Source organism: Mercenaria mercenaria, chromosome 11 (genome assembly GCF_021730395.1).
Source record: "Mercenaria mercenaria strain notata chromosome 11, MADL_Memer_1, whole genome shotgun sequence".
NCBI lineage: Eukaryota > Metazoa > Mollusca > Bivalvia > Venerida > Veneridae > Mercenaria > Mercenaria mercenaria.
In genome coordinates this window covers 58,621,470-58,909,827 of record NC_069371.1, presented here as the reverse complement: position 1 = coordinate 58,909,827, position 288,358 = coordinate 58,621,470, and the positions used below count along the sequence as shown (strand labels likewise).

Below are 288,358 nucleotides of genomic sequence, written 5' to 3'. Positions count from 1 at the left end.
ACATTTTCCCATATTAAATTACAATGGGGAAAAGGAACAAAAAAACCTAAAAAACTTACGTCCCCTTGGGTTGCAAACTAAATGAATGCATACAGACTTCTGTATAAAGGACAAGTCGTCAAGGCAAGAACTGAGAAATGGCCCCTCAATATTTACAACGCCTCAGATGACTGAACGTGTATTAACTCCACCTTGTTTAATGTTTTAGTTATCCATAAAGACATCCAAGTAGGAAGCTATGAGTAAAGTTAACTACTGAAAGGTGACAAACACTTATGTATTAAAGAAAGAATGAAAACTTAAAAAAATACCTTACATCAGTTACCAGAGGGGAATAGTTATCATTTGATTCATTCTTAAATTATGACAGACTGTACTTGCCTACAGAAAACGTTTTATATATAATATTCTCTTTCAGTCGTCAAAGCAAAACAAAAATATGTATTTTAATGTTATTTATGCTTCCACTTGGAAATTAAGGTGCTGATGATACAAAAATTAGGTTAGCAAACACAGTTTACAGTGTAATGTTACAATGCTTATAAATAATTCAAATAATCATTTCTATAGTAAATAGAAGATAAGAACGAAGTGTTACTCACTCTGAATGAACCTATTTATAAATTAGCATTTCCACAGACAGAGGAGTTGTTCTCCTCAATTTTGACATTGATCAAATATGTGCTCAAGACCGGAAAGAATTTCATAATAACATAAATCGAGAAGGAAGTGTCTAGCGTCTACTCTAGTATTTCATAACGAAGTTCCGCCAGATCTAAGTAGACTTGGCTATATTTTATGGAAAACAGAAGTCATCTCTCATTACCTTCAATCGTTCCTTTGAGCTTGTTCTTCACAAACTGGAATTTGTAATAATAACTTCATAAATCTTGATAAAGGAGCACACTTTCTTCCCTTAGACAGCAGCAGTTATAAAGAAAGCAGTGACATATTTATCATTTTCCTAAAATAAGTTGATACTCTATATATGAGCCGTGCCATGGGAAAACCAACATAGTGGGTGTGCGACCAGCATGGATCCAGACCAGCCTGCGCATCCGCGCAGTCTGGTCAGGCTCCATGCTGTTCGCTTTTAAAGCCTATTGGAATTAGAGAAACTGTTAGCGAACAGCATGGATCCTGACCAGACTGCGTGGATGCGCAGGCTGGTCTGGATCCATGCTGGTCGCATACCCACTATGTTGGTTTTCCCATGGCATGGCTCATATATTGTCTAAACGTCTATAACTGTTTATACTCGTATAGTATTGCAAAAGTTATATGTTTGGCCATTTTGCTAAAGTTGGGGCCTTGCGGCATGGCGGCCTTGTGGCCTGAAGTTGGCGGTCTAGCGACCTGAAGTAAGCGGCCTGGTGGCCCAGCGGTCTGATGTCACGGTAGACTCGTGTATTTATTGTAAAATAATGAGTATATGATAAATATTAAGAAAACTGTGTCTACAAACGCTAAATCTCAGTAAAGCACAAAAAGAATGTTGCTAAACTTTGAAAATTTGCAACGCAGCCTATGTAAGTAGACCTTCTGCAAAGAAATGAAGAAACAGTCATGTTTGTGGTTAATTTATGCTCAATGAAACCTAACCAACAAACGTTTAATTGGCGGCCCGGCTGACTCGTGTATTTATCGTAAATGCTAGTATAAAATATCCATGCACATTTCTGTTAAAACACGGAAATTTGGAGTCAAGTCGACATGTAATATTTGGCGCTATACAGGTAGTTGTCTTATTTCTTTATATTTATCGTATTCTAAGTTATAATTTTACAATAAATACATTAGTCTAGGCCACTGAGCCGCTAGACCGCCATTTTCAGCAAAATTGTCTTGCCCTATGTTATAATTTTCAAAAATTTCAATGCAGTTCAATATTCAAGAGTATAACTTGTTATTAAGGTCATTTACTCCAATTACCTAATTCTAATTTGCATTTCGTGCCCATAGAGACAGACCATCTTATATTCTTAGCATTTCCTTTCCATTTGTGAAATAATTTATAGAATTACAATGTACCCGTACCAGTAATACTTTCTTAGAAAGAAGCCAGTTTCAAGTTCTGATAGGGAACTGGCTTACCAAATAACAATTCAGAGACACAAACCATGTCATTGTCACCGGTAATACGATTTAACGAATCACCACATCATCTGTAGAAGTACATAGTAAAATGGAGATTTATCATAGAATCACATGTGAAGCCCTTTCATCTATTCATTCACGAATCATAGACATCTTTCCTATACCATTGCATTTAAATGTGGATTACAAAGACGAAACGATCATAGACTGTAGATTTGGCAAATTAAGGTAATAGGCCCGTAATCACAAACTGTTACGTTATTTTCCGCATGTGTTCTCGCCGTGTTTTGTTGTTATGAATTGTCATTTTACACTTGTGGTAAAAGAATGCCGAAATATCTATTATGAATGTCATTACGGTTCGACTACCATTTAACACCATTCTGAAGTGTCTTTCTGTACATACATCTAAACATCTTTGGTTAACATTATGTTAATTGTAAGCTTATAGCAGATATTTAAAAGCAGTCAGCTGGGAATGAAAACTAGGTTAACGTTGTTAAAAAGATGATTATAGCTGGTCTCTTACAATGCATATTACAGAAGAACTTCTTTCGCTCGAACTCGGGTAATTCAAATACTCCGCTCGAACGCATCGTCAGGTCCCGTAACCTATCGGTAATTCGAATAAAGTCTGCCGGTCCCGTCGAGTTCGAGCGAACCTTGTTGCCAGATGCATGGAAACGGGGAACTTTATGACAATACATCTTACTGTTGCCAGATACATGGGAACGGTGAGTTAAAATGACAAATACAAGGGAACGGGGAACTCAACGACAATACATCTTACTGTTGCCAGATACATCGGAACGGTGACCTCAATGACAATACATACAACTGTTGCCAGATACATGGGTAAAGGGATCTCAGTGACAATACATGTTACTGGTGTCGGAAACATAGAAACCTGGGCATTTTTTCGTGAATAAATTCCTCCCACAAACTAATCGATGAAAACTGTATGAGTTTGTACAAAATAAGAGAGGATAAATGTGACGCTTTCATCAACATTTGTGGTTATTAAATTACGGAAATAGACTTCCAAGTAGGACAATATTTAAGTGATTGGCTTATCTAGCTATGTTCTACAGATACAGCTCGTTTGGTCAGCGTTAATACAATTGGAGCACACCTTCACTTGGTTAAACAGCCTTGCTGGTATCATTGAATCTCATTATAAAATGTTTGACATACATCTGTGACAAAAATAAATAGGGTTTATATGCAGTAATTTCCATCAATGTGCAACAACTCACACAACCCCTATAGCTTAAGTGGAAATCTATTACATGTAACATGTAACTATTTATTTCATGATCGCGAAGAACCAAGAAATAACTTAGGAGACTTTTTACGGGTGCCACAGGGCATTTAAAGACCGCTGTTGGGTCTGTTATAAGTAATTAAAATAGCTGGCTTGTTTGACAGAGGCTGTTCATGAGAGGTAATGAAGTGTGAAAAAGCACAAAGGTATTTTAGAAAGGATTTGGAAGAAGTGATACATTAATCGACATATCTTTATGTTCGACGACTCATGACTGTACTACGACTATGGATGTGCGACAACTCATAAGTGTCGAACGACTCATGACTGGGTGTGCGACGACTGATGACAGTACGACGACTCATGACTGTACGACGACTCATGGATGTGCGACAACTCATAAGTGTCGAACGACTCATGACTGGGTGTGCGACGACTGATGACAGTACGACGACTCATGATTGTACGACGACTCATGACTGTACGACGACTCATGGATGTGCGACAACTCATAAGTGTCGAACGACTCATGACTGGGTGTGCGACGACTGATGACAGTACGACGACTCATGATTGTACGACGACTCATGGATGTGCGACGACTCATAACTGTACGACGACTCAAGACTGGACGTTAGACAACTCATTATTGTACGACGACTCATGACTGTATGTGCGACGAGGCGCATAACTGTACGACGACTCAAGACTGTACGACTTCTCATGGATGTTTGACGACTGATAACTGTGCGACGACTACTACACTGGGGCTTTTATTCTGCATACCTGTCAAATAAACGAGACACACTTGTTCCCTGACACAACTGTACTGTGAAAAGATAAAATCTGACTTTGTTGTAGGGCTGACATTGTTGTCCTACAAAAATGTCGACAACCGGCGGCAAGGTCGCCCACAGTTGAAACTGTGTTAATGTAGCTTTCTTTTCCGTTGGCATTACTGATCATTGCTGCCCTAATGATCTATACTATACTGATTTCCATGCAGATTTATTATCTAAATTAGGTAAGCACCTTTTACGTCACAATTATTTTACATCATTTGTGACGTCTTGACGTCTTTGACGTCGTAGTTGCATCACGCAGTCGTTATTAACGTCGTTGTTATTAGTTTTTCATATTCAAAGCTAGTAAGAAGGATAAAAAGATGTTTAGCATTTTCGAGCAAACTAACCAGCTTACCACATTGACACATGTGTCCGGACATAGACAGTCCTGGAGTACATGTGCAGATTATAAGGTATTCACTTATGTTTTACCGATTAATATGAAATTAGGCGACATACATTTGTCACAATACCCGACTGTCAACTACTAATCTTTTTATTTTTTACTTTTCTGTTTTACTCCTATAAAGCTTTTTGTATCTTTTATCTTGAACTATTTGTTATCATTATTATTATCATTATTATTATTATTATAAGTATTAATAATTACTATTATTTCTATGTTTTTTTATGATTTTTTTATTATTAGTTAAGCTGTCTTATGTATATTTTAAACCTTTCATAGATACTAATTGTTTAATCAAAATCTCTTAATATCTTACTCAACATATATATGTTTCAATATGCTTAAGCACATTATTATGTATTCCTTTTTAGCTGCTCTCTGTTCGGAAAATAGCTCATGAGCTAATCTTAACTTGTTATATTGTATCCGACGTAAAATAAAGATTCTTGTATCCTGCATCTAGTTTTGTTGCAAGAAAATGACCATTTTAAGAGCGAAAATAAAGTATAAGCTATTCTAAGGAATTCTCTGTTGTAAATATTTGTCACTTTATAAACAAAAGACACAAGAGAGTATTATAACTTCAATTTTGTCATACCCGGAACTAGATATTTAGACCATCATTCTGCAGCATTGGTATAGATATCTAGAGATATCTGTTAAATAGATATTAGAATTCTGGCAAATTCATTTGTATAATCTGACTTATATGTGAAGCTTTTGGATAAGAAATAGGGAATTGAAGTGGACTTCTAAGAACTTTTTCATTTAGTGGTTTGAAATTTATCAAATGAAAATATTTATTGAATCTACAAATTCGTATTTCTCGGATTGGTGGGAAAAGGCCTTGTGATTACAGCAAATAATTGCTTATAATGGGCAAAGGTCTCGAACTTACGAGAACAGATCTCACTTCTATTGAGTTTCATTCCATGCACAGAAACATTTGTATATTGTTATAAGTATTCTAATTGTACTGGAAATCGATTTTTTTACCGTGTTTTGGCGGAGAAAATAATTGTTTCTTAACAGATGTTAATGATACAAATATTTTGTGTTAATGTTTGGTTGCACACAGCTGACATCGGTTACCTGTTATCATGTTTTCATTTTTTCTTACTGAAAATCCATTTTCTCTGCAAGAAAATCTAAACACTACCATTACGTACAAGCTTATCAAATACCAGAACATCGGTTGACTTTTACATATACTTCATTTTCCCCTAAAACAGTAATCATGGGCAATCTTTTCAGTGCTGACACAATCCTGTGATTTCAGTCAGGTCTGCCTGCATAGACAACGCCATATGCATTTGACAGTTGCGTTTATCTTTTCACCTAACTAACTGACTGACTGACTGGCTGGATGGCTGACTGACTGAGTGACTGACTGACTGACACTGTGGCCCTGCGCATTAACGTTCACGTACTTATTGTAGACTTTTGAGGCTATTTAAAGACTGTACTTTTTTCATTCACGTTGTTAAGTACTCCTTGGCGGACTGATGCGGTAGCTTGGAAGATTTTGCACACCTTTTCTTTCTAACCACACACACACCTCGCACTACTTCTCTGCCATCCCTTTTCCCTCACACACGCATGACCATGCCAGCTATAATTATTGTTATCTTCTTTTCTAAGTGATATTGAGTATAAGTATTCTAAGGCAAAACCTATTACCTAGTTAATTTGATAATAAATATTAAAAAATTGAATGAACAATATACCTGTTAAATATTCAAATAATTTATGATAACTGATATACTTGTAGGCAGAGATTGTACTCGGAGGATATAAGTTTCAATATTATCAAGCTTCACCCGAGTATTGCTATACTACAACCCCGAGATATACCCGGCCACATACTCCACCGCCACCTGAGAGATGTATAAGAGAAAAGTCCCAAGAGCAGATAGACTCGGATAACGAATATATAGAAGAAATGAAAAAGGAAGCCGGATACACAGGAATGCCGTATGAAGAAGTAAATATAGTATAGACCTATCATCTCTTATACGATTCTTTCTTCCGAATCTCTATGTGAAAACGAAATATTCACGCTCTCAATGATCTTTATTTACTATAATTACATGTCTTTTATATGAGAAATACAGCTTCAAATATTGTATGAAGTAGAACACATAATACACGTGCTTATGATCCGCATACCCAGTATCATATTTTATCGGCAATGATTTTTTCTATTTAAGTATGTAAGTATACATTGGAATTATAATTCTTTCATTTCAGAAAGAGGAACAGCAGCAAGATTTCTGGGCATTTATTCAATCATTAAGAGACGAAATAGGGGACGACTGTATAGATGTTGATCAAAATTATTTTATTTCCGCGTTTGATTTTCATTGAATTAGTTTTAATCAGCTGATTTATTATTTCATAATCATAATTATTGTTATCATAATTATCATCATCATTATTATGATTGATTTTACCAATCAAATCATTAGTTAACAAAATAAATCTTTTTTTCCTTGTTTTGAATTTTATTTGTTTATTTTAGGGCGTATAAAAGCCAACAAGAGGCTCCTTTTAACCCAATCCCAATCAATTGTTTAATGAAAGAAAACTCATTTATTCACCCTACCTGAATCATTCTGAGGCAGACCATATTTTTCAAAATTCACATCAAATTCTTCATACGTTTGAAGAATACGATCTTTTCAAGTGTGAAGGTCATGATTTAACTTTTCACAAAGACTCGATACACCTTTTATGTGAAATTTGCCATCGATCTCGCATCTGTATGATGAGGCGACATGAAAATGAGAGTTTCACATTTCATTTTTGTGCCCCTCCCACCCCCCCCCCACCTCTCCCCATGAGTGGTGGGGGCATATAGATTTGCTCTTGTCCGTCCGTCCTTCCGTCCTCCGTCCTTCCGAGAATGTTGTGTCGCACCTAGCTCCAAAAGTATTTGACGTAGAGTCACAAAACTTTACAGGAATGTTGGTCAGCATGTGTAGTCATGTAGGAGTTATGGCCCCTGACTTATTTTGTTTTTTTAAGTTTTTTCATTACACAAGACCAGAGTTCTTGTCCAGACTAACTCAAAAAAAAGTTTGTGAAACATGTATGTTAAAATGTACTTGACCTAGAATCATCAAACATTAGAGGATTTTTTATAGCCTGTGAAGTGTTATCTGTAGGATTTTACTCAGCTAGGCCAGAGTTAAATCATGTAACATTGGCAGGAGGTGGGGCGGGGGGGGTGGAGGTTGCACCTGTGTCCTATGGACACACATCTAGTTTTCTTGTCATTTTTTGTTTGTTTGTTGAAGTGACATTTTCCAAGAACTCTTACGAAGGGTGACAAATTATTCATAATTATATCTGTTCTTGGCGGAAAAAATATCGTTTCACCTGTCCTTCTGCTTTCTTTCTGTCTGTCCCAAACCAATATACTGGATAGGCAGATATTTTTGTACTTGGAAGGGATATATATGTAGATGTTTCATACTGCCAGGAACAATAACTGATTCTCAAATAGACGGAATTAATGAATCTCAAATTCATTACGCTTGTGAAAAAGTGTGATTTGGTTCCATGTCCAAATAAAAAAAGAATAAGACTGTATACTTTTCAGGGATGTGAAGAATATTTTTTTGTGAAAATATGGTTCGACGAAGCTTTACTATGTACACTTACGCTAACCCGTCCCTTAACCCTTTTTAACTTTCAAAATTGCCAACGACGTTCACGACGTCATCCAAATAGACGTTAGTTTTGGATTTTTTTTTGGAAGAAGACGCCTTTTGCTTGTGTCAATAAGCTTCTACACAAATTGTCGAACTACAACGTTTCGCACATTGTAATCAAAGTTATGACCAGTGGGTTGCTTTTATCTCGTATCAAATAGAAGGGATTCTAATCGGAATGGTTAGTGTAACAGATGGTCAGTAAAACTAAATACATACTTTGCTGACAGTATAAACGCGTTTTTATACTTGATTATTGTATTTTGATAATTATGTTAAAATACTTCTTTAGACTTTAATATCTCAGATCTGGCCCCAATTTCACGAAAAACTTAAGTAATTGCTTAGCTAAGTCTGTTATTAAAATGCATTTTTTTGCCCTTTATGAGTCTTCAATGTCGACTTTTTCATCTATATCAGAACCGTATATGACTATTTCATAGATCAAAACACAAGAATTCTGAATTTTACAGAAAACAAACTATAGAAATAAGAAATATACTTAGGCAAATACTTAAGTTCGTTATATCGTGCTTAGATAGAAATATCATATTTACGTGACTGAAATAAGTACTGCAGAAAAATACTACTAGTCATAGTGTAATTTAGCTATAAATACACTGTTATAGAAAAAATCAACTTTAAATAACAATAACTTGAGCAATAGCACGATTTTAAATAGACTTAAATAAGTAATTACTTAATTTTTTTCGTGATATTTGGGCCTGAACTTCATTTCATTACTAATTGCATTTGCTGATTCTCGTACACACCTTTAAAAGAACAGCAGTGTTAATATTCTGCAAATTTATGGCATTACAAGAGTTAATGTTAAATGTATACAAACAAAAAATAGAACTATTTACTCCATGAAGATATAATTATGTCGAGCAAAACCAGAGAAATATATTATCGAATTATGTGTATCGAAGGTTAAAACTGAGAAATCTGGACATTTTCCTCATGAATAAGTCACTACCAAATTGCAACTCGCGCCAGAAAAGACAGGCCATTTTTCATCCCCAAAGTAATCAATGAGTTTGTATATATTTCTATTTACAACGTATTTATAGCGCTAAATAAGGATAAATGTGACGCTTTCCTTGACATTTACAGCATGTCTGTGGCAATGGATCCTCTATTAACTTCACTTTGTGTAGGAATTATAGGCTTCCTAATAGGAGACTGTTACTGTTTAAAATGTTTTATCATTTCGTCCTATTTCTTAAGATTTTGAGAGATGAGAAAATTAAACAAGAATAAATATGTAACGCTGAAATTAAAGATGTCAATTTCTCAAAATAGTTTTACAATGTACGCCCATACAGCAAAAATCTAGAACGAAATGTGCCTTTTAAAAATTTCCTTATAATATGGCATTAATGCATGTCCAGAGAGGTATTCTCTTTAAATTAATATAAATGTTATCCCCTACTTTGACTCAGTGTTGTTTTATTTTCTTGTCTTTTGGAATCTTTGAGTACATACATTTTTACTATAATAGAGGTGCTAAGAGGCATGAGGGTCTCGCACATTCACTGCCTCAATCAAACCGAGTCTGCTATTATGTTGTTTGGTTCCGTTCTATGCTTCCAAGGAATCTTTTCACTATCACAACTGCATGGCGACTGTAAAAATTCTCCCCGTACTTGGATTCAGTGTTGTTATATTTTCATGTCCTTCGGGATCATGGACTACATACCTTTTTTTACTAAAGTAGAATTCCGCTTAAGTCGGTGCTGGGGGTGGTGGGGGGGGTGGGTTTGGTAAGGGGTGATGCACATTTCATTTCATTACAGATCCAATCAAACCGAGTCTGGTATCATGTTGTTTGGTTGCATTCTATGCTGCAAAGGGATCTTTTCACAGATTTTATTCAAAATAGAATGTAATCAACGGATTTTGAAATCCTCACCATAAAGCATTCAACACTTAAGTCTTCCGATGCGTAATCTTAAGTTATGTCTGGCATTCATTCTTCTTGTCAATATCCTTGTCATAGATTTCCTTTCTGTATTCTAACATAGACCACCGAAAGAAAAGGAAGACTAGTCTTCCTTATTAACTGTCAATCTTCGTTCTGTGTCTGTAACTGAGCAGTCTCCACTGGTCAATCGAAGTACATCAGATACAGATTTTAATAGATCTCCACGAACTGCTTACCTGCGACAAAATCAGGAAACAACGCGATGTAGGACAGACAACCAAGGTTTTTTTGTGTATGTCAAAAGTATGGCTTTTTTTTAAAATACTCAATCGGCATTCATTTGAAAATATACCATAGATATCTATACATGGAATTCATTTATATAAAATAAATAGAAATAAATATATAAATGAATAAAGAAATAAATAAAAAAATGGAATTTAAAATATATCATATTGTAAAATTGCGTACTTACATAGAATAATGTGTTCATCGTACTTCTTTAACTTATATAAACAACGATAAATGAAACATTTTCATTGTCATTCATAGCGCCTTAGTGACAATAAACTTGAAATAAAACGCATTTAGTTCTATGTGATGATATACATAGACATTCTATAAAGAAACTGTAGCCAGGATGATAACTTCACGCACATAACTTCATTTGTATTTAACACGTTTTAGTGAAGTATAACTAATTTATTAGAGACAATCGTTTTTACAATTCATGGACACAATAATGCCGTCCAGATCACTGTGGAAGGAGTATCACATGTAACTCATTGTTCGGCCTTTTACTTTAGACGTTTTCTAAACTTAATTCATCATAGCTTCTCATCCTAGCATCTTAATTAATGCACAGTTATTTAAAAAAAAATTCTGGCTAAGGTTTTGCCATTTGTATTTTTCGCCAGATTAATGGACAAGTATGCTCTTAGAAAAATACTTAAATACAAGTAGTACGGATGAATTTGATGACATCAAGCAAGAATTTATTATGGTAAACTTCATAAAACAGATCAGTTCACTTCACTAAATATCACAACTATCTCCTGTTATGTTATGCTAACACCTAGTTCAACTATGTTACATTTCATCAATTATTCAAGATAAATACGTCAACTTATGATTTTGAATGCAAGAACTATTAAAACCATATTAAAATCTGTAAAATGTATAATATTTCAAAAATAAAAATCAAATTAATCTATTACGTCTTCATTAAATACGAGATATGGTATTCTTGCATACCAGACGGGGATTTCCAGTATTTTTACCGGTGCTGGAAAAATCCATCTTACACCCCGGGGTGTTAGATGACTCTCGAGCTGTAAATGACGTATTACGAACTACATATATATAGAAGATTTATGTAGTAATTTATATTTTATTTAAAAAAATGGAATAAAAATTCAATACCTTGACAGTTCCTATTGGTTCCTGATAGTATATTTCTCGATTCAAATCACGTTATTTTATCAAAAATTCATAACGTTACGCTGCAACTGATAAAAAAAACCGGAACTAAACGTTGTAATTTGGTTTGAAACGTCAGGACGTCTTTCCTGTTTACGGACGTTGGTTTCCCGCGCTTTGTTTAGATACACTGCTATAAGAAATAGTTCTAAAAAGAGACGTTCGACTGATTTTATTTTTATTATTATTTCTGGAAATCGGTATGCAAGAAAAAGATTCTGTCACTGGTTATAGGTTCAGATGGAAATATCCGGCTCTCGGGTAACTCTTTAGGCGGTAACTCGGCAGGGAGCCTCGTTACCGCCTAAACAATTACCCTCGAGAGCGGATATTCCCGTCTGCACCTACAAGCAGTGGAAGAATCTTATAGTATTGTGGTTTTTAAGGTACGTTTTAACTGTTAAAAAAGAAAGTCGCTATTTTTATACATGTTCGTTCAATTGCAACTGAAAAGTTAAAATGGCACTATACAAGATTAAGAAGAGACGAACGATAAGCGACGTCATCTTCATTTCATTTGGCTGTTTACACGTTTTTGTTGTTAAATTAGCTTTAACACAAGCTTGTTACCTGATATGGCATAGGAAAACGTTGGTACCCTCATTATAGCGGGCTTATAATGAGCTTTTCGCGCTAACCTAGAGGTTCTGCAAATGTTATAACACTTAAATGAGTATTTATACAACTACACAAAGATAAATGTAACGCTTTCAATGCCATTCAAAGCCAAAGAGGATTTCTATTCACAGCTAAAGAGAATTTCTCAGCTGAATTATTTATGTGCCCAATTATGTACTTATGTGATTGTCTACTTAGACGTTCTAGTAGGAACTATTTGACAAGTTCTGTTAAGTAATTTCCTTATTTAGTTACATTTTAGAAAGACAAAACTAATGTGGTCGTTGTTAATACGGTTTAGGGACATATCACGTCGTTAACAGAACTGTGCTATAATGGAGATTTGTCACGGCATCTTAAGGTACGTTTTTGATAACTTTGCACTGAATTAAATACTGTAAAAGGCCTTTCCACAGCTTAGTTACGCTTTTAAGAAGACATTACGTGATACGTGAGATCAAAATTCAAGGATGAAGTTTCAGCACACTTCAAGACAATCTTTAAGACAAAGAATCAAAAGACATAAAATGCCTTTATTTGAAAGTCCAAAATCCACTTCAATGCAGCCATTTTGTTTCATTTCTGCTACAAAATATTAAAAGTTTTATTTGTAAATTATTGTAAAGCCTCTTGTCGGTACAGCCTTTGCTCATTTATATTCATTTAAAAGAAAGACAGGACAGATAGAATCTTTATTAAAAACAGGAATTCTGTCATAAGGGGATTTTAACAGGCACATGCCGTCATAAAATCATACGTCTAAATGACTGTATTTTACCTAAAATTCATAGACACTCTATGCAAAATTGTTCTTATTCAAGAGCACTGTATGTTTAAAACAAACATTTATGTACTACTGGTTGAATTTATTTAGAAGTATGGAGACCAAATATATTAGCGTTATAACATAACATAACATAACATAACATAACATCATATTAATATAACATAATATTAATATAATATGATATAATATATAAATAATAAAAAGATCATGAATTTCATACATACTGTAATAAAAGAAAACTTCATTGTAAAACGCGCTTATTGTGCAGTAGACTAGCCACTAGACTGATAATAAAGAATTGTCACAAAATTTCAAATGCTGTAATTTTTCTTTTATTTTATGAAATAGTGACAGATGCCAGTCTATTTTAGAGATTTTCTCAGAGAACTGATTACAAATGGACACAGGATATAGACTGGCTATATTCACAATTTTAAAAATAAAAATTGACAAAGTCATATATCATTGCCTAGGAGCTAGTCTAAGTTTGCAGTAAATCTTACAGAGGACATCTGGAACTATTCTCACTGATGTTTGGATAACTGCCTGGTAAGTTTTGTTTCTCTACGAATATTGTATTGGTACTCAGAAAGAATTTGAATTGAATTTATATTTGGTTCTTTATGACATTTAGCCAATTAGACAGCTGAATTAATATGAAGTACACTATGACGTTTGGTAAATTTGACAGCTTTTCAAAGTGATTTCGACTAAGCTATAAAGTATTTATCGATATGCAAGGAGGTTAAGACGAAAAGTAAAAGTAAACTATATGACACAAAAATGAGTTATTTATGTTTCAGCAAAATTTCTGTTCAGCGGATTTCTTTACTAATCATGTTTTAAACTGTTTTAGTAAAACAAAACCTCATTTCAAAAACTTGTACTATACTTGAAAATATGTTTTACTGATTTCGTCAGAAGCTTATATTTATTTGTTATGTAAAAGTTGTTAGTAGTACAAACAAGAAATATCTTTAAAAATGATGGTCGGCGAATTGTAATAAGGAAAGAAGTTTATGATTTTTTCATCTAACATTCATCTTTCATCTAACATTTTTTAAATTGCAAAACTAAACACCACACTTTAACAATTTAAATGGTTCTCTTTTAATTTTTCGCAAAGGTTTCGTAGGGTTGCAATTTTGTTTCGTTTATCCTTAGACGGATAATTACAGCAGTCGTTTGATGAAGATTCATGAAGCGGTTCATGAGAAGAGGTCATTAAACGTGTTTATATTTTTAGCTAAATTGGTCCCTATCCCCATTTGTAACAAAATAGCAGGATACCTTACGATATTGTTACACATCGAGTTTGATAAAAATTCATTACATTTTAGTGGTTAATGCGAAGAAAGGCATATCTACTTTTAGCTATAGTGGTCCCTAATAGGGCCCAAGTTCCTATATAAATAAATTTGGAAGAGGACCTTATAATGATGCTCCACCCCAAGTATGACAAAGATCCACCAAGCTGTTCATGAGACGCTGTATAAAGGCATTTCTAGTTTTAGCTCTAGCAGCCCCTAAAAGCGGTTAAATGTCCCAACTGAACAAAGTTGGCTGCGGGCCTAATAAAGATGCTACAAATCAAGTTTGATTAGAATACACGAGAAAAAATTAATTAAAGGATTTTTTATTTATTATTTTTATTTATTTCTAAAATAGGCCAACGGATCCCGCTTTAACAAATGCATATTCGTTATTCATGAATCTTTGGACAATGACGTCACACCTATAAAAAACGTGAAGGTCAAGCAAAACATACAATTGTAATTATTTCAATATTTCTGTTTTATAAGCAAAGTTTGACCGTAGTCAAATCACATAGATAAACTGTATGCAGCGTACCTTCATTTCAGTGTTATGAGATTCAGTCATTATATAGCATATATATAACAAAACAGATTTCAATTGAGTTCAATATTTGCATACCATACTAAAGAAAAATATTCCTATATAATAAATCAGTTAAATAATTTATAACAAATATATCAAAGCAAACAAGTATTCATTTTAATATGCAATCTGGATAAGTCACAAAAGCAAGAAACCTTTTCATATACAAACGACTATTGTAACAAGGAAAATCTTTTAAAAAGCACTACTCTACATACGAGTAAAAGACTCTTATCACACCCTTATTCATGTGATACGCAGACCGTATTCAGCTCTTTCTTTAATTTGATATATGTTGGTATTTGAACAGGTTTTCATCATATTTATTAAACTTACTTATCATTTTGAGATATATCAATATTCTTGCTAAATATACTGAGCCAAAGTTAGCTTTAAAACTGTGAACAGTGTCGTTTAGGATAAACGCTTTGTCTACATTTCACTCAGCGTAGCACAATCAACAGAGTGAAAGAAATTGACACTCTCGTCCAATCAGGCGGAGTGTTGCATAAATCTTCCATTTTGATAAATTATCTATAATGCGTTATCAAGTAATTTGATTTGCAAACTGAAGTCACGTGGCATAGGTAACGAAAACGAATTTAGACGGCGTCGCCGAAAAATATTTAACAATTACAGTACGTTTATTTACTTCACTGAGATGCTTTTAGTGCGCTTTTGTAGCTAATGTTTTGCTATAAATGTCACATGACGAAAACTTTTTAGGACATCACCGGGATTGTCATATGGTTTTGGATAAATCGTCTGGGAAACGAAGTAAAATGCCGTTATAACCCTGTAAATTTGATAAGATAAGCAGTTAATCTGGAAGCATCCAGATGTGGCGTGTGCTTTCCCCTTTTGGATTAGTAGAACACAAAGGAACAGAGAATTTTCTATCCATCAGTCAAAGAAATTGCTTTTCCAGACAAAGTTATTACAAAATAATAATCTGTGGTGCACATGGTGAAAGATATTTCCATCTTACACTGAAACAAACAAATATCTTCAATATTTTTAGTTTTTACTTTTTCTAGTGTAATAATTATGTTATTTTTCAAAAAAATTGATATTGAAATCGGTGAAAAACAAGACATCGCTTATGATATAATTCATCTCAACAATAGACTAGAGCATGTTGAAAATGAAGAATTAATTTACTTTAAGTACTTACTACAGACAAGTTTCCTTTTTGGGCATTAAATGACTTTTCTAGTGTCAGAATGTAATGTTATAGTTTTACTAAAACACAGACTAGGAAATGAATCGTCTATTTTTAGCAATATGATTATTTCAGAGGCAGTCAAATTACAAAATATCATTAACGTCGCCATTCAGCACAAACTCGGTGACTGTGAGACTTGCTGTTCCTCGTCTTGACCGCGGGAAGCAAGAGGATGAAGGCATTCGGAAGAGCCTCACACTTGCTATGATCAATGAAGACTATCCTCCGGAATCATGGACTCATGTCTATACAGATGGTTGAAGACTCGGCAGAAGAAAGCTCCTCAGTCGTCTTTCTCACAGATGCACTGTCTGTCATGGAAGCTCTGATCAACAATAAAGCTCCGCAGCTAGCCAGGAGAATGCAGAGCCTGAGTATAACCTGCAAAGTAGCACTTCAGTGGATTCCATCCCATTGTGGACTTGCAGGCAATGAAGAGGCAGACAAACTGGCTAAGCTAGGAGCTCAGTCAGAACAACCAACAGAACCTGTGAGTTACAACCATCATCAAGGCACTAACGAGACCAAGGATGGAGGAAGATGCTTTTCATCTCCTTGATCGGTCTGAACAAGTAATGATGGTCAGGCTCCGCTCAGGGCACAGCAAGCTCAATGCTCACATGTACAAGAAATACAGACTGACATCATCGCCAACTTGTCCATGTGGTGAAGAAGATCAGACTGCGGAGCATATATTTCAGAGATGTAAAAAGCATGACCAGGAGCGAGCTGCGACTTGGCCGATAGATACCTCAGTCCACCAGAAATTGTATGGAGGCATTGAGGATCTGCGGCAAACCACAAGTTTCATCGAGGCTACTGGTCTGACAGTGTAGTCGCAAACGATATGAAGAAGAAGAGCACAAATTCTAGCACAAAATGGTCAATATAGTGTGTTTTAACGAGGGAATAAACGCATGTTACTGGGAAGACCGAGCGGTGTTAACACACGTTTTATTTACGCTCGCACCAATGCGAAGCGAAAAAGGTATAGAGGCACTAGACAGAACAATTAAAACAACACCAAACGAAGCGGTATAGAGGCACAAGGCAGAACAATTAAAACAAGACCAAGCGAATTCGCTATAGAGGCACTAGACAGAACAATTAAAACAACACCAAGCGTAAAAGTATAGAGGTAATACACAGAACAATAAAAACAAGACCAAGCGAAGCGGTACAGAGGCACTAGACAGAACAATTAAAACAAGACCAAGCGAAGCGGTATAGAGGCACTAGACAGAACAATTAAAACAAGACCAAGCAAAGCGATATAGAGACACTACACAGAACAATTAAAACAAGACCAAGAGAATTCGCTATAGAGGCACTAGACAGACAATTAAAACAAGACCAAGCGAAGCGGTACAGAGGCACTAGACAGAACAATTAAAACAAGACCAAGCGAATTCGCGATAGAGGCAATATACAGAACAATTAAAGCAAGACCAAGCGAAGCGGTACAGAGGCACTAGACAGAACAATTAAAACAAGACCAAGCGAAGCGGTATAGAAGCACTAGACAGAACAATTAAAATTCGCTATAGAGGCACTAGACAGAACAATTAAAACAAGACCAAGCGAATTCGCTATAGAGGCACTAACACAGAACAATTAAAACAAGACCAAGCGAAGCGGTACAGAGGCACTAGACAGAACAATTAAAACAAGACCAAGCGAAGCGGTATAGAGGCACTACACAGAACAATTAAAACAAGACCAAGCGAATTCGCTATAGAGGCACTAACACAGAACAATTAAAACAAGACCAAGCGAAGCGGTATAGAGGCACTAACACAGAACAATTAAAACAAGACCAAGCGAAGCGGTATAGAGGCACTACACAAACAATTAAAACAAGATTAAGCGGAAGTTAACGCTTATTCACATCATTTAATTCAATTTAACTTTTTATACGTTTCTCTTTTTTGGCTTACAGTTGCAGCATCTGCAAACGTTGGTGCCCTCTTCCTAACGGGTTCTTGCACTAATTAATCGGTTGGCATTTTGAAGATGATAGATCACGAAAATGCGAGATCCCTACATAAACAAGACATGAGATTAATTTATTATATTTATTTTACAAGGAACGTTCAATTTCTATTATTTTACGGCAGTTTCTGAATCAGAGTGTTTAGACGTTAATTAGATACGTAGATAACTATCTTCATGCAGGCAATGCTATAGAGGCACTAGACAGAACAATTAAAACAAGACCAAGCGAATTCGCTATAGAGGCACTAGACAGAACAATTAAAACAAGACCAAGCGAATTCGCTATAGAGGCACAAGACAGAACTATTAAAACAAGACCAAGCGAAGTGGCATAGAGGCACTAACACAGAACAGTTAAAACAAGACCAAGAGAAGCGGTATAGAGGCACTAACACAGAACAATTAAAACAAGATCATGCGAAGCGGTATAGAGGCACTAACACAGAACAATTAAAACAAGACCAAGCGAATTCGCTATAGAGGCACTACACAGAACAATTACAACAAGACCAATCGAAGCGGTACAGAGGCACTAGACAGAACAATTAAAACAAGACCAAGCGAAGCGGTATAGAGGCACTAGACAGAACTGTACCAAGCGAATTCGCTATAGAGGCACTAGACAGAACAATTAAAACAAGACCAAGCGAAGCGGTACAGAGGCACTAGACAGAACAATTAAAACAAGACCAAGCGAAGCAGTATAGAGGCACTACACAGAACAGTTAAAACAAGACCAAGAGAATTCGCTATAGAGGCACTAGACAGAACAATTAAAACAAGACCAAGCGAAGCGGTACAGAAGCACTAGACAGAACAATTAAAACAAGACCAAGCGAATTTGCTATAGAGGCACTAGACAGACAATTAAAACAAGACCAAGCGAAGCGGTACAGAGGCACTACACTGAACAATTAAAACAAGACCAAGCGAATTCGCGATAGAGGCAATATACAGAACAATTAAAGCAAGACCAAGCGAAGCGGTACAGAGGCACTAGACAGAACAATTAAAACAAGACCAAGCGAAGCGGTATAGAAGCACTAGACAGAACAATTAAAACAAGACCAAGCGAATTCGCTATAGAGGCACTAGACAGAACAATTATAACAAGACCAAGCGAATTCGCTATAGAGGCACTACACAGAACAATTAAAACAAGACCATGCGAATTCGCTATAGAGGCACTAGACAGAACAATTAAAACAAGACCAAGCGAAGCGGTATAGAGGCACTAGACAGAACAATTAAAACAAGACCAAGCGAATTCGCTATAGAGGCACTAGACAGAACAATTAAAACAAGACCAAGCGAAGTGGTACAGAGGCACTAAAACAGAACAGTTAAAACAAGACCAAGCGAAGCGGTATAGAGGCACTAACACAGAACAATTAAAACAAGATCATGCGAAGCGGTATAGAGGCACTAACACAGAACAATTAAAACAAGACCAAGCGAATTCGCTATAGAGGCACTACACAGAACAATTACAACAAGACCAATCGAAGCGGTACAGAGGCACTAGACAGAACAATTAAAACAAGACCAAGCGAAGCCATACAGAAGCACTAGACAGAACAATTAAAACAAGACCAAGCGAATTCGCTATAGAGGCACTAGACAGACAATTAAAACAAGACCAAGCGAAGCGGTACAGAGGCACTAGAGAGAACAATTAAAACAAGACCAAGCGAATTCACTATAGAGGCACTAGACAGAACAATTAAAACAAGACCAAGCGAAGCGGTACAGAGGCACTAGACACAACAATTAAAATAAGACCAAGCGAAGCGGTACAGAAGCACTAGACAGAACAATTAAAACAAGACCAAGAGAATTCGCTATAGAGGCACTAGACAGAACAATTAAAACAAGACCAAGCGAAGCGGTACGGAGGCACTAGACAGAACAATTAAAACAAGACCAAGCGAAGCGGTATAGAGGCCCTAGACAGAACAGTTAAAACAAGACCAAGTGAATTCGCTATAGAGGCACTAGACAGAACAATTAAAACAAGACCAAGCGAAGCGGTACAGAGGCACTAGACAGAACAATGAAAACAAGACCAAGCGAAGCGGTACAGAGGCACTAGACAGAACAATTAAAACGAGACCAAGCGAAGCTGTACAGAGGCACTACACAGAACAATTAAAACGAGACCAAGCGAAGCGGTACAGAGGCACTAGACAGAACAATTAAAACGAGACCAAGCGAAGCGGTGCAGAGGCACTAGACAGAACAATTAAAACAAGACCAAGCGAATTCGCTATAGAGGCACTAGACAGAACATTTAAAACAAGACCTAGCGAAGCGGTGCAGAGGCACTAGACAGAACAACTAAAACAAGACCAAGCGAATTCGCTATAGAGGCACTAACACAGAACAATTAAAGCAAGACCAGGCGAAGCGGTATAGAGGCACTAGACAGAACAATTAAAACAAGACCAAGCGAAGCGGTATAGAGGCACTAGACAGAACAGTTAAAACAAGACCAAGCGAATTCGCTATAGAGGCATTAGACAGAACTATAAAAACAAGACCAAGCGAATTCGCTATAGAGGCACTAGACAGAACAATTAAAACAAGACCAAGCGAAGCGGTACAGAGGCACTAGACAGAACAATTAAAACAAGACCAAGCGAAGCGGTATAGAGGCACTAGACAGAACAGTTAAAACAAGACCAAGCGAATTCGCTTTAGAGGCACTAGACAGAACAATTAAAACAAGACCAAGCGAATTCGCTATAGAGGCACTAGGCAGAACAATTAAAACAAGACCAAGCGAAGCGGTATAGAGGCACTAGACAGAAAAATTAAAACAAGATCAAGCGAATTCGCTATAGAGGCACTAGACAGAACAATTAAAACAAGACCAAGCGAATCGGTACAGAGGCACTAGACAGAACAATTAAAACAATACCAAGCGAAGCGGTATAGAGGCACTATACAGAACAATTAAAACAAGACCATGCGAAGCGGTATAGAGGCACTAACACAGAAAAAATAAAACAAGACCAAGCGAAGCGGTATAGAGGCACTAGACAGAACAATTAAAACAAGACCAAGCGAAGCGGTACAGAGGCACTAACACAGAACAATTAAAACAAGACCAAGCGAAGCGGTATAGAGGCACTACACAGAACAATTAAAACGAGACCAAACGAAGCGGTATAGAGGCACTACACAGAACAATTAAAACAAGACCAAGCGAAGCGGTACAGAGGCACTTGACAGAACAATTGAAACGAGACCAAGCGAAGCGGTATAGAGGCACTAACACAGAACAATTAAAACGAGACCAAGCGAAGCGGTATAGAGGCACTAACACAGAACAATTTAAACGAGACCAAGCGAAGCGGTATAGAGGCACTACACAGAACAATTAAAACAAGACCAAGCGAAGCGGTACAGAGGCACTTGACAGAACAATTAAAGCAAGACCAAGCGAAGCGGTATAGAGGCACTAACACAGAACAATTAAAGCAAGACCAAGCGAAGCGGTATAGAGGCACTACACAAACAATTAAACGTTTCTCTTTTTTGGCTTACAGTTGCAGCATCTGCAAACGTTGGTGCCCTCTTCCTTACGGGTTCTTGCACTAATTAATCGGTTGGCATTTTGAAGATGATATATCACGAAAATGCGAGATCCCTACATAAACAAGACATGTGATTAATTCATTATATTTATTTTACAAGGAACGTTCAATTTCTATTATTTTACGATAGTTTCTGAATCAGAGTGTTTAGACGTTAATTAGATACGTAGATAACTATCTTCATGCAGGCAATGCACTTTATTCTCTCCTATTCAATCTGACAAAAATTCAAAATCTACAGCGTTCTTGTTATCTTTAAGCAATTTGTTCATAATCAGACACGACAAAGCATGTCTGAAAACGAAATTCTCTACGTGCGATCCATATGCCTTAGATCTGGATCACAGCTTCACCGTGGATACAAACCGAAACATAGCGATTTCTTGCATGCGCGTTGATGTAACCTATTGATTTGAAGCATTTAGTGTAATTAAACATTAAGGAGAAATTCTCTACAGTCGTGAAGACCTACCTTATCTGAGTTTCATCTTGGGCATTGTTTTGTAGGATGATAATTGTAAAATATTTAAGAAGGAACAAGGAGCTTAAATACACTGGCAACCGGCTTTGCGTCCAAATTTAGCAGGGAACATCAAGGTGAACATCAATATTATCAAACAATCATCTTGTTCTAATCAAAGACATCATTAAAAAAATAACCAACGTAAATCCCTCTTATTGTTACTTTAAGGGTTCAAACAAGAATTTTATTATTTTCTTTCATAAATAATAAAAGTTACCAACTGTTTATGAACTAAAGAAAACAAGACTTATAACGAACACGGGTAACATGAATATCGGGTTATTGCGAAAAACTTAATATTTTTGGGTGATTTCGTAGATTATCTGGTTGAATCAACTTAAAAAACTAGAAATCCGTAAAGTTTTTAGAATAAGAACAGCTAATTATGCCTTCAGAATAATGAGTTTGAAAATTACGCTGGTCTAGAATATCAATGAGAATAGCATGTGCCGCCAGGAAATGGTCCTCAAAGGAAACATGAAGTTGGAAATTGTTTATTTTTCCGCAAAGTGAAAAACAAGTCATGCTAATACATGTAGTCTCGATATCAGTCTCACATTTCGCATTTTGATAATTCATTTAGAAACCCGCACTATTCTTACAAGATCAGCTTTAATTTGGATTAAGCCATCAAATCACATTGCCCTGAATTTGAAAGAACTCAATGGTAAATAAAAAGAAAAAAAACTGAAAATCTGAAAAGGATCATCGTCTGCAGCGGGATTTGTTTAACAGTAAGGGTTCTTATTGCACAGTATTGCACAATACTGATTTTTCAGGATAAACAATATAACAACCTTTCATTACATCGTACAATGTGAATTTTCGAAAATATCCTACACGGATGCAGTACGCATAATGTCAGTCCTATTGGGAAAGTATGCCTACCTACCTATCATAATAATTATATGATTTGGTATTGTCATCGGAAACAAGTAATTATTTTTAGACTTAAAATGTCAACACTTTTGGATTTTGAAAACAATACCCGGACGCAAAGAGAATTAGAAATTCTGACCATCTAATTAAAGACAGGCTATTATTCAACATCCCAGGTCTATTACGTAATTTAAAAGCAGCTGCATCAGTTGATGAACTCAGACTTGGCTGGGAAACAATTCGTTACCACAAAGCTGAAAACGAGAAGGATAAGTGGTGAGAAAATGTCAAGCATATTATAATGGAACATAGTGAACCTTTAACGAGATAAAATTGTAGAGATAAACAGGTTTCGTGTAGATCGTATTATAATTTTGACTTGTAGAGTTTAGTTTTAACAACAGTTTTATATCCTTAGGACGGCCAGCACATATTCATGCAACCTCGCCAGGTATATGTGTGTTTTTGACAACACAGAAAATGACGTCACTCGACCTTCAGCTATTTCCGGAAGTAAATAAAATGAAAGTAGAAATGCTAAACTTGAAAACGAAAGCCGCATTTTGATTCGTAGATAGTCAGGGGTCACGCGCAGTGGTCACCCCGTCTAAATGTATGCGCGTGGACTTCTTTTTTTTTTTTTTGTTTGCTATTGGGGAGCCAATTTTCAGCACTCTATTACGAATTGAAATTACCCGGGCTTTAGTACAGCATGTCAGCTTTTAATCTATGAAAAAGTATTTGAGCTCTGGATAAACACAAATCCTACAGGGGTCCGCAACGGACCAAGGGTACATTGATAATTTTGGAACTTCATCAAATCGCTCAAAATGTCATTTTTGATGTTGTCTGTGAGTGTCAGTATATGCCTTAGATGTAAGATATAGACATATTTGAGAGCTGCAGACCTAGACATTTCAGAAATATTTTCAAAATAAGTTTCGTGTAATAAATGTTGTTTCTACGGAAGCGTGAAAGAGCCATCAGACGCTAATACGTTTTAGTACGTTAAGGCTGCGGAAAGGATATGATTCGACATTTAGACTTAGACTTTCGCCCACGATTTCCGAGTTTCAAATTTGGCTTTGAGACAAAAAAAATCTGACTCATGTTGATAAGGTAGAAAATTTAGCCGTGGTGATCACGAGTAGTAGTAGTTGTTGTTTTTGGTTTTGGTTTTGGTTTTGGTTTTGTTTTGTTTCTTTGCTATAATTTTACACAGTGACATAATTTTTATCAATAAAACTTTTAACATTTTAGCATGCGCAGTTTTGCGTCAGTAGCATCTCGGACTAAAATGTAAAATTTAAGACGTATGTTTTAAATGGAAACAAATTCGTTAACACTTACACGCATTCTCAGACAACCTGGTCAATTGAGTTAGCCTATTAGAAAGTCAAATTTTTCACTTCTTCTGAGATTTGCATTTAAGTGTTTTGTGAAACTGAACCAAGTATTGTGTTTAATGCACGACTATAACTTCACTAAACTTGGCCTAGACTAATTTGACAGCGATGTTTTTCATCACATAGAAGACAAGTTTAATATTAATGTTAGTATGATCCAATTTTTATTCTTTAACGTAATCAAACAAATCATCAAAGCAAGTCGTTCTAAATATTCAGGAATAATAAAACATGAAAATGTCGGCGACTTTTTGGTTTACAAGACATATTAATAATGAAACAAGATGCGAGTAGATAACGTAGTCAATATAAAATCACATAATTAATAACATTATACTTTTGGCTAATTAGTTTCAGTAAATAATCCAGTATATACACCCTTTATATAAAATATAGAAAACAAAGCTAAACATGCACTTAGGTCTGTAAAGACACACATGCACGTTTCGTTTCTTCCCGACAGATATAATTCTGTCGCTCAATTGAAGTTTAAGGAATAAAACTTTAAATTTCCCGAAAGAGTAATTTAGATGTCATCGGAAATTGCGCAACATTATACCAGACCAGCTGCTTCCAGACAATGATAAAGGAGATTTATTTGAAATATCTCTTTCCCGTTGGTACTTTACTTTTAAATGGATGCAATAAACTCTAATTCTTGATCGATTTTCACTGACTGAAAAAAAGAAGAAGAAATATTATACCCCAATTACGAAATATAACAATATTTCGCTTAACTACAAAACCAAGTTGTTAATAAACGAACCAGAAACACAGCTTTTTAGTGTTGATTTTTAAAGTTTCCGTCAATGTTCTAGCAACATTTTCTCCGAAAATAGCCATACAATACTCAGATTTTGCAAAATCTTTAAAATCGTAGATTCCATTGCACCTTGGTCGATAGTGCAGCATATTGCAGTGATGTTAGATTCTAGTGCGCCTTGGGTGATAGTGCAGCAATGTTAGATTCCAGTGTGCCCTGGGTGATATTGCAGCAATGTTAGATTCCAGTGCGCCTTGGGTGATAGTGCAGCAATGTTAGATTCCAGTGCGCCTTGGGTGATAGTGCAGCAATGTTAGATTCCAGTGTGCCCTGGGTGATATTGCAGCAATGTTAGATTCCAGTGCGCCTTGGGTGATAGTGCAGCAATGTTAGATTCCAGTGTGCCTTGGGTGATAGTGCAGCAATGTTAGATTCCAGTGCGCCTTGGGTGATAGTGCAGCAATGTTAGATTCCAAATATTAATTCTAGACAAGCCGCTTGACTTTCATTATTTAGAACATCCATGTGACACCTGAACAATGCACATGATAAATGGCTTCTAGGTTTTCTATCTAATGATATAATAGTGTTATCAAAGACAACAGTTAGTTAGTTCTGTCCCAATCATTTTAATGCATCCACTGTTTTGACAGATAGCGGACCGAAGAGTGATTTAATAGCTTGACAATCGAACTATAAATAAATTAGTGATTTCCCGATAGAGATATTCAGCTGTCATTTGAAATAACGCAAAATTAAACAACTTGCAGTAAATGATGGAATAGAACATAATATTTCCCCATAGATGCATTGCTCGTTGAAATGATCACAGATAATTATAATTTAAAGTGCCCCAGTCTTGATCATCATTTCTTGTTTTCTAACTCGTAATGCAATTATTTACTCCTACTTTGGTTAACAGGCAGGTAAAATAATGCCTGTTTGTCAATCATATTGAAATGTTATTTTGTTCCAAGTCACCAAAATGACAGCAAAAGCACTATCTGAAAATTTTAAACTAACAACAAATACATTTAAAAGTTTTGAAATTATAACTACTCATTTTCCAAAAGGCAGCCACAAAATCCCCGAGCTGACATGAAAAACAACAACAACAACATATATCCTCGTTGTTTAAAACAAGTAGCTGTAACAAACCATTTATTTAATAATATGTCTGTTTCCACTAGTAATAAAATCTCAGAAACTTGAAAATAAGTACTTGTTACATATACGAGTCTTGATTAAACCCATTTGTGTGAGTTCCATTTGGCATCATGTTTGCTTCATGAAGTATCAGTAACTGTTGAGTTTTCTTATCTTTCTTTACTGAAAACGAGATAGTTATAGCTTGTCCATTCTTGTAAACTGCATATCAAGACAAATGCAAGAGTTTTGTTGACTTCTGACTTCAGGCACCAAAACGTTGAAACAAAAACACGCTTGTAGTGTTTATTTGGACTGATAAAATTAGTCAAACTTTATTTCGACTTGTTTGTAAAAAAAAAACCAATCTGTTACTTCTGCCTAGCACAATGGTTTGGGGACGTTTGGAACTCAATACTCGCTTCATGGAAATGGCTATTCAAAATGTTGGGTATGGTCGAAACCACATATGTCAATTACATTTAAAAATATATCCATTAAATGAGCCGTGCCATGGAAAAACCAACGTAGTGGGTGTGCCACCAGCATGGATCCAGACCAGCCTGCGCATCCGCGCAGTCTGGTCAGGATCCATGCTGTTCGCTAACGGTTTCTCTAATTACAATAGGTTTTGAAAGCGAACAGCATGGATCCTGACCAGACTGCGCGGATGCGCAGGCTGGTCTGGATCTATGCTGGTCGCAAAGCCACTATGTTGGTTTTTCCATGGCACGGCTCAAATTGTGTTCACGAAGATCCGTTGGAAGCATATAACACCATCAAACAAAATGAAAGCTTGCTCGTCCCGACTTTGTCCATGTACAATATCCACAATATCCACCGGCTTGACGACTGTGTCCATGTACAATATCCACCGACTTGACGACTGTGTCCATGTACAATATCCACCGGCTTGAGCGCAACTTTAATATACAGAAACATGATTGTAAGCGACCAGGCATAAGTCTTTATTATTTGTTAAACACAAGAAATGTAAAAGGCAAAAAGAAGGAAAATATCATCCGTGGTAAAATCCATTGGATCTTTATGCCAGTAGAGGTATCAAACTGCCAGCACGTTGGCCGAGACATTGTTACATTAACACAGAACCTTTAAATTCCGACCAGCTAATTAAACAAACAGAGGACTTTTAATTTTAAGATCGTATTATTAATCTGGCTGATTACACAAACAAAAAGCATTTTATGCATAAGAAGACAGCTGGTTCGTTCACAGAACTCAAACTTTGGAAGACGGAAATTAAACTAAAATGTCCAGGAGCGAGGTTATTTTTACCTGACGCAGTGTTTTGAATATTAACATACAATTTACGTATATTACTTTTTTTGACAATGAAAAGAATGAGACCTATACAAGTCATATACCTATATTTCTTTACGCAAGCAATGTCTAAAGGTCAATGCGGTAATGCAAACGTATACATTTCTATTGAAATGAGCAGATTACACATGATAACCAGACGTTTGTCTATAATTTTCAACATTATCGTTTGTCACGAAAGCCCGATAAGTTTTTAACTTGAAGAAAGAGGAGAACAACCAGACCTCTGTCTGAAATGTTCAACATTATTTGCTGTCACGAAAGCCAGTAATAAATAAGACCTTAACTTGAAGAAAGAGGAAAACGTATGTGGTAACAGTGCTTTTATGACAACCAATTAATGTTTTTCGGCGAATGCCGTATTAAGAACGAATTCGTGACCATGCCACGTGATTTCAGTTTGCAAATCAGACTACTCGATAACGCATTATAGATAATTTATCAAAATGAACGATTTATGCAACACTCTTCCTGATTGGACGAGAGTGTCTATTTGTTTCACTCTGCTGAAATGTAGACAAAGCATTTATGCTAAATGACGCTGTTCACAGTTTTAAAACTAAGTTTCGCTCAGTATATTTAGCAAGAATATTGACATATCTAAAAATAATAAGTAAGTTTAATAAATATGATAAAAACCTGTTCAAATACCAACATAAATTAATTTACAGAAAGAGCTGAATACGGTCTGCGTATCACATGAATAAGGTTGTGTAGAGAAGTGCCTTCCAGACCGCTGCTGTAATTATTTGTCGTAGAATAAACGAAACAAAATTGCACATCTAGTAGAGACCGTACCATAGCTCTTCGCATACTTTGATTTTTCAAACTAAAGTGATTTTTACAAGTGCACCGGTTACGATAAAAATGTAAACAACGGACTCTGTCTATGAAACTTTGAAATGAATGAATGACAGTCGATCTCAGTCATAATACTGATTAACAGTGAATGCTAATGACTCCATGTGTTTCAGAAAGGTATTTAGTTTGTAACTGTAATTTCCCATCAATTGAAATCCTCTCAAAACTGGTAAAATAATTACTTATATTTGGACAAATCTCATCGTCTTTGCCGTTCGGCAGCTGCAAAAAGGGCAAATATAAAAGATTCAGTGTAAGTAATATTTCACTGGTACTGCCAGTTAGTAAGTTCATACTCTGAACAACACGTCAGAGAAATTTGGGCAGATTTGACCAATTATGACGTTGGCAGCATTAGATTATATTTTTTCTTTACACAAAAATTGCCGTTAGGTAACAAAGCGAATACGCCGATAATCCGGAGTTCACCGATTATTGTTCCAGTTCACGCAATGTAATCCAGCAATTAAACTGCATAGCTATTAGCTACTGCTGTTATAGGGAAGTGGTAGAGTGTCTGCCTTAGGGGTGAGAGGTTCTGGGTTCGAGTCCCAGTTAGAGCTTAACTCTATTTAGATTCTGCTAAAGCATAGTTTTGCTGTTAATAGACTGTTCAAGATGTTCTAAATTTTTAGCACACAGTATCATGGATCAGTATTTAGCAATCCAGATCAAAGTTGAATGTTAAATCAAATGCACCCAATTAGAAAATATTGACTATATTATGTCCCTTTGATGTTTATGCTCTCCATGTTTAAGAAGAGTTACATTTCCTTGATCACAAAATTTTCGTTATCATGAAAATATTAAATGCTCATAACTCAGCACTTCTGGTTAAAATATTGTCTATATTTCTGTTTTTGAGAAATATATGGACATTTCTCTTCATTTCAAAGCTTTTTAACTTCAAACCTATGATTTGAAAAACTTAGGTACTATCTCTACATCTAGGAAACCTTTGTGAACATTTTAAAGAGAACCATTTAAATTGTTGTTAAGTGTGGTGTTTAGTTTTGCTATTTGCAAAATGTTAGATAGATGATAGAATGACACGATTTGTAAACTTCATATACTTCATGTCTTACTACAATTAGCCGACAATCTTTTTTAAAGATTGTTCTTGTTTTTCACCCTGCTGATTGTGCAACGCTAAGTGAAATGTCAGACAAGGAGTGTTTAATGACGCTGTTTACAGTTTTAAAGCTACGCTTCGCTCAGTATATTTAGCAAGAATATTGATATATCTAAATGATAAGTAAGTTTAATAAATATAATAGAAACCTGTTTAAATACCAATATGTATCAATTTACAGGGAGAGCTGAATACGGTCTGCGTATCACATGAATGAGGGTGTGATTAGCCGATCGATTAATGTCTTCTAGGTAGAGAAGTGACTTCAAGACCACTGCTGTAATTATTCGACATAGAATAAAGTAACAATATTGCACCGTTATGAGACCTTTGTGAAACATTAAAAGAGAACCATTTAAATTGTTTAAGTGTTGTGTTTAGTTTTGCTATTTTCAAAATGTTAGATTGATGATAGAATAACACAAATGATATGAAAACCTTATAAACTTCTTGTCTTAATACAATTCGCCGACCATCTTTTTTAAAGATATTTCTTGTTATTGTTACTGGTCTTTTGGGATGATGGATTTTATTAAGCAGGTTCATTTCTTGTTAGTACTACGGGGCATAAGGGATGTATCTCATGTTTTCTCATGATTTGCCTTAATATAACTGAAATTATTCCCGCACTGTTATTATCACTTCTATAATTATCTGCAATAATAAAACGTGTTTTCTAAGTTGCACACCTGGTTAATTGATCACATACCGCTCCATTTGCACAATATCGCTGTCTTTAAACCAGATTTATGAAAAAATAATAATTTGAAATTATAGATAATTTACATACTCAAGCTTCTTTTCTAAATGTGTAAAGCAAACAGTAAAGTATAAACCATTTATATACTTTAGCTTCTTTTCTAATTGTGTAAATTTACCTCATGAAATTGTTATTACTTTTCTTTCTTCTCTCTCTCTCTCTACCTTTCTTTCTTTTTTCTTTTATATTGATGCATGCAGCAAGAATTACTAATTGATAATAATACTCTGTTGTAACAATCAGCTCTTTCTGTATTATCGGCAGCTAATCTTCGGGCGAGTTCGTGCGTTTCCGCATGCGTTCGGACATACCACGGATACGTGCAAATAAAGAAATAATACGAAAATCACCAACTTTTAAACGTCTAGGGAAGCAAGAAGACATTAAAATAATTTCAAAATAAAAACATATATAAAAAAATCTGTTGTCTGTAGAATACTTCAATAGGATAATAAATAATCTCAAATTAGGAATAAAGTGGCTACAGAGGAAAGAATAAGATACGTATCACAGGTTTTTGCTTATTTTATTCGGTAACTGTATGCCGAAAACAGAGACTGATACTGGTGTTTTTAACCGCCAAGGGAAGCATTAATTCTTCATTTTATATAAATAATTTTTATATCTTTGTAAAGAGAAAAGAATGACGAACACTTCAATAGGATAATAAATATTGTGTGTTCATTCTAATTAAAACAATATTTGTCCAAACTTTTTTTCCTTCTTTGTTTCTTTTGGAAAATATCAGCCAGATAAAAATCGATATCGTACAGCCAGGTGATTTCAAGGGGGATAATTTTACCGATAAGACGGCATACTTTACCTAATTGTTGATCATGTCATGAATCAGTTCAACCAGTTCTGCTACCATTTGCTTGGCTGAGTTAAATGTTTCCAAATTATCTTTTTGTATCTTTATTTAAAATTATCCCCCCCCTACAAAGTTAGAAAATTTGATTCGCAAAAAGGTCAGTTTCTGAGCGAACTTGCGTCTCAACAGACTGTACATGGAATATTCTATGTGTCATGGGTTATCTTGGGGTTGACCCGTTTTCAATAAGAGGAAAATGTATTACCCAGAAGGAGAGTCGTTTATACTATAACAATTTGTCACTTGTTGTACATGCAGATGGGAACATCCGGTTTGAGGAAAACTGTTCTGGCGGTAACGAGGCTCTGCAGACCCGAGAGCCGGATAGTCCTATCAGCATCTACAACCAGTGACAGATTAATTTTCTTGCATATTGCATTTACCAAGTTATAGAATAAATAAAGTAAAAGAAATACTTTCTTTCTTACAACAGCGTATGTAAAGAAAGCGCGGGAAATTAACGTCAGTAAGCAGAAGTAGGTCATGACGTTTCGAGGACGCACAACAAAAATGTCCGGTTTAGTTTCATCGTTTGTAGGATATCGTTATCTTTTTTTCCGTAAAAAAACTTATTCTGAATCGAGAATTGACTATAAGGAACTGTGAACAATTATTAAGGTATTTCATTTCTATCGCATTTTACAGAAACAATGTAGGGATAACGCATGTTTTTTCGTGTTAAAACATTGAAGAATCCCGAGGAATTGGTTGGTGCTCGAGCCCGGTTGAGTGAGGATACCAATGTATTCCGCGGGATTCTGAAGATGTTGTAACACGGTACGAACATGCGCTAAAGCTATTTAGCATAAAATGCGTAAAAAAACTAATAAATAAATATATTGTCCGGCAACGTCATTAAATTTCCACGAAATGCGCGGGAATGTCTGCGTTGTTTTCCACCTTAACGCCCTTTCCTTTTGAATTATCCGTAATATGTTTATGTTTACGCTTTGCCATGAAACGCGCATAATATTATATAAAAAGGTTGTTTTAATAGACGTGAGCGCGAGAATCTCTCTATTAGCATACGTTTTCTCTCCTGTCAAGGCACTCCCGAAAAGTTAAAACTAGAATAAATAATCAATTCAAAGATCGTTAGTTGTCATTATCAGCAAGAGAGTCATGTGGCATAGGGTGTGCCAGATGGGTTTTGTCCGCATGGGGAAATTCAACGGTGTACTAGAAGTTAACATCTGTCAGAACTCGCAATCCAGATTATAAGATTCTTTCACTGGTTGTAGGTGCAGATGGGAATATCCGGCCTCGAGGGTAACTGTTTAGGCGGTAACGAGGTTCCTATCGAGTTACCGCCTAAACAGTTACCCGAGAGCCGGATATTTCCATCTGCACCTATAACCAGTGACAGAATCTTTTTCTTGCATACCGATTTCAAGAAATATTAATAAAAATAAAATCTATCGGACGGCTTTCTTTTTAGAAATTTTTCTTATGGCAGTGTATTTAAACAAAGCGCGGGAAACCAACGTCCGTAAACAGGAAAGACGTCATGACGCTTCAAAACAAACAACAATGTTTAGTTCCGGTTTTGTTTTATCAGTTACAGCGTAACGTTATGAATTTTTGATAAAATAACGTGATTTGAATCGAGAAATATACTATCAGGGACCAATAGGAATTGTCAAGGTATTGAATTTTTTTTCCGTTTTTAAAATAAAATATAAATTACTACATAAATCTTCTACATATATGTAGTTCGTTATACGTCATTTACAGCACGAGAGTCATCTTACACCCCGGGGTGTAAGATGGATTTTTCCAGCACCGGTAAAAATACCGGAAATCCCCGTCTGGTATGCAAGAAACAGTAATCTACAATATTTACATTCACCCTATTCTTTTCCATTGAAAACTATGGCGTTCATTTCGTATGAACAGCAAAAGGAAAGGCGCGAAAGTTTTGACGACGTCCGCGTATAGTCAGGGAGAACGTTCCTTAGATGACGTCGCAGTTGTTCCGTCTGGTGAACGGAATGGCCGAGAAGCTGATTTTAATGTTAAAAGCCACAAAATATGTGCTACTTATATTATCTTGTTTACAAATGGAAAGGAAATATAATGTAAATATAAGAAATGAAACTACTTCTTTCGTAGTTCATGCGAAATGAACGACAGAATAGGATCGGCAAATTAAACAATAATCGCTAGCGCAATTCATGGATTTGCCGATCCTATTCTGTCGTTCATTTCGCATGAACACCGAAAAAATCATTTCATTTCTTAATTAAACGGCACTGTATTTGTGCATTTGATTGATATATTAAAAATAAACACTCTATTGAATTTTAGATTCTATAACGATGGGTTAAAACCAGTGTTCGTTCAATACAAATTAAGTAACTAACAACTTGCCTCATTTCCTTGTGAGGAGGTGGAATTGATCAATTTCAAATTTGAACTAGAGTCAACAATTCTGTCGTGTTGAGAATTTTTCTCAAAATTATATTACGTTAGACACTGAACCGGTATTATTGTTTGTTTATCTCCGATTCAGCCTGAAACGTTGCGTCATTCTGGTCAATACCAATTGCAATAATTACTGGAATTGGACATTTATATTTTATTAACTTTAAATTCATTGTGGAAATATCATGTTAAAGTACTTTTAAAATGAAAAATCATGAATCAGAATTCGTAGAAATCCTATTTCTATAATCCACCGAAATAAATGCCTTTATCCCTTAAGGAATAAAACATGCATCCTGATAAATGAGCAGTAAAGAGTTTATAATACTCTGTAAATGCTCAACTGGCGCCTATAGCAAGTCTTGCCATATAAAACCAACGATAAGGAAACAGAGCTATCCGAAGATTCCATTAACTGGAGTCAGGAAAATTGTTTCATAGTTGCATGTTTTGTAACATTATGACGTGAATAAGTTGTATACAATACAATAAAAGGTAAAGTAAAAAGCGGAATAAACTTAAGTGCTGTGAATTATTTCTAAGTTGAAGAAGTAATACCTGTATATAAAAAATTGATTAAACTGGAGTTTTTGAAGTATGAAATTTCCAGAACAAGATGATCATCATTCTTTTGCTTGGTTGCATAAAATGCTTCCAAAGGATCTTCCTCTAAATTTTATTACTTAAACTGTTGTTGTTCGTTTAATATATTAAAACTTTCTACAAGATTCTACAAGGAGCCCACCGAGGCCTAATGCACTTGGTGTCTTCCACCACTACCAAAAGCTGGAAAAGTTGTCATAGGATATAAAAGGTGTGGCTGTAAATTCAACAAAAAGAAACAAAAGAAAACAAGTTGAGATATTAGCAAGACAGAAGTAAATATAATGTATAAAGTATGTTCCAGCATGGCGGTATTCCCATCAATAGGAAACGATCAAACGATCCAAATGGAACATATCTTATTAAATGATATAAAATTGTACAAAATTATTGATTTTTTATCAAATATAAAAATTGCAACTAATATCAATATTTTCTCGGTTCTGGAAAAGAAGTACTTACAAAACGGTATTTGTACCTATCTCAGAGAAAACAGCTAGCCGGTATTTGGAACGAATATATTTATATAGCCAAGGCTTTACTGGCACATTACTTGATATGACGAGAATGAAAATGAGAAAAAAGAACATACTTCAGTTACTATTATTCTATAAATGTTACATAAATGAATTCCTATTGAGCAGAAAGAATCTCCTTAGCGCAGAGTATGCGTTAATTTTGCTAGTATTAAAAACAGAATAGAATATTGACCGGGGAAGCATTATATTGTTTTCCTTTCTGGTGCAGATGATATTGCGTTGCACAAAAGTCCATAATTGTATAGTCTTATATGTCTTCGTTTGCGTAATATTTGGGATTTTCCAGATGTTTCATATCAGATAATTAAACTTGCTTTTATCTCGAAAACATTTTCCGTGCAATTGACATTTAGCTGAATAGAATTATCAGGACAGAAATTGAATGAGATATTTGTCGAATCGCCTGATATATTATCAGTTTTGTTTTCTTCGGACGGTCTTTCATTTCTGTCTGAGAATGTAACTCGAGAAGAAATATTATTTAGTATATTTAATGTATTACGGGTGCTGTATTACGCTAATCTACATGTCTGACATGTAGAATAACTTAATAAGGCAACCGTGGGTATCCGACAATGTAAACTTGACTGTTGTTTATATTTGTGAAGGTTCTTTTTTTAAAAAATCCATTTCTTTAACAGAAAACATGACACATTGCATTCAATCACTGCAACTAAATTTATAAATGTTCTCTATGTATATAATTTATACGCTTATAGCAGCTGTTCCCCAGAACAATACAAATTTATTGAAATTCTATCATGGAGTTTGGCTAATCAATCGAGTTGTTCATGTTAATTTCTGCTTGTATTCTTGTAATGGAAAGCACAGACAATCAAACATGAGTTATGCTAGTTAATTAGGTAATACAATGTTCCGACAGGTGAAAACACTGTTTAACGAGGATCCCTTTTCTTCGAATCATGATGTCTGGTGTTTTCTGTTTTCTCCGCTATATGATAATTGGACAGTATTCTTTTTATTCATTCATACTGCCTTCATATGAAAGTATTTTGTCATAAAGTTATATGTAAACATGGCCTTTTTTTAAAAAAATGTTTGCAATCAAGAAACAAAACATCAAATGCAATGTAAGAAATGAAATACCTACATGTAATATGTAACTAATTAAAGTAACATTTAACTACGTAAATATTGATGCAATAACTATATTCCGTTTATACGTAGATTGGGAATAAATGGGAATAAATCTCATTTACAATGATGCATAATATCAATTGCATTGCCGCACTCAAAGAAAACGTGTACTATAAAATATGTGAAGCAAACACTAGCCATCTAATATCCCACTTGGACATTAACTATTTTCGCTGCAAAGATTTTGCGGAGGCATGACAGGCCAATGTATCATTTTTTTCCAGGCAAATCTTCGTAAGTATCTGAATTGATAGTTACTTCATTTTTTTGCTCGGTCTGTCATTAAGCACTACGCAATTGATTACTGTAAGAGAATCTAAAATAGGATTCCTATTGAGAAAGATAAATATTTTCAATACAGAAGATAAAGATAGTTCTCATCGCATAAATAGATATAATTGTATTCCACACTATAAAGAAGGACGTGTTTAACACCAGACTCAAGTTACTATGAGCCTCATTTATGCGCGAGTATTTGTTAACATACATTTAGTCTAACGATACTTTTGTACATGTCTTAGCTTCGATTAGGTATTTGTTTTAAGAGAGAAATGCAAGTTCATCGTTAAGTAATGTTCACATAAAGAGGATTGTTTAAGAAGATTACCATCAAAACATAAAACCACATTACCCTTAATGCCGCTAGTTACTTTAGATAACCGCTATGACTTTTCCAGTTAGTAGATAAAATATTTATGCAAGACATAAAATGGTAAAAATAATTTATACTAAGCAGTTTCAGCTGGCTTACACTTATTCAGTTCAGCGTCATCACATCAAGGAACAACAAGAACATTTGTCATACAAGGTACTGCGATCCTGACACGATCCAAACGTGTCTGAATGACTGTGTAGACATTCCAGGCTTATGCATGTTTATTTTTCATTAGTATCTCATCCACTGGCTCACCAACAATCCCCTACTTTTGAAAGGGCGTGCGAAAATATAAATTTGTTGAAAATAGGACTATAATTACCACGGTGGGGAAACGCAGAATACATGTGTGACGGTCCAGTGTTGCGAAAAATAAACCTGTTAATCTTGCAGTTTGTAGATCAAGTGTTTTATATTTCTAGTAAGGAGCGTGGACAATTAGATATTGTGGAAACGTATTGGTTACTAAATCAACAGAAACATGGGCTAGTACACACAGGCCAAGGCCGTTACATGTGCTGCGAAAAAGTATTTCACAGCAAAGTAAACTTAGCATGACACAGGTCAGTTCTCTTTCTTATCTATATATGTTTTAATAAAAGGCAAAACAAATATCGACAAAAACTGACCGGTATAGCTTTATTTCTAAATCAAATATTAGATAAATATGCTTCAAGGCTAATTATGTGCTCCAACTTTCATACAAACATGTATCAAAAAGTATTAAAACATTGGTGAGAAAGCTTATATAACACACGATTATAAAGCCATTCATGTTAAATCCTCTACCGACTTCATTATGTAAGTATTTCATTAGGGTATAGACATTCATATTATTTTCATTTGTTTTCCATTTTTCCAACGTACGCGAATATGTCTAAATCATTTCTTCAATTTATTTAGAAAATTCTAGAAAACACTTTTTTTCTCACTAGATTAAAACATTACGGTCTAACGTATCAGTATATTATAATTTTATAACACACATAATCATTAAAATTTTGTGAAGTTGGAAGTAGAATGACATACTTTAGGAAACAAGTTTTCTCGTTTGGGGCAAACCCTTTACTTTATCTGGGGACCAAACGCCGCTCTTTATGGAATTACACGCCTCAACACGTGTATCATTGAAGGTTCCATGTTCACAACCGTTTGAATGAATCTGCGGATGTCTCTAAATCGCTTTTTTTTGTACTTTTAGCATGTGTAAATGTTGAGTTCTGCTCAACCCGAGGCTAGAGGGCGTGGACGGTAGCATGCATTTCCACTACCGTCCATGTACAGGCTCAATCAAACCGAGCCTGCAACATTTTCGTTTTTGTCGTGTTGAGCGACCTTTGAAATTTCTACTTTTCTCTATTTTGTTATGTATATAAGTTACAGAATCATTGCTTGTACCGGAAAGACCGATAAGCATTTTTAATATGGAGAAGAAAGACACATCTTAATCCTTATGTGAGTTATAATAGCAAATCATAACATACCTTTCTTTCAGTGTAAGTAATGGGCATTAAACAACTTCTGTGATAATTTCATTAAAGGAAACAATTGATGCATAGTTTAGGTGTTCCAAGCATGGACAAGTTGGCACTATTGTATATGTACAGTGTCCGAAGGCATTTTCTTACTAGATTCTAATGCCAGTCTATCGAGATGAAATCTAGACTATATTATGCGTTTCTCCACCGTGATCACTGTTTTGAACATACATGTATATGATATATATAATGCTAAACAAGACAGAGGCAGTTTTACACTACGACAAGATAAATGCGACAAAGGCGGTTATTTCGGTTAATACGTTATAAATGAAGTTTTTCAGTTAAAAAGACCAGATGCCACTTGTAAGAGACTATATTCAGGACTGAACTATCGTAGTTACGAAACATCAACCATTTCAGTATTTATACTAAATACATTAGAAATAAAACTGCACTTATAAAATGAGAGAGAAAGTTTACTTTTATCATCTGTCTTACATATATAAATTTGCAAAACATAGGGAAAATTCCTGATATTTGATATTAGATAATAGAGGCTTTAATCTCGTAGACGTTTGCATTACATCGTACGAGAACAAAATTGATTATAAAAATGTAATGTCTTGCGTGTCTGTTCCATCAGATGGAGATGCTTTCACATTAAATGAACAACATGTTGACATTAGACAGTTTCTATAGCATTTATCAATATTATTTGCTTACTTCAGACGGTATTTCAATATTGCATCTGGTCAATCATCGACTCTACATGTAAACTATATGGGTTTGCAAAGAACGTCTACAATTTCGTTAATCCTTTAGGCCAGCACAGCTGGATGTAGAAGGATTCATCCTCCAACCCTACTGAATAAAAACGTTAAGGGACTGTCTGTCTTAAAAGATTACCTCATTGGATCGAAACAGCTAAGAACATTTATGTTTCATGTATACATCAGTTGCTTCATTTGATTAGAATGTTGTTCCATAGAATATATTGAAGCGTCTTGCAATTCACAGACGGTCTTGTATTTGATTGAACTATTTTGTGTTGTATTTTTATGCTAGTTGTCTTACAGAATCCAGAGATAATTGAAACTGCATGATGACAAAAGCCGCCTTGAATATAATGCTGTTTAATCATTATTTACGAAATACAACAGTCAACTGGGAAATAGTATCAGTTTTCTTATTCGTTATTTATTATGTTTTCAGCTTTCACAGTAAGAGACTTCGGGTACATTGATGTGGCTGTGAAAAGCCTCACTATACTTGGACTTAGTGTTGTTATATTTTCTTTTCCTTCAGGATCATTGAATCTATTCAATGTATATGTGTAACGCACAGCTACCTTAGTCGGTGTTTTAGAGTAGGTGGGTTGCATATTACATTACCACTCATGAAAAAACTCAGTCAGAGTCTGTTATTAATTAGTTGACGCGGTTGCGTTCTATGCTGCCAAAGGATCTTCTTATAGATTTATTGCCTATATATGTTCCTGCTTTAGGACTATCACATTTCAGTTTTTAAGCTCGATATATGCACATACAGGATTTTGACGGCGAAGAAGAAAGTTCTATAAGACTTATCTTCTAGTCTTATTATTTCTAGAGTTATCGTAATCAACGTAGGGCATACGTATAAATATTTGTTCTTAATTTTGGGAATCGGTATGTTTTAACTTAACGCCATAAGCGTCATTTTGCGGAGTGGCTGCTGCCCAGATTGCTTTGTCTGTGCTCAGTACTTTAGAAATTATACACTTGCTTTTTATTTCACGATAGTAATCCTTTGTATAGACTCAATATTACACTGATAATACAAAGAAGTACATGTATATAACAGCACGAATTGAAAAAAAAGATCAAACTCATTTGCAATCGCCATCAGTTGTCTCATATAGCATTCTACTTGGGTGCTTTTAAAATGTGTCATAATTGTCATACGATGTAACGAACAAACATTCACTATGATATTCTACGTGATTTCCATCACAGATACGGTTCCAAAAAATTATTGTAAGAAATAACATGTAATGTTTACTCGAAATGGCGGCCTCTATGTTCTGAATTGTGAAAATTAACATGAATTTCACGTGTGAGTAGAGTTTGATTTAGAAAGTGCTTTGTCCAGTATGTTTTTTCTTGTTCACTTCCATTAAAGTTTAGGAGTATATCATCAAAATACAGAAATATTAGATAAACGCACAACATCTTTACCAGCAATTTACTTGTCCATTACATGTTCTACCGTACTGTCCCGTACAACTGGATACTTAAAAGTCCCCCAACCTTCAAAGATGCGTGTCATTTGTAAAGAAATGAAAATAAACAATTGCTGAAACTACGTTCCGTCAAGTTATGTGAAATTTCAGCAATAGGATATTATTGTAAATGCATCAAAACAAAAATATGTAACAATTCTTTGAAAATGGTGAGGTTTTAAAGACGCTGATCTGTCCGAAAGTTTGGCACCTTTAGGCAGACTTTTTCCAGAATTCAGTGTTTGTATCAATTAGTTGACAATTGTTTTGTAGAATAATTTACATGTTTTATATGCTGTTCAATTGTCATGTAAAACCAATCTGACTAAAGTACTTGATCTTCTAAACGAAGATCTGAGAACGACCCATTCACATTCGTCATTCGTCTTCTGTATAATTTGTTCGATTGTCAAAGGATTTCCATTATTGCTATTTTTATGTTATCCAATCAGACGACTTGTTCGATTGTCAAAGGATAAGAAAAATATGCGGTTATTCCAGGACTCGAACCCGGGACCCCTCGTTTACAAAGCAAGTAGCCTACCGACTGAGCTAACCGGCTATCTGATACATTACGACATAAGAATTGTAAATATCAAAAGTCAATGCTACATGTAGATTTGCAAGATGTTGTAAGCTAGGCTCTGAATGGCTAGCGAAAGAGCCGTCAGAACGAGGCAATGAATAGGTCGTTTTCAGATCCTATGCGTAGCGTAATATAGGAGATGTACTTTAGTCAGATTGATGTAAAACAAACCTTTCTTTCTATGATTTGGTGTTGTTTGAAGATTTTATCTCAAAATGTCAGGCTAAGCGTTAATAAATCCTGTTGAAATTCCTCCTAAATAAGGCAAGTTATAGGGTGAATTTATAATTTGATTCATTCAGCTAGTCTCCCAAGGGAATAAAATAATTAACAGTTGAAACCAGCACTTTAGAGATTACTTTCATTTAGATGCAGGTTTAGGGAAGGTAAAAACTCCACAAGGAATATCATAAACAAAAAAAGAAGATAATCTGCAGTTATTTGTAGAATGAGTTCAAAGAAAAGTGTAGAATTAAAAGCGATTATTTTCCTATGCAATTTTCTAAAAGCTATAACCGAAGCATCATTTTGAACATAAAGCAAACATCACTCGATATACAGTCAAACCTTTATTCAAACCTCAGCTTAAATGACGCTGGTCTGTGATTTCTACGATTTAATAGACGTTACTATCTGGTTTTGATATGTGATGCACAACTGGTGGTATGCCAATCTTAAATACATTCACGATTCATACTGTATTGGTTATATTATGTATTAAAGTTTTTTATTTTTAATTGAGATTAGTTACCCACTAGAAAAATATATTATAGCAGATATTATAAAGCACCTTTTCCATGGTAAACGAATATTAGTACAATACTATCAATTCAATTTAGTGATACAAAATTTGACATTTAAAGGCAAACATCCTAATCTTGTTTTGTAGTGCCAGACTATTATTTAAAGCATTTAATTACGCAGTTATGCAGTTTACAATTTTAATAACAAGATAACGTGGATCAAAAACTAAATCCAAAGAGTCATAATACAGTGAGAAACATTGTGTTTAGATTTCGATTGTGTAGTTTGTTAATATTAAAGTCATTCGTCAAAGAAAACAAATTTAGAGATACTATAATATGTTTTCTAGCTAGTAATACATGCCAATGAATACGAAAGACAGTACACGCTATATTAAATTTGAACAAAATCCAAGTCTGGAGAACGATTCATATGATAAGATAGTAAGACCGTCGATCTCGCATCGGATCATACCACATCTTTTCAATTTACTATTCTCAGACAAAATGTATTAAGACACAATTCAAGACATTGGATAGCCTCACGGAATGAATTAAATAATATAGCAAAAGGCACATGGGTACATATCTCCTATGTTTGTCAAAAATCTTGCAGATTTGTTTAATTCGTAATAGAGCAGGATACCTTAACATTTTACCTTTTGACAGCAAGGGAGGGCCCTTGCTAGAGATACATTACTCTAACATTACGTCAAATTGTTTACACTGGTAAAATAAGTGGCCGAATCATCTCAGACAAATTACAATCAAATCAAAGTGTTGCAACATAAACGGTTGTCAGTTTTATTTTGCGATTTGATTTTAGTCTATATAAATCATGAAACATCTTCCAGTATATTTTATCTATAGGTAAAGTCGTAGAATCTTATATCATAAAAAACTTTTAATGATGATATACATAACACTCGATTTTCCAAGATCTGATGATAAAATGAGTGAGTGTGCCAAATCTTAAACATCCAGTTGGCTTTTTTGTCATATGAACAGTTTTATAGTCACATTTACGTTTTTATTTCTGTTTCTTTGATAGCAGCGTGAACTGGAATGAAAATGTTCAGTAAAAAAGCACACTAAAACGCAGCCACTGATAGCTCAGGTTACATTCAATGCGCACAGCGCTCCTTATATATTTTTACATGTTCTTTAGAGTATTGTTGTTTGTCAGTCTTGCCATATTTAACATTATTTTAGGTAACGTGGCTTCCCTTGATTGGCCTATAAAGCCATGTATGAGAGATATGACAACAAAGCCGAGCAATCCGTAATTAAACTATACATAACCGCACGGAAATGGCCCACCATCGTATAATGGGAAAGAAATGAACATGAATCATTGGACTTTGTCTTGTGATTACGTATGATTGTTTTTCAAATAGATTTTTCTTGCACTTACGCTGTACAAGTCTTTTTATGCAGATGTTATTCACAAATTCTGGGTCACAGAAATGTTCTAATTGCATCTGGCAATATTATAATGCATTTTATTTAAAGAGTTTATGGCACGACTATTTAGGGACACACTGCATGTTGTTTTCAGCCATTTTTACAGTTGGGTTCAAACACTGTCCTATCTTTTTTTATTTGCCGCATGATAAAATAGTGTTTTATCAAAATCTACATTGTAAAAAATCCGTACTTGCAAAAGTACCTCACTGCTCGTCTTCTGGCGTGTTCAATCGCGTTCGTAAAATATTAAAAGGCGTTTCACCCTTTGCACCAAGAGCAAAACACTAAATGAGATATATTATTTCGATTCTAAAACGTTACCTAGAACTTTTAAGTTCAGCCTTGACGACATTCATTAAATATTTGCCCGTTTTCAATCGGTTTCTTTCCAGCGCTATGCCGTTTGACGCCATGACGTAATAATTGTGACGTCAGAACAGTGATTTGTTGTATAATAATTCACTGTTTTCTGCCTTTTTTGTTTAATAGGAAAATGAATTGGATCGTGTTAGAATGTTCTTTATATTCGCTTTGCATATGATTTTACACGAGCATTTCTTTGTTTTACATATACACGAACCTTATCAAGATAATTATTTTTGTGCTTGCATGTTGTATCTGTGTAAACTAAAAGGAGATGTCTTGTTTGAGAGTGCAACAAATATACCAACTTTGAAAATTAATTCGTTTATAATGGCATCAGTTTAAAACTACTGTAGATAAATATGACAGAATATTTGTTGCAACAATGTTTAAACAAAGTAGAGGATTTTGCATTTGGGCATTGACAGAAGTCGTAATGCAGAGTACGAAATACTATCAAAACATACAAGAAAATTATCTTGACGGTTTGAATATCTATGCAGATGTTTAAAAATATTCGTTATCAGTAGGCTTATAATAATTTATACTGAGACGCACTTTGAAAAAACGTCATACATTCCTAACAGATAATATTATGTTTATTTAACTGCGCTCATTGTTTAAGCTGGAAATATTGCGCGTTCCGTTGATTCGAATCAATTACATACGACATGAACATAAAATATCAAAAAATGTATCGACATATATCAGTTAACCGGGGAAAAGTCTGATGCATGAAACACGTGCGGAATGTGAAATTCGACGCAACGTTGTGGGTATCATTTTAATTGTTTATTAGCTGGAAACCTATTATAACGAATAACTTTATCAATTTTAGTGACTAAAATATGGAAAATCAAAATTTGTACAAATGTAACTTTGTTAATTCCGAGGAACGTATGGTGGAATAGGCAAACATTCTGGATACAATCACACAGAAAATGTGCGAAACATGCCAGATATTTTATGTTTTGCGAACAAAAAAATCTTATACCAATTTGGTTTCAGCATTTTTTGCGATATAATTATAGATAAATCTGTAATAAATTTTTTGTATAAATAATGAATAGAGGTGCTGCATGGACTAACAAAATAAACATATGCAACATGCAAAACATATATAAAATATAGTTCATTTTTTGTGTAACGCTGTAAAACATACATCATCATCAATTTTCGTTACAAATAAAATTAGAAAACCACTTCTCATATCTACGGATCGATGTGATAAAATCAATCTTTTACAAGTCTACGAAAGATTTATAATTACTTGTAAGAGCGAAAAGGGGAAGTACCGTAATGTTAGTTCATGTAGTGATAATAACGTATAACAAGAGCTGTCGGAGGACAGCAACGCTCGACTATTCAACAGCCTTGTCGACTGAATGAATACGAAAGTCGAAAAAGGGGCATAATTTAAAAAAAGCAAAATAGGGTTATGGAACCTGCATAGTGCTTATCAGCTCATGACAGTGGACAAGTGTGTGAAGTTTCAATCCATTCCCATTAGTGGGTACTGAGATACCAGCTTACATATAAGAATTTAACCCAAAACTCCTAAGTTTAAAAAGGGGCATAATTTTGTAAAATGCAAAGTTGAGTTATTGACCCTTTGCACTGCATGTCATATCATGACAGTGAACAAGTGTGTGAAGTTTCAATCCTTTCCCATTAGTGGATACTGAGATACCAGCTTACATACAAAACCTTAACCAAAAAATTCTAAGTCGAAAAAAGGGGCATAATTTTGTAAAAAAGCAAAACAGAGTTATGGAACCTGCTTTGTGTATGTCAGATCATGACAGTGAACAAGTGTGTGAAGTTTCAATCCGTTCCAATTAGTGAGTACTGAGATACCAGCTTACATACAAAACCTTAACCAAAAATGTGTAAGTCGAAAAAGGGGCATAATTTTGTAAAAAAGCAAAATAGAGTTATGGAACCTGTGCAATGTAAGTCAGTTTATCACAGTGATTAAGTGTGTGAAGTTTCAATCCATTCCCACAAGTGGTTGCTGAGATACCAGCTTACATACAAAACCTTAACCAAAAATTTCTAAGTCAAAAAAGGGGCATAATTTTGTAAAAAAGCAAAATAGAGTTATGGAACCTGTGCAATGTAAGTCAGTTTATCACAGTGAATAAGTGTGTGAAGTTTCAATCCATTCCCACAAGTGGTTGCTGAGATACCAGCTTACATACAAAAACTTAATCAAATCGGGACGCGGACGCGGACGCCGACGCAGACGCCGACGCGGACGCGGACGCCGACGCATGGGCGAGTCCAATAGCTCTACTATTCTATGAATAGTCGAGCTAAAAACTGTCCTCCTCGCAATAATGTATTACTTTGTCAGTAAATATATTGCTGTTGTTTTGTGTGATGCGACGTTCGTTTTTCAACACGACCTAAGTTACGAAGCAGCGGGCTGTTACCCAGACGGTGTTTAGATTCTGAAACAGTACTTACAAGTTTTCTACCAGTGGCTGATAAACTCTTCGCATGTATGAATGTCTTTTGTAAAATCGTAACTCATAGCATACCATTCACGAACCCTCAATCAATTAATTTTCGCTACTGAGTTAAGCCAACGGGCTTTGCCAGTGTCATAATATGCTCAACCAAGATAAAAAATACTATATTATAAAACAAAATTACTATAATTATAAAAATATATAAAAAGATAAAGATATCATAGAGAGGACACTGTCTGACTACGAAATCAGGGGTCGTGAGTTCGAGCCCCCACTCCTCAAACTGAAAATTGCTAACATTTGACACGTTAAAGAACCAGGGAAGCTTCTGTCATTAGCTTACATGCAAGGCAGAGATACATGCTGTCCGACTGTGCGGTCTTCCGCGAAATACTCGATCTCTGAAATATGTGTGTTTAGTCTGTATTATCTGGACTTTGTACTGTATATAGTATAACACTTGAATGTTTGCCAATTCCATAAACATCAAGATCTAGGCAAAAACTGATGCCATTTTTCATTAGCAAGCTTACGTTTTTTCTTCCTTTCCGTATCATTTATAGACGCTTGAACTCCTGTTTTATTAACAACCGCTTAAAATCATGTTACATAAATAGCCATTTGTACTCGTGTTTCAATTAGAGACATCTAGGTCGTTTCTGGGAGCTTAAGATTACCGCTTATACTTCTGTTTCATTTATAGATTATTACACTTTCTCTTTCGTTCATGAACAGGCGCTTAAAATCCTGTTTCGTATATCGCCATCGTTTGAAATCAAATTTGATTAATAGCCGATGTTACTTCTGTTTCACTTACAGACTCTTTGGACTTCTCTTTCGATTAAGGGCGATTGCAATCCTATTTCAATCATAGCCGCTAGAACATCTATCTCTATCATAGACGCATGAACTTATGTTTCGTTTATTGTCCCTTGAAATCCTTTTACATTAATAGCTGCTTGAAATAATGTTTATTATATTGACGCTTAACATCTGCATCTTTTTATGTGAGCTTGAAATCCTGTTTAATAAGTAACTACTTGAAATCATGTTTCGTTAATACAGCCAGGGAGCCAAATGCATGAAAAGTGAATTTACCTGTCCGGTCATGCTATAGTCTGTATCTATACAAATTATGAAAGTAAAATGTCTTGCGGATAGAAAAATCGGGTCTGCAAAAAAAAAAGCTCTTGCGAAATTTGAGAATACTAAGGGGAGATAACTCTGTTTATTTGCAGTTTTTTTTTTAAGATTCAAAATGCTACTTTGCTAACAAAACATGACAACACGTTTATAAAATCAGTTCAAATATGTTTATTTCACCATGAGTTTATATACATTTTAATACACAATTTGACATGTAACATATCAGAAAATAATTAACAGATGGTGCACTGAATATCAAAATCAAGTCTGCATGATTCAAAAGCTGTCGAGTCTGTGAGTTAAATATTCAAATACTTACAGAGTTTTTCGTAAAAGTAAGGAATACATGTTAAACTTAGAGTTCTTTCCTTGCGTAATAAAGCAAATATTACGTAATAAAATGTAAATAATGTTTGTCTTGCGCAATAAAATATGAGCCGTGCCATGGGAAAACCTACATAGTGGCTTTGCGACCAGCATGGATCCAGACCAGCCTGCGCATCCGCGCAGTCTGGTCAGGATCCATGCTGTTCGCTAACAGTTTCTCCAATTCCAATAGGCTTTAAAAGCGAACAGCATGGAGCCTGACCAGACTGCGCGGATGCGCAGGCTGGTCTGGATCCATGCTGGTCGCAGACCCACTATGTTGGTTTTGTCATGGCACGGCTCATATATACTTACTAACACATTATTGCATTTGCAGCTGACATAATAATCATTAGAGTTGCTTTTTATCTATAATGACATAAAACATTAGCAAAACACTTGTCAGACATTCGATTCTTTGAGACAGAATAAATATTTTACCATACCGTTGATTTTTTTTGTACTTTCCCTGCAAAAATAAGTACCGTATTTCTTATATGTAATTTGTGGTTTTTCAACCTGCATCATCTGATAATGTGACTGAAAAGCGCTCTGAACATTGGGATCAAACAGAAGGGTTATACTTCCAAACTGAGTTTTAGAGATATCACACAGATAGCTATACAATATCAAGAGTTTTGAAACTTAAACAAAGCATAGAGCGAAAATATCCTATGGTTGTTCGAAAACTTTTAATATTGTTTTCATTTATAGAAAATGAAGCTAATAAGTTATTGAAGATTAACAGCAAAATGCTGTTTTCATTATATTCACTTTGATCTGATACAAACCATCAAACCTATATTCAGTTTTATAAGCAAAAGTTCTTTCATTTATTGAAAATTGGAATGAAATATATTTGATAATTTCATAGTCGCAAAATGAACCAAGGTCGCAAAAAATGTATCGCAGATATACAAAACACCTGTTAGGACTTCTTCAGCTCAAAATTACTGCAATTATGTAACGTCTTGTAAAAAACATATTTATAATTCCCACATACAACAGATGTATTTTCTTTAATACGTAGAAGTCAAAACAGGAAACGTAAATTATTTCTTCTGTTTAATTCTTTGAAGAGGGAAAGGATCGAAGGATGTAGTTCTATACCGTGTTCACCCTTATCATGCTGGACACGACTGATTCTGCCTTTGCGACCAGTGTAGATCGTGATCAGCATGCACATCCGTGCAGTCTGATTTTGATCTGCACTGTTCGCCATTCAGTCAGTATCTTTTTTGTGCGCACCCTTTTTAACAGTTAATGGTACTCAGCGTCCAAATTGAAAGATGGACAAGTTCATTAAAACATTTAGCATGGTATGGGATAACAAGTTTTCCCTATTATTTGTTTATTTACTTATTCATTTATTTATTTAGTTATTTATTCATTTATCAGTCTCTATTTATTTTACATTAATAGCACACACGTACGCCTTTAAAGCTATTCAGATATTTTTGGTTTGGTCAAAACAGCATCATATTTTTCAACCTCTTCTATCCTTAAGACAGACTTCTATTTAAATGTACATCGTATTTGAACAGATCAATGTGATGCATTCATTGACATTTACAGCGTATTAGTGACAATGAATCGTCTATTAACTTCCCTTTTTCTAGTTATATGGAATTACAGGCTTCCTAGTGGGAAACTGTTTTACAACTTCTGTTAAGTAATTTGTTTATCTATTGGTGTTCCAAAGAAACACAGATCGTTTTGCTGCCGTTAATACAATACAAGGACAACTAAAGTCCGTTTATCTCTAACTCATTTAGAAATCATGTCAAAACAATTTTAATTGTTGACGCATTGCTACATCGTTACTCACTGTTTTTCAGTTTAACCCTTAGCCTGCTGGCGGCAAGTGATTCTGCCTTTGCGACCAGTGCAGACCAAGATCAGCCTGCACATCCGTGCAGTCTGATCATGGTCTGCACTGTTCGCTATTCAGTCAGTAAATATTTAGTAAACACCCCTTCAAATGATAAATGGTACTGCCCATATTGGATGATGGACCAGACCATTATAGAAATTTAGCATGGTAAGGGTTAAGTAAAGTAAACACGTCTTCGTCTTAGTCTATTAATGTCATTTTGCAATAACACATTGATGATCTATTCCTGAAAAGAATCTGCTCACTAAAGCAGTTTGTGGTCAGTGTTTGTGACTGACTTATATTATCATTATTTTCATCAGTTAATACTTTTTACAGTTATCTAGGCAAATCATTTAATATAAGTATTAGAGCTATTCGTGCAGATATTTAGATTTTCACTGTATTTATTCGATAAATACAATGTAAGATGTTAAGTTTGAAATTTACATAACTGTGTAGATTAGCCTTCCTTTCAATAGACAGGCTCAAAATGAATCTGGTCAAAAATAAATTAATTTTATAATAACATGTATCCAATAATTCATCTTTAGAGAGTCTAGTCAAACGTTCAGTCTAGCTGTCACTCAACAGTTCTTACAAGATCACGTAGTAGACGTGCATTTTTTTTTTTATAGAAAACGAAAATCAGAAATCATCTTCCTTATTACTTTCAATCATTCCCTTGAGTCTGTTCTTTACAAAATGGAACTGTATTTCTAGATATGAATTTGCTCGGAAAAGAAAAAACATTGATCTTCCAAATGGCAGCAGCAGCTACAAGGAATACAAGCAATATACATTATTGCATTATTTCTGAAATGTGCTGTTTAACTGTATTACAGACTTACGTCTTATTTTCGTAGAAGAAAAATGTGTTCATCTCACGAACAATCACGATTTTGTTTTTAAAATTTGATATCATAGAACATTTTGCTAAGATTTAAACTTCGATGAAAAGGTACATTTACAGAGAAAATATAACAATAAAATAAAATTGATGAACAAAACTTACAGAAACTGTATGACACAGTATAAGGACCATCAGTCCGGTAGGTATTTAAGGGCTATAGGCTACGATTCGTCATCTCTTATAACACATCTAACAAAATAGAACGTTTATCTAAACTGAATATATGTAAAAGTTAGAAATGTATTTGTAACATTAACACTTGATTATAAAAGTTATTGACAGACAATATTATACCTAGATGTTTTTTCTTCAATGAATTCACGGCAATACTACAATATTACGCACACACTGTAACTTAACTTAGAATATACACCATTTACACCAAAGAGTTGCTGCTTTCAAATTCATTCGCCAGACAATTCTATTTTACATTCAAAGCATTGACGACCGATCTTTTGTGAAATTATGGCAAGACGATTGTACCAATAAGACGTTTTAAGGCTTTAGGACCCTAATAGAATCGGCAAAAGCCGGTAAATATCGACATATATCGTCAACGTCCGTAGAGATAACGGAGACGAATCGGCTACTTTCGGTTTTTCTAAAATTAGTAACGGTGCATGGGTTTCCCCCAGCTATGACGTCACTTTTGGATTTCCTAATGGCTGGCGTTGTCCGAGATCAACGAGGTCGCTTTGCTAAAAATGACCAAAATGAAGAGTTTACTGCTGCGAAACGTCCAAAAGATATTGTTACTGATCATAATTATGGAGTTGGTGTTATGTGTGACGGTGATGGCTGTGTAAAAACAGAATGCGGTGCATTTTTACACCTAGAAATTGGTAAACACGTGAATCGTGATGGATGGAGACACGGCCGAAGAATTGTCGAATTTGACACTCTGCTTTCAAGCTTGAAAACATGTAAGAAATGTAAGCTAGGACCTGTGCCTTTGACAATTTACAGTGTGGTCGGTGAAATGAAAAAAGGGCTGAGTGGATACCTGTATGTACAATGCCAGAATATAGAGTGTGGATATATAAACTGTGTTCCCCATGGAAAGACACATCACATGAAACAGAAAGGAATGCCCTGTTTTGCTGTAAATACAAAGCTTGGAACTGGTGAGTAAAACCTTGCATTGATTGTTTACTTATCTGGTTTATTTTATTGTCGGAATAATTCACTGATTAGATTGTTTTATATGTTTGACAGCCATCTAATGTCAAAACTTCACAGTACCAAAATAATGGAGGATAAAAAACACAGTACACGGTCATGTAAAGTTATTGGTATTTGTCGCTTGTGCATACAGTGTGTAGACACGGTAAACATTAATCGTGTACTGTACACACAGATTTAAATCATCATGGCCGCAAAGAAACTGCTCAATAATTATGTTTTTATTAATTTTGAATTTATTGTCAAAACAGATTTTGAAGAGGTATTAAGGATAAGGTAATTCAAACAGTAATATTTATATTTTTTAAGCATCTAGTTAACAATACTGTAAAGTCATAAATATTCACAGAAAACTAATTTGTGGTGTTTTATGTTCAAATATTGAAGTCCTTGAATTCTACTACCCTCAAAATAGCCATTTTAACCCAAACCATGAAATTGAATGATTTCACATTATATGATTCACATTATACAAAATTTTTTTAATGTTTCAGCTATGATTGACAGCATTGGTGACCCCGTGCGGGTGAACAATTTCTTGTCAACATTAAACATCCAACCAATTGTTAACTCTAATTTGAAAAAAATGGAGAGAAGGGCTGGTGATGTTGTAGAAAAAGTTGCCCAACAGTCTGCTGCAGCTGCAGCAAAGGATGCTTTCACGAAAGAGATGGAGTAAGAAATTTATGTATTTTAACAGAGCTTACGGATTTTGGGTGTATTTTTTTTTTTTTTTTGGATTTAACGTCTCACCGACACATGATAGATCATATGGCGACTTTCCAGCTTTAATGATGGAGGAAGACCCCAGGTGCCCCTCCGTGCATTATTTCATCAAGAGCGGGCACCTGGGTAGAACCACCGACCTTTCGTAAGCCAGCTGGATGGCTTCCTCACATGAAGAATTCAACGCCCCGAGTGAGGCTCGAACCCGCATCGATGAGGGGCAAGTGATTTGAAGTCAGCGACCGTAACCACTCGGCTACGGAGGCCCAGGATTTGGGTGTAGTAACATTCTAAATTTGAAGCTATGTAATATGATATATTTGCTATTCATTCAAGTAAAGATTATTTAAAAAAAAAATCTGATTATAGGAAACATGGAGAACCAGGATATTTTGTTTATTTTGTATGAATGATTTTTTTTTTATAAACTGAGTATTTAAGTGACAGTTTGTGTATTATTTGACCATTTTTTTTAACAGGGATGTGGCGCAAGTAGAAACCGACGAGGCAGCAAAATCTATGGAAGGTGTAATTGATGACCTGGGCGTTGCTACATTTCCAGATTCATCTCCAAGTTTGAGGTAACTAAATAAGTATCAATAGATAATATTGAACTCTTCAGTGTATTGTATTTACTGGCAAGACATTCAATAAATGTTTTATTGCATGTAATCTTAATTGAATTTTAGTATTTTTTAGCAGTGCTTTGGGGACATACTTCTTGTCTTGTCAACGTTAATACAAACTTATGAATCATTTCATCTTCTGTAGAGGAAAACTATATCTATGCATATAATCTTTTGAAAACAATGGAATGTTAGTGCTTAGATAACTCGTTAGTTCGGATAAAAATAGAAAAAGATAGACTAATTATATTTTCAGTGCATTTGTATTGAATTTTACTCTATGTTTCTTGTTTTTATATTGCCTACAAGCAAAATCGATGTTATATTAGTCAAGTTTGATTGTTGTAACTCAATGCGTAATAATACCACACAGTCACATGGAATGATAGCACATGCGCAGGAAACCAAACTCAGCGCTTTTGCGCATGAGGTATTCAATTTCTGGGAAATAAGCTAAAATATTCAAGTTAAAGCAATAGAGAATTTGCATTAAGTATTTAAGTAATACATATAATGCAGGTAAGTATCTGTTACTGGATACCTAGTTTGTGTAGCTCGTGTTGTATGTTGGATTATACGCGACGTTAAATAATATTACCATCCATTATGTGAGTAATGTGTACTAGACAACTGGAAGTTTTTTTTCCTTTATAAACGGCTGTTTTTGCATAACATTTAATGATGAATGTAGCTCTATATACAGAACTGATTAAATTATTATGCCTAAAACTTAAATTTTATGAGGATTTTCTACATTTTAGGTTAAATGCCGAGTGAAACATGCGCACTGAATATCTGTAACGTATTTATACACATTCACCAAACCTTTATGCAATACACATTATTTCTACATACCCAGAAATCTAAACCAATTTGCAGGCTTATCAGCGAAATTGTCTCCCTTGAAAACAGATTATCGATTGTATCGATTAGCCGTTATATGTCAATTTACGCCTATTGAAATATAGAAGGAGAAAAACTTTAACACATCAAATGACATCAAAAGCATTGTCTGACAATATTTATTAAGTTATTGAAGTAATCCGCAATTTTTGCACTTTCTTTCAATATAATTTTTAATGAAATAAAATATGATCCTCTTGCTTCCATAAACGTTTGATATAAGTGACTAATTTTGATACCGAGTCCCATTGATTTCTGTAGGAAATGGCAGATTTTAAGCTTTACATGGTCTTTTCAAATGATATATTTTCATATTTATTATCATCTCACAACATTTATTAAGTTATTGAAGTAAACTAGAAAAGTTAATCTTTCTTTCAATGAGTTTATTATTAAGTTATTTTGATGTCTTCTTGCTTCCCTAAACGTTTGAATATCACTGATTTTACTAATTTGGAAATTTTTGCCCGTCTTAGTACACGTGTACTGACACCGGATAAACTGGTACAAGTCTCTGAATTAGATATATAATTTCGTGTTTAATGTCATTACTTTGTCAGATTCGATAAAAAAGATGTTATTTTAAATTACATGTTTAAATAAACATATTTCATTTTTATTCATTTAATACTAATTTTCACTACTAGAATTATTCATTGCATTAAAACATAACATAACATAACATAAAGTTGATTAATATATATAGAACTACAAGTTCATAGTTAAATTTGAATATTGCACGTGTAAATATAACACACTGACATTGAAAGTAATATTCACATTAAAACATATGTTTGCATTTTACTCTTTTTTCACATACCTCACTTAAAAGTAATGGGCAAATATAAAAGACATATTATTCGGCTGCAGTTATTGTAATTATTGTATATCTGTACATCATAAATAAACTCCAATCAAGCATCACTTTCACTTTGTCATTAGTATAATGTGAAAAAAGTGATATGTAGAAATTTTATAAACATATATAGTCTCTTGTAGTTAAATGTAAATGGAAGAGACTGAAATAAACGCATAATAATAATGTACAAGATTAAAATAAAAAAACGCGTTTGAAGAAATTACAATGTTATGTATATCAGATATAGACATGTGCGTCGATCTAATTCCGTCTTTGTCAAATTAAATGAAAATGTCATTTTAAATTACATGTTTGAATAAAAACAAGTTTTAAAAATTATTATTCTTTTAAAATTATTAACTTTAAATTGATGATTCACATATATTTATTCCCTTAAAAGATATAATCAGAAGATTAAATACATATCTAAATTATTACGCGAGAAATAAAATTCCCGGCTCTCAATTTTAAAACAAAACCCGATTGTCATTCATTATTCATTATTTTATAGAATAAAGACTATGGATAATAACAGAATCAATTATAGAATCTTTGCTATATGCTGTAATAAGAGTAATAGAAATTGTAAAAATTGGCAATTTCAAGTTAAGTTACATTTGTCTGATACTGGTTTGCTAGATTACCATGAAAATTGTGATAGGAACTCGTCTAGATATTTTTATGACTTTGTTGAAAATGCATCTATGGATAAATATATTGAAATTTGGAAAAAAAGTTTAGAAAATGAAGTTGGTCCATCTGGTAGAGGTAAAAATAAATTGAGGACCTATCGCTTGTTCAAACATGACTATGTAACTGAGAAGTATGTAAAGTCCTTAATACCTTTGAAACATAAGTCAGCATTAGCAAACGTCAGTTGTGGCGTTGCCCCTATTAGTGAATGGAATGACTTGAGTGAACGATTCCAAACAGGGTGTATCAATACCTGACATATGCTAGCAAATAAATGTGTACAGTGTCTGGTCAAGTTGTGTTCAGATGCAGTTGCTTAATGAGATTTTGGCTCAGCTCTTCTAATATTGTAATGCTCTGTCGGCATTTAGAGCCTAATAAGGCGAAAGATTTTGACATGGATGGATGTAATTCATTGTTTGGTATTTAGACAATCTTGATTATTAGATTGTTCAAGAACATGCAGCATTTAAAGAGATTTTGGCTAAACTTTCGATTATGGTAATATTTTAAGAATCCATGCAGAATGCAAGTTGAATAAATATAACGTAGTATCAAGTGATTCTTATATAAAATCGAACCGAGCAAGTTATCGACTAAGATCAGCAAAATTGCATGGATTATTCAATATTTAGTTATCACATTAATATATTCTTTTAGATCAATGGATTGTAACAAACTCGATATATCTACTTTAAAATGAGGTTTGCTGATTTTCCATCTTACTTTATGAACAACCCCTGTTCTGTTTATTTGTAGACAAATGCAAACATTTTTTTATCGAGGAGATGGGGGATGGGTCAGAGTCGTCACACCAACACAGTTTAGATCATATGGCTTCGTACTGTGTGGGAAACCCCATAGACATTGTTTCAGACAATGAGCCGGTGTAATGAAGTATTTCGACCCCCATAGAATAATGACCCCCCGGTCATTATTCTATAGAAAAAGTGACCCCCCGGTCATAGTATTATGACCTCCAGATCATAGTACTATGACTCCCCCACGTGAAGAAAACTGAACCTCACGAAGAATATTGACTCCCATAAAAAAACGACCCCCGGTCATTTGGTCAAATTTAGTGATAACTCATGTATCTAAGGCCTAATTGCTGCATTTTATGCCCCCACTCGGGGGAGAGGGCATATATATTTGCCCTTGTCCGTCCGTCTGTCCGTCCTTCCGTTTGACCATTAGCCCCAGATACCATCACTTGACACAGAAATCAGAGCATTCCGCAACGGGAAAAGGGATTCTATTTCTAGACGCTGTATCTTGGTGTATACATTTTTTTCAGGAAAATAACAATTCACAATACGTTCACAAAACACACCAGTGTCAATAATCCTTGCAAACTTCGGTATGAAGTAATTCTTCAGAAGAAAACTGCACAAGAAACTGCTAGCATAGAAATTAGTATTAATAGAAGTTGCAATACTTAGTAGTGGCAGTAAAGTACGGTAGCGGCAACAATTGAAAGTAGTAGTAGTAGTAGTAGTAGTAGTAGTAGTAGTATGACCTCAAGATCATAGTACTATGACTCCCCCACGTGAAGTAAACTGAACCTCACGAAGAATATTGACTCCCATAAAAAAACGACCCCCGGTCATTTGGTCAAATTTAGTAATAACTGATGTATCTAAGGCTTAATTGCTGCATTTTATGCCCCCACTCGGGGGAGGGGGCATATAGATTTGCCCTTGTCCGTCCGTCTGTCCGTCCTTCCGCTTGACCATTAGCCCAAGATACCATCACTTGACACAGAAATCAGAGCATTCCGCAACGGGAAAAGGGATTCTATTTCTAGACGCTGTATCTTGGTGTATACATTTTTTTTTTCAGGAAAATAACAATTCACAATACGTTCACAAAACACACCAGTGTCAATAATCCTTGCAAACTTCGGTATGAAGTAATTCTTCAGAAGAAAACTGCACAAAAAACTGCTAGCATAGAACTTAGTATTAATAGAAGTTGCAATACTTAGTAGTGGCAGTAAAGTACGGTAGCAGCAACAATAGAAAGTAGTAGTAGTAGTAGTAGTAGTGGCAGTGGTAGTGGCAGTTGCAGTAGCAGCAGCAGCAGTAGCAGCAGCAGAGGAATAAGTGACAGCAACAACAGCAGCAGGAGAAGAAGAGGTAGATGTACAAGACGTATTAGTGGAAGCAGGTATAGTAGTATCAGTAGCAGCAGTTGTAGTAGTAGTAGTAGAAGAAGTAGTAGTAGTAGTAAAAGAAGAAGAAGTACATGTAGTAATAGCAATAGAAGTAGCGGCACCAGTAGTAGTAGTACAATCAAAATGTTAACTATTGGCAATGGAGGGTATTAGAGTTGTAGATCTAGTAAAATTGTCCGTTAGGTTTGGTCGGGATAACTTTTTAATAGATATTATCGTCGAGTCTTTTTAGGAGCCGGTGTTTTACACGGAAAGAGTAATTTTTTTAAATGAAATAATGTCCGGGAATCGATATTGTATGAGAGTTTCGGCAGTGAGTATTTTACATGGAAGGAGTCACTTTTTCTATAGAATAATAACCGGGGTCGTTATTCTATGAGATTCGAAGAGAGTCATCTTTAGGGAGTCAGTATTTTACTTGGAGGGGTCAGTTTTTCTATAGAATAATGACCGGGGGTCGTTATTCTATAGAGATTTCAAAGGGAGTCAGTTTTTTATAAGGGGAGTCAATATTTTACAGGAAAGGAGTCACATTTTCTATAGAATAATGACCGGGGGGTCGTTATTCTATGGGGGTCGAAATACTTCATTACACCGGCACCTGAGTGATGCGACCTCCTTTACCACTCAGCCACGGAAACCCAAAATATCACGAAACAAAAGTAATATTGTACTTAGCAGCTTTTAATGAACATCCGTTTTTTATGCTTTAGTATAAAACATGTAGAAAAGGAATAAACATGCTGGTTTTATTCATACATACTTTTTACCTCATTAGCAGCTGCGTATCCGGGAGAAAATAAGTGTTCCTCCTTTTGAGGACCTATTCTTCCTGCACGGCAACCTGACAGCTTATATTTAACTTATTGCAAGTGCATATTGCAGATCCATCCCTTTTCGAACTACTGCTTAAGATATGTAGTGCTCAAACTTAAGGTACAAAAAAGAAATATGAAAGGTAATAAGAAGAAAGATTTTTATAGAATTGAAATAATTCAACCAACATCAATTAGTTGACCTTGTATATATATCTGTCTGTCGGGCTATCTACTATCTTGTTGCCTGTCTACCTGTTGTCAGTCCATATTTCTGTCATCCTGTCTGTTTGTTTGCCTGCTTGTCAACATTTCTATCTATCGCCTGTCGGTTGGTCTATCTAATGCTTAGATAATGAGTGTTATCAGCATGTGGCATGAGTTTCGTGAAAGAGATTTTTCTGTAAAAGTCATCCCGTATCTTGAAATTGCTAAGTAGTTTTTGTCAAGATGCCATACAAACTGCATCTCTGTTTAACGTTTACAGATAGGTAGGTTTTCGGTTATCTGGCTATTCTTTATATATGTATAGTTTGATCTATAAATTACATTCTAAGTTTTAAGTATTTTCTACATGTTAAATAATAATATTTAGACATTCCAGTTATGCATATCGGTTACTGAACAAAAATACACCACATTTTAGATTTAGATAATATCTGGTAAACTGTCTTACATTAGCCAAACGCCATGTCACTGTGACATGAGAATCAAAATAATCATTCTGAAATTTTTCATGATAGGGTTAATAATTAGTACCGGACGTCTTGAGGAGGACCGGTATTAAAATATTGTAAATAATTTGCTAATATTTCTGTCATAAATTAAATTTGGTCTGATAGTATCATAGCAATCTGAAAACTTTTGTGACAATGTATATCAAACCTTACTTCGATGGGAACGTTGTAAACTTCGCAAGTGTTTGGGCCAGGGCAAATATCCTTTTGACATTGGTAACGTTATGAAACGTTTTATTGAAAGAGGTTATGACTCCATTGTTTTGAGGCATGTCGCATGTTTTATGTTCAATCTAGTACAATTTGATGCTATGCTTTGGTCTGACTGGAAGATGTTGGACGCTTTAGGAAAAGCATATCTTGATGCACTCGGAACTGAGCTGTCTCCAGTTCTTGTTTCATTGGACGGCCTTCTGCAAATCAAAGAGTACATGCACATATGGTTATATAGGTTTGCTTGTTTATATAGATAATACTTTTTTGTGTTTACCTAACATGCATTGTGTTACCATCTCTTGATTGATAGTTAACTTGATGGTCATAACTTTTACTTACATTGTCCGATAACGTTCACATTTTAAAATTGCGAGAATGTAGAATTAAATTTATGCACCAATGACCAATTTAAACGATTAGATAGTGTTTGCCACCAGCCGTTCAGAAGTGGTGCCGAGTGTGTTTCTTTTAAAGCTTCTCTTGGTTTTGTTGAATATATGTTTTATATTTTTCAATGTATTTTCGTGCCTATTATGTGATATGTGATACGTATATCCATACATACATTGCTATAGGATTGGTATAACAGGCTTCTGTTCCTTGTATGTGGCTGAATCTGCCGGCTCTGAGTCCGGTTCGGTGTAAAACTCTTTTTATAGCTTTTAGGAAAATACCCCCAGAGCACTAATGTATCCATACTAATGACATATTTCTTCCATAACGTTCATTATTCTCTGTCACTATTTTTCACTTATTTATTATCAAAGCCATATTCATCATCCAGTAAGGTTCGTCCTTTGGGATTTGTAAAACTTTTTTATACAAACAGAATGAATTGCTATCCAATATAACATCAGTAGATTATGAAGAAAACGTGCTAAATGCATCACTTCAGATAACAGTCCACCATTCATTACATCGTTTGTTCATTCCATGATTTCTTTCATCTACCCTGTTTTGCTTCCTATGTATTTTATGACATAAACGCACAACAAAAGACTGAGGGATTGATATCTATCCGTACAAGATCAAAGGACGGAATCGTCCATCAATAATTTGAAAACAGATGTAAACTTTTAACTTGATCAAAGCATAACATACTGCAATACATCTTATCAAAACAAGGTGTGACTCCTTATTTTGGTTGTATCTAAAAGACGGAGTGTTAAAATTGCTGAAGTTTTACTGTTTTTACTGAGTACAAAAAGAAAATTATTTGTAGCAGATTTTCAAAAAATGCAGTGAATCACAACTGATATTGTTTTTTTTAAAAAGAAACAACAACAAAAAAAACAACAACAACAAAGAAAAAAAAAAACAACAGAACACGTACGATGGCAGTGGAAGTGTGCAGTTGCATGACTGGCTGTAGGCAAATCTGGTATCTCAAACAGCAATCTATTTAAAATTCTTTGGTAGATCAATGTTAGACCGTAGACTTCGAAAGCCTGTTTTGTTGAAAATATATCTAATTGCTGTCGATCACCGATCGAGTTTTTTATAATGTTACTATTCAACTAAAAAGGCCATATCATAGTGCATAATTTAATACGAATTTCCACGGGATAACTGATGCAGTCGATCGTTAGTTTGATATTGTTCTAGCTGTTTTTGTTTTTGTTTTTTGTTTGTTTTTTTTTTGGGGGGGGGGAGGGGGGGGGGTTTAACGCCTTTTTCAACAGTATTTCAGTCATGTAACGGCGGGCAGTTAACCTAACCAGTGTTCCTGGATTCTGTACCAGTACAAACCTGTTCTCCGCAAGTAACTGCCAACTTCTCCCCATGAATTATCAGGCGGAGGACGAATGATTTCAGACACAATGTCTTTTATCAAATCGTCACGGAGAACATACGCCCAGCCCGGGAATCGAACTCGCGTCCCCGCGATCCGAAGACCAACGCTCTCCCTACTGAGCTATGCGGGCGGGCTGTTCTAGCTGTAGTATAAGGTAGACATTAAGCATGATACTCGTTCGATTTTCATTTTTTTTTCTAATAGAATAATCCAGGAAATTAGCACACTATTTCTCTCCGTTACTGACATGACAAACTAGGTTAGGTTCGTCAAAAAGGAAACGTGCCTATTGATTATTTTTTGTATGTCATGTCAAATGTTCAGAATTAAATGGTTCAGTTTGTTTTGTATCATTTAACATTTTCGTACGTGTAGGTATATTCTAATGTCTGCACTGCCACAATATGTTTTTATAACCGTCTGATGGAAGTATACAACTCTTTTGGCGAGTTCTAGACCTTTCGGAGTCAAATCATCACTCGAGTTTATTTTCAACACACATTTGTTATTTGTAAAATATGTGTTTCATACTAAATTGCTGCCTCTTTCGCAGTACTGAATGTTTTAAACAGTGTTCACAGAGATAAAACCTGATGCATGTATTGAATTCACTTCACTCTGGCTTCTTCATGCCAAGGCCATCTAAAATATATCAATTTTACTAACAGAGGCAACTACAGACGCCAATCGTATGTGAACAAGTTGTTGAAACCGTAAACAGGTAAATTGTCAAATAATAGTGTAGAAAAATATATACTACTGGTAACCGTTTGCATGGCGTTTATAAAATCATATTTACAATCTTATTGTATAATTACAAAAGAGTAAGCTGAATAAATTATCAAAATACTGTATTAAGGCTACATGTATAATCAGTAAATATTACAGTAAAATCAGTTGAAAGAATAAGCACTAAAACCATTGCGGACTTGTCCATTATATTATCTGGGGACCATACGACGCTTTTCATAGAATTACACGCTATTATATTATCTGTGGACCATACGACGCTTTTCATAGAATTACACACTAGCGTATCATTGAAGGTTCCATGTGCACTGCCGTATGAATACATCTACGGATGTCTCTAAAAATTTTGTTTCCTTTTTGTACTTGTATGATGTGTAAATGTTAAGTTGCTCAACCCGGGGCTAGAGGTCACGGACGGCAGCATGCATTTCCACTATAGTCCATGAACAGGCTCAATCAAACCGAGCCTGCAACATTTTCGTTTTTTTCTGTCCTGATGAGCGGCATGTGGAGTTCCCCTTTGTCTATTTTGTAAATTGTGAGTACTTTATTAAGCTTTTAGTAAATATAATTATGTTGCATTCAATGGTCGCTTTTACTTAAATGAAAGTAAAAAACGCTAACTGTGTCCTAATGCATAAACATATTCATAACTTATATATCGTACTCTTTGACAGCTCTCAATTTTAAGACAGGACATATATTACTGCCGCTTCAAGCATGTTCAATAAGAAAACATTTTTTTTCCCGAAAGGGTAACAATAAAACTGCTTCCAATCAATGATGAAGTATTGTTTAATATCTTTTACTTAATGACACCATTTTGTAAAGCGAGTAAAACCTCCCTAACTGTGACAATAGCTGTTGCAATGATTTGAATCCATCTATTCATTCATTCCCACACTGTCTCTTAAAACAAGAGAAAAAGCTGCGGTTGACAGTAGATATTCTGATCTTGCTTAGAAATAAATTCTGGATTAATACGATTAAAATTGGCACATGTGAAGTAGTCCACAGTTTAGTAACATTTACTTTCTTTACACTAGCAATTAAAACTTACTAAATTTACTAAAGTCATGTTACATGCTTTTGTTAAAATGTACTGTGCATAAACCTTTTTTCATGAATTCTAGAATATAGAATAATATCCTACATATGTATCAATAGCCAGTTTTATTCCGTTTCATTGTTGAATTCAGAAAAATAAATGTTGTAGACGCATAGAAAATTAAAGTTTTGACAACTGAATTTAACACATGACAATTTATTTCAGAGATCACACTTCCTAGATACAAAGGCTGAAAAACTCGGATTTGACACAAGGCAAGCATTTTGTAACCATATGAAAGATCGGATTACAAGAAAGGAAAAGGAAAGAGTTAAATATATACTTAAGCATATTCATGCATGTATCTTTATTTATTTTTTCTTAAATTATGACTCGGATGTATCAATCAATACAAAATCAATTGATGTCATTAAAGGAACCATAGTTGCAAATATAAAATTGTTTAGTTGCAAAATCAATACTATTGCACCAGCCACACTAAGACACGTTTCGCTTTATAGCGATATTCATTTTTATACAAGGTTTTTTTTTCATACACAGAATATTTCTCTGTCAGACAAAGAAAACAGGAAACAGAGAAGCCGTGCCAGAAATCGTTAATTAATCTATCGTTTCAGATTTTGACGAATTCTAGAGTTTAATATAGAAATAGAAGTTCAAACATATTTTCGTAGATGAAAATTTGACATTTTCAAATCGTTAGAAAGTGCTGAAAAGTGACTCCCCATTGGCAAACAAAGTCCACGCGCAAACATTTAAACGGTGTGATCCCTGCACGTGAACCTTGGAGTCTGACAATAGGCTCATCACCCTGCTCGTACAACTGAGCATAGCATCCTGAAAAAAACATACACATTGTTCAAGATCGAAGAAGTGACAAACTTTTGTTGGTAATCCAAACGCTACCTAACGAAATGATCAATAATCTTATGTTTGACATTCTGGGATTTCAAATCGCCATGCAATCAGCATATAATATGAACTCCTGGAAAGTACATGGCCTTTACTAAGTAAAGATCAAAGCAAAGACAATGAAGTATCTGCAAAATTATAAATAAAGGCAAAAATGACTTTAAACAAGAAAGAGATATGACTAATGGAGACGGGACGGGGAAATCCTAACAAGGTACATATTTTTATGAAATGAAAACTGTTTAAAACAAAAGTCAGAATATGCATTTAGTACATCAGGTAATTTAAATGTGGTACACTTAATAATATTTTCTTTACAAAATGCATTAGATACACTAACGGAGAATTTATCATTTCTGTTGTCTTTGACAATAAAATATCTGCAAAGTGATAGTTTAAGACGAAATGACTTGAAACATGCTATTATAGGATAGTTCTTATCAAAAACAATATATACAAGACTGATAAACGCTTTTCATCAAACTTTCAAGTTTTGTCAGAGTTCAAAACAACTTGAAGTGAATTCAATGTATCTGCATGATAAATCTCCGCTTAAATCGGTGCTATTGGACGTGAAAGGTATTGCGCATTTCAGTGCTTCTCTAGAACAAATCCTTTCAAAACTAATCTGCTATTATTATACTTGGTTGATTTCTATGCGTTAATAATGCGTTTGTAATCAACATATTCCTCTCTTTCGGAACGAGCTAACATCTGAATGAATGGTTGTCAGCTTGCTTGATTTCACATGTATATTTTGCTTAATTGTATTTCTGACGAACTGTTCTAAAAATTATGAAAAGTGCTACAAATAGAAATGCATTTTCCGTAAACAAATAGATATATCATTTTAGTTAAAAAAAATAAACAATTTCTGTCAAATAATGATAAAATTTAAAGTGAAGTCTAGCTTTGTAGAAAGAACAGTATTTCCTGGCAACTACAATCTTTGTCTGTATCACTGAGTCATTTATGTTTTGTGTATAACATTCATAGTGGTTTGCCTTTATGCCAAACCAAGATAAAATATACCCGCTTATGTATCATATAAGGTACGAGATTCTAGATTTTATAAGACAAGACAACATGACAAGTTATTAAATAACCTGCCTATGATTATGTAAATATCTTACAGAACCAGTTTAACAATATATGTAAGTAGAGAGAATTTATATAATTTGTACTGTTAGGCGCTTTCCCGTATTTGGTCCGGAAGATTCTCTCAAATTATATAATGGTTTATAATGCGAACTTGTAGCCTAGCGGTCAACTGTTCTGAATTTAATTATATCCCTTAATGCAAACTATACCTATAAAATTCAGTGTATCCTTGAGATCAAGTTCACTTTTAGGGAGAGAAAATACAGCTTCTCTGGTCCCAATCAGTTAAAAGTACTAAAATGTCACTGTTGATTTATGAGACATGATAATAGAGATTTGAGTACATATGCAAATGTTGAACGAATTCAAATGTGTAATACAATTCGGGTGTGTATATAAAGCAGCATGGAAACTAATCTTATTGGGTTAGTGTGTACTGTTAGGAGCGTCGTATGTATATATATATATATATATATATATAAGTGAGATATTAAAGAAAAAACATCAATGAAATGCCTTTCAAACACACTGGATCCCGGAAGGATACAAGAACATAAAGATAAAATTATAGAGTATGAGAAAATATATGTTCAAACAGTGTCAAAAGTTTAATTATAATTAAACTTTTGACACTGTTTGAACATATATAGTGTCAAAAGTTTAATTATAATTAAACTTTTGACACTGTTTGAACATATATTTTCTCATACTATATATATATATATATAGAGAGAGAGAGAGAGAGAGAGAGAGAGAGAGAGAGAGAGAGAGAGAGAGAGAGGGAGAATTTTTACGGATAAATCGCCACCAAAATACATTTAATCAATTAAGCTGGTTTCATCTGTGAAGAACATAAATTCCAAACCAAAGTCTTCATAGTTCCAGTAGTTTTTGTTATAGAACAATTAACCAGACAAATAATCATTCATATTACATCTTCATTTTTCACGTTTGAAATGATTATTCGCACAGGGTTTCAACTGTAGTTTGATCTAAGACGCATTGTTGTTGTACCAATATAGGGAATTAAAATTCCGACAAGCTTTTTCAACAAAGAGCAATTTTTTCTTAGATGCTCTTAGCACGCCAGTCTAATCTCAGTTGAAAAGCATAATATGCAACAGAGGGCAAGTGCATCGTCTTCAGAACTCAAATTTGGCAAGACTGAAAACAAAATATTTCTTATCTACATGAAAGAGTAAGTAAAGGGATGAGAGATGATTATAATTTAAGCGCATTGTTATAAATCATAGCGAAAAGTTTTAAAGAGATTATTTGTTCAAAAGAATGTTCAATTTAGTATAAAAGGGTTCTGCAAAGTTATCCCATTTCACAATCAAGTATGGATTGTAATTAAAACTTTTTAAGCTAGAGTTATCACTTAATGTGATTCATAAGTCAGGCTAGACTCATTCTTGTGCCTTCCGTTAAGAAAATAGTGTAAGAAATATTGGACTTGTTTATGAGGGCACACGTTTATGTTCAGTTCCAATAAAATATACACTTGGATTCAGAGCTATTTAAAGAAAGGAATATAAGTATGCACATAGACATCTTCTAAGTCCAAAATGTCAAAGTTAACACAGAATCGTAGAGCTTGACTGATGCATATAATTGCAGGCTAATGTTAAGTTTCAGTCAAATAAGATATATTGAAGGAAACTGCATTTTATGACATTTTACAAGTGCGAAATGAGGAATGATTTTGTACAAAAAGATGTCAAAGTTATGGGACCTGAGGTGTGAACTTGACTTATAAGCTTTAAATCTGTTTTTCAAACTGATATCTGTATCTGCTTCAATAAACTCGTATTATAATAGACTAGTAGTTATTTTGTTTGCATAGTACCTCCTGGTATTTCCTGTAAAATTCTGACAGCGTGAACTTCGTTCGGCACGGATTCTTGCTTACTAATTGACACCCCATGTTAAAGTTAAGATATGGAGGCAGAGTATCGCTTTCTGGTTTTGTTTTTATATATCTGAATATTTCTTTGTAAACTTGTGATTTAGATGAGGATCTAAATAGTATTTTCCTCGTTTAGCTTTAACTAGGAGTCAAGAGTATAAAAGAGATTGATACGTCTGTTATTTTAACAGTTATAAATATCTCTCATTGCGCCGTTAATGTAGCAATATTATGTAGGACTGACACTTCAATGTTTGTTATCGCACCATACAGAAAATAAAAACGTGAAAAAAAAGAAATGGTTATTGTTATGCCCTTAATAGAACAGCGCGAAGCACGTACTGTACGATGAGAAAAACAAAAGCTATTTGCTACGAATTCCTTCTAGGTGATATCTAATTAAGACTGAGCTTTTTGACCTCCAACCCCCACAAAAATGTTTTCAAAGCATATTTGTTAATATCTTTTTTGTTCTCTTGAAGGTTAAGTATCAAATGTAACCTATTAACTGCGTGTATATTATAAAATAGAGCATATCGTGCGTGTTTCATTTGAACATGTTATATAAGATAAAACTAAGAAAGGTAAAAAAGGGACAACAATATCATTTATACTACTTAGATTTATCATATGCATAAACTTTATGAACGTTTGCATTGAACTGCATACGGTATTAAAACTATGAATAAAAATGTTCAATTTATCTACTTCACTTCAATTTATCAGATTTAATTTATAAGTAATGCAATATGGACTTAAGAAGACATAACTAGCAGATGATTACCATGTTCAGTGAAAAGCGACAACCTGTCACTATATTACAAAATTTCTTTCTAATAGTGAAACGACTTTTAGTTCTACGAGTTCTAATATATGGCAGCATGACCGAATCACTGTGTTATTCAATATCATAGGGTTATAAATTCTGAGAAATAAATCGACAGACATGGTCTTCTTGATTATTTCCACCCTGATAAGGAATGGAAATTGCGTCAATAGATAAAACGAAACCAATGTTCGAAGTGTGAAATTATAATACTTTCTGGCACACTTTTCAGAAACCCGTTTGTTTGATGGTATTTTCATGTTGATGCAATGGCAATTTCTGCGTTTATAGAAAGAAATTCGAAGTTACAACCATAGATCACACATATTAGAAGCAAATAACAATAAAACCCAGACAATCCAAGAAAATTTCTGCATTTAATCAGCAAGCCTATAGAAATGTGTTATAAGTATAAGTTATTGCTGTTTTTTATCACACAACACGGAGAAGAACAGCAAAATACTGGTTGCCATATCTCTTTTTAAAGTGACAGTTAATCCAAACTAGACTGTTTGATCTTCCAGAGGCATATTTCTAATCTTTTCTTGTTCACTTGAAGGTGTCTTGTTTAACCTACTAATTTTAAACTGCACGTATACTATCAGTATGAACTTGAGAATTGTGACTGAGTTTCTGTTTTTATTTACATAAACTTTGTGATCCTATGTATTGACGTTTTGTGTACGTTATGAAAATTATGAAACAAAACCCTCTGTCTATCATTTACCAAATCATCGACTGTCAAAAGAATCTTAAATGAATAAGTTTAAGGGAATCAGAAACATGTAAAGATCAGAGGGAGATTTTCAGTTGCATAATATACTTTTTGATATATTCAGTATATTTTCTCAGAAGTAAAAATTAACAAAAGGTGGAATTATGGATTTTGTAAATTCTGTTATTATTTGTATGCATTACATTTTATTCTGTGTTCTGAAGTGGCAATCATTAAATGTTCTTTGTATAACGCCTTATAAAAGCATTAACTTTTTATGCCCCCGAAGGGAGGCATATAGTTTTTGAACCGTCTGTCAGTCTGTCGGTCTGTCAGTCTGTCCGCAATTTTCGTGTCCGGTCCATATCTTTGTCATCGATGGATGGATTTTCAAATAACTTGGCATGAATGTGTACCACAGTAAGACGACGTGTCGCGCGCAAGACCAGGTCGTAGCTCAAAGATCAAGGTCACACTTAGACGTTAAAGGATATACATTGATGGGCGTGTCCGGTCCATATCTTTGTCATCGATGATGATTTTCAAATAACTTGTATGAATGTGTACCACAGTAAGACACGGTCGCGCGCAGACCAGGTCCGTAGCTCAAAGGTCAAGGTACACTTAACGTTAAAGGTCATTTTCATGATATGCATTGATGGGCATGTCCGGTCATATCTTTGTCATTATGCATGGATTTAAAATAACTACGCATGAATGTGTGACACAGTAAGACGACGTGTCGCGCGCAAGACCCAGCTCCGTAGGTCAAAGTCTAAACTCTAACATCGGCCATAACTATTCATTCAAAGTGCCATCGGGGGCATGTGTCATCCTATGGAGACAGCTCTTGTTTTTTCTCTTTTTTTTTTGGTACTTGGAACATGTGTAATTGTTGAGTTCTGATCAACCTAATGCTAGATGGCGTGGACGGTAGCATGCATTTCCGCTACCGTCTAAGAACAGGCTCAATCGAGCTTGCAGCATCAGGGCGACCTGTGGAGTATCTAGTTTTTTTTCTATTTTTTGTATTAGTTATAACGACAGGAAATTAATTTGAAGTACTTTTGAAACTACAGACTATCAAAATCGACAGGTTTTTATAAGAAATTAAGAGGAACCGTCAGCTTTGCACAAATAGTTTGCAAACGAAACAATATTAACGCCAACGTGTCACAAATCTTGACAAGAAAGTCATTAATTATACAATATTAAAACTGTATTAATATGAATTATATCAAGTATGACATTCCCTCTAATATATAAATCAAAACTGACATGCAGTTTGAATAAAGACTGCCAAGTCAAGTATCACTAATACACACTGCTGAAGAAATGGCATGAGTGAGTGAGTGAGTTTACGGCGAATCGACACAAAAAGGTCATATATCTCCGAGAAGAAATTATATGTCAAAACGTAAATTGTAAGCATTTCTATATATAAACGTTTATACATATAAAGGTGGCAAACAATAATATTGCAAAATGTGTGGCTCAAAAATTTAATGTTCAGATTTTGTGATGAATGTCTAAGGATAAATATTGCCGATTGAAACTTTTTCAAGATTAAACATCAAAATATGTACTGCGCCGTGGAGCGAAGTCCACACAGTCGATTAAAACATGTTTAACAGTAAGCGGTGTTTGACATGGTGCACATTCAGGTTGAATGAGAGTCAAACGCGTATGACCTATTCGCCAACGAGAAAGAACAACTTCCTCCCTGCGAACAGACATGTTCCCTCAGTGCCATTCACTAAAGTAGGTTTTATATCATGAGTTTATTGAACGAAGCATTGCTCCATGAAGATTGCCATTTAGATTAAAACTATTTATTTGTATTTGGTTTAAAATCAGTATATGGTAATTTCAAATTAGACTTTGCTAATTTGCTAATTGCATCAGCATCCTCGTTTCCATTAATTCCAACATGACTTAAAATCTAAAGAAATGACATGACCAACGTATTTATCAGTTCCGTATTTCCGGGGCTATTATACTGCATATTTTCTCTTTGCTATTGACGACGTTTAAGCAGCTTCTCACAAGTTGAAGAAAAAGTCATCTGGAAAGAATTTCGTTTTCCTTAATGCGCAATTTTGTTCAGGATTTAATTATCGCTCCGTATTATTCTTTTATTCCACGGCATTGACATTGGTTAATGATCATGATCTAACGCAATATTCTGCTGACATTTCCATTAGGACATTAATACCAAGTAACACGAATTCTCCTGTAAAAACCTTTCTAATTGTCACAGACACTAAAGTAACTGCAGAGGGCTTGAGTTTACCTAATTCCATATAATATTTCAACGGTATAAAGTACTTAATTTTCTAAAGATTTTAGTTTTGGTTTAGTCTTAATGCATTCTTCATGAGTCTTGGAACTTTGAGAATTATGCACTTACCAACTAAGAACAGCCGGTACTCTGGGTTTGCAAGAGAAGATTCAACTTTATTTTCCAAGCTTATCGGAAAAGTATTACAATCATTCGAAATTCTAGTTAGCCGTTATAAAAAACAATGTATGTTTAAAAGTCCAAATTGCCTGTTATAATGTTGATAAATAGTCGCTTCTGCGATTAATTAACTAGGCGTTGTCCTTTTTTCGGACATTCATCATCAGTTAACATTTTTTGATAAGCAAGAAGGAACCTCACGTCATTCAAAAACCTATTTACTTACATCATTAACCCATCAATACCTATTTCAAACTGTGTTATGAATAATATATATTTAAATCCCATTATCAGTGTCATGAACTGACAGTTATCAGATAGCTTTTGACTGATTTTGTCTAACAAGGCTTTAGCTATTCCACAAAAGATCTACACTTAGTCGTGGATCAGCTAAAGAAGACAACCCCAAGTATGCAAAACACAAAATGATGGAAACGGGCAAGACGTCGTAAATTAAAATTTGTTGTAAGCTCTCCATAAAAGAAGTAATCAAGCATATTCAGTCCGTGACTTTACCTACTGTTTTTCATTTGACGATTCAACAGTAAAAGAATGATGTATGTGACACCCAAAAATAACAGACTCACCAATTAAGACAAGTGAAGGAATACAGAGAAAGTAAACAAAATATACAGATGAAAAATGTAGACAACAAGGACGATAACCTGAAAACGCTTTGGCCTAGGATCACGAAACTTTATAGGGAGGTTGATCATGACCAGCACATGACCCCTATTGATTTTGAGATCAGTAGGTCAAAGGTCAAGGTCACAGTGACTTGGAACAGTTAAATCGTTTCTGGGAGGTAATTTGAGAACGTTTGGGCCTAGGATCACAAAACTTAATAGGGAAGTTGATCATGAATAGCAGATACCCCCTATTGATTTTTAGATAGTATGTCAAAGGTCAAGGTCACACTGACCCAGAACAGTAGACCTTTTTTGGCCAAATAACCAGAGAATGCAAATAATTTCTGTTCCTTATACAGGTACTGAATGCATCAAGGGGGGCATTCGTGTTCTACGAGCTCTTGTTTTATATTCCTTTTTTTCGACGACGGGGCATTAAGGCATGAAATATGCGTCGCGGTAGAGGTGTAAATGGAGTATAGAAGTGTAAATGGAGTATGGAAGATCTTTAGGAACAATATAGAAAATAATTTAGTTTAAGAAGGTACCGTGAAATTGAAAAACATGTTATTAAATTTTACCCAATAAGTTGACCTTTAGCGTACCCAAATCTAAACCTAATTTTGTATTTCACTTTCAAAGAGCAAGCCTTGTGCTAAATTTTAATGAGTTAAGAAATAGTAAAACTGAAAAGCTTGCCATTACAATATTTGACCTTTTGGAAAGATGACATCTCCTTACCAAGTTAAATCCTTATGTGAGGTTTGTTGATAACAGAGGTAGTAGTTAAGTAACCATGATGAACGTGTATTACATGTCTCCATTTCCACACTTTAATATTCCCAGTAAGTATAGTATTCATTCGAACTATTAAGTGTAAAAATGTGTTAAGAAATTCAATTCCTACGAAACTAATTTCCTCTATAAACGGAATTCTGTCTTCTTAGGAATGATATTACATCTGAAATGAACCAAATGCGCATTAAGTCATCCATTGACTGCAAAAATTAGCGTGAAAACTCAATTTAAACGTAATACGTTTGAAAACACAATTTAAACGTAATACGTTTGATCTGTTTGAGATCCTATACTTTCTCTGAAAACTTGTTCAACTGATATGAAGTATTGTATTGTCTTTGTAAAAAATGTGCTTTGACAATTGTATATTTAGTCGAAATTTATTACAATTGCATTTTTTGTGAAACATGAAAATTTAATTTTATTCGAATTTTGTCGTAGATAAATTGTAATGTTAACTCTTATGTCTGATGCAGGATCAAATCAGAGGGTTTGAAATAATTTGAGCCGCGCCATGAGAAAACCAACAAAGTGCCTTTGCGACCGGCGTGGATCCAGACCAGCCTGTGCATCCACGTAGTCTGGTAATGATAATATATAACATATCGATAGTGTAATGGTCCGTCTAGATTTATTTCATATTTTTTTCATTCATTTGACAGCAATATCAATTTGTTTGGTTAAAACAAATACAGGTTACGTGATTAACTACCTAAGAAATCAGATCTGTGAAGCAAATCTGGAGAAGTTCCCATCATTAGACATTCAAACGCGAACATTAACACGGTAAAAATCTTAAAACATAACTTTGGATGAACCTAAACGGTATTCTGTGACTGAGCCTTGGAGACGGAGCACATAACTTTTCAATTTTTGTTCTTATCTTTGGACTTGTGATAGTTCATGTCATTTGACCAAACCTATAATTGGGTAATTGCTCATAACAAGTTTATCGAACTATGAATATGTTGTCCCTTTTATGACTTCTTAAATGATATTCATTAACCGCTATGTTCGCTTCTTATCAGCAAATCATCAATGAATTTGTAAACAAACTACATCGGCTGTTGAAAACGCATCTGTAAAGAGAAAAGAATTCTTAACAAAGCTTTTGTCAAGTTATAAAGGTATCGACAGAAGTGAATTATGTAATGAACAAAATACAAGAATACACAAACAAACACGATTAAGTGGTACAGTGGCGCTTACGTGCCGTAACTTGATATAACATCGAACAGCCGAGCTTAAATTTAAGGGTATGACAAAAACAACAACCAAAAAATGCAGGAAACAAATGAATTGTATAAGTTTAACAATTTTTATCAGTTGATATAATTTTTTTTTTAAGTACAGTTTATGTCATATAAGATAAAAAGTGTCCTACAACTATGATGGAGATGCTGTACCTATGTTTCTATTATAGTAACAAAATTGTTCTGTTTTGGCGGCAATATGCGCCACATACGGCGAATGTGCATTTTCATCGTGCAATAGTGTGACTAATAATATGTAACGGCCCCTGCACTTTTTCCGTGACGTAAGGGACAAGATGACTACGTAAGAATGGTGAATATTATCGCATTCCTGTTTAATTTTATTTCTTTCCTAGAAAAAAAACACTCATTAGTAAAACAGTTTCCTACCTTTATTTAAAGGAGCGGTGTTTAATCTGCTTGCCAGAACATCAATATATCTCTTGATTTTCAAAACACTATAACAATTTAAAATAAGTTCAATGCTAAAATCGAACCGGTAAAATTCAGTCAGTTTCAGCTGCCTGCTGATTAATTTATATACTTTATGATTTAGGTATTATAGACATTAATGCTTCAGGAAACTATGCACATCTTCGAGCAATTATCCCGTAAAAGTGTAGGGATGTCAAGGCAATCAAGTAATTTACCTCTTATTTTCTTGATTCTGAATAGGTAAAGGCACAAAAATAATATAATATAGAAATAAAAGAAATTATAAACCCCTATTCGGTATTCGAATTTCATATTTCACGAAGTGAAGCAAAATGAATGCAACACGACAAAAACATAAAAATTATTAAAATTGCTATTATTCTATTAATTATATATAAATGATTTCCTTTTGACCAGACATTTTAACGACATTTCTCTTAATGTTGAGCAGAGAAAGAAGCTTTCATCAAAAAATTAATGCCAGCATTATTGTTCAGAATAATCTTGCATGCATTGATTTCCAGATATTGGGGATTACCCACATGTTTCTTGTCAGACAATTAAAATTGCGTTTATCTCGGAAACTTTACATTCAGTGGACAGATCTTCAATGCGAAGCCTTCGGGACATCTGACTTTCGCTTTACTTGCTTTTTGAAAGAACTTTTTCATCGTGTCTGAAGATTTAACACGCGAAGGAAAACTAATGTTCAATCTATATACATGTACATGTATATGATGTTTAATTGAAATCCACAACAATTAAAAAGGAAACCATCTTTATTTTACACAGGAAACATGAAACATTGCAAAGACATTAGAAAGAACCTATCTATTATACAAGAGTATCTAGTTTGTTAATAGAATTCTAAATTAAAGGAGTATCTGTGCAAATATTAATGTTTGTGAATATCACACGCACTCTCCCGACAACAAAACAACTGCCTGGTCTGGAGTTAGACATCATGGGTAATGAATTTAGCTGATCACTTGCACTGGTGCAGGGTTTCTTGTAATGGAAGGCACCAATAAGCAAACGTGTTCGATGTCTCAATTGGTTATAGAACTACGATGTTATGCTGTTTCACAGTAACACTTTTTCTTGGACTTGTGATAGCATTTTCTTGAGTTTCTGAGCAATGTGTTATAACTGGACACATTTTTACGGTAAGAATTTGTTCAGGTCGACTCAATTTACCAGTTGTCTGATTTGGATATCACTGATGCAAAAGTAAATATTTTGAACGTTTTAGCTGTTACATAAAACGCCCTGTGATTGTTCAAATCACATAAAATATTAAGCTTAAATAGAAATAATAAGACTATAAAACGCAATTATATTTTATTGTTACATTTTCAACAATGAAACAAATCATTATGCAATGAATCAAATTACTGCCATTTGCATATGAGTTAAGTAGCACTGGTGAATACTGAGGCAAAATTTACAAATAAGCAACTACTTGCATTAGAATACATCAGAAAACAGAAAAAGTATGGTTATTTTGAATTCTCTATATTTAATCTAAATGAATTTAGCTCCACTTTTCGAAGAATCGGCGTCACGATTTAGTTAAGTTTTGGTTTAAACAATATTTTATTCAACAAATACCACGTGATTACAACATATGTTACAAAAGCAAAGAATCGAGTCGTAGGCAATACGCTTTTTTAGAAACTCGTTCCCGAAACCTGGTACATACTAAATTACAGTGACAACAATTAATTGTAAAATTAATGCATGCTTGCAGACATTTTTAGAAGTTCTGAATTTGGAGTTGACTGTATACTAGTAAATTGTGGACATGAAATAGAAATGTGATATTTAATACGTTTTGGACTATTGGGAAAAAGCCGATTAATGTTTAAGTTAAATGAACATTACTGAAAAAAGAGAGAGAGAAAGGGGGAGTGAGTGAGTGGGTGAGGGGGAGAGAGAGAGTTTGGTTGCTTTGGGGGTTGGGTTATTTGTAGGATAGCAAGGATTGGTGTTTGCAAGTCTTAAATGAATCTCCTGGTTGTATTCTTGAACGTGAGAGAAGACATATATATTGATTTGAGAACTATTTGCATCACCAAATAGGAGGAGTGATAATGTAATGTTTGTTTTTGGGCTAATTTTATCTTGTAACTGTATTCGCAGCCTCTGGTATCGAAGACACTTGAGAAAGTAGTGGTGCGTCGTTTCAATCTCCCCACATAGACAACGAGGGCTGTTAAAAATGTTTTATGAATAGAGGTGCTCATTTAATGAGCTACAGTGTGTTCTTAATCTGGTATGGAGAATTTGGGACTTTCGATCACTAAAGTAGTAATGGCATGGTACCTTTTTTACATCCGTGTTAAGTGTACCTTTAAAGCTATTGGGACTGGGAGCTTGTCTATGTTCAGTGGGTACTAGTAGTTGGTTCCAATCAGATACTGTTTGAGGCAGAAATGATTTAGGATAGAGTTGTGTGTTACAATGTATAGGTCTGAAGTCTTGGGCATTTCATAGGTTGTAAGTAGTAGTGTTCCCAACAAGATAAGGTGCTAATGACGATAAATAAGATGGAGTGAGACAGTTTGACATTTTATAGAAAAGAGTAAGCTTTTGTTTCCTTCTTCGTTCTTTCAGAGGTTGGAAGCAGGTCTCTTTGTACAGATTGTGGAAGGAGGCTAATTTTGTTGTCCCTGATATGATTCGAAGGGCTTCCAGTGGTATCTTTTCTAGTTCGAATTCCTCCTAGGTAGTAATGTTGTCCCAGACGATAACATTAGAGTACTCGAGAAGGGGTCTAATGAAAGCAGTATAGATGGTTTCTAATGATTTTCTATCCAGAACAAATTTAAAGCTCCTCATGATGTTTACCCTCTGCCATGCCTCTATCTTGATGTTTTCAATATGCTCATGCCAGGATCCATCGTTGGCAAAAGTGATACCAAGGTGTTTATGAGATTCTACCTCTTGAATTAGAACGCCATTCATTGAAAATGGTGGATGAAAAGGTTTGTGAACTTTATGAGATAGTAATAGAGATTCTGTTTTAGATGGGTTGAAATCCACAAGCCAGGTATTCGCCCAGTTGGAAATTCCATCAATATCAGAGTTTCGTGTGATTGCAGTGTTATATGGATTATCAACGACGACTGGTATCGTCTGCAAAGAGGCGAATATTTTATAGAGTTGATGTCATGGACAATGTCATTAATATATACAAGGGAGAGTAGAGGACCGAGAATCGAACTTTATGGGACGCCCACGTTTACAGGTAGAATATCAGAAAAGACCCCTGAAAGGACCACTAATTGCATCACAGAACTAGTTAAGTAGTTGACCAGCTATACCTGTTTGTTGCAATTTATGAATGAGACCGCGATGCCGAACGCGGTCAAATGCCTTGAAAATGTCACAGAAGACAGCACGTACCTCCTTTCCTTCATCTAGAGCCTGACCGGATGTATTATAGATGGAGATAAGCTGATTTGTAGTGAAATCATTGGGAACAAAGCTGGATTGAAGAGATGTAATAGTGTTGTTTGCAATATAGAAGTTGAAAACGTGCTGGTGTATAATTCGTTCAAGAGCTTTACTGATAGTGCTTATAAGAGAAATTGGTCTGCAATTTGAAACTATCGTAGGGTCATTTTTCTTGAAGACTGCACAGACGTGTGCTAGTTTCCACTGGGAATGTACAGTTTGTAATGATTTGTTGAAGAGATGACTGAGAGGATGTGTTAGTTCTTGCGAAAGTTCTTTTAGTATTCTGTTGTTTATGGAGTCTGGACCCGATGCCTTACCTGTTGATATTGATTTTAGTACTGATGTTACTTCTTGTGGTGTTATTTCAATGTTGTGTAACTGTGGTGTGTCTATATTTCTGTTTGCGTTTAGAAGAGTTTTATTGTTATCGTTAAGTTCTGTCTGCGAGTGAAAAAATGTTGTTCGGTAGATTTGCTTTGTCTGTGTCTGAAGTTACATTATGTCCCGTTGTCATTAAGTGTTTGTATGCCTGTGATTTTTGTCGACTTTGAAGTGAACTGTTAGGGTGTTTTCCAGAAGTCTGCTGGAGTTAACCCCTCTGTTTTTAGTTTATCTGCGAGTTTCACTGATAAGTTATGTTTGGCGTTTCTTAGGGGAGTTGTTGTTTTGTTTCTGGTTTGTTTGTATGTTTGCCAGTGTTGTGGATTATGCGATTTTGTTTTGCTTTGTCGTATGCTCTTTCGCGTTTTCTGAATTGTTTTCTTATCTCGTTGTGGATCCATGGTGGTGATGACTGTCTTATTGCAACTATTTTGTGAGGAATATGTTCTTTAGTTATTTTGTTCATAGTATCTGTAATGTTGCTAGCATATGTGTCAGTGTTGTCGTGTTGGAGGGTTTCCCAGGGAAAGCAGGAAATGTCTCGCCTAAGGCCATTGTAATCTCCACGGTTAATCTGCCAAATCATCCTCTTATAGGTTCTAAGGTGTGGTTTAGTAAAGTCAATGCAACAGAAAATAGGACAGTGTTACCGCGTGTTCTGATGGTTAAGTTTTGTATGTAAGCTGGTATCTCAGTGAACCTTTTCCAACTTAAATTTTTTGGGTTATTTTTTTATGTACGCTGGTATCACAGTATCCACTGATGGGAATGGATTGAAATTTCACACACTTGTCTGGAATCTCAGCCACTACTTTGGTGAATGAATTTAAACTAATACAACACTCTCGTTTACTTTGATGATATGACATGCAATGCACAGGCCCCATAATTCAGTTAGCATTTTCATAAAGCTTTGCCCAATTTACAACATAGCATTTTTGGTACAATTTATTACATCATTAAGCATTACAAGAGGAATGGTTATACGACTCAAAATTGTTTCATAACGAACATCATATTTCAAAATTTATATACTTGTAGTGTGACACGTATATAATGTTCTTTTTGTCCATTTATTATTTATTTGAGTTCATCATCTGACAATAAAGTAAATGTATGTTGAACGGAACAGCGCTATAATTGGCATCTCGAGTCAAGATGCAAAATTTATATATGGTGATTTTCATTCGAGAGAAATAGGTATATGTTATTACCAGTGATTTTAAATTTGTTCACAAATAGAGAACAATGAGTGTTCTCTATCTTTTGTTTTGTCGGAGTACTTATCATCAACAGTAAAACGTTTAGCATGACTCGCAGTTTAGACTGATCTGGAAAACGCGAGTATCTTCTTTAACCGATATATCGTGCATTTACATGATTCCAGCGTGGGCTATCTATAGACATATTTTCATTAAGTGCCGAGTAATCACAATCGCTCTCGTTCCAACTTAATAACCGCAGCTTAGCAAATTATCAATGAATTTGTAAAACAAAACAAAATCGGCTGTCGGACATGATGGGTAAGAACTACAATGGCACCAAGGAAAGAGTCATATATGAGGGACAAATTTGACCTTTGAGCTCCATTTTGAGCTTGACCATTGACCTATCGAGCTGGTTTGTGTGCCCTCTACATCATCTTATCTCCACATACCTATATGCTAAGTTTAAAGTCAGAACAGAACGGACGCACAGACAGACGGAAAGACGCACGCGCCATAACATAACACGTCCTATTTTCCAAACGGGCGTATAAAACGTTTAAAAGCATCACGGCAAACACCGTATGTTTTAGTAGTGTACAGTTAGAATCTAGTTGCAACTATTTATTTGCACGACCGTGATAAACCGTTAATGGAGGAATTTTTCTTGCAGTATTAGTCATAGCACATGAAAGAGAGTAACTAAATAGAAATCTATGCGTACTGGACAACGATTAGGGTTATTTGGGTCTTGTTGCTGGTTAAACACAAAAGTTTAAAGCTGGTGTACAACTAATATAACATTTGTTTACATCATCATACTTCAAAACGTCCAAAAACTATCTCTTTCAGTCAGGGTTCCTTTTCCTGGCCTCTCCATTGTCATTAAACAAAAAAGCAAACTATTAAACTGTGTCACAAATTTTTTATTGAAATAAACACCAGCTTTAGCAACAATGTAAATATGCACCAAATAAATATCAACATTCTTACTACATTCTAGTACTCACAGGTTGGAAATATCTTTACATCAAATACAAACATATCCTGAACATGAAAAAAAAATTACCCTTTTACACAGCTTAGTTTTTTTATGATCTGAAACACCCTCTCTGCTAACACTTAACTGGATAAAAAGCGCTTATAATATTAAAGATCTGAATAATGCTTAAAACGAGAATCATTTAATATATAATGCAATTTTGAAATATCTAGTCTTATTTCCCTGGCCTTAAGCGGGCAAAGAGTACGTATCGGTCGAATGTGATCGGAATAATTTATCTTGAAAAATATTATACGAATTCTAGCTGCACCGCCGCAGCATCTGAGAAACTTTGTTCACTACGTCTATAAAACTTGTGGTGCAGGGTAGAGTGTCAAGGCTGAAAAATAATTAAGAAAGCTAGAAAAATCAAGCAAGTGATTTCGTTGTGCTGAAATGCAGCCCGTAGTGAAAGCTAACCAGAAATCGCGCCTGCATCTGTCACGTTTTACTTCCATCATTCGTGGAAGTCTTTTACGTAATCAGACTTTAAATAGGTGTGGAATAAATTATGCATTTATCATTAAAGATGAGATATACATGAAAAATATAAATTTCGAATCTACACGCTTCTCGTCAATATTGGCCCATTATTACTGTTGTCACATGACAGGAAACCTGGATACTCTAAAAATTGTAAACAAGTTTGGTTGAACTTCTTATCTGCAATCTGACTTAAGTACTTGATCTTCTAAACGAAGATCTGAAAACGACATTCACATTCGTCTTTGTATATTTTGGATTCAGTATTGCTATTTTATTTTATCATAGATGAATGTAAGGTAAAAAAATGTGCATCTTCCAGGTTTCGACCGACTGTGTTACAAGCAAGTGCATACCGATGATACGCTATTGATCATTATGTATAGTTGTAATTAAAAAGTCAGCTACAGTAGATTGCAAGATGTGTAAGTTTACTATTGGTAGCGAAGGGTCGTAGAGGCAATGAATAGTCGTTCTCGATCTATGCGTGCGTATAGGAATCTTAGTCGATTCTTTCGTAGAGTTACGTTTTGCTGAAAATTATGAATGGTAATTACTACTATCTTGTATTATTATTATGCGTGTTCGCTGGTTACAGATGGTACGTGATTTAAATTAATTGGTGGAATTTTGGATCGCCAAGGTTAGGCAGCCAGAACTGATTCAAACATTAAACATACATGCCAAATCATCGTTCAGTATGTGTCTTTAACGAGAAAAATAACAACAGACAAAATGCAACATCGTTTTCCAATCAATAACTATGTTAAGCTTCTATTTACTTATGAAGCAATACATTTGCGATGTACATGTTATGGTGACTATGAAATCTTGGCGACTGAAATGTTACATTTTTCTTGAAATAAAACATGGATGGAGTGACTTTGTCTGTGGGGGCCTCACATTCGGCATTGTGATTTATTAAATACTCGACTACTATCATTAGTACAAAAGCAACATATATCCACTACCAAGCCAGGAAATTATTATGGACACCCACATGCAAGGCGTGTTTTTAAAAGTTATAAACACGCGGACCTGAAGATCAATATTAGATTAACCTCGGACTTGTATCGTTTCATTTGTAATGCATTGTAATGATTTTTTTAGTTTTAAGGGATTTGTTCACGTTTTTTAATTTCTTCCTTTACACAAAATTTGATTTTAATTCAAAATTATCAGAGAAATGTCATCCAGTACATAAAAAATTGGTAAAACCCATTTATAACTATTCTCTTACAAGTAAAGAAATAATGCAAGAATTAATACTGAAACTCACATATACCAGGAAGTGTATCTTAAAGGTTACTTCAGGAAAATGGATGTTTTAACTTACTTTGAGGGAACCTGGGAACTTTAAAAACGAACTTTATTCACCACTTTCTAAAATGTTATCCTACACATGAATATAGCCATCGGAGAGGAAGAGGAAGGGGGGTCATTCAGTCGATTTTCCCCCGACAGGATCATTACTAATTATCATAAAAATGTACATTGAAATAAATAAAAATAATAACTCCTAAACATTCAATTATATACATCCTCATCAAAGATATTTGCATCCTCACTTATAATATATTTATATATGCTTTGCACGAACAGATACAATAGTTTAAACCAAACAAAGACACATTTATAAAAATTAAAAGCATTATCTACTCTTTGGTATAGTAGGATATTTGCATGAAATTGTCAAAAATGGAAGACACTATTCTACCTGTCAGCTTACTTTCTTCCTTTTCTTTCGCTACAAAGCCCTTTTTGTCAGCGAATTAAAATTTATTTCGTTACAACTTTCTATTCTTTTCCGATCGTTTTTCCTTTTCGTAGATACTGTACTGAATATTTTCTTCTCGTTACACTTTTCATCTTTTTTTACCTGGCTACTTTTTGTTTCGTTACAATTCCCAGTAACTTCTTTAATAACTTTCTTTTTGTTATACTTCCGTAATTTTTTTCTTAGGGAACACAGGCAATGGTGGTAGGTCAAAGCTGTAATGATCACTTACAGTCACATTGTCAACATTTACATCATCAAATAGATCAATGTCCATATCACTCACGGGATCTGGATGAAAGTAGTCCTCATCGCTTGTCATTCCCGGACGATAATTATCATATTCAGATTCATATGCAGAAGACCCCGCCTCAACATTCAATGCCGGATCACTCCGCGACATTTCACTACCCGAGTCGACAGAAGACACACTAATACTTTCAATACCCAGTGCATTCCGCCCTGAGAAAAAGGGCAGCATGTATGCGTGCATAGATGGTAAATCATGTCTGTATTTTGGGCTACCACAAGTTGAAGACTGATTAGATTGGTTATGATCCTCTCTGTCACTTGGTATATAGTCGAGACTTCTGCAAAATCTAGGCGGTATTGTGTAATTATTTCGTCTTTTAATTTGGTAAGGGTTTATTTCATTCTTATCCCTCTTACCACCTTTTGAATTGACTTTATTCAACCTGTCGGATTCTTTTAATTTCCCCTTGCTAGACTTGTTTCTGATTGCACCATTTTCTTTGACATTGTCAAAATCACTATTAGCACCATTTAGTAAAGGCTCATACTCTGTGAAACCTTTTGTTTTTATATTACCAAGATGATCAGCGTCATCTGAATCCAAATCCGACTCATCATTTTCACCTAACAAGTCTGAATGTAAGTTAATGTCAAGAGAAGGGTGATCATTGGCTAGTTCTTTGAGTAGCTGTGTCAGTGACGTAGATTCAGCTGTCATGAGCGGAAACTTTGGCGTCTGCTGTCCACGTGGTATGCTATTTATGGTATCACTTGAGCGCGAAAGATGGCGATAACGGTTTGGGAAACTAAAATCTGAGTTTATCAGAAAAGACTTTAAGTGATGATCTGGGTTTGATATTTGGCGAACGTATGCCGGTCTTGCTAGTTTTAACTCTATCGGTTGTAATAACACCACTGATGAACTTTCACTCTGTTGATGAGAAGCGACGGATTCATCATCATCAGAAAATGAACTTACGTTATGATTCTGCTCGTGTCTGTTTTTTATGGGTATTGGAAGGCCTCTTGGCCTTGCACGTGGACTAGAATTACTTCTTTTAACTTGAGGCACAGACATTCGATGCTTAACCCTGTCCTTTGCACTATCGGAAGGAGAGCGCTTAAGAAGAGAAATGAGTTTTTCTTCTTGTTCTTCAATATCTTGAGATTCTGGAGGTGGCGGCAAAAGTGACATCATCTTTCCGTCTATACTTGCTACTAGAGGGTTCCCAGAAGTAGGGGTCAAGGTTGACTGGGAACTGTTACTACTATGGCGCGAGCCGTCTGAAATTCGCCGCGGGTCAGGAGGAGTTGGACGTGGCGGAAGCCTTGTCAAAGGTTTTTCCTGTTCCGTTGTATTTAAAGGCGTTTCGAACGTGTTCGGAGTGTTTCTCTGTAGATTTTGCGGAGTATTTTGTTTTGAGTATGTCTCTCTAAGCGGTGGTGTTGGTATTGGACTGTGGTGTGGAGAAGTCGATGCCGCAATTGGCTCTCGGTACACTGCAGTTACAAATTTTTCTTCACATGCATCTCCTGGTGATTTGTTTTTGTTTATAACACTGTAAGTTGCTTCATTTGGAACATTGTTTTGTACTTTGGTATGTCTCAAAGCTGGCCGATTAGGCTGGGATGGATTAACTACAGTTCCAAGTTCTTTTAGAACATTTGAACGTTTCCTTCTTTCTTCGGGTGGTATTTCATCGATGCTAGCAAGATCGTTTTTCAAAGCATGGTTGTTATAAAAGAAGAAATTGTTCGGAGGATTGACACTTCGTGGTGACTGGCAAGGCGCAGGCTTTACCGGACTAAGTATCGGGTTTGCAACTCCAGCCTGCACCAAGGGAGTTTCCTGCATCATAGGCACAATTGGATTGCTCACTTGATACGGAACGATTGGACGACCGTGTTCAGAGTTGTATCTATTCTGAGTGTATGGGTTGTTAGTTAGATTTTGAGTTTTGACAGGTGTTAAACTATCGTAATGTAAATGTGCACATCCAAACGAATCTCTATTTTTGGCTGGTAATGGTGGTGGAATTTCATTGTTTAAAGACTTTCTGCTACTTTCATTGTCCAAAGGATTACTGGCTGTCCGATTTACATCCTTCTTCTTCTTGTGCTTAGAATGTTTGTCATTTGGTTTTACCTCCAGCCCAACTTTTAGACTATCAAATAAATCATTCTGTATCGCTCTAGAATTCCTTTCGTCACTCTCGTTCATTTTTAAGTTTCTAAAATGTACTGCAGGTAACTCAGGCGAGTCCACTCTCATATATGTAGAAGAAACTTCCGATGGTGGACCTTGACTTGAAATGCAATTTGTTAAAGAATTATTGCTGAGTTTTCTTAAAGGATTTCTCGAATCCCTCGGACTTTCAATATTATTTCTCCTTCGGCTTAGACTACCAGGAGGTGTCGGCATACTCATTTGCATATCTATCTTTTGCGCGTGTTCCTGTTCATATGCTCGTACAATTCCACCAGGTGACCTTGGTGTTGATTTAAGTGACGCAGACGGGGACTGTGGAACAACTGCAGCAGCCGTCACTTGTTCATTTGCATTCTTTTCTGTTGAGTTAACTCGTTGATTAGGGTGTGTTGGACTAGGATGACTGGTATTTGAACAGCTGTGCTTTCCATGTTTGCTGTCTTGTTTTGACCCACTTTTAGTTGAATCTGATGATGCCTGTCTGTGGAAGAATCCATGACCTTTCGAGCTACCGCTAGAACCGTGTGGACTAGAAGGTTGCTTGGATTGTCCCTGACTAGATGTGTTTGTACCCTGAATAGCTAGTGGTGGTTTTGGATTTGGGAGACCGGTTGCTGCTTTTCTACCGATCAACCAATATGTTGTCATTTCCCCCTTGCCTTTAACCTTTACTGTTCCTCTGCATTCAAACTCATACCAGTCACTTAGCGCTTTCTTAACATCCTCTGTTGTCTATAAATAGTAACAGAAAAACACAATGGCTTAGAACTTATACATATTTTACATATGTAGCAGAAACTTGTTTAAATTACTTGATTACATAAAACGTTTAAAGTACTAAAACTTCTATTATTTGTAAAACTATCTTCAACAAAACTGAATGTATTAGATTTGAAGTATGAAATTACTTTAAAATACATATACATGTTCACTAAACATGCGCTACATTACCAGTATTAGCAATAACACTGTATTTGATTCTGTGAATAAAGATCAAATGTAAATTAAGACCACTACTTGCCTGTACCAAAAGTGATATTTATAGACAGGTGTGGCTGTTATCAACAACTACTTTAAAATGCATAATTTTGATCTTCTGTCGCAGCATTACAAATGTATAAATCCCGTTTTTTCTGTCCTTGCAACTCACCTGTATCATTCCTTGATTTCTTCTACTGTTCTTGTGACTCACCTGTATAAATCCCAATGTAGTGTTCTTGAAAGTAACCTGTATCAATTCTGTTTTTGTACTGGCCTTGCGACTCGCCTGTATAAATCCTTGTTTTCTTGTACTGTCCTTGCGACTCACCTGTATAAATCCCATTTTCTTGTACTGTACTTGCGACTCACCTTTATAAATACCATTTTCTTGTACTGTCCTTGCGAATCACCTGTATAAATCCCTTTTTATTGTACTTTCCTTGCGACTCACCTGTATAAATCCTTGTTTTCTTGTACTGTCCTTGTGACTCACCTGTATAAATCCTATTTTCTTGTACTGTACTTGCAACTCACCTGTATTAATCCAATTTTCTTGTACTGTACTTGTAACTCTAATATATAAACCCCATTTTCTTGAACTGTTCTTGCGACTCGCCTTATAAATCCCATTTTCTTGTACTGTCCTTGCGACTCACCTGTATAAATCCCATTTGTTTGTACTGTCCTTGCGACTCACCTGTATAAATCCTTGTTTTCTTGTACTGTCAATGCGACTCACCTGTATAAATCCCATTTTCTTGCACCGTACTTCCGACTCACCAGTATAAATCCGATTTTCTTGTACTGTCCTTGCCACTCACCTGTATAAATCCCATTTTCTTGTACTGTCCTTGCGACTCAACTGTATAAACCGCACTTTTGTACTGTCCTTGTGACTCACCTGTACAAATCCCATTTTTGTACTGTCCTTGCGTCTCACCCGTAAAAATCCCATTTTTTTTGTACTGTCCTTGCGACTCACCTGAATAAATTCCATTTTTTATACTGTCCTTGCGACTCGCCAGTATAAATCCTTGTTTTCTTGTACTGTCCTTGCGACTCACCTGTATAAGTCCCATGTTCTTGTACTGTACTTGCGACTCACCTGTATTTATCCTATTTTCTTATACTGTCCTTGTTACTCACCTGTATAAATCCCATTATTTTGTACTGTCCTTGCGACTCGCCCGTAAAGATCTTTGTTTTCTTGTATTGTCCTTGCGACCCACCTGTATAAATCCCATTTTCTTGTACTGTACTTGCGACTCACCTGTATAAATCCCATTTTCTTGTACTGTCCTTGTGACTCACCTATATAAATCCAATTTTTTGTACTGTCCTTGCGACTCGCCTGTATCATTCCTTGATTAGTTGTCCTTGCCTTGCGAATCGCCTGTATAACTGCTTGTTTTCTTGTACTGGTCTTGCGACCGCCTGTATAAGTCCTGTTTTTCTTGTACTGGCCATGAGACTCACCTGTATAAGTCCTTGTTTTCTTATACTGGTCTTGCGACTCACTAGTATCAAACCCGTTTTTCTTGTAACGTCCTTGCAACTCACCTGTATAAATCCTGGTTTTCCCGTACTCTCCATTCGACTCGCCACATTAACAGTGTTCCCCCAGATATCATATTGCGGCTTTCGTGCACCAATCACACCCGCCACGACAGGACCAACATTTACTCCTAAAATAAACAGGGGTTTTCCTAATTTGATGAAACTTACAAAGTAAATTAAATAGTAACTGATATTATTATAAAGATATAATTTGATTTATTATGTAGTTAAAAAAAAAGAAAGAAAGAAATACCTCGGTATAATGAATGGGTGTGATTACATTACACTTTTAATAAAGACAGAGCTCAGTATAGCTTATAATAAACTGTAAGTTATCATGACAATAGCGTTCGAAAGTGACTTATATACATGTACAAGCGCAGCCACATAGAGCACGAAGTACCTTCTCTACCAGTGTTGATACAGAGTGATTTGACCAGACAAACAGCGCGAAAGAAAGCCCCCAACACAGACAAGGATTAGACATAGTATGTCCGGCTAATGAAGTCTAGCTCTTTTAAAAAGAAAACCTGGTTCTTTAACGTGGATGTCTTTTAGCAGTGATACATGATACCCGGCCACAATGCGTAACAACCTGAATCAATCTGACTAAAGTACATCTCCTATTACGCTACGCATAGGATCTAAGAACGACCTATTCATAGCCTCGTTCTGACGAACCTTTCGCTGGCCAATCAGAGCTTAACTTACAACATTTTGCAAATCTACCCGTAGCCTTGACTTTTGATATTTACAATTCTTATGTCGTATTGTGTCAAATAGCCGGTTAGCTCAGTCGGTAGGCCACTTGCTTAGTAAGCATGGGGTCCCGGGTTCGAGCCTTGGAATGACTGCACATTTTTCTTACTCTTTGGCATTCAAACAAGTCGTCTGATTGATTAAAATAAAAATAGCAATACTGGAAATCCAAAATATACAGAAGACGTATGTGAATGGGTCGTTCACAGATCTTCGTTTAGAAGATCAAGTACTTAAGTCAGATTGAACCTGAATAGGATATACTACGAATAGCATGTCAGCAATTTCAGTGTTCAGGCCGTGAATATAATACGGGTCCTCTGCATAGCTTACGTAGCCTATTTTCAACAAAGTTATTGTATAGGTACAGTTAACATTAATTTGTTTCACTCCAACAGTAACAGCTTTTCTTACCTATCTTCAACATAAAATTGTTGTATTGGCACAGCAAAAAAAACAAAAACAAACAAACAAAGAAACATAAGATTGTTTTACGAGTATAGTAAAAAGTAACTGACCTATCTTCAGCATAAAGTTGTTGTACGAGTTTTCATTGATATTGTGGAGCTTGTCTTTCATCGTCAGAATAAATTCCACTAATATCGACAAATTCTGTGTGATTGAATCCGGAGAATCCTAAAATATATAAAAAAAAGTTTTGCATTTGAGAGATTCCTAAAACAAAAGAAAACCATTGAGTGAGAATTCGTAAATTAAAGAAAAACACCGAGTGTCAATCCTAAATATAAAACGTTCACTGCATGAAATTCCTTCATTTGTTATTGAGATACGGGCAAGGCACTGCGAAATACAGAAACTTTAATTTCTACAATTGTAACAGTAGATATATCTAAATTTTGTTATTAACAAGAGCTGTCCGTAAGACAGCGCGCTCGACTTTTCTCAGTACTTGACTCTGGATTAGAGCTTTGCCAGTAAAAAAAGTTCCAAGTTAAAAAGAGACATAACTCTGTCAAAATTCAAATCAGAGTAATGGGAATTGTTTTTCCTGGTGTAGACTTTGATAGCAAATAACTATTTTCAGTTTTAAGACAAAAGCTTTAATAGTAACAGAGATATTTGACTTTATCAAAAATTTTAACAAAACATTCTAAATTAAAAAGGGGCATAACTCTGTCAAAATTCAATCAGAGTTATGGCGTTTGTTTCTCCTGGTGTAGACTGTGATGGTAAATAAGTATTCTAAGATTCAAGACAATAGCTTTGATAGTAGCAGTGAAATTTGACTTTATAAAAATTTTAACAAAAAATTCTAAGTTAAAAAGGGGCATAATTCTGTCAAAATTCAATCAGAGTTGTGGGGATTGTTTCTCTTGGCATAGACTTTGATCATGAATAACTTTTTTAAGTTTCAAGTCAATAGCTCTGATAGTAAGAGAGATATTTAAATTTATCAAAAACTTTAACCAACGGCGACGCCGACACAGGGGCGAGTGCAATAGCTTTACTTTTTCTTCGAAAAGTCGAGCTAAAACTGTTAAGATGCTGCAAACTATTGACTAGACTATTTAATTTCTATAAATGTCTTGGGCAGTTTACAGCATCTTTAAATGTGCATTCCTTATAAAGGCTTAAAATAGATTGGTGGTGGGGGGTGGGGGCGCGAGGGGATTACTTTCTACATGTAAATCTATGAGTAGTTCTCTAGTCATTTGATTTTGCATTCATACACTGAAGGATTTTTTCATTTCATGAAGATTTTCATATATAAAATTTTTCATGATAAACAGCGTGTTAATTTTCTGTTCTGAACGAAGCGTAAGTACCGCTCGTGAGGCATGTATTCGGATTAGTTTTATTGGATATATACAGATTTCGTTGTCGTCGTTGGAAAGGAGTAGCAAATATCAGTTAAATCGTTACACCGTTAAAAGACAATTAAATTGACAAGTTTTACAAATACAGTTTTCCAAAAAGTAAGCCATCTTGACATCAAATTTTAATTTAAATTCTCAAAACTATACCGCTAACAACAGTCAACGAATCTTCGCCACAGCAACATGCAGATTCATTCAGATCCGTTATACTCACAGCTTGTATTTTGTACTCCGGCATGAGCCCTATAGCTCCCATGTAGGTACTTCCTATCGTCTTTATCTTGTCCACAGCACGGAATTTAGGTTCATTTAACGACTGAAAAAAAGAAGACAAAAACTCACTTTCATTACATGTTTTATTTAAACTGGAACAGTTTACAGACAAAATGTGTTAATAGTATTACTATAGCGAGAAGGCAAACAAAGATGTAGGTCACGTTTACACAGAATTGGGAAAATAATAACAATACAGTTAAATGTGTGTATAAAGACCGTCCGTGGGACGACAGCCCTTAATGGTATTCGTCGTTTTTAATATGATAAAGAAAAACTTGAGAGAGGACAATACAAGGATGCTAGAGATCAAATTTGGTGAAGATCCATACAGTGGCTCAAGACAAGAGCTTCTATAATGCTATCCATTTTTAACTATGTCGATCTTAAATGCCCCTGAAAGAACAAAGCGATATAGGACCATACAAAGATTTTGGGGAAGACCAATACATAATAATGGTTAATGAGAAGATTTATCTTGTACCCACTGAAATGGTTCAACTGAACAAACTGATAGAGATGCGTGCCAGAATACGATATACCAAGGTCGGTGTAATTCCGAACAGTGGTTTCAGAAAAGATGTTAAAGGCATTGAAGTGTAGATAGGTAGAGATTCATGCCAGAATACGATAAACCAAGTAGGTAGGGTAGGGTAGGGTATGGTAGGGCAAGTTAGGGTAGGATAGGATAGGATAGGATAGGTAGGTAGGTAGGTAGGTAGGTAGGTAGGTAGATAGATAGGTAGGTAGGTAGGTTGGTGCAATATGAGTTCATTCCTTATAGACCTAGTAATAAATCGGATAAAACCAAAACTTGGATCTTACCTCATCAAAATCAGCGATTATTTCGTTGAGAACACGGAGGCATTCCATTCCTTGGTTGTTGGCATCCAGCTCCATGTAGAACTCGGAGAAGTTAGGGATTGAGGCAAAAAAGACCCCAATCTTACTATAATGTTGGCTGTATAACTCCTGAAACACCAAACAAGTGAAGAACCATAAACTATAGGCATAAACCACTGGTCATCAACTATGATATGTAAATTCCTCTAGATATTGTTATTTCAGGGATGAAATGGATGAATTTATAAGGCGGCAACCCAACAGTTCCTTTAATTGTATGTAGTAATTATCACGTTCATTTAATTTCAGTCTGGTTGTAAAAGAACGTGATGGGGTAACTAATGTTAACTATGGGGACTTGATATGCATCTACAAACAGTCTCTTAGAAGTCATATGTAATGTTTATGATACATAGTTAATAATTCCTTTGTCAGGCTTTGTTACAGTTTGTGAAAAGAATAATCATGGGTGGTTTACAAGAAATGATGAACTCTTTGTACTGAAAATCTAAGCACATTAATTTCACGTGTATACAGAGTCTGTTTCTATCCCTCCATATCTGAGATGGTTAGGTCCAACTAAAATCGTTGACATAAAGTAGCTAGAAAGAGAAAGAGACTGTGTAGCGGAAAAGATCAACCCCCTATACGGAAAATGAAATATGTAGAATTCTTAGCACTACCTTTTCTATTACTGAAGGATCATGGGTGTAAAGTTATTATTTAAACATAAAACTAAAGTTACTCCAGATACAGTCAAACCTTTATATAAAGACCATACTGGTCGGGAGAGCTTAAATGTCTTTAGAATTGGAGATAATCGTAACTTACAGGTCAATGAAACCTGCAAACAATCTAAGCCTACATGTACACAGAATTGGTCTTAAACAGAGGTTGTTAAACAGAATCTTTACAAAATAATTCATTTTAGGTCATTTGAAAATGGTCATTTGTTATATTTCTTTATATTTCTATTTATTTTTTAACATTATTTTCTAGATTTCTTAACCTTCCCCCTGCTATATTTCAAAAATGTACTCGTCCATCATTCATTTTGGGGAGTACCTCTTATTATTCAAAGAGGTGTTCACTGAAAATTTACTGACTGAATAGCATACGGTCGTGCAGGCTGATCTTGGTCTGCATTGGACGCAAAGGCAAGTTCACTTGCCGCAGCTAAAGGTTAACATTATTAACTATTTTCTTCAGTTAAAATGACACTTGTCATTATTTCTCAGATTTTACAAACCTTGCTTTCTATTTGATATTTTATGGGATAAATATCAGCACATACTGTCGTCTGATTATATTCGTGTTGAAGAATCATTTTAGGCTTTCTAGGCAAAATACAGACGATGCTTCAATTCTTATATTTTCCCAAGATGTAGTTCTAGGGTTGTTGCTATGCTATTAGCACATGTTGCACACGACATGTCTTTAGGCTTTGAGTTACATAACTGACATCCTTTAACACGCCCGGTAATCTCCAGAATCATAACCTTTCGGTTATGTATGAAAATGCTTCTGCTGTGATTTCCGGTTATGATGGTTTTCACGTAAAAACAGTGACACAGGTAAGGAATTCTTACGTTTTCTTTCTAATATTACTTTAAATTAAAAATCAGCGAATGCTATTCGATGCATGATTGAACAAAGATTACATACATACTAGATTTTCCGTGCAGTGACCAACGTTTTGCTTTCTGTCAACTTTAGAAGTTGTACACATGATGCAATTTTAGCGTTTCTGTGCCACCCATACCGCTTTCTGCTATTTTTTTCGAACATATACGTTTTCTTGTGGCAAATAATTGGCGTCAGTCGATCAATGTTACACAAACGTTTCAATTTATTCCCGCAAAAATGTGCGAGAGCGTCGTTTACGACGGAAATATTGCAGTTTATTAGGTGTTATGATTCGGTTGATGATGTTATGATTCTTCAAAGGGGGTAATGATTCTTCGTATAACAATATCTGCCGTAGGAAATTCAAAACTATTCTGTCACGAAAAGCAAAATTAAACCATGGATGTGCAGATTACCATGACTACATTGAGTGTCTTATTTGTTGTTGCTTATATCATTTCCATTATCTCAGTTGTTTTACGATAAAGTCGCGCTTTAAATTTTCATATTAGAAATTATATCGTAAGAAATTTCAATACTTTTAATTTTCATTACTTCTTTTTTAAAGTACCACATATACAAAAAAGAACGACATTTAAAGTAAATATTAAAAATATTAAAAACATGTTCTAAAAGTAAGGAACGTGGAATTAAAAAAGACACTCATGCAGCTGAAATGTGTTTGTAGCATGTCTGTCATTGCTGTTTAAAATCTTTAGAGGAAGGCGCATTCATTAATGCTGTAAGGACTTCAACGGTCGCCCAGTCTTCTTTGCTTTACTTCTTTATGCTGTGTATATGTGCTGTTATTGTAAATATGTAAAATAAAATATGATTAAACTAAACTACGTCTTTCATTTGCATTTATATATAAGAAAAAGAAAAGAAGACACTAACTTACAGCTACACAATGAAAATCCATAAAACTTAACCTGAAGTACATTTTCATACTCTTGAAAAAGTCTACAATACACTTAGGTCTACTCACAATTTCAAACAGGTTAACTTTCAACCCAGCTAAAAGACATGAAGGAGTAAAGCCAAAGTAGTGTTGTTTTTGGTTGCGGGTTTATCCCGCTACCAAAGTTACAAATGTATTTCTGACAATCATATAGCATCTTTATTTGATTCCAAATCACATCCAAAAGATGTTCTTGTGCTACACAAAGTAGTCCCATTCATGAACAATGCGGATGAATCATCAATGATCAAGCAGTTCTTATTCAACCTCTACTCATTCACACTGGCTGACCATTTATCAGTGATAATAAAGGTATTCCAGCCCACGGTTACATCACTGACTTCCAATTGGCATTAAGATAAGTTGATATAAGGTTAGGCAGAGTTACTGTTAGGTATGAGGCGCATTTGTATTTGTTTCTTATACATGTATATTTATAGATCGGCATTTAAATAGAAAATAAATCTAGCAAAATCCACAACCACCAGACATCTCACGGCTTTGATTTTTAAATGCAACCTTTTTAAAATAATGCTTACATGAGCAAATTTTGTTGAATTTTAGATTAGAAACAATTGATTTTTTTAACAACCTGATTTTTTTGTGGTCCAACAGACCAGCTAGCTTTCAGGATTCACTGCTCCGACCGAAAATACACTGTCCCCGTGTCATCGGACCAGCGTTTGTGTGTCGATCCATGCATTTGTGGTTAAATTCCGTTTCGACAGATATTGTTTTACGAAGAATCATAACCCCCTTTGAAGAATCATAACATCATCAACCGAATCATAACACCTAATAAACTACAATATTTCCGTCGTAAACAATAAACATGACATTTTTTGTGGGGATAAATTGAAACGTTTGTGTAAAATTGATCGACTAACGCCGACTTTTTGCCACAAGAAAACGTATATGTTCGAAAACAATAGCAAAAAGCGGTATGGGTAGCACTGAAACGCTGAAATGTCATCGTGTGTACAACTTCTAAAGTTGACAGGACGCAAACGGTTGGTCACTGCACGGAAAATCTAGTATGTATGTAATCGTTGTTCAATCGTGCATCGAATAGCATTCGCTGATTTTTAATTTAAAGTAATATTAGAAAGAAAACGTAAGAATTCCTTACCTGTGTCACAGTTTTTACGTGAAAACCATCATAACCGGAAATCACAGCAGAAGCATTTTCATACATAACCGAAAGGTTATGATTCTGGAGATTACCGGGCGTGTTTAATATTCCCACGATCCTTCAATTGCCGAAGCGACATGCCATAAACATCACTAGTTAGTCGGATAGTGTATTCTAGTCAAGACATTGCCACATGCCACTTTATTCTTGACGTAAAGCCATGGCAGTTAAAATAACTGACAAACCAGTGACAAATGTAGATCGATGTAGAATTTGTGACGTACAGTAAATGATACCATAAAAGGGACCTCGAAGTATACCACTTACCATGTGACTTTTGTTCTGATTATCGATGAAATGTGCAGCGACATGGGCAGGTAACAAGTTACACAATATCTGTCTATTATTGTTCTGTAGATCCGTCATTTCAATCTTCTCTTCTGTAGCCTAAAATATACAACAAACTGTCAACTGTAACTCTGCTTCTTAACGCGTTAGGTAAAATAGAGGTTGTCCTTAGAACTAGCGTTGAAAATTAAAACTTATGCTGGCATTCACACGCTCTTAATAATTTTTGGATAGTACTTTAATTTACCATAAATTGCAAAACTCGTTAAGCATAAGACAGACTGTCTCGCATATAAACATTACGAATACATGTTGCAAATTACATCGTATATTGATATTCACTCTTTAAGCTTCGGATACCATTACTATATCACTTAATAACCGTGAATATCTATCTATCTATAAATACTGCATGACACCCTTGCGAGTATTTTATGCAGGTGCGCGTCAGTGCATAAGAGTTTAAAAGCAGGAATGTACAGGAGAATTAAAGTAATACATAAAGTATTTGTGAGAATTTGAGAAAAAGCTGATAGTGCTAATAAAAAGGCGAAATGTACAGTGAAAGGATTAAAAACAGCCTGGTCACTCAGAAGTCCTGGCCCAGTTTGGTTACCCCTTGCCTAAGCTGGTCCAGGGTAGGTGCTTGAGCAATGTCAGCCGGCAAAGAATTCCAGAGAATGATGGTAGCCGGGTAGAAAGAGAACTTGTAATAATTACAGGGTGTTTGAATTTGCCGGAAAGATTGGGAATGCATGTGTCTAGTGAGCCGGGTAGGAGGTAAAATATAAGATGGCATTGGCACTGCAACCAGTCCATGGACAATCTTGTAAAACATCAGTAGCCTGGCATCATTTCTTCTGTTTGCAAGGGAACGCCACCCCAATTGCTTTAACATGTGTGTGACACTGCTGTAATTTGAATAGTCACTGGTGACCCATCGAGCGGTCCTGCGTTGGACCATCTCGATTTTATGTATGCTGAGCTGTGTATGTGGACTCCACACTGAGCTGCAGTACTCTAGTTGTGGTCTAACAAGGGTTTTGTAGGCAAATTCCCTAATATTTTGCTGTTTGGAGGGAATATTGCGCTTAATGAAGTTAAGTGTTTGACCAGCTGTTGAAGTGACCTGGTTTATGTGTTTGTTCCAGTTTAGATCTGAAGTGATGCTAACACCAAGGTATTTTGCATCACTCACGGTTTCTAGTGTCTGCCCATGTAGTGTGTAAGTGGATTTGTAAGGGTGTTTAGACTTGGAAATATTAATCACTGTACATTTGGATGGATTGAATTCCATGTCCCATGTGTGTTCCCATTTTTGTAACCTGTTTAAGTCCTCTTGCAGAGTATGTTGTTGTGTAACATTGTTGACTGTGATATAAACAGCAGTATCATCAGCAAATAACCGGACCTGTGAAACAATATTTTCAGGCAGGTCGTTTATGTATAGCAGAAAGAGAAGAGGGCCGAGGACAGAGCCCTGTGGGACACCAGATGTGACCTGGACCTCATCCGACTTATCACCATTGACTAAGACGGACTGACGGCGACCGATGAGAAATGATTTGACCCACTGTAGTGTACAGTCCTGGATGCCATGTTGGTGCAGCTTATATAGTAACTTTAGGTGATTAACCTTATCAAACGCCTTTGAGAAGTCGAGGAGTATTAAGTCTGTTTGGTGACCTTGAATTAAATTCCTGGATAGGTCCTCGACAAGTCCTAACAGTTGAGTTTCGCATGACCGTTTTGACCTGAAGCCATGTTGAAGGTGATAAAGTATGTTGTTGACCTGGAAATGTTTAGTGATGTTTGATGCGACAATGTGCTCCATAACTTTGCAAAGAACACATGTCAGGGAAATGGGTCTATAGTTAGCAGGGTTGCTTTTGTCACCCTTCTTAAAGAGAGGAGTGACATTCGCCTTGGACCAGTCGGAAGGGATAGTGCCTGTTTTTGAGATTTTTGGAAAAGTTTGGTAACCAGGGGGGCTATTTGTACACTTAGGTTTTTCAGGACTACCGGTTTTAAGTTATCGGGACCGCAAGCTTTGTCACTCTGTAATGTGGACAAAAGCTTTTGGACACCATTTACACTGATGGAAATTTCAGACATTTTGGGGTATTGAGGCTTTGGGGCATTGCTAAACAGGTATTTAGTTTTCATTAAGCATAGCTGACCTAGTTTTAAGGGATTCATTGGAGTGAAGACGGACTGGAATTGGCGGTTGAGAACATTTGCCTGGCCCCTGCTATCTGTGATAAGGTTATCATTTTCCGATAGTGGGGCAATGCCTTGAGTGTCCTGTTTAGCATTTTTGATAGTTGAGAAGAGCTTTTTACGGGAGAAGTTTTGACCTGGTTTGGGGTTATTTGGATCACCTGTGCTTCGAGGACATATTCTAGGTAGTTTGTGTGGGCCTGCTTTATCTCCATTTTGACCTGGTTTCTGAAATTTTTGTACTGATGTTTGACCTTTGAATTTGAATAGCAAATTCCACCAAAACCCTTTTTGGAATGTTTTGAAATATTACCTGCGTTTTCCACAAGAAATCAAGTCGTGATGTCCATTCCGATTGTCTCCCTTGTACATACAGTGTAACCATGAAAATAATAAGCACGACGATGCCAGATATATGCGTAGGTATAATTGGGCTGAAAACAAATATTGGGGTGATAATTTTGTATAATGAAATAGCAATAAAAAGCAAACAATTTCCATCTAAAAGTATAAAAACTAATCCTTTAAAAGCAACCACGAGAAATGAAATTACAACGCAACTGTTCTTTGACGATATGTCTTTATCTGATAATTTACTATTTAAGAAGACAATTTGTTTATCACATGAAGAAAGTTTTATGGGGATAAACATAAAATATGATTTACTTGTATAAATTATCAAATTCCGTAAATATTTTAGAATGCGTGTGCTCCATCAACACAACGTAACCGGCACCCATGAGCAACATCAGTAGAAGCTTGATTCCAGCTGCAAGCTTCAGGAACACAGAGACGCTTATGTACGCCATTACGCACGTTAGGTACACGTAATGAGGAACGCCGCATTGCAGATGGCTGTCTGAAGCAGTGTCCGAGAGCATTGTCTTGGTAAACACGTGAAACACACCGTCTGCGCAACAAAACTAAAATGGAGGAAAAAAATTCAAACTAGGAATACCTATCATATTCTTTAGTTCTTGTCAATGTTCCCTATGAGAATATTCAATGGTTTCCTTATAAATAAACTTTCACAATATTGTTCTTGAATTTCACTCGGCAGCGACAACAAGTAACCAATAAATCACAACCTTCTTGTGTGTTTGCTCTGTCCTAAAACTGGTGATGTAAATCTCTAGAAATGTTTAAACACCAGTGAAGCAGACGCATATAAACGGTACAATAAGGTTTTACGTCACGATGTACCGTAAACATATCTTACAATGTACTTGTTGAATCCCGTCTGCTGCATCTTTCCACTTGAATTTCTACTTGTGCTTGGCCTACTTGTAGTTCTGACAGTGTTTGCTGTGTACAATGTTTCTATAGGGTCCTTTTATATTTCAATACATGACGACAGAAATGAAAATTTATTTCCCAGTTTATTCACGTGAGCACTGCAACCAGTTGTTGAACTTTAAATGGGTCAATGAAACAATTTAGGGCCAGTAATTTATATAAAGTGTCATGTAATATGTTTTACCTTATATTTTATAAAATTTCTTAATGTTCAATGTCGTCTTTCAGAAGGTTCTAGAAACACGAACAAATGTTATTAATGTAAACATCTTAGAATTCGATCTTATAAAAAAAAGTTTTACGTACAACATTGACCTGTGCCATTGCATAGATTAGCAGCACTGTCGTCACCATTACGAATAAACGTAGACATGATGACTTACGAACGTCAAACTCCGTGCACTGAAAACAGATAGGAAATTCTTTCTAGAAATTACAATATATCGTGTTGCATTAGTCGTGGGTCGACCGAACTATATTGCTACAGAACAAATACCACCAAATTCAATTATCTTAACTTGAAATTATTGCTAGATGGAACTGCAGCAGACAAATTGAATATAACGTAATCATGTTATAGAAAACAAAACATGAAAGCAATCTAAACAGACGATAGGGAATATGTGGACGCTACATATGAAGCATCAAGTTTAATTATTTTCTTTTTTGTGGTACTTGTGCTGTGCAAATGCTTTTGCTAGCAGGCTAAAAATTACTCATACAAAGTTACTGCAAAATATAAAGATCAAAGGTTAAACGGCTAAATGAGATTTATTAATTTTTACATTTTGAAGTTGTCAGCCAAACATGTTCAAACGCTGGCCTTCATTTGCAAATTATGTTCATTTTATATGTCATTATTTGTTATATAACTGGGAAATACAGCTCGCTCGAACATGACCGAGTTTGTGTTAAATTGCATATTGAAAAAGAATGATGACAAAGGGGCAGATACTGATATCAAAAAGTTTAATATTATTCTGATGTTTTGAAAAAAAACAAGGTTTAATCAAAACTACATTGTAGAAAAATTTTCGATCCGAATGTGCAGAACTACATTGTACCTTAAGGAATACTAACTAATGAAGATACGTACCTTTAATTTGACGCTCAATATGAGCATTAGAACAACGGCTATCCAGCAGAATGTTGCCAGGAACAGCATTAACAACAACAATGTTCTTGGAAGCATGACTGTGTTCAGGGCGGCTGTACATATCAGCATCAGCATGGAACATATCATACTGCTACTAAACGCAAAGTCGTCCATAGCTTGATACTGTTACAATGAAGAATACATTTAACAACAAGTATACATATTGTGCACTCAAATAAAACTGAAACTAACACTTTTCAGGATAATATTATAGTGGTTATTTTGCAGTAACTATAATGCAAGATTAAATTGCCACTAAGGTATTATGTACATAATACATGTATTTCAAGACTGATATCGCGCATGCTTTGATCTATTATATAACTATATTTAGATGGGTTTATTTACAGCCTCACTCGTTTCTTACTTATGATATTCATGTTTTCAGTACAGTTGTTCTAGAAGAAGCTCAGGGCATTTACGTAGAATCTAGACAATGTCTGAAAGCTTTCTTCTAGAAATGCATTGATTTTGTATTTTTAATAAGCAATTTTAGCATCAAATTTCACACTTTAATGACACTTCAATGTGAACACGCATGAAGAGAAAAACTGCATGTTTATGCTTTTCAGAGGATTAATATAAATAAAAGTCGTTTTAGTGTCTCTAATTTAGGTTCAGATGTAAAACATGTTAGAATCTAGGCCAAATGTGACTTACTCAACATTTTCTATGAATCGAAATTTCAAAACGATGGTTTTAGGAAACATGCCTTCCATTTCCATTCCTTATCGACTTAGAAATTACGTTATTAGTGTGTATGTGTGTGTTTCGGAAATAACAAACAATATACGACTCAGCGTGTTTCTTATTTTTGTATTTCCAATGAACAAACGAATTTTCCGTCCTATGGATGTTTTTAAGCAAAAGAATGATGACAATAATGTCATGATTGCTATAGCAAAGCTAAGATTACCTTTCATAATGTTGTGTTTTAATGTTTCGTACAATTTTTTCAAAACTAGACAATCTGGCTATTTCAGAACAAAAAAAAACAATATGCAATTTTATCTTAGTCGATTTATGTCAGCTAGGAAGAGGAAGCGGCCGATGAGCCTTGTGGAATTCCAAAGAGAACAGGATGTTCATCTGAAGTGAAACCATTCACTACTACTATTTGAAATCGGTCCTTAAGTACTGACCTGATCAACTTGGATGCTAAAGGTCCAGGTTTCGAGCCTGTGAATCATCTTTAAACTAACATTTTTGAAATTAATGCGAATTAATTTTTTTTTTGTTTTATTGGGTTACACGTCACATCGAAGCAGTTATAGGTCATAAAGCATCTTTTCAGCTGTTGATGCTGGAGGAAGACACAAGGCGCCACTTCGTGCAATTTCAGGCACGAACGGGACCCTGGGCAAATTTATCGAGACACCGTAAGACAGCTGGATGGCTGAGGTGAAAGAATTCTACACCTCAATCAAGGTTTCGAACGCACAGCGCTGAGGGGCAAGTGAACTGAAGTCAGCGACTTAAACCACTCGGCCACGGAGGCCCCTTATACAAGTCAAATCAAAGCTCTATAAACCTATTGGCAGACACAGACCTTATAGCAGCAGATCAAATCCTGAACTTAAACGCTAACAATTGAGGAGGCTGTTGGTAGTACAAAAATACTGTTTTGTTAAAAACTGAACTAGGGACTCAGTTATGAATTTATGATAGTGTTTAAAAAGATGATTCATACAAGATAAAGTGTTGAAGTTCATGACAATATAATGTCTGAAATAACGATGTAAAAACGGAAATGTCAAATCAAGTTATACCCATATGGAAAGGTAAGTTCTGAAACGATAAAATGCAAATGAAGAAGCTTTATAATAAAAAGTAAATTTACCAGTTTTTCTTTGTCCGAGTTCCGAAACCTTAATGTTACGTAGTTAACATGTTCTGACTTCTCCCGTTCTACGCTCCTTGCTGTGATCGCTTGGTTAAGGTATTTGTTCACCCTATCAACTGGCGTTGGTTTGTTTGAATGCCTGAAAAACGATTCCAGCTTTACAATCAACAAATGAGGAAAATGTAGATGCCTTGGCATATCAAACTGTGCTTCTTATACTTACTTTCTACTTGCAAAACTGATTACATCTTGGTTTTTAATGCAGCGGACCCGTAATGACATTCGGCAGTTTCCGTGAGAGTACGTTTCTCCCGTATGCGATTTCGGCATCTTTCGGCCATAACATTTTGTTTCTTTCATTACAACTAGAGAATGCCAAGATCACACACGGAGAGAACGTAAACAAACGGAAATTGCCGATTGTGACTACGGGTCCACTACCTTAAACCTGTACCCGAATCTACTAGTTTATTAGTTTATGTGAACTACAAGTACAGGTACAAATATATCCATATGTTCTGTTTTTTTTAAGTAACATAGATTTCTTGATTTTGTAATTAAATACCACAAAAGCAACAACATAACTCGATAAATGTTGTTCACATCCTACAATCTACAAAAATGTTTAGTAACTGAAGAGGATTTTCAACTGTCTCCCATATTTTTTATATCAAAAATTTTCCGCAGCGCAGAAGGATTCTTTAACCAATTATAGTAATTACTGGTTTCCAACGAACAACTCGCAATTCAATTAAGCTTTCCTTTTGACTTTTGTCTAAATATTTTTTATTGCTGGAATGAAAACAAGTAAAGAGTATGATTAAAGGAATGCAGTATAGTGCTGTTAGAATACAGCTGTCCATTTTAAACAGAATGTTGTATTTTTTTGTCAGAGTACAACAGGAGTGCATTTCCGCAATCTCATTTAACGGATTTTTCAAATGCAAGCACGAAGTACTATGATATAAGATCACCAACTCTGTAGCCTAACAAAGGACATTCAACATAGTTTGTCAGCTAGTCTAAGATAGGGTCATTTTAGCGACTGGACAATTTCACTGCTCAAGATAAATGGTGCAGACACTTTCCCATGTTGTATACCAATATCATAACACTGACAAATGGTGTTAAAACCGATTACTGACATATATGATGCATCTTTTTAAAACGTTCAGGTTCCTCATCATCAATGAGAAATTCTTTCAATGAAATTGCCTTGATTGATAAAACCATTGATATACAATTAACTGTATAAAAGACAAATTACAGTTATGCGTTTCTCAGAAGGGTTGCCAGATAAGCCTATAACTAAATAGTTTTATTATAACAATTTAGCTGTAATAAAACACACATTTTACATCTAACAACTGTGAATGTAACATTGACCTTTGTTTTGCTGTGCAAGAACACTATAAATCATCTGTACTTTTACCGGGTCTGGTATATTGAGGTGGTAATTTATTCGCATAAATTCTCTTTATCTGTAATAATTTATTCTGTGAAAAACGCTTATCGTTATGGGTTATATTAAATTTCTCATTCTGACACCATTTCTATAAATTCATTGAATCATCACCATCCAGTTAACTTTCAGACTGGCTAAAAAGGTTCTTTAGCCCAAAACATTTAAAAAGACAAAACTGATACTGCTGATTTGCGGGACATGAAAACCAAGATTTGAGTATAATTGCAAATGATGAACCGTTTCCAGTGTGTAGTGTAGTACATTAGCACTGAAACCAACTTTAAGTTAATGAGTGAGTGGATCTGTTACAGAATATGTACGCGCGGTTGTAGTGTAACAGCTGACCTGGTATGTTCACAGGTTAGGATGTGCCTCACTGTGTCTGATCTTTTATTTTTCCGTTTTGCCCTTTGCCATCAATAGATTTGTCTGTGTTCTTGTGAATGTGTTTCTCGTTAGGCTGAGTTCTATGAAAGTGCCTATCCTGTTGGACAGATTTTTGTCCTTGTTGTTTCTCCATTACCAGATCATCACGAAAAATACAAAAAGCTGGTGTTGTTTTTTATTTTCACATTAAATTTTCTCGTGTGTATTTGAAAAAAGACAAACTTTAATCAAATTCCAGTTACAGACTGAAATTTAATCAGAACGGTGTCATCGAACGCAAATCATGCCGTTCCTACGTAGACGGTTTTCATCTCAATTTCTAAAGATAAATTAACTGCAGTCACATGTCATTAGAACTCAACAATCGGCGATTTCTTAGATCAGGCTTGCAGTTTCATAGTCCCGCAATGCATTAAATACTAGTAGTTTGTCACAATAACAAAAGCTTTGTAGGATATTGTATTCTATTGCTATCTGCTACACTGGAAAGCCTTAGTAAAGATTTTGCATTACATATTTTTGCTATAGTTTCCAAATCATTTTATGTCGGTACGCCTTTCATCCTTCCGTACTTCTTTTATAACGCGCGCGTGTGTGTGTATGCGTGTGTGTGTGTGTGTGTGTGTGTGTATGGGGGTGGGGGGAGGGGGAGGCGGCTATGGGACTGAGTAGTCAACTGAGGCAGCTGGAATCTTCATCTTCCACTAAAGCGTGAAAAGTCGCTATTTGACCTAGGCTGTATCGTTCTGAATTAAAATCAAGAACAAAAAAGCCATAAAAGAACGTACAAACAGAAATAAAGTTTGTACAATGTAAAGTTTTATCTGTTTTCGACATGATACATTCTTTAACTCTATTGTTAAAAGTCGTTATACTTCAAGAGCCAGATTAAACCAGCTTATTCCAATAATACAAGAAAACGAGTATTCATACCTTTCCTTGAAGGCTTTCCTTAATTTGTCTGTCACAGAGTATCCAAACTTTGTCTGGAAACAAATCACCATAAAAATACAATCATTGAAGTTATAATGTATTGAAGCTGTTATTCATAGCTATTTATATTGTATTTATGACGGAATGTAAGTAAAAGATTCCATAAAAACAGACAATATAAATGACCGTGTCCATGCCAAAACGAAAATACTTTGAAACTGTTCAACTTTCCCGCCATACAGTCCCATGGTTTCGGCCAAAACGGCTATATTTCTATATTCCATGGGTGCACGTATTCGTAAATTTCTAAAATATATGAAAATTTGATTTCTTCGTTAGGATTTTATTTCGTGGATTAGAAAAAAGTATACTCAAGAAATTAAAAGAAAAATACGAAATAAAACAATTATGGTGTATAGATGTACTTACGAATTTATTAGAACCTCCATGACTGGAATGATGTTTACTCGGCTCCTCAGACTGTGGGTTCAGCACATTAGAAAATGGAATCTCCGCATTGAACTTGACCGAATGGATCAGCCTCATTACACAGTTTGTGACACTTCGGAACGACAGTTTCTTTCCTCTTATACCAGCTAATGATTTGTCAGATAACAATGTCTCCTGTAAGAAAAATCAACCAGATACTAGAGCAAGCCCGGAGCAACAATCAGATCATGATCTAATAACTACCTATTTATTTTTCACAAATAGCATGACAACACTGGCTCAGTGCATATACATATGCTTGGTACAGTGGTGACAACGGTAGTCTACTATAAAGTAAGTTTTGTACGTTACCAGATAACTGTTTTCGATGAAGAGATTGGAAATTAGATTTAAAATATATTCTTAACATTTCCTTTCAATGACACGTGATGAAGTAACAAAAATACAGCGATTAGACAAGGTTTACATGTTTAAAACCGCACATGATGAGGTGATATAAAACCTACCTTTGGCGGGACAGGATGAAGGGATTTAACAAGGTATGTTTCAATGCCCTTCTCTTGTAGATAGGCGTTTCTATCTCCTCCGTGACCGTTCTCTACCTCATACTCGCCGTGTAGACACTCTAACGTTTGTTTAGTGATATGTACACGTCTGTTATGTAAGAATTATAAAAATATTTGTTGACATCAGGTATCATGTTTACATATTTGTTTTGAACAATGCTATACTCATGCAACTATTGAGAGGAAAATACATATACAACCACTTTTTTTAAAAATTTTACTAAATGGTTTAAAGAAGATAAATAAATAAGTGTATGAATTGTATCTATTATAGGGCAAAAACTATTGATCTGAATGCCAATGGTTTATGAGATTTATATTTTATAGAGGTATTTTTTTTTAATTTCCATACTACTTTTTTCATCCGGAAGCATTTTCCTTTATATAATTATGTTGATTTAGGAAAAAAAGCCAAAATGCAGTTAATTTTAAAAAGAAATCAGAACATTTTCAGAATCTATTTAAAGCTGACGTTTACCCAGGTATTCCGCCAGATTCCATTGCGTTTGCTAGAGTGACGTCATTGCTCCACACATCATACTGCCACTTTTTCAATCCCAGAACTCCACAAAGTACTCGACCTGTATGTATTCCTACACGCATATTCAAATTCACACCAGTTGACTCACACACAAAACTGAAAACAGTAAAATGTAAATTAAAAGTTATAACATTTGCACTTATCTTTTACAAAACATAATCTCAAAGTATGCAAATACGAGCCGTGCCATGAGAAAACCAACATAGTGGGTTTGCGACCAGCATGGATCCAGACCAGCCTGCGCATCCGCGCAGTCTGGTCAGGCTCCATGCTGTTCGCTTTTAAAGTCTATTGGAATTGGAGAAACTGTTAGCGAACAGCATGGATCCTGACCAGACTGCGCGGATGCGCAGGCTGGTCTGGATCCTTGCTGGTCGCATACCCACTATGTTGGTTTTCTCATGGCACGGCTCATATGTAAAATGAAACTGGCGACAAAATACAAAATAATACATTCATTTAGATATGAAAAACCCTTGCAAAAATGTATTGACCGATATATATTTTCAAAGACAACAATGAAGGTACAGATATTTTGAAGATTTTAGCTGGAGAAATTTCACAACGCGTTAGACATACGCTACATTAATCGTTGCATTTGAAATTCAGCGCAATATAAATAAATTAAAAATAATTTCGTAAAAAAAATGAACACCGTCGTTTCAGCTATAACCATTGAAAATTCAATCTCAACTATGTTAGTTGGTGTTAAAATTGGACCCTGTATCCTAAAGGCATCTACCACCAACACATTCAAGAACTCCAACAAATGGTTAACGCCAAAACCTCGGGAAAAGACAGACCAAGTAACGCGCTGATAAACACCAATTGAATTACGAAACAATTTTACAGCTGGTAGAACGTTAACGGCCGTCGCTCATCACAGGTACCTCAGTTCTAGCAAGAGGCAGGATACGAAGAGAATGTGAATACGCTACTTACTCGATAGCTTCAATCATATCCATTCCCATTTCCACACAACATTTTGCATGATCGTCACGCTTTTCAGGTAAACCACTAACACAATAGTAACAGTCACCAAGAATCTTAATTCTCAAACAATGATTGTTCTGAAAACAAAAACGAAAAAGATACATTAACTTGTTGCTCTTGTTTTAGTATCTGATATACTCAGCCACAACAGTGCAAACTGGGCTACCTTTTTCCTGGGTAAAATATTCAAATTATCTAAGTTTAACAGAATTTGCATCACACAGTAATAGGAAAAGTTCAACGGGAACATCAACATTACAGCGGTTTAATGTCTATACAATAAAGAAATCCTTTATTTCTCTTTTACAAAACAAATATTTTGACCATAAACTTCGCTACTAGATGATGAAATGGACAATATAGTCGCCCATAAAGATAACTCTAATGCCCAAACAGAAATGATAACTCTCTCTGTTAGTTAGATATAAGCGCTTTGTTTGGCATAACCAAACAGCTCGTTGACAAAACGAGAGTGCTAAACCATCTAAATAAAAAGTACATTACAAAAAAATAAAAATAGTTTCCTTAATGAGCAGACTAGTTGTAAATTTTTACCATTTTGACTTCTTCAAGGGCCATAACTCCAGAACGGCAAAGAACATCTCGCTAGTTATCAAATTTGGTCAATCTAATATATCCGTAAACCATTCTGACTAGTGTTTAAACAATACTATGCATTAGGTTCGAAAATGTACACACTGTATACTTGTATAGATATGTACAGTATAAATGTGTACTACCAATAAGAAAACTGACTTTTTTTACAATTAACTGTTACTGCATGACATTTAACCTTTAGCCTGCTAAATTTCTCAAATGGTCCATCATACAATTTGGCCAAGCACCATGTATTATTCGAAGGGGTGTTCACTGAAAATTTACTGACTGAATAGCGAATTGTTGACCATGATCAGCAGGCTGATCTTGGTCTGCACTGATCGCAAAGGCAGAAACACTTGCCGCCAGCAGGCTAAAGGTTAATTATGAATGTAGCCCTATATGCAAACTTAATTTATATATCTGGTAAAAACAGCTGAATATATTTGATGAGGAGTTTATATATTTGCTGCAAATATCTAAAGATAAAATATTTTACTGAAAGATGGCTATTGGTTATCTTTAAAAACTTTTGTGGACGCCGCCAGCCTGCCGCCGCTGGTAATCGTTTCACGGACGTAGAGAAATGAAGTAACCAAAACATTATTAAAAGAAACACGTCACCATTATTACTTTTTCAACAATTAATAATTTTTGTACAATACCTTTGCTAAGTGATCAAATCGCCCAAATAGTTCGTTGAGTATTTTGACGAGATTTTCTGCGGAGCAATGAGATGACAGACTGGTGAAGCCCACAATGTCTGCAAACAATATGCTGAAAAAGAAACATAAAATATCGTGTAGCTAGTATATTACCTGGCCGAAATCACGGGTTATTCATACTTTGATTAAACAATACTCGACACTATAATGCATCTGCGGAGCGTAAGACTTTGTCTCAAACGCTAAACTCTTTAAACTTATAACATTAGCTTGCAATTTTTATTTTGGACCTCTGTAATATTTTGAAAAAGTAAAAATATTCATATAAAGGTATTTATGCGGTCCAACAAATTGTTAATTTTACATAGGTGTGTAAAACATACGACAACTTACCTTACTTCATCGTAGGGCTGTATGTAGATTTTGTGGAACATTCCCTGATGTGGGGATGTTATATCGTTCTTCATCTCCATGGCAACGTGTTGTGGAAGTACGCTGAGCAGCAACTTCTCCTAAAAGAGAAAATGATGCATGTATAAAATAGCAATTTTCTTGAAATTTTCAAAATTTCCGACATTCTCTCCGTCTATACCATCTTTTATAACATGATGTGTTGTGAGTACAGAATGCATCCAATCAAAAGATTAATGTGTCTTGTAGCATTAAAGTTTATCGATTTATCATGATTGAAGGTTTAATCAATATCTTTGGACTGACTTTCATACCTTTTGTTTGAAAAATGCTCTATGTATTTCTTTTGTTCCGCTGTAAAAGTAATTTAGAGTAAATCAGATACTGATTTATTATGACTTGATATATTTTTACGAGTCATATACACAGGCGAAAAGGAACTGGTAATGTACTTTAAGAATCTGATTTGGTTATGAAACTGAAACTATCTAAAAGATCAGCCTAAAATACCACTTTCAGACTATTTCTTGAATTGTCACTGTAAAACAAAATAGTGTTGCGTCACTTTGCGATATGATTTTATACATGTATCATAATGCCTGTACAAACTCTGACAAGGGCATATTTTGATGTACGGTAAGTCATAGACCAACTTTGGCTTAAAATCAACAGCCATTAGTTTTCTTAAGTGTATTACAGATTGTATTATATGCCTCCAAATTAGATTAGCATTATAATTCTCAACTGAAGAAACACAAAAATGCATAAGATTATCTATTAATTAGACATTTTTAACCTTTACTCTGCTAAATTTTTAAAATGGCCTGGTCTACCATTCAGTTTGGGCAGTTTCATTTATTTTTCGAAGAGGTTTCCACTGAAAAATTATTGACTGAATAGCGAGCAGTTCAGGCTGATCTCGGTCTACACTGGCCGCAAAGGTAAAACCATCTGCATGGTCTGCACTGTTCGCTACTCAGTAAATTTTCAGTGAACATCCCTTTGAATAATAAGTGGTACTACCAAAAATGAAAGAAGGACCAGGTCATTTTAGAAACAGAGCAGGGTAAAGCTAACAAATACTAGCCGGAATAAAGCCTGCTCGAAAACTACCATATCTACAGTAGGCTTACGCAGACTTGATTACATAAACATACCTTAAATCAGGAAAGTTATTTGAAAGATGTAAACATGTTCTCCTTTTATATTTCAACTAAGTAGTTTCTACGAAACATACAGCTACTTTACCTGTTTTACATAAACTGTTGCATCGTTAATCAGAAAAATCCAACTGCAACGACATGGAAGAGGGAAATGAAACGTTTTTGTTTTACATGTCTGTATGATACTGGACTTAACATCAGCCGTCTTCCGTAAACCCTACGATAAATGCATCAAAAATAAAATAACGGTATAGGAATCACGTATCCAGAATCCAAAATCTTGCAACAAAAACAACCCATTTAATGAAAATAAACGTAACACATTTTCCAAGGTCTGATGACACAATTGCGCAGCTTGCCAACTCTTCAAACATCCAGTATTTGGCACATAATGCCACATTTTTACCGTTACATAGCCAACAAGTATTTTTTTCTTTATCTCTGTTTCATTTATAGGTACATGAACTGGAATGAATGTTTCCTGATGACTGTCATCTACAAATCTTTATGTAGCCACACACACATCCATAGACTTGAGAAATGTATCTTATGAAATGTATTTTTTGCAATTAACTATATACGTTGTATGTGATCCTTCATTCCTCTACGTTACAATGATATAGCAATTTATTACTTTTTCAGCGAGAAAACGTTCATGAAAGCCAGCTCATTATGGTACAATTTAATGCATATTCAAGAAAATGAAGCACTTGGGACAGTTCCTCCATAAATTAGTCACTAGCAAACTTCTATCTCGTGCCAAAGTAATCGATAAAAACTGCATAAATAAAGTGCATTTTCTTGGTAACTTTACGGCTACAAAAGTGTCAATGTGACGTTTTCAATGACAATTAATGCATTCAAATGGAGGTTTTTTTACTATCTTATTACAAAATCACTTATCTAAATTGCAGGTTCACATGTATCTATCAACACTTAGCTCTTTGCAGAAACACAAATTGCCATTTTGACCTTATAATTATGATCTAAGGGCACAGAACTGCACAGAAAAAAAAACCTTGACGAATTATTCCATTCAGAACTAATGGATGTCGGATGACATCAAAGTTCGACTAAACAAAATTGTGTCCCTAAAAAGTAGAATGTATTAAAACAAAACAGCGAAAGGGCATATAACTTAGTGAAAAAGCAAAAAACAGTTATTGAACCTATACACTGCATGTCACAGTGAACAAGTGTGTGTCGTTTCAACCATTCTCGCTACTAGTGGTTATTACACACACACCATACAAAATTGCCATGTCGGAAGCGGAGCATTGTAGGACCACGCATTTGTAACAGATTTCGTACGTATGCGATCGCATTCGTAACAGGTAAAATGTGTTACGAATATAAGATTCTTTCACTGGTTATAGGTGCAGATGGGAATTTCCGGCCTCGAGGGTAACTGTTTAGGCGGTAACGAGGTTCCTACCGAGTTACCGCCTAAACAGTTACCCGAGAGCCGGATACTCCCATCTGCACCTATAACCAGTGACAGAATCTTTTTCTTGCATACCGATATCAAGATATAATAATAAAAATAAAATCAGTCGAACGGCTTTCTTTTTAGAACTATTTCTTATAGCAGCGTATTTAAACAAAGCGCGGGAAATCAACGTCCGTAAACAGGAAAGACGTCATGACGTTTCAAAGACAAATAACAATGTTTAGTTCCGGTTTTGTTTTATCAGTTCCAGCGTAACATTATGAATTTTTGATAAAATAACGTGTTTTGAATCGAGAAATATGCTATCAGGAACAAAGAGGAACTGTGAAGGTATTGGATTTTTATTCCGTTTTTCGAAATAAAATATAAATAACTACATAAATCTTCTACATATATGTAGTTCGTAATACGTCATTTAAAGCACGAGAGTCATCTTACACCCCGGGGTGTAAGATGGATTTTTCCAGCACCGGTAAAAATACCGGAAATCCCCGTCTGGTATGCAAGAATGTGTTTGTCCAACATGGGGGTTGACATGAGAAGCACATATGTATCATGTTGAGTTTTATACTGCAAATGTTCAATGAGTTGGTTGTCATCGCAACATCATTAAATGACTGCCATAAGCATATCACAAGTTAGCGTCGTCGTCGTCGAGGTCAATGACATCATAAAATTATTTGAGCCGCATCATGAGAAAATGGGCCTTCGGGAATCTTCGAGGCTTTGCAAACAGTGTGGGCCCAGATCAGTCTGCGCATCCGCGCAGTCTGATCATGGCCCACACCGTTCGCTGTTATTTCAAAGAAGGCTTATTCTACCTAAATATGAAATTTTCTGACCCTGATTCTTATGTATAAATGCACAGGTCAGCCTAAATATAGACTTTTCGGAAATTCACGAAAATGTCCGAATGCCAATTTTTCCGTGACGTGGCTCATATTTTATAATCATTTCTGCATCCACAGCCACTTCCACTTTAATATGATTACAACTTCGGCTACTTCTACTGTTACCTCGACTTGCTGAAATGTAGACCCACATGCCCAGGTCACTGGTTCGAACCCGGTGGCGACATACATTTGTAGTTATATTTCGTCATCCAGAGCTGTTTCAAGTTGGTTGACAAACAGGAAGCTGCTATGTCACGGGACAAATTATATACAACTTGTCATGGACGGAGTCGTTAGCCTTAAGTCTAGGAGGGCCCGACCTTGTGCTGCGAACTAATGTCTATGAGATTTTAAGGAAATACACCTTATTTTCTAATAACCCTCACCCCACAGAGTCCGTCTGTGAGGTACATGTAATAGGCCTTCTTTTATTATAATCCCGCCGGGAAATAGAGGAGGCTGTACGTTCGTGCAGTTATATATATAAGTTCATGTCCTTCGTATAACTTGCCCGTTCAAAGTCAGATTTTCAAATTATTTGGTACAGATGATCAGTACGGATAGAAGGTGTGTTGAGATCATGATCCTTGTTGCTACATGTATATATCCAAGATCAAGTTTACAGCTTTGAACTTAGATTTGTTTTGTTATTTTGTTGTAATATATATGTTTGTGCCCGGATCATAACCCGCTTTAGTCAGATTTCCAAATACTTTGGTACAAATAACCACCATTTATTGACAATCTGTAGTGATCATATTACACCTATTACTGCAAACGTCTCAAATTTTGGGACCCTGTAGAATGGTTTTGATGAATATTATCTTTGTTTGTTGGATTCAGAGCGCCTGTTTTCAACAGTATTTAGGTAATACAGTTTCGGGCAGTTAATCTTAATATTGATCCTAGAACGGACCAGTCCAAGATGATGATGATGATGATTATTATGATGATGCTGATAATGCTAATACAAATGTCAGTAATATTAAAATCAGTACAACAGTATCTTTATATTAATAACCGACAACGTCCCAGCTTGAAACAGCACTGAGTGGCGAAAATAGCAACAGATACGAGTAGTTTTCACACGGTCTCGAACGTGTGTCCCTCGACACTCTAGTCGATGGTAAGTTCTTCCCATTAATTTCAGTTGAAATTATATCCTGGCTCATATACGAGTTTACACTCAATGTTCGTTTACAGGTCTGGTAAAACGGACCTATATACGTAAGGTATTAACTGGGTGGATGAGAGAAACAATATCTCTGGAAATTCCGGCCCTGACTAGGAATTCATCCCGCTCCGCCGGTTTCGTAATCTGCAAAACTATCCACTGCACCAGCTTCACCGATAGAGTTAGTCGTGCCATTCCTATAGATATACAAAATAAGAGTGGTGTTTCCATACGAATGCCGGCACCAGGCCTGGCAAGAAAACTCTCATAGTAAATATAATCCAATAAAGTTCACGTCAGGGTTTTAAGTTGGACATATTTCATTTGTCGTCAGTTTAAGTTTTTTATGTTTAAAGTAATGCGAATTGACAAAGATAAACAAAACGAAAACGAAAAACCTATCTTGCAGCGAACCCGCGGACACCGACGACATCAGGATCAGAACAATATCCATTAGCAGTCCTCGGATAGTCAAGCTAGTCACTATTTTTAAGTATACGTAGATGTATATATACCCAGTGTTCATCTTTAACAAGACTTTCTATGCTAGTTGAGACTGCCTTGATCTTGATTTCCGAGTGCACTTTGTTTGTTGTTGAAGCGATACAACCAGCGAATTGCCGATTATAAAAATTAAACAGGGATTGCATGTGGTGTATCGTCCCCTTTAATCATACATATTCATATACATGTATTCATGCATTTAATAAAAATGAAATCTTACAAACCAAAACCTACATGGGAAATTTATAAGTGACATGTACATGAAGTACTATGAACAGACCAGTCATGATAACCGTTCGGTATTCTTGCCAAGTTTAATTGCCAGATAACCAACCAGTACCAAGATATTAACCTAACCTATCAACAAGAGGGTCGTCATGGCCCACTATCGCTCACATGAGTAATACTACACTATACATGTTATTAAATCTGCGATTTTGCCATTTTAGGGGTCATAATTCTTAAGACAAATAGCGTGATATGGCTACTCTTCGAGGAAAAACGATATATAATTCCTACGATATAGAATTTCTAGGCAAGCTTGGTCATAATCAAATCATAAATGTGATCTCTGTCATGTTGACAATGCTAAAATCAGCAAATTTTGTCATTTAAGGGACCATAACTCCAGCAACAAGAGATCACAGAGTGATCTTGGCGCCCACCAATGTGTCATTTTTGTGTGTTCCAAATTTCAAGACTTACTGACTAGCTCAAGGTCAAATTTCATTTCCGTACACAACACTGTGCATGTGGTCTAAATTCGAAAGCTGTAACTTGAGAAATGTGAAAGTAGGTCACTAGATCAATTTCAAGGACAAAGTTCTTTGTACACAAAACTATGCATGTGCATCAATTTTGAAGACTGTAGTTTGAGAAATTTGAAAGTAGGTCACTAGGTCAATCTTAAGGTCAAAGTTTATTTCGGTACACAAACCTATGCAAGTGGTCCAAATTTGAAGGCTGTAGCTTGAGAAATGAGAAAGTAGGTCACTAGGTCAAAATCAAGGTAAAATTTCACTTCACAACACAAATCTATGCATGTGGTCCAAATTTGAAGCCTGATCCTTCAAAAATGTGAACGTAGGTCACTAGGTCAATATCAAGGTCAAAGTTTGGTTCGGTACACAATCCTATTCATGTGGTCAAAATTTGAAGCCTATAGCTACAGAAATCTGGAAGTAGGTCACTAGGTCAATCTTAAGGTCAAAGTTCATTTCCGTACACAAAACTATGCAAGTGGTCCAAATTTGAAGGCTGTAGCTTGAGAAATGTGAAAGTAGGTCACTAGGTCAAAATCAAGGTCAAATTTTATTTCGGAATACAAAACTATGCATGTGGTCCAAATTTGAAGCCTGTACCTTCAAAAATGTGAAAGTAGGTCACTAGGTCGATGTAAAGGTCAAAGTTTGTTTCGGTACACAAAACCACGCATGTGGTCCAAATTTGAAGGCTGTAGCTTGAGAAATGTGTAAGTAGGTCACTAGGTCAAAATCAAGGTCATATTTTATTTCGTATTACAGAACTATGCATTTGGTCCAAATTTGAAGCCTGTACCTTCAAAAATGTGAAAGTAGGTCACTAGGTCGATGTAAAGGTCAAAGTTTGTTTCGGTACAATTACCATGCAGGTGGTCCAAATTTGAAGGCTGTAGCTTGAGAAATGTGAAAGTAGGTCACTGGGTCAAAATCAAGGTCAAATTTCATTTCGGAACACGAAATTATGCATGTGGTCCAAATTTGAAGCCTGTACCTTCAAAAATGTGAAAGAAGGTCACTAGGTCAAAATCAAGGTCAAAGTTTATTTCAGTGCACAAAACTATGCATGTGGTCCAAATTTGAAGGTTGTAGCTACAGAAATGTAAAAGTAGGTCACTAGGTCAAAATCAAGGTCAACTCATGTCAAGGTTCATCTGTCCACTCAAAACCATACATGTGATCCAAATCTGAATGTTGTAGGTTATTGACAAGAAGTTTTTATAAGCTTTTCCCTATATAAGTCTATATGAACCATGTGACCCCCAGGGCGGGGCCATATTTGACCCTAGGGGGATAATTTCAACAAACTTGGTAGAGAACCACTAGACGATGCTACATTACAAATATCAAAGCCCTAGGCTTTGTGGTTTGGACAAGAAGATTTTCAAAGTTTTTCCCTATATAAGTCTATGTAAACCATGTGACCCCCGGGGCGGGCCATATTTGACCCTAGGGGGATAATTTGAACAATCTTAGCTGAAGACCACTAGATGATGTCACATACAAAATATCAAAGCCCTAGGCCCTGTGGTTTTGGACAAGAGGGTTTTCAAAGTTTTTCCCTATATAAGTCTATATAAACCATGTGACCCCGGGGTGGGGCCATATTACACCCCAGGGAAATAATTTGAATCATATTGGTAGAAGACCACTAGATGATGCTTCATACCAAATATCAAAGCCCTAGTCTCTATGGTTTGGGGCAAGAAGATTTTCAAAGTTTTTCCCTATATAAATCTATGTAAATTATAGAAATAAACAAAGGGCCATAACTTACTAAAAATTTGTTGAACCAGTCTGATTTTTAGGGGGACACAACTAGGGTACCAATACATCATTCTGACAAAGTTTGGTCAAAATCTCCCTGGTAGTTTCTGAGGAGATGCGATAACGAGAAATTGTTAACGGAAGGGCGGACGGAATGACGGACGGACGGACGGACGGACGGAAGGACGACGGACCACGGACGCAGAGTGATTTGAATAGCCCACCATCTGATGATGGTGGGCTAAAAATGTTGCTATATAGCTGGTTTTCGTAAGGAACAGAGATGTTATAGATATATAACCTCTACAAGTTTGGTCAAAATGAAAAAATAAATCTGGCCTCTTTTGTATTCAAGGAAGTGAGATCCTATATAAGTTTAATGAAAAACAAATAATAAATGTAGTCTCCACTGTGTTCACAAGCAGCATTTTTACCAAATCAGGGGGGCCGTAACTCGAAGTCAAATAAATGGTGCAATACGGTTGTCTTTGAAAGGAACCGAGATCTTATAGGTATACAAGTTGTATGCATATTGAGTCAAAATAACAAAACATGTGGTCTTAATCGGGTTCACAGGGCTAAAATCAGTAATTATTGCCATTCCAGGGACCATAACTCCTAGACAAATAAGGTGATATGGCTGGTTTTCGAAAGGAACCGAGATATAGATCTATATTAAGTTCTGTGCAAGTTTTGTCAAAATCAAATGATAAATGTTGTCTCTGTCATATTCGCAAGAAAAATGTGAATGGACGGATGATCGCAATAGCTTACTTTGTCACTTCGTACAAGTGAGCTAAAACATGTTACAAATGTGTTTGAGATGTAAAAATGCACTTTTTTGTTCATTTTTCCGATTGAAAATGACATGTGACAAATGTGATCAGATGTCACATCAAAAATCGGCATCGATCACATTCGTCACAAAAATTGTTACATATGTGCTTAATTTCTGTTACGTATACGATCTCATTTGTAACACGTGTTACATATGCGATCGCATTTGTAACACCTGTTACAAATGCGATCTGTTACGAATGTGGTCCTGCAGAGCATAACTGTATGAAAAACACAAAATAGAGTTGTTGCATTGCAGATGATCACGGTGAAAAAAACAACAACAAAAAAACATGTGAAGTATGAATCTATTCCCACTTGTGGTTATTGAGATACTAGTTACATGGGGCAAACTAGAGTTGTAGAACTTATGCATTGCAGATCATCAAGATGAAAATGTGTGTAAAGTATGAATCTATACCCACTTGTTGTTACTGCGATACAATCTTGCATACAAAAAGATACAAGTAACCAAATCGGGACTAGGACGCCGACGCCGACACTGGTATTGGCACCGACGAAAGGGTTAGTGTAATAGCTCTACATATTCTTTGAAAAGTCCAGCTAAAATGTATAATATATATTTTATAGCTTAAGAATTTATATATCATTATGAATCCAGGTCTTTCTGCCTCTACTACAAGATCAATGACTGAACATGATTATCTACATTACCAGGCTTGAAGAACCTGTTAGAAAAGAATACAATTAAAGGCCAATGCAGCTTTTTTTCTAAAATCAATTTACATTATGCTTTTGAATAATTTTCTTCAAGTGATAGCAGACTTAAGTTTATTCTGTAGATTCTTTTAAAAAGATGTCGCTGTGGTTGAAGAGTAGACGGAAAAAGTTGAGTGATCCAATAGCTGCGGAATTGGATTAGGAATTGTAATCGGCAGAATCAAGTGATATTATAGCCTATAACGAAGGACCGTTGAATGCTGCTGGTCTTTTACCCTTGGTAGCGTTTCAATGTAAAAAAGAAATTTAACTGAGAATATACATGGAACATTTTTGTCATAATATCTGTAGCCTACTTACAACCCTAACCCTAACCTGGAAAGTTTAGCTGTTAGGAAGTTCCAAGTCATTATTTATACCTCATAATTGTCGAGCTTTAATTTCAACGGAAACTTGAAATAATAATATATTATATATTAGGCATTCTAACATGACCCAATTTGTTTTCCTATTCAACAAAAACGGCTGAAAATTGCGTGTTATTGTGCAACAATTCATTTTTCTTACGTAACAATTATGACGTCATAGCGTCAAACGGCATGAAAGAAATCAACAGAAAACAGGCAACTATTTGGTGGATGATGTAAAGGTTGTACAAAATAATCCTTAATAACGTGTTAGAACCGAAATAATATATCTCATTTAGTCATTTGCTCTTGCATAAAAGTATTATTTGTCGTTCAGATGCGTGATAGATTCTATAATTATTTCGCATTTGAACTCCAAACAATGATTTTATACAACATCAAATCGCTTAAGATATATTATCTCTTAATTAACATTAGGACGATGTCAAAAAAAGTCCTTCTTTAACAAAATAATGCAAAACATAATCACAATGACTAGTATAATACCGGGCGGTTGCAATTGCATTCAGATGTATCACAACTATTAGAACAATGAACTTGCATATCACATGAATGGATTAGATCTATCCCAGAAAACTACATCGTAAAAATCATGATGTGTATAACACACACATAGAGTATTCTCCCAGGCAGAATGTTTGCCAGTTCTATAAACATCAAGGTCGTGGCAAGGAATGTCACGTGTACTTAGAAGACGTGCCAAATAATGTAAGCATGGGAAATAATTTTCATAACTCCGTGTTTTTATTTGTTTTATGTTTATTCGTCATCCCCTTGCCTATTTACTCATTAAATGATTTTTATCCCTTCTGAAGAACGGTAAACAACATCAGAGATAAAAATAAAAGGTACGAGTAGCTCAATACAAAGTTAAAACGACAACTGCGGAAGGTTTTCCCCACGGTCAAGCAGGGTTTTCAAGCCGTTTCATTTTAAAACCCCTTACTAAGCTATCCACTGTCTGCACATGTTCAATCACTACAGACTTCGCGTTTAAACAGAAAGTAATAAAATACATGTATTCGTATAACGAGTACCTCAGTCGCCATTATGTGCTCCACTTTAACTAAAATAAAAATTCTAAAACACATTTTATTGTAATTTTCGGGATGTATTCATAACTACCGTTTCAAATCATTGCGAAAACCTCTAAACTTGCCCTTGTTCTTCCCACTGTCTACGATTTAATAGGACAGTCCTCATCGAAATTCTCGGGCATATCTTTCAGAAAATGTTCAGGTTTAAGTTGAACATCAGTACGGTCCTTAAATAAACTTTATACTGTATAATCATCATTCAGGGCTAACATGTGTTGACAAATAGATCATTAAGAAACAAACACTGCAATCAAACAACATAATCAGCAATGGCTTCCCTGAAAAGGTCTTAGCTAATATACGTATTATAATCATCTAATTCTCCTACACAGGGTACAATCACCAAGTTTGTCAGCAAGAATGTTACATTTTGACTCAGTGTATTACCTGGGTAGAAGTTAGAATATTTGCTCCATGACTTTATATCTCAAACAAGTATGAAGTATACGTATTATTATTTTATCCGCATCCAGTGAAACTTCTGTACCCTACTACAGCAGTAACTACCAAAAATGCAATTCCAGCAAGAAGTGACAGGTTTGTTTTCATCCATTAATAAATCGAACAGTATGAGCACGTACAGAATTACATTTATATAATATTTGTATGACTAAATGATAAATATGACGCTTTCATTGACATTTACAACAGATTGCCTATTAACTCCACTTTGTGTAGTAATATGGAAATAGGAGTTTTGTTAAGTAATTGGCTTACCTAGCAATACTCCGTAGAGACTCATCTCGTATTGTCGCCGTTCATACAGTATTCAAGGACATCTAGCATCCTCTACGGAAATGCCACGTGAAAAGAGTTTAATCATTGGCCAATTTAAAATTTCCCATCGTTAAGTTGGTAGGCAATTTTCCATACAGACTAAAATTGAAATTGGTCTATGTGCCCAATTTCGTAATAACTTATCTCAACAAGACGTGTCTCGCGTAACAGCATCTTTCCACCAGATTGCAGTGGTGTTCTTTTGTTTATAAAAAATCGATAAAATATCCTTAATGATTGCCTCTTCCTTATCACTGTTTTCTTATTTTTTCATCTTTCAATCATTCTCTTGAGCATGTTCTTTTCAAAATGGAATTTGTAGTTAAAACGTTGCTAGGAAACGGAAAACATTGTTCTTCTATAATATGACTGCTGCAATAACAGCGAGACAATTTACAAACATTATCAAAGTTGTTGTTTAACAGTATTCTAGAATTACAAGGGCACTGTGTTCGCCACGATAATATATAACAGAGCCAAGTTTCATTTCACACATCAAATCTCAAGTGTCTAGTTAACCGCGGTAAAAAAACGTATATCTAGTCATGTGAATGGTTCTAAGCTCTAGTCAACTGTTATAATGTTGTAAAATAACAGACAATCTTTAAAAAGAGTCTTGTCACTTTTCTGTCAAGACAGGGCTGCTATTTAATGAAATGTTGCTAACCTCCTGTATTTTATTTCGTCATCAGATGACACAATTATATGCATTGCCCGTTGATTTGACTCACGACCTGCTTTCAGCAGATCTGCGCTCTCCGTATATTGACATGTGTATTCAGTGAAAAAAAAAGATTAACTTTTTTTCCATTTATGACAAGCCTGCATTTAAAAACATCGTCTTGCCTAAATGGAACGATTTTTTAAATAACATATATTTACCTATGTGACATGCGAATTACAGATTTAAAAGGATAAACAAATCAAATAAAAGTAAAAACTGTAACGTTACACTTGAACATGTAAATTGCTTATAACTAATTTTACACAGTAGAAAATAAATACAATAACGGACTAATTATTATAACCAAAATAACAAGATAATGAATGTCTGGCATCTCCTCCCCACAACAGTTTCGCAACAAAACTCAGTAGACAATGCTCCTTCTGCTTCAGAAAACTTTTCCCAGATCACCGCTAGAACAATATTAATCAATTTCTTGGAGAACGTTTAGTGATTCCCTTATGCATGCTCTTCACAAACTGCAATCTACGATTACGACAGTTATAACTTTAATCGATTTAACTTTCATTTAACAGCAGCAATAACGAGGAAACTTGACACAAGTCTGCATTTATATATCTGTACACAGTAAATTTCATATTCGTAGATGGACGATACATTATATGAAAAAGTAACGGAGCGGACAGACTGTAATGAAGATTCATGGCTGAATCGTTTGGAAACACTACCTTGGTGCAATTGATCAGCTTTGCACAGAAGCAAATATGCCACCTGTTCAACAACACTTTAATCAGCTTTGTGGCGTATTCGCAACATGTACTATTTTTCTCAGAATCTAAAAGAACATTACCGCAACCAAGCAAAATTACAACACACTCTATGTATATGAGTCTGTTCATGGGATATAATAAAATGTGGAACACCCCTAATGTCCTCTAGCACCGTGTTAAACGGAATTCTATTAGTGGATTCCATAATCCAAAAGGATCAAAAAGTATAACAACACTGAATTCTGGTACAAAATCATCAAAGACAGGGACAGCCACGTTCCACTGACGAACAGGGATAACCGCATTCATTCCATGAACAGAGAAAGCCAAGTTTCACGAATCGAGATTGCCACGTTCCGCGAACAGTAGCAGTCGAGATTGCCACGTTCCGCGAACAGTAGCAGTCACGTTCCATGAAAGAGGTAGCCACGTTCCACGAAAAGAGATAGCCATATGCCATGAATAGATTTTCTCGAACCCGCTTATCTCAACATTATGGATATCTAAAAGATTTTCTTTTCAAGTCCGGTCTAAATTCACTTTTTATTTATACATTTTCACTCCGTTTAATTCACATTAAATTGTGTCATACATCGATTTAATCTTTTCCTATGTATTTAATTATCGATGTATCGAAGTAAAAACGTGTTTCCTTAATGATGGCAAGATGGTGTGTTCCAAATACAAAATACCAAAACAAACTGAGCGAATGCGTTTCAAAATGCTATATACTCTCATAAAAAAGTACAAGTCATTTTTGCAAGTACATATATATATATGAGGCTACGTCACCCCTATTAAAGAAAAATGCCTGCGATGTGTATCATCTTGAAGTCGAAATTAAGTTATCTCGAAGTAAAATATTGGGACCCTACGAGTTTCAGGGTTTAACCAGAATTCGATACTGAGCAATAACTGGACACGTGGAAGAAATATAAAACAGACAAGGATATGTATGATGTCACCGCCATTTCGATACAAGAAAACCATTCTGAGGAAACTAACTGTGCTGTAATTCTTACAGAAGAGATTCAGGAGTAATTTTCTTGGAATTAAGAGCTTTCAAAGTGTCTGGTCAGATTTTGTTAACTAAGATGCAGTTGTTTAATGAGATCTTGACTAAGCTCTTGTTATACCGTAATATGTTTTTGATATTCAGAGCGTAAAAAACCGAAATAATCCAACTTAAACGGATATAGTAAATGTTCAGATATAAGTTGAACATCTGTACGGTCCTTAAATAAACTTTATACTGTATAATCATCATTCAGGGCTAACATGTGTTGACAAATATATCATTAAGAAACATACACTGCAATCAAACAACATAATCAGCAATGGCTTCCCTGAAAAGGTCTGAGCTAATATACGTATTATAATCATCTAATAGTCATTCTCGACTATTACATTGCTTAATAAAGTGCAGAGGGTAAAATGTCTTTTGACTAAGCTCTTTAAATATTGTAATACTCATCGATATGCAGAGATATAAATCCAGGCGGAATCAAAGTTGAGTGGACAGAGCAGGCTTTGTGACGTTTTGCGGCAATATTTTGTCGGTCCTGATTTTGAAGTTCGATTACAGTACGTTGTTTTTAAACCGGAAAATCGTTACAAACATGACTTGAAAATATGTTTATTGAACTTTATAGTTTAAGTTACCTGTTATAGAACGGCCAGGGGCGCTAAAATGCTTTAAGGGTTCATTAATCTCAAAGGAACAACGCTTTTTCTGTTCATATGTACCTTAACTTTTGATAATCAATTTGGGTTTTGCACATAGCCGTTATTCATTAACTTCTGTAATTTTTGTCTTATAAATAATCGAATCTTAATATAAGACGTCTGGAAAAGGAATTGAACGGCCGTTTATTGCTACATACCGTTTATCTCTTAAGAAGCTAAGTATCTTGAATAAGCTAAGCGCTCCTCCTTCTGAGAATATTAAGTAAACTAATGTGGAAGGAGGTAATTCTATCCACTACTTTGAGTTCAGATACATTTGTCACAGATAAGTATTGAAATATGAGCAATACATGGCATCCTTCACTTGACAATACGCTAGTACGTGTTTCACATTCATAATGTCGAGTGGTAGAACCGGCATTCGGCGTATACCAATTTTCGACGAATACCAATTTTCGACGTATACCAATGTTCGACATAATTATACCAATGCTCGACGTTTGTCTTATGTATTAAGGAGTACCACTATTTCTTATGTGGTTAACAGAAATATTTTCTTTGTGTGCAGTAATTGTGTGTTTACTTCCGAACCAGTTTCGAAGAGAGAGTTTCTAAAAAAGCTTATACATGTAGCTTTCTACCCAATCATGTTTGTACATTTAACAATTTACTATAACAATTACAATTATATCAATAAAATTAACAAATAATCAAGGCCTTTGAGTTGTTTATCGTCTGATTTACCACGGTTCAGAGGCAGTCTGAAAGATAGCTATATCCCCCGCCACTGTTATGGATAGTGAAAGGGTTGATGGTACTGGATGGAAGCGTTGACGTTGTAAAGTATATTTATAGTAACCTTGACCTTGAGCCTACCTGGCTGACTGATGGGCTTGACCAAAGTTTCAAGAAAATCCTTCCAGTGGTTTAGCAGAAATGGAGGCGACAGGAAACTGAAGGCTCATACGTTTGAGTTGTGACATTGACCTGGAGCTGGCATTGGTGAATTTTGAGTTCTGCACATAAACTTGATGAGGGGAATATTACAGCGAAGTCATATTCAACTCCTTCAAGGGGTTTAGGAGATACAGAGCGGACACAAAATGGAATGCTCAAACCTTTGGCCAACATTCTTGACTCATGAGATCTGCACATCGTCTTGATGAGGTGATCATTTGACCCAAGTTTCATGAAAGTCCTTCAAGAGGTTTATGAGATACAGAGCGGACACAAAATGGAAGTCTCAATCCTTTGACATTGAGTTGTGACCTTGACCTTGAGCCAACATGGTTGACTCATGAGTTCTGCACATCGTTTTGATGAGGTGATCATTTGACCCAAGTTTCATGAAAGTCCTTCAAGAGGTTTAGGAGATACAGAGCGGACACAAAATGGAAGTCTCAACCCTTTGACACTGAGTTGTGACTTTTAGTTTGAGCCAACATGGCTGATTCACGACTTCTGCACATCGTCTTGATGAGGTGATCATTTGACCCATGTTTCATGAAACTCCTTTAAGGGGTTTAGGAGATACAGAACGGACACAAAATGGAAGGCTCAAACCTTTGACCTTGAGTTGTGACCTTGACCTTGAGCCGACATGGCTGACTCATAAGTTCTGCACATCGTCATGGTGTGGTTATTATTTGACCCAAGTTTCATGAAAATCCTTCAAGGGGTTTAAGTTATATGGAGCGGACACAACTGTTACGGACGGACGGACGGACATTCCCAGATATGGGTATTTCAGTGGCTACTCTTTTGTTCTCTCTATTGTTCTTTTAGCCATGCAAAAGAAAAGTAGCCACATAAAAGCCTTACTGAATGAATGACATCAAAGAAAATGTACAGTTACCTATTGTTCCCATAGCCACCTAAGTATTAATTGTGGGCACGGCAGGACGGACGGACGGACGGACGGAGACCATTCCTATAATCCCCACCACTCGTGGCGTGGGGATTAAAATGTAATTTGCAATGTGAACATATCATTATTCTTTTTAAATCATCTACTGTATTAAAAGAAATCTAATATGAACTTACAAAAATAATGACACTCTCCCGCTTCACTAGAGTACAAAAATGTACATGTGACTCAACCTACCTACATGCGTTACAGCTGCAACATTTGCTACATGTACATCGGTAATACATATGAGCCGTGCCATGGGAAAACCAACATAGTGGCTTTGCGACCAGCATGGATCCAGACCAGCCTGCGTATCCGCGCAGTCTGGTCAGGATCCATGCTGTTGATGCGCAGGCTGGTCTGGATCCATGCTGTTCGCTAACAGTTTCTCCAATCCCAATAGGCTTTAAAAGCGAACAGCATGGATCCTGACCAGACTGCATGGATGCGCAGGCTGGTCTGGATCCATGCTGGTCGCAAACCCACTATGTTGGTTTTCTCATGGCACGGCTCATATAATATACTATTGTTAAATGAAATGTTTTCTCACCAGCTTTTCGTTTTCGTCTTCGATATCTAGACGTGAAGCGATACAATTTCTTGTTTTCACAAATGTTTTTCGTTGCGCTCTCTCTGTCACGTTATGTATGAATAAACCAGCTATGTTTACACAAAGGTACAAGATGCTGTTGGCCAATATCTGAAAATCAATAAAAAAAAAGTCAATAAGACATAGTTTGTGTTTGTAATATATGCTAATATTGTTTGTTTACATTGTTGTGTCATAACTGAAAAATAAAACAAATTAGCTTAACTCCATCTGGACCATTTCAAGTGGATTGCCGGAAAGGCTGTGATCACACTATAGGATTACATAATGACCACAGCGCCAACCTAGAACCTTCAAAAGTTTCAAAATCTTTCAAAATACTAGTACAACAAACTGCAAAGTCGTCGTTCAAACTGAATGCCTAAAAAAACTAAGGATAATTATTTCATAGAATTCTACAAGGATTTGTACAGTTTGTACAGTGATACGGGTTCTGAATCTGGTAACAAAGCTCGAAAGTTAGACAATATTTGATTATTTTTATGCTTAGACGGCATTATACTTTTTCTCGTTATTTATTCAGTCTCTAAGAGAGGTATGGCAAAAAGTCAAAAATTACAGCGTTCTTGTTCAGGGGTGGTATAGTACGTCATCAACAGGTGCGCGCAACACTTCCCGATGTGGCTTTTTTGTGTCAAAACATCTCGATTCGGTGAGTAAACTTGCGATTATTACATTGATAACTAATAGATTCGGAAATGACATATAGTCGAAAGTACCCGCACATGCGTCTAGTTTATCATTTACGTTTGCATTTTTCAAGAAAGCCCTCCGTTTAAGAGAACATTCGTGCACAGTGCACTTCATGGAAACACTTCCCTATTCACCACACCATACTATGTCGCATAACAAGAGTTTACATGCATTTCTGATAAATCCAAGCATTGACGGGTGTTCTTTTATGGTAAACAGATGTCAGTGATACCTTGATTACTCATTGGAATCTAAACTTTCCGAAAAATCAGTAAACTAAAATTTCGCCTTCCCGATTCACCAACTGAATTGATGTCCTTCCCAGCTCACCAATTTCCAGCATGACTAACATCGGGCTGGTGCTCATGTAAATGTGATCACACTTGCCTGGAAGTTCTATTAATTCGAATAACTAATTGTTAGAGTGCTTGCACTAGATGGTCTGTAAACTTCATTTAAGCATTTGAAGATAATATTGAAAGAACGAGGCATATCTTGAACATATACTATAAACATGCATATGTATGATATAATTATGTTCTATCATGTCCTTATATTTGTTATTTTAGGTACATGAAAGATGAAAAAGGAAACAAAACTTCTAGTCTGCATCAATGGAATTGTCAGTATATGTTAAAAAGGATTGCTGAGTGATCGGCATGCAAGACATTATTGATATATTATATTTTCCAAAAGCTGTTCGACATAATATTTGAGAAGTGGAGAACATCCTCGAACGGAATTACCCCAGACAAGGATTTCAACGCTCAACTAGGTCTCCGTACCAAACTTTGTCACGACAATGTCGGTTGCTGTTTGAAGGTATGGATATAAATAACTGATTTAATTTCAATAATGTTACAGTAGATAAACCTTAATAAGGGGTATAGTTAGATAGGCACTTCGACACGTGATAATATAAATAGAAAGTATTTTGGAAACCATTAGTTAACTTTTTACTCTAATTATTTTTTCATGATAACTATTTATGGCGTGTCATTGAAAATAGTCGGGTATGATGGCTTTGATTCCGAACTTGAGTTCAAGGCAAGACTCGATGAGACAAATAAGAATATGCATTGATAATATGCTAAGTAAAGCAAAATTATGTAGTTAAATTATTATCATGTGCTGATTTTTAAAGTAGCAACCTTTTAATATATTTTTAAAGGTATAAAGTCGCACCAATGCAGTTTAGTTTTTAGTGATATGCTACTATTTAGTTTTGTTTAACGTTTCAGGGCCACGTGATCATCACAATTGCTCGGGAAAAAATGAGAAATTACTGTATCGCGCCAACGAAATATTCTTATTAAGGAGTTTTAGATGTGCGCAGGGAAAGACCAAGAAAGACTACAACCGAATTATAATTACCACGTAGTAGAATGGGACATTGAATCTACACTAGAAAGCGGTTGAGGATTTAAAATTTTACTAATGTTCAGATTTTGCTTGCAAATCTTAGTGCACCCAATTACATATTAAAACTCGAACTTGAACAGTGGAAGAACAATTTTACTTGCAATGTAAATTACTTTGCTTTTCTTAAACTGTTTAGTTGTTGAAAATGTTGTTGTATAAAAGATTATTTAAAATAGGAAATTTTACTGATTTTTTATTTAAACCCTTACTCAGTGGAAGCCGTTGTGACATAAACATACGCACATACACTTTCAAGACATAGCAACATCTTCCTTTTATCAGCTAATGTTATATATGTACACAAATCAACAAAGTAGATTTATTACTTGATTGTAACAATTCTAAATTTTATACACACTTATAAATACAAGTATAATGAAAAAGTTTCTTTAACTTTGGACGTAATTCTTTATAACTCAGCATTTAAAAAAATCAAATTCACCTTAAGTTTCATTAAGATCGCAAATTCTGACCACATTGTTTGCTTTAATTTTCTTCGATCAAGAAGCAGTGTACATCTCTATGTCACATATTCTCAACAACCGGAAATATTCAGACACGACAGAAAGACGCGAAGTGAAGATGCACTGCCTAAACTTCAAAATCAACAAAAATCAGAATATAATAACTCTTGAAACCATTAAACTGGAAAATGTTGAGGTTTTGCGCAACTACACTAATTATAACTCAGAAATTTCATTAAAAACACACAAAACTTGATAAAGTGACAATGTAGTATAATCTGTGAACGTTTATTGACCGAAACATAGAGATAACAAGAATATTTACATTGTTGTGTTTTACCCGTTATGCGCATTAGTGTCAACTACATTTCATACAAAGTTTAATACCGCTGTTGCCTTTCATCAAAATCTGTCAAATGTTATTTAGAAGAAAGGAGAGGCACTGACAAGACTCTGTGACACAGACAGACAAAACAAAACATGTTTCAATAAAAAAGCTGTTCATGGCAAAATATTGTACGGTAGTGGTCACACGTAACAGTGAGCTGTTTCAAACGGGGTCTGCACATATTGCCAGTGAGTGAACTACTTTTGTGGTCTTCATTTCTGACTTTTTCACAAACATCCTCAACAAGCGGGTATTGTTCTTTCTACAATTCTGATTTTTTTGACGTGTCATTTTATTCCCGAGAAATGCATGAATTACTATATGCAGTTTATGTGCATCTGTCTACGGATATCATACTGCTGAACCCCAAGTGTTTAGCTTCATAATTTAATTCTGATAAACAGAATATCTCAGGTTTTTCTGTTGTGATCTGAAAAAGAGTAAATCTGTCATAATATAGCCCTTGAAAGTAAATTAAACACTGTTTTTACTGACATAAACGTTCATTGCTAAATGCTAGTTTTGCTGGTATGACAACCGAAGTACCATGCGTCAAAATAAATTGAAAGGCTACATATAATTAAGTCAAACACGATGCCACACGGGCGGTGAGCCGGGAAGTGCATCGTTTTACCTGGTGAACCGGGAAGGCTAAATTTTATATTACTGATTTCTTTGAAACTATAGATTCCAGTAATTAATTAAGGTATCACTGACCTCTGTTTGCCATAAAAGAACACCCTTCAAGGCATTTAGTCATTAGAAATGCATGAAAACTCTTTTTATGCGATATAATATGGTGTGGTGAATGGGGAAGTGTTTCCATGAAGTGCATTGTGCTCGAATGTTCACTGAAACGTAAGACTTTCTTGAAAAATGCAAACGTCAGTGATAAACTAGAGACACATGCGGGTACTTTAGACTATATGTCATTTCCAAATCTATTTGTTACCAATGAAATAATCGCAAGTTTACTCACCGAATCGAGGTGTTTTGACATAAAAAAGCCGCATCGGGAAGTGTTGCGCGCACCTGTTGATGACGTACTATACCACCCCTGTTGTTATCTTTAAGCGATTTGTTCTTAATCAGACATGACAAAACATGTCTGAAGACGAAATTTTACGCGTGCGATCCACGTGCTACATAATCTGGATCTCGCCATCCCCGCGGTGACGCGAGATCTTGAGTTTTGAAATAATGATTATGGTATCTTTGCACAGCGATTACACGCATGCACGTTGATTTAAACGATAAATCTGATTTATGAAAGCATTTTATGTACACAAACATTCAGGGGGAAGTTCTCATCTGGCGTTTATACCCCGTATAATCTTAGTTCTCATCTGGACCTTTGTTATGTAGGACGATGTTTATAACTTATTTGAAAATGTGCCTAATTTACTGGCATATCGGCAGTGCCTCCAAAGTTGCTTGATTAATATCTGCGAAGTTGAGCAAACAATATCAAAATTATTCAATCAGCAAATCAGATTGTTCTAGCCTCAAACCCATGCAATCTCTCTTTTGATGCAAATTTGAATATTTTATATCTTTGTCACATAAACAACAAAATGAATCAATTGTTAATTGTGTTTGAAATGTTTTGCTATATATATTATTAACTGAAATATTCAAAGCTGCCTCTTGTGTCCACAAAAATATCACCGCCGGTATTTACATATTACTTGTATTTTTTACTTTATGCATGGAGCTTCCGTTGACGAGATCAATGGCATTTAATGGCAGCATATACAGCCTGATAATCGGACATTCTAGTGTACATATAGCTGAAAAGCAAGTCATGTTTTACGATTACATGAAGGATTTCTTGGCTATGTCGTTAAGTCAAACTTGTTGTGAGCAACCATTCAACTAGAAAACAATAAACCTGTTGTTAAATGTGTCGTGCAAAACATGGTTAGCCTGTTTGATAAGATTATGGCATCATTCGCTTCTCAAACGTTCTTTTGATTGTAACCTCACCATTTCTAGCCATCTTACACTCGAACATTAAACCAGAAGTCTCCCTGGCATTTTCTTATACCAAAATACCTTTAGACCTTCACTATACAATAGAATTTGGATATTTGATACAAGTGTGCCTGATATTTGTTCATGCCAAAATATTTGTTATACAGCCTAAGACAAGACGGTATCTGTGTTATTTGGTTCAAATATAACTGATAATTCATCATTACTTTGACCATCGTCGAGGAAGTCCTATACTGAAGAATTTCTCTTTGTTGATTTATTGAGTCAAAGTTTGTTTGGTACAACTCACTACAAAAACAATGAACAAACTAACAAATCACGAAGCCAAATGTGCCGCTGATACTGAGAAATAATGATGTTGCTTGGTATAAATATTTGTGAGACAGTGCAGAATTAACAGTTCAATATAGGTAAATAGGATTAGGGCGAGTCGGAGCATTATTTATGTTCTGATGATAATAGGAACTGTGCGTAAATATCTGTACAGTCTCCCAGGAATTTGTAAATGGTGCTGGTATAGAATGTCATCCCTGGTTTCCATTAAAGAACTGTTAATATACGAGATCAGTGACATTTATTTAACGCCTTATGTGATAATGTACACCCACTTGGAATGTCTTGTTTAAGTTGTTGAAAGACTTTTCGTCAGACATGATGTGGGTTTAAATATTTCGAAAAAAAGAAAAGATACAGAGATTTAAAATTTTTAAGCAGCATGCAGCATCTTCGAATGAAGTTGCAATATTTGTATGAGTATATATTGATATTTGCAGATGTTTCGTTTTCGTCTTTAATTAATTTCTTAGAATAACAATGTAAAAATTTTATGCATAAATTTATACGCTTTAATCGACAACATTATATTTTTTATTGCTCTTGTTTTAATTGTCTTGTCTGGTTTATATAATATTAGGTTCATTACCCTGCAAAGGACTTACATAAATAACAAAACTGATATCAGTACTTTAATATTAAATTTATTTCTCCAAGATGTTCGCATGTTGTACAATGCGTGGCTTATAATGACTGGAAACTTAGATACATTAACCTTTGGTTAAAGAATAAGCAAAACCATACAAAACTGATGGCTCCAGCCGGTTCCATTAGTTCTTTTGGCAAATATAAAACATATAACTGATCGATCGCACATGTGCTTCTGTGTATAATAATTGCTTTGCTTGTGCATAAGTTGTACAATTCAATTTTGCTACAAGCCATATAGTGTTGGTTTTGTAGGAAGTCATAAAGTTGTGTCTTTAACGGGCCTTTACTTGAGCTGTCTATGATAGAGAAACAATGAACAGTCGATGGAGAAACGATGAACATTACGAATTTAAGAATATTAAACATACTAGTAATGAAAGATAGTGTCACATGACGTTAGTTTTATTGGCCAAGAATAAGATTGGAGCGGGACAGTTACCTAAAATTCAACCCTTCCCCTTATTTCCTATCCCAATCACTACGTTTGATATGTCTTCGTATTTGCAATAACATAAAGGTAAATTTACTTAACAAAAATTTTTTTTTTATTTACGATCCATTGTTTCAAAGGTTTTGATACTATTAAATACTGCAAGAAATGAAAGCTTGTTTCGATAAAGTCCTTGTTTACAACAAATACATATTATTCATGTTATATAAAGCAGACTGACTATTAATATTTCTTTTGAGAAAACCTACTTCAAGTAGATCTAGACATGAATATATCTACAGAGAAGTCCACTTATACAGGAATACAACATTTTCGAGTCAGAAGATCTAAGCAATAATACGCATTCTATTTTATCATTTCTGACATTTACAGCTTCATATGAGAGACACTGGCTGATATTGCGAGTTTAAGCATTTAATCAGACATTTATATGGTTACCATTGATTCATCATTTTCTATAAAGATTCATGCACAACAATTGATTGTATGCATTATTCTGTGTAGGCTGGACATATTCAACGTAATGAAAGTACATATCAAACCCATCTGTGACGGAACTTTATATCGTTCAATGTGAGAAAAAAATATATCAAGAAAGGAAATGCATAGACAATATATGAATTTGATGTAGAATTAAAATAATTTAACCAAATGTCTGCCTATCTGTCAGTTTGTATATCGCCTGCCGGTTTGTCTATCTAATGCTTGGATCATACTTTTTATCAGTGTGTGAATCGAGTTTATCTCTTTAATCTATTTCGTACCTTATATTGTTATGCAGTTTTACGGTGTTTGGCTTTCTGGCTGTTCGTCATATCTATACCCTTTCATTTATACGTTTTATCGGGTATTTGCACTTCGACAGTTGTTAAAACTAGCGTTTAATGTCATCTATCAGAAAATGTCTAATTAGTCACATAAATACGGCTACGTTAAAAAGGATGATTTCGATTTGTCATGCAAGTGTTCATAAGAAATCGATACTATTATGTATTTTACCATTATACGTCTTGAATAGGGCTACCGTGATAAATAACTGGTAATTCTTAATTTTGCGTTTTTTTCTATTGTAAGACAAAGTTCATAAAACCTGATTTCTTTGTGAATGCATTTTTTACAAATTTTTTTAGACTTTGGGTCATGGCAATTTTCCCTATCGTATTTGGTAAAGTTAATACAAAAACTTTTAAGAAGAGAGGTTGTAACTCAGCTGTTGTAACTCATCTGTTCAGTATTTAATCCATGTACAGTTGGACTCATTGCTGACGGAACTTGCGATAGGTCACTGCGAATAAGCTGCTTTTGATATCTGTTTTCTGACTTGATTCGTCGGACCATTAATATTGTTTCATTAATGTTCCGACTACTTGCGTATCGTGCTTAGTTACAGTTTTATATAAAAATAAAAGATAAGGGTAGATTTCCCGGAAGCACAGAACACACAAAGATGAAAATAAAATAACACGAGAATTGCTGTTCTTTTACACACGATGCCTTATGACAGAGTATTCGCCTGTCGTCGATATGTGCTGTGGATTAAAGAAGAGATTTGGTGCACGATTTACCAGATTAAAGTGACTAGTTTTGGTTTTACTTCTGATCGTTCCAAAACAGTGATACAGCCTGTTGCTTTATTTGTTTACATGTTTTACCTGTTTATTCTGTGTATATTTTCATGACCTAAACATTCATTGTGCTATTCGAGGGTTTTGGCATGATGGGGTGCGTTTTTTTGAAAGCGGCTGTTTCTATTGGATCTTTGTCCGTGTTTATGTCGTTGCCAAACAACGCAGTCCTAGTTCTTCATTGACTTTTCTTGTAGAACGTTAGATCCGCAATACTTGTGCATCCGTACTGATAACATATTTGTTCTCTGCGCTTCCAATAAACGCCACGATTTTCCTCAATTTATTATCAAAGCCATGTATACCTTCAGGAATATTCATCCGTTGGGATTTATAAAAAGACAGAATGCTATACGCAAACAAAATGGATTGCTGTCTCATGTAAGATCAGCAGATAATTCCAACCACATGCTAAATGCATCACTTCAGATAGCAATATCACCATTCTGTACATTGTTTGTTCATTCAACCATCTCTTTCATCATCCCCGTTTTGCTTCCTATTTATTTCGCAACATAAGGCTTGAGATGAAAGCGCAAAGTCGTTCATCAATAACTTTTAAAAACTTGTGAAATTGTTTATTGATATTAACATACTTCAATACACCACATCAAAGCCGTTTGTGTATGTGTGTTATTTTAAAAAAATCTTATCAATTTCTAATGAGTTTTCCAACAGATCAAATTTTACAGTTTTTACTGAGGAAAAGCTAATGATTTGTAACATACTTTTAGAAAATACGATCAGTTACAGGTGATATGGAATGAAAAAGAGAAAACAATCTTTAATCATTTCTTTACTTGGAAGAATTCACTCTTTTTTAAGTAATAACTTTGGATTTAAGCAATGTAGGCGTTAGTCTTAAATTGCGAGATGTTCTTAAGTTATAATTATACTTTACTTGCTTTTTTAAAAGCTTTCTTAGAAATTGAATTCGTATTAAGCAGACTAAGCTAAACAAATATGAGCCGTGCCATGAGAAAACCAACATAGTGGCTTTGCGACCAGCATGGATCCAGACCAGCCTGCGCATCCGCGCAGTCTGGTCAGGATCCATGCTGTTCACTAGCAGTTTCTTCAATTCCAATAGGCTTTAAAAGCGAACAGCATGGATCCTGACCAGACTGCGCGGATGCGCAGGCTGGTCTGGATCCATGCTGGTCGCACACCCACTATGTTGGTTTTCTCATGGCGTGGCTCATATGTTATCTGTAAAATGCAGACTAGGACAAACTGGATTTATTTTGATATTCTCTAAAGTAAGAAAGCATTCTATTGGCTCGAAAGACAATCCTTCGAAATTTTGATCAATCTGCATGACTTGCTTAAGACAAAAATGGAATCTAAAAAACATAGACCGGAGTGGCCCGAAACAAAGTTCTATGATCCTAACTGTTTGAAGGCCTGCTCTTTGTGTTTGTTATAATATATTTGATAACTACTTATCTCTGAATAAGTTTAAAACTATCAACACAACTCAACAGGCAACATGTTTGATTCAATATGAATTTCCGAACCGAATCAATGGCTAAATGCTAACCACCGTTGCTTTGATAATGTTCCGAAAAAGTAACCTCTCTAATAGTTATTAGGTATTCATTAAGAATTCGCTGTTTTCCTTTCATTAGAAAAACCCATGAGACTAAATCATCATTTCTCTTTGTTATTCACCTAACAAAGCAGTAACAAAAGCAGTTGTTGTCAAACAAAACATATCAAAGTTATTAACCCAAGTGATACGTCATTGTTAATTTTCCAGGGACTATCAAACATTTCTCAATAATCATTATTTGTAACATACTTTCTGTGAGTCTCCCGTCGGATGTAAACATGATAGGTGTACGTTGCTATTTTGCAATGCGCAATATATATTAAACTTACAGTCAAAGAGTCTTTTTAATTAATGTCAATTTAGATTCATGCTCCATTAAAATATAGAACAAAGGACTAATGGAATAGCACAACACCTTACATACTTCACAATGACAAAGGAACAAAGTCATAATGCAAATGGTAGACGAGAGTAGCTAGTGCAAAGATAAATTATAGTATATAATATGCACTTTTTCTTTAATATGCATGTACTTATGCAAAATTACTTGATTGATGTAATATATTTCTACAACTATCGGGACATCACGCTAAACTTTGTTACACTGAAAACGTTTAGTTTTGTTTTTGTTTTTTTTTATCAAAAATAAAAGCATAGACCTCTTTCGGAAAATAACCAAGCTTTGATCAACAGTGCTAGACTATTTTCAACATACAAAATGTTATAATTAAGTTCATAGATATTAAAATTTCGACAATAGGAAGTTAACATTGGCAAAAAACAGCTGCATCATCTGCAAAACTCAGATTTGGCACAGGGAAAGCAATTTGTAACAACATGAAAGAGCGGACTAAGAGCAAGATGAGAGGTGAGTATAAATATAAGCATACTGTTGTAAAATTAACGGGATGAATGTTTCTTTAACATTCTTGATTATGACAGGGATGTATCAATCCATACAAAATCAGCGGATTAAAAGAACAAAAACACAGGGTGTTGATCTTCGTAATTTAGTTTCCTTTACAGATTTACAAATTCATATCCCACGGTTATTTCAAAAATCAAATGTTTTAGAAACAAAATATAGTTGGCAAATTGAAAAGGGCCAATATTTAGTGTACCATACGAGTAATACACCATCCCCTTCAGAGAGATATTTATTTTGATGCAAACACCATTTCTTATACAAAACCTATTTCTCTACTTGACAATGAAAGACATTTGTGATTAATGGTGAAGACAGCAGTTACTTCGGAGGTCATTTATTAACTATCTATATTTCCATATTACGGCTAACTCAAGATATTGTTATGGAAATGGAATTTATGACATGTTGCGCACGCTGTTTCCCGCAAAATGAGACATGTCAGAGAAACCGCAGATCGACGTTGTCGCTTATTCAAATGATGAATTGGCACGCACGCTTTTAATTCATCAAATGTCTTATTGTTTATCTATGAAACAAATACAAAAAAAACGGTAGCATATCAAACGCAACTGTATGCATCTGCCAAATACTTTATCACTGTTATGGAAAACTATAACTAAGTACTGTTATAGGAATATACTTCAACATACAAATGAGCTATTATAAAAATATATATAAACGTGAAGCATTGGTTAGTAAAATACATGAAAAAGTCTTTTGGAAGCATAGAGCGCAACTAAACAAACTTACAGCATTCTCGCATACCAAGTTTGACGAACCTATGGTGGGAAAGAATGATTTACAGCAGAGTCTATTCATGAGAGATATTGAAATGTGCAACACCCCTTACGCCGAGAAGCATCAACTTGACATATCTGACAGTTATCTATATGTATATAGGCAAAAAAAATCGTACCGACAGAATTTCTTTAAACTTTGTGTATTGACTGAGAATTAAGTTTAAGATGGAAATATGTATTAAAAATCATAGGTACCTTGACTTGATCTTGAATTACCTGCCCTTGAAAATAGACTTTTTAGTATTTTTTGACTTTCAAGGGCAGATAATTTATGACCAAGACTGGATACCTATGATTTGTTTTATTTCATATTTCTTTTTTTTCTTCATTTGATTCTCTGTCAGTAAACACTGTTTAAAGAAGAAATTCTGTCCGTAAGAAAATTTTGCCTCATGTCAATATAGGCACTGTGGCAAATGTCCTTAACTATGAACATGGCAAAATGATACCGCAAAGTCCTGGTCTTTCCCATGGACTGAATTTCTTTAAACTTTGTATACTGACTGCAAATGAAGTCTGAAACAGAAATATAGATTAAAATGTACAGTTTCCTTGTCTTGATATTGAATTATCTGACACATAGAAAACTTACCGATAAGTCTTTAAGCACAACTCTATTATACATGACAGCTGAAAGACCAGAAAAATACATGACAACTGAAAGACCAGAAAATACATCCACACCAATTCTAAGTAAAGGGATACTTTCCTACAGCAGCCACTTCGCCACAACACACAGACTGCTTTGTGATAGTTAATATACCAATTTAAAGACAATCCTGTGGAAGCTTAAAAAACAACCAAGCAAAGACAACAGCAGACTGTTTAATTGAGTCTATTCATACAAAACGTGTTTGGTGTAGCCATACATAACAATTACCTTAAATTCAACGTATTCGACAAAGTATTACAAACACAATGCTTGCTTACCTCAGCAAGGAAAGCATGAAAACATATACATTGGTTTACAAAATTGCATAGGTGGTCAACCACGCGACCAAGGGATATGGAGTATCGCGGACATGTTTGCTACCTATCCATATTGTTATCAACTGTTTGTTGTAAGTTAAGAGAAAGACGGGAACATCCGCTGCTAATACAAAATGGTTTAAAATTAGCGCCCTGGAAAAGAGACACTAACAGGACTTTGTAACCATATACATAGACATGTAGATGTGTCACTTCACAAGTATGGTTAAGGATGGAAAAATAAATCTGAACATCTGTAAGTATCAGTTTGTACATTAGTATATTTTATGATATAATTCATGAATGAGTGTTACCGAAAGAGGCGCAGCCACAAAGTTCTCAAGTTGGCAAGGAGTCAAACGTTTTATAAAGATCAAGTTATTGAAACTTGGCAACTGTTACAGTAGCAAAACCACTTGTTTGATAATAGGCTGTTTACACTGGCAATATAAAGCGACGAGAGTTGGAAGGCAGCAGGTCTTACATAACAATCACATGTGTTTCGTTTTCTTCTGCATTATGTTGTGTTCGTTAGACATCGGAGACTTTTTCAGCTTTTGGTTAATTTGTTGATTGAAAAATACGTACAAGACACGTTTTATTTCATAAATACAAAACAAAAACTAACATATGCAACAGTTTCAATAAAAGAAGATTATGAAAGTCATGGGATGCTTTCATGTGTTTGGTCTTGAATGCTATTAAGTTGAAAGGAGAATCATTTTAACAAATCTGAGATTGAATCATGCAGGAATACTAAAACCATGTTTTATCCATGACAGAAGAATGCCGACAATAGGTTGTTGTATTTATTTCATGGTTCATATACTTTTATCTAGTAGTACACGACGGTAGATTGTTGATGGCTGCGCGCTCAACTTTTCAGTGCTTGACTCTGAATTAGAGCTTTGCCAGTAAAAACTTTATACAACTTTAACCAAAAAAGTCTAAGTTAAAAATTGGCAAAACTCTTGTCAAAATTCAAATCAGAGTTATGGGAATTGTTTCTCCTGGTGTAGACTTTGATAGTAAATAACTATTTTCAGTTTCATGGCAAAAGGTTTGGTAGTAACAGGGATATTTGACTTTATATAAAAAAAATTAACCAAAACATTCTAAGTCAAAAAGGGGCATAACTCTGTCCATTCAAATCAGAGTTATAGGATTGTTTCTCCTGGTGTAGACTTTAATAGGAAATAAATATTTTAAGTTTCAAGTCAAAAACTTTGATAGTATATGAGATATTTGACTTTATCAAAACTTTAACATAAACATTCTAAGCTAAAAAAAAAGGGCATAACTCTGTCAAAATTCAAATAAGAGTTATGGGGATTGGTTCTCCTCGTGTAGACTTTAATTAAGTTTCAAGTCAATAGCTTTGATAGTAACAGAGATATTTGACTTTATCTTACACTTTAACCTAAGATTTAAGCACTCAAGGGAGAATAAAAGAGGGGTTCTCTGAAAACTGTATCTAAAAGGACGTCCATATAGCTTGCTTCATTATTTTCTTTCCAATCGCCCTTGAGTGCTTAAATCTTAGCACGAAATGCTTGTCTAAATAAGTCTTTATTCCATTATCGGCGTCTGGTTAGAGAACCTCGCCGTTGGTTAAAGTTTAAGATATAGTCAAATATCTCTGTTATATATATATATATATATATAGAGAGAGAGAGAGAGAGAGAGAGAGAGAGAGAGAGAACCCATTGGATGTTTTGTCTTTAATCTTTATATCAGTAAATACAGACACAACACACAAAGTTGATACAGAACCATGATTTAAGAACAATTTAACTGCCTACGTCATTAGAACCATGATCTAATACGAAAGTAATATCCGTGCTAGTAAATTCATCTAGTAATCAGGCAAATTAAGTGCAAAGTGTTTTCTTTATATTTGGCCACATTTCTTAGTTTTTGATCATGGATGTCTCAGTTCTAACTAAACATAGACTATATAAAGAGAATCATTACTACCAGATTTCATGCATTTCAAGTAAGATATATTGCATCTGTCTGTTAACTTTTGTTTGTGTTGGGTTTAACGCCGTATTTCAGTATTTCAGTCATGTAACGGCGGGCAGTTAACCTAACCAGTATTCCTGGATTCTGTACCAGTACAAACCTGTTCTCCGCAAGTAACTGCCGACTTCCCCACATGAATCAAAGGTGGAGGACGAATGATTCAGACACAATGTCGTTTGGCTTTATATGATTGGCTTAGTGACCTAGTTTTCGACCAGATTCTGTAAAGACAAATATTCTATATAGGGACATAGTTTTGAATCTGACCTTACTTTTTCCATTTCTTTTTAAAAAAGTATCCATGATAGAAAATGCAGACTATTAGGATGTCAAAAAGGTTTACTTCCAGTTGACTTGTTGTCTTATTCTTTCATCCCAAGGTGACCCAGTATGGAACCAATTCCAGTCTTACTTAGGCAATCATTCTGAGCAAGTTTCATAACAACAGGGTGCAAATTGTGTTTATAGTAACATTGTTGGCGACGACGCAAGACGGCGGACTCCTTTGGTTGAATCTACTTCGATCAAGACTCCATTCACACACGCTTCCTTTCTTTTGTAACTACGTGTCATAAATTCCAAATTGCAGACATACAATTTTAAAAGATAACAAAAACAATCACAAACCACACAGCGTAACATAATAAAACGTACATTATATTTTTCACGTTAAAAACGAGTGTCTAAAACGTTGTATATAAGAGGAATTGTAATGTTGCTAATACAGACGAAAATACCGACCAGTTAATTCAACAAGAAACTTAATAATACTAAGGTATGTTTAGTGCACCAAAGCAACCACACATAATATGAAAAGGATCGTATGCATAGGGATACAGATGTATTGCTTATAGAACACAAAGTTGGCAAGACTGAGAGCAAACAAAGCATATCCTAACCACATAAAACAGCAAATAAAGACACTGGAGATAATTATAATAAAGCAGATAGTTTTGAATTTTAACGGAGCTTTTGGATGTGATTTATAATTTCAAAGTATTTTGCCTTTATTTTTTTTTTCAAAGGGAAGCTAGAATACATACTACCGGTACGCCCTGTTTTCTAGGATTTTAAAAAGCAGGATCTGTTTGCCACAATTAAGATAAAAGAAAACGTACAATAAACAAAAGAAAAAACAGGGGTTTTGGGGGCAGAAGCCTCTATAAGACTGATTGAATGTGCGAACTGGCAAAGTGTAGGCGTCCAAAAAGGGTAAATCTAATACTAGTAGTACAAAGTCGCCTCCATTGGCGATCACGTAGGATTAATAGTAAAGGGTGCAGACAGTATCAACGGATAAATGTAAATAGGAAACAATGTCGAGAGTGCTGGGATATTCAAGACCCATGTTGTGTAATCTATTGAAGGATTTTTTGTATTAGATGCAAATGCAACTTCCCTGTTTTTCTTGACAAAGAAAAGATAGCTTTGATTAACGACAAAACTGAAAGACAGCTTGGCGCCAAACAAAAAGACCCATACAAGTCACTTACATCTATGCATTAAGGCAGTGAGGTAATGAATGGTGTGAAACGTCCATAGAAATGTTTGTATAAGAACACATAACCAGTCCTCTCCCTGAATTTTTCTAAGTTATCGAATATCCCGAAAAAGTGTAATGCCAAACTATTTCTAAAAAATATACTACAAATTCTAGTCAAAGAAAATAGGAGGCACAGAATACAGAAGTAGCTATTTTGGTACTGTCTGTTCTGTCTTCCTGCTGCGCTTATAGTAAATGTGTGTGCTACAAAATTACCAGAGATCATGCAATTTGAAAGTTAAAAAATATATATTTCTCCTTTCTCCCATTAAAGCAGATATTTATGTTTACCCTACAAAAGTAGATATTTCCCCTACATAGGCCTATATTTATATTTCTCCCGTTAAAGCAGATAATTATGTTTCAACTACAAAGGTAGATATCTATTTTTCACCTACATAGGCTTTTATTTATATTTCTCCCATTAAAGCAGATAATTATGTTTCCCGTACAAAAGTAGATATCTATTTTTCCCCTACATAGGCTTATATTTATAGTTCTCCCATTAAAACAGATAATTATGTTTCCCGTACAAAGGTAGATATCTATATTTCCCCTACATAGGCTTATATTTATAGTTCTCCCATAAAAACAGATAATTATGTTTCCCGTACAAAGATAGATATTTAAATTCCCATGAAGCTATGTTTTATGAGAATCATCGTCTGTGAATTAACCATGATACGTAAAATTACCATAACAAATATTGCAACCTATAAATAGGATATTAAATCACAAACTGGCGGGTCCATTAATTATTACCTTATTGTCTCGTTCTTTCCCTAGAAACGGCAGATTAGCATAACTGGCAAGTTGTAGTAAAAAATTAAAAATGACACAGAAAAGTGTCTTCTTTAGACACACTGTTCGTAAACAAATCTCAAACATAACTTTATATGAGTTATTCCTTCTCAATTGCTTTGAATTACAATTCCTAGTTTAGAACGTTGATATTAAAAAAAAGTGTTATTCTCATTTGATAATATAATGTCTTGTCCTATATTTGCTTTATATACTTCTCGCTGGTGACATTCGTAAATGCCCATGACCTTATATCAGTTATTGTCCGTCTCTTGATGACAAAATTACTAGATATTCTCCGTATTCATCTTCTGTGACAAACCACGTGACTGTCACAAACTGCCACAATTTAAATAACTGTAGAGAGGTTTTGCGCGGAAAGTGTAACTCAGAAATACACTTTTCTTAAGGTTTGATTTTATTCTTATATTTTTCCCTTCATACAGTTACCTGCTATACGTCCTGTAGAATCCAGACATGATGTATTCCATGTGTTTGCTCTATTCATGTGCCTGTAGAATTCAGACAGGATGTATTCCATGTGTTTGCTCTATACATGTGCCTGTAGAATCCAGACATGATGTATTCCGTGTGTTTGCTCTATACATGTGCCTGTAGAATTCAGACAGGATGTATTCCATGTGTAGCGGATATGTTGGTACATGTGTAGCAGCTATGTTGGCTAACTGGCAGAGCTTATGCTACGATTTATGGATTAAGTATATTGATCCTGGTAGCTGGTTTTGTAGCTCATTCATTTTTTGTCTACGGACTACTTTGGCCTAGTGGTTAAGGCCGCTGACTTCGATCCACTTGCCCCTCACTTCTGTGTGTCCGAAACCTTACTTTGGGTATTGAAATTTTCATGTGATGCTGGTAGTTCTGCACAGGTACCCTAATGTTGGGGGAAGGTGGGAGGTGGGGGGGGGGGGGGGGGGTGTTCAGGCATGAATGCTGGAATGTCGCCATTTGACCTATAATTATAACGGTTTGGCGTTAAACCCAACAAAGATATAATGTTATTAATCTTATTAATCAAGCAATTTCATATTGGCCTTGTTTTTTGTCCAAGGGTTGTCGTACTGGCCCAAGGTAGTGATATGAAATCGCTTGATTAATGATAATATTATTATTCAACTTTCGACTATTGGCGGTAACACCATAAGAACTCTGTGAGTTACCTTATGGCAGCTATGCGCGTTCAGGTGAAAAATCTTGACAAGTTGTTTAGACTTATTTTAGAAATCATAATCATTTTAGCCAGTAAAACAGAATGAGTTGTATGTAGGTATTTGAGAATAATTTTGAGAGATATTTTTGATGTGACATAATCAAGAGTAACTAGAACTTACCTTATTTTTTGAATTCCTATTTATTTTCTTTAGTGAGTTATCTTATCATTTGAACTGTGATAAAAACTGCTTTAAACGTCATTTCCTTTTAGGCTGCAGGCAACGAGACACAAAATTGTACACATATGTGTTGATCAAGATAATACAACCAACCAAGCACATATTATACACCCCATGCCTCGTTTATTTCTTATCCGAAATTGTTTGCAGTTTACAACTGACACTCTTGTTCGCCAATTTATTCATCCACTTTCCAGCATTTGAATCGTTATATATCATTGCACAAATAGTCCACACCATCAAAATGTCTGTTAAAGATAAGTCTCATCCTTTTAATTAATCTGAGTTTCCATATTGTCTCATTATTTTCCTGTACAACTGCCAGAATTTCTGACAGGAAACACTTACCTTTACACAGTACCGAATAAACGAAAGTATTGTTGTAATCTATGAAGACATACATCCCTCTCTGTCATACTTGGTTATTACATGAACATGTTAAATGATTTTTTTGTCAGAAATGTGAAAACAAAATTGTAATCTATAACTTTGATGTAAAACAAAATGGCGTCATTTAAAAATCTAACGGAAGTGACTTCTCCGTATTGGCCCTCTCTTTTGAACCAATCAAAATGCTTGAATTCCGTATTGGCCCTGTTTTTCTCATATTGGCTCAGTTATGTTTTGTATTAGCTCTGTCTGTTTCATATGATGTTCGCAATTGGTCTAATACAGTGTGTAATATTGTAAAGTTGAATAATAATACTCTGTAAAGTCTTTAAATCTCATATTGAAAGATTTGATAAACGACATTGTGTCTGAAATCATTAGTCCTCCACCTCTGATTCATGTGGGGAAGTTGGCAGTTACTTGCGGAGAACAGGTTTGTACTGGTACAGAATCCAGGAACACTGGTTAGGTTAACTACCCGCCGTTACATGACTGAAATACTGTTGAAAAACGGCGTTAAACCCAAAACAAACAAACACACTCATATTAAAAGATATTTTGATTTAGATGAGAAGTTCGATAGTCACATGATTTTCCAAGTTTAACTTTAACTCTAAGACAGAAATGTGTGAGATACTTAACTATATAAATTCAGTCTGCTGTAAATATTAAGAAACTCGTTTGTGAAGCAATATGGCGCAGAACTGAAAGATGAATTTTTTTATAACTCCCTTTGAAAATTCATTTCTGAGATATCATACGATTTTACTAAATGAAGCATAACCTTTTCATATTTTTCAAAATTCTGTTCAACTGTGAAATGACTTTCAGCTAAGATTCTAAATATTTCACACTATGACTGAAATATTGTCAAATACAATATCATTGTGTTAGAAAATCTAAAAAAAAAATTAAAAATCGGCAGACTTGGTTTTTGATTAAAATTATGTTTATTTATTTATTTATTTGAGTCTCATCCATTTACGTATGATTTTCTCCCTAATAAGTACCAGAAAATTTTGTGTCAACTGATAAAATAATAAGTAGATGACAATATGTAGTGTCAAGTTATGATATATTTCTCAGAAAATGGAGAGCTTGATTTTGATGCCAATACAATTTCTGTGCTTACACTTCTTGACAAAGAAAGAGAGAGAGAGAGTCGTAATAAACAACCAGAAAGATCAGACATGTCAGAGGCAAATAACAGTAAGACCACAGCAAACTGCACATATTGGGAGTCCCAGAGACCAGCGTGTTACATTTCAGAAAGCTGTTTACACATTTCTGTAGACATTTTCAAATGATTCAACTGTCGTGAAGGAAGTATGGAAGCATGAATTATAGAAAAGGATATTCAGTCGCATAACTAACTTTTTCAAATTTTAGTAGAGTCCACTTCTGGATTATTTGTCTAGACTATCGCAGTTGAAAAACATTCATCTCTACTATAACAATATACTCGTGCTTGAAACGGACAAAACGTAACGTAACCTTGGTCTTACCGTAGCTGTGGCAACACACATGTCACGGTATAGAACTCGAATATTTATACGGGGAGAAAATGTGTAGGCGACCGGGTAGCTCGGTCGGTAGAGCATCGGAACGGTATTCCGAGGCCCGGGTTCGAGTCCCGGTTCGAGTCCCGGTCTGGCTGCACATTTTTCTCACCCTGTGACATTTGGCGCCCGACGAGGGACCGTGACGGCATTACACTGGTTAGTCTCCGACGCCTGTAATTGCTTATATATAAAGTACCCGCTGAAATTCGAGGACGAATTTTAAAATGGTGGGAAAATATGTCACGGTATAGAACTTGAATATCTAAACGGGGAGAAAATGTGTGGTGACCGGGTAGCTCGGTCGGTAGAGCATCGGAACGGTATTCCGGGGCCCCGGGTTCGAGTCCCGGTCTGGCTGCACATTTTTCTCACCCTGTGACACACAGTACATGTCATATTTATAATCTTCAGAAAAATAGTTATTAAAATATGTTTATTCGAAAAATAATATCTAAAAGCTTTCGTTAACGCCCGCCATTATATGCCTGCCATGTGATGACTCGTTGGCATTATGTGTCTAAAATGAATTGTCGTTATTTACAATGAAAGCGCTTGTCAGAGATTAAGTAGTTACTAGTAAAGCTATTTTTATCCACATGTAATTAATTATCAGAGTAATTTATATCAAGACATAAATACAAATTAATTGACATTTTGCTGTCGGAAGGCAGAATTTAAAGCAATGTAAATCACTGAAGTAACTTCATATTGGAAAATCATTTAATAAATTTTTCAAAAAGATAAAAGGCAGCCAAATAAAGTAACAGTATACTTGATTTCAATGTTAATGCGGTGATCATATACTTGCCGATGAATGGATGGATGGATGGATGGACTGATCGATCGATCGATTAATTGATCTCTATTATAAAGACGGTACGAACTCAATGGTACCAACAGAGCAGAAGATGTAACAACATTGAGTCAAACATATACAACACTACGTTAAACATGTCATGTATTAACAGATACATGTTTTTGTGTATAAAAGTATTGAAGAGTAAATCCCCTGCAAAGAAAGTAATTTTCTTTCAAAGTAGACAAGATTCTTAACAAGTAAGTTCAGTATTCCTTTTGCTATTTCTAAAATGTAAAAACATATATTTTCACAAAAGAAGCATTGGTAACATGTGTGATCAAAGTCTAAATTTGGTGTTGTTTTAGCTACTACCCCAGACCTACTTTTATCGCAACAAAAAGATAGCAGCATTTCAATACATCTGTATTTATAACTTGGTGACTGCAATAATCGTAACGCACCTATTATAATAATAATTGATAAACGTGTCACAAAACAAAACAATCATGTTAGTCTAATCTCTTAATATATGTATATACTTAATATGAATTCTACCAAAATTGGCATTTCTTCCAATAAATGAATCAGGGCCAAAACCGACACACAGTTTCAGTCAAAACTTTCGTGTAACATATCACTCAACACAGAAACCCGTTTTATTCTTTTATTTCACGGCATTGACATTAATCCTTGACCAAGACATAACTGTATCACGAGAAGACATTTCGCTGTTACTTGAGGACATAAATTCCAAATTAATATTGGTAAAAAGCCTCTGCTACTGTCACAAACATTATAGTATCTTTACGCAGCTGTTAATTTATCCTTACAACGATATAAAATTACATAGTAATTTTCCTAAGATTTTAGTCATGTTTTATTTCTTTCCTTTAGAATAATGATAAGCAAAGATTCACATGCACCATTCGGAGGAATTAACAGAATTTAGATTAGTAAGCTCTCTTGAGATTTAGATGAAGATTTCAAACAGCAACATGCCTTAAGTGAAGTTTTAACTTTACGTGGAAATCATTTTACTCATCTGAGACTTCGTACAAGAAAGACTAGAAACGTACAATTGTTACTACCTTTTATATTTGACACAATCATAAATACTGAAAGCCATAAAGTCAGTCTTACGTCGGGTACTGTTAACCTATTTTTTTTCAAAGCTGAGATTTTTTTTATTTGGATTTTACGGCGCACCAACACAGTATAGGTTATATGGCGCCAAACAGGACTACAAATTTTGGTTACATTTTTACATCGAAATAAAAACATGAGGTATGGAATATCTGCTTCTGTGATTCATTATCAAGGAATCATTTTGGGGTATGGATCATTCAAGAAAGGGAGGATACCATCAAATGCATACGTCATTAACACTATAGATACCTATTACACGGGTTACGACTCATATATATGAATATCACTAAGAAAGTGCTATGTCACTATGCTTCTTCGCTCATGCAGCTGTGTTATCTCACTGATATACCCTGAAATATTTCTAAATAAATTGAACACCAGGACGATTTTCTAAGAGCGATAACAAGTAAATATTTAAAATGAATTATTCCTACAAAAAGTGACACAATACAAAAGTATACATCATCATTTTTATGAAAATGTAATGAATGTTAATTAGTCAAGAATTATTGTTTTTGCTGAACTCATTTTGGAACGTACTTTCGTACTTTGGAACGTAATTTTACGCCCTAGATTTTATTTCTAAACGTAGCTGTATATTTCATACTAACTGGTGATTTCAGTGATATTTTGGCTTGCAGCCTAACTTAAACGATATACATTATACATACACTTTTTTTAAAGAACGTTTTATCCAGATGTCTGAACTCATGTACTATTTATTTTTAAACCACATTTGAGACTTATTTTTATAGAAGCAATAAGCGTAGGCTATTTGGTATTTCTGTAACTGTTAGGACTCCCTAAATAGTTGGATTGTTCCTATTCTTATACAGCCAGCTTCATGGTGTATCCAGACTAGTCATCTACTGGTGTCGCACTTTATACAAAACATGTTGTCTGAAAATATCCCTGTATTATTATTATTGCTACTGCATTACACCACTGTATCTGATTATTTGGTCATACTAGTTCTCAAAAAATATCTATACCTTAATTCATACACCAAAATCTTTTTGAGTGAGATATTTCACCAAACTATCTAAATACAAATGTTTCAAAATATTGTACATTCACATTTTTTCATTTTGATAATCTCATATCATTCCTTAACATCATGGTGTATCAATAAAATTGCTATCTACATTTTAAGTATCTCTGGTAATTTTCTTTTTTCGCACTGACAAAGCAATGCCGTTTGGGGAAATTTAAAAAAAAGCATGTTCTTGTCCTAGAGTTGAATCTCGCCATTAGTCAATTTCAAAACTGAGCTCAGAATCAACCAATCAAAATGCTGAAGACTCTTGTAGACTTGTAACGTAATACAGCTCTATTACATTGACCATAAGATGATTACCAATATAAATAATTCACAATCCTATATGACAACGACCGACATAATGGGACATTTTTTGAGATATTCATGTTCATGTAATAGGTCGAAACAAGTGTCTTTAATCCAGATACAGGAACATTCAATAGCCTTTAACATCCTGTACAAATGCTCAGCTGGCGCCAAGAACAAACCTTTAATGCATATGCAGACATATAAAACCAATTTTAAGAACAAAGAGTAACGGATTGGCTTTTAAACAAGATAAAAATAACATGTATCATGACGTCTATGAAATCCCATTATCTTAAAACATAAATGCTTCAATTTTAGCTGCGTGATTGTTTTGTTTCTGTCGTAGATAAACAGGAATGTTGACTTTTATGTTTTGTTGTATTCTCAGGGATTCCATATTCTCTTTTACGAAGACTAATGAGACGGCTTGCTGGTATTGTACTAAAGATTACAGCAGAATTTCTTAAACTGCAGGCGCAAAATTATTTACTTAGGGCAAATTTGTATATATTCCTGCTAAACAAAGCTGAACATTGAATTCATTTATTCATAACTTAGACCACTTGTTCAAAATTTCGAAACAGATTGAAAATTGTATCATATAAAGCAATGTTCAAATAGAACAACGTCCTTACATACACGTGTACCTTTACAGTACATATTTCGGAAAAAGCCAACTTGTTGTATGTTTCAATGAACTCAGAGTATTAGTTGTATCGCTGCGGCGGGTACTTAACTAAGGCTTACCGACACACGAACAGACGGTCGGATAGATGGACGGATGGAAACCATTACAATTGTCCCTTCGCTTCTTGATACGGAATAAAAACAACAGTGTTTAAAGGTCCAATACTAAGGAAAGTGAACATTTTAATTTCTTTTAAAAAGCACAGGAACTATTTCATTTTATTGGAAAATGAAAGTTGGTATGTAGAAATTCGAAATAAATCGCAGTATATGTACAATTATTTTTCTATGAAGTATGAAGAAAGTTAAAAAGACCTGGGGGGTCATTCTGTCGATTCATTGAAATTTCAACATAATACACATACATTTCTTTGAGTTCCAAAGACCTTCTGTAAATTTTAACCTGCCAATCTTCATTATTTAGTGTCTTGCAGAAGTCTATGCACTGGCTATGAAAAAAATTGCCAACTCACTTTCCCTTAGTAATGGACCTTTAAGCTATGGAGAAGGGTTCAGTCCCTTTATCTATTTGTCCGTCCGTCGGTGCATCGGAAACACTTTTTGTTCAGAGAACTGTAAAACTAATGCGGGAGTTTTTAAAGAAACTTCACACAAACGCAGGGGCAATTGGGATGAAGTGCACTGTACAAGATTCATAACTCTACCTTTCTTATCTTATAAGTATCTCCCTTTCTGATTTACCCATAATACTGTCTGCAGCGTAACTTTAATCCAACAAAAAGGTTGTTTATAAAATTTCGCAAAGTGACAGAAGCCATTCAGAGAGAAAGAGTTCAATGCACAAGAACAATTAACCTACAATGACAGACGAATATTGAGAGGAGGTGCTGTATTACAAAAAATATTTCTCCTTTAGTATTCTTACTTCTTGTTTAAAAGCGCTATAAAGTTAAGAAACTGCAATGTGTATAAACCATAACTATAGCATACATATAAAAAACAACATTTTCTTACTAATGTTCCTTTTTTCTTATATAATTAATGGGCACACAATTCATTATTTCAAAATATTCCTCTTATTGACCACCTTTTACATGAAACATTTGGTTTGGCCGGAGAATAGCCATGTCTAACATGACTTTTCTTGATAAATTATTTGAGCCGCGCCATGAGAAAACCAACATAGTGGCTTTGCGAGCAGCATGGATCCAGACCAGCCTGCGCTTTCGCGCAGTCTGGTCAGGATCCATGCTGTTCGCTTTCAAATCCTATCGGAATTAGAGAAACTATTAGCGAACAGCATGGATCCTGACCAGACTGCGCGGATCCATTTTGGTCGCAAAGCAACTATGTTGGTTTTCTCATGGCACGGCTCATATTACACTGTCTATAGGGTAAAGGTCTGGCTACATTTTTCTTCTTACGACTTTTTCCATCTGATATCAATGTCAGTTTGTTTGGTTAAAACAAATACAATTTACTTGATTAACTATCTGAGAAATCTGGCGAGGTTCCCTCCACCCAACATTCAAACGCAAGATAACTATATAGCACCAAACACGGAAGAAAACTACCATAAGCGTTATGAAATCTAGCAGGCGGTGCCCATAATTTACAAATTTTGTGATATTCGAATGTCAATATTAATTAATTACCTATAACTGGGTAATTGCTCGTGACAAGTATACCGAATTAATGTTATTTGTAAAGTTGGCCGCTTCATGCTTTCCTTAAAAACACCAGGTAAATTCGACTATACAATGAGGTTACTTTTTAGGTTTGTATGAGCGCACCCGTAATTTTACCCGTTCCATTTGCGCTTGCTTCGTTCAGTGCCTCCTTACAAATATTTTACTTGGAGTCATAGTCTACTCAGTCCATTTTGCAAACCGTATTCTATTTATTCACTCCAGAAGGAAAACGTTACCTTCTACATTCGACAGCTTTCTAACATACAGCTGCAATAGACAGACAACTGCTAATGGCTATGAGGCTATCTATTTCTGTTTTCTTAGGAAGTAAGTTAGAACCTTAAAATAATCAGTTAGATAGTAGGCGCTGTATGTGAAGTTATACTAGTATTCAACAAAATCATATACTCAGTTTTTTTTCATCATACAAAGGTGTGGAACATCAGACAGTTTAACCGCTGAAAGACCTTTCAAACAACTTGTCAAAGCTGTTACTGATATTAAGACGACATACTGAATGCAACTTTCAAATTAAGGTTCCACAGTGAGACCAATTTTTAATTTTTGTCTGTTCTGTGTTGTTGTTTGTTTTTTTTTTCACCCAGGAAAATTTTATTTTAGAATTTCAGTGTGTACAGTTTTCTTCTATGTACAATTCATCTGTCTATTTAAATGAAGCTATTTGGGACGGCATGCAATGCTTTCAGAAGCAACCTCTGCTTGAATTATGTTATATATTTAGAAGATATGATATATATAACGTTTAATGAAACCCGTGTAGCAGTTTGTAGATTTGTAATTGTTTGTATTGTTCTGAATGTCTTTTGTAAATCTCCTTTTGTCTCGTACGTATACATGAAATGGAGATATATGAATGTGGTATTCTAATCATAATAAATTAATTATAATAATAATAAGAAGAAGAAGAAAAAGAAGGAGAAGAATACACATATTTGAACGTACATAAAGATACTGACATAGGGTTTCCTAGATTTATGCAAAATGTGGACAGATTGCGAAATGAGACTTCTGATTTCAATCTTGTCTTGAACAATAACGTTTGTACAATCTGATTAAGCCTAGAACTTGAGAATGTGTAGGAAATAAATCTTAACATTAAAGTGAAGAAAACTCTACAAACGAAGCTTTATAATAAATACACAATCTGTTACTGACAGGTCGATTAAAAATAATGTTCGACCTCATGAAAAAAACAGTTTTCTCCAAATCAGGCTGAATTAGCTACATTTCTGTTATACTGCAACAGGATGTCAAGCAGAGAAGTCTGTACATAAACACGTGTACTATAGAATAATAGACATACAAATTATAGAATATATCTTTAAATTTCAGCAATTAAACAAATGTGCAATATTTAACCTAAATATAAGTAAGCATACAAGCTATACAATTATCTTTAAATTGAAAACTCGTACCACTTTGAATTGTTGATACAATTTTGCTTTATGTTTATTAAACACTTAATGTAAACATTCCTATTTTCATATATTGCCATTTCAATATCTCATTTCTGTAATATCGTGTATTTATTTAATCTGTAATCTATGATGCAGACGGGTTCTATTTATGCAATATCATTCACTGCCAGACAATCTGCTCTGCAAGCACACTGAAGTGGTCGCTTCTTATCAGCAAATCATCAATGAATTTGTAAACAAACTTCATCGGCTCTGGAAAACGGAACATGAAATCTATATTTCTAAAGATAAAGGAGTTCTAAACAATGTTTTTGTCAAGATATATAGGTACCATTGGAAGTGAGTTATGCAATTAATGGGATAACCACAGACACGTGTAAGACAATTTCGACCACATGACGAAAACAGAGTAAGGAACCGAACACCAAAGCACAAAAAAATCAAGACAAAGTTTAAGAAGATGGTAAACCCTTACCAACAAACCAATATACCCAAATGCTGAGCCTCTGCGTTGCAATATTTGTCAATGTGTGTATGTAACTCTCCCACCATAGCTGTGATATTCTCATCAATAGAATCATATCTTAAACGAAAATGGTGCTGTTTTGGTGGCACTGCGAGCAACGTCCATTGATTATTCATTTTCTGCCGGCGCGTGCCAAGTTTTATTTAACAATATAATGGCCCACTGAAATTTAAAAAAAACACGTTAGGAACAACTTGACTCCGTACACCTATAATAGACGCCATGCTGGATATCTGTATCTGTGTGTCTTTTCTTTTCTTATTTTCCGTTACTGTTAACCACTCGCTAAGAAATATAACATATAATAACAGTAAAATAACAGTAAAACAGTTTTTTCACCTTTTTAATATCTCATATTAGGCTTTTTCTTATGTTCATTGCCATATCGTATAGCCACTGACAAATCTTCAAGTAAAATGACTGATTCTGAAAACAAATTATTACCATAAAGAAATGGCAAACGGAAGCATGCATTGTATTTGTTTCTATACACTACCTAAATCTTGATGATCAGAAATAAACATTTAGGAAACGCATAAGTAAAAAATATCGCCTTTTGAATTCTTTAATAAAATGACGTGTCATATCAATGGTACTTTCTCATAAAGAAGAGAAAAAGATTCTTTCTTACGGAATCAAAAATGTTAGAATAGTATAACATTTGGTTATTCTGGAATATGAATGGCAGGTCATCTGATATTCATTATTGTATTTCTCTTGACGTTTACAAAATGATGACAGGCAAATAATCACAAACAAGTTGCAACTGAATCAATACTTATTACATTATTTTTAGTGTTTGTCAATTTGTAAAAAATAATCGTTGTCTGTCAAATAATTTGGAATGTTTCCTAAAGCGACAGATTTATACTTTTGTATCATTTATATTTTTGTAAAATAATAACGGCCAATTCAGTTCAACATAACGTAATTGTTTTACACTCAATAATGACGTAAATATGAAATCTGATTCGAGTCACTGTAACTCAAGTTTTTGTTAAAAAGATGTCAACGACCATATATGTAGCCCTTAGAACATTCTAAAGTTCTTATATTGATCCTAATGACCTTGGTCAACTCACAATGTTGTCATATACCAATATAGCTTCATTTACGCTTTGCCTCAAGAGAGAAATGCCATTTCATCGTTATTGTAAATAATTGTCATATAAAAAGGTTTGTCTGAGAAAATTATCGTCAAGTCAAAAGATCACACTACTCTTACTGCCATTAGTGCAGCTTTTGCTTACATGTAAATGCCATTTTATATACCGGCTTACGGAAGAAATAACCTGATTAATTTAGAGCATACTAACTTAATTCAACTAGATCTTCAAAGAAATGTTGATTTTTTTAAAAAAAAAATACGTCCAAGAACAACCAATAATGGAAGAGACGCCGATACCAGGAGATGATCGTTGGGCTGTGAAAAAAAAAAACATTCTAAAATGTAGTAAGTTTGTCCGAAATAGAATCTTTAATTAAAATATAACATCTGTTGGTCTCAATGTGTTATATATCTTCCTTTAACAATTCATCGCTTTTTTCATCCGCATTCAAGAATCAAGGAAATACAAACGAGTACAATATTCTACGAACATGATCACTACACCCAAACAAACGACGAAAGAGATTCGAAACATTTCATAGGGACCTTGACTTAAAAAGTGTGAAAAAGGAAGGAAAAACAGTTTTGTCAGCAAAACAGACACCTTAAATAGAATATGTGTTATATGAAAAATATAACATATTTACAAATAATGTGTTTATACTGTATAACGAACAAATGTATAACACTGACGGCTTAAGAAAGTGGTTTCTCCAGCAGGCTCATGAAATGTTATTGCAAGTCCAATTTGTTCTATCTTTTTGTCTGTCCTATTGAATAAGATATGATATTGCCGGTGGTGCAGTGTCTTAACTACTTTATTTGTTTGTCTTTCGTCTTACTGACAGCTATTTCAATTCGTCTGCTTTAAAACAAATACAAGTAACAAGATTAATTCTCTGAGAAATCCAATTTGAGAAGCAAATCTGGAGTAGTTCTCATCAGTATTAAATATTTATTGAGATAGAATATGTATAAATGCAAAACAGCTCTCACAAGGTTTGTAGAGACAGAATATATAAGCTGCACCATGAGAAAACCAACATAGTGCGTTTGCGACCAGCATGGATCCAGACCAGCCTGTGCATCCGCGCAGTCTGGTCAGCATCCATGCTGTTCGCTTTCAAAGCCTGCAATAAGAGAAACCGTTAGCGAACAGCATGGATCCTGACCAGACTACACGGATGCGCAGGCTGGTCTTGATCCATGATGGTCGCAAATGCACTATGTTGGTTTTCTCATGGCGCGGCTAATGTAATGAAAAAACAGTTTACAGTTTCTGCGGTCCAGATCGGTTTAAAACTTTCAAATTATTATATACTAAAGTCATGAAATATGTATATATGCAGCACTGGTAACTTTGACGATCCAAACAGATTAAGAAGTTTGAATATACCACAACGAAAACTGACTGGAAAGTTACTTGGGTTATTCATCACATATACAACTTGTTTTCTTGTTTATTGTGTCTCAGTGTTGCGAAAGTACTCACATGTAAGGTATATAATAAAATTGAGGTAAAATAGTATAAGGGAAATAGTGATCGTGCTATGGCTAAAATCAACACCTAGAATAATGAAAATAACAAAATTATACCAGACCCTCGAAATAAACATATGGGGACACTTACAAGATTTTTATGTTTTGAATTTTAAGATGGCAATTCAGGCCAGATTCCAACTGTGAAAACTGATCATCTAAAATTTGTGGAATTATCCGGCGAAGATATCAAAATATAAAAATGATTTCTGTTAAAGAGCAAGACTGGACGGTATCATAATGTCACGTGATGAGTGATACGGGCCTGGCACATGGAGGCGACAGTAGTCTGTATAAAGTCAATCTCTAAAGTGTTCGTAGACGGACTTGTTAACAAGTCAGATAAAACCATGATGCTTTATCATTCGAAACTGTGTGTAGGAAATAGAATCTCCAAACTGATAAGATTAAAGGTACGGAAGGAAGGAAGTTGATGTTCAATTGCTGAAACGTTGTAAAAGATTATCAGATTCAAAATATTATTCATATATATATTTCTTCACTTAGAGGCAATTTGCCATTTGAATAAGGTATGTACAACGTAATACAGTTTGGGATATTTTGTTCAAACTTTCAAACCATGTGGAACAAACCACAAAGTATTGGAAAGGTTATTCGGTGGATAGTACCTCGATCTTTAATATCTATAGATATTAAGTTTTAATACAATAATATAATATGGCTGTATATTTGTAACTGTAGTTTGATCTCGTATTTTGTATTTGTCTCGGACCTGTATGTAAGGAAGGTCTGGTGGTCTCTATGAACAGACAGCTAAACTATTCTAAATCCGTTTAACAAGGCATCCCTATAGAGAATTTCACCTTGAGCATATGTTGTCTTTCTTCAAATTTGCTCTGTATTCAAAGTTTTGCAGCAAAAATGAAAATAAAAGTTCAACAAAACCTTGTTTTATCAGAATCTACTAAATAACAAGAACAAACCGTTCTTTTTATCGTTTTAGCTCTCAAATGAGGGAAATAAGCATTTCTCCAAATGATAAAACACCGTATCGTTCAGGTCACAAATTTTATTCAGATTTCCGAATTTCCAAATGTTTTGCTTGTTTACTGTAATCACCCGACAGAAACCTTTTTACAAAACGGCAAGATAAATGATAGATAAATGCGCATGTTATTTCGGGACATTTCACCAAACAATCACAAAAGCTCACTTTGAGCCTTTGGTGCTTAAAAGATGGTAACAGTAAGCAAACAATATTGAAATACGTTCTATACTTTATTTCTGGAATTGTTGGAAGCAACATGAACCCTTACCCTACTTCAGCTTATTATCAAGTTTGTCTATCATTCAGAATATGTACAGTACTGTTTTCACCGGAAAGATTAATTTAAAATTTAGAGTCTAAAATTTAATAGTATCGGACATATTGTTGCAGGTTAGTAATGATTTGCACTGGTTAGAAATTGTTGCTGTAATGCAGCGTAAGAGTTAATGACTGTATAAAACAAATAACCTTTTTGTAAAAACAAAGCTAAAGGAAAGGAAACTTAACAAAACAGAAATAACTTAACAAAAAAAACTTAACAAAACAGAAATATGTCCGGATGAGCGGATGGATATTTGGTTACGCACACCTGTTCTAGTAGTACGCAGACAACCCGATGGTGCTGTACTTACAGAGGTTATAGATGACGAATGCGTTGTCATTTCACTCAGTGTCACACATGACTCAGAGTGAAGCATTTTCAGCCTTTCCTCCAATCAGCGCCACTCTTACAAAATCTCTCATTATGGCTGAAAATACCGAGAATACCTTACCAAGCAATCCGATTGGCACACTATTCAGGCGGCATAAGGTCATAAAATCGTAATCGTGCTTAATACGGCACGCCGAAAAAAAAAGTACTATTGTCAACTATCTGGCAGACCTAATTTGATAAGCATGGCGAATTTTCCCAATACATTGATATTGGAGGTTGATCGTACCTCAAAGACGTCTGCATTATACCGCATAGAACAAAACATATTAAAAAAATGATTTAATATCTTACATGTCTGAATTAGACAATGAAATTACATTTTCTTGAGGTAGTATTTTTATGATTTATAACCATTAGACAGAGTTTAATTCTCTTTTCGTCAGCGTTCATCTTTAAGATTAGCTTACCTTAGACGAATTTGTTTTATTTACGACACAGCACTATACGTTTTCTATGCAAAAAGTTGGATTGCTTATGCAGTAAATGATATAGGGTCCTTAATAACGCATAAATGAAATTAGAAAAAAAATCGTCTTTTCATTTTCCGACACACTTAACAAATCCCCATACAACATTACCTGTTTTTAAATCAAACTTTCTTATCTTCTTAGGGTAAATTGGAACATAATGTTTATTTTGCAGCAAATGCTTCCTTAGATCAAGATAATTTTCAAAAAAAAAAAAAACGTCTTGCAGGTGATAAAAGGCATTGACTCTGATACCATGGCGCAAAACTCACTCAACTATTCTGCACTTTCATGCCACTGCGCATTAATCTGGTCATTTGACTGCAATTTGCAACAGCTGGTTTGACTTCGAAAGACACGATTATCAAAACTGATTATAACATGATTATAACTTCAGAAACTTTATAACATTGCCTTTAGTTCAGCAGGATCTGGACTTCCAAAACATTGCCAGATGATCTGGCTAGTTGATTGCAATTTTGCACTATTTGTTTTCACATGGAAAGACTGCATTATTATAAAAGCATTGCGTAATTGTAAAAACCATGCACTGAATGAAACGCAATTGAATAATTAATTAAGAAATGCAATGTTCGGAGCGGAGAAAAAAGGTGTCATTTTTGTTTTAGAATCGTGCAGGCCGATGTTTTCCGCTTTCTGAAAATAATGCGATTTTAAGATTTTCCCGTTCTGTTCTAATAAGAAGTTTTTTTGTTTTTTTATTTTTTTTATTTTCATCATGCAATGACATAATTAACTTAAACCCAGGACGAAGAGTGTATTATCAAACGATGCAATTGAGTGATGTATGAACAATCATTGAACATTTTTCAAATGAATCTTCCTGTAGATGTAGTACTATGCGGTGACTGACAAAAGTTCTTGGATTCGCTCCTGCTGTTGCCTCTATACAGCACATTCAATGCCATCTTATAATAGAGCTGCCAGGCTATGGGCCTTAAGGGGTATATCATTACCCGATTCGAAGAGTCTCGATTCAAAGGAGATTGCTACATTTTGCTTGGTTGTGTGTTGAACTTCCGGTTGATCTTCTTACAGATTTGAATTCATGAAAGATCGCCAAATCTCAGCACTGAAAGACGATGTAATACAGTGACAGAACTAACCAATCCAATATTAGAAATGTATATAAGCGTCTTGGTGTCAAGAGTATAATGTTTTGCAAAAGACTCCTAATAAGGACTTAGTAACTCCAAAATTTGATTTAGTTTCTCCTAATTAGGGATTTGAAAGCCTGATAAGGACTTTAGTAACTTCTAAGTAGCAAAATAGCACGTCGTATCTCCTAATAAGTACGAATAAGGACATAAGAACCTATTACTTAATTAGAAGTTTGAAAACATAGCTAAACCTAATTTTGTAAACCACATAAAGTGTTTGAAAAACCTAAACAGGCTAAGACTTTGTAACATCGAATTAAGACTTAGTATCTTCTAACTTGGACCTAGTTTTTCCTAATCCTGTTTTGAAAAGCCTAATAAAGACTTAGCATCTCTGTTCTAACTTAGGAGCTACTTAGTCCTAATTAGTGGTAATTATGTCCTAATTTAGAGTTACTAAATCCTTATTAAAAGTTAAGGAAACCTAATTAGGAGAGAGATTTTTTTTTTTTAAAATAGAACATTATGGACCGGCACAATAACGTTTGTGTAGAAATGAAAATGTTCAATATAATTTGGGAAGATATTCAGAGAAAACTTCCACTTAAATGTAAATATAAAGATTAACTCAAAAAGTCACATCATGGCTAGTGAACAACAGCTGAAGAAAACGAAGAAATGAAACTGAAAGTTTGGGAATGCGCAATTTCTAATACACTATACAAAACATCAATTCTTCTATGATAACTAAATAGCACTTGCATGAAATGGATTTTGAAAGGGTTGTCATTTTTTGGACAGATTTTTATTATAACTGATGTGAACACTGAAACGATACTATAGATAGAACCGGGTTCAATTTGCTCTATTTATTGTCCATTCATTTAGCTGACACAACATTTTGATAAAAGAAAAGTACCTGATTGCTGAGTATGAATTCGTTTACACATTTTCTTCGCATAGTAAGCTGCTATTTACGAACGTATGTGTAAAAATTAAGCTGGAAATGCTGTAGCCTAAGAAGAAAATGGAACACAACTGACTGGTTTATATCAAGACATTACAATTTTGTACTACATAATTAATCATGTAGTGCTTTTTCCACATTTTCTTTTCCATCAGCATTGAAGTAGATAGTTCAGGAGACGTAAAACGCTTTATGAAATTTTATACACTTCCTTGATTTAATATGAAAAGATACCATGTTTTCAGATTTCAAGGAATAAAATTTCATAAGTGAATAAACTTTTTCATGATGCCATTTTCTCCGCATGGTTTTTGTTAATATTCTATCAAAATTTTGAGGTGATTCAGAACGGAAATTGAACCTGGTAATATTGTGAACAAATAACTCTAGCTTAACTTGAGGTAATGTTCAAGCACATTGGACAGACAGCAGACGAAGCTTTAGAAAACACTCTGAAAAATAAATATAACCACCTGTTTCTGTATAAGTAGATATGAAACGATGGAAACTATCAGTGCATGCAGTTTACTTGAAATTCTATGTGATGAATTTAATTTAGATGTGATGATAAATGATGAAGTCAAAAGAATACTTTGCTGTAGAACTTACTTTACAATGTGTGGTTTGTTCTCAACAGACACCTACCTTTTTTAGCTCGTCTGTGAACAAACTTATTGATATGCAGAATAAAGACTGGACTGACAAAATAACAAATGTTTACTATGCGTATCAACTGTGACTGTAGAATAGTAAATCGTCTGAGAAATGATGCAATAAACAAGGCGGATACATAAAATCAATGCAAAATTGTAAATCAATCAACAACAGTCTACAGGAACCTTTGCGAATGCGGTGAAAACAAACCGGATTGCTGTCTTCTAGGGGAATATATTTCCCTTTTATTCTGACAGAAATGTGTTACAAATGAAATTACTTAATGCGACTCTTGGTGATAGTGAATAACTTGTAGGGCCACAATGATACTCTTGTCGAGCCTTTCTGAGTTGGTATCAGGACGCAAATCCATGACCTATCACAGGTGTTTCGATGCCTTAATTATGTAATTCAAACATTTACAACTCCCCCGGCTAAATTTAAGTTGCCAACAATCAGGGTTTCTAGTCAAATGAGGTAGTTTCATCCAGGTAAAAACAAATCACAGGTCATAACGTTTGAATTACTAAGGAAACTAGTAGTATGACTGCTCGGATGACATACATGTATTCAGTTATGGCTTATGCATATAATTAAACCTCAAGCACGCCATTCTGTGAAACAGCTGATAGTGATGGTAATATTTTTTAAGGTATCTAACTTATCATCGGACTAATGTAACTTGTCCTGGATACATGTGATTCAAATCTTATATTCATTCATTTTCCATACATACATACATACATTAATTTATAATTATCTAAGATTCACAAGTTCACATGTTGCAGATGTATGTTGACGAATTACTTTACCCCAAAGTGATGCAAAAATACCTGGCATCGTTTTGTTCTGTCTCAGATACTTGGACAGTCAAAACGTTATTTCGTTCTCGTGTTTTATTGAAAATCAGGGCAAGTTTACATCCCTACATGTTTAAGGTTACACTATGGGGTGGATTCAAATTTTTTGGGGACATTTTTTTGTTTTTATTTTGTATAAATTCATTACACTTTCCACTATCAGATGCAAAAATGAATCAAAAGGTTCAAGTATAAACCATTATTTGAGCCGTGCCATGAGAAAACCAACATAGTGGGTGTGCGACCAGCATGGATCCAGACCAGCCTGCGCATCCGCGCAGTCTGGTCAGGATCCATGCTGTTCGCTTTTAAAGCCTACTGCAATTAGAGAAACCGTTAGCGAACAGCATGGATTATGACCAGACTGCGCGGATGCGCAGGCTGGTCTGGATCCATGCTGGTCGCAAAGCCACTATGTTGGTTTTCCCATGGCACGGCTCATTTGATGAATTTGCACGATAAAAGTCTACAGCTGACGTGTTTACCATATAAGACCAGCTACTCTATAAATGTAGTATTTCGCGACCATCAGCTTAGTATCGCGATAATTATATTTTGGCCAACTAAGGCTCCAAAGGGGCGTTAATGGGAGATGTACTGCTTTGGTGAGCCTCGAAATTATCGAACTATATGGGTGATTTTCACCATGTAAATATAATGGATTTTGATTAGCCATCTTGGTCAAAAGGTCTAATTATTTGCAAATTAGTGTTAATAATGTTCAAACTGTCGACCTATTTATACATGGAATTGTAGAATGAAGTAGTCTTATTGGTTGGCAGAAAATAAATGAAATTCAGTACATTTTTGTATTTTCTCAGAACAGAGTTTCACCACTTGGTGAAGTGTTAGAAGTGATTCAATTCCTTTATTTGAGTTATTTTTATTGCATAAAACTGGCAGTCTATTTTTTTGAAGGGTGGTCTATAAACGTTCTCAAAGTTTTGTTATAATTTAACCCATTCTTGAATTATATCACTTTTGATTCAGTGAAAAAGGGAATTGCAGACCCAAAACTGATTTCTGTCTGTTTCTGACAGTTTTTGGAATATTTGTGACATACTTTGGTAGTTTTTTGGCACTTTTGGCTCATTATAATTACTGACGAAAGAGTTTAATCTGTTTTAAGACGACAATAGAGTTTTGTTACGTATTTTGTTATCTTACCAGAATTATAATATTCCTAAAATAGTACCATGGTATAGCTTAATTTCCCCTTTGTTTTGGTATGCTACATAGAATACTTTATCTTTTGAAATGTGGAAGAAAACTATGTTAAAGCAAGGTATCCCGTCACTGCTTAGCGTGTCCTTAACAGAAGGGACACTGCAGGATAAATTATAATCTCAACATTCCCACAGAAACAAAACATAAAAATAGAAACATCCAAGCATCTTATACAGCATATCAATCCTGCACTACTACATGAGACGAACCGTAGGCACTCATTTTTGATTGCTCTAAATTCAAAAAGACTATTTCTTTCTTACAAGGGTATTTGTGCCTCTTCCACCATGAATATTGATATCATATAACAAGTAACTACTTCATCAGCTCTTGCTTTCCTGCAAATATATCTCCCAAGACTTGCAGGTCAAATACGGTCAGAACCTTAATTGTGTAGGTAATCAATTGCGCTGTTAGTTGCTTTTTATCCTGCGTTTGTGGCACAGAAAGCCATCGATAAACAGAAATTCTCTTTACCATGATTAAAGCTGCGACATTAAGGCTAACTAATAAGTACTAAAGATGAGTACTAAACTGGACAAAACTGGTTATAAAAGATGTAAATCTCCAGTGATTAATTTCTAAGGCTGTTGTTTCCGGTCTTCGGAAAAATGACTCTAAAAAGCTGTTAGCATGTATTGGTGGAAATTGCTTTGAAGCCATTGTAAAGCTAAGTCTCACACCGATTAGGGGAAAAACGGATCGTGCGACTTTTCAGGATAAAGTTAAGAAGAGAAAATTATCAAGTTTCTCTAAATATTATGATTATGTTACCTTGTTTGTAATAATAAAAAGGGGTTCTTTGATCGAGTATATGCCTACGACTTCGAATGACGCGTATTTCACCTGTGGGCTCGAAACCTCGGCTGGATTGTAAAATTCTACCATGTGAGGAAATTGTCTGACTTGCCAGTGTGCCCGCCTGTACATGAAATAAAACTTGGCGGAGTACCTGGGTCTTGCTCTACCACAATACCTGACAGAGTACCTGGGTCTTGCTCTACCACAAAATCTGGAAGTCGCCAAATGATATAAATTATGTGGGTGTGAGTATCAACCATCGGATAATAAAGTAACATCAATCATTTGAAAGCCAACGCAAAATCCAAAGGTGTGTCATTTAATGAAGGTTACTGAAGGAATAGTTTCAACGGCAAGCGAGGTGAAATAGCATATAATCATAATGTTAAAACAAAACAAGAAAAAAATGTGTTTACCTTCTAAAGCAGACAATGATTTATACCAATTTACATGACAAAATCAATTATCGCATTTTCTGAAAACGTTAATACATATAATTGGTTGTTTCTATTTTATTCTCTCATATCCAGTTGCCTCTGCAGAGTGGCCTTTTATATTTGTAAAATTACCAGAACAAGATTATGGTCAACGTTTATCGAGTATCCCCGTTCTCGTCTCTGCATTTTTTGTTGATCAGTGCCTCGTCAATGTTCATGTGCAGTTAATTAGCAGAGTACACTTCTTCGTGAGAATTTAATTCCACTTAAAAAGTTAACAGTTAGAGTCACGAAGCTTTCTAAAAACGTCCAGTAACATTGTTCAAAACGTGTTCTCGGTACTTGAATATAACTCCAGTAAATTGTACTTTAAGAAAGATTAAGCGTTTTTGTCAAAATATAACTTCGTAATGTCTTACTATATTTCATCTCTGTAACTGTTTTTTATATCTTTTAAGAGAAACAGTTGCTAATTTGTTCACCCTATAGGACTTTATATTTTTATAAGTTCGCGTCAGTGCTTCTTTTGCAATCAGTATTTTGAAGAAAAAAATTAACCAGAAATTATGATCTATTCCTCGGATTCACTATCTACAAACACGCGCACATGAACATTTTAATGTAGATGAATCTAATTATATGAATGAGACTTCAAGCCACAAATCAATAAATATATGAGTGTATATATCCAAGGTTATGTTCATATAATATATTGAGTAATTCTAATGCAGCAAAAATATGATACGAGACTTTGAAAAATGATACTTCTTCTTGTCGTGTTTGCTGTTTCGGGGTTTTTTCGACAATCTGCATACAGATAAGTAATTGCATAGTCTGTGAGAGCTTGTTTTATTGGTCCGAGAGCTCACGGACTTTTATTGCAACAATTGAGGCCAAAAGAAGTTTATACATTTTTGGAAACAATATTTCATATCCTCCATGAAAACCCATTTCTTAAGTGTCAAAGCCGTGCCTATCTATATTTTGTTCACTTATGTTTGTGATATGGGAGGTTAAACGCACTTGTAAAAATTTAGGGGGCAGGGTAAAGTTTACGTCTACCAGTTTTTCACTGTTTAATTACAGTAGCTATTTGATTGTCAGTAAATGTATATATGTCAACCGATGTCAGCAAACAGAAATTCATCAAAAAGGAATGAAGGACAAACTTGATATTTAAGGTCAAAGGTCAAATTTATGTACAAATCACAAAAATTGGCATATTTCAAATTTATTTTCTTCTTAAAAATTAGTTTGTTGTCATAGGTCACTCAGCTTTATATATATAATGTGCATATATCAGTCAAAGTCAGAAATGCAAATCTTGTTGCAAAACGTCAAGGTCAACCCTGATAATTGAAGGTCAAAGTTCATTTTCATGCAAAAATATGAAAAATGTTACATTTACTTTTTCTAACATTTTTTATATGTATTTACATTATTAGTCACCGAAGTTAATTTGTTTTAATGTCTGTATGTCAGGCAAAGTCAGCAGTGCAAAGGTAATCACAAAACTGCCAAGGGTAAAGCTTATATCAAAGGTCAAAGGTCAAATTTTTGTGAAAAATTGTATAAATAGCTTTCTGTTTGAAATATAAATGCTATTTCACATCATTATTTGTAATTGCACGTAATTTATTTTAATGTATATATGTCCCACAATGTCAGTTATAAAGATATCGACTAAAATAAGACAAGTTCAAATGTGATATTAAAGGTTAAAGGTCACTTTCAAGTAAAAGAATGAAAAAATAGCTATTTAACATTTCTTCTTGTTAACGGTATTTTGTCGATATTAATCAACAATATCAGTTCATTTTAATGTATAAAAAGTAGGTGATGTCTGGTATGCACATGTTATACCAAAACATTCAAGGTCAACCATAATTTCAAAGGTCAAAGGTCAAAAAAGTGAATAAAATGTTGCAATAATATCACCAGTTTGTAATATTTTTCATTGTTTAAAAGTATTTGTTTTGCCATTTTAGTAACTGATCGTTTTTCGTTTTACTGTATATATGTCAGACGATGTCATGGAAGAGAAAATAAGTCAAGGTCGAACATGGTATTAAGGGTCAGGGGCCATTTTTATGTAAAAGATCAATTTGTAGCATACTTACTCATAACTTTCTTCAAAAATATTAGCTCTTGTTAGAATTTTCTGTTGGCAATTAATTTTAATCTATACATGTCAAGCAAGGTCAGGAATGTAGGTCTTATCCAAATAAGGCAAAGCAAAACCTATTATCAAAGGCCAAAGGTCAAATTTGCGTGAAAATTAGCCAAAAATAACAACAGTATTTTTGCAACGATTTTTCATTATTTTTTAGGGTATTTAAAAACTATTAACTAATTATTATTCATTTTAAAGTATTTATAACAGATGATATCATTCTTGAAATAATAATGAAAAATTAGTCAAGGTAAAATCTGACATTAAAGGTCAAAGAAGAGGGCCTATAAAAAAACTCGCCACTATAAAAAAACTGGCTGGAACAAGTTGGGGAGTAAATGCAAAGATCCCCTGCAAGTCTACACAGGCAACGTACGGTACATAGGAGAGTACGCATCAACCTCATTTGTACCTGCTTCCAAAACCAGTAAAGATAAACTAGACACGGTTAAATTTAAGGTCTGAGGATAATCCCGGGGAAATGAAAACAACTCAAATAAAATGAATCGGAAAGCCAACCATGAACAATTAGAGACACGACAAGAGTATAAAGCTTTTGTCCATGCAGAGAAGGCAAAGAGACTACCATCCTACCTACTCCACTCAAAATTCGAGAGCAGAACCAAGAACAAATTGAAAAGACAGAGTCTTATCCACATCGTCAAAAAACTGCAAAAATAGAAAGCAGCAGCACTGGACACAGAGGCAGAGCCGCTCGAGCCCAATAAATTGTTTCCCAGACAATGCGCTCCCAAGATCAGATTTGAGGTACCAGGAGTAGAAGAAAAGGGAAAGCAACATCAGGCTAACCAACAATCTCTTACGCTAGAAATGATCAATATTCGCTATCCAGCACACTCTTGCATCCAAGAATATACCAATGGATCAGTGGAAAAGGCAGTTCAAAAAGCTTGGGGTTGTGCCTACATCAAATTTTCAGACAGCTCCTCCTTCATACTCTCTCATATAGTCGGCAAGAGATGCTCCAACTACAGATCCAGATGCAAGCCCTCACATCGGCGACACTCGAACAGTATGAGCGAGGAGAAAAGGGACAATATATTCCTAACAGACCCCAAGTCAGCTCTTCAGGCTGTCTCAGCAGGTCGATCAGACAACTTAATCAGACATCAATCTCCTGCCTGAGAACAACAATGTAGCATTTCGATAGATTGCTGCACATGTGGGCATAACTGGAAAGCACAAACTTGCAAAAACAGCAACCAGACAAATACAGCCCAAACCTCCAACTTCATACAGAGAAGCTCAGACTCTGTCGAAGAACAGCTTTGCGTCAGACTGGAAGAACATAAATGGAGGTTACCCGCCAAATCAAGACTGTCTACACAAGCTAAACAGCCAATTAACTGTCTTCCGTCTGCGCACTGAAGACTGTGGCCTGGGAAAACATATGAAGAAGCTAGGAGTTGCAGAGAAAGCTAAATGTCAGTGCGGATCAGAGGAACAAACACCGTTTCACATTCTTCAGAGCTGTTCCTATCTGGAAGAAGCCACGCCAGAAAGTTTGGCCAACAGGCATCCCATCTGAGACCAAGCCGTGGAGAGATATCAGCGACCTGCAGAATACGGTGCAGTTCGTTGCCGCATCTAATCATAAAATATAAAACGGCCATAAAAAGATGGAAGGCAGTAAGGAAGTAAGGAAGTAAAGGCTAACTTTAAAACGAATAAAAATCAAGCTATAACAATATATGTTTGAACAAAGAAATAAAATTATTACCCGAAAATGAATTTTAAACTTAACATCTGGGCTGATCTAGACTCATGTCTTATGATATCTCCATTGTAGACATTGACCCATATATAGATATATACATGTATGAGACTTCAAGGAATAACCAGAAGATATTAATAATGACAAAATACTTTTAAACAATGAAAAGTATTGCAAAAATGCTACTTTTTGCGATCTTTCACGCAAATTTCATCTTTTACCTTTGATATAAGCTTTAACAATCACTGTATTTGAAATTAGATCTGCATTGCTGACATTGATTTACAAATAAACATAAGACAAAATTGCTTTCAATGAACAAAATGACAATATAATTTGTAACGAAGAAGGAATTGAAAATGCTGTATTTTGAATTTTTACATGAAAATGACATTTGACCTTTAATGTCAGGTTTGATCTTGACTTACTTTTCATTATCATTTCAACAGTGATATTGTCAGTTGTATATATTTTAAAATGAATACTGATCAGTTTTACTAGTAGTGACAGAAATAACCTACACAATAAAGAATCAAAGCCTTGAAATGTCTGATGGTTGTGGGTTTTGGTAGATTTATTTTCTGTTTAAAATGCCAGTCTATGAATATACATGAAAGAGAAACAAATACAAATTTAATGTGCCTCATATCTAAGATGAACTCTGCCTGACCCAGCTTGTGATGTAACCATGGGCTGGAATACCTTATCATTTATAGATCTTATATAATCTAAATGGTTAGTGTGAGTGGATACAGGTTGAATAAGAATTGCTTGTTCATTGATTATTCATCCGCACTGTGCATGAATGGGACTATTTTGTGTAGCACATGAACATCTTTTGGATGTGATTCGGAATAAAATAAAGATGCTATGATAGTCAGAAAAACCCGCAACCAAAAATCATTGCAAAATTCTTGTTATTTTGCGAATTCTTACACAAATTTGACCTTTGACCTTTGATAATAGGTTTGCCTTTGACTTATTTGGATAAGACCTACATTGCTAACCTTGCTTGACATGTATACATTAAAGTAAATTGCTAAAAGTGAATTATAACAACAAGCTATTTTTGATCAAAGTAATGAGTAAGTATGGTAAAGGTTGTGATTTTTTATTCAAAAGTGACCCCTGGCCTCCAATACCAGGTTTGACCTTGACTTATTTTTTCTTCTATGACATTGTCTGACATATATACAGTACAATGAACAACGATCAGTTACTAAAATGACAAAACAAATACTTTTAAACAATAAAAATTATACAAATAGGTGATATTTTTGCAACATTTTACTCACTTCTTTGACCTTTGACCTTTGATATTATGGTTGACCTTGAATGTTTTGAAATTGTATGTGCATACTAGACATCGCCTAACATTTATACATTAAATGAACTGATATCGTTGACTAATATCGACAAAATACTATCACCAAGAAGAAAAGTTAAAGAGCCATTGTTTTCTTCCTTTTACATGAAAATGACCTTTGACCCTTAATATCACATTTGAACTTTTCTGTTTTCAGACGATATCTTTATTACTGATATTGGGGGACATATATACATTAAAATAAATCACGAGCAGTTACTAATAATGATGTGAAATAGCATTTATATTTCAAACAGGAAGCTATTCGTGCAGTTTTTCACTCAAATTTGACCTTTGACCTTTGATATAAGCTTTACCCTTGGCAGTTTTGGGGTTACATCTGCACTGCTGACTTTGCCTGACATACAAACATTAAAACAAATTAACTTCGGTGACTAACAATGTGAATACATATCAAACAGATTAAAAAAGTAAAGGTAACATTTTTCACATCTTTGCATGAAAATGAACTTTGACCTTCAATTATCAGGGTTGACTTTGACGTTTTGCAACAAGATTTGCATTTCTGACTTTGGCTAATATAAACACATTACATAAGTAAAACTGAGTGACTTATGACAACAAACTAATTTTTAAGAATAAAAATAAATTTGAAATATGCCAATTCTTGTGATTTGTACATAAATTTGACCTTTGACCTTAAATATCAAGTTTGCCCTACATTCCTTTTTGATAAATTTCTTTTTGCTGACATTGGTTGACATATATACATTTACTGACAATCAAATAGCTACTGTAATTAAACAGTGAAAAAACTGGTAGACGTAAACTTTACCCTACCCCCTAAATTTTTACGAGTGAGTTTAACCTCCCATATCACAAACATAAGTGAACAAAATGTAGATAGGCACGGCTTTGACACTTAAGAAATGGGTTTTCATGGAGGATATGAAATAATGTTTCCAAAAATGTATAAACTTCTTTTGGCCTCAATTGTTGCAATAAAAGTCCGTGAGCTCTCGGACTATATCGTGTACATATCCTCCGTACTTGCCTATTATTTGTAACAATGCTTTTTTGTTCGGTCTGTTTGTTTAGCGAATGAAGTCATTAGAATCATGGGATAGTTTTCTCAGAAACACCTTTCTTTAATTATGGAAACATCTATTGTGCTACTCAGAAAGCAGACACTGGCTGACTAGGATACACTGTGAGAACAACAGTGAAAATGAGTTCAAAAAAGCCATCATCATAATTAAGAACTGCCTGGAAAGTTGGCATCTCTGATTTTCTAAAACATTTCCTGAAATTAAACAATGGGTAAAATACTTACAGCAGAAATACAGACATCTGTTTTCTCCATAAGAAATGGTTGATCTATACTTTCTTTAAAGAATAGGCAAGAAAATGGATGTATGGATTAGCAATGTGTTCCTTCAAACATAAGAGGAAGCTAGAGTTAGTGACATTTATTTTAACGACTGGTCAGCGGGACGCTATCAAACTGAAACTTTCTCTTACAGCTTATATTTGAATAAATCACTAAAATATACAAAGGGACACATAAACTTTGTAAACTGACAAAATGAAATATACTTAACATATCTTGAACGGCTAATAAGTATCAAAGTACAGAAGAAAAACGGTAAAATGGTAATGGTGTCAGCTGTGATCCGGGGTCGTGGGTTAGAGCCCCGCTGAGATCACGACCACACCTCACATGACACCAGTACTGGTTTTCAAGTTGTGCAAATTATCATACTCGGGAAAAAATAAATCACTAAAAAGTATAGTATTTTAGGTTCCCTCAATTTGTTCTACCTCAGCAAGGTAAAAGAAAATTCAACTGTCGCGGCTTGGAACGCTTTTTGAAAAATTCTTCATTTAACAATCTTCATTTTGATAACTGACATCCTATTATGATAAATTGATAATGCACTGGTTTACAGAATTTCATTTAGAAAAAAAAACGCCAACATCTAAACTAAGTGCCCCAACATCTTCCCCTTTTGTAATCTTCTTCCGATGTTGTGTGGTCTGCGACAGCATTTATTGACATTTTCTGACATCATTCGGATTCTACGCTGCATTTCATGAAGGATGAATATTATGTAGGCAGACTCCAAGTCACTGCTACTGCATCGATTTACAATTTTCCATTGATTGCGTATTCTGTTCCATAATTATAACGTTATTTCTCTGTAGATTTATTATTGTACTGCAGGTCAAATATTAAGAAAGAAAATCTCATCCATAGACGCCTATGCACCCTTGTTGGAACTTGAAACGACAGACAGAACATAAACTTGCAATTTCCCCTAATATCAAGAATTCTTTTTAAAAAGTGTATTTCTTTATTTATAGTGACAGAGAAAATTTCCTTGAAAGAAAAACCCATTCTCTTTATAGCTTCACTTCATTAGAGTTAGAAATAATTGATTATGTAAATATTTCAAAAAGGTCCAATGAAAGGTATTTTAATGAGAAAAATGTTTAACGAGTTTAGGGACAACACATTCTGTAGCATATTTCAAAAACCTACTTATATTTAGCTGTGTTTTTTCAGTCAATCTTTCTATCTTTTAAACATGAATACCCGCTTCTCGTTTGTATCGAATGTCTGACAGTCCCATTCGATCGTTCCATTTTCACCTCAGTATTCACCATTGCCAAGGATGCGCGATATTTGCCGGTAGGGTTCATTGACTACAGTAGTTTAACAAGAATCATGTACATTTATAGGCTAATACTTTCGGATTTTTACACAAGAATGCGGTAAAAGTAAGAAATATGTATTCTTGTGCACTCAAAAGGAGTTTCCAGCATTTTCACCAGGATGACACTTGTGCTCCAAATGTCGTCTTGAGTGTCGTTTTCTTTGAACAATTTTGAATGATTATGTCATAAATACGTTAAAGAAGAAAGTTCCTATAGAAAATCAACGGTTTCATTTTGTTTAACTCCTATGATTATTTTAAGAATAACGATACGCAAACAGTAGCTGTAAATGCGGTTTGAATATCCAGCAGTTGGTAGATGCACCTGTACTAGAGAAACATTCCTATAAACTTAGACGATATTTCAACACATACTTAAGTATATAAAATTGTTTTCGTCTGTTCTTAAAGAAAATAATTTGTCGAGTTCAAGTCACTTTGTACACAGACCTACACAAGATCTATTTTGTGCTGCGTAATATCTATCTTGAAAAACATAAATATAACAAGTAGATCTGAAAATATCTCGGTACGTATTCAGTACGGTACTGCGATATGGACCAAACTATGATATACTGAGGTAAGAATTAAGTCACGGTACTAAACCATATTTATTGCCCGCTCCGAGTAAACTATATGAAACATCAAACAATCCTATAATAACACATATTAAAATCACGGAGGCACATAAAATACGAAAAAATACTGTTTCCTTGAACCTCCTCTATGATCAGCGTCAATATGCCTTCAGCAAATACGTGCAGTTAATTCTTCGCAAGAATATTTCTGTATGCTAATAGCAAGTGCTTCGTCAGATCTCAATTTCCTGAAAATTGTCCCTGAAGAACCAAAAATGTCATACAATTCATTACTGGTCAGAGCCCTTATATCATAGCCAATTAATGGCGCTGTCTGTTGCATTTAATTTTACCTTGTTTGTAATGAAATACTCCGTAACGGAAATTCTCATCATCAATTAGTAGGAAATAAAGCGGATGGCTGAAGTGGAAAAAATTGAGTGTTCGCTTTTAAGAATATATGGCTGTAGTATCAAATGTTAGTATTTATTAATTATTCCAATTGAGTACATACAACAGGCGCTGAAATGCTTCATGGGCCTTTGAAAATGAATCTGGGATAACGTTTTTTCAAAAATGAATTAAATTACTCTCTCTCTCTCTTTCTGTCTGTCTGTCTGTCTGTCTGAAACTTTCAAAAGTAAAAACGTTTGTTTCATTTTTAATCGCAGACACAAGAAAGTGATTGATTGCATCTTGCAATATGTTCAAATCGGAGAAAGCAAATTCAAATGTTGATTATGAGATATCACTGACGACTCCTTTGGATAAAAGGATTCATTTTAAACTGCTTAATATGCCTAAAATCTACGAGCTTTTTGATGGAACTTGCTCTTGATGGATGTGTATTTAATTTCAAGAGATCAGCTTTGGTACAGAAGACGAAGCATGTACTATAATGTTTGAAATGTATTTTATCAATACGTGTGCTTCAGCAGTAGTTGACTGTAGCTGAGATCGCTGTTAAGGCACCTACTTGTGTACATCTGGTCCTGTTTTGTGAGATCGTATGGAATTTAACATTTATGATGAATAACCTGTAAATATTATATGTATGTGCATATGTAACAATGAAAGTCGACACTGTCCTGTTTGTTTTTTTTTATAATAAAATCCGAGTAAAGCTTTCACAGTCTCGAGGTCCCTGTGACTTTTGACCTACTGACCCCAAAAAGCATAGTTTCCGTCCATATGAAAAGGTTAAGACTGCAAATATAATCCTATAAGTTTCAGATGACCTAAACAGCCTTATCACAAAATCACTTTTTTGGATTATATCATAATAACAGTCCAGTCTGTAAATTTGCACTGGTCAGTTTCATACTCGTATGTCCTGAACACGATTTTGTGGAAAGAAGGTCCTAATCAAGTTCTTCTTTCTGAATCTATTACAACTATTCCGACTGACCTCTTCTGCAACCTCTTCACAAATACTTAAAAAAACAATGAAGGTAAAAACAGTTATTGTGTAACAGTGATATTTAAATGTACGTATGCAGTTATTGTATAACTGATATTTATAGACAGATTTGTACAGAATCTTCCATCAATTCAAAGAGCAATGGCGTATTTCTCGCCAACTACAAAACGGATAAATAAAACATGTATCACCCCTGTTTTGATGACAATAAAATAGGAATATTTTATATGACAGGATCGCATTTTAAGCTTGTCTTATTCTTTTTTAAAAATCTGAGAGGTATTGTCGTCACTTGATCGTCGGCGTCGGCGTCGGTGTCACGTTGATTAAATTTTTTAAACTTTGCACACTTGTTTATCATCATTAGGGGACTATGTAGGCAAAAAACCATAACTCCTGTATGCATTTTGTCAGAATTATAGCCTTTTTGTACTTAGAACATTTGAGTTTCTTGCTACAGCTTTGAAACTATGCGCATGTGTTTACCATCATAAGGTGACTGTGTAAGCCAATAAAATATATGCTCCAACCTGCATTGTTTCAGAATTATGATCTTTTCTGTACTTTGAAAATTTTAACTATAACTCTTTTCTTACATATTTTCCAGCCTTGCAGACGAGCGACGGCACCCACAGGCTCGTTTTCATTGATTTATAAGTCAGATCTTCTTTTTTTGTTACTTCGCTGCAAGATTTATTTAATTCCACAGAAGACCGAAATTCTACATGAAACCCATCTTCTACGCATTTACACAAAGAACTAATGATACAAGTTGGTATTTTCACGACTTCATTATGATTATAATTCCTTTGCTTTGTCGCTTTCTGCTCCAGCAGTCTTTTTAAGCTTCAGTTTGAAAGCTGCTGTTAGTGTGTTACTTATTTCAATTAAGTCTTCTTTTTAGGTTGGATGTTTAATCAAAATTTTAGTCGGACTGGCTGGACAGAAATATCACTGCCGTTAAAACTTGTTTAAAGAGCCCCTTAACAACACACTTTATTAGATTTTTAGACTGAAACAAAAATGTTTCCTTGAACATAGATTATCTTCCTACAAACTATATTGCCTGACAAGTATATTTTATGCGGACTACTAAAGAAATGACAAGCAATTCATTAATGATCACAAACCAGATATCAGCCAATCAATCGTGCTGTTTGTTGGATTTCATCATAGCCTGTAATTAAAAAAAACAACCTTTTAACACAAGGAACATTGAGATTCCAGCTTAATTTTCTTGAGACAAATGATGCAAACTTTCATTTTGTTGTATTGCAAACATGACTTTTTCTGTTATTATGCCTTACATTGTTTATTATATATTCAGCTAAACGGGGATTTTAACACTATGCAGTAACAACCTACTGCTGTACAATACAACTCCAAAATCTCTAGTGGGAATGTAGGAATGAGTGACATTTGACTGCACTACATCTGATAATATTCGTATCCTCCACATCTTGTAGCCTGCCTGTTTAGCTAATTGAATGATCAATCTGTATTTACAATACATATATATGCATTAAGCTTCCTTGGCAAATATTGGCTGATAACAATAAAACAACACAAGAGCACAACGTACGGGTGCCATCGCTCGTCTGCAAATGATGGGCAGTATGTAAGAAAGGAGTTACAGTTCAGAATTTCTAAACACAAAAAGGGTCATAATTCTAACAAAATGCAGGTTAGAGTTACGGTTCATGGCCTACATAGTCATCCAATGACGATAAATAAGTGTGCACAGTTTCAAAGCTGTAGTTCTGACAGCTTTTTAGAAAAGGTGGACCTAAACAAAAGATTTAACAAAGAAACCATAATTTTCTAAGTACAAAAAGGGCCATAATTTTGACAAAATGCAAATCAGAGTAATGGTTCTTGGCAAACACAGTCACCTCATGATGATAAATAAGTGTGCAAAGTTTCAAAGCTGTAACTCTTACAGAGTTTGAAAAAAGGTGGACCTAAACAAAACGTTTTACCAACGCCGACGCCGAAACCGACGATCAAGTGATGGCAATATCTCGTAGATTTTTTTTTCTCAAAAATCAGACGAGCTAAAAATCAAACGCCATTACATTACTCTGCTAAGAATGGCTTTCTTAGATAAATGTTCTATAATAATCAGTTACAAAAGATTTACTTTAATTAACAGCAATAATTTTGCTGAAATAGGCTATTACACGGAAAGGCTTTCACAATACATCTGTCTGCTCATCACTTACGGTTTGGCACGACATCATGCAGTAACAGAAATTCATTGCAAAATGACAACCAAATATGTAAACAAGATAGTATTGGTATCGTTAAGAATTTGGAACGTATACATGAACAATCCTAAACTGAAAAATATATCAAATGCATTCATGAAATGAAATGAACTGGTATGGAGGCCTAACAAATTGTTAAAATGATTCTCGGTAATACTGGCCCTGTATCGGCAGTCTATATTTAGACTTTTCGTAGAAATCTTAAAAGCAAAGCTCCGTATCATGCATTGTGACTGTGAAATGGAGTGCTTCGGCTGGTTTGTTTACCTGTTTTAAGCGTTCATTCCTACATGACCCGCTTTGAGTTTGCTTTAGAATTTATTACTTGATGTCTTCTTATTTACATGTTTCATTGCTTATATTATAGCGGGTAATTAAATTTTCATTTCAATATTTAAGACTGAATTCTCTGGAGTTCATCTTTTCCTGTTACTCGTTTCCTTTCTTACTGCCAACATTTGCTCCACAGTATGTCTATTTAGTTGCCTTTTAGAGTGCTTGATAACGAATATAATTATGCGTAATATTACTGCTCAGGTTATTTTGTTCCACCATTTGATCAGCCTTTTCTGTTACATGTATTTTCCTTGGTTACTCTTTTGATACAAGTGCCATTCATTTTATACATAATTCTTAACAACTCGATTGATAGCAATATATTCTTTTTAATTCTTCAGAATGTCTTGATTACAAGTAGTTTTTTATTTATCCGACGCTAAAGAAGAATTTTAATACGAGTTTCAGGCATTTCGAACGACGAAGTTTTCAAATTGTGTTGTATGTTGTAGCTGATATGACATTTGCAATTTGTGGTTAAATGTAAATAATTATGCGCTAGTCATCGCAAGCAAGTACAAATGAGCCGTGCCATGAGAAAACCAACATAGTGGCTTTGCGACCAGCATGGATCCAGACCAGCCTGCGCATCCGCGCAGTCTGGTCAGGATCCATGCTGTTCGTTAACAGTATCTCTAATATCCAATAGGCTTTGAAAGCGAACAGTATGATCCTGGTCTGGATCCATGCTGGTCGCAAACCCACTATGTTGGTTTTCTCATGGCACGGCTCAAATGTATTCTGGGAAGAAAACGAATTACCGAATCTTTTTCATGCTGCTCATAACATTAAGAGGAACATTGCTTATGGATATTAAAACAAATCAATACAATGAAAGTTAGAATAGTGTGTTTTGTGTATATACTGCCTGGTCGCATAAAAGAGAAAAGCATAAACATGATCATCTACTTGTGTAATCAGTAAAACTGAAGAGGTACAAAAAAGAGACAAGGTTTTGATGTTGATCACTTTCTGTATACTTACTGGGCTAATTCTCAAATATATCAGGAGCTTCAACCATTTGAATCGGTTTTTTTATTTGTTTAATTGAGAATGTATAATCAAACACCAGCTGGATCAGTGGTAAGACCCAAATCAAAAAGCATTTCGAAAGAGATATACTTGTATTAACCATGTATTGCTCATGAAAGTAGTTATTGGAATATTGAATTCTAAGGCAAAGAATTGATCACATTTGCAGATTACATTATAGTGATTATTTCTATCAGTAACAAAGATCGTACAAATTTCCTAGTTGTTGTATTAATTATCTTGGACAATGGCCAGGTCAATTTGCCTATTTTCTCATACAATATTTCACATAAGAAAGCCAGGTTATACTTTCTCTCTTGATTTTGGTTTAGGTACAACGTGACTAATTAATGATGTAAAAACAACAAAACTGGTGTACAGAGACTGATGTTTACACGGTTCCGCTTTCATTTTACAATGTACATGAACGTGTACATAAATATGTGTCCTTCCCACTTCCATTAATTTTCTGATTTTATATTAGCTTTACGTATAATAACTAATCTGTATCTTACAAGCAGACCATTTAATATTTCTGTTTCATTATTCAATAGTCTTGTTGAGATTATTTATTTTCTATCTATCAGTTTGTCACATTGTTTTGTTGATTTTGAAGGGTAGTCCATTTTCTACTGTGGAGCTGAATTCAAAACATTGCCACACAAGTGTACGAACTTCTCTCCACTTACAGACAAAATTAATCTAATAAAACGCATGTTTTGATCTCGGTTCATTGCATTTTATGACATATGAATATTTTGTACGCAGACTCCGGTTGACTATAACTTGCATTGATTTTCAATTATCCATTGATTTCGCGCTCAGTCCTGCACTTATTCCGTAATTTCTCAGCAGATTGACGACTTTTATATTTAAGTCTTACATTCTGCATCAAATACAATTTTCGAAGATGTTTTAGGATAGCAGACGGCTATGATAACCATATATCGCTCACTTAAGTTTAACAGCACAAAACGGGTATAATAGGAAGTGTTTTTTTTTTTGCCAAATAACTTTGAAATCTGACCTGGGGAAGATCTTCAAATGTTGTCCATTGAGTCAGATTGGAAAAACTAGATCCATCTATGACAGCCATATTTTTGACAAATTAAGATGACTTTCAATAACTGTAGTACATTTTCACCCACGTTTGCGCAACCATGTATTTGTTTTTATTTGTTGTTTTTTGTTTTTATAGGGTATAACGTCGCACCGGCACAAGTATAGGTCATATGGCGACTTTTAGCTATTACATTATTATTATTATTATTATACCAGATTTATATAGCGCCCCTTTCATGATAAACATGATCAAGGGCGCTTTATATGTAGCAAACGCAGCCACACATCTACTAGCACAGAGAGAGCGAACAGACCAAAGGGATAGAGTGAGATAAAGCCCCCATAGCAGATAGAGAGAAATCCTTTTGAGATACAGACATGTCAGGCTTAGCTCTTTGCGAATAGACAGTCTGGTTCTTTAACGTCCCCGGTGTATAGCACCGATACACGCGAATCCGTCTTTCCAAGGAAGAACCAGTACATGCCTCTTAGTTAGGCGGGAGACACTCAAGAGCATCTCATAAATTGCCAGTGCCTGGACCGGGATTCGAACCCCGGACGTCTGCATTGACAGTCAAGCGTTTTACCACTAAACCACAGTCCCACCTAGCTGTGGTGGTGAAGGAAGACCCCTGGTACCCCTCCGTGTAATATTCATCACGAGTGGATGGATACCTTGGTAGAACCACCGACCTTCCGTAAACAGCTGGATGGCTTCCTTACATGAAGATTTCAAAGCCCCGAGTCAGGCTCGAACCTATATCGGTAAGCGGCAAGTGGTTAAGTCGGCGACCTGAACCACTCGGCCGCGCACAGCGGCCCCTGTGCAACTATGTAAGAACCAAACAAAATATCATCAAGTGGTTTCAAGAGATGTCGTTAAATGAAATGTTGACACAAGAACGTAAAATTGCGGACGAACGGACAACGTATGACGAGTAATCACTAATCACAATAGCTCACAATGAGAACGTTGCGTTCATACAATCTCAGAGTTTCTGCCCATGCAACATCAGGCTGTCTTTTAGTCTTTGTCATGAGTAACTAACCAAAGGCATTGTTTTTTCCGTGAGATTTCTATTTGCTTATGGAACAGTACTAACGTGGCACAAAAGCTGTAGGTCATTCTTTGAAGCCAAATGAATACCGGTACATGTTGACATCAAGTGGCAGATGTTAAGCGCAAAATAACCGTTCCAACAGCAGTCTTCATGGGACTTGTGTCAGCTGTAAAACTCTTCTTGTACTTCAGCTCAATATTGTTTTATGTTCTTCCACTTTTGTTCTTTTGTTTTTCCTGTACTTGTAATTGCTCATTTGTTGCGACATTTACATCACTACATGCCCGTCGTATGTGTGTTGCATTTTACTGCGAAGAGAGAGTACATGTATTGACAAAGATATTCTATGTTCGGTCGGGTTTTGTTGTATTTTGTCATCAACTTGTGTTTTGGGTTTGTATGTTTTTGTTGTTGTGCGTATGTCTCACTTTTGGCGTAACTATTTGTTGTCTAAATTAAGAAGTAACTGAAGTTAGGATTGTACTTTATTGCAAACACTTGCTGAATTTCAACATTCGGCAAACACTCATGAGAGCAAACATATGCATCTGTTACAATAATCAGTGAAAGAAAATTGTAACAGAACGGAAGAAAGAAGTTTTTTACCCTGGGATATATTGTATAATATTGTTAGCAGTGTTGGGTGCTGAATGGATTATGACTTAGCTTCAACCAGTTTACGACTAAATTTTTCACGCATATTTAACAGCAGAGTGGCTTCATCAGCTACTGGATAGAAAGTGTCTTCCTAAATGCGTAGACCTTTCTCAACAGTGTGCACAGATGATTTAAAGTGGCTTGTCGATATTTTGTACAGAATCAATGAAGTCTTCTCAGAACTGATTAATATAAAGCTCGAACTTTGTAAAGACATTTTATTTGGTATGGACTTCTTTGAAAATATTCCCTGAAAGGATTCCAAAGAAGTAAATCGTCTGAGATGCTTTTTTTTCCCAATGCAGTCCATCGAGACTGAAAAAGTGTCGATTATTTAGTTGCCGTGTTGGGCTTCAGTAACATAGCAATTTCCTGTTATGAACGTCGTATTTAAATATAAAACAGTCTAAGCTGTTATATAATTGCCCTTGGACTTTTGACAGTTCCTGTTTCCTGTTTTTCCAAACAAGATTTTGCGTCAGAGGGTCAAGCCAACACTCATTTCATTATCTGTTTTTCTCTCCTGTCTGATGAATGTGTATTATGTAGCTAGACTCAGACGCTCGAACATACATTCTTTATTCATTATTTATATTTTTCGAATTATATTTACTTTTCTGTATTTTCTCGGCAAGTATTTGGATTCCATCCGTTTACTGTTTATGTACAATACTATGTTATCTAACTAGCTAAATAATCGCATCGCATTAAATGTTTTGCTGTTGCTTTACCCTAATCTTCATTCGTCACGCTATAACAGTCGATTCACCTGTCACTTCCTGGACAGTTTCGCATCATAAGTGTATGCTGTTATGTGTAATTATTATCGCTTCAAAATTAACTATTCTTTTTGTTTTATACTTCAATGATTTCTATTGACTGTATATATTTTGGCGTGTTTTTGTGCGAACATTTCGAGCATTTCTGCCAGTATATATAGGCTTTTTGCGCTTTTTCTTCGATGTTAACATTTGGCAGCAAACACAAGTTTATGCTCACGCTCCCTCTCAGTTATATTTGATAATTTGGTAAATCTGTTTGAGGGAACCGCTTTAATTTTCATTTAATTATCGTTATCATTTCCCTAGTCGAATACTTTGCGCTGTTGCACAATAGATGTGAAATAGCTATTTTATTCTATTGCATCTATACTTTAACAGGATTTTCACATGTATATTAGTGTCGTTTCAGACTTTTACATTTCAAAACTGAGTCATGTCACAAGACGAGGGCAAAGTCGAGTACAACAAAAATTTGACATTTTGTATTGCTAAATATTTATTCCGCGATACATTGTTGGCAATATTTGCTGCCAAATATACACCTTAAACCTATTTATGTTTTTGGTTTTATGTTATTAGTTAATTGAGATAAGAGAATAATTAATTTACTCACAGCTTCAGCGTGAATAAAGTAATAATAGTAATAACAAGTGAATGAAGTATTGCCATGCAATACAAAGTCCCCTACTGGAAGGCAACTAATTTTCTCTACTGCAGTATTACATAATGAACTGATATCTGTCAATAATGTATAAACAATATTGTACTATATATACAATATGTTATAACAAAACACTTGGATTAAAATTTGTATGTATAAAAACCTATAATTTTGCCGATTATCAAAAAGGTATCATATAAGTTATTTATAGTAAAAAAACAAACAAAACAAGAGTGCCAGAATGTCACAATATACGCCCGTCACAGCAAATTTCTTTACTCTAGCACCTGTATTTGCAAATGGAATTTTAATTTTCTAGTTGTTTACAATGTTGTTTTTTTTTAGAAATTATTGTAATTCTTTTATTTTTCTAAGTCCACAAAAAATCCTTACCAGGTAGAGATATCTTAAAATACACCAAAAATTTGAAAGTAACATCAATGTTGTACCACAGAAAAGTGATCTTGGTTTTTCCCTACGGTCAATTATAAAAAAGTTACAATGTAAGTTATTTACAGTAACAACTAAGGGAAGTTAATCTTTAAAGGGAAAAAACAATAAATAAATAAATAAAAAAAAAAAAAAAAAAATTACAAGTCCACATAAAAATCCTTACCAGGTTGAGATAGCTCAAAATACACCTCAGAATTGGATGTAACATGCATGTTGTACTACAGAAAAGTGGTCTCGATTTTTCCCTACGACTTTTAATGAAAAAGTTACAATATAAGCTATTTATAGTAACAGCAAAAGGAAGTAATTCAACAGAAGGGACCAGTGCATGACACTCCGTCTCATGACGGTGTACAATTGTGCCTAGTTACATCAAAATCCCTCCATGCATGAAGTAGAAATGCTCCGGACAAAGTCATTCTTGTATCTGACCTTTGGCCTCTAAGTGTGACCTTGACCTTAGACCTAGGGACCTGGTTCTTGCGCATGACACTCCGTCTCATGCTTGTGAACATTTGTGCCAAGTTGTATCAAAATCTCTCAATGCATGAAGAAGAAATGCTCCGGACAAAGTTTTCATTCTTGTATCCTTGACCTCTAAGTGTGACCTTGACCTTACCCCTAGGGACCTGGGTCTTGCGCAAGACACTCCGTCTCATGATGGTGAACAATTGTGCCAAGCTACATCAAACTCCTTCCATGCATGAAGAAGATATGCTCCGGACAAAGTTTTCATTCTTGTATCCTTTGACCTCTAAGTGTGACCTTGACCTTAGACCTAGGGACCTGGTTCTTGCGCATGGCACTCCCTCTCATTATGGTGAACAACTGTGCCAAGCTACATCAAAATCCTTCCATGCATGAAGAAGATATGCTCCGGACAAAGTCATTCTTGAATTTTTCATTCTTGTATCCTTTGGCCTCTAAGTGTGACCTTGACCTTAGACCTAGGGACCTGGTTCTTGCGCATGACACTCCGTCTCATGATAATGAACAATTGTGCCAACTTTCATCAAAATCCCTCCATGCATGAAGAAGATATGCTCCGGACAAAGTCATTCTTGAATTTGACCTTTGACCTCTAAGTGTGACCTTGACCTTAGACCTAGGGACCTGGTTCTTGCGAATGACACTCCGTCTCATAATGGTGAACAACTGTGCCAAGTTTCATCAAAATCCCTCCATGCATGTAGAAGATATGCTCCGGACAAGGTCTGTGGACGCCGCCCGCCCGCCAGGGGCGTTCCCATAATACGTCCCGTTTTTCAAACGGGCGTATAAGAAAAAACAAACAAGAGTGCCAGAATGTCACAATATACGCCCGTCATAGCAAATTTCTTTACACTAGCACCTGTATTTGCTAAAAAGAAAAAAAAGATCCACACAAAAACCCTATTGACTTTTGACCTCCAATTGTGACCTTGACCTTTGAGCTAGGGGCCCGGGTTTTGCGCAAGACACGTCATCTCATTATGGGGAACATTTGTGCCAAGTAATATTAAAATCCCTTCATGGATGGTAGAATTATGGTCCGGACAGGAAAAACGCCCTTCTGACCTTTGACCTCCAATTGTGACCTTGACCTTTGAGCCAGGGGTCCGGGATTTCCGCATGACACGTTGTTTCATCATGGGGACCATTTGTGCCAAGTGATATTAAAATCCCTTAATGAATGACAGAGTAATGGACCGGACACGAAACAGACCCTGTTCATGCCATGTTAACATCTGACTGCCAAGTGTGACCTTGACCTTTGAGCTAGGGGTCTGAAAGTCGTGCATGACACATCATCTTATTATGAGGTATATGGTGCCAAATAATATTAAAATCCCTTCATGGATGGCAGAGTTATGGACCGGACAGAAAAAAAGCCCTGTTGACCTTTGACCTCCAATTGTGACCTTGACCTTTAAGCTAAGGGTCCGGGGTTTGCGCATGACACGTCGTCTTACGGGGAACAATTGTGCCAAGTAATATTAAAATCCCTTCATGGATGACAGAGTTATGGACCGGACACTAAATTGCGGACAGACGGAAGGACGGAATGACGGACGGAAAAGCGCATTCCTATAGTCCCCTAAACTGGTTTCAAAGTTCTCGACTATTAAGATGGATTGATTTGCAGAATATTTCTCGCAAAATCCAGAAGCATCTCTCCCCTTTGAGACTACAACATCTAATAAAGTGCATGATATTCCTGTTTTGATTGAAGTCTGACTGCATTTTCAGAACGATAAATATTTTTTGTTCTAAGGCTGGTAGGCTAATAGTGACTTAGACTATATACTGTAGCATTAATTGCGCATCTTGAAAACAACAGTGCAACCTTTCATGAAGTCCAGATATGAAGAACGGTTACCGTACTTTTAAGTCCAATAGGTTTATTTCTACGTGTTATTTCAAAACATAATTTAAGAAAATTCTTTCTTCAAAGATCTGGAGCATAACTAGAACAAAATCCACCTCTGGGTATGATCTGTTGTTGTTGTTGTTGTTGCTGTTGTTTTGTGATGTTCTATTTGTGCTGATGACACATTACCACCATGACATCTAGATGTTGCTAAACATATTTAAGAATTATTTTTCAAAGCCAAAAGGACTGATACTCATATATCAAACATCAAAGTTGGTATCTAACTGCAACATTTTCACAGTTCCAGCTGTCGTTTAATCCCAGATCAGTTGTTATATGTATAATATGTATGATATGTATACAAGACACTTATAGTAATATGTTTACTCAGATGTGCCGAGGAAATTCGAAAGATCTGGCAAGGACTTAATATGCAGGTACAGCAGACCCAATATATAAATCTCCATTATTACATTGGCTTTTATCTATTTCTATCTAAGTTTGGATTAAAAAGACTCTGTCTCAGCCTAAAGATTTATCAAATGTATATTATTTACAATTAACTCGTAAATAGAACAGTTGTGAAACCAGTTCGAATCCTTGTTCCCTTGTTCCTCTGGTCTTTCACCTGGTTTTGATCCACTTTTTAAATGTATGAGGAGGAAAACTATTCTAAAGATGTATTGATTTTTACAGTTTTATTTTCTAACTAGTATAGCGGGAAATTAGATGTTGGCAAATTTTACGCTTTACATGGTTGCAAGTCGTAAAATGCGCATTTTGAAACGTATCATATGATAACTATAAAAGTGCTAATTGTGGTTTTGTGACATTTATGAAACAAGAGAATGGTAAAGTACAAGTCGTTAAATCATAATAAAACATAATATCATAAATTTTGAGCACGGGAGATTTATTAGTGATTTATTTCTAACCTTTTTATATCAGTCTTGTTTTATCTTTTGTAAAATATGAAGTAGATCTACCAAGTCAATAAACAAGGCGTTCCTTTTCCTTTTCGTTATTTGTATTTGATGTTTTAGTATCTTTAATATGGCTTTAAGCTGGCAATATAAGGCTTATTTTCTTTATTATTGCAACATAATATTATTACTTCAGACTTCCGATATTGCAATATTAACCATTTTATTGCGCTGAAAACCGCGTTGGAAGTGCGTATGTTTGATATCTTTTATTTGTTTAATAGTGAAATCTTTAGCTGAGGTAATATGGGCCTTTAAATCTCAGTTAACACGATCTCCTGCAGAGTCACTGACCTGTGGCTGCTTTAATAACATTTCACACAGGGCTGAAGATCCAAATTAACAAGACTTGACACTGACTGAATGCTGTACTCCCACCGGACAGAATACCGTTGTTGATTAGTATCTTGACTATTTTTCACCGGTCAAACTTGTTAAACATTACCCTATATAAACACGCTGTTTAAACACGAAATTAATGAAAAATATCAGAGAGGAAATCTTACACATTTTAGTTAGCGTATATATAACAATTATATCGCGATAAATCAGTGTAACAAAGACTTATTTGATTGATCTCTCTTAACGTTTATTTTTGTGCTTTTTATCAACCCGTTCAGCCGAACAAAGTAACTATTATTTTCCTGTGTAGCGTATTATTTTTTATAATGAGCCCGTTTCATGCCACATGCTGATTTGTCTGATAACAAAAGGATACTTTTTCTCAATTTCGTTTCACGTTTATACAAAACCTAGTTAAAAATTGTAACGTCGAGGTAGCAGTATAGCAAGATCCGTCCAAATAATAAAAAACCTGTAAAACAACTCATAAAGGCCTTAAGGCACATGCTTAAAATTTAGGTTACAAAATTTGCAACTTTTCTGGCTGGCTAATCGATATATAAAGTAAATGACGTTATTGAAGTCTATGCGCCAGAACTGTAGGAGTAATATGTCACGGTACAAATTTGATCATGTCAGGAAACCGGTTAGCTCAGCTGGTATAGCATTCGCCATGAAAGCAAGCGGTCTTGGGTTCGAGCCATAGACAGACTCCACATTTATCGGACATTGTCATGATTGTGACAAATGAATGTATCCAAAGTGCATCATAAGTTATTCAAAACCACTCATACACTACACAATAAGCTCACCATGTTCATATTTTTACACAAGAATGCGAATTATTTACAAAATATATATATATAACTTGAGACAGTAAATATATTACAAGCTTCTAACTTGTCATAACAATTCATAATTTGTCTTTTTACTAGTACATTTATGTCCTTTTAGATGTAAAAACAGTTTAATAATATTATTTAGGATTGAGTACAACATGGTTGTAACTTAGATGAAATAAAGTTACATTTAGTTTATCTTTTCACTGTTTCGTATGCATTCTATTATTTGGACTTAAATTCAAAGAGCAACCGGCTAGATAAAGTTCACTATGGTATATATCCGTCGAGAGGAAGAACTCGAACATAATTTCTTATCATGAAATTCATGCTTTATTCAAAAGTTTCTTTCTTTGTTTGTTTCTTTCTCTTCTTCCTTCTCTACTTTATTTATTTATTTTTTACTTTTGCACAACATCCTTTCAAACAAGTGTTTGATTTTGTAGGTATGGGGTAAGCTAATCATTCAATGTACCGACGTTTACACCAGTATTCATTGAGTCTCCCTGGCTGAGTGGCTGACATCACTACTGTCCACCCTCCCCCCACCCCCACCCGCCTCGTTCCCAACCACACACACATGCGCGCGCGCACTCACGCACGCACATCTCAGTATCACCCACCACCACCTTTGTGGTTTTTTTGCGACATCTGCTGAAGAAGACATATAGCTGTGTTGTTGTAAGTAGGGTGCTCTACCAAGGTCCCCGCTTCTTCCTTAACTTACGTCCGCCGAGTGGATGGGTGCGGAAAGGGGGCGTCTCTGGTCTTCCTTTACAACTGAAGCTTGAAAATCGCAATATGACCTGGATTGAGGCGATGCAAAGCGAAACAAAACAAGTACATGTAATTAGCAGGTAAAAACTGCTTAACATCCCCTCTCACATCTTTCCCTTAAAATTTCATGAAAGTACAAAAAATAAAATGTCAGAATTTGCATTTTATTGTTAAACATGAACTTCCTTGTACACGTGAATTTATAAAGCGACAATATGTTATTTAATGCATTACTACTGAGATATATATATATATCATTTACGAACAATTTCCATCAACTTGTCATGGACTAGCGAATTCATATATAATTTTGATACATTCGATAAAAACATTTCACTTCTGTGTCGTGGGAATGATACGTATTCAATATCACATAAAATACAAAACATTATATCCTTAATGTAATGATGTAATGCACAACTAACTGTATATATGTATGCATTTTCAGCAAAATTTTACTTGGAGAAAAAAAACTATTTTCTCACAACGTCAACAAAGTATACTAAAAATGCAAAAGCACTTGATATACTATAGTATTTCTGTTTTAGTTTCAAAAATAGTCGTTTATCAGGATAAAAACTCTGCGTAAAATGTTAATTTCCTCTGCATTTTAAAGCACTTCATATTTTTTTACATGATATAAATTCTAATTAATCTTAAAGGTACAGTTTACATATTTCTTAAAAAGATCACATTTTGGAACGTTTTCCCCTGTCTTAGGAATTGCAGAGTGATGCAGGTGTACGTTTTCATGTCCTGTTTTTGAATAAGCTGATTTAGATTCAACATAACGTTTATTCAATAGGGTCACATGCCTATAACTTATTTGTCAGTTTTATTGTCATTCAAGTTTTTATATCCAGTCATTAACATGCCGAAGTCATAGGGATTACAAGAATTTATTTTTACGATCTGACGATAAAAATGGAAAACGGCACATTTAACGGATCGTACGTTTACACTGCCAGATTTATGTAACAGCTGCGTAACCCTCTTCAAAAGTTTAGTTTCAAAGTTCAAACGAAACTTTAAATTGAATAACGTTGTCTGATGTTGGATACTTTGTTTCCACTCCAAACATTAACCATATTAAGCCGCAGCAAGTATAAACAGCTATATTGCACTGCAGTTCTAGCGTTTTTAGTTGTTCTCTGTTTGAAGACCATTAACCGTAAATACCGATGAAATATGTTACATTCGTTATAAACGACCTTTCTGGCAAAAACTTGGCAATTCCAATTAGTTAAAACTTAAAAAGTGGATGCACATGAACAGGAGTTATTTGTTCTTGTTTATTCTTCGATTTTGTAAATAGTTTTGTACATCATTAGTTTATGATTACTTTTACTGATAAGGCAGCCATGTACTGGAAGGAACAGATTCCTGGATGGGAAGTATTTTCTTGTACAACATTCATAGATCAATAAATAAATATAATCTGATTGTCTAATTTCAACGTATCTAAAACAATCATAGTTGTCTTCAAAACGTATCTATAGTTTCTCTCTCCTATAGCTCTGATACGTGTTTAGATTAACCATCTTTAATTTGCATTAATGCTAGACATGCTAGATGGCTTAGATAAATGAGCCTCTATGTGTGAGCATCAATATGTCCCTAACATCATTAAACATGCAAGCTATACCTAACTTACAACATTATGCTTTTTCCTCAGCAAAAGTTTTCATAAACCCTTCATTAGCCAAACAAAGTCACATAAATATGACAATATCTGCAGAGTCTGATACAATTACCACAGAACATGCATGTATATATTGATCAGATACGCAATCATGGTATAGAATAATGAAAATATATACTAGCTGGGGTCTATTTTTTAGTCTTAGGATGCCTGCTATTGGCAATCTTTTTTTGTCTGTCGCTCTGCGTAATATGCAATATTTATATCCTCCTGCAGTATATGTTTGTTGAGTATGCATAAAGAATATCTGAAAATTATTTAGTTCACTAGTAATAAAACGGCACTCAAATAGAATATCGGTTAAAAAAAGTTCCATGGACAAAATGCAAATTTCAGATTTATCTTGGCTTGTGACTGCGTTTTTGTTTTGTTTTTTTTTTCTTGTTATAAGTATTGTTACAGGAAATAATGTTTTTCTTGTCATACAGTTGAAATTAGATATCTCGAATTCTAAGAGATCGAACATTTTACTTCAAATCCATTATGACTTAAAATTATATTTTGTGCACGTGTTTTCGGGACGAGACTTGAAAATGTCTTCGAGATTTAGAATTGTGAGATAAGCGAGTTCGACGTATATAATTCAGTCATACTTTAGACTGATCACGTCGTCTGCTTAAATTTTGATCCGACCCCGAAATGTGCATTCGAAATATTTGTACAATATAATTCATCACAGGATTATTATGATAACTTTATCCATGCTTTGATAACCTCCTATGTCGTTGACTGAAACATATTTATTTTTGACAAAGTTACCATCAAAAGTTGTTACAGATCAACGTTTCAGCATGTCGTTATTCTTAAACTTTGACATAAAATAAAAATGTGACATATTCAAATAGAATGTTCAGAAAAACTCTTACCTGTCGCCATAGCAACTCCGGGATGTTATTAGCAACAAGGGACGTAACTATCAGATGACTAACTGGAATAATTATCCCCAAAATGGCGGCGACGTAAGTCCGTAGAGGCATCATTGAATAGATCACAAATACTATAAACATTATTTGCCAGACTCCATTGACAGGCGTATAGATCGGTAACGGTCTGTCTTCATAAACTGATCCAAAATCAAAAGGTAACGAAAACACTACAAATCCGAGCAGAAATATCATAATCACTGTACACACGCCACCTAAATGAGATTCCTTCATGAATCTCGTATTATGAAAAATAAACAAAAGAAGGAACACAGTAAATTGCACACTCATGTATATTCCTGGCACACTTATATTCCGAACATAGTAGAAGTTCAAGATAATCATACAGGCACACAGAAGGCACATCAGGCCGAGCAATTTACTCAACGAAGCTTGTCGAAGCTTGAACACATACCGGCGGTACAGCCGTTCGAGCTCAGCACTCTCAAACTCATAGCGACTGAACAACCGCTTGAGCTTTCGAGTGGTCGACACTCGATGTTGTATCATTGGCGTTGTCTCCATCTTTCAAGTTTTAAATAATGGGGACAAAATTACACAATCATCTCCATTTTTCCCACTATTATCTATTTTACTCACCACCTGGTTTACGATTATTCCATTATATGTATATTCTTTATGAAATCCTCTCCATTTATAAACGATTATTTTTTAGTAAAAGCTAGTATTCCATGTAAAATTCACGACTATAATCTTTTAAATATCTTGATAAAATCTATAAAATTCTCTCCATATTCCACGATTAATTTAATATTCACCCGATTTCTTGAACTAAATATTCCTCCATATTCCGATGGTTTGTTCGATACCTCAAGGAAGCTAGATTTTTTATCTATTTTGAACATCCACGCAGAGCAACTCTGTTCAAATAAATTTAATTTCCCTTTTTCGTGTTAGCACTGTCATAAACTGGCGAGTAAACACGTATGTGGCCCGGTAAACAAAGCGATTTACTGTGAACACTATAAAACATTTATTCGACAAACACACAATCCGCTAAATTTCAAGATGATATAACCTCGGCTTTCAACAAGATCTAGTCTTGTTAACAGGTAAACACTATGTATCTTATCTAATTGCATTTTCATCTACCGGCCGTTTTACGACAGTCTTTAACATTTTTATATGTTCCACGTACATTAACAAATCCAGGTATACCTATATAACACAGAGCTATACACCGTGTGTATATCGCTCGCTTTCTTACATTTCTTCAACCTATATATACTTTTACCTGATTTTATATATAATGAGTAATGCCGTGAAAAATGCCTGCCTTCCACAGAGGGCTTCCAGAATATCAGTCTTATTTGAAATTCTTAACTTGGCACATTTAGAACGTACACGCCTAAAACTTTGTAGGAATAGCTGCAATTCATTACATGTTTTCTCTAACGAAACATATATAACTATATCATTCATCCAAAAATAAATACCGTCGGCCTTGTAACTACATTCCAACTCGTAACATCCGCATCTTTTGATATGAGATTAAGGGGAAATACTAACAGATGTATATCGTCGGAAATGTTCAGTAGCTTCAACATAATATAATAATCCTCTTTATACCGATATGAACAATTCTTTCAACTCAATATCTGTGAATATTTAATGAATAAAGTGCAATAAGTCAAATATCTTACACTGTTCAGTTCATTTGGAGATAATATTCCTCAAAATAATCCGCATACTTGCGAACACATTTGAATTTATTATATCGTTCTCCCTGTGGCATTAAGCAGTATGAAAACATCCTCTCTCGAGTACCTAATCATGCTAAGAAACCCGTTGCTCACGCTTCCAGATAATATCCAAATCTACAAACTTTTTCGTTTTGCCAATATTATTCCACAGTCAGCTTTGCTCATCCCTGTTAAGCTCAATGTACAAGCCTTACGCACTGATTTAATTCCGTCCTATATTTAAGGTATCTGAATACCTGTCTTTGATATATAATTTACATTAACATGTACGGATATTATTAATAATTAATATTCAGTGTGTCTATCATATCTGAAAATCTGCATTAATAAATAGTTTAACCTATATTTAACATTCCAATACGTTTGTTCAACCCTGTAGCCTGTATTTAAGGTATCTGGACAGATTTATATCACTAAACTCCTTCAGTAAGAAATTCACTTTTTCTTGCTACAATTTCTGAAATATGTTGCGATACGTAGCCTCGCTTTATGGAAGCAGATGAAACACAGTCGATAAATAAGACAGATGTAACTTCATCAAAGATCTATAAATACAATGTTGTGTTTATTATTTTAGCGGTTACACAACACATCGTGGTGCATGGGTCGATCCCCTCATTCGTCAGACACTCAGTGGTAGCATCCACTTCAGAAGTAGAAGAAGAAGCTTACTTTATAAATCAGAATTTTGACAAGAATTCCCTCAAGGTAAGTACTGACGACATGATAAATGAGAGTCTAAGCCTGTTTTCCTATTTTTTTCTCTCAAACAAAACTTAATCCAAAGTGAGAGCTTGTCCGGTATCTCCCACAATGCTCAATGTTCCTGAAAAAAGAATAATAATATACATTACATATACATTATGTTTTACAAAAATATTACTCTGAATTCAGTGTTAGTACAAGTACAGCTTACTATTCAGGCTTTCTACTCAGATCGAACAAGCTTTTCTGAATCATTTTCTTTTTTTCAAAATTAGTTTAGAACTTAAAACACACAGAATATCCGGACACTAATTCTGCATGGAAAAGATCTAGACGTGGTAAAAGGGGTAGGGGTGCGATTTTAAGTGCCTAATATCTTTTATAAACAGCTGTTCCATGCATTTAGTTGGTATCTGCCACTGATAAAACTGCTAAATTCTACGATTAAGATATATAATCGCCTTCAACTTTAGTACAAGTCAAAACTTAATTTAAATGTCTACATTAAAAGTATCATAGCCAGATTTTTAAAGGGGCGCGATTCCAGATGTGCAAAAAATATCAGTTTAGAGCAATATTCTCGAAGTTGATTCTTTCAAGTGCATGTTTTAAGAAGTAACTACTACGGCTTTTATATCTTTAGTTTGCCACTTTCATTCTAGGGTTATACTGTTCTTTTTTAACAAAAAGCTGTCATCAACACTTAATATATTTTAGGTAGGGCAATGTACACCTGTATAAGTCTGAATAAGACAGGATGTAGTTTAGGCAAGGTAATGTACGCCTGTATAAGTCTGAATAAGACAGGATGTAGTTTAGGCAAGGCACTGTACGCCTGTATAAGTCTGAATAAGACAGGATGTAGTTTAGGCAAGGCAATGTACACCTGTATAAGTCTGAATAAGACAGGATGTAGTTTAGGCAAGGCAATGTACACCTGTATAAGTCTGAATAAGACAGGATGTAGTTTAGGCAAGGTAATGTACACCTGTATAAGTCTGAATAAGACAGGATGTAGTTTAGGCAGGGCAATGTACACCTGTATAAGTCTGAATAAGACAGGACTTGATTTCAGATGAATAATAGACATTTTCTGAGTTTGTATTGATGTTGCTCAAACTAATTGTTTTCAATTTGCAATATTTATAAGATGGATCATAAAAGGGAAGGGTGTCTTTATTCATTTCATTTTCAATTAATTTAATCAATAGTACATTTTGTTTATTTGGTCGGAAACAATTTTTTTCTAATGTTTCAGCTTCATTACATTTTAATAAGTTTATTAAACAACTCCCATAAAACATATCATATACGGTATATACATATAAGGGCTGACTTTAATACAAATATTTATAATAGAAGTATGTAATATATGCGTTATAAGATAAAACTATACAAGTGAACTTTTCAATCGAACAAAAAATCAAAGATCATTTTACAGCATTTATTGTAATTAATGTAAAATGTAAAACAATTTGTCAATGCATGACGCACTTAGACAACCTTGTCTCAAGCCCAGCAGTTTGCCATTATAATGTTTGATTAATTTCTTATCAGTTGATTATTAACGCAATAAACAATGTATCGTAAAAGGTTTATCAGATCATCAGACTGGTAGTCAATACTGGCACGCGGCGTTTATCCCAGATGTGATTTATATATAAAATATAACACGATTGACTTATAAACCATTAAGTTTGATTAAATTTCACCATCGTTCAATAACATACCAGTTACTTTAAAAAGGAAACATGATTGAGTTTTACGTCCACTCAACCTATTAAGCGACCCGTCTACAATATTTTTCCATTACAGCTTCTTGTGGCTCTATGGCTGCATTTGGGGTGCTTCCGGAAAATCTACCCTTACCTTTTATCTTTTTAAGGTATCCGAGCCACATATAAGCAAGTTCTATATAACAGTGCTATTACAATATATTGGTAAGCTCATATAATTTTGCCTTTGAAAGTATATTTTCTACTAAAAAAGAAAATATACATGACAAAAATATGTTATAAAATTTGTATTTTTTTTTACTTTATAGTCTTCAATGATACTTCAACAGAAATCCGGTTATTATAGTATAAGATTTATCATTTTGCATTTAAAAACATGACTGTAATGATTCTTGCATATTATTATGGTCATCTTATTTACTTTTTTGTTCAGCAGACACAAGTCTTTCAAATGATACCTTAAAGCATGGGATCGCCAGGCATCAAAATTTACCTATTATGGATCGGATACCTTAGGTAACAATTACTTATTTCAGTACGGATATGTAACACTATCAATATGATCTTTCGCTTATGTAACTTGAACGCATTTTATATATTTGAATATATATATAATACAAATATGAGTATCCTGATATGTTGACGTTTTCACCTTGAAAGTTGCTAGTTCAACGCAGAAATTTTGTTCTTATACGGAGAAAACATTTAAAAGGTAATGTCATTTTTGTAACAATCTACAAACATGATGTTTTGATTGCAGTGAAAAGCGTTTTAATGAGTTTATCACCAAGTCTCCATACACTGTCGTGTGAGGACACATATTACTTAAACATCGGTCAAACTTCAACAAGATTCTCCAAAACCATAATACCTTGCACTTATATAACTAAATAACATTTTCACTAAAACACGTGAATGTTTCAACGATATGAATAATTATTTCCACGGCAAAAACCGTCCTTTCATAACTTACAAATGACATTTCCTTGTGTTAGATAAATCCGCTCCAAGTTTATACCATTCACACTTTCCGTATCTCCAATAACACTGTATTTGATCCCATACTTAAAATGACTGTTAGCACTATGATGGAATATAACAATGCAAATCCTCTTCGTTATATCAAATTTAACAATGTTGACATTGACTTAACCACTTAAGCTACTGCGGTATGGGCGATAACGCGGTTATATTAATCTTGTGTCTATGAAATGCAATATTACTATGAAGTACTTCGGTCAAGTCTATGTACAAATCAATATTATTCCGCTCTTTTGCCGTCTGGTCGGCATTTAACGTGCAAGCCAAGTGTTCGTTTACAAGTATGATATGAGTTTAATCTGAATCCTGTATCAATATATTATCCATATTGATGGGATAATGTAATTTTCAGGTCATCTGTTATTACCAGAAAACACTTCCAATGCTTCGGTGCTGAAAACCATTCAGTTATCACTAGTAATAAAATTTTAAACACCACAGCAGGCCATTTATGCATATTTTAAGGTTATTAAACGTTGTTAAATATAGCTAATGTTCTCTGTTCATATAATTATGTTTCCACCTTAAATGTGTATTGTATTAATTGTATTTGCACTGCACATTGCACTCTACTAAAAGGACACATTGACATACTTTGACGTTTGTTTTGAAAATTTAAAATTTAAAACAAACAAACCTGATGACGTATATTATATTGGCTATTATTTTTCGATACTATTTCATTGTTGCAAAACACAATCACAAAACATGGTGTGACATCTACTAAAGCGACCTTTTAACAATTATTCTATTTTTGTTTCATACAATTAAACATATACATAAGTCGCGCATGATACGTGTACGTACATCCGTGTTGATCTTATTACGAAATATATATTATAAAATAACATGCTATATGCATGAATTGTTCAATAATACAAATAAATAAAGATCAATTTTCGGCATTTATTGTAATATAAAATGTTCAGTATACGTACTTGACCCACCTTGTCAATCCCAGACGCTTGTCATTATGAAATGTTTATTTTATTTCAGTAAATTATTAACGCTATAAACACACATTTGTAAAAAGGTTTATCAAATCAAAAGATTTGACGTTAAGGCCTAAAAAAATCCTTTGTTTCCGGTAACATGCTCAAAAAAGGTCGGATTTATTTATTATTTTTTTTTTGTGGATTTTTTTTTATTAAGGGAGACCTTTCGGAAAATATTTTTGTGTCAAAAATGAATACAAATAAGGGGGTTATGCCTTTAGAGCATCGGGAAGTGGATTTCTAACATCACTGACCATGTTTAAAGCATAAAAAGTGCAGTTTTGCAACTTTTTGTCAAAAAGTTGAAAAAATTATTCTCCAAGGCCATAAAAACATTTAGGGCAGGGCCAAAAATTTAGGGTAGGTCGGGATACCGAAACAAACAATTTTTTTACGCCTAATAACTGCACGCGGATATTAACCAAGACGTGATGTGTAGGCCTTTAGAACATAGTATTTTGTTTTGATTGACTTATTAAATCTGATAATTCTGGAATAATAATTCGATTAAGCGTCCTCACTGGGTCAATAACAAGCATCTCATGCAGAACAGAGTGGTTTGATACAAAAACTTTCTGGTTGAAATAACTACGGGTTCGTTTAAAAAAAAATCATTATATACTAGATAACGTTCTCGTAACTTTTCGCTCACCCCTATATGTCAGTTATATAATGATCACGTCCAAGGGCATATGCTATCTTTACAAAAGAAACTTGTTTTTGCTTTAGGGACTTCATTAGATGAGTAAATCATTTTGATATGGCTGATATTTTATTCAATAAAATAAAGTTGCTGAAAACATAATGTAACTCTCTTTTGCATATACCTGATATATGACAAAACATTGGTCAGTGACTTTTTGTATTAAGAAGATAGAACAATTATTGTCGAGAAAAAACGTAAATTAAGTAGGACAGTTGTGAAAGAAAAAGTGTTCTTGCTCTTCAGCTTCACACGAATTAAACCTCAAATAAGTTTAAGGTAACTCTATATGAAAATATGGGAAATATGATGTTTTATTGAAAAGTCTTCTACAAAAATGCATAGAACAGTCAGCTCATTTACTTTGATAAAACAGTTCCTTACCTGATTTCCCATTCTTTGCGTAATTAAATTTTCTGATAAACACTTGAATATTCATGGAAATTATTTTTCCTCGGCTAGCACAGCAAATTCTACCTTATTCGCTGACCATTGCATTCGGGCATCAGTTAACGTGGCAAGACAATGCTTCCATTTGATATTTTTTTTGTGTGACTGTGAAAGAAATAAGTGTCATAAATCTTGTTTAATACCCTTTTTGTTATCTTAAAAAGATGTATGTCTTTAACTCATCTAATGGAACCTATGGCACCATAACATGTCTCATTTGCAGTGATAATGTATGCCCTTCAATGTGAGCATAATTTATCCGACATAAATTTGAGACATTTACCCTTGTAGTGAAATTTTGAAATGGACCTGTATATTTCAGTTATAATAATTTCATCAGATAAGATTATTTCATTAGGAAAATGTATTTAAATTTATTTCGCCTAATGACTATTCACTTTCATTCTGTGACAATGGTATATTAAGGTTATTCGATACCCAGTACATGAATCCGGTGTGTTTTCAACATATTATTTTAAGTTAAACTCTTCACGGGTGGTAAAATAAATACAAATGATATTATTTCAAGTCTCCGGTCAATAGTTTGTGTTATTAGCCGGCCTATAGTTCAACACTTGGCTGAGAAAAACACATGACAATTCATTTCTTAAGTCATGTAATCAAACAATTATTGAATGGCTTTTGTTCAACAGTCAAAACTATTGCCAGACGACCGAATGACCGAGCTAACATGAGGTATGTATATTTAAGAAATGATAAGGTCCCAAACGTGGTTTATCGTAGAATAACCCGTGTTTTGAGTTCTTATGCGTAAAAATACCTCACGAAGGCCGTAAGCCTGAGTGATATATTGTTTCGCATAAGAACGAAAAAACTCGCATTTCGGAACTTGCTATTTCGATTCTAACACGACATACTAGTATCAACAGTGTTAGAAAAAATGGAACTACTTTTTACGACCGTGCTACGCACTTGAATCGGATGACGTTATTGCACGCGAGTGGTTTATTGCAGAATAATCCGAGATAGATTTTGCACTACATGTATATAGGTTATTCGCTGGTCGTGTTAGAATATTATGTTGACGTTTTTCTTAAATGAATTCTGGCATGAGATTATACATTTGTTTCATCAGATATGTCAAAATGCTACTTTTTTATACAGGTCTTTAGAGCCAGTTTCAAATTGATTGAAAACGGATTTTCACCGAATTTTGCACAAAAAAAGCCTAACTAGAAGATGATATCGTCAAGCCATTCATAACGCTGGAAGATCTGGCAGTTTGAAATTGCTGACAACGGAGGGTGTTAATACTGCTGAATTAGTAAAAGTAGAAAAATATTTTACAGAATAAAGGTAATAGAGTTAAAATAACCTGTTTTTTAATTAAACAACGTTGTCATTTGTTTTAGGTTGCCATCGAAACAAAATGGCTGCCATTTTGATTAAATATTGAAACGTTCATAACACGTTCTTCAGTTAAGCATATTTTGAAAACTCATTCTCTTATTTGAATGATCAACGATGTCCTAGCAGATGGCATTGACAAAAGAATAGGGTTGCAATGAAGCCCTATCAAATAAGTTATAATAAACTCTCCGCACACAGTTTGAAGTATTTTAACTGTAGAATGACACTTTCTTCCTCCAAAACCTTAAACAATCTTAGGTTTCTCATGAAAACAGTTTAAAAATAATATCAAATTCTTGAAGCATCACTGCAAAAATAACCTTCTTCGAACTTAATAACAAAAACTTAAAAACAAAATTTACTTGCTCCAAAAGTCTCTACAAACTTTTACCAGTGACACTTTGCATATAAGCAAAAAGAACTTAGGACCTACCAGTTGTATGTATTGATCCCGTGCTTGAAACGGATATAAGCAATGTGATGGAATATCACAATCTAAATAAAGTACCATTTCCTCTTCGTTATATCACATTTAAAAATGTTGACATTGACTTTGCAACTTCTGGTACTGTTGTATGGGCGAAAACGGGTTTATATTAATCTATGAAATGCACTATTTACTATGGATCACTTCGGTCTAGGCTATATACAAACCAATATAACATTAGCTATTTAAAATGCTTTTGGCAGAATTTCATTTACAAGTATGATATGATTTAACATAGCTTTATAATGACCTTTGATAGTTATATGAAAGGCAGCATTATCCATTGCTCGTGCCACCGTATAACTTCCCCAATACTTGTTTGCCTTATGTGACAACACTCCCAACGTGCACAAGCGTTGCAGATCGAATTGCTTTTTGTCAATCGCCTACCAGATGGATCAAAGACGAGGCCTATAGACGGGCCGCATTGCGCACTCACTACTGAGATTATCAAGTTTCAGGGTTATTAACTGGACAAGTCGTACACAGTCTGCCGGGCAGACTTGTTAAGAATCTGATGGCTGATTTCAACCTTCGATTCTCCAATATATTTATCGGCTCTTAGGCTATGAATCATACTTTATCAATGCTTTCCTTCGGATAAAGTATTGATGCATCATTCATTTATACTTGAAACTCGCTATTTCGAATTCCAAGGGCTTCAAATAACCGAAATTAGGCTTAAAATGATATTTGTGCGCGTGTTTACGGGACGAGACTTGAAAATGTCGCCGAGATAGCCGGAATTTGAGATCTGCGAGTCCGAGATGTCGAGCTTTAACTGTATTTGTACACACCTGGAACTTGCTGATATATACCAGTTCCTGCAATCCTATGAATCCTTTCCCGGCCGATTACACGTACGATTTGAGGTTAATTCTCAAAATCCAGCCAACACACACACACATACACACACACAAATGGCATCCATCGGAAAAGAAATAATTTCAGAAGTAATATTCAATTATAGCTCAATCTAATTTTTCAGACGGTAAAGATTCGGCTAGGGGATATTAAAACCAGGAACCGTATTTCTATATGAATGATTTGCAATTTAAAGTGGGCTTGTGTTTTGGCTGTTCTATCTAAAGATGACAAAGATTGATTATCCTGACATTTATCAAGACTTTCCAATACTTCTGGAATGCAACCACCTACGGTTTGGTGCAATACTGCATATTAAATGTAAAAATACGTTTGAAAGTTACTTCTGTGCATTTATTATTGATGGAAACACAAGGTGCATTCCCAGTTGTTAAATGTTCTTACCACAAGAACGCAACTGGAAAAAGCTACAGTAACAGAAAAATCATCCTCATCATCATTAATAATAATAACAATAATAATAATAAGAAGAAGAATGATAATAATAATGATAATGATACAAGTGTAATATTGACATTTAATCTATAAGTTTAGGAAAATTTATTTAAGATTAATATTTGATATACATTAAAATAGGTTTTGTCAATGTTAACTATAACATAAGCTGTTGATCAATACGCAAGCCCAAATTACAATTTTCAGGATTTTATGGTAATGAACGGCAAGGCTAATTATAATTACTCATCTTTTATGAACTAAGCCAGGTTTACTATTATGTTGCACACAACGTAAACGGTGACGATGGAGTAAATAGAATCCTGTTGTGCTGTCAATACAGGCAACTTGTTATATAGTAGCGAAGAGATAAAGTCTGTTTGTCTATCTGTTGGCTATGCGGCTGTCTATTAATCATTTACAAATTAGTTCTATCAACAAGAACAAAAAAGACGCATAACAAGAAAAAAGCAGAGGAAATGAGCAAGAAAAAGCTGCATTTACAATGTTTAAAGGCATACAAAGAATGTGGCTCCACTCCCCCGATATGTATGAATAAATTGGATAAGAATGCGTGATCACATGTTAATATCAATATGAAAAACAACATACAAGGGTGTTCATTAAATTACCTTGACTTACAAACTGAAAAGAAAGGTACCCTTTCCTCTAGTTTTGTTGTGTTGCAATAGAAATTGTCGGAAAGGCAAATTATATATTATTACTGATTTTTTCCAAACTTTCAGAAAAATAGTACACAGTTGCTAATAAATGGAATGCAGATAGAAAATAAATCACCATGAAAGTGACTTTACTGTTGCTGCTAGTGGAACCACATGGAACTTTTCCGGTGTCTTTGATACCATCATTAGTGTTTGCCGTCCGTTATGTGGAACCTTTGTCCGTGGCTTTAATAGCATCATTAATGTTTCGCGTTCCTTGTGTGTAGCCACATAAAACTTTGTCAGTGACTTTGATAATTTCATAAGTGTTTTTCTTTCTTTGTGTGTAGCCACATGAAGCTTTGCCAGCGGCATTAATAACATCATATTGCAGCCACAGGAATCATTGTCAGTGGATAAAATAACATCAGAAGTTTGTCTTGTTTCTTGTGTGGAATCACAGGAAACTATGTCAGTGGCTGAAATAACATCTTTTGTGCTTGCAGTTCCTTGTGTGGAACTCATGAACCTTTGTCAGTGGCTCTAATAACATCTTTAGTGTCTGCAGTTCCTTGTTTGAAACCACATAAAACTAACAGTTGCTTTATTACATCACTACACTAGTATTTGCCGTTCTTTGTATGAAACAACATGAAACTTTGTCAGTGGTTTTAATAGCATCATTTGTGTTTAGCGTACTTTGTGCGGAACTAATGAAACGCTGTCAGTGACTTTAATGACATCTTTAATGCGTGTCTCTTTCTTTGTGTGGAACCACAAGAAATTTTATCAGTTGCTTTAATAGCATCATTTGTGTTTGCGTCTATCCTTGTGTGGAACCAAGGAGGTTGGGGCATGATTTTATAACAATTTGTTAGATCGTTGCTTATCTTGTATTATTTCTGAAGTGATGAGAAATATGCTATACATCAGAAGTGATCATAATTGTCTGTATGAAAACACGTGCCAGATTTATAAACGGAGTAATATACAAACAAATTGAAGATAATATAGATAAACGAGAACTCTCTGCTGTTTGAGAGACTTCATAGTGAGAGAGAATTTTTATCATTAAAAGATGTTTTGGGTAAAATGAAGGATGCGCACGGATAGTTTATCTATAATATGAAATTTATTCGTTCGTTATTTCTGGGGAAGAGCGACACAATTATGAAAAATTAAAACTGTGCAGGCAATTACGGTAAAGCTCTTTCGCAAAGAATAATAATGCGGATATCAAAAACTTCTTTTAACTTCTTGAGCCTAATGATTTTTAATTGTTCTGAAAACAAAAAAAAAACCCAGTGAATTGCAATGAATAGAGTCAGACAAATAGCACTAGTTTTTGCCTGTAAAGAATTAATTTGCCGAAAGGTTATCATGGTCGTTTGAATTCATGCAATCAGATTTATTTAGTATGGTTTTAATGAATTTCGTCTTCTGCACAATAAGAGAAGTTACCTTGTTAATCTGTCTTTTAAAAATTCATCTGACTCCATGTTCACAAAACAGTTTTCGATCTCAGAGCTTGAGATTGAAATTTTAATAGCTAACTTTACTAGATTTTAAGATTAAATTCCAAATGACACTGACTATCTGTTTTGAATTGTCTCTTGAAAATAGTAATTAACTAAATACATAGTCTTAAACATGCAATTTAGATATAAATAACAAATAAAGTTTCATTATCAAACTCAGCTGAGACTGAAATTGTTTTGTTAACATGGGACCAGGTCTGTAACAAACGAAGCATTGTCACCGCCAGCGGCATTCAAGTGTGTTACTATTCTGGGGGATAATTTGTGCGCATATTGGGATGTAACTATACAGGGGGTAAGTTGTGCGCATATTGGGATGTAACTATACAGGAGGTAAGTTGTGCGCATATTGTGGTATTACTATACCGGAGGTAAGTTGTGCGCATATTGTGGTATTACTATATTGGGGGTAAGTTGTGCGTATATTGTGTTATTACTATACAGGGGGTAAGTTGTGCGCATATTGGGATGTAACTATACAGGGGGTAAGTTGTGCGCATATTGGGATGTAACTATACAGGGGGTAAGTTGTGCGCATATTGTGGTATTACTATTGTTGTAAATTTAGCAGTCTTATTAAGTTGATTTATTAATTGATTCTACTGATGTGAAAATTTGGCCTCTGCTACTTGAGTTGTCATTCACCAGTTACCCTCATAAATTGCTTGGGACTGGAGTGTGTATCATTTTATCAGGGTATGTTGTCATCATGTACCATCGTAAACATGTCTGATTTGTTAGAGTTAGAGGTGGCTCCGTATTTGGGATGGTACTATTCAGTCAATGGTTATCCTCATAAATATTAGGGGTAATCTTTGTCTTTCATTACTATGATACACTCCAAATATGGGAGTTTTTTTGTTTTTTTTTTTGTTTTGTTTTTTGTTGTTTTGTTTTTGATCTAACGTCGCACCGACACAGGATAGGTCATATGGCGACTTTCCAGCTTTAATGGTGGAGGAAGACCCCAGGTGCCCTTCCGTGCATTATTTCATCACGAGCGGGCACCTGGGTAGAACCACCGACCTTCCGTAAGCCATCACATATGGGAGGGTACATACTTTTGTATATAAACCTAGGTCAAAACTTGGGAGAGATTCTTTACTTTTGGCTCGGACTTTGAAAATTACAGATTATATGATCTAGAAACAAGAAATGAAATATTTTACAGTTATAATTATAAGTGACTTTAGACCAGAGGAATGAGAGAATTATAATTTTGATGTCTATATTTCCATCACTTAGACTATACATCCATCACATAATAAACTAACATAGAAAACTGGAATTAAAGTGTTATTTCATCAATGGAGTAGAAACCCTCACCCCCGAAACTACGTTTTTCAACACTATACTGGGGGTAAGTTGTGCGCATATTGGGATGTAACTATACAGGAGGTAAGTTGTGCGCATATTGTGGTATTACTATACTGGGGGTAAGTTGTGCGCATATTGTGGTATTACTATACTGGGAGTAAGTTGTGCACATATTGTGGTGTAACTTTACTGGTGGTCCGTTGTGCACATACTAGGGTGTTACTGTACAAAGTTGCGCGCATATTAGGGAGTTGCTACACTGGGGTTAAGTTTTGTACATATTAAGGTGTTGGTAAATTAGTTGTTAGTTGTGTGTATATTAGTGTGTTACTACATTAGGGTAAGCACGGAATGCATCCTGTGTATCCAAATTTTCTCAAGTATGCACTGAGAAGTCTTTCTCAAACAAAATAATTTCTAACTTTATGTTTTTACTTGAGGTGGAATCAGATATTATTTACAGGTAAATATAGGTATGAGTCAGATGTTTTCCTTGAGAAGTATGATGCACTTATGTCGGCCATACGAGTTCAGTGTATAAAACTGGTGTTGTTAAAGGCAGTACTTTGCAAAAAGCACAGTCCCCAAATATATAAAAAGCAGACTAAACAAAAACTTACATTGAAAAAATCTTACATGAACTTATGAGTTGTTAAACTTATGCACTGCTCGTCGTAAACTTTACTGTTAAATTTATCTTCTATCCAATGATTTGATTCTTCACCAACATTCTTTATTGTTTCTGTGTGGAGTTGATTTGCATTAATGTTATTAATGTGCATTCAAATACTTGCACTTCCTTGACTTGCCAAAGTGTTAAAGAGATCAAATTTTCTTTGATTCTAAATTAGACTTTAATGCTACAACAGCTGTTGTAACGAGAATCATAACTTTTAAATGTTTCTTTTAAAGTTATCAAACACCCGGCAATACCTTTAAAGTAGATTTAGGTGTAAATGAACAGGCAGGCTGTGCAACTGTTGTGCATTGTATTTTAAGAAAGATGTGCACCATATGTTGCATACAGGTAGCATCTACCTAAACGAGAAACTTCAGTTTTTATCACTGGAAAGAAACGAACAATGCACTTGTCAATTTCAGGAAAAATAGACCATATTTAAGAGTTATATCCAATTATATAACATCTGTCAAAAATGAAGTGTTTGCTGTTCTTTAAATTGTTCTAGCCTGCCAACATTTATGATTTATTAGTACATTTTGTTAACCAGGATAATGAAATATTCTCAGATACAAGTACGTTTCCTTATTTATGTACCTATGCATTTATTTCTAAAGTCTTTATTTCTCCGAAATAAAAGTAAATGGTGGCATGGGGACAGTAATGTCAAGCTACAACATTCTAAGGTATTTCCACCTTGTTTAACCCTTAGCCTGCTGCAGGCGAATTAAACAGCCTTTGCAAACAGCTTGGAACCAGATCAGACGCCGATTAAATCGGCGTCTGATCAGGTTCCAAGCTGTTTGCTACTCTGACAATATTTCTTCCAATTTTGGAGCAAATTGAATGAACTTTACAATTTTAGCAGACGACATTTCCAGCAGACCACAATTTATCTAGCATGCTAAAGGTTAAAGAAGTAAGTAAAATATGCTACAGTTGGAGGTTTGCAGATGATCGTGCAACATAATGAGGATATGAAAACAATGAAAATGAATAATGAAAGAATTTCACGCGTTTTTAAAGGTTTAATTTATATTATGGAGGCGTGTTGGGTGCTCAAAAAACACCATTTTATTTATCATTATGTGGTTCGATGACGGGAGATGAAATAAGTTTGTGAAATATTTGATTTTTTTTATTGATAATAAGTATCATACAATTTGAAAAAAAATGTTTTTAAAAATTTTATGTATTTAAGTTTTTCATTTAAACTTTCTTATTTTCAAAACTAAATGTAGGTCTGAAGGAGGCAACGACTTTTGCAATACATAAATATGTATTGAAATTAATGAAAAACACCTTTGTACACTAGTGCAATGTGCAAACTCTTAACTGCTAAGTATTTTAATAATTAGTAATAGTTCTTTATTAATACCACGAACAACCCTTATGTTGAAGTACTGGTATGCAACTACTTTTAAAGCACCATGACTTACGATGTTCTGGGGGTAATATGTTCGCATGTTGTACAATGGTACATTCTTGGTTAAGAACTTTTCAAATTGTCAGGCTTTAGCTATACATTTATATGAGAGCATAAATGATATTTTCAAACAACCGACTATCGATTGTTGATTTACTTTAGAAGAAAGTGATGATTAACTATTTCCATAACTAAAACAAGCAAACGTGCGAGCAAATACATATGGCTGTTATATACCACCAACCATGTAGGATGATAGGGCATAATAGAATGGCAAGTCTGCAAGGCTTGATATATGAAAAAAAGCATGTTTTACTATTTGATGGCGTATGTTGCATGCACTGAAATAACAATAATATAACAAATGTCAGTATGAATATTCGTCATATCAACATGTTCTGTTTGTCATATTTACAAACATACCGTACATTGTAACAGCATGCAATAGTAAAATTATCAATGAGACGAGATTTTATTCACATATTAAACGACTGCAAAGGGGTACACAAAAATAAAGGCAAACTGTAGAGACCGTACCATAGCTCTTCGCATACTTTGATTTTTCAAACTAAAGTGATTTTTACAAGTGCACCGGTTACGATAAAAATGTAAACAACGGACTCTGTCTATGAAACTTTGAAATGAATGAATGACAGTCGATCTCAGTCATAATACTGATTAACAGTGAATGCTAATGACTCCATGTGTTTCAGAAAGGTATTTAGTTTGTAACTGTAATTTCCCATCAATTGAAATCCTCTCAAAACTGGTAAAATAATTACTTATATTTGGACAAATCTCATCGTCTTTGCCGTTCGGCAGCTGCAAAAAGGGCAAATATAAAAGATTCAGTGTAAGTAATATTTCACTGGTACTGCCAGTTAGTAAGTTCATACTCTGAACAACACGTCAGAGAAATTTGGGCAGATTTGACCAATTATGACGTTGGCAGCATTAGATTATATTTTTTCTTTACACAAAAATTGCCGTTAGGTAACAAAGCGAATACGCCGATAATCCGGAGTTCACCGATTATTGTTCCAGTTCACGCAATGTAATCCAGCAATTAAACTGCATAGCTATTAGCTACTGCTGTTATAGGGAAGTGGTAGAGTGTCTGCCTTAGGGGTGAGAGGTCCTGGGTTCGAGTCCCAGTTAGAGCTTAACTCTATTTAGATTCTGCTAAAGCATAGTTTTGCTGTTAATAGACTGTTCCAGATGTTCTAAATTTTTAGCACACAGTATCGTGGATCAGTATTTAGCAATCCAGATCAAAGTTGAATGTTAAATCAAATGCACCCAATTAGAAAATATTGACTATATTATGTCCCTTTGATGTTTATGCTCTCCATGTTTAAGAAGAGTTACATTTCCTTGATCACAAAATTTTCGTTATCATGAAAATATTAAATGCTCATAACTCAGCACTTCTGGTTAAAATATTGTCTATATTTCTGTTTTTGAGAAATATATGGACATTTCTCTTCATTTCAAAGCTTTTTAACTTCAAACCTATGATTTGAAAAACTTAGGTACTATCTCTACAAACTGAATAGATGAAAGAGAAGTTTTCATTATGGCAATGCCGGTTCAATGAAGAGTTATAAAATAGAATGTTGTGAAAGATTTATAGGCACAACATGTTATAATGCAATTATTAGATTATATCGCATTAGTTCCCAGCAGGGTGAGTACATTTAATTGCTACCAGGTACCTGTCAATTATGCGTGCACGTGCAAAAGGAAATTCCGTGCGTCATTGCAGCAGTAGTAGTATAAAGCTAAAGTTATCTAATTTACCTTACGAAATTAACAAGAACGATAAATTAATTCGAAGCAATAAAAATTGCTCCAAAATGACTTCTATTAAAATTATTTTATCAATATAATGTTTATGCAGTATATTTACAAAAAAGGGAACGTTTTCCATTTTCTACAAACTATTCGTTATTTCCAGCAGTCCCTTCTTTTTAGTTTCCAGGGGTCCGTTTCACGAACAAATTTAGAAGTTTGGTGTAAGGTGTTTCACGAACATAATTTCAAGTACATTCAATTTATCTATCCCGCTATTCTAAGAATATGAGCCGAAGAAAAATAATAAGTATTTGGCCTGCAAATTGACTAATATCACCTCTTTAACACGATATAAGTTATATCCAATGAAACAAGAGTTCGTCGAACACGAAATGCCCCCCTTGATGCATTCAGTAATTGCACAAGGAACAGAAATTATATGCTCACTGTAAACAAAAGTTCTACCATTCTGGTTTAATCTGACCTTGATCTTTAACCTATTAACCTAACAAGAGATTACAGAGTGATGTTGGCGCCATTCACTGAGCCATTTTTGAATGTTCCAAATTTCAAGACTAGCTCAAGGTCAAAATCAAGGTCAAACTTCATGTTGGTATAAAACAATGTGTATGTGGTCCAAATTTGAAAGCTGTGGCTTGAGAAATGTGAAAGCAGGTCACTAGATCAATTTCAAGGTCAAAGTTCATTTCGGTAGACAGAACTGTGCATGTGCTTCAAATTTGGAGGCTGTAGCTTAAAAAATGTGAAAGTAGGTAATAGGTAAAAATCAATTCAGAACACAAAAAATATGCATGCTGTCCAAATTTGAAGCCTGTAGCTTCAGAAATGTGAAAGTAGGTCACTAGGTCAATCTCAAGATCAAAGTTCATTTCAGTACACAAAACTATGCTTTTGATTCAAATTTGAAGGCTGTAGCTTGAGAAATGTGAAAGTAGGTCACTAGGTCAAAATCAAGGTCAAATATTATTTCTGAACAAAAAACTATGCATGTGGTCCAAATTTGAAGCCTGTACCTTCAAAAATGTGAAAGAAGGTCACTAGGTCAATAACAAGGTCAAAGTTTTTTCGGTACACAAAACTATGCATGTGGTCCAAATTTGAAGGCTGTAGCAACAGAAATGTGGAAGTAGGTCACTAGGTCAAGATCAAGGTCAACTCATGTCAAGGTTCATCTTGCCACTCAAAACCATACATGTGGTCAAAATTTAAATGTTGTAGGTTATTGACAAGAAGATTTTAAAAGCTTTTCCCTAGATAAGTCTATATGAACCATGTGACCCCCCCCCCCCCCCCCAGGGCGGGGCCATATTTGACCCTAGGGGGATAATTTGAACAAACATGGTAGAGAATCACTAGATGATGCTACATTACAAATATCAAAGCCCTAGTCTTTGTGGTTTGAACAAGAAAATTTTCAAAGTTTTTCCCTATATAAGTCTATGTAAACCATGTGACCCCCAGGGCGGGGCCATATTTGACCCTAGGGGGATAACTTGAACAATCTTAGTAGAAGCCCACTAGATGATGTCACATGCAAAATATCAAAACCCTAGGCCCTGTGGTTTTGGACAAGAGGTTTTTCAAAGTTTTTCCCTATATAAGTCTATATAAACTATGTGACCCCCCAGGGCGGGGCCATATTAGACCCCAGGGCAATAGTTTGAATCATCTTGGTAGAGGACCACTAGATGAAGCTTCATACTAAATATCAAAAGCCCTAGGCTTTGTGGTTTTAGACAAGAAGATCAGAAACCGTTTTAACTGTTCCTGGCCAATGTGACCTTGACCTTTGACCTACTGACCTCAAAATCAATAGGGGTCATCTGCTGATCATGATCAACCTAACTATCAATTTTCCTGACACTAGGCCCAAGCGTTCTTGAGTTACTGCCCAGAAACCATTTTACTGTTCCTGGTCAATGTGACCTTGACCTTTGACATACTGACCTCAAAATCAATAGGGGTCATCTGCTGGGCATGACCAACCTCCCTATCAACTTTTGTGACCATAGGCCTATGCGTTCTTGAGTTATTATCCGGAAACCGTTTAACTGTTCAGTGTCACTTTGACCTTGACCTTTAACATATTGACCTCAAAATCAATAGGGGTCATCTCCTGGTGATGACCAACCTTCCTATCAACTTTCATGATCATAGGCCCAAGCGTTCTTGAGTTATCATCCGGAAACCGTTTTACTATTCAGGGTCACTGTGACCTTGACCTTTGACATACAGACCTCAAAATCAATAGGAGTCATCTGCTGGTTATGACCAACCTCCCTATCATCTTTCATGATCCTAGGCCCAAGCGTTCTTGAGTTATCATCCGGAAACGGATTGGTCTACATTCCGACCGACCGACCGACAGACAGACAGACCGACCGACATCTGCAAAACAATATACCCCACCTTCTTCGAAGGGGGGCATAATAAATGTTTTAAATGTCCATACTTACGTTTTGAGAAAAAAATCAAACAATACCAACTCATAGAAAGAAAGATTTGTTTCACTTAAAAATTTAACAGCATGTAAAACATGTATATTACTCTACAAAACACGTGTCAGTTTACTGATATATATATATGCTGGATTCCGGAAAATGACTGTATATAAAGAGGCCACATTTCCGGACAGTTAAACACGACTTTAAAAACTCGCCATTTTCACAGAACTGTTACATATGTTCGTTTTGATGCATTTGCAATAATGTTCCAGTGTTGAAATTTCACATAACGAGGCTGAACGTAATTTTCAGAAATTGTTTATTTTTATTTCTTTACAGATGGCATTCATTTTCGAAGAAGGACAACTTTTTCAGAATGTTTTAAGTATCCATCGTACGGGACCGTAAGTGTGGCAGAACATGTTAATGGTCAGGTAGAATGTTGGTAAAGATGTTGTTCTTTGAATTTTATCAAATAATTCTGTATTTTGATGATATACTCCTAAACCTTAAGACAGAACTAGGATAAAACTTATAAACGTTTGTGAAACAGGCCTAGGGTAGTTATTTTACTGCGTTTTCTTCTTGAAATTCACGATATTCTCGTGTTTTTCATGAATTGTTGAAGTGGTTAAATATGACCTAACAGCATAATAAGTACTTTGATTATTTGCATATTCCCTCCCAACTACCCTTACAAGCCCGTCCAGTTTCTTGATAGTTAATACCGGTGGCTTATTGTAGCTATATTCGAACATTGATAGTAAATTTATATATTTTGCATTTGGCTTTGCAGCGAAATTCTCAGGCCACTCTGTATCTCCATTATGTTCACAATGGAAGACATCAGAAGTAACGGTCACAAGTATGCAGTTTGTTTTGTTTGTTTTTTTTTGTTTTTTTTTTCACATGTATTATATGGATTATTTCAAATTTTCGTTATCGTTTTAGAGTAAGCTTTTATTTTATATTTAATCTATAACAGAATATGCTACTTTTTGCAAGTCGCATTTTTTACCACTGTTTTAAGAAGCTGTGAGAGACCTTAGTAGCAATCTTATGTGGCTTAGATGAAGTCAAGTTATTACATTTTTTTTTCTGCTTCATTCGTCACATGGTAGAATACGCCTTTTCAATATTTGCATTTTAATGAACATCTGATTATATGTTGCTTTTTAGACTGAGTGATGCAATTTTTGTACAATTACTAAGACCTGTATCCTATATTTCTTGTTTCTTTTTAGTAAGGAACATGGAATTATTGAATAATTTATTTACTGACGACATAAAGCAATCCGGTTAAATTTATTACACCCTAATAGATATACAATATAAAATCAAGTTTATTTGGTTGGGTTCTATACGTGGACTAAACAAGGCAAGACTGCTTAGTTGCTTTTTATGCGTAAACATGCTACCATTAAGTCTGCTAGGTTGCGTTCTATGCTTAGACCCAGTCAAACCAAGACTGCTTGGTTGCGTTCAATGGGTGGACCCAGTCAAACCAAGACTGCTTCGTTGCGTTCAATGAGTGGACCCAGTCAAACCAAGACTGCTTGGTTGCGTTCAGTGGATGGACCCAGTCAAACCAAGGTTGCTTGGTTGCGTTCAGTGGATGGACCCATTCAAACCAAGGCTGCTTGGTTGCGTTCAGTGGATGGACCCAGTCAGACCAAGACTACTTGGTTGCGTTCAGTGGATGGACCCAGTCAAACCAAGACTTCCTGGTTGCGTTCAGTGGATGGACCCAGTCAAACCAAGACTTCTTGGTTGCGTTCAGTGGATGGATCCAGTCCAACCAAGTCTGCTTGGTAGAGTTCTGTGGATGGACCCAGTCGAACCAAGACTTCTTGGTTGCGTTCTGTGGATGGACCCAGACAAACCAAGACTTCTTGGTTGCGTTCAGTGGATGGACCCAGTCAAACCAAGACTGCTTGGCTGCGTCCAATGGATGGACCCAGTCAAACCAAGACTTCTTGGCTGCGTCCAATGGATGGACCCAGTCAAACCAAGACTGCTTGGTTGCGTCCAATGGGTGGACCCAGTCAAACCAAGACTTCTTGGTTGCGTTCACTGGGTGGACCAAGTCGAAAGAAGACTGCTTGGTTGCGTTCACTGGGTGGACCTAGTCGAAAGAAGACTTCTTGGTTGCGTTCAGTGGGTGGTCCCAGTCAAACCAAGACTTCTTGGTTGCGTTCAGTGGATGGACCCAGTCAAACCAAGACTTCTTGGTTGCGTTCAATGGGTAGACCCAAGCAAACCAAGACTGCTTGGCTGCGTTCAATGGGTTGACCCAGTCAAACAAAGACTTCTTGGTTGCGTTCAATGGGTTGATCCAGTCAAACCAGGACTTCTTGGTTGCGTCCAGTGGGTAGACCCAAGCAAACCAAGACTGCCTGGTTGCGTTCAATGGATGGACCCAGTCAAACCAAGACTTCTTGGTTGCGTTCAATGGATTGACCCAGTCAAACCAAGACTTCTTGGTTGCGTTCAATGGATGGACCAAGTCGAACGAAGACTGTTTGGCTGCGTTCAATGGGTAGACCCAAGCAAACCAAGACTGCTTGGTTGCGTTCAATGGATGGACCCAGTCAAACCAAGACATCTTGGTTGCGTTCAGTTGATGGACCCAGTCAAACCAAGACTTCTTGGTTGCGTTCAATGGGTGGACCCAGTCAAACCAAGACTTCTTGGTTGCGTTCAATGGATGGACCCAGTCAAACCAAGACTTCTTGGTTGCGTTCAATGAGTGGACCCAGTCAAACCAAGACTTCTTGGTTGCGTTCAATGGGTGGACCCAGTCAAACCAAAACTGCTTGGTTGAGGTAAATGGGTGGACCCAGTCAAACCAAAACTGCCTGGTTGCGTTCAATGGATAGACCCAGTCAAACCAATATTTCTTGGTTGCGGTCAGTTGGTAGACCAAAGCAAACCAAGACTGCTTGGTTGCGTTCAATGGATGGACCCAGTCAAACCAAGACTGCTTGGTTGCGGTCACTGGATGGACCCAGTCAAACCAAAACTGCTTGTTGCGTTCAATGGATGGACCTAGTTAAACCAAGACTTCTTAGTTGCGTTCAATGGGTGGACCCAGTCAAACCAAGACTTCTTGGTTGCGTTCAATGGGTGGACCCAGTCAAACCAAAACTGCTTGGTTGCAGTGAATGGGTGGACCCAGTCAAACCAAAACTGCCTGGTTGCGGTGAATGGATAGACCCAGTCAAACCAAAACTGCTTGTTGCGTTCAATGGATGGACCTAGTTAAACCAAGACTTCTTAGTTGCGTTCAATGGGTGGACCCAGTCAAACCAAGACTTCTTGGTTGCGTTCAATGGGTGGACCCAGTCAAACCAAAACTGCTTGGTTGCGGTGAATGGATAGACCCAGTCAAACCAAAACTGCCTGGTTGCGTTCAATGGATGGACCCAGTCAAACCAAGATTTCTTGGTTGCGGTCAATGGGTAGACCAAAGCAAACCAAGACTGCTTGGATGCGTTCAATGGATGGACCCAGTCAAACCAAGACTGCTTGGTTGCGTTCAATGGATGGACCCAGTCAAACCAAGACTTCTTGGATGTGTTCAATGGGTGGATCCAGTCAAACAAAGACTGTCTGGTTGCGTTCAATGGATGGACCCAGTCAAACCAAAATCTGCTTGGTTGCGTTCTATGCGTAGACCAAGTGAAACCAAGTGTGCTTGGTTAATTTATATGGCTTCAATTTATCTTTTTATAGATTATTTTCTGTTTCAGCAATCTGTTTTAAATAAAAAATATGACGGTAGTTTTTATTACCGCATACATGTGTGCCATCTCTTTTGTCGATCTCTGGTCTTATTACAGCTCATATTAGTTCTGGGTCGATAAAAAATATGGGATTATAATTGTCTGTATGAAACACGTGCCAGATTTATTAACGAGGTAATATACAAACAAATAGAAGATAATCTGGATGGACGAGAAATCTTTGTTTGGAGGGTTTCATAGTATGAGAAAAATATTATTTTTAAAAATATTCTAGAAAAATGAAAGATGAGTTGGGATAGTGTTATATGCTAAATGGAATTGATTGCCTTGTTATTTTTAAGTAAAAGATTATCTATTTTCCTATTTTTTTTTCAATGTTTCATATTTTACGGCTCGAGATTTTTTCTGCTGTCGACATTGTGAATAGAACTTTTTATTCAAAAAGAAAAAAATACAATAAAATATTTCGAGTGTCACTGTATTCAGCAGAGGGCATAAGACCAAGAATATGAGGAAAACATTTAAAAGTATAACAGCATTTTAAAACTAACTATAAATTCAAAGCTCATGTGGTCGACGCAAACGGTCAGTAAACTATAAGGTTTATTACTGAGCACATAACGTATGTATCCCTCGGGCAAAGTACTGAGATGGGGGTGATTGCCGACAGTAATGTACGACTCTAGATTTTAACTGCAACTTATCTACTACATTACAATCTCTTTGTAAAGACTTTTTATACAGATCTAACCTTTGTATTCCTCATTTCACAAAAAAAAAAATAGTTTATTCCACTGCTAAAATTAGACCCCGAAACACGATACTGTTTAACTGTACCTTCATAATGAACGTACTCAACATACAATGGGTAAACGTTCTGTGAGTCAGATGTTTTTCTTCGAAACTAAACATTTTCTAGTTCAGGCACATATGAGCCGTGCCATGTGAAAACCAACATAGTGGGTTTGCGACCAGCATGGATCCAGACCAGCCTGCGCATCCGCGCAGTCTGGTCAGGATCCATGCTGTTCGCTAACAGTTTCTCCAATTCCCATAGGCTTTAAAAGCGAACAGCATGGATGCTGACCAGACTGCGCGGATGCGCAGGCTGGTCTGGATCCATGCTGGTCGCAAACCCACTATGTTGATTTTCCCATGGCACGGCCCAACTTTATTATAATGATTTCCATATGTAATACATTATGCTGGTTAAGAGATTAATCTATTTGGCAGCCATATCACACCAACATACACAATCCATCTTATATATAGAAATCACATTGATACTAAAAATACATTCAAAGAAATATCAATATTAGCATATATAGGGAATGGTTTTAATTACACTGCTGCAGCTTCCCGTCCTCATGACTGTAAACAAAACGGCCTAATCCTCCCACAACTTTCTCTTTGATTGTTCGGCTAAGTAATTGATTTTTATTAGTGTTTATTACTGGCACTTTCTCTTCACCCACCACTGCCTCAACAGATGGAGTTTTTTTAGTTTTAAGGACAATAGAAGAAAAAAAAACATATCGCCTTCTGGAAAAAAATATTCAACTTTCCTGAGTTTTCTGAAACAGAATTTTGATGCTACAACAGCTGCTGTAACGAGAATGAAACGAGAATTATAGTTAAATGTTTCATAGAAATTATTAGACATCTCATATTATGCGAACTAGAGCAAAGAAGCACCTGGTCTGTATACTTGTTGTGCATTTTTCTAACTATTTAAGAAATATGAGTTCCATATGTTGCATACATCAACTTACTTGAAACATTATAGCTGTAATTAGGCGATCAAAACAAACAGTGCACGTGCCAATATTAGGGCAAAATGGGCTATATTTAAAATGTTTTAGACAGCTCATGGGCTCTCCGACTGTCAGTAATTGCGTGCGAAGGTGAAAAATACATGCACCTGTAAAAAGAAAACATGTACTTTTTAAAATTATCATTGAGGCAAGAATTAATAAAAGGCAAACTCAATGTCCGACCTTGACATAAAATGGGAAGTTGCTTACCAATGGGGGAGATTTTGGATCACAGGCATATGACATAATCGATTTATTATGGTAGCTGATTTCTGCCATTTCGTGTGTTTCGTGTCGGCGAGGCGAAATGTCGAAGTATCGAAAACACGAAATGTCGAAATAATGCATATGTATTCGTGTTGGCGGGTCGAAAGGATTGGAAAATATGATAACACTAAAACTAGGCCGATAGTAGTCAAGTTCAGTCACTACCCGGATAAACAAAAATATTAGGCAAAAAGTGTTGAATGATTTGCCGTTTTCGACCATTGTCCTGTTGTTTTTACAATGAATCGTACATTTAATCTGAATATGGATGATAACCATGATTTTGATAAAATATTATGGGATACATCGGATACTGAACAGTTTTTAGAGGTGTTACATTCTAAGAAAATTTATTGGACGATAAAGTAAATCGTTTATCGCTTGTATACCACACTTCATTTAAATGTTTTGGCAAAACTTTTACAAATGCACCAAAACGTTAGAAGAAGAAGAAATCATTATGATTCAATGATGAATGTCGTAGAAGTAAATCAATTTCTCTAGAATCGACGAAAATTTTTGTCTTGCAAATCTGATGAAAAGGATGCTAAATGCTAAATTAAAAGGCGTGCAAGGTGGAATTTTCAAAATAAAGAGAAGAGCAAGTTTTCAAAATTATCTCAATCATCTCCATGTAAGTTTTGGAAGTATTTAGATAAATTTAAAAAGTCAAGCACTGTAAATACTGATGTTGATATTCAGGGTATTGTAAGGCATTTTTCATTGATTTTAAACACAATTATGTCCTGTAGTAATCCGCCCGTAAATCATGTACACCGGACAAGAACGGATGCGAACCATAGAAGTGCAGAATAACAAACGCACGAGAAACGAACAAAACGCGTACCAGCGCATTGCTACCGTACATCTAACGGACAACTATGTCCGGTGGTGTACGTTTCAAATTTTGAACATGCTCAAAACCTTCCACCGGATGGAACGAACATCGCCGGACAAGGAGCGCATGCGCCGCATGAGAAACGGAAAAGAAAAGCATGCGAACGGACACGAAGGGATTGAAAATTTTGTTATGCGTTTGACGTCCGTTAACGCTACACGGTGTAGTGTGACTGACACAATACAGTTTTTCAAAAAGTATTAGCCAATAAATTCAAACTTTTCACTTTTATTGACTACAAGAGGTCTTTAGATACCGTCAATCATGATGCATTGCGGAATAAATTAATTCAGACTAGGATAAGCTGTAAAATGATTAACGTCATGATCAAATCTATTCACAATAAAGTTCAGTCTTGTGATAAGTTATCAAATAGTATGCCCCTTTCGGACTTTTTCGATGTAACTGTTGGATTAAAACAAGTGGAACCTCTCACCTCTTTTATTTATTCTATTTATAAATGACAATGTAGAAAACACAGACTTTAACCTTTTAACTGATAAAGATCTAGACCTATTATCTATGTATTTAATACTTTTTGCCGATGACATTGTTTTGTTCACTACATGATCCTGTAAGCCTTCAATCACAAAGTGACTGTATATATCAGTATTCTATAAAAAGGGATAAAACAACAAAACCAAAGTTTGTATTTTTGAAAAACGCAAACAGTTCCACAATGATAACTTTTCTTTTTTATCCACGGAGAACAAATAGAAATTGTTGACAGTTTCACATATCTTAGAGTTAAATTTTCATATACTGGGAATTGGAATCTCGCCATAAAAGTATTCATGATCAAGTATAAAGAGCCCATCGTAACTTAATGATATTATTTGATAAAGTGTATCTAGATGTAAAAAAAAAAAAACTTCGCTTATATGATACAATGCTTGTGCCCATTCAGTTACACGGTTCCGAAGTTTGGGGTGTCTGCAACCCAAAAGATTTGATAAATTACATTTACGATTTTGCAAGTATGTTTAGGAGTTATATCCCAAACTCCAGATTTTGCTGTATTTGGATAATTAGGAAGATTTTCTCTATCTATCATCTGCAAAGAAAGGTCTATTAAGGTCTGATTAAAAATAATGAAGAACGTTGATTCCCCACCCTACAGTGTGTATTACGACCTTTCAAATAATGTAAACAAGTCATGCTGGTCAAGTCGTATCAATTCAATTATTGACCATTTGGGTTTTACAAATATTAGAAATAACTTCGACGAAAACTTTAATTATTTACCCATGTTAATAAACAGATCATATTCAAGACTGGTCTGTCTCAATTAATACTATGCCTAAGCTGGAACACTACTGCAAATATAAGAAAACATTTTGTTTTGAAAATTATATAGAAAAGATACCAAACGATATTTTAGAAAGTGTTTGACGTCCTTAAGACTGTCTTCTCATAAATTAGAAATTGAAGAAGGAAGATATACTGGTATAGATAGTAATGAAAGAGTATGAAAATTATGTACCCAAAATGTAACTGAATCAGAGTACCATTTTCTATTGTGTTGTGACAAATATAGAGACATATGGGCAATATTTCTTGGTCCCCTTTAAATAAATTCGTTTCTGTTACGTCAAGTATGAAAAAGAAACCTCTCTTAAACATTTGTAAATTTATAAAAGAAGCTATGCTTCAACGCAACAATACCCTGTCAAATATTACTGTTTCCTGGTAAAAATATTGTTATTTATGTGTACATGTATATTATTATTATGATTTTGTAAAATTGTGTCTTTTCCATATTTCTATTACATTGTAACTGGCCAAAAGCAAGTAATTTGCTGATTTGCCTTGAACTTGATTATTGCAAATAGATAAAGTTATGCAAGTTTTCGGTTCTAGGGCTATAGTATCGAAAACCTTTGATCGATCCGGAAAAAAGACACCTTCCTCTGGAGTCCTTTGGCATTAGTCAGTAAAACGACATATTTTAGTAGCATTATAAGGGCGTTTTATTTGTTCTTTACTTTTCATATAAAACAACGTTTTCTTTAGACGACAGGCTTCTTTCAGTTGTGAAGGCTGAATCGAAACTATAGAAATATAATAAAGTGTAAAATAATCCCGTGATAGCTGCTTATTTAAGTATACTGTGACAATCACTATTTTATTAATCGAAGGTTTTCCTAAATGAAATAGCTTCTGTCAGACTTAAAAGTCCAGTCGTAAGTAATTGTCACGAGGTCCAAAACCACTGAATATCAGTATTTTGTCTATATGTTGTTTTGTCCTTGTTCCGTGTATATATTGTATGAAATGTCTTTATGTGTTATTATTTTGTATTATTTCCATGCAGCCCGATCCTATATGAATTCCTATATTATTTTCATTCCATTCATCCATCTAACATTTTCTTACACTTACCAGTTAATTAGAGGCCTTAACAAGATTTGCATGCCGGGCCTCATATTTTTGAATTTTTCCCGGATGTAACTACACGCATGCGCACTTGGAAATATATTCTTGATGGCTTGCGCCAGAAGTTTTTCCTTCTGATACATTTATTTATCAAGGTCTTGTTTTTGTGCCTTTACAGGTAATTGTTATTGCATTCATTTTGTCATGTATTCATGCATCTTTCCATATCATATTTATGTAATTCGGCGATGTATTTATTGAATTGCACTTGGAAATATATTCTTGATGGCTTGCGCCTGAAGTTTTTCCTTCTGATACATTTATTTATCAAGGTCTTGTTTTTGTGCCTTTACAGGCCAAAACTCGCCATCCCAAGAGAAAGAGAAAACACGACATTGCCCCCCCCCCCCCCCCCCCCCCCCCCCCACACACACACACTGGCCACCAATGTCGTGTTTTCTCTTTCTCTTGGGATGGGGCGTTTTGGCCTGTAAAGGCACAAAAACAAGACCTTGATAAATAAATGTATCAGAAGGAAATACTTCAGGCGCAAGCCATCAAGAATATATTTCCAAGTGCAATTCAATAAATACAGCGCCGAATTACATACATATGATATGGAAAGATGCATGAATACATGACAAAATGAATGCAATAACAATTACCTGCAAAGGCACAAAAACAAGACCTTGATAAATAAATGTATCAGAAGGAAAAACTTCAGGCGCAAGCCATCAAGAATATATTTCCAAGTGCGCATGCGTGTAGTTACATCCGGGAAAAATTCAAAAATATGAGGCCCGGCATGCAAATCTTGTTAAGGCCTCTAATTAACTGGTAAGTGTAAGAAAATGTTAGATGGATGAATGAAATGAAAATAATATAGGAATTCATATAGGATCGGGCTGTATGGAAATAATACAAAATAATAACACATAAAGACATTTCATACAATATATACACGGAACAAGGACAAAACAACCTATAGACAAAATACTGATATTCAGTGGTTTTGGACCTCGTGACATAATTAACATTTATTCGATATTTGTCATAAGTATCTGCCACTCCGCTCAAGTCTTAACATTTCCATTAACGCCCATTAATGTTAACGAAAATTTATTAAAATATGCAAGGATTGTGCGCAAAGAGGATCTTCGGGCGTCAGGAAGCCTTCTGGTAAAACAGAATTAATACACTTTGAAAATCTGAACATAGGTTTATCCATACTTTAATAAATTAGCTTCCAAAACGATCAATTTTCGACATTGCAATAAAGTATTGTTTATGCATGACGCACTTGATCCGTCGAGTGGGTTGTCAATATAAAATGTTTAATTAATTTCTTATCAGTTGACTTTTAAACCTTAAAACAAACTTATCAGATTAAGTGATAAATGCAGTAAAACCTCGACAATTTGGTTTTATTGACAATCAATACCCACCCAAATCATATTAATGAAAAAAGGTCACACATATGAAAGTGCAAACACTGAATGCTCAATGACGTTTTCTCGTCATTGAACTAGTGAATTCATGTCAGAAAGTGTATTTTTGTTCGATAGATATGGCAAAACTTTACTTTTAGTATAAGATTTGTTAACAATTACTGTTTTGCAGCAATATGCGAATAAATTGCTTCAAAACCATGTCGCTGCAGGATAAATTTTACAGAGAAATAAATATAAACAAACATGCTTAGACAAAGCCATGTCAGTGATATTCTCTTACACCTTCAGCCAATCAGAAGTCTTCACATGATTACACTTAAACATACATTTTATGAAAGTGCATGAATTGTTCGGCTATATATAATGAAGTACAACAGTTACTGTAAAACAGACCTTTTTCAGACATTTTATTTGTGCTACAGCATTTTCAAAGTATACCATTGACAATACATATCACCAACAGTTCCTCCCATATTAACAATATACTAGGATATAGCAATCTTAATAAGCTTCCACCTCCTCACATAATACTGTCAAATAGCCGAATCTTATGTGTCTATAAAATAATATATTACTATCAAGTCAATTATATATGTACACATTAGTATAATTTTCCGTTCTTTTACCGCCTATAGGCATGAATCGTGACTGTTAGATGGTATTAATTCATTTTTACAATAGATGATTGATACAAGTGGTTGTCTGTGGTACCACAAAATTCAATATTTCTCACCGTTAATCACTGATGAACGAGCATTGTCCCAGAGCGAATTTCTTGTGTTGTCATTTGACAAATTATTCAATTCGCCTACTAGATGATCTCTAGATCCGAGTCGTACATGCATTGTGATCACTGGCTTGGATATGCATCGAGTTTAAGTTTCAGAACATATATACTTACTGACAAAGCTTTAATGGTGGTTTATCTATGTATTTGAACACCGCGTGTCTTTGTTTCAGTGCGTCCGAAAGAAAAATGCATGCGTGTTTCCAGAACTACAAAATGCACACGCAATGATACAAGAACACAAGACGCAGAAATAATGAGAGATATTAAAGATGAAACAGACAATTGCTATATAGATGTACCAGAAGCAATTTTCCAATTATTCCAATAAAAGATTATTGCAGTCATATTTGACTGGGAAGAGGTATTGTCCAGAATTTGATCGGCGTTACGTGATATTTTACGTAGATGTTGTAATGTTGTACCTAAAATTGGCCTGCATTATTTCTGGTGTGATGAGAAATTATATCTCGGAAGAGTATGAAACATATGCCAGGTTTATAAACGAAGTAATATACAAACAAATTGAAAATAATCTCACTAGACAAGAAATCGTTTCTGTTTCTAAGACTTCGTGGTGAGGGAGAATCAGGATCATTAAAAGGTCGTTTGACTAAAATGAAAGATGATGTATTTTATATGAAATTGATAAGTTTTTTATTTACGAGTGGAGAGTAATTACTTTATAGTGCTGATAGTTACTGTAAAAAGTTTCTAAATAAACACTACGGTGCTAACTTAAAATCTTTCTAAATTGACATAACCGTTATAAAAAGACTTATAAGATTATTTGAGATAGTCATATACATGCTGCATGTTTTTCAGATTTTTAAAACAGATGCCAAGCTATATTCAAATATAATTTCAAGTTTACACACTTTTCTCGATGACTTGAGATTTTCCTGTTTTCGACATTAGAAGAAAATGAATTTATCGTTATTCCTTGCATTACCATAAACACTTGTTATAGAAACATGAATGAGTCAGTAAGTGTTGAAACAAGTGACAAATAATGAGACTCTGTCGAGCCTAATGATATTAGACATAGGACCATCGGCTGAATGCCGCGGCCATTTACATCAAACCACTTGTTCTTAATCAGGGTCAAGTCCTTAAATATAAAGTCACCCCGACCAGTTGTCCATCCGAACCTACAACAATACCGAAGTGAGTATTAGCCGGAATATTTTTTTCTTCAAAATATTCGTTTTTCGGTTGCATCAAGACGGTTTCTTGGGCGTCTTGCAAGTAAATGACTTATGAGGCCGCGTGGCCCTTAGACAGATTTAAAAATAAAGACAGAATCGGAAGTCTGCATTCCCGTATTCATGAGTGAAATTTAGACAACACACAAAAGTAAAGTTGCCAAATATTCAATCTCCTGAATTTTTCTTATGATTAATACATTCATCAAAATGCTTACAGGTCGTTTGTAAAGTAGTGAAGCTGTGTTAATGCAGACAGAAATAAGTAACAAAATCTAATAAAATGAAAGACTTACATAAAAATAAGAAAGTTTCTCTTCATTGCGCTCTATGCTTTCAAGTATTATCCGAAAACTAGTGCAGTTTTTTTTGCAAACACATTAGATATATAACTGTATAAACGTTCTGTGGGTCAGGTGTTTTCTTTTGAAACTAAAAACATACAGTGCAATAACAAACGTTTTCCCTAGGTCAGGCAGGCCAATTTCCTCTCATACGATGAGTTCCATAATCGTTTCGTTTCGTCAAAGCCTTCTAATGGCCGTGTTGTCTCTCCGGTGCATACCTTACACGTTATACGTTTTTCTTCTCTAGTATGTACTCTTAAAGACTCTTAGTATAATATTTCACGAAATTCGGTTGTGTTCATTTTATAAATAATAAAAAAGACTTAAACAAATCTTTTGGATGCTTCAATGAACTCATCAATTATAGCTGACAAGTTTTCCCGGAGTTCTTTGTAGGGATCATCTGCTGTATTTGCAAGAAAAAGTTCAGCGCTGAAGTCTCTGATACCAAGTTAAGGAATAACTCCTGCTTTAACCTTTCTCTGTGGGCTTCATATATGGGACACTCGTCTATAAAATGTATCACAATTTCTAGTTTTCCACATCTGCATATGGCGTTTCTTTATTTCCTACTTTATTTTGATATTCGTTAAGGCAATAACAACTCTGCAGCTGGAGCAATTTGTTTCTGATTTTCAATACCTGGAAATTGATGTACTTAGGTTGAACTTCTTGCCTGAACTGATATAGATGACGTCCATTCTCACTGATATCCCACCTTCTTTGCCATTTCATACGAACCGACTCCCTAGCAGCGTGACAAATATCTGCTTGACTTGTAACAATCTCATCATCTGTCATGCTTTCTGCTTCTATAGCTGCCTCTTTGGCCAGTCTGTCTGCTGTCTCATTCCCACTGATACCAGCATGTCCTGGAGTCAAATCAAGGTGGATGTCTACTCCAGTCATTTCAAGATCTTTCCACAGTTGCAGTATTTTTGATGACAAGAATTTGTGTGTTTTGTTTTCCCATCCAAGATTAACAATGCCTATAGCAGACTGACTGTCACTTAGTAGTTTTAACTTGTTGATTTGTAATCTTAGAGAAAAGTCTAGTTTTGTAATTAAAAACGTTTTTCTAAAGTTTGTTCCTTGGCTATGTCATTGCCAAAGATATAAACCAATCTTGAAACAAATGAAAATGGTTTGAAATAGGAACAGTACGTTGTCAATGCATGAGTATCATAAAAAGTTCACAAAGCTGAAATTTATCATCTTGATTAAGAATTCATTTATATGAGGCTTTGCTTAGCTAGCATGGTAACCAGCAAAATTACTGGTTTCTATTTTATTGTTGAAGTTTTCATTTCTGAAATATTTCCGTCATGGAAAGACTCTTATCAGACTCTCATTATGTCACCTACTTTCACCTTAGTTGCAAGAATTCATGGGGAGATGGTTACACGCCTTAGCAATATAATTATGTTTCGTTCAGGAATCGGTTAGGCCTTTCACTCATACACCGAATTTTGACTTATAGCATAATAAATAGAAAAACATGTGAAACGAATGTCGAATATGTTATTGTTTGGATGGCGCCGACATCGCCTTAGGAGAATGAAATTAGTGCATGTGATTCATAAACGTCACAGAAACCACTTCGGGGAATATCACAAACTTGTTTATAAATTGCGTAAAGATCCTGGACAATTTTTACTAAAAAATAAAATAATCGTTGTTTTGCAACAGCAAAGAAAAGGTCGGCAAACTTGTGAAAGAAAGACATTTTTCACCATTTAGGACCGAATTCGATAACTTAAAATTTTAATTTTTGCATGTTATCGTCGGTTCCGTTTCGGCATAATCGTTGATTAGTAAATAGCCCATTGATCATAATAAATTCTTTTTCGGTGTATATGTAAAATTGTCTTCAATCAGACTGAGTATTAAAGTTACTAGAACGAAAGATACCTCACACAGTTATGAAAATGATTCAACTTTTCTTTGTTGTCTAAAATAGAATTTCGATACTACAACAGCTGCCGATATAGGTTCCATAAAATGTCTGTAACTTTAATGCATTCTTAGGGCAGGCTGTTTTCGATATTTTAGCAAAATATGTTTTCCAGATGTTGTATACAGGTAGCACCTATCTACAAGAGAAATTGTAGATGTAATTAGCAAGTGTGCAAATTTCAAAACTAAATGATCAGTGATTAAAGGGTAACTTTCAATATCTAAACAACAAGAAACCCAGCGTACTTTATTCTTAACTTGGTTTGAACATGTCAACATTATTGTTTAATGTATATATTTCATTTTAAGATAAATGGAGTCACAATGATATATACAATCAGTAAACTGTTTAATTAGCAATAGTTCTGTATATCAGTATCGCGGCCATAACCCATATAACTAAAGCAGCATGTTCAATAGGAGCATTAAAAAATTGAATGTATCCGTGAAGGTAAACGTTTTGAACCGAAACGTCTAAGTCATTAGTTCATACGACGAAATATTTACACCGAGCGAAAATGTGCGCACGCGTCATACTTGCAAAGGCGCATATATATATATACCAAAGTAATGTCCACAGCTTGTCTTATGAAATTGATGACTGATAGATATTGTAAGTATCATTAACATTGGGAAAAGAGTCCCGTGTGCGGGTGTTTTACACCTGGCACTCCAAAGAACCAGGAAAGATTTAGTAACTTGGGCATCTTCTGTATCTTGCACTCTCCTCCCATTGAATATTACTAACAATTTTCTGGAGAAAGAATCCGTTGAAACAAGCAAACTCAAGAACTTGATAAAGTATACACGTTTGTTCAAATACCGATGAGGAGGGGTTGTTTCTTTCAACAAATTCATATATCAATCAATTTCTTTTTGAATGAAACAATCTGGGGATGTTAAATTATGTCTGTGTCTGACCTCGAACATAAGAGTTTTCAATATTATGACAAAGAATTGCAGAAATGTTCCATGCCTTGTTTTTATGGCGTTAGACTTACAAAGTCTGTTGAGATCAAGTTCTCTGTAATAAAGTTTCTTCTTTCTTCATACTGACAATGATATTTTCTAAGAAACCCATTTTCTCTCTAGAGTCAGAGGTTAGAGATATTGTAATTTTTTTTTCAGAAAGTGCTATCAAAGAGGATTGATTTTATGACCAAGTGCTTTACATTTATGACTCTAACGACTAATGCCAGTCTATTATGGCGTCTTCGTCATATTGTGAAAGATTTATAGGCAAAAACGTTACAGAGCAATTATCAGATTATAAAACATTACTGCCCAGTAGGGGAAGTACATTTTATTGCTGCCAGGTACGTGTCAGACACGAAATGAAAATCTCTGCAATATTGCAACTGTATTGGATCGAAGACCTGGTTGAATTAACCAGTTCTATTATGGAAACAGTTTACAATAAATTAGCTGTAACGATATAAAAAGATTACCTTTTTGTAAAATCTAGTCGGTGAACACTTTTTTAGACTACTATTAAACATTACCTAGACTGGAAGATCTGTGGTTATAATAATAATAATAATTATTATTATTCCTTCTCTTGAGAAGGAATATTATAGCTTGGTTAGTCACACTTGACTGAGCTACTGATATCGAAAGCTGTTGTCATTACAAGCTGGCCAGTCAAACTCCGTGACCTTAGAAATAACCTCTGACGTTAAAACTATTCTTTCATAATTGAGGCGACTCTCTGACTGAACGTGTCCATGGATTACATATTACTAAACCCGAGGATGGTTGACTGATTCTTTTATTTCCTCCATTCTTGAAGAATATAACATATGTTCAAACAAATTTACATGTAAACAACTAAATATTATCGTTATCTTCAAATGCATGGTTAACATGTGAAAACAAACCCCATTGCGACCCTCTAATTATGTGTAACAAATTCATGCATCGAATCATAACGGATTGACCGGGTCAATGTCTTATTGCCGTATTTACTCAACTGAAAGTGGTAACAGATTTAATTTGTTGTTGGATTTAACAATTTATGTTAAATAATAACTAGCGTAAATACATACTTGACATTTTTTGGCAGTATAAAACAGACATTGCAACCAAATTTTTACAAGATGATCATTTTATAGTTATATAGATATGCCCTAGAAGGAACTTTTGGTATGCTTTAACTTGTAATAACATCTTTATTTATAGAAGGTAGCACATGAAGATATAGAACAGTACAAAGTACAAATGATACATTTTAATTTTAAATGTGGCCTTCTGAAAAACAACAACATCCAAATACAATTTACACTATCACATAGCCTAATTAATATCACATTCATCCTTATTAATATCACATTCATTCTTAGACAAATACCCCTAAAAATAGATATTGCCTTAAAGTATCCATTTATATAATTTTCATTTAGGCAATTAATTAGTTATAATAATCAATTATATTATAATGGTATAGTTATAATTGAGCTGATATAAACAAACAGATTCTTTAGGCAGTCAGCTGCAAGATATACTTTTTATATTTCTTTTTAAAAAACGTTAGAGAACATGTGGAGCGAATTTCATTTTGGTATTGAATATCAAACATTTGCACCATTGTAACAAAAGGATTTTAATCTGTACGATATTTTTCATTTCATCTGTCAAATAGTACGATAAACTTCTCAACAACGCTATTTTTGAGTTAAGTTTAGTGCAAACTATTTCAATTTGAACATTCCACGACAGTGTGTTGTCTATATAAATATCTAATAATTTTTTAACCTTGACATTTTCTATTACTTGCTTGGAAATACTTAAAAATAGTTCTTTACAATTGTTACTTATTTGTTTAGTACACAAAACCATGCATTCTGTTTTGTTTGGATGAAGTGACATATTGTTTAAATTGCACCATTGTTGCACAACATCTAAATTCTGCTGGAGTTTAGTTTGCACTTTATCTAAATCATAATGTGATTCATACATAAGAGAGTCGTCAGCATAGAGGTCATATTGCTACTCTATGAAGCTAAAGCAATATCATTGATACATGTGTTTTACATATTCGCGAATACTCAATGTCAACATTCAAATACAACACAAGTTAACCTTTAGCCTGCTAGATTTCTAAAATGGACTGGTCCATCATTGAATTTGGGCAATACCATTTTAATATTCGAAGGGGTGTTCATTCAAAATTTAGTGACTGAATAGCGAACAGTGCAGACCATGATGAGTCTGCATGGACGTGTAGGCTGATCTTGGTCTGCACTGGTAGTAAAGGCAGAATCACTTGCCTCCAGCAGGCCAAAGGTTAAGTGGTATAGTTGTAAAGGAGAGTTCGAAATGAAAAAGCCAAAATGATAGCAAGAAAGAAAGAGAGGACAAGCAAAGGTCAGCAATTTTCACTTTGCATTATTAATACCAACAATCAAACAGCAATGTCACTTTGTACTACCTTTTCACTGCAGTTAAATCATAATTTATTAATACCAACAATCAAACAGCAATGTCACTTTCTACTACCTTTTCAATGGAGTTAAATCGTGATTTATTAATACCAACAATCAAACAGCAGTGCCACTTTGCACGACCTTTTCACTGGAGTTAAATCATAATTTATTAATACCAACAATCAAACAGCATTGTTACTTTGTACTACCTTTTCACTGGAATTAAATCATAATTTATTAATACCAACAATCAAACAGCAATGTCACTTTGCACTACATTTTAAATGGAGTTAAATAATGATTTATTTAAACCTACAATCAAACAGCAATATCACTTTGTACTTTCAATGGAGTTGAATCATGATTAATTAATACCAACAATCAAACAGCAATGTCACTTTGTACTACCTTTTCACTGGAGTTAAATCATGATTTATTAAAACCAACAATCAAACAGCAATGTCACTTTGTACTACCTTTTCACTGGAGTTAAATCGTGATTTATTAATACCAACAATCATACAGCAAAGTCACTTTGTACGACCTTTTTAATGGAGTTAAATCGTGATTTATTAATACCAACAATCAAACAGCAATGTCACTTTGTACTACTTTTTCAATGGAGTTAAATCATGATTTATTAATACAAACAATCAAACAGCACTATCACTTTGTACTACCTTTTCAATGGAGTTAAATAATGTTTTTATTAATACCGACAATCAAACTGCAATGTCACTTTGTACTACCTTTTCACTGGAGTTAAATCATGATTTATCAATACCGACAATCAAACAGCAATGTCACTTTGTACTACCTTTTCACTGGAGTTAAATCATGATTTATCAATACTGACAATCAAACAGCAATGTCACTTTGTACTACCTTTTCACTGGAGTTAAATCATGATTTATCAATACTGACAATCAAACAGCAATGTCACTTTGTACTACCTTTTCACTGGAGTTAAATCATGATTTATTAATACCAACAATCAAACAGCAATGTCACTTTGTACTACCTTTTCACTGGAGTTAAACCATGATTTATTAATACCAACAATCAAACAGCAATGTCACTTTGTACTACCTTTTCACTGGAGTTAAATCATGATTTATTAATATCAACAATCAAACAGCAATGTCACTTTGTACTACCTTTTCACTGGAGTTAAATCATGATTTATTAATACCAACAATCAAACAGCAATTTCACTTTGTACTACCTTTTCACTGGAGTTAAATCATGATTTATTAATACCAACAATCAAACAGCAATTTCACTTTGTACTACCTTTTCACTGGAGTTAAATCGTGATTTATTAATACCAACAATCAAACAGCAATTTCACTTTGTACTACCTTTTCAATGGAGTTAAATCGTGATTTGTTAATACCAACCATCAAACAGCAATTTCACTTTGTACTACCTCTTCACTGGAGTTAAATCGTGATTTATTAATACCTACAATCAAACAGCAATTTCACTTTGTACTACCTTTTCACTGGAGTTAAATCGTGATTTATTAATACTGACAATCAAACAGCAATTTCACTTTGTACTACCTTTTCACTGGAGTTAAATCATGATTTATTAATACCAACAATCAAACAGCAATGTCACTTTGTACTACCTTTTAAACGGAACTAAATCATAATTTATTAATACCAACCATCAAACAGCAATTTCACTTTGTACTACCTTTTCACTGGAGTTAAATCGTGATTTATTAATACCAACAATCAAACAGCAATGTCACTTTGTACTACCTTTTAAACGGAACTAAATCATAATTTATTAATACCAACCATCAAACAGCAATTTCACTTTGTACTACCTTTTCACTGGAGTTAAATCATGATTTATCAATACCAACAATCAAACAGCAATGCCACTTTGCACGACCTTTTCAATGGAGTTAAATCATGATTTATTAATACCAACAATCAAACAGCAATTTCACTTTGTACTACCTTTTCAATGGAGTTAAATCATGATTTATTAATACCAACAATCAAACAGCAATGTCACTTTGTACTACCTTTTCACTGGAGTTAAATCATGATTTATTAATACCAACAATCAAACAGCAATGTCACTTTGTACTACCTTTTCACTGGAGTTAAATCATGATTTATTAATACCAACAATCAAACAGCAATTTCACTTTGTACTACCTTTTCAATGGAGTTAAATCATGATTTATTAATACCAACAATCAAACAGCAATTTCACTTTGTACTACCTTTTCACTGGAGTTAAATCATGATTTATTAATACCAACAATCAAACAGCAATGTCACTTTGTACTACCTTTTCAATGGAGTTAAATCATGATTTATTAATACCAACCATCAAACAGCAATTTCACTTTGTACTACCTTTTCAACGGAGTTAAATCGTGATTTATTAATACCAACAATCAAACAGCAATGTCACTTTGTACTACCTCTTCACTGGAGTTAAATCATGATTTATTAATACCAACAATCAAACAGCAATGTCACTTTGTACTACCTTTTAAACGGAACTAAATCATAATTTATTAATACCAACCATCAAACAGCAATGTCACTTTGTACTACCTTTTCACTGGAGTTAAATCATGATTTATTAATACCAACAATCAAACAGCAATTTCACTTTGTACTACCTTTTCACTGGAGTTAAATCATGATTTATTAATACCAACAATCAAACAGCAATTTCACTTTGTACTACCTTTTCACTGGAGTTAAATCATGATTTATTAATACCAACAATCAAACAGCAATTTCACTTTGTACTACCTTTTCAATGGAGTTAAATCGTGATTTGTTAATACCAACCATCAAACAGCAATTTCACTTTGTACTACCTCTTCACTGGAGTTAAATCGTGATTTATTAATACCTACAATCAAACAGCAATTTCACTTTGTACTACCTTTTCACTGGAGTTAAATCGTGATTTATTAATACTGACAATCAAACAGCAATTTCACTTTGTACTACCTTTTCACTGGAGTTAAATCATGATTTATTAATACCAACAATCAAACAGCAATGTCACTTTGTACTACCTTTTAAACGGAACTAAATCATAATTTATTAATACCAACCATCAAACAGCAATTTCACTTTGTACTACCTTTTCACTGGAGTTAAATCGTGATTTATTAATACCAACAATCAAACAGCAATGTCACTTTGTACTACCTTTTAAACGGAACTAAATCATAATTTATTAATACCAACCATCAAACAGCAATTTCACTTTGTACTACCTTTTCACTGGAGTTAAATCATGATTTATCAATACCAACAATCAAACAGCAATGCCACTTTGCACGACCTTTTCAATGGAGTTAAATCATGATTTATTAATACCAACAATCAAACAGCAATTTCACTTTGTACTACCTTTTCAATGGAGTTAAATCATGATTTATTAATACCAACAATCAAACAGCAATGTCACTTTGTACTACCTTTTCACTGGAGTTAAATCATGATTTATTAATACCAACAATCAAACAGCAATGTCACTTTGTACTACCTTTTCACTGGAGTTAAATCATGATTTATTAATACCAACAATCAAACAGCAATTTCACTTTGTACTACCTTTTCAATGGAGTTAAATCATGATTTATTAATACCAACAATCAAACAGCAATTTCACTTTGTACTACCTTTTCACTGGAGTTAAATCATGATTTATTAATACCAACAATCAAACAGCAATGTCACTTTGTACTACCTTTTCAATGGAGTTAAATCATGATTTATTAATACCAACCATCAAACAGCAATTTCACTTTGTACTACCTTTTCAACGGAGTTAAATCGTGATTTATTAATACCAACAATCAAACAGCAATGTCACTTTGTACTACCTCTTCACTGGAGTTAAATCATGATTTATTAATACCAACAATCAAACAGCAATGTCACTTTGTACTACCTTTTAAACGGAACTAAATCATAATTTATTAATACCAACCATCAAACAGCAATTTCACTTTGTACTACCTTTTCACTGGAGTTAAATCATGATTTATCAATACCAACAATCAAACAGCAATGCCACTTTGCACGACCTTTTCAATGGAGTTAAATCATGATTTATTAATACCAACAATCAAACAGCAATGTCACTTTGTACTACCTTTTCACTGGAGTTAAATCGTGATTTATTAATACCAACAATCAAACAGCAATTTCACTTTGTACTACCTTTTCACTGGAGTTAAATCATGATTTATTAATACCAACAATCAAACAGCAATTTCACTTTGTACTACCTTTTCAATTAAATAAAATCGTTATTAAAGGCTCTGACCTCCAGATCATACGCAACAAAAGAATAGAGAATGTATAGATATCTAGAAATTATTGCTATATTTCTTAAGAAAGCTTTGAAACTTAGCTACTGAGTGGAAACACATGAAAATTAGTTTGTTTTACTAAATATAACATTCAAAATTGAAAAGCGTTTTAACCGGGTGCCTCTGGTGACCCCATGTTTGTTTGGTACCTTTTGCCGAACAAGAATTAGTAAATATAATGTGCACGAATCCCTACAGTCGTGTCTTTTGACTGCGAAATGATAAATATTACACAGTAATAACTGGATTTCTGTTGAAATATCACGGAAAACGATAAAGTAAAAATTAAAGAAAAATGTAACACATTTTTGTAATGTAATTTATATTTTCTTTTTCAGTAGACTTTCAAATGATACCAAAATTACATGAGTTTACCAGGCATCAATATTTGATATATTTTAATAGCACTGTTACATATAAAATGCAGCCGGGTCACTTTGTAATACATTATAAAAGGAATTAAATCGTTATTAATACCAACAGTCAAAACCGCAATGTCACCTTGTACTAAATTTTCAATTGTATTAGTTCTGGAAAGCTATAAATCAGAAATAATCTTAATTGTCTGTATGAAAACACATGCCAGATTTATATAAACAAATTGAGCGTTATCTGTATAGACGTGAACATTTTGCTGATTTTGTGACTTCATAGTGTGAGAGAATTATGATCATTAAAAGATATTTTGGGTAAGACCACAGATAGATAGATTGATATTTTAAGGTATTTGGGATGGGGCATATGCACACTGGATGTTTTTATTAATAGCATATCGTGGGCTGAGCGCGAAACTATTTTAACTGTATATAGATAAAGAACAAGATACAATAGTTTCGAGCTCAGCCCTCGATATGCTGTTTCTATTTTGATCAACTTAACAAAAAAACTTATTTTCAGCAATTCATTTTTCATCTTTCGACATTTTGACTTAATGAGAAAAAAAATTCTTTTTTGATACCATAAACATGTATTAAATAAACTTGAATGAATTTTAGACAAATGGCAGAAGCGAGTAGCAGTATATGAATTTTGCAGCCTGTAATTTGTAAAAGGTCTTTGTGCAATATATAACATAAAAGAATATAGACTACAGAATCGCCTTACGCCCTCTCTACTCTAGGGAAAAAATTCTGTGTATAAGTGAAAAATATTGAGTGGACACCGTTTGTTAAACGTAATTTCAAAACAACGGAAAAAAAAACATTTTCGTCCTGCAATACAGGATAATACAGTCGTGGATCAAATAATCATCATATTATTTTCATAGATTTTCTAATATTTCTACATATATAAAGACAGTATAGAAAGTTTATGGTTCTTTCCAAAAGAAGCTTTATAAACACAAAATTTACTTTGCAAACATCTATGGGTTTTAACTGTAAAACAAAACATCGTTTGTTTGTTGATAATTTTCGCGTCAGAAAATGTCAAAATCCTCTCTGTCTGTGACTTTTCAAATACTCTTTTGTTCTGAGCAGAGAAGTTGTAAATTTAAAAAAAACTTTAACTGATTCAAGAGCCATAACTCATGTGTGACAAATACTATTTGGCTTGTTATCGAACTTGTCAGAGATATTATACCCATAAACATGCTGACTAAATTTGCAGAACTTTGGTCTGGTTAAAAACCACTCAAGTTAAAGAGCTGACAATGTGAATATTCGCAATTTCAACTTATTCAAAGGCAACATCTCAAGATTGACTGCGATTATCCAGCTGGTTATAGAACTTATCCGAGATATTATGTCTGTAAACATTGTGATCAAGTTCTGTAAACCTCCGATAAGAACAGCTAAAGTTAGCGTGTAACACTGTCAACTTTTGCAATTTTGAGTAATTCAAGAGCCATAACTCAAGAGCTAGTAACCAGTCTGGACGGTCACCAAACATGACGGTGATATTATGCCCATAAAATTGTGACAAAGTGCAATGATCATTGGGTAAGAACTACTTCTGTCAGAGAGCGGACACTACCAATGTTCCCATATTTGTGTTATTCCATGGTCATTACTTCCGAGCCACAGGGATAATCCAGCTAGTTATCTAACATGGTCGAATTTTGTGAACAAGTTTGGAGAACATTGGGAAGGAAGAGAAAGGACAACTTTATCTGCTGCGGTATGTGTTTACATATTTATTGCTGGATCATCCCTGATTAGGCTAAAATATGAAGGCTACAGTACGTCTATATACATTCGTCATTGATTTGCCATGATAAAGACAAAGCTCGGTGTGCAAGCTTTAAATGCAATGCATTGTTTCTGTGGAAAGCTTTCAGCTCTTCACAAATATAACAGCGGTTTTTATTTAGAGACACTATACTATTGTTATCGTTGTCCGGAACCGTTGAGATGGAGGATGGTGTCAATCGACGGAAACTTGGTAATACAGATTATTTATTTCAGTAAGGTTATAATCTGCTTGTAGCAATAAGATACAGTTGTCTCCAGTGTTAAATTTGTTACAGGGAAAGCGTCTAAAATAGAATACTGTTTACCTACAGGTTTTGTTTCTATACGAACATCTCACATAAGCGTATGTAAGTAACTATTGAGTGATTTGTTTTCACTGAAACTAAAGGGAACACATATGTTTTCTTGTTCAAATAGACCAGTTTCCTCACAAACAATGGGCCCAACGTGCTGAAAAGGTGATTCTTCACGTCTGGAAGGAAGTAACGTCATTTATAAAAAAATACATAGATTAATGTTAGGTAGCCGTTTTACGGATTTCATTATTATTTGTCTGTTTTATGATAACTGTTTAACTGTTAGCACTGCTGTCTTTCTTATGGTTAAATTTGAAAAAAAAAGATAGGCTTTGATATGAAAGGTTCAAAATAATAACATAAAATAATCCGCCCTGTAAGAACAACATTTGATATTTGGCGAATTGTTAAAAATTCAGTACAAGGACCTATACATATATCTTTGCCATATGATAGATATATCAATGAAAAGTTTCATAATGTCACATTGATGAACATTTCTATACGCGAACCCATTGTAAAAATTACGTGGAGGATCAATAATCGCAATATTTTCTTTCACATAGATCTAACAAAAAGAAAGCATACGACTCTAATCATTTCTACTGACTGAATTCCAAACGGACACGATGATACTTGGGAAAAAAATAGGGTTTGGTGAAATTCTACATGCAGAACAATATTTGTTTCAAACGTGCTGAACTACCTTAAAGGAAGTACGTGTTGTATATTTTGTCTTCAGCGTCACAAGAAATGGAGAGAAAGAATTATACCACTACATTAAAAAATGTATGCATGCGCACAAAATTGTTATGTTTATCCGGAAAGTTGATTTTTGAGCCGCCAAACTACGTATACCGACATTGGTGAAATTACAAATGCCGTTACTACCTTTCTCCATACCTACGCCAAAAAAGTAGTGTAGTACTTCGGCGAAATTCAAGGGTCTGAGAGTAAACAGGTCGATACCATTTATTTAGCATATGCAATAAATGTGAACACTTATAGTTTGTAAATGAAAGATATGACAGGGATTATAAATTCTTGTAAAGAACTTTGTCTACGCGTTGTACTACTTTACGACGTAAATATTTATCACGTGACCAAGACTAAGAACACATGGTTCCGGTTCAGTGCTACCTTTCTCCATACATGCGCCATAAAAGTAGTTCAATACTCACAAGGAATTGAAAGATATGAGAGTAAACAGATCGATGCAATTTCTTATGGATGTGCAATAAATGTGAACACTTACAATTTCCAAATAACAAAATGTGGTTTTGATCGAATACACTTGCTATTGGTATAAACTGTACTGATTTTTATCTACGCGTTGAACTACTCTAATTACGCGGTAATATTTGTCATGTGACCAAGGCCAATGACACACGGGAAACTATATTATCCGCTAAAAATAAAAGTCGTCGGTAGCATCAATCTCTATAAGGTGAAAATCACGGACATATATATATATTTATGAAGTATTTGCAAAAATGGTAGTCACTCATATTTAAAAATGCCATTAGGGCCCTTTTCTTATATATTGCTGATTATGATGCTAGCCTTGCCAATCCTCTTGTGGTATTTTGTTGATATGCTGCTAGTCTGGCCCAATTATTTTCAAGTGCATCTCACATTTTTTGTAATATTCTTATTAACATTTCTCTGTTTGTTCTCTTGAATACATGCATTGACATCTCACTTTGGAAGATCCTACCATGATTGTCTGTCGAACCTGCTTTCAGTCTAGACCGTTTGATTTTCTTAAAACCTTGCCAAAGATATAAACAACCCCTATTGATTTTGGTGTCGAGGTCAAAGCGACCTTAAAGCCTTAATACAGTCATTGGTTTCCTATTAGATCTAGAGTCAAGTCAAAGTTTATGATTTGAGTAACCTTTACTGACTTTACTTTTTGGTTCAGTGAGTTAAAAAAGCATAGTGAAATGCAAAATGATGGAATCTTTTCTTGCCTGGCTTCTCTATGAAAAGGCATACCGGTTCAGCTATGCTTCCCTATAGTCCTCTCAGGGCTTTGATAGATAGGGATGTGTATAATCTACCACTGGAAGCAGTAAAAATGCTACTGGTATAAAAATTATGATCAAGCTTTCTTGTATTGCTAGAAATAGCATATAAAATGTTACGCATGTGACAGCGTTTAACTTTTGTAATATTTCAATAAGGGTTTCACTCAACGTTTTGAAATATCCATTTGAATAAATATCTGTTTGTAAGTTAGTGGAAATTACTTTGCTTCTGGACTGACTTCTGGGGTCAGCCAAGATGAAACGAATGGCGGTAAGAATTATCTACATACCCTTATTGCGAACCATAAATGGTTGACAATGTCAACGATATATTTAAGCAATTTATCAAAATGCATAAAGAAATTACTACACGTAAATTCGTTGTACTGAATAAAACCTACATAATAGATATTATAAATCAATTTGAAGCTAAGTTAACTGTTGACATATGTCCAAGTTACCTTAAACAGCAAATTTCATGTAGAACATGTCTGAAATATACGGTGTAAACCTCATAGAAGTACATAACAGCTTTTCGTGTCTCATATATTCGTATCCAACGTCGACTTCATATAGTATGTCATTTTTCATTCTTTACTTTTCGTGAGAAAAAATATATCTTACTGTTTTTCTTCTGAATAAGTTATACTAATGCAATTTGTTTTCTCCTATCATTTCAAGAAAAAACTGATGGAAAAAAAAGTCTAAATGTTAACAAACGCGAATTACTTTATTACTTTTTATGATACTGCGAGTAAGATTTTTGAAATGCAATGGCTTAACCCTTACCCCGCTAAATTTCTATAATGAACTTGTCCATCTTTCAATTTGGACAGAACCATTAACTGTTAAAAGGGGTGCTTACCAAAAACGTATATGGCGAACAGTGCAGATCATGATCAGACTGCAAGGATGTGCAGGCTGATCATGGTCTACACTAGTCGCAAAGGCAGAATCAATCGTGCCCAGCATGCTAAGGCTTTAACATCAACATTAACATTGAAATTAACATCAAAATTAACATCGAAATTACTAGAATGTTATTTTCTCGTTTCCATGCTGTTTTAATGTTGTTTTACATGTTAAACATTCTCCTCTGTAACAACATATTCATGTGGTGAGACAACATGCTGTTAAGGTGTCATTCAGACAAACATTCACGCCAACATTGCTTGTTAATCGAAGATCGTGACATTCCACTTCCGCTTGCCAACGAATATCGGATTGTTACCTTTTCATACAGAATAAAAGAAACTGCAGTCAAACATCAAACACGCTACTGAATCAACTTTAACGGATTTTTTTTTTAAAGTTTATAGTATTTTATACGGTTTCTTTGATTGTATGTTATTTCGACTGTACATTAAAAGTTACTGAAAGTACTCTTTTTGAAATTACGCATACATTTAGCTAAACATTTTGTTTTAAAAAGCAAAATTTTATCAAATGTTCAATTGTAGATATAATTCTATTAATTATTATTAAGATCAGCAAGACATACTTGTCGCAATACCGTTATTTACCGAAGTCGTGCGAGGAAAAAGTCGTCTGTAGTCTGCATTATCTTGTACAAAGAGCTATAAAATAAATTTTTATACTTCTTTGTCTTGTACAAAGAATTCAGACTTTTATTTTACTACTGGAAGCGGTACAACGTCTGCCCGGTTCAGTCTTCTCAGCCAATACCAGGATCCATTCTTGGCAGAATAATTGACGTCATCTTAATTTTTTCAAAGTTTTGTCAACACCTAAATTAGCCTTACAGATATTATTCAATTACGAATGCAGGTGATTAATTAATTTGGCGCATTATGCTTTACAGTAACTTGTGATCATCACAAGATGTTCATACTGATGGAAAACTACGTCGGCGTCGGCCGAAAAATCTATGAATTCACATTGCCTTGATCCGCGGATTTAACAAGTGGGTGCTCCTTTCTGAACCAAGCGACGCTTTGTCCAGTCACTGCGTTTACTTGGTTGGGGACGAGTGTCGCAAGGCAAATTGGAAATAATGTTTGACAAGTTTAACATCAATGTTAGCCGGATCGGCATTTTATTCTTTGAAGGTATTGATGGCAACAAATTAGGGCAACATTTGCTTTTAAGAATCGTAATACTGAAAAAATATGCAGATGAGCCGTGCCATGAGAAAACCAACATAGTGGCTTTGCGACCCGCATGGATCCAGACCAGCCTGCGCATTCGCGCAGTCTGGTCAGGATCCATGCTGTTCGCTTTCAAAGCCTATAGCAATTAGAGAAACCGTTAGCGAACAGCATGGGTCCTGACCAGACTGCGCGGATGCGCAGGCTGGTCTGGATCCATGCTGGTCGCAAAGCCATTATGTTGGTTTTCCAATGGCGCGGCTCAGATAATCTGAATTGGTGTAATTAATTACATTACACAGTTTCACATCCCATTGACTTTGTTTTAAAGAAACGATTGAATAACATTTATACGTATATCAAAGTGTAGATTCTGATTTTTTACTGGTAAATGGTAACATATTACTATTACATGCTATTAAATTACCATTAATTTATCGTTTCCAATAGGGAATGAAAACGGTTATATTTTGTTTTGGTTGCGCTGACATTCAAAAAAAAAACTTTCAGAATATATTTTTTTTTTGTGATTTTGGAAAAACAACATATGATGGGTTACTGTTTTGTTCAGCATATTTGCACTTAAAAAAATGAATCGGTACTTTCATACAAGTAAGATTACGATGTTTTTATTGATTTTACTATATTGTCAGTGTCTGCAGAGATAATTTTTAAGAATCATTCTGTAGTCTGGTCCTTTTATGTAAAACAGCTTTTTTATCAGCTAAAACACTATTGTCCTGTCAAATAACTGAAGCTGTGTAAAGGATTTACACCACAAAATCAAACAGACTAGTAAAATGATTAATGTATGCGCTCCCTCTTGAAAGTTAAGAAATTTGTAAATTACCTCCCTTTACAATGAAATAGGAACAATTTAAGATCCCCAGAATGTTAATTAATCACCGATTCTATTTGTTATAGACCAAGTTTCAACTTCAAATATCATGTCCAGATCAAGGCACACACCTAAATGTACCCTATGGGACTTCCCATGTATGTTACTGGCTGATTCTCATTTACAGCATGTTATTTACTAAACTCAAAGATAAGACACAAATCCTAAACAAGCAGGGATACACATAGTACATGTCATGTTCATTTGCTTGATCCATACCTATTGTGAAGAAATCTAATCACTTTAGAGTCTGCATTAGATTCTGGCAACTGCTAGTCATGAAAATAGGTTGCATTACAGATGTAAAAAGCAATTCAACATTGACCAGGGAAGTATGGATAAAATCAGTCAAAAACTTAGCTGCAACATCAGTTAAGAAGCGTTCTAACTAATACATACCAACATTATGGTGTTCCGTTTAGACCATCGAGATTTTTATTCATGAACCCTATACGTCGAAAGTCGAAATCACGATGATGAAAGTCAAAACCACGATGATAAAAGTCGGAAGTCAAAAGGTCGATGGTAAAAGTCGAAACCACGATCATGAAAATATGAAACCATGATGGTGAAAATGCGAAATGATATCGCGTTTTCGTCATCGTGGTTTCGTGATTTCGGATTTCATCATGGTAGTTTCGTCTTTTCGCCATCGTGATTTCGACTTTCGTCATCGTTGTTTCCACTTTTATCATCGTAGTTTGGTAATTTCGACTTCGAGTATGGGGTTCAGGAATAAAAATCTCGATGGTCCATACGGAACACCGTACAATATATTTGTTATACCGTAGTTTACATCAATCAAGAAAAAAAGAAAATAAATAATAGTATCGTGGTCTACAATGTAACAGGGGTTTCATCAATGATTACTTTTATCTTAACGCTGAAATAATGATATATTTTGATTTAAAACTTAAAATCTTACCTTACAGTAGAGAATTTCTATCCTTTTTAATTATCTTAACATTTGATCTAAGCCATTGTTGTGATTTTTCATGCCACTTCATGTATACTAATCAGCATGGTTGAAGTCTTTATGTAAATTAAACGCTAAAACTACATTGTACTGAAACGTTTTGTTCAGCCATTTAAATGAGACTTCACTGTGAACCTGTTAGTCTCGCTTCGCGTAATTTTAAACTGAAGAAAAAAAAAAGGGCTTAAATTAGGTAGGAATACGTTTTAACGTTTCACATGGCTTAAACTGATTTTTATGAAGTTAAATGTAGTGCAATAAAAGAAGTAGCCGTTCATTTGTTCTGTTTTAGATGGTCTCTATAAATTTCACATATACCATGATTTGGTCAAAAGTGTTTTAATAACACATTATGCTACTTTTATTGTATCTAGTTGTACAGTTTAAATAGTTCAATGGCTGCGTGTCCGTTTCGAGTAGCCCCTACTATATAGGAGGTCGGGTTTCAATTCCTTGTCGCGTCATAGAAGTGTTGTACCTCTCTTGCTTGGCAGTCGGTATTTGAAGGTTTGTAAGGCAGTCAAGGCAAGTATTTGTTACAGGATACATTCTTGGTCGCAAAAAAGTTTTTTTATAGCTCAGAGCTCTAATCATTTTAGCAAGTGCTTCTCAATGTATCGCTACTCATTACAAATGGGTAAATCAGGCAATGTCACTGTCAAATATAGCACTGTAATAGCCTACTGAGATATGGCGGACGGGCCAAATAGTAATAAAAAAATATATACTCGTGTAATGATAACTAAAATAATGAAATGACGTTATTTTGACAAATAAAGGAAACGGTACTAGACGACAATGTTAGACTTGAAATGTTACAAACTGCCCCTATATCTACTCGTGAACAACAAACAGAGCTGATTATAATGGCGGGGGAGCATGTCTCGAGTGAAATAGATCTCATATGGTACAGTGATGTTAAAACAGGAGAGATGTGCAGCCGGTTTATGTTTAGTCTATAGCTTAGGTTAGATCTGAAGCCATGTTGATACTGGCTTAAGCAGGTCTTTAATATCAGCGCGTCATTATGATTGAAACAAAAAGTTGCTCCATGAGTTTGGCAGCATGAAAGGCTGGCCTGTAGTTAATAATATCTCTCCAGGAGACGTTGTCATGACATTGTGATAGGGGCAATCCGGGTAAGTACGGACTGACGGGTAAGAACGGACAAACCTATTCAGGTTGCTTTTAAGTGCTTACTCTGACATCGATTATCAAAGGGACGATGCCTACGCCTCAACGCTCCTTTTGGTACTTTGATTTCCAAATAACCTTAATTAAAATTAACTCTGTCGAAGAGTTATCTCCATTTAACGCATGCGTGAAAACTCGACCTTCACTTCCTCTTCCGTCACGTCAAAACTTTGAAAGCGGCAAAATTTAAATTGTATAGAGAAAACATCAATTAAAGGTTTGTATATTTTCTTTGTCATTTGAAATACACGCTAAAACGCTCAAATAATTATTAAACTTTGTTTGTGTTGTAAAATCAGGTCGAAAAATACTAAATTAGTGAAGATTTATAAGTAAACAAAAAGTGTCCGAACTTTTTCTACTATTTTTTAATGTAAAAAAACTACGGACACTATGATTTCTTTTCATCAGTCATTGCAGATACATGTATACGTCGAGTGTTTGTAACGAATTACAATGTATAAAGATAGCTTAATTATTACATAAATCTTTAAATACATTACAATTACAATAATTACAACATAGTTTCACTGCACATGTGTTTATTGTACTATCAATCAACTAGGCTGTGCATTAGTAGTAGAAATAGAGAAGCAGTATTGGTGAACAGGCCAGCAGTTGCTGTAGTGGTAGTAGTACTTGTATTATTGCAACCAGTTGTTATTCTAATAGTAGCACTGTAAGTATTTCATCAACGACTGCTTTTGATAGCAGTAATAGTGGTAGTGGTAGTGGTAGTGGTAGTGGTAGTAGTATTAGTATTTTCACATCCAGCATGTTCATTGTAATCCTCGTCTTTCAGAATGCCGAAGAAGTATGTATATACAAAAAGAGGGAAGACACAAAACTACAGAGAGTGGGACCTTGAAAAAGCAGTGAAAGCTGTTCAAGATAACAGCATGTCTATACGGAAAGCATCTACCATGTATGGCGTTCCAAAAAGCACCATAGGTGACCGCATAAGCGGTAAACATGAGTTACATGTTCCTAACGGCCGCCCTCCACATATTCCGAGAGATGTAGAAAGAAAAATTGTTGATGCGGTAAAAATGGCGGCAAGGAGAGGAATTGGATTAACCAGGAAGCAGGTTCTTGCTAGAACAAACGTTCTTTGCAGAAGAATGAAGATTGGATCGGGATACACCAACTTTACAGCAGGAAAGGACTGGTGGGAAGGAGTGAAGCGCAGGCATCCGGATGTAGTCATCAGAAAACCAGAAAAGCTGACAAGTACACGCGCACGTGTGATGAATAGAGAAGTAATTAACAGTTATTTTAATGACTTAGGTACAATTGTTGAAGGTCTCAATCTTGAAGGGAATCCAAGGGTAATATGGAACTGTGATGAGATGGGAAAGAATTTCGAACATGATCCTGTGCGCGTTGTTGCTGAGAAGGGAGAGAAAAACTGTTTGAGCAGAACGAGTTCAAAATCAACAAACATCACAGTTATGGCATTCGTAAACGCTTCTGGGAGAAGAATGCCACCCATGTTTGTTGTGAAGGGACAAACTTCAAGATCCCTTTAGGATTCAATACTTCCGCTGCCCCAATTGGTACACGTTGGGCTTGGCAAAAGAACGGATGGATGGACGATAACCTAGGAGAACGTTGATTTAATGAAGTATTTTTAGAGTTTTGTGGTTCCGAGAGGCCCCAACTTCTCATTTTGGACGGCCATTCATCTCATGAAACTCTTGGGATCCTTATGAGAGCTATGGAAGAGAATATTCATATTTTGGCTCTTCCACCGCATACAACCCATGCCCTTCAGCCGTTAGATAAGGCTGTTTTTGGTCCGCTTAATAGAGCGTATAATGACGTGTGTTCAAGTTTCCTACAGGAAAGTCCATTGAACCAGATAAAGTGGACTTTTCCAGCATTGTTTTCTACATCATGGGATAAAGCAGTAACCAGTTCAAATATCCAGAGTGGTTTCAGATCATGTGGCATATTTCCTTTAAACAGAAATGCTATCCCCGATCAAATGTTCGGTCCAAGTGAACCAACTGACAAACCACTGACTGACATTGAGCAAACCAGCCTTTCGGTGTCTGACAAGCTAGATCAGCTGAAAGATCGGAAAACAGAGAAATCTGAAGTTTCCAACTCGGAATTACAACTAAAGAACCAGTTATTGGATACGGAAACTTCCCACGGCCTGACTGAAGAAGCATCAGAAGAGATGTTCACTGCCTCCGCTATTCCATTGCCTGATGACTCTACAAAGACAACATCTGACCCTTTTCTTTCTGTGGCATTTATTGAAACTCCATCAGTATCATTTGAATGTATAACAAACGACAATAGTACAAGGTCTATCCGGGCAGAGAACGATGAAGCGTGTGCAGATGAAGTTCTTGATATAAGCGACCCGGCTCAACTATTCCAGCTGATATCAGACGGTAATATAGTGGCTGATCCGCTCACAGATATAAACGGAGATGAGTTCTTCGTACACAGCAGTTTCTGTGGTGAAGCTAGTAGTTACCCTGAAAAGAAAGAAAAAAGCTTATTCGAAGAAATAAAGGAAACCTACGTCCCAAAACCAGTTAGCATTCCAGTAAAAAAGAATAAAAATAGAAAATCTATTCCTCACCATCGCTTGCTGACCAGTGCAGATGTTATAAATGAAAAATTACGTATAGAAAACGAAAAAAACTGAAAAAGAAAAAAGAAAAAAAAGAGAGGAAAGAAAAAAGTAGGCCACCTACTAAGAGGGTTAAAAAGGAAAAGGAAACATAGTCTGCATACATATGTAGTTAAATGAAGTAGAAGATGAAAAACGTAGCACAGCTAGCTAGTAACTAAACTGAATTTCATTGTCTTGAAAGTAAATTGGGCTATATATAGTGCATAGTTGTAGCAGTGTTTCGGTGTAAATTCTTTGATAACGTTTCTATAACTGTTTACGATTTATCCTAGGTGATGAGGAAAGTCATAATTTATGCCGTTCAAGCTGTAGGAATGCATCACCATGGAAACCGGGCATTGACTGTTGGCGAAGGCTATATTGCAAAACCGGAACCAGATAATCGTTATGATGAAAACGCTATAGCAATATTGCAGTACCCTGATTCCAAGGACACTGTAGCATACTTACGTCGATCAGATGCAGTTGCTGTAGCTGAACTTTTTCGAAAAAACTTTGTACAATCACCCTTGATGTTGAAGCCTAAATTTGAACCGACGTACAAAAACAAAAAAGGAGTTGGTCCTTCCCAAAGATGTAACATTGGCTTCTTCTGCAATGATGGTCGCATACAAGATGCTTCTAAGATTTTAAATGCAAATGGGTTAATGTTCAAAGTTATATAGAGTTAGTTTCATATATATAGAGAGAAGTAAAGACAAAATACTTTATAAAAAAATCTCATACTGATTGCAAATCTTCATAAATTAACTAGAAAAGTTTTAAAGCTGTGTTGTAAAAATATGTTTCAGATCATTTTTAAGATATAATTGTTTATTTGTTTAATTATCATGTTCGTAAATTGAAATTACAATTAAATTTCCTTATGAATTACATGAAATAATATCTGTAACGAATGAAATAGATCTTCAATGTATTTATTGTTAAGGTGAAAATAAAATTGTTCAACGCTTTTTTAAAAAGCTCGAAGTGTCCGTACTTTCCCTACTAATTAATGGTGTCCGTAGTTTTTCCTTTTTGTGTCCGAACTTTCCCTGCTGTGTCCGTACTTTGCCGTTTTTGCCACTTTACTTTAAGACGTCATATTCTATATCTTGGACCAACCAAATGGAAGGAGTAAACGGTAAAACGCGCGTGAATATATTTCCGAATGAACCGGAAGAGCGTTTGTAATCATTCTTTTCATTTACTTGCGTGTAGCTAGATCTTGATCTCCCGTTGTAAAATTCGTCCGTACTTACCCGGATTGCCCCTAACACTAGCTGTCATTTGTTGACACATATTGGAACTATATTGATGTGGTCCGACATGTCTTTTGTTTTACATAGAATTCAATCATTTTAGAGCCACTTTGTTTAGTTTCTACGATCTTCATCCACTCACAGACTATTTCGCCCAAAACATCCATACATTTGCTTAAAAACGGCTGAAAAAAAAAGTGAAGTAGGCATTTAATACCTTCTTGCCTACAAGCAAAAATCGCAAACTTCATGCACATGCGAGATTGCTGTTACACCGCTTGACCTTTGGTACCCGGCCTTACATAATAAAGGTAACCGGTAAGGAAAACATGAATTGCGAGTTTGGAGTAAAATAACTCTAATTATGTATATTTCATCTACAGAATTGCTTTGACAACCAAGCTTAAAGCAATTTTGGAAATCATGAATAATTTCTGATGAATGACTTGCAGATTTTGTTTGGATCAGGTAATTTTTTAGGACAGAATCGAGATCTTTGATAAAGATTGAAAGAAAAAACCACAGGAGCCTGAAATTCTATCTATAATGCTCCAAAATGGCTAAATATAAAAATGACCCCTCCTATATATATAAAAAAAGAACAGGAATGAAACAAAACCGTACCCCGCCCACTTTGTGTAAACAAGAAATTTCGAAAAGCAGCGAAGCATCTCTATACAAGCGGTCTTATTTTGAAGAGGACAAAAAAATCTTCTAGAAACACTGCTTACTGTAAACTGTCTTCCTTTTAACTAACACAAAATCATCATTTTCAATACCTTTTCGTTCATCGCCGAAACCATTGCGTGACGTCACATACATGTACCTGTTTCACAGCCTCGCAGTTAATTTGATGTACTTTCTATTCGATGTGTCATAACAAATTAAGGGTCAAATGCAACATTTTTATAAAAAAACACAGGATTTCCATACCATATCGCAGCGCTCGGGTTATCTGCCATAATAAAAAATAGTCACTATGGAAGTTTCCAATTTTTAAATTTCCCTCCAGTGAATAATGGAGTTACTTCCCCTTTTGTTTATGTTTTTGTTTTGAAAATATTAGTTTAATACATTGACAAACAAATGCAAATATATAATTTTTATTCATGGAAAAATGAACAATAAAATATAGAACATAAACAATATCTTACCTTTATTTTTTTATCGAAGTGAAAGTACATCGAATTAACTGCGAGGCTGTGAAACAGGTACATGTATGTGACGTCACGCAATGGTTTCGGCGATGAACGAAAAGGTATTGAAAATGATGATTTTGTGTTAGTTAAAAGAAAGACAGTTTACAGTAAGCAGTGTTTCTAGAAGATTTTTTTGTCCTCTTCAAAATAAGACCGCTTGTATAGAGATGCTTCGCTGCTTTTCGAAATTTCTTGTTTACACAAAGTGGGCGGGGTACGGTTTTGTTTCATTCCTGTTCTTTTTTTATATATATAGGAGGGGTCATTTTTATATTTAGCCATTTTGGAGCATTATTGATAGAATTTCAGGCTCCTGTGAAAAAACTAGAACTTCTAGGACGGCAACGCTGTGCTTAGTAGATGTACATGTACCTTTATCAAGTTTTCTGCATATTTTTACTTCATCTTTCTCCACCAGACAGGAATTATATTGGATAATTACATCTATGCTTTAGCTGTTTAGTGGATCCAAGACTGGTCACAGGATCAAACCTAGGCAAGATTCAGGTTTAACAGGCTGGTAACATTGCCCGATCGGGCTTACGACATAAAAAGTAATATTTCTTGAAAACTATTAAAGTTAGTTTTTTCAAACTTGGTCCATTTATTAAGCATAACAAATTATACAAATTAGAATAAAAATAGCTTGGTTGCCTTCAGTTTTGGTAGAATTATTGAATCTTGGACGTTTCGACCCCAAGACATTTCGACCCCAAGACATTTCAACCCCAAAATTTAGTTTTCTTGGAAAATTCGACCCCAAAGACACTTCGACCCCAAGACATTTCGACCCCTCAGAAATAGCTGTATGTTTTCATTTTATATTTCTTCCATGTTGCATATTTTAGAAAATATTAATATATAGATGTATATAAACATGCTATTTTTAAATGAATCATACATAAAATACATGTTAGTGAATAAACTGCGCTGACCGGAAAGTTTATTATTGGAACTAATTGAATTATTTCTTCATGTTTAATTTGATAATTTAAGAAGAAAAATTATTATGAAAAATCAGTTTTTAAAAGAATTATATCATGTTTATATGTGAATATAAAAACGTTTACTGTATTTATTGCCAAAGCACAATTAATGTCCTTTGAATATATGCGGCGTAACAAACACGTGCCTCTGATTAGTTCTGATAGAGTTTGATTTGATTATCACACCTATTGATTATATCAATTAATCAGTATATTTGTAAGCACACACATGTGACATGTGACAATTAATGTTTTACAAGCTTAAGGTAAGTGCTGTTAAATGTGATAAGCTTTTATTTAATTTAAAAGCTAACAAAATACCGGCGACTGTTGTTCATCCACGAGTGCGCAAATTTCCCGTGCGCTCAACAAATTTTCAACTTCGTGTAAAAACGTTTTGTGCATTTTATTTTCCTTTTGTAAATTAATTATTTATTTGAGATATGATTGAATTCTATCATAAACCCTAAAAACACGATTTATTTAAGAAATACCTGTGTACATTAGAGAATCTAGGACATGGAAATTCCGAATGCACACATTTCCAGTGCGCAGGCCGATTTTCAATCATGTACAAGACGTAACGCGCAAAAGTATTTTAATTTCCTTTTGAAAAATAATATTTTATGATATATATGTTTGAAGTCAGTCATAAATCACTTCAAAAATACCATTTGTTAAAGAAATACGGGTGTATTTCGGTTATGGTAATTTCCCGCGTGGTCGCCGAATTTCAGTCTCTTATAAAATCGTTTTGCGTTAAAGAATTTTACTTATCCTTCTGAAACTTACTGCCAGTATTATTTATATTATACACAAATGATTTCTGCAATATACCCTACAAAAATACCATTTATTAATAAAATAATGGTGTATTTCGGTAATGGAAATTTTGCGTGAACGTATTTTATTTTCCTTTCGTATTTTATTCATTTATGATATATATGATTGAATTATTTAAAAAAAAAAAAAAACCTTCAAAAATACCTTTAACTTACAAAATACAGGTGTATCCCGGTTATGGAAAATGTATTCCGGTGTATCCCGATTTTTTAGGTGGATTCCCGTTTAATGTGTGACCGAAATCGCTTGAAGTTGCTAAAATCATACTTTTAAAATCATTTAAAATCACGTGTATTTGCTAAAATAATATAGAAAAATGTTATAAGGCTGCCACATTTTCTTTACAGATATGAAATATGATAATAATTTTTTCCCCGTTTTTAACAGAACAGTACTCATATATTCTTATATTTTGCAGTAACGGGGATTTCTTTTTTGATATTTTACAACTGGAAGGAATGTCGTTCATAGAAAAGAATAGAGCAGTTTGTAAATAACAACAATCATATTCTGTATTCTGTAAAGCAAATACTTTATGTGTGCTTCAAAATCGCTTGCGAAAATAACATTAAAGCAATGTGTTGTTTAATTTCCTATTGTTTTCTTTACATTTTCGCCGAAATTAAAGATAATGTTGACACATGTTTATAAATATCCGATGTCACCACAATCGCTTAATTGATTGTTAATTGCAATGCGCACTGCTAATAAATATACACGTGCTGTATATCAACAAACAATTAATCAAGGTGTGATAATCCAATCAAAAGATCACGTTTTTCTGATTATGATTTTAAATATCAATGTAATGAAGATGGTGACATCTTATACTTCTTTGAGTTACATTATAATTATTTATATTTGGATATTTGGTTGAAATAAATAAATAAAGAGGTATTAAAGATGTGACTTTATTAAAGTTGTTTTCATAATTAAAATCAATGCATCGGCCCATGATTTAAAGATCTTGTTTGTTTTTTTTAATATAGCCGTGTACTAAAATAGTCTTTAAGATGATTTGAAAATATAAATAAACACCAAGTATGAAAATATGTTATATAAAGGTTATTTTAAGATAGATAATCAGAACGGTTTGTTCTTAAATTATTTACGTAATAAACGCGGCTGATACATAAATCCCGTTATTTTCGTTAATAAAAAAAAAATATAGACGATGATTATTTCGTTATTGTGAGATAAAAATCACTCATTTCTCATATGAAGTCGGTACTAACAAAGTCTTTAAGAAATTAGAAAAAGAATTTTAGAAAATAAAGAAATTTAGACAAATATGGCTCAATTTCGTCAACAAAAATCTTATTTTCGCGAAAATAACCGTATTTTAACTTTTTGCTAATTAAGCGTTATAACATTTTGAAATTGCTCAATTATCTATAGATTAAAGCTTAATTATAATAATGACGGCATTCTTAGATGTTTTCTGGTATATCATTGAATGGGGTCGAAATGTCCAAGGAGTTGGGGTTGAAATGTCTTGGGGTCGAATTGTCTCTTGGGGTTGAAATGTCTTGGGGTCGAAATGTCTTGCTAGCGAATTATTTCCCCTTTTCAGATTTTTATGACGCTTAATCTTTGAAGTCCAAAAAAATATGTTCTAATGCTAAGTTTAAAACAAAAAAAAGTGTTCAATGGCTTTCTAATGCTCTAAATTATTGCGCTAGTACATGAATGTTTACATTTTACTCTGCTTTCACTTACAACATCATAGAGAAATGTTAGTTTTAAAAAAAATGCTCATACATCTGCACTAGAAACGAAGTATGAACCCTAAATATATAGAATAAAGGTATTGGCGCACAAGTTTGGAGCAATAGAAAGCCATTGAAACTTTTTCTGTTATAAACATTGCATTAAAACATAAGTATTTTGGACTTTAAAAATTATGCATCATTAAAATCTGAAAAAGGGAAGTAATTCTAACAAAACTGAAGGCAACAAAGTTACTTCTATCTTGATAAGCATCATATGTTATGCTTAATAAATGGACCAAGTTTGAAAGAAATATCTCTATTATTTTTCAAGAAATATCACTTTTTATGTCTTAAGCCCGATCGGGCAATGTTACCAGCCTGTTTAACTTATATCATATTGTCATATTTGTTTTATTAGTTTATACTAATTTATTTTAGGTTGATTGTGAAGCAAGTTCTACAACTCGTATTTATCACTTGATTATTTCACGAATTAGCCATAAATTAAAATATAACTTACATTTATCGAAAGGGGATTCAATTCCTCATTAATCTATGTTAAAATTATCAAATAATATCCAAAATTATGAATTTTCTGGTGATTTAAACCTTTGTATGTACTGTACTCGATCAACATTTACCATGTGTTTACATGCCTTATAAAACCAATAACTTTACATGACTGTCACAGTGTACTGTGATTTAACTTCCATTATTTTGGTCCTTCAAAGTTTTGACATTTAGATTGCCCGTCACAAATATAAAACAATCTGAACGTCGAATTATTTTGACTATCTTGACACCTTATTCCTGATGAAATGCATCACCACGAGGATATGAAAGAAGCATAGCTGTCCAGGCATTAAGGTGTGTAGGAAAAATATGGGGTTCCATGAGGCAGTTGTCCTTTGGTCATTGGTTCTGGGGGATGAAAGTCCACTGAAGCTGTAGCCGGAGATTTATTTTGGCTATTTTTCATGAAAGATAGCACTACAGTTGGACTACAAAGATACTTATTTCAGGATGCAAAAGTTTAAGAGAACCAGCAATCAAAATCCATTTCTTTAATAGACCATGTAGCCTTCAAAATGTTTGAACACTTCAAAATTTAGATTAGATTTAATTATTTCATGTACAGCTTTTAAAAAATTGAATAAATATTTTTTTCTGATATGTTGAAATTGCGTGAGAAAAGTTGGTATGTGCATGAGAGCATGATTCTGACCTGAAATATGTGACTCTCATGCCCAATGCGTGAGACTTGACAGGTATGAAGAAGAGGCCCTCTAATGCTGAGTACCAAGCAAGGGAGCTGCTGTTACCATTTGTCACGTCTTTGGTATGACGCGGCTGGGGATCGAACCCACGACTTTCTGCACTCAAAGCGGACGCTCTACCGCTAGGCTGTCGAGGTGGTTAATTTGTTTTATTATCAAACCTATATGCCTAACTTCAAGTGTTAACTACATTTATATGATCTTGGTTTCTTTATTAAGTATTTGTTTAAAGCACTTCAAAAGCATAAACTTCTGTAGCTAATGTATATTAATATAATTGCTAATATAACTGCAATATTTATACACTTGTGACTAGTTCAGTAGTTGAATAATTTGACAGACAGTAGTAGGTACTATATTGCCTGAGGTTCAATTAAAGGATTGAGGGCAATTAGTTTTGACTATTGACCATTTCACTGGCATGCCATTTAGTGCTTTATTACTGTACATGACATCTATAATTTACATTGTACATGGCGTCTGATATGCATGCATACACACTTGACTATTGCACACTTAGTTTGCAATTATCCATTTCCAACAGCTTTAAGTATTTGGGGCTAGCCTTGGTGGGTTTACCACTGGAATTGGTCAAAGGACCCATTAAATGTCTAAACTGTCTAATAAAGTATTTAGATGTTTCAGTATGGATAGGAACAGTTTCAATGAAAATTTTTTTAAACAAAATAAACAGTTTTTCCAGTTTTCTCAAATGATATAAATATATAAAACCTTGCATGAGTCTTTATCATGATGTGACCTTGCACACTTGGCATTCTTCTCGAGATTTTAGCGCTAATTACAGAGTTACAGCCCTTGAAGCCCGCCCGCTTAGCTCAGTAGGTAAAAGCGTTGGTCTACGGATCGCAGGGTCGCGAGTTCGATCCTTGGGCGGGGCGTATGTTCTCCGTGACTATTTGATAAACAACATTGTGTCTGAAATCATTAGTCCTCCACCTCTGATTCATGTGGGAAAGTTGGCAGTTACTTGCGGAGAACAGGTTTGTACTGGTACAGAATCCAGGAACACTGGTTAGGTTAACTGCCCGCCGTTACATGATTGAAATACTGTTGAAAAACGGCGTTAAACCCAAAACAAACAAATCCCTTGAAATAGCCAAAATAGAAGATTTTTTGTTTTAGATGCTCAAAGCTCACAGACACATTCTAGTTCCAGTTTTCTTGAAAATACGCTTTTTCACTTAAGACCTTTTATTTCTGGGACGTCAATGTAATTATTTTAATGACAGATCTGTAGTATAAATTGAAGGTTGATATGTTAACAAGTGACGGGTAAATTCTAAATACGTATAATTGTCTTTTTCTATTATTATCACAGGTAAAACTAGGATTAAGTGGAAGATATAAATCTGAAGTAAAGACAAGATGGAGTACTGTAAAAATGGCACAGAGTTCACTGACATTTGGATTGATGAGGGAATAAATCAGTGTTTCCTGGACACTATAACATCATCCATTCTATTTGTTTTCTTATTTATATTCGGTTGTGTTCAGTGTTCTATGTACAGAAAGTATGCTACTAAAATTGACAAGAAATATGTCAACTCAAATTTTGGTTCAGTGTTGCAAATATTTTTGACTGTGCTGTTAATGCTAGAATCACTATCTCATATCATAACGAAAGATTTGATGAAAGAAAATGGAGGAATTGTTGGTGTAGACATTCTTACGTTTCTATGTTTATTTCTTGCCTGGTCAAGCACTTTGAAAATTCTGTCTTTGGAACGGAAGCAGATGCTTCCAACAATACCAACTCGTGGACATGGATTGCTACTTCTTGTGTTTTGGACCTTGGCATTTATCAGAGAAAACATGGCATTTATCAGTTGGTGGAGTCACTCTTGGTTTTGGTATCTGAGGAGGTATTTGTAAACAAAATTTTGTTTGTAAAAATGGTTAATTAGAGATTTATGTAAGTGTAGCTGTCAATTAAAAAGCTACTCATATTTTATGTCATTTAATATTAAATAAACATTATATTTGTAACAGTGGATAATATTTTTTGATCTGATTTGGTTGAGAAATCTATCTTTTTATTCTCTCACACCAATCTTTCAAGTATTATGGACAAATGTGGGTTATGTTTGCCAAAACTGCTGTCTGTATTATTTTTCAGTGATGTAGATCATGCAGAGTTTGTCCTGTGGATAATAAGGTACTCCTGTACCACACTTCTATTCCTGCTCGGTCTGAAAGCTCCAGGATTACCACTCCATAGTTATAGAGCCCTGCAGTCAGAAGATGACAAAACGGTATGTTTTTAACTGATATCTTTATTTAAAAACTTCTCTTTCATTTGCTTTTTTGATGGCAGAAGAACTTGTTTGTTCCTCCTCAAGGCATTATTAAGGTACTGATGGGCACCTGTGTAGAACCATAAGCATTACAAAGTCAGCTTAATGGCTCAAAGAGCTCTCTTCGTTAAAGTTACTGGCCTGTAGTTGGAGTGAAATATTTAACCTGCACATTTTGACAAGTAAAAAAGAAATAAATGAAGAAAAGTTTGCAGAAATAAACAAAAATATAAATATTTCCACAGAATATTCAAAAGAAAATGAAAATAATTAAAAAACATAAGTTGTTTTATTTAGATATTCTACGATTGCATTTTTAGCTCGACTATTCGAAGAATAAGTAGAGCTATCCTACTCACCATAGTCGGCGTCGGCGTCACACCTTGGGTTAAGTTTTTTGTAACAGTCCACATTTTGACAAAGTCTTTTGAGATAAAGCTTTGAAACTTTCAACACTTGTTTACCATCATCATGTCCAGTTATAGGCAAGAGCACATAACTCCATCAAGGATTTTGGCTGAATTATGGCCCCTTTTGACTTAGAAATCATGGTTAAGTTTTTCGTACCAGTTCATATTTTGACAAAGTCTTTTGAGATAAAGCTTTGAATCTTTCAACACTTGTTTACCATCACCATGTCCAGTTATAGGCAAGAGCACATAACTCCATCAAGGATTTTGGCTGAACTATGGCCCTTTTTGACTTAGAAATCTGGGTTAATATTTCGTACCAGTTCATATTTTGACAAAGTCTTTTGAGATAAAGCTTTGAAACTTTCAACACCTGTTAACCACCACCATGTCCAGTTATAGGCAAGAGTACATAACTCCATCAAGGATTTTGGCTGAATTATGGCCCTTTTTGACTTAGAAATCTTGGTTAAGTTTTTCGTACCAGTTCATATTTTTTGTAAAGTGTTTGACATATGGCTTTGAAACTTTTTTCACTTGTTTAGTATAATAGTCTCTATCTGTAGGAAAGAGAACATAACTCTGTCATCTATTTTGGCTGAATTATGGCCCATTTTGGACTTTGAAATTGGTTCTGTTTTCATACAAGTCCATGTTTTGTCAAAACTATTTGACATATGGCTTTTAAACTTTGAACACTTGTTTATCATTATGATTTCCATCTGTAGGCAAGAGTACATAACTATTTTGACTGAATTATGGCCCTTTTTGGACTTTGAAATTGGCTCATATATTGCCATTTAGTGCAAGACTTATCGAAATCAAAGTGATACAGGAACATTGTTTGTCTAATCTATTTATTTCTTTTGTCTGAATATCCGTGGAAATATTTTGACAACATTCTTCAATCAATTCTTCGAATAGTCGAGCGCACTGTCATCAGACAGCTCTTGTATATGGGATCTTCTTACATTTCAAAGGTAAGAAAATGCTATCTGTCAGTGAAATATACATGGATCGATCCATTTTTGCATGCAGTAACTTGGTCGTCATTCAACTGTCTGTCTGTCTCCAGAGTGCAAACCTCTGCATAACAAACAGATTTCAGTATTTGCTTAGGTGTTTACATTAAACATATTTTTTGCATTTTCTGAAGTTGAAAATTTTTCTAAATAAGGGAGATAAATCAGGCAGACATGAGGGGTCTACATGGAGTAATGTTCTCAAGAAATTAAAGCTGATGGCACCATATGTGTGGCCTAAAGGAAGCTGGTGGCGGCAGTTGATTGTGCTTGGATGTATCTTGATACTTGCAGCTGGAAGAGGCATTAATGTGTTTGTACCAATCTACAATAAATATATTGGTAATTATCTGTAGTGATCTAATGACAGTTGATTGCATTCATTTGTAGTGTAAAATTTGAAGTGCATTTCAGCCTGTGAATAACAAATTTCAAAGATAAAATGAAAGCGAATTTCACATGCTTTTTGTGGGGGATTTAGTTGAATGGATTCAGACACCACAAAAATTAGTTTTCTACAAATGATAATGATTTATCAAATTGAATGTAAATCTTGATAGAAAATAAGTTGTCAAATAAAAATGTGATTGCAATTTATGTCACATTTTTAGCTTGACTATTCTAAGAAAAGGGGAGCTATCCTACTCGCCCCAGCGTCGGCGTGAGCGTCACACAAATGTTAAAGTTTGCGTACCACCCCAAATATTTTCAAAAGTTTTTTAGATATTGCTTTCATATTTTGCATACTTGTTTGCCATCATGACCCCAGTCTGTAAAAAAGAGGAGGCAACTCTATCAAGCATTTTGACTGAATTATGGCCCCTTTCGACTTAGAATAAATGTAAAAGTTTGTGTACCACCCCAAATATTTTCAAAGTCCATTGAGATATTGCTTTCATATTTTGCATACTTGTTTACCATCATAACCCCAGTCTGTAAAAAGGAGGAGGCAACTCTATCAAACATTTTGACTGAATTATGGCCCCTTTTCGACTTAGAATAAATGTTAAAGTTTGCGTACCACCCCAAATATTTTCAAAGTCCATTGAGATATTGCTTTCATATTCTGCATACTTGTTTACCATCATGATCCCAGTCTGTAAAAAGGAGGAGGCAACTATCAAGCATTTTGACTGAATTATGGCCCCTTTTCGACTTAGAATAAATGTTAAAGTTTGTGTACCGCCCCAAATATTTTCAAAGTCCATTGAGATATTGCTTTCATATTTTGCATACTTGTTTACCATCATAACCCCAGTCTGTAAAATGGAGGAGGCAACTCTTTCAAGCATTTTGACCATATTATGGCCCCTTTTCGACTTAGAATATGCTTATTGTAATGTTAAAGTTTTACTCATAGCTTATATTATACTATCAAGCACTGAGAATAGTCGAGTTTCTTTTTCTAGGTCAATTACCAACCTCACTCCCGTAACTCTGACATGAATTTTGGCCAAATTATGCCCCCTTTTGGACTTAGAAAATCCTGGTTAAAGTTTTACATGCAAGTTATTAAATTGAAACTTCACATGTGTCTTCGGCGTTATAAAACTAGGTGATAGCGTCAAGTCCAATAGCTCTGACATGCATTTTGGCCAAATTATGCCCCTTTTGGACATAGAAAACCCTGGTTAAAGTTTTGTGTGCAAGTACATATAGCTATTACTTAAAGGCCTATAGATTTGAAACTTATTTTTTTTTTTCTAGGTCAATTACCAACCTCACTGGGTCAAGTCCCATAACTCTGACATGTATTGTGGGCAAATTATGCCCCCTTTTGGCCTTAGAAAATTCTGGTTAAAGTTTTGCATGCAAGTTACTGTCTGCAAAACAAATGCAGATATTAAATTGAAACTTCACATGTGTCTTCAATGTTATAAAACTAGTTGATTGCATCAAGTCCAATAACTCTAACATGCATTTTGGCCAAATCATGTCCCTTTTTGAACATAAAGCTTCATAGGGTGATAGGACTTACAGAGTAGATGACCCCTATTGTTTTTAGGGTCACTCAATCAAAGATCAAGGTCACAGGGTTCATCTGCCTGTTACACTGTCTTCATTTTCAATCAATAACTGGAGAACCATTTGACCTAGAATCTTCAAACATCATTAGGTGATAGGGCTTACAAAGTAGATGATCCCTATTATTTTTGGGGTTACTCGTTCAAAGGTCAAGGTCACAGGAGCCTGAACATAGAAAACCGTTCCTGATCAATAACTTGACAACCACTTGACCCAGAAACTTCATAGGGTGATTGGAATGTAGAGAAGATGACCCCTATTGATTTTTGGGTCACAGAGCGCATGGAAGTCTCGCTTCAAGGTCAAGGTCACACTTAGGGGTCAAAGGTCATCACTCTGTAACTCTTGAACCCCTTGAAGGATTTCGAAGAAACTTGACACAAATGTTTATCACATCGAGGCGATGTGCAGAGGGCATGCTCTGGATGGCTAGCTACAAGGTCAAGATCACACATAGGGGTCAAAGGTCATACCTTTGGGCATATATTGCTCCGCATTGCGGTGCTCTTGTTAAATATATTTAAACATAACAAAGGGGTTATACAGAAGCAGAATAATTTCACGAGGGCTTGGTCTGAGTGGATTACAACTGATTCGGAGTGTTTGATTTTATTAAAACTCGGTGCTTCTATGTATTATTTCTTCTGTGGGTATTTTTTTTTGCAAATTTTAATATTTCTAATTCCTGTTTTGTACATTTAATAGTAAACAGTTAAAAACTTTGAGTTTCCTAATTCCTTCAAGTTTTGTTTTATAAAGTTTTGTTTTATAGAATAAATTAACCTAATAGATTCTAAATTACATTATGAACAATGTAACTTATGATCATTGATTATTTCCTTTATTGTTTTAGTGAACAGTTTAACTTATGAGCAAAAGGCAACGATTACGGGTCTGTTCGGAGTACAGGTACCAGAATTCCGGTGGGATTTTATCTGTATTTACAGTGCTCTTCTCTTCTTCAAAGGCAGTAGTACAGGTTTGTTTTATTTATTCTTTAGGATAAGTTTAGTTTCAACAGAATGTCAATTATGGTGTGATGTTGACATAACCTGTGTTTATGTGTTTTGAATTAGTATGACTTGTATGCAATAAAAGACACATACTGATGAATACCTATTGCTTTTGCCCTGTCCATCTGTCCATCTATCCGTCACACTTCATTTCCGATCAATATCTGGAAAGCCATTTAGGGTGGTAGGGCTTATGGCGTAGACAGTCCCTATTGTTTTGGGGGTTACTCCTTTTAAGGTCAAGGTCACAGGGGTCTGAACATGGAAAACCAATTTCCGATCAATAACTTAAGAACCACTTGACCCAGAATGTTGAAACTTCATAGGATGATTGGACATGCAAAGTAGATGACCACTATTGATTTTGGGGTCAATCTATTAAAGGTCAAGGTTACAGGGGCATGAATATGGAAAATCATTTCCGATCAATAACTAAAGAACCACTTGACCCAGAATGTTGAAACTTCATAGGATGATTGGACATGAACAGTAGATGACCCCTTTTGATTTTGAGGTCACTCTATTGAAGGTCAAGGTCACAGAACATGACAAGCCATTTCTGATCAATAACTTGAGAAGCATTTGACCAAGAAGCTTCAAACTTCATAGGATGATAGGACTAACAGATTAGATGACCCCTATAGTTTTTGAGGTCACTCAAGCAAAGGTCAAGGTCAAGGTCACAGGGGCATCTGTCCTTTACACTTTATTTTTGACCAATAACTGAAGAACCATTTGACCTAGAACCTTCAATCTTCATAGGGTGATAGGGCTTAGGGAGTAGGTGACCCTATAGTTTTTGGGGTTACTCAATGAAAGGTCAAGGTCACAGGGGCCTGAACATTGAAAACCCGTTTCTGATCAATAACTTAAGAATAACTTGACCCAGAATGGTAAAACTTCATAGGATGAATGGACATGCAGAGTCGATAACCACTAGTGATATTTGGGTCACTTGATCAAGGATCAGGATCACAGGGGCCAGAACATGGAAAACTGTTTCTGATCAATAACTTTAAAACCATTTGACCCAGAACATTCAAACATCATAGGGTGGTAGGACTTATGGAGTAGATGACACTTTTTGTTTTTGGCGCACTCAAGCAAAGGTCAAGGTCACAGGGGTCAGAACATGGAAAACCGTTTCCAGTCTGTAACTTGAGAACCACTAGTCCCAGAACATTGAAACTTAACGGGATGATATGACATGCCAAGTAGATGATCCCTATTGCAACCAACCATCAATGTCTCTTTGACTTTCGCTCCTGTCCCGTATTGACTTCTTGCCTATTACTACTATGCTATGGGGGAGACATGCGGTTTCTACAAAGGCATCTTCTAGTTCCAAGTGGTTGAAAACATGGCAACCAAAGGGTTGACCAATTTTATATATAGTATTTCCTATATGCATAGAGTGGAAACCTAAAAAATCTTTTCAGAAAAATGCTGACCCAATTTCAAAATAATTTCACAGACATTTTCCATGTACGACACTCTACCAGAGATTGTTCAAGCAATCTAAGAAACTCAGATTAGCAATCTAGCACCTTTTGTTTATTATGCTACTCTGACTACTCTAGCTACTGTACAGGTTGTCCTCAGTGACCATACTTGTAACACCATTGTCCAGTTTAATATTATCAAAGTCAGAACAGGGTTATAAAGACTCTTTATTGAAATTTTAGCTGATATTAAGTTCTGTGAAGTTTGACTTTACTAAGTTGCAGTACAGATCTTGTGCAGATACTTAAGAGCAGTTTCACATGTTCTGTTCCTTCGTGAACTATTTTCAGAATCGGGGCAATTGTCTTTGAAATATTTTATATTATACCTGATTTGTGCACTAAACTTATCTAAATAGAGAAACAAAAGATTGTATAATACATTTCAGGTGGTTCTGGTTTTTTGAATAACATGCGGACATTCTTGTGGATTCCTGTACAGCAGTATACCACACGGAGAGTACAAGTCAAGCTATTTTCGCATCTGCATAGGTAAAACATGTTTTATATTGTTTTGTTAGTTCATATAAATCTAAACAGGTTTCTCTAAAGCTACTTGGCCTGATGCTTTCAATTTTCTTACATATATTCAGCATCACAAGATGACCTCACAGGAAAAAATTACATAATTTTAACTTTCATTTTCTTACAATTATACTCCTTTTTAACTAAGAATTTCTGGTTAAAGTTTTACATGTAAGCAGGTTCTCAAAAACTGCTGAGCCAAATTCTTTCATATAAGTGTTTGGCATCATGAGGTGGTCTCATGGGAGAAGTAACATAACTCTAGCTTGTCTTTTGTCAAAATTATGCACCTTTTTTAACATAAACATTTTGTGACAACTTGTGTTATTACATGTTTGATGTCACGGGAATGAAATAAAGCCATTACATAAAAATGATAATACCCTTGTGTAATAAGCTTTGACGTTGACGTCATTTAAAGTATAGGAAACGTTTGTCAAATTGACTTGTTTAAAATAGTTTAAAGAAAGTAGAATTTCTGATGTTTCAGCAGGAAAAGCTAACATTTGATGAAAAGAATATAAATTTGTGACTTTCCACATTGAATTTATTAAACTCGTTGAATAAAACTTATAAAATGCTCTGTTGAGCTTTGCATTTTACTATCTTATTCAACTCATTTAATAAATTCAATATGGAAAGAAACTCAATATCCTCTATGTAATAAGTTACTTGATCAAATGCTCTCAGATTCTCTACACTTATTTAGCATCATAGGGTGACCTTATATGGCAAGTTCCATAACCCTGGCTTACACTTTAGCAAAATTATGTCCCCTTTTCATCCTTAAGAATTTTGCTAAAACTTTATTTTTTTTAGCTGGTGATAGGTGAAAAGGCTTCAAATAGTCAAATGCACTGCCATTAGACAGCTCTTGTATTTTATGGCAAAAAGTATGTTTTTTGTAGGTAAAGCCCTGTGTCTGTGGCCATGAAATTTTTTAACATGCTGCTTTTTCTATCCCAGTAAGATAGCTGTGCAGTTTTATAAAAATCTTGTAGAGTAGAGTCAGAATCGCAACTTCTTAATCAAAATTATAAAAAAAGAAATTTCAAATTTACTTTTGAAACACAAAGGCGGTCGCATTAAATAATAGACATTGTGAATAACTAAGAATATAACTGACATCAATTCAAGAAATTTTCTTGTGTATACATATACTTGGAATTTAGATATCTTTCCAAAATATAGTCCATTCATTCTATATGAGATGCACCTCTTTCATGCATTGGATCTCAATAAAAACTCAAAATGTTTTTAGCGTGATTCGAAGAAAACTTAAAATAGTTATTTACTATCAAAGTCAGGAGAAACAGTCCATATAACTCTGATATGAATTTTGACAAAGTTATGCTCCTTTTTAACTTAGAATTATTTGTTTAAGGTTATTGTTGAAGTCAAATATCTCTGTTACTATCAAAGCTTTAGATTTGAAACTTGAAATAGTTATTTACTTTCAAAGTCTACACATGGAGAAACAATCCCCATAACCCTGTTTGAATTTCGACAGAGTTTTAATGTTATTAATGTAGGAGTATTTATTTAGATTGGATATAATGTTGTTATTTCAGTTTATCATTGAGTTGGCACCTAAAGAGAAAGACAGGTGAAATTCTTCGGGTCGTTGACAGAGGGACAAACAGTATAAATAACCTTCTCAAGTGAGTGTAAAGTAGATGACAGGAGATAGATTATGTATAAAATCAAGTAGCACTAGTCGAACATTGTAATGAAGTAGTACTAATATGAACATTACTTAGAGACTGACTGCAACGCAGTAACTGCACTTCATTGTATGATGTTCAAAGTAGTCACTGTAAATTGTTGTACTTCACTGTATAATGCTTTACAAAGTAATCATTATAAATCACTGCATTTTACTGAATAATTTTGCTCATTATATATTGCTAGTGGTTGGTAGCTTTAACAAAAACATGTATTTACTTCCAATTTTGTAGAAACTTATGCCAAATGATGATACATGTATATTTTTCTTTTTCAGCTATGTAGTCTTTCAGATTTTACCAACTATAGTGGATATATTGATAGCCATAGTGTACTTTATCACAGCATTTAACTATATATTTGGACTGGTTGTGTTTCTAGCTATGGCACTATACCTAGGTAAGTGCTTATTCAAGTGACTTGTTGAAAATACATGTTATTGATGGGATATAATAAAGGTGATGTGTTCACTCCTGTATATATTATTATCCCCCGCCGATGAAATCGGGAGGTGGGTATTGAAATGGCGTTGTCCGTCCGTCCGTCTGTCCATCCGTCTGCAGCCATTTCTCAGTAACTAGCAGGTAGAATTTCATGAAACTTGTTCCACTTGATATATAATTGATTTGGAGTGTAAACTAGATATTATTTTGATTTTATAACATTGATTCTGATATGTTTTTGTAAAGAAAGTGGATAGTACAGGAAAGTACAAGTGCAAATATGTTGCCAGAAAGAGGTTGACATTACATCAGTGTGACCTTACTTTAACATTTGACATGGCATTAAGGTTACATATCGGTAATATTTCCTTACCAATAATCAGTATTTCTAGGATTTTGTTTAACGGCATTCAGTGGATTAATCCGTTCCTTGTATTTGTCTGTGGTTCTACCCAGGTGTCAATAAACTGTATATCATACAAGTTATGGAAGTTTCTGTCTCTAAAACTAATGCAAATACTGGATTGAAATTTCAGATAGATAGATATTTTAACATTTAGGGGAACATTCCTGATTCTGGAACAAGGATTCGGAAAGTCGAGCACTGGCTGTCTTACGGACAGCTCTTGAGTATATAGTCAGTTATCACTAAACAATGGTAAATTTTACAAACCCCTTTTTATATTTAAAGTAATAGTGTTATATTTGTTGGATGCAGTGTTCAGTAGCATAGATTTATTTTGTTTTTAAAGTAAGTGAACCTTCGACAATTGGCTAGCCTGAATGGCAGATTAGAATTCAGTATATTATTTTTTAAAAAGTTGATTAATGAAGAAAAACAAAACTTTTGAAAACAGCGTTAAGTAATTCAGATATTTCAGCACACTGTAATGTTTAGGTTTCTCAGTGTTATCATGACATCTCTTTTCAGCTGTAACTGTGTGGGTCACAGAGTGGAGGACAAAATATCGCCGAGAGATGAATCTTCTTGACAATGAAACCAATTCAAAAGCAGTTGATTCACTTCTTAACTTTGAAACTGTAAGTTGATCATCCTTCTTTACTTTGAATTAGTAAGTTGATTATCATTCTAAATTATTCTTAACTTTGAAACTGTAAGTTGATCATCCTTCTTTACTTTGAATCAGTAAGTTGATTATCATTCTTAACTTTGAAACTAAGTTCATCATCTTTCATTTCTTTAAAACTGTAATTGATCAGCCTTCTTTACTTTGAAACTGTAAGTTGATCTGCCTATGAAAATGTAAATTGACTGTCCTTCTTTTATCTGAAACTGTAAGTTGATCATCATTCTTCAACGTTGATTACTATTATCAGTATTTCAAATGTAAAACGGTCTTTTGAAAAGTCTTAATTTGCAAATTTATGGTGAGTTTAATATTTCTTTGGTTAATATTTCATGGGTTAAAGTAGTTGTACACAAGGTAACCTTTATTGCATACAAGAATGATAAAATGTCTTTGTCTTCATTTTTTAGCGCATCTGATTTTTTAATCCCCCGCCGTGGCGGAGGGATTATAGGAATGGTCTGCGTCCGTCCTTCCGTCCGTCCGTCTTTCCGTCCGTCCTTCCGTCCGTAACAAAATCGTGTCCGGTCCATATCTCCTAAACCCCTTGAAGGATTTTCATGAAACTTGGGTCAAATGATCACCTCATCAAGACGATGTGCAGAACCCATGAGACAGCCTTGTCGGTTCAAGGTCAAGGTCACAACTCAAGGTCAAAGGTTTGAGCCTGCCATTTTGTGTCCGCTCTATATCTCCTAAACCCCTTGAAGGAATTTTATAAAACTTGGGTCAAATGATCACCTCATCAAGAGGATGTGCAGAACCCATGAGTCAGCCATGCCGGCTCAAGGTCAAGGTCACAACTCAAGGTCAAAGGTTTTAGCCTTCCATTTTGTGTCCGCTCTATATCTCTTAAACCCCTTGAAGGAATTTTATAAAACTTGGGTCAAATGATCACCTCATCAAGACGATGTGCAGAACCCATGAGTCAGTCATGCCAGCTCAAGGTCAAGGTCACAACTTAGGGTCAAAGGTTGAACCTTCCATTTTGTGTCTGCTCTATATCTCCTAAACCCCTTGAAGGATTTTCATCAAACTTGGGTCAAACGATCACCTCATCAAGGTGATGTGCAGAACTTATAAGTCAGCCATGTTGGCTCAAGGTTAAGGTCACAACTGAAGGTCAAAGGTTTAAGCCTTCCATTTCGTGTCCGCTCTATATCTCCTAAACCCCTTGAAGGAATTTTATAAAACTTAGGTCAAATGATTACCTCATCAGAACGATGTGCAGAAATTATGAGTCAAGCATGCCAGCTCAAGGTCAAGGTCACAACTAAGGGTCGAAGGTTTGAGCCTTCCATTTGGTGTCCACTCTGTATCTCCTTAACCCCTTGAAGGATTTTCATCAAACTTGGGTCAAATGATCACCTCATCAAGAACTCATGAGTCAGCCATGTCAACTGAAGGTCAAGGTCACAACTGAAGGTCAAAGGTTTCAGCTCTGTATCTCCTAAACCCCTTGAAGGATTTTCATGAAACTTTGGTCAAATGATCACCTCATCAAGACGTTGTGCAGAATTCATGAGTCAGCCATGTCAGTTGAAGGTCAAGGTCACAGCTAAAATCAGGGGTTTTACCCTTTCACTATCCATAGCAGTGGCGGGGGATTTAGCTGTCTTTCAGACTGCCTTGTTGAAAAAGAAATGATGAGTTATTGTCATCACTTGATCGGCGTCAGCGTTGCCTAGTTAAGTTTTATGTTTAGGTCAGCTTTTCTCCTAAACTATCAAAGCTATTGCTTTAAAACTTGCAATACTTGTTCGCCATCAATAGCTGACTCTGTACAGCAAGAAACATAACTCCATCCTGCTTTATGCAAGAATTATGGCCCCTTTTGGACTTAGAAAATATCATATTTCTTGGTTAAGGTTTTGTGTTTAGGTCAATTTTTCTTCTTAACAGTCAAAGCTGTTGCTTGAAAACTTGGAGCATTATTCGCCTTTAAAAGCTGACTCTGCACAGCAAGTACCGTAACTCTACATTGCTTTTTTGCAAGAATTATGGCCTCTTTTGGATATTACTACTGAATTATTATTTCAGGTAAAATATTATGGTGCGTCCGACTTTGAAGTTGAAAGATACAATAAAGCTATTCTCAAATACCAGGTAAGTTCTTCAACTTTCATTTTAAAGAGATATTCAGGTATTGCTTCATATTAGATTTTATGAAAAAATCCATTGATTAGGATTTAAAAGCATGTTTTAATGTTTGATTTCTTGAAGTTTTGAATACTTATTATGCCCCCCTTCGAAGAAGGAGGGGTATATTGTTTTGCAGATGTCGGTCGGAATGTAGACCAATCCGTTTCCGGATGATAACTCAAGAACGCTTGGGCCTAGGATCATGAAAGTTGATAGGGAGGTTGGTCATCACCAGCAGATGACCCCTATTGATTTTGAGGTCTGTATGTCAAAGGTCAAGGTCACAGTGACCCTGAATAGTAAAACGGGATCCGGATGATAACTCAAGAACACTTGGGCCTAGGATCATGAAAGTTGATAGGGAGGTTGGTAATGACCAGCAGATGACCCCTATTGATTTTGAGGTCAGTATGTTAAAGGTCAAGGTCACAGTGACCCTGAACAGTAAAACGGTTTCCGGATGATAACTCAAGAACACTTGGGCCTAGGATCATGAAAGTTGATAGGGAGGTTGGTAATGACCAGCAGATGACCCCTATTGATTTTGAGGTCAGTAGGTTAAAGGTCAAGGTCACAGTGACCCTGAACAGTAAAACGGTTTCTGGGTGATAACTCAAGAGCGCTTAGGCCTAGGGTCAAGAAAGTTGATAGGGAGGTTGGTCATGACCAGCAGATGACCCCTATTAATTTTGAGGTCAGTATGTCAAAGGTCAAGGTCACAGTGACCAGGAACAGTAAAACGGTTTCCAGGCAATAACACTAGAATGCTTAGGTCTATTATCAGGAAAATTGATAGTTAGGTTGGCCATGACCAGCAGATGACCCCTATTGATTTTGAGGTCATTAGGTCACAGGTCAAGGTCACATTGGCCAGGAACAGTTAAACGGTTTCTGATCTTCTTGTCCAAAACCATAGGGCCTAGGGCTTTGATATTTGGTATGTAGCAAAATCTAGTGGTCCTCTACTAAGATTGTTCAGATTATTTCCCTTGGGTCAAATATGGCCCCACCCGGGGGTCACATGGTTTATATAGACTTATATAGGAAAACACTTTCAACAACCTCTTGTCCAAAACCACAGGGCCTAGGGCTTTGATATTTTGTATATGACATCATCTAGTGGTCCTCTACTAAGATTGTTCAAATTATTCCCCAAGGGTCAAATATGGCTCCGCCCTGGGGGTCACATGGTTTACATAGACTTATATAGGGAAAAACTTTGAAAATCTTCTTGTCCAAACCACAAAGACTATGGCTTTGATATTTTGTAATGTAGCATCATTTAGTGGTTCTCTACCAAGTTTGTTCAAATTATCCCTCTAGGGTCAAATATGGCCCCGCCCCAGGGGTCATATGGTTCACATAGACTTATATAGGGAAAAACTTAGAATCTTCATGTCCATAACTTACATCGTTCAAATTTGGACCACATGTATAGTTTTGAATGGCAAGATGAACCTTGACATGAGTTGACCTTGATCTTGACCTAGTGACCTACTTTCACATTTCTGTAGCTGCAGCCTTCAAATTTGGACCACATGCATAGGTTTATGTACCGAAAAAACTTTGACCTTGTTATTGACTTAGTGACCTACTATTACATTTTTGAAGGTACAGGCTTCAAATTTGGACCACATGAATAGTTTTTTGTTCAAAAATAAAATTTGACCTTGATTTTGACCTAGTGACCTACTTTCACATTTCTCAAGCTACAGCCTTCAAATTTGAACCACAAGCATAGTTTTGTGTACTGAAATGAACTTTGATCTTGAGATTGACCTAGTGACCTACTTTCACATTTCTGAAGCTAAAGGCTTCAAATTTGGACAGCATGCATATTTTTGTGTTCTGAATTGAAATTTGACATTGATTTTTACCTATTACCTACTTTCACATTTTTCAAGCTACAGCCTCCAAATTTGAAGCACATGCATAGTTCTGTCTACCGAAATGAACTTTGACCTTGAAATTGATCTAGTGACCTGCTTTCACATTTCTCAAGCCACAGCTTTCAAATTTGGACCACATACACATTGTTTTATACCAAAATGAAATTTGACCTTGATTTTGACATTGAGCCGTCTTGAAATTTGGAACATTCAAGAATGGCACAGTGAATGGTGCCAAGATCACTCTGTAATCTCTTGTTAGGTTAATAGGTTAAAGGTCAGATTAAACCAGAATGGTAGAACTTTTGTTTACAGTGAGCATTTAATTTCTGTTCCTTGTGCAATTACTGAATGCATCAAGGGGGGCATTTCGTGTTCGACGAGCTCTTGTTTGTTATTGAAATTAGATAAAATTAAAATGGAGTAGGGCAGTTGACTCATTTACCACAATGGTACATTTATAGTTAAGAATTGTTGAAAAACAGTAAAAAATGTAGTATTCTCGGGTGTATTTTTGTATTCCATTTTTAGCTCGACTTTTCGAAGAAAAAGTAGAGCAATTGCACTCGCCTTGGCGTCAGTGTCACCGTCGCCGTTGCCGTTGGTTATAGTTTTTGATAAAGTCAAATATCTCTGTTACTATCAAAGCTATTGACTTGAAACTTAAAAGATTTATTAACTATCAAAGTCTACACCAGGAGAAACAATCCCTGTAACTCTGCTTTGAATTTTGACAGAATTATGCCCCTTTTTAACTTTGAAATTTTGGTTAAAGTTTTTGATAAAGTCAAATATCTGTTACTATCAAAGCTATTGACATGAAACTTAAAATACTTATTTACCATCAAAGTCTACACCAGGAGAAACAATCCCCATAACTCTGATTTTGAATTTTGACAGAATTATGCCCCTTTTTAACTTAGAATTTTTAAAAAAAAAATTTGATAAAGTTAAATATCTCTGTTACTATTAAAGCTTTTTATTTGAAACTCAAAATAGTTGTATACAATCAAAGTCTACACCAGGAGTCACAATTCCCATAACTCTGATTTGAATTTTGACAGAATTATGCCTCTTTTTAACTTAGTATTTTTGGTAAAAGATTTCCATAAAGTCAAATATCTCTGTTACTATCAAAACTTTTGACTTGAAGCTTAAAATACTTATTAACCATCACAATCTACACCAGGAGAAACAATCCCCATAGCTCTGATTTGAATTTTGGCAGAATTATGCCCCTTTAACTTAGAATTTTTTGTTAAAAGTAAAATATTTCTGTTACTATTAAATCTTTTGACTTGAAACTCTAAATATTATTTACTATCAAAGTCTACACCAGGAGACACAATTTCCATAAGTCTGATTATAATTTTGACAGAGTTATGTCCCCTTTTAACTTGAAAATTTTTACTGGCAAAGCTCTAATTCAGAGTCAAGCACTGAGAAAAGTCTTACGGACAGCTCTTGTTTAATCCCCTGTCACAGGTGGTGAGGGGTTATAGGAATGGTCTCCACCCTTCCGTCTGTCCGTAACGTTTTGTGTCCACTCTGTATCTCCTAAACCCCTTGAAGGGTTTTTATTGAACTGATCAAATGATCACCTCATCAAGACAATGTGCAGAACTAAAAATTCACCCATGCCGGCTCAAGGTCAAGGTCACAACTCAAATATTTAATGCTGCCACCCAATACCATCAATTCTTTCACTATCCATAGCAGTGGTGGGGGATATAGCTCTCTGTCAGACTGCCTTGTTTCTTTTTAGTTTTATGTTATCTAACATTATATCAGTTACATATTGCATTCAGTTGATCTGTCCTGTATTAATAGATTCCTTTGTAGTAATGTAGTAACAGCAACTGACAACTCCCCAGATGAATCAGATGTGGAGAACAAATAAATTAAGGCATATAACTTTGTCTTCTATCAGTTGTTACAGAGAACAGAACTGGAAAAGGATTTGGACCTTTAACCTCCTAATTTGAGGTCTCTTACCTTTTTGGCTATCCAGTTGGCAGAACTTTAAACTTTATCCTGCTGGTTATAATTAATTAAGCCTTTGCGACCAGTGCAGACCAAGATCAGCCTGACCATCTGTGCAGGCTGATCATGGTCTGCACTGTTTGCTGTTCAGTCAGTAAATTTTGCAGTGAACACCCCTCTGAATAATTAGTGGTACTGCTCAAATTGAATGATGGATCAGTCCATTCTAGAAATTTAGCAGGCTAAAGATTAAAAAGTTGGATAAAGATGTGTAATTTAAGCAGTAAGAAGCAGTGATGTGATAATTTGTTTTTTTATTCACAGAAAGCTGAATGGAAAGCCACTGCATCACTCAACCTTCTCAATACAGCACAGAATGTTGTTATAACTGGAGGAGTACTAGCTGGTTCCCTGCTCTGTGCCTGGGCTGTAGTTCATAGCTTAAATGGTTTACATCTTACAGTGGGAGATTATGTGCTGTTTGGGACATACATTATACAGTTGTATGGACCTCTTAATTGGTTGGGAACTTATTACAGGTAATTTAACACATATTATTCAGGCATATACATTATGTATGGGTTAGTGAATGGCATAGTGGTGCCTTTGTGTGATATTTAGCCTTGGTCAGGTTAAAATGTTGATTATCATTGTAAGCTTCCAGAGCCATTATCACTCAAAAGCACGGCTTGTGCATGCATTTACCTGTTTACCTCTAATTTAGCTAGACTAGATTAAATTTGTCATTTTGATATATAAGCATACTTGGGCATTGATTTGCTAGTAGAGACTTCTGAAAGGTCATTGGTTCTACATGGGTGCTTGCTCGTGATGAAATAATGCACGGTAAGGCACCTTCCTCCAACATCAATGATGTTAAACCCAACAAAAACAACTGATAATAATAATTTTCAGCCTTTATAGGTTAATGGATTTGAGTATTTCAGTTCTGTACTTGATAATGAATAAAAAATAATGAAATATGTAAAAAGATCATTTGGAAACATAGAATGCAACCAAGTAAAAGCAACTATGCAAACTAAAAGCTCGGTATTTTTGGAACTGTTAATGAGAGGTAGTAGAAATGCAACACCTCTCAAGCCTACAAGCACCAGCTTACACAGATATTGAATGTACACCATGATCCCAAAGGACCAGAAAATATAACAACACTTAGAGAATCAAATGCTGTAACAGCTTAAAGCATCGGTCTTGTTTAACAGAGTATGAAAAATTCATAATGATTTGCGACAGGTAATAAAACCTAACAGAAACTCCATGCTGTTTTGCACCTATGAAAAGTCATGATGTTGTACATGTGTAGATTTCATACACTAACATCAGGGCCATTACCTTTAATTTTCTTCAGGCCAGTTATTATAACATGATAAATTCTTGCACAAAGTGTAACTATTTATAGATACTCCTGTAATATACCAGGTTAATATTCATGCCTCTTGTTAAATATGCAAGTTGCACTCTTCATAAAATATAAATGCAAGTGAAATCCTGAGTTTCTGTGCCTGGTACCTTGTTGTATTACCTGCTGGATAATATTCATGCTAAATTTATAAGTTGCAGAGTACTCCGATATTTGCATGTTTATGACCCAATCTACAGTATTAAATACATATATGTATTTATATTTCAGAATGATACAGCAAGCTTTTATAGACATGGAAAATATGTTTGAGTTACTGGATGTAGGAATGGAGGTAGGAAAGTCTTGTAGTTTTAATGGTATATAATGCTTTGAAACTTCAAACACTTATTCACTGATGATTTGAAATGCAGTGCTGATGTTCCACAAGTATTTTGCATTTTTACAAAGCTATGAACCTTCTTTTCAACCCAGTAACTTTTTGGTTTTGTATCTAAGCTGATATCTCAGTACCCACTGAAATTTCACACTTGTTCACTGTGATGATCTGACATTCTTTCATACATGACAATTTATCATACTTGTTATATAGGACAAGTTACATAGCTCTTAACTTTTATTCTGTTACAATTATGTCCCTTTTTAACTTAGAATTTCAAGTTAAAGTTTTGCATGTAAGCAAGATCTCTCAGAAACTACTAAGCCAAATGCTTTCAAACTTCACACATGTCTTTGGCATCATTATGTGACACCCCCATCCACCCCAGGACAAGATACATAGCTCTGGCTTTTATTTTGTCAAAATTATACTCCTTTTTAACATAGAATTTCAGTTGAGAGTTTTGCATGTAAGCAGCTTTGTCATAGAAACTACTTAACGGAATGCTTTCAAGCTTCACTCGTGTCTCTGGAATCATAAGTTGATCTTGCAGGAAAAGTGACATAATTCTAGCTTTTATTTATTTTTTTCATAATTATGCCCCCTTTTTTTTTTAATCTCCTGCCACGAATGGTGGGTGGTTATAGGAATGGTTTCCATCTGTCCATCCTCCTGGCTGTCCTAACACTTTCGTGTCCCATCCATATCTCCTAAACCCCTTGAAGGATTTTCATGAACTTATGAGTCAGCCTTGTTGGCTCAAGGTCAAGGTCACAACTCCTGGTCAAAGGTTTTAGCCTTCCATTTTGTGTCCAATCTATTATCTCCTAAACCCCTTGAAGGAATTTCATAAAACTTGGGTCAAATGATCACCTCATCAAGACGATGTGCAGAACCCATGAGTCAGCCATGCGGGCTTAAGGTCAATGTCAAAACTTACGGTCAAAGGTTTGATCCTTCCCTTTTGTGTCCGCTCTGTACCTCCTAAACCCCTTGAAGGATTTTCATCAAACTTTGGTCAAGTGATCACCTCATCAAGGTGATGTGCAGAAGTTATGAATCAGTCATGTTGGCTCAAGGTCAAAGTCACAACTCGGAGTCAAAGGTTTGAGCCTTCCATTTTGTGTCTGCCCTGTATCTCCCAATCCCCTGGAAGGATTCATATGAAACCTGAGTCAAATGATCACCTATCCAAGATGATATGCAGAACTCATGAGTCAGCCTTGTCGGCTCAAGGTCAAGGTCACAACTTAAGATCAAAGGTTTTAGCCTTCCATTTCGTGTCCACTCTATATCTTGTAAACCCCTTGAAGGAATTTAATAAAACTTGGATGAAATGATTACCTCATCAAGACGATGTGCAGAACTTATGCGTCAGCCATGCCGGCTCAAGGTCAAGGTCACATCTTAGGGTCAAATGTTTGAGCCTTCAATTTTGTGTCCACTCTGTATCTCCTAAACCCCTTGAAGGATTTTCATCAAACATGGGTCAAATGATCACCTCATCAAGAAGTCATAAGTCAGCCATGTCAACTCAAGGTCAAAGGTTTGAGCTCTGTATCTCCTAATCCCCTAGAAGGATTTTCATGAAACTGGGGTCAAATGATCACCTCATCAAGACGATGTGCAGAATTCATGAGTCAGCCATGTCAGTTCAAGGTCAAGGTCACAGCTCAAGGTCAAAGGTTTACCCTTTCACTATCCTTAACAGTGGCGGGGGATTTAGCTGCCTTTCAGACTGCCTTGTTAACTCAGAATTTCAGGTTAAAGTTTAACATGTAAGCAGATTTCTCTTTTATTTTGTTAAAATTATGCCCCTTTTTAACCATGAAATTTTGTAAAAGTTTTGCATGTAAACAATTTAACATGTGTCTCAGGAATTACTTGACCAAATGTTTTCAGATTCTCCACACATTTTTGGCATCATGTGATGACCTCTGTGGCAACTTTTGTAACTCTTGACTTACATTTTAGCAGAACTATGCCCAATATTCAACACAGAAGATTTTGCAAAAGCTTTTTAACGGACCCCTTTGGCATTTTGCTTAAGTCACAGACTTTAAGCACATGTGGTTTTTTGGGCATGCTAGATACTGAAAATTTTAAAGTGAGGTAGGCATCCATCCAGCTGCCTTGCAGATAGACAATGTTCATCCTGCTTCAGAAAGCATGAATGGGGATGGGATGTACTTCAACTCAGTAAATGTTTCAGCGCATTTTTACTGAAAACCACATCTGCATTTATAAATAGTCCCCATATTCTAAAGGAAAACATGATTTTGAAGTGTCATTTCACAATATCTTTATGCAAAGTTTAATTTTGGAGAATATATTTTGAAGGTTGTGGATGTACCGGATGCCAAAGATCTACAGATTCAAACTGGTCAGATTGAATTCAAAAATGTTGAGTTCAAATATGAGCCATCGTAAGTTATTTTATTTTATTAACAGCCGTTTGACAGTGTGTGCAAATTTTTCTTGTTTTCTTAAGATTATCCAGTGTGCATCTTTAACTAAAATAGTTTAGTTTACGATACTAACTTTAAATTTAGAAAATCCTCATCAAACGAATTTAAATTTAACTGATTGTGTTTATAAAGCTACATTTCCAAGTAAATGTCATGTATAACAGTCATTTGTTACTTATTGACATTGCACATTCATACTATGCCTAACTATACAGGTGTTGGGTGTGTACCATTTTAAACCCTAATATACAGAACTGCATATACACATTAACTTGTTAATGTTTATTAGCTCAGCTGAACCAGAGGTTCAAGGTGAGCTATGGTGATATCCCTGTGTCTGCGTCCATCTTTAACATTTTTACTTGGGATGGCTTCGAATATTCGAATAATTATTTGTTCATTACACCAATATTCAAGTTCGGTTTCACCATTCGAACATTCGGAAAAATATTATGAGGTCATGAAAAATAAATAGAAGTCAAACGAAAGAACCAAAATGTTTGTTTATCTAATTTGCCATAATCCGCTTCATTAGAAATAAGCTCTAATATGGCTTCTGTTGCTGTCAGATGTGTCATTTTTATATTACCGTGCCGAATGTGTACATCGCTATGGTGATGATACAGACAGTATACCCTATAGTTAATACCACTAATTGCTTACCTTTAGAAAATTTTAATGGTCATATATTGAGGTAAATGCGTTACAGCTCGCCTTGGTTTCAGCAGGCAGGTGTAACTAAATATCAGCAGACAGAACGTGAACTAATGATTCAGATTTCAATCAAAGTCAATAAAATATGTATTTGAGTAAAGAAAAATGCCAAAAAGTATAGAAAGCAAGTCAAATGTGATGCATATTTTTTTTACGTAAATTGGATTATCCAGTTGATTTGACGAAGAAATGCATTTCGTATGGATGGTTAACATTTTTTTTAATTAGTACTTTTTATTCAGACAAAGAGTAAAGTAAAGCCAAATATTTCTTTTTCCTTATATTACCCTTATTAGACTCCCCCCCCCAACACCCCCCCCCCAAAAAAAAAAAAACAAACACAAAACACTTTGCAGTCTAAAACACCTTATTTGATTGAAAATATTGTTCATGCTATTACGTGAAACTACTGTAAAAATGCAGGCAATGCCGCTTGCTGGTTTGAAGTATTTCATGCAATCATCCGACAGGAAGTCGGCTACCTGTAATATGTCTGGAGTGAACCTTACTAACATGAGCGCTATAATAATATCCCTGTAAGAAATATATAAAACCTATATGTTAATGAAGGCAGATAACGAGTATTTCTTGTTCCAAAAGATGAACAAGCGATGAGAACGATTATTCAGTCTTTAATTTGTGAATGTCAATGTTTGAATTACTTCTGGTGTAATCGAAAGTAGAACTAATGCTGGTCGCTGATTAGCATATGACAAAGACATAAGATTTTAAGTTGATTTGTAGATCACTTGATGACTGAGTATTTAAATATTCATTCGGAAGGGTGACGGAATATTTTTATACCAAAAAGGCTATTTGTTGCCCTTATTTGTTTACTCCAGCAGTTTTTAATATTTCAGGAAAAACATACTGAAAGACATCTCGTTCACAGTGCCACCAGGCCAGACATTTGCTTTGGTAAGGAAGTCATAATTCATTATAAGTAGACACTGAAAATTCTATAGATCTGGACTTCTACCACAGTAATATCTATCATCTGTCTTCTAACCTGTGTTAATGAGAAATCAAAAAATGATTCAGTCTAAAACTTGTCAAATAATGCATAGATAAAGTGAGAATATCATGTGATGATACAGCTAATTGGACTAGCTGAAAGATTATTTCAGCATAACATTAGCTTATAGGTTATTCCAGGATAACATAAGTTGAAAGATTATTCCAGCATAACATTAGCTGATACATTATTCCAGCATAACATTAGCTGATACATTATTGAGCATAGCTGGAATAATGTGTCATACATGTTACACTGGAATAAAAGCTAGTCAGTATGTCTAATGCCAAGAACACAGCATTCATCATCAACATGAAGAAGAAATATTCTTGGTAGTTCCATGTGTGATAACTTTTTCTTGAGTTAGCCCTTAGCCCCCTTGTAAAAAATATCCTATTAAGGATTATCATGGGTTGTGGGCATATGTTATGTATACAATGTTGACATCGTTCTTGTATATCTTGTAATAACTGTTTTAGGTTGGGCATTCTGGAAGTGGAAAGAGTACCATAATACGTCTGTTGTTTAGATTTTATGATGTACAGGCAGGCACCATATGTATTGATGGTCAGGATATATCGAAGGTATGTAAATTTCATACTGAACAACATCTTAACTTTTTACAGCAGAAGTGGGTAAAATTCATATGGATGACATTTGAAGTAGTTTCTTCATAGAATATGGGAAGGTTAGGGAGACATTTCACTCTGAAAATTAAATTCACTATGTCAGATTGAGGAATAATGTTTTATCAAATTATATAGAATGCCCACAGACGTTTCTATTTCTTCTTGTGTTTCACTGAATTGGTATTTAGTATTAGACAAGACCCAATTGATTTTCTCTGAAATGTTTGACATTCAGATTCATAATATTATATCATGATGGCTGATTCCCTGTGATATGATCCCTTGGTATCTGAACACAGTGATTTTATGAAATGACAGAAGAACTGTTTGTGATATAAAAGTTCTTAGTTCCATTTTGGTGAAACTTGCATGATTGTCAGTCAGTGTAAACTACTGCTTATTCATCTACTTAAAGGTGGATAAAATCAAAACTTCAGTCAACCCCTTAAGATACTCAGACTTTTATCACTAACAGGTTAAATAGAAATCCATAACATAAATGTCATTTTTTGTCACCTGATCTGAATTTAATTATATCACTTAATGCACATTATCTCTGTATTCATTGTACCGTTTGGATCCAGTTAACTTTCAGAGAGAGAATATATAGCTTCTCTGGTCCCAATCAGTTAAACAGACTGAATTGTCACTGCTGATTTGTGAGACATGATAACATAGATTTGAGTATATATGCAAATGTTGAACCAGTACTTTTGAACTAATACATAATTGTAGTGCAATTCAGGCATGTATATAAAACAGCATAGAAACTAATGGGTAAATGGATCTGTTATGGATTCTGCATGCTTGTTTGTACCACTAGGCACTTTTCTGTAACTGATCTGGTGTACTAATGTTTTGACTGGTTTCTGTATTCTCTCTACCTATGTATATATGTATGTACTTGTATTTGGTCAATCTTCCATAAGTTTTATAAAGAGCACAACTGTCTTAATTTCTAAACCTTTTTTTTCATACACAGGTGAAACAGGAATCCTTAAGAAAATGTATAGGTGTGGTTCCTCAAGATACAGTATTATTTAACAATGATATAATGTATAACATACGTTATGGCCGTGTCACAGCATCAGACGAGGACGTTCAGGGGGCCGCTGATGCTGCAGATATACATAATAGAATTTTAACTTTCCCTCTAAGTAAGTATTTTGTCACATTGATTTGTATTCTAATATGTGCTAAAACCACTTACTTAAACATTTGCAGAATATTTTTAAGCTCAACTCTTAACATAATTCTAAGGGGTCACAGAAAGTTCAGTACTTAACAGGTTTTATGGATATAAAGTCATAAAGTGAGTTTTATGCAGCATTTATTTACATTGTCTGCCATCTACTTAGGAAAGTTTTCAAAAGCACAAGTCACTCAGTAGAACTGTTATGTAAAGTAGAAGAAATTTATCTGTAGTTTTCATTATACTCATTGCCAAATAGCATAAAAAACAAGCATTTGAATTCTGGTGCAGAGTACTTTCAGGGTGAATGATTTTGAACTTTGACATTCATTTAAAAGCATGCCTCTTTAAGGCTTTATTCTTAAAGCAGTATTTCTCATTTCTGTTTTTCTTCACAGAATATGAGACAGTTGTTGGAGAGAGGGGTTTGAAGTTGAGTGGAGGAGAAAAACAAAGGGTTGCTATAGCCAGGACTCTACTGAAAGCACCGGCAATAGTATTACTTGACGAGGTAAGGGTCCACTTTACATGACGATACCTCTCCTTTGTATTTTCAAAATAAAAATCATTTAAATATTTTATTTTCAGTTCTGAAATTTTGCCGTAAGTTAATGTAACCAATATATTTCTCCAGTGATGAAGTGAATTTATGTTAGTTATAAAACACATAAAAATATTAAGGGATACTTTGTAGGCTTATTTTAAAATGATTACTGATGGAGAGAGGAGAGGGCCAACTTGGTTTGGATCCTTGTTTTCCTTAAATTTAACTATTTTGCAGGCTACATCAGCTTTGGACACTAAAACAGAACGTAACATCCAGACCTCTCTTGCCCGAGTCTGTGAGAATAGAACTACTATAATAGTCGCTCATCGTCTTTCAACAATCATCCATGCTGATGCAATCCTTGTGTTAGATGAAGGAGAAATTGTAGAGAGAGGAACGTAAGTTCTTAGAATTTAGCTTTTTTATCCCCAAAAGATCTAATTGAAAGTGAAATTGTTACTTCTGTAGAGCAACATGAATTAAATGCTTAAAGTTTCTTTTTTTGTTTCAATGTTTTCTGCAATTTAAAACTACCACTAGCATGATTGTGTACAAACAGAACAGACATATAATAGCTGATACCATGCTAGACACTTGAAAATATTAATACATTCCTCTCCTAAACATTAGCTTGCATATAAAAGTGTTTGCCAAATTTTTTTTATAATAATATATAATGGAGCATGATTTTGTTAAAATGTAAAAACTATGTGGGACTTGGCAGTCTTCGGTCATTTAAAGGCAGTGAAGATCTGTGTAGAGTTTGAAAACAAGGCACAGAAGTTCCTAAGAAGACTTTCCACTAAAAGTTCTGAAATAAAAAGGGACATAATTTAGACAAAAGTTAAGCTCCAGTTGCAGAACATGCTGTGTGAGGTCATTTCCTGATGTCAAAGATTTGGATGGAGTTTTAAAAGCATTCTGTACTGTAGTTTCTGAGAAAGCTGTTTTTAGAGTAAAACTTGAAATTTAAAAAATTAAAAAGGGGCATAGTTTTGACAAATGTAGGCTAGAGTTATGTCACCTGCCTTGTGAAGTGAACTTATGGTGTGGAAAAACTTGTGTTGAGTTAGTACCCACACAGTGCAGTAGTTCAGAGAAAGCTGCTTACATAAAAAGACGTTTGTGGAGCAGACAGAAACTTGGATTAAAGGATGACAACAATAGCTATACTGTTTAAAACAGATGATAATTTCAGATAGTCATCTTAAACAGAGCTGAACACAGCCACAGATTAATATTCAGTGTGGTTTTATAGATTATTTGTTAATGTCAACAGGGATGATAGCTTGTCTGATTTTTGAAGTATTGTCGTCACTTGATCGGTGTTGTTTAAAATTTTTGTTTAAGTCCACTTTTCATGAACACTTAGGTTATAGCTTTGGGATTTTGTTCACTTGTTTATCATAATTAGAGGTGGGTATGTACCAAGAACCATAAGTCTTGTGTTTTGTCTTTTTTTTTAACTTAGAAAATTGACATTTCTTGGTTTATATTTTGTTCCAAGTCTACTTCCCTTGAATATTGTAGCTTTGAAACTTTATACATTTCTTTATTATCAGTAGTTGAGTTTGGAGGCTAAGAACCATAACTCTTTTCTTTCATATTGACTAAATGTATAGCACTTACAGACTAACAATGGCACCTGCAGGCGGATGCCTGATATTTCCACGTAATTTACTCAATATTATAACCTAACCAAATATGGCAAACAGAAAATACAAAACAGATTTGAGCCGCACCATGAGAAAACCAACATAGTGCATTTGCGACCAGCATGGATCCAGAACAGCCTGCGCATGCGCGCAGTCTGGTCAGGATCCATGTTGTTCGCTAACGGTTTCTCTAATTGCAATAGGCTTTGAAAGCAAACAGCATGGATCCAGACCAGCCTGTGCATCCGCACAGGCTGGTCTGGATCCATGCTGGTCGCAAATGCACTAAGTTGGTTTTCTCATGGTGTGGCTCATTTTCATATATATATACTCTGATGTATTCTATTTGCATACCTTAGTAAGAGCATTTTCTCCTAGTTGGAGGTTTAGTCTTGAAATCACTGAACATCTTATTATGCCCCCCCTTTGAAAAAGGAGGGGTATATTGTTTTGCAGATGTCGGTCGGTCGGTCTGTCGGTCGGTCGGTCAGTCGGAATGTAGACCAATCCGTTTCCGGATGATAACTCAAGAACGCTTGGGCCTAGGATCATGAAAGTTGATAGGGAGGTTGGTCATCACCAGCAGATGACCCCTATTGATTTTGAGGTCTGTATGTCAAAGGTCAAGGTCACAGTGGCCCTGAATAGTAAAACGGTTTCCGGATGATAACTCAAGAACACTTGGGCCTAGGATCATGATTATTGATAGGGAGGTTGGTAATGACCAGCAGATGACCCCTATTGATTTTGAGGTCAGTATGTTAAAGGTCAAGGTCACAGTGACCCTGAACAGTAAAACGGTTTCCGGATGATAACTCAAGAACACTTGGGCCTAGGATCATGATTATTGATAGGGAGGTTGGTAATGACCAGCAGATGACCCCTATTGATTTTGAGGTCAGTATGTCAAAGGTCAAGGTCACAGTGACCAGGAACAATACAAGAGGGCCATGATGGCCCTATATCGCTCACCTGTTATCATTGCACTTGAGGACAAGAAGGTCCTCAGAAAAAAATATCTAAGTCCAAAGGACAGGAACAACAAAGGAAAGAAATTTAACCAAAAAGAAAAAAAAATTCTTACAAGGTACAGATATGTCAAAATACACCTAAAAATTGGAGGTACCATCCATGTTGTACCACAGAAGTGGTCTCGGTTTTTCCCTACAGCCAATAATAAAAAAGTTACTAAAAATAAGCTATTTATAGTAACGTAAAAGGGAAGTAATTAAAAAGAAAACTGATGTAAGTGAACAAAAGAAGGATCTGCCAAATAAATCTGTTGACATAGATGAAATTTCAGATCAGTATCTTCATTAGTTACGGAGATATACCCATTTTAATTTGAAATAAAGGGAGGTAATTTGACATAAAATCAGTCCATAGTTATCTACCCTGATTGGCTCAGTCCAACTAATGACAATAATGAAATTTCAAATAAGTCCTATAAGTACTTACTGATATAAATCCATTTTGACTACAATCAGGGGAGGTAATCAGATATAAAAAAAAACCTACGATTGGATCTGATTTGTCATGGAATCCAAGATTTATTGTTGTTGAAGATATTTTGGAAGTTTGTATAAAAAAAAACCCATAAATGAAGTCTCTATATGGCTGCAAAAGCCAAAATAGCCAATTTTGGACATTTCAGGGGCCATAACTCTGGAACCCATGACGGAATCTGGCCAGTTCAAGAAAGGAACCAAGATCTTGTGGTGATACAAGTTGTGTGCAAGTCTGGTTAAAATCAAATCATAAATGAAGTTGCTATTGTGCAGACAAGGTCAAAATAGCTAATTTTGGCCTTTTCAGGGGCCATAACTCTGGAACCCATAATGGAATCTGGCCATTTCAAGAAAGGAACCAAGATCTTATGGTGATACAAGTTGTGTGCAAGTTTGGTTAAAATAAAATCATAAATGAAGCTGCTATTGTGCAGACAAGGTCAAAATAGCTAATTCTGGCCCTTTCAGGGGCCATAACTCTGGAACCCAAAATGGAATCTGGCCAGTTCAAGAAAGGAACCAAGATCTTATGGTGATACAAGTTGTGTGCCAGTTTGGTAAAAATCAAATCATAAATAAAGCTGCTATTGTGCAGACAAGGTCAAAATAGCTGATTTTGGCCCTTTCAGGGGCCATAACTCTGGAACCCATAATGGGATCTGGCCAGTTCAAGAAAGGAACCGAGATCTTATGGTGATACAAGTTGTGTGCAAGTTTGGTTAAAATAAAATCATAAATGAAACCTCTATCGTGCAGACAAGAAATTGTTGACGGACGGACGGACGACGGACGAAGGGTGATCACAAAAGCTCACCTTGTCACTATGTGACAGGTGAGCTAAAAATGGTTTCCAGGCAATAACTCAAGAACGCTTGGGCCTAGCGTCAGGAAAATTGATAGTTAGGTTGGCCATGACCAGCAGATGACCCCTATTGATTTTGAGGTCATTAGGTTAAAGGTCAAGGTTACATTGGCCAGGAACAGTTAAATGGTTTCTGATCTTCTTGTCCAAAACCATAGGGCCTAGGGCTTTGATATTTGGTATGTAGCAGAATCTAGTGGTCCTCTACCAGGATTGTTCAGATTATTTCCCTGGGGTCAAATATGGCCCCACCCCTAGGGTCACATGGTTTATATAGACTTATATAGGAAAAAACTTTGAAAAACCTCTTGTCCAAAACCACAGGGCCTAGGGCTTTGATATTTTGTATATGCCATCATCTAGTGGTCCTCTACTAAGATTATTCAAATTATTCCCCTAGGGTCAAATATGGCTCCGCCCTGGGGGTCACATGGTTTACATATACTTATATAGGGAAAAACTTTGAAAATCTTCTTGTCCAAACCACAAAGACTATGGCTTTGGTAATTTGTAATGTAGCATCATTTAGTGGTTCTCTACCAAGTTTGTTCAAGTTATCCCTCTCGGGTCAAATATGGCCCCGCCCCAGAGGTCATATTGTTCATATAGACTTATACAGGGAAAAACTTAGAATTTTCATGTCCATAACTTACATCATTCAAATTTGGACCACATGTATAGTTTTGAGTGGCAAGATGAACCTTGACATGAGTTGACCTTGATCTTGACCTAGTGACCTACTTTCACATTTCTGTACCTACAGCCTTCAAATTGAAGCACGCGCATAGTTCTGTCTACCGAAATGAACTTTACCTTGAAATTGATCTAGTGACCTGCTTTCACATTTCTCAAGACACCGCTTTCAATTTTGGACCACATACACATTGTTTTATACCTAAATGAAATTTGACCTTGATTTTGACCTTGAGCTAGTCTTGAAATTTGGAACATTAAAAAATGGCTCAGTGGATGGTGCCAAGATCAATCTGTAATCTCTTGTTAGGTTGATAGGTTAAAGGTCAAGGTCAGATTAAACCAGAATGGTAGAACTTTTGTTTACAGTGAGCATATAATTTCTGTTCCTTGTGCAATTACTGAATGCATCAAGGGGGGCATTTCGTGTTCGACGAGCTCTTGTTTCTTTACATTTTATCAGAGTAAATGTTGTTGTTTTTACAGGCATGAAGAGCTTCTTAACAAACAGGGTCATTATTACGAGATGTGGCAGCAACAACTGACAAAATTAGAGGAGGCTGGCGATAATAATTCTGTAAATGGTGAAACAGCATCTGTTACAGTCGAACAAACATAGATTTCTAGATTGTAGCTTGATACCAGCTGGAACTGAGGAACATGTTGGATTTTAACAAGGCAAGACACAGATACATTGAAGGCTGGGAGGATGTTGAAATAGCGGAAATGATTTGGAAATAATTCTGTACAGGCTGATCTTAAAAATGAACTTGAGAAGGATTCTTTAAATCATGGGTGACCTATTCAGCATTATTAAACAGATTGGTCAATATTTTGACAGAGCATTGTAGATGTTCACAAGACATTAATTTTGTTGATTTTGTCAGTGTTAATTTATTTAAAAACTTTAAAATGCAGGTTTTGTTTATATAGACTTAGGATGTTCCATACAAATTCTGGAAATAATAGATTTCAGCAAATTGGTGTAAGTTCTCATACTTGGTATACATCTTAAATATCCTGACCAAAAAAATGTCAGCCACACTTGTTTTATTTTGAACAGATGAGTTCTGAGTGAAGTAAGATTTTTCAGCAAAATCCTTTTTGAAGGTTGTTATGGCAGTATTAAATTGAAGCTTTGAATGTTTAAATTGATCATACTTACATCATTATAGCTCTGTTTTTATGATTGATTATTTTCTCCTACTGTGACAATTATTTGTTCAAGCGTTGGAAGCTGGCTTTAGTTCATGGCCTGAGGTTATGAAATTCTGTATGGAGAACAGTCTGAGAGTGGTCTCCAGACTCAGTTTTATAACCCTGGACCAATATCAACTGACTATAGGTCTAGTCTGAAAGTTAGGGTGTACAAGAAATGCATTTCAGTTTTTGTGCTCCCCCCAAATTTGGGGAGTGGGGGCACTTAAAAAGTTGGCCTGCTTCTGGGACAACAATTCGAATATTCGAGCATTTGCCGTCTTACAGACAGTTCTTGTTTTTTTTTTGAGAAACTTGCTTACATGCAAGACTGGAAAACTGGGATCTTATATCTCACTTATATGTGATATTCCTTCTCAATTATTGGATGTGTGGCTATGTTATACCAAAGAAGTGAAAAAAATGGTACCAGTAGCTCCCTTGCTTGGCTCTCAGCATTAAAAGGGAAACTGGTTTCTCTTCATACATATCTTTTAGCAGTGGATACCATAAGGAATGAGATGTTGAAAGCTGTGTAGAACTTGTGTCACAATAAATCTTTTAATTTTTAGCTCGACCATACCAAGTATGGAGAGCTGTCCTACTCGACCCCGCGTCTGCCTCCTTCTGCGTCCACACCTTGGTTAAAGTTTTGATGCACTTTCTCTTTATCTCTGTAATTACTTGATGGATTTGTTTCAAACTTAAAACATTACCCACATCATATGGAACAAGGGCCATAAATCTCACACAATAATTCATGAATTATCCCCCCTTTTACTTAGCATTTCATGTTAAAGTTTTGATGCACTTTCATTCTGTCTCAGTTGATACTAAATGGATTTGATTCAAACTTAAAATAGTAGTTCCACCTCATCACCAACATCATATGACACAAGGTCCATAACTCTAGCAGCAATTTTTCATTAATTACGACCCCCCTCCTTTTACTTAGAATTTAAGGTTAATTTCGATGCATTTTCACTAGAATCTCAGGTTAAAGTTTTGTTGCAGCTTCACTCTATCTCTCTTATTACTAAATTGATTTGTCAAACTTAAAAAGTAGTTGTTCCACATCATGACACAAGGTGCATCACTCTTGCACCAATATTTCATGAAATTGCTCCCTTTTTGCTTAGAATTATACTTATTTAATGCTTTATACACTTTATCTTTCTTATTACTTAATACTTTTGACACAGACTCGAGCTATTGTCCAATATCTTCATCCACATGGAGTCATTAAATGCTCCCAAGAGACAGCTCCAGCTTCCTCATGTGTCCAGTTTCACTATCTAGCATCAAAATAGTCGAGCACGCTGTCTCTTCTGACAGCTCTTGTTCAGTGCGAACTTTCTAAATGGTAAATATAGAAACTTTTAAAAAATTTGGTCTAAAATATATACCAGTATTTTCAAAATTTCCGATGGAGGTATTCTTAAATTGAAAAATTGTTCTTAACACATTACTAGGACAACAGTGAGCTTGTGTGGAGTAATGTGGGTTTTAGGTTTAAATACTTCACACTGTTCCAGGTTTTATACAAATTAAATGAGCACACTGAAATGTCTAATAAGACAGAATGTTGCCTTGTACAAAATGCACTTTTTCTTTTAAGATTCTTTTACTCTTTTTTCATATAAAGAACATTGTTTGGAAATCAAAATATTTTTATTTTTTGTTTAAGATATTATTATTTTTAATATCCTTAAGAACTGCACTAGTCAATAAAGATATTGATGGTTCTTGAAAATGCCCGACATTATGTATAATAATTCTGTAAACAATTAACTGTCGTAAGAAAGATTTAATTGACACAATTTTAGATATTATTTTATATAGTGGTTGTCGTTTTATTTTTTGTTATGAAATTAAAAATAAAGTCAGTATGAATTTATGAAATTTGCCTTCTGTTATTACTATAAAAGCCTTTATTTTTGTTGTTTGAAACAATGGGATATTAAAATCTTTCAGATGGTTGGTAATTACCTTTCAATGAACATGTTAAGAACAATTTTCATTTTTCTGCATTTGATATGACACATACCCTTGAGCTTGTAGGACTATATGTCAAATCACTTATTTCCATGTTGTGATGTTGCACCATGCCACAGCCCTGTCAAGAAAGTCTTGTGGATTTATTTAAAACTAGAGCTGCTTTTGAAAAAAGCGCATGTCTCCCACAACTGCCTAATCATGTAAATAGTAAGTCAGTCTTTATATACTGTTTACTCACTACAAATACACCTTTGAAGAGTAAAAAGGCAGATTTTGGGTAATTCAAGGGCCATAATTCTGAAGTACCTCGGGCGATTTGGCTAGTTAATGAATCTGGCCAAGGAGTTATGGTCAAAAACATTTGGTTCAAGTTTGGTGAAGATAGGATGAGAACTGTTTGACTTAAGAGCGCGGACAAGAGTAAAAAGGCTGATTTTCGGTAATTCAAGGGCCATAATTCTGAAGTGCCTTGGCCGATTTGGCTAGTAATCGAACTTGGCCAAGGACTTATGGTCAAACACATTTTGTTCAAGTTTGGTGAAGATCAGATGATAATTATGTTCGACTTACGAGCGCGGACAAGAGTAAAAAGGCCGATTTTTGGTAATTCAAGGGCCATAATTCCAAAGTGCCTGGGCCGATTTGGCTAGTTATAGAACTTGGCCGAGGACTTGTGGTC

The 288,358-nt window shown here is 35.0% G+C and overlaps 4 protein-coding genes across 7 annotated transcripts; 3 read left to right on the top strand and 1 right to left on the bottom strand.

The window, feature by feature from the left end:
* Window positions 1-4,470: 4,470 nt before the first annotated feature.
* On the top strand, window positions 4,471-7,109 carry LOC123533013 (uncharacterized). Its single transcript, XM_045314666.2, has 3 exons — window positions 4,471-4,619; window positions 6,384-6,596; window positions 6,863-7,109. The coding sequence occupies exons 1-3, from the start codon at window positions 4,527-4,529 to the stop codon at window positions 6,977-6,979; spliced, it is 423 nt and encodes a 140-aa protein (XP_045170601.2). The 5' UTR covers window positions 4,471-4,526; the 3' UTR covers window positions 6,980-7,109.
* A 44,374-nt stretch (window positions 7,110-51,483) lies between these two features.
* On the top strand, window positions 51,484-53,083 carry LOC128545997 (uncharacterized). The gene is made up of 3 exons (XM_053518305.1): window positions 51,484-51,714; window positions 52,267-52,447; window positions 52,978-53,083. Exons 1-3 carry the CDS (start codon window positions 51,570-51,572, stop codon window positions 53,081-53,083), a joined length of 432 nt encoding a protein of 143 aa, XP_053374280.1. The 5' UTR covers window positions 51,484-51,569.
* Window positions 53,084-81,492: 28,409 nt separating this feature from the next.
* Window positions 81,493-242,321, bottom strand: LOC123533026 (Ca(2+)/calmodulin-responsive adenylate cyclase-like). 2 transcript variants are annotated; one of them, XM_045314679.2, is made up of 21 exons: window positions 242,204-242,321; window positions 190,647-193,253; window positions 125,958-126,107; window positions 108,811-108,929; window positions 108,418-108,529; window positions 107,105-107,232; window positions 106,100-106,258; window positions 105,562-105,709; window positions 105,035-105,229; window positions 104,606-104,658; window positions 101,818-101,959; window positions 99,918-100,100; window positions 99,128-99,223; window positions 98,192-98,448; window positions 97,839-97,959; window positions 95,285-95,404; window positions 91,221-91,367; window positions 90,337-90,438; window positions 88,803-88,920; window positions 87,529-87,653; window positions 81,493-85,719 (listed from the first exon to the last, which is right to left on the bottom strand). In XM_045314679.2, the coding sequence occupies exons 2-21, from the start codon at window positions 191,226-191,228 to the stop codon at window positions 82,687-82,689; spliced, it is 6,090 nt and encodes a 2,029-aa protein (XP_045170614.2). In that variant the 5' UTR covers window positions 191,229-193,253; window positions 242,204-242,321; the 3' UTR covers window positions 81,493-82,686. The 2 variants fall into 2 exon arrangements, with proteins under 2 accessions (XP_045170614.2, XP_045170613.2); XM_045314678.2 differs by lacking the exon at window positions 242,204-242,321 and adding an exon at window positions 195,887-196,012.
* Window positions 242,322-246,912: 4,591 nt separating this feature from the next.
* LOC123531520 (ATP-binding cassette sub-family B member 6-like) lies at window positions 246,913-285,468 on the top strand. 3 transcript variants are annotated; one of them, XM_053517511.1, is made up of 19 exons: window positions 246,913-247,653; window positions 254,699-255,242; window positions 255,497-255,632; window positions 257,262-257,448; window positions 259,985-260,110; window positions 262,036-262,138; window positions 263,743-263,832; window positions 264,174-264,295; window positions 265,271-265,380; window positions 267,468-267,533; window positions 271,766-271,980; window positions 273,093-273,156; window positions 275,542-275,627; window positions 277,244-277,301; window positions 277,878-277,982; window positions 279,010-279,184; window positions 279,618-279,730; window positions 280,001-280,164; window positions 284,971-285,468. In XM_053517511.1, exons 2-19 carry the CDS (start codon window positions 254,746-254,748, stop codon window positions 285,101-285,103), a joined length of 2,550 nt encoding a protein of 849 aa, XP_053373486.1. In that variant the 5' UTR covers window positions 246,913-247,653; window positions 254,699-254,745; the 3' UTR covers window positions 285,104-285,468. The 3 variants fall into 3 exon arrangements, with proteins under 3 accessions (XP_053373486.1, XP_053373484.1, XP_053373485.1); XM_053517509.1 differs by lacking the exon at window positions 246,913-247,653 and adding an exon at window positions 247,660-247,810; XM_053517510.1 differs by lacking the exon at window positions 246,913-247,653 and adding an exon at window positions 248,865-249,037.
* The last annotated feature ends 2,890 nt before the right edge of the window (window positions 285,469-288,358 follow it).

Coding starts and splice junctions, on each gene's coding strand:
- LOC128545997 (XM_053518305.1), top strand. CDS start 51,570: ATGAAAAAAGGGCTGAGTGGATACCTGTATGTACAATGCCAGAATATA. Junction 51,715..52,266: donor AAATACAAAGCTTGGAACTG/GTGAGTAAAACC, acceptor TTAATGTTTCAG/CTATGATTGACAGCATTGGT. Junction 52,448..52,977: donor GCTTTCACGAAAGAGATGGA/GTAAGAAATTTA, acceptor TTTTTTTAACAG/GGATGTGGCGCAAGTAGAAA.
- LOC123533013 (XM_045314666.2), top strand. CDS start 4,527: ATGTTTAGCATTTTCGAGCAAACTAACCAGCTTACCACATTGACACAT. Junction 4,620..6,383: donor GTACATGTGCAGATTATAAG/GTATTCACTTAT, acceptor ATATACTTGTAG/GCAGAGATTGTACTCGGAGG. Junction 6,597..6,862: donor CAGGAATGCCGTATGAAGAA/GTAAATATAGTA, acceptor CTTTCATTTCAG/AAAGAGGAACAGCAGCAAGA.
- LOC123533026 (XM_045314679.2), bottom strand. CDS start 191,228: ATGGAGACAACGCCAATGATACAACATCGAGTGTCGACCACTCGAAAG. Junction 105,230..105,561: donor TTCATCCTGTCCCGCCAAAG/GTAGGTTTTATA, acceptor TTTTTCTTACAG/GAGACATTGTTATCTGACAA. Junction 104,659..105,034: donor ATGGAGGTTCTAATAAATTC/GTAAGTACATCT, acceptor ATTTGTTTCCAG/ACAAAGTTTGGATACTCTGT.
- LOC123531520 (XM_053517511.1), top strand. CDS start 254,746: ATGGAGTACTGTAAAAATGGCACAGAGTTCACTGACATTTGGATTGAT. Junction 275,628..277,243: donor GAGTTCAAATATGAGCCATC/GTAAGTTATTTT, acceptor TTAATATTTCAG/GAAAAACATACTGAAAGACA. Junction 277,302..277,877: donor CAGGCCAGACATTTGCTTTG/GTAAGGAAGTCA, acceptor TAACTGTTTTAG/GTTGGGCATTCTGGAAGTGG.